At 46.2% G+C, this 235,880-nt stretch overlaps 1 protein-coding gene and 1 pseudogene across 2 annotated transcripts; one reads left to right on the forward strand and one right to left on the reverse strand.

The window, feature by feature from the left end:
- Positions 1–40,951: 40,951 nt before the first annotated feature.
- On the reverse strand, positions 40,952–41,260 carry LOC129625971 (DET1- and DDB1-associated protein 1-like; annotated as a pseudogene).
- A 21,117-nt stretch (positions 41,261–62,377) lies between these two features.
- TOX2 (TOX high mobility group box family member 2) lies at positions 62,378–221,136 on the forward strand. Of its 2 annotated transcripts, XM_055545067.1 has the most exons (9): positions 62,378–62,476; positions 125,191–125,256; positions 165,907–166,152; positions 213,841–214,080; positions 216,319–216,546; positions 217,029–217,109; positions 218,144–218,539; positions 219,230–219,357; positions 221,100–221,136. In XM_055545067.1, exons 1-9 carry the CDS (start codon positions 62,378–62,380, stop codon positions 221,134–221,136), a joined length of 1,521 nt encoding a protein of 506 aa, XP_055401042.1. The 2 variants fall into 2 exon arrangements, with proteins under 2 accessions (XP_055401042.1, XP_055401043.1); XM_055545068.1 differs by lacking the exons at positions 62,378–62,476; positions 217,029–217,109 and adding an exon at positions 96,110–96,235.
- Positions 221,137–235,880: the final 14,744 nt, after the last annotated feature.

The following is a 235,880-nucleotide window of genomic DNA, read 5'->3' on the forward strand; positions in this document are numbered from 1 at the left end:
TAACAAACGACACAGTTTGCTCACAAATACATCTTTAAATGATGTACTGTGTTTGATTTGGGGGAACAAATGCATATTAAAATGTAGACTGACATTTAATCATGTGTTCATCATTGACACAGAGAGAAATGGCTTCCATAGCCTGATGTTTGGGAGCTTTGCATTTTGCGGCTAAAATGAAAGCCACCAGCTTACTAGTTCATTTTGAGGTTTTTGTTTCAAATTGACTAAATAGGAGAGACGGCTTTGGGCTGGTGTCGGTGAGACCTACTCAAGGAACACATTGTGGGTTCCTTTTTTGCCTCCAATAAGTGAAAAATCAAGTCAGTTGTACTCATCCCTGAATTTTCTCTCTTTGTGGTTGGTTTTTGAGGAGCCCGAAGCCTATGGATGTGCTTTGTAAGGAGTGCGATCAGATGGAACCAATGGGAGTTACCACGAGGCACATAAGTGACTTATCATCAATGCAACAATGCTCATTCACTTGTGTCTCAAATTCAGAGTCCCCAGGCTTCCTGTCCTTAACCAATATTCTGTTGTGGGTATAAATGAAACAGAGTGTGAGTAAGAATGTGAGCAACTTGAACTGTCATACAGCCAAGATCCTACAAACAAATACTAAATGACAACAGCGATGTTGTAGTGCATGGAGTATGCTGGGGCTGGCCAAAATGCTCATTCGAATTTTTCTGTACCATCTTACAGAAAAACCCGAATGAACTTTTTGGCTAACCCAATAGTAAATACCCAATAAAGGTTAGCTATGGGGGTGATGATTAATGCTCTGAAGGAGAGGAAAGTGGTGCTGAATGTGTATAATAGAGGATTTGGTCCAGAGAGGGAGGACCCTTGAGCTGAACTCCTGTGTGGCCGTGAGCAAACTGATGAACCTTTCTGTGCTTCAGTTTCCCCCTGGAACATGAAGATGATTAAGGTGCCTGCCTCATCGGTTTGTTGGGAGGTTCACATGAATAAGACTCACAATGTCCTTAGAATGTTCTGAATACACGGTAAGAGCTAAAAGGCTACTTTAAAAAAAAATCATCATCCTCATTTATCATCATATTGTTATATAGTCAAAGCAGGCTTCCCAGAGGAAATGACTTTGAGCTGAGCTATGAAAGATGAGTCAGTGGTAGCTAGGCAACAACGGGGACAAGCATCCCAGGCCGAAGGAACAAAAAGTCCGATGTTCCAAAAAGCCCTATGTCGGGAAGGAGCGGGGCGTGTTGGGGAGCTAAACAAAGCTGGAGCAGCTGGAGTAGAGTGATGGAGGGGGAGCGTGGTGAGAGAAAAGGCTTGAGACACTGGCTGGGCCAGAGCAAGTAGAACCTGGGAGCCTTTCCTAGGGCTTCTGGTCTTCATCCTGAGGGGGTGCCCACAAAAGGCTTTAAACTGGGGAGTATCCAAATCTGATCAGTAGGTGTGATTTGAATAGCCCCCTCTAGTGGCCTTGGGGAGAATGAGTGGGACCAGCTGACCGGGCTTTGATGGGGTGAAGCTGACAGCGATGGAGGGAGGGTATCCATCGTGTGTACACTCATCTCAGCCTTGCACACCTTGTGCTCCAGCCACCCAGCGTAGAGGGGCATAAGATAAGGGGCAGACCTGATCCTGCCCTCCCACCAGTGAGCCCAGCTTCTAACCGATGCTCCCCCAGCAATGATCTTGGGCCAGTAGGTTAGGTGAGAGGCTGTGCTGGGCACTTCCAGCCTGGTCTGTGTGCAGGCATCACCTCTCCAAGGAAGCTGGGGATGGGGGTTACGCTGGGGCGGCGGTGCAGTCAGTGGGGCCCTTGACACCTTCCACGGCAGAGCGGTGTGGGGTAAAGCCAACACCCTGCCTCTCCTGGTTCTCCCTTTAGCTGCTGAGGCCAGAATTCCCTACCAGTGGGTAGCTGATCCAGATCCCAGGCTCTCTCATCAGTGAAGGCATCTCTGCCAGCAGACCTCTGTGTCTTCAAGGTTGAATAAGAGGTAATGAGTCAACCAGGAAAATGGGTCAGAGGCCCATTAACTTGGACTCAACTGTTGCTGAAAGCCTGTGTCACCAATGTCTGCTTTAACTGTCACATGGTTCCAGGATGAGGCCTGGCTGGAGTCACCTGAACTTGCCCTTCCCTCCACCCCACAGCCAGGGAGTCACTCTCTCATTCATTCAACAAACATTTATTGAGCACCTACTATGTGCCAGGAGCTGTTCTAGGCTCAAAGGAGAAACCAGCAAACCAAATGGACAAAACTTTCTACATTCCATCTCAGGGAGACAGACTAAACCAGAAACATAAAAAAGAAGCAAAAGAAATGTGTTAGAAGATGGAAAGTACTGTGGAAAAAATAGAGGTGGATAAGAGGAATTGGGAATCTTGGAAGATTAAGCCAGCAAGACTTCCTAATGAATTGGATGTGGAATGTGAGAGGAAGAGAGGAGTCTGGGGTGACCCCCAGGTTTTGGCATGAGCATCTGAAGTGCAGAATTGCTGACACTTGAGTAAGGGTGAGGGTGGAGCAGGATTGAGGGGATGACCAGGAGGCCAGTTTGGACATCTGAGGGTTGAAAGGTTGGACATCTGGGGGTTGAAAGGCCTCCTAGACATTCAGGTGGAGATGCTGAGAGTGAGCTGGTTTTGTGGAGCTTGAGCTGGGAAATGAGGCCGAGGCTGGAGTTTCTGGCATGAAGGGATATACAACCATGGCCTGGATGGTCACCAGAGGCTAAGCCTCGGGGTGTGGGGAGAAGAGAAGGATCACAGAAGAGGCAGACAGGAGTGGCCACTGAGGTAGGAGGGCAAGTAGGAGAAACATGATGCGAAGGGTCTAGTAAGTCAGGCTTAGGAACTAAGGGGGTCGTCCGTGGCCTTGTGGGAGGAGCCTGGCTGCAGTAATTTTCCATGTCTGGGTGACTTATCTTTTACCTTCATGGGAGGGTGAATGACAGCCCCCAGATATGTCAGGTCCTTATCCCTGGAACCTTTTGTTACCTAACAGTGGGAAATGGTCTTTGCATGTGTGATTAAGGATTTTGAGACTGGAAGATTACACTGGATTATCTGGCTGTCTTTGTAATACAGGCAGAGGGAGACCTGACCCAGAGATGACAATGTGACCACGGAGGCGAGCTCGGAAGGCTGCAGCACAAGTCAAAGAATGGGGGCAGCCCCCCGAAGCCGGAAGAGACAAGGATCAGATTCCGTTCTAGAACCTCCAGAAGTGTCGCCTTGCTGACATCCTGGTTTCAGATGTCTGGCCTCCAGACCTGCGAGAGAATGAACGTCTGCTTCTTTACGCCGCCGAGTTTGTGGCATTTTGTTACAGCAGCGACAGGAAGCGAATACAAGCCGCCTGGTCTCAGATAGTTCCGCCCCTAACTTAGCCGTCGTCATCATCCAACAATTGTAACAGCCCCGGCACCAGACTGCCTTCTGCCTGCCCCACAGCCTTGCCCTCCACACACAGACTGATGGGTAATTCCTTCCTGAATTCCCTCAGCACAGAGTCCACATTTACTAGCCTGAAGCACAGGGCTTTTCCTGACATGGTCCCTGAGTACTTCTCCTCCTTTATTTCTCACCACGTGGCCCCATCACTTTTGCTCCAGCTGTATCAACCTCCCTGCAGTTTTCAACTGTTACATGTTCTCTCAAACTTCTGAGCCTTTGCACATGCTGCCCCCTTTGCCTGGAACACTCTTCCTCACCCCAGATATGGATACGGCTTCTTTTCTCATTGACTTCAGGTCTTTGCCCCAAAGAACTTCCTTGATGATAGATTTCAAAGCTCAACCCCCTCTTCACCTTCACGTTTCTGATTCCCTTGCCCTACCCTGTTTTCCCCCCATGGTATATATCACTGCCTATGTACTTAACTTATTTGTTCATTGTCTGTTGCCCCTGATGAGAATTAAATTTCACAGGAACAGGGAATTTAAACTGGGTGGCTTAAAAAATAAACATTTACTTCTCACAGTTCTGGAGGCGCCGGCACACAGAGTCAATGCCTGCTGAGAACTTTGAACTCTTCATCCCTTTATAAGGGCACCAATCCCATCCTAGGGGCTCCACCCCATGACCTCATCCAAAGCTAATCACCTCCCAAAGGTCCCACTTCCAAACACCATCACACTGGAGATTAGGTTTCAACATATGCATCTGGGGGGATACAAGCATTCAGTCCACAGCAGGAGGATTTGGGGGTGATCTGGAAGGTCTCCTGGGATTTTCAGCCCCTTGTAATCCTTGAGATCAAAGATTCCTCTCCTTTCTGAGCCATGGATCTCTTCACTGAGCAAATCTTTTGAATGCATAAGATACGTTATATTACAAAAGATACTAATTATTTTGAACTGCAGTTATCAAAATATTAAAAGAAGACATTTTGATATAGTAATAAGTGTGTTTCTTTATTAATGAACTGAATACCAACAGCTAGGGACAGGTCTAATTAGTACCATAATTTTGAAGCGGTGATGAGCATAAGTGATCTTTCAAGATAGCAGCAGCAACAGAAATGTGATATGAAAATATCTGTGACTTCTCTTGGTAACAAACACTGATAGGCAGTGCAAGCACTGTGGTTTGCCATTGGTCTTCACAAGGGAAGGAAACGGTGAATTTCAGTAAGAGGTGAGTAAAGAGAAAGATGATTTTTTTTTTTTTAACATCCAAACCAGCCCTCTCCATTAAGATCCCCTGTCATTAATGGAGTTAGAGATGAGCTTGGACCCCATGATTTTTCAGTGTGGAGAGATGCTTCTGACAAGTGTACCCCCCTGGCTAAAATCGGGGCTCCCGGGGGGCAGCCTCTTCAACAGGCAAACCTGAGCACCGTGATGGGCCTGCCCCCTCCTCCCTTCAACCCCTGGCAGTCACAGACCGTCCGTTCTCAGGAAGACCAAATATAAACATTTCGAGATTATCTCGAGAACAAGATGTTTGTTTACTTTAGAAATTGCAGACATGGCGAAGCACTCAAGCCCACAACTGCAATTAATAATAATTTAGGTCAATCTTTCCTGGGGCGAAGCTACATCTCGATTTTAGAGACAAGACAGTGTTTTTCTTGTTTTGTGTTCAGGTAACATTATGTTGTTTATCTGTTCTTAGTCATAGATATTTGTATTGCTTTTTTCCCCTTCAGTTATACGAGCATTACATGCTCACTGTAAAAATTTCTGAGCATGGCAGAAAGTGAAATTTCCCCCATTGTAACCTGTTCCCCAGAGAGAACCACTGATAACGGAGCAGAATGCATCATATGCACCTTTTGTCATCATGTGTGTGCTTCCTCACGTTACCACTCATTTAATTCTTTTTTTTTTTTCCAAACAGCATTCTATGAAAATTGTTCTATAACTTGCGCTTTTCACCTAAGATACCACAAGTGTTATTTGCCTATATGTCTGTCTCCTCAACTGGAATTTGGGGTTTAGAGGGGGAAGGTATCTATGTTTTAGTAAAAGTGAAAGTCATTCAGTCGTGTCTGACTCTTTGTGACCCCATGGACCATATAGTCCATGGAATTCTCCAGACCAGAATACTGGGGTGGGTAACCTTTCCCTTCTCCAGGGGATCTTCCCAACCCAGGGATCGAGCCCAGGTCTCCTGCATTGCAGGTGGATTCTTTACCAACTGAACCACAAGGGAAGCCTGAGAATACTGGAGTGGGTAGCCTTTCTATGCTTTATCAATCTTTATAAATCTAAAACCTTACCAAATAAATTGTACATAATAGAATTCAACAAATATTTGCTGAGCTAATAACCAAATGAATGACTAAGCAAACTTTTTTCAAAACTATGTCATAAACACCTTTGGGTGTTTGTCCACTGACGGATCTTTCATTGTTACAGGGTAGCTGAGAATTACATTGTATGGATGTGATTAACTTTCAATAACCACTATCGGGTACTTGAACTTGGGCTGCTTCCAACTTTTCAAGCTTATATCTATTCTGCACTGAAAATCCTTGTAACATATATATGTTTGCTTACTTCTTTATGCATTTTTTTTAGACTCAGAGAAAGGTTTATTTAGATAGGTATTGCCAAATTTCCCTTTCTCTAGGTTGTACCGGCTTATAATCCTATCACCAGAGAATCTGTGTTTCTGTTCCCTCACTGAATATTTTAAAAAATAGTATACTTTGAATTTTCAAGCTAATAGGAAAGTTGCTGGAGAACTCCAAAGAACTCCCATAAAGCCCCTCACCCAGATTCTTTTTTTTTGGGAGGGGGGTGGCGGCAAGAATACTGGAATGGGTTGCCATTCCCTTCTCCAGCCAGATTCTCAAACTGACATTTTTATCACATCTGTGGTCTCTTTCTCCATGATTCTTTTTCTGAATCCTTGGAGGGCAAGCAGCAGACAAAACATCCCTCATCTCTAAACACTTGCAGTGCATATTTCCCCAAACCAAGTTCATTCTACTACACAACCCCCATGCAACCCTCCAAATCAACAACATTGCTACGGGCACCACCATCCAATCGACAGAATCAATTGTGCTGACTTTGTGCCTTTTCTCTTCTTGTCCAGGATGTTCTCTAAGAATATGTATTGCATTTAGTTCTTAGGCACCTTCAGTTTCCTCCAATCTAGAGCAGTGCCTCCATTTCCCCCTGTCTTTTGAGTTCTCAACAGTGCTAAAGGGTTTGAATCTTACATTCTGTAGGATGACCCTCAATCCAAAACTGCCTCATTCCCTTCATTCCATATTCAGGTCATGCTTCCTGGGCAGAAGGACCACAGAAATTATGCTGTGCTCAATCAAGACACCATGGGACTCCGCTGGTGGCCCAGTGGTTACGGTTCCATGCTTCCAAAGCAGGGGATGTGGGTTGATCCCTAATCAGACACAACTGAGCAACTGAACTAAACTGAAGATCCCACAAGCTGAGTGGTGTGGCCAAAAAAAAAAAAAAATCAGTGCCCCATATCAAGAGGCATGTGGCAGTGCTTCATGCCACCCTGGAGATGTTAAACTTGGTCTCCTGGTCACATTGGTGCTTGCCAGCTTTCTCTACCTAAACTCACCGTCCCCTTTTGTAAGGGACCTATATGTTGTGGGTAGGCTCTCTGAGATTATGTCAATATCCTGTTCCTTGTCAAATCTCCATGGATTACTCCTGATGGATCAACCACCTCTGTGCCTGTTGCCAAATGGAGATTTTCTATTCCCATCATTCCTTCTACATGGATTTGTTGGCTTTCTATCATAAGGAAAAACTTTTCCCTTTCTCCAGTTTATTTGTATCACCAAGAGTTCATGGATTCTTATTTTATAATCAATTTCTATCATTGTTTATTTTCATGCTCAACGTGTCCAACAGGAGCCCCTTCAAGGACAAAGTGTCTCCTGTGGCCTTTTTGACATGCCTCCATGTTTCACTGATCATTTCCTTACTTCTGGGCACAACGAGAATTTCTAGGTTCATCTTCTCCCCTTGCATTTTCCTGTCCTCAGCCTTGGAATCAGCCATTTATTTGATTAGTTTTGATTCATTTCAGTGGAGGATGGTAAAAACCAAGGTATGGGCGCTCAGTGTGCTTGTTGCTACTAGGATGTCTTGCTTCTGTCTATACATCGCTTGGTTATCTTGGAGTTGGTGATGAACAGGGAAGCCTGGCATGCTGCACTCCATGGGGTCGCAAGGAGTCGGACAGGACTGAGCGACTGAACTGAACTGACCTAACCTATCTCTACCTATCTGTGTATGTATGTATCATCTATCTTTGGATCCATTTACCTTTGTGTAACTATATACCCATATCAGTTCAGTTCAGTTCAGTTCAGTCACTCAGTCGTGTCCGACTCTTTGCGACCCCATGAATCGCAGCATGCCAGGCCTCCCTATCCATCACCAACTCCCGGAGTTCACTCAGACTCACGTCCATCGAGTCAGTGATGCCATCCAGCCATCTCATTGTCTGTCGTCCCCTTCTCCTCCTGCCCCGAATCCCTCCCAGCATCAGAGTCTTTTCCAATGAGTCAACTCTTCGCATGAGGTGGCCAAAGTACTGGAGTTTCAGCTTTAGCATCAATCCTTCCAAAGAACACCCAGGGCTGATCTCCTTTAGAATGGACTGGTTGGATATCCTTGCAGTCCAACTTATAAATTAGTTCTAATGTACTTCTATGTATATTACAGAACCATGAGTTTATATCCATACCTCTAATTCCAATCAAACATCTCAAGGTTCTTTACAGGCTTCCCCTTTTGTGTTTGTAAATATCTTCTTAGGCAATGAAAATCTTGGCTCTTGTTATCCTCAACATTTTTCTTTATTTCTTTAATTGATTTGCTTCTTTTCTTAATATCACCAACCTCCCAATCTTGCCTTCTGTCTTCTTTGCCCACCAGCTCAGCATCCCCGTCGTCATCCTGAAGCTTTGGCTGCTGTGACTGTCAGCTCATGTTTCCAGGCTGCCCTGCAAGCTTCCCTTACCACTCAGCTTCCTCGGTCATCAGGCCCACAGGCCTCAGGACCTTAGCATGACCACCCTCCCCGCCATGCCCTTGGCCACTGACTAGTGCCTCCGTGCTTTTAGCGCACCCCCCTCAGAATTTTCAATTACTAAATTTTGCCAATTGTAGAGTTTCAAACAGCTGTCAATGCTGTAATTTGCATTCTTTAATCATCAGTGAGGCTGAGTATCTTTTTATGTTATTTCTTACTTGAAAGGCTTACTCATTTATTTTGCTCATTTTCTATGAAGTTCAGCTATTTTCTTATTGATGTGAGAGACTTCTTTGTACAGTAGAGACCTTGGTTCTTCTGTATATATACTACAGTTTGTCTTTTGATTTTGTTTATGGTGCTCATTACCATTTTAAAATGTTATAGGATAAAATTAACCTTTTTTAGGGTGTCCTATTCCTCAATTTTGGTGTGTTTTCCCAGCATTTTAATTATTTAAAAATATGTAAACCATTGAACTCTGGAATTTATTTTGGTATTAAGAGGGTGGTTGGGTTTTTAACCCCCAAAGGGCCAACCAATTATCCCACCATCTGTTTATTGTATAAACCATAATCTTCTCACTCACTTAAAATGCTGCCATTATTATAAATTAAACTTCAATATATTTTTGGCTCCAAATTGGATTCCCCATTCTGTTTCACTGATTTGTCTATCGCTTTAGGCAACCTATCTCATTACTGATTACTATAGTTTTATAGTACATTTTACTACCTGGTAAGGAAAATTCTATTCATAGAAGAGTTAATCCGAACAAGAGTGTAGACAGGAGATAAGAAGTATTTATATTTAGCACCTGTTAAAACAACTTTGGACTTCCTTGGTGGCTCAGACGGTAAAGTGTCTGCCTACAATTATGGGAAACCCGGGTTCAATTCCTGGGTCAGGAGGATCCCCTGGAGAAGAAAATGGCAACTCATTCCAGTACTCTTGCCTGGAAAATCCCATAGACAGAGGATCCTGGTAGGCTACAGTCCATGGGGTTGCAAAGAGTCAGACACGACTGAGCGATATAACTAAGGAAAATTCCTCTTTATTTTTTTTCTTTTAAAAGATTTTCACAACTCTATACATTTATTTTTCTTTGCAAAACTTAGAATTATCATGTTAAGATCACAAAGAGTATTTTTGAGTTTTTAATTTGGATTGTGTTAAATTTTATATGATTTGGGGAAGAATTTATATTTTTCAATGTTAGGTTCTACTTAGAAAAAGGTATCTATTATTATTCATGCAAATCTTTTTTTATATTTTATGTACCTATGTGTGTTTTATTTTCTTCTGCATTAAAGATTCTACCCATTTCCAATTATGTTCATTCCTAAGTATTTTCTTGTTTTTGTTACTATTGAGAAGTGTGTCTTTTATTCCATAGTATTTTCTGACTAGTTTTTAACTTGTATATGTGAGCATATTGACAGGAAATAGCAGTCCCTGATATGAATCAAGGCAAACTGGAAGTGGTCAAACAAGAGATGGCAAGAGTGAATGTCGACATTCTAGGAATCAGTGAACTGAAATGGACTGGAATGGGTGATTTTAACTCAGATGACCATTATATCTACTACTGCGGGCAGGAATCCCTCAGAAGAAATGGACTAGCCATCATGGTCAACAAAAGAGTCCGAAATGCAGTACTTGGATGCAACCTCAAAAATGACAGAATGATCTCTGTTTGTTTCCAAGGCAAACCATTCAATATCACAGTAATCCAAGTCTATGCCCCAACCAGTAACGCTGAAGAAGCTGAAGTTGAATGGTTCTATGAAGACCAACAAGACCTTTTAGAACTAACACCCAAAAAAGATGTCCTTTTCATTATAGGGGACTGGAATGCAAAAGTAGGAAGTCAAGAAACACCTGGAGTAATAGGCAAATTTGGCCTTGGAATATGGAATGAAGCAGGGCAAAGACTAATAGAGTTTTGCCAAGAAAATGCACTGGTCATAGCAAACACCCTCTTCCAACAACACAAGAGAAGACTCTACACATGGACATCACCAGATGGTCAACACCAAAATCAGATTGATTCTATTCTTTGCAGCCATAGATGGAGAAGCTCTATACGATCAACAAAAACAAGACCAGGACCTGACTGTGGCTCAGACCATGAACTCCTTATTACCAAATTCAGACTTTAATTGAAGAAAGTAGGGAAAACCACTAGACCATCCAGGTATGACCTAAATCAAATCCCTTATGATTATACAGTGGAAGTGAGAAATAGATTTAAGGGCCTAGATCTGATAGATAGAGTGCCTGATGAACTATGGACTGAGGTTCGTGACATTGTACGGGAGACAGGGATCAAAACCATCCCCATGGAAAAGAAATGCAAAAAAGCAAAATGGCTGTCTGGGGAGGCCTTACAAATAGCTGTGAAAAGAAGAGAAGCGAAAAGCAAAGGAGCAAAGGAAAGATATAAGCATCTGAATGCAGAGTTCCAAAGAATAGCAAGAAGAGATAAGAAAGCCTTCCTCAGGGATCAATGCAAAGATATAGAGGAAAACAACAGAATGGGAAAGACTAGAGATCTCTTCAAGAAAATCAGAGATACCAAGGGAATATTTCATGCAAAGATGAGCTCGATAAAGGACAGAAATGGTATGGACCTAAAAGAAGCAGAAGATATCAAGAAGAGGTGGCAAGAATACACAGAAGAACTGTACAAAAAAGAGCTTCATGACCAAGATAATCATGATGGTGTGATCACTGACCTAGAGCCAGACATCCTGGAATGTGAAGTCAAGTGGGCCTTAGAAAGCATCACTACGAACAAAGCTAGTGGAGGTGATGGAATACCAGTTGAGCTATTTCAAATCCTGAAAGATGATGCTGTGAAAGTGCTACACTCAATATGCCAGCAAATTTGGAAAACTCAGCAGTGGCCACAGGACTGGGAAAGGTCAGTTTTCATTCCAATCCCAAAGAAAGGCAATGCCAAAGAATGCTCAAACTACCACACAATTGCACTCATCTCACATGCTAGTAAAGTAATGCTCAAAATTCTCCAAGCCAGGCTTCAGCAATATGTGAACCGTGAACTTCTAGATGTTCAAGCTGGTTTTAGAAAAGGCAGAGGAACCAGAGATCAAATTGCCAACATCCGCTGGATCATGGAAAAAGCAAGAGAGTTCCAGAAAAACATCTATTTCTGCTTTATTGACTATGCCAAAGCCTTTGACTGTGTGGATCACAATAAACTGTGGAAAATTCTGAAAGAGATGGGAATACCAGACCACCTGACCTGCCTCTTGAGAAATCTGTATGCAGATCAGGAAGCAACAGTTAGAACTGGACATGGACTGGTTCCAAATAGGAAAAGGAGTACGTCAAGGCTGTATATTGTCACCCTGCTTATTTAACTTCTATGCAGAGTCCATCATGAGAAACGCTGGACTGGAAGAAACACAAGCTGGAATCAAGATTGCTGGGAGAAATATCAGTAACCTCAGATATGCAGATGACACCACCCTTATGGCAGAAAATGAAGAGGAACTAAAAAGCCTCTTGATGAAAGTGAAAGTGGAGAGTGACAAAGTTGGCTTAAAGCTCAACATTCAGAAAATGAAGATCATGGCATCCGGTCCCATCACTTCATGGCAAATAGATGGGGAAACAGTGGAAACAGTGTCAGACTTTATTTTGGGGGGCTCCAAAATCACTACAGATGGTGACTGCAGCCATGAAATTAAAAGACGCTTATTCCTTGGAAGGAAAGTTATGTCCAACCTAGATAGTATATTGAAAAGCAGAGACATTACTTTGCCAACAAAGGCTCGTCTAGTCAAGGCTATGGTTTTTCCAGTGGTCATGTATGGATGTGAGAGTTGGACTGTGAAGAAGGCTGAGTGCTGAAGAATTGATGCTTTTGAACTGTGGTGTTGGAGAAGACTCTTGCGAGTCCCTTGGACTGCAAGGAGATCCAACCAGTCCATTCTGAAGGAGATCAGCCCTGGGATTTCTTTGGAAGGAATGATGCTGCAGCTGAAACTCCAGTACTTTGGCCACCTCATGCGAAGAGTTGACTCATTGGAAAAGACTCTGCTGCTGGGAGGGATTGGGGGCAGGAGGAGAAGGGGACGACAGAGGATGAGATGGCTGGATGGGATCACTGACTCGATGGACGTGAGTCTGAGTGAACTCCAGGAGTTGGTGATGGACAGGGAGGCCTGGTGTGCTGCGATTCATGGGGTCGCAAAGAGTCAGACACGACTGAGCGACTGAACTGAATTGAACTGAACTGATGTATATAAACACATGGGCTTTGGAATGTGACTACCTGAATTTCCATCCTAGCTCTGTTATTCACAAGCTGTGTGACTGTGAGCAGGTAACTTTGCCTCTCTGAGCCTCAGTTTCCTCGTTTTTAACATAAGAATAAAAATGGTACCTAGTTGATGGCAATGTCCCAGCAAATCCTTGATAAATATTTGGTATTGCTATTATTATTGTTATATAGCTACTGTTATTATCTAAAGTTTTGTAATGAGTTGTTTTCCTGAGCTATTATAATGTATATTAATTTATTTTCCTAAATTAGTATATTATTATTCTTGTATTATATTGCATTATTGTATTATTTCTGATAGTTTACTAGTGATTTTCAAGTTTTCTAGAAATGCAATAATACAATACATGAATATTTTGCTTACTCCTTTTCAAAAGCTATACCTTATTTTCTTAGTTACTTATGGATATCCTGATCTTATTTCTGATATATAATCAGAATGCTGCTATTGCCAGACCTTTGAGTTAAATGGTTATTGTAGACATGTATTTCTTCATCCAACAGATATCTGTAGATATCTAAATATAGAGGTATATATTGATACTGTTATGAAACTATTTTTATTAGAAATAAAAATTTCATTTCATCAAATGCCTTTATTTGGCATCTAAGGAGATGATCTTGTCATTTTTCTGTTTTGACCTATTAATATGGTAAATCATATTTATGAATTTCCTCATATTATACCATCTTTGTAGTCTTAGAGCAAACCACCGCTTGGGCATATTATGGCAGTCATTTAATGTATAACTGTAATTGATTTGTTAATATTTTATTTAATGTTTTGAAATCGGTTTTCTTTTTTCCTTTTGTTTTCAGTTTTTGTTTGCTTTTTTTGGTTTTGTTTTCAGCTTTTAGTGTAATTTATATGCCTGCCTTCTTAAAATATTCAGAAAATTTCTTCTTTATAAATCCTAGTGGTCACTACCCTTTCTCCTTAATTATATTTTTAAAATTATCCTAAATTGATTTTTTTAATTTAAAATTAATTAATTTATTTTAATTAGAAGTTAATTACTTTACAGTATTGTAGTGGGTTTTGCCATACACTGACATGAATCAGCCATGGGTGTACATGTGTCCCCCATCCTGAAGCCCCCCCACCACCCTCCCCATCCCATCGCTCAGGGTCATCCCAGTGCACCAGCTTTGAGTGCCCTGTTTCATGCATTGAGCTTGGACTGGTCATCTGTTTCACATATGGTAATATACATGTTTCAATGCTATTCTCTCAAATCATCTCACCCTCACCTTCTCCCACAGAGTCCAAAAGTCTGTTCTTTATATCTGTGTCTCTTTTGCTGTCTCACATATAGGATCATCGTTACCGTCTTTCTAAATTCTATATATATGTGTTAATATACTGTATTGGTGTTTTTCTGACTGACTTCACTGTATAATAGGCTCTTTTTTGACTTTTTTGAGCGGATGTACAATTCTATAGATTTTAATACATGTATGGATATGTGCAGTCACCTCTATAATGGAGGTACTGAATTATCCTAAGACTGTCGTTGCTAACCAAAGAGGTGGGGACAGGGAGGGAGAGAGCTGTGATGCCCAAGAGGAACTCGCGGGCACAAGCTGTGGGGTTCCCAGGAATGCTTTCATGGGGAATGTGGCAGAATGATGGACTCTATTTAGTGGGATGGAAGGCTGAGAGTCATAATAATTGGGGTCTTAAAATTACTTTGTGGCCATTGAGTATTGAAATCTGAGGGCATATCAGTTAACATTTGTTTGAAATGTAACCGTTTAAGCCTATGAATTTTCTTCTCATTATGGCTTGAACTGTTTGTATTGTTTTCTTCTTTGAGGCAAGAGTGGTTGAGGATAGAAAATGTCTCAATTTCTGTTTTCTTTTGCCTTTACTAGTACTGTACATTTTTATTGCATCAAGGTCAGTGTTGGTGGCCCATGGTATATCTACTTTTAGAATTTTTAGGTTTTCTTTGTGGCTTAGCGTATGGCAAACTTATACAAATCACATTGTCACCCAAAGAAGAGTAATATTCTCTGCACCCCATGTACAGAGTGTAAAGATACCATGTATACTCATATTGGATCAATTTTTTAAGAGATTTTTTAAAGTTTAAAATTTAATTTGCTAATTTTAGTTTTGGCCGCACTGGCTCTTCGTCGCTTTGTATGGGCTTTCTCCAGTTGCTGTGAGCGGGGGGCTACTCTGTTGCAGCGCACGGGTTTCTCACTGCAGTGGCTTCTCTTGCTGGGGAGCACAGGCTATACGCACATGGGCTTCAATATTTGCAGCACGTGGGCTCGGTAGATGCGGCTGGTTGGCTTAGTTGCTTCGTGGTGTGTGGAATCTTCCCAAACCAGGGATTGAACCCAAGCATTGGCAGGTAGATTCTTAACCACTGTGCCACCAAGGAAGTCCATAATCAATTTTATTAATCATATTATTAAGATCATTTATATCCTTACTTGTTCAACTTAACTATCAAAAATCAAAAAAGGGGGAGTTCCCTACTCTTGTATTTCTATTGATTCCACATTGTATTTATATCTATAATTTTTGCTTCATATATTTTGATGCTACTTTATCTGGAACAGACAATGTCATGACGGTTATTCTAATGTTTTCTATCCTTTATAGTTATGGGCAATGCTTTTCTTTTCATTCAATAATTTTTGTTTTCAATTCAACCTTTTCTGATATTCATAACATAGTAAACTAACATGTAGTTTCTTTTTTTCAAGTTTAAGGTATATAATGTAATCATTTGATATATGTGCATATTGCAATATTACTACTACAATAAGGTTAGTTGACACAGTCATCAATTCACATAGTTATAATTTTTTGTATGTGGTGAGAACTTTAAAAGTTGACTTGATTGTGGTTTCTTTTAGTTTGCATTTGCCTGGCACATCCTGGAAAATCATTTTACTTTCAACTTCTGTTCAGTCCTTCTCCTGGCCTCCCACTTTCTCTGAAGGATTGATATTTCCTCCCCAACCCAATTTAGTTATGATCTGAGAGGGCTCAGTGGTAAAGAATCTAGCTGCCAATGCAGAAGACACAGGAGCCATAGGTTTGATCTCTGGGTTGGGAAAATCCCCCAGAGGAGGAAATGGCAACCCACTCCAGTATTCTTACCTGGAAAATCCAATGGACAGAGGAGCCTGGTGGGCTTCAGTCCATAGTGTCACAAAGAGTCGGACACGACTGAATATACACGCATGGCATGGCTGTCTGGGTTTTATGACCAAAACTGTTTAAAGAGAAATGTTGATGGATCTTACGTCCTTGAGTAAGTACGGATAAAGTATTCGTCGGGTACAGCATTCTTAAGTCACACTTGTGTTCCCTCAAAACTGTGCAGATGTTACTTTGGTCTTCGGACATCAAACGTTAGTGTGGAGAAATTGAAGGGATTCTGATATTCTTCCTCTTGCTAATAATTTGGTATTCCTGGGTGGGGTGTTTATATAATTGCCTCTTCAATTCTTTAAGTTGAACATCTTGAACGTCTAGATTTTCATATATACTTTCAGTGTTCATATTCACTTTTCCCTTTTTATATGATGGGTTATTTTTGTGATGTGTTTGTTTTGTCCTCTTTAAGGCTACTCATCTTTATGTTAACCTCCATTGTCTGTCATCCATAACAATTATCTTCTCTGAATTGCTCCTAACTCTTTGTTTCTTTTCATTTTGTATGGTTTTCTTTCTTTCTTTTTTTCCTGTAGACTATCTTTAACATTCCCAAGTTATTTTTCTGCTGTGTCAGTTCTGCCCTCATGGTTTCTTATCTGTTTAGTAGCAGCCTCGTGGTATTACTTTGATCCATAATTTCTTACCTTGGCTCTGCAATTCTTCTAATCTTACTTTGTTATCATCTTATTTTCAGTTTCTTTGGGATTGTGATACATTTGTGGTCTTTTTTTTTTTTTCTGTTTCCTAGTCCATGTCTTTTTTCAAGCCAGAGTCTTTGTTTTTAACATGATCTATCCTTTTCTTTCCTTTCCTGCTGTTTTGAAAATTTCTGTAGTTTTAATATTATTTTGTTGTTATTGCTGTTGTTATTTCAACTTATTTATCTTTGAACTGGAGGAGTTATTATCATGTCTCTTATTTGCCTAGATCCAGAACAGCTGGAGCCTCCCATACTTCCTTGTCTGTTGACCTGGGTCTTCTCTGTACCCATCACATCTTGAATTTCAAGGCTGCTTTTCTGGTGCCTAGAAGGTGACAAAGGAGGAGCTGGGGACCTGGACGGGAGTTACAAGTGAAACTTTTGTGACTTTCTCCATATAGCACATGGAGAGCTTAAAGCCATGCAGGAGAGTCACTCGGCGCGGTTAGGGACACATCCAGCTGGGGACAGTGGGGAGGGGGGACACTCTTAGTTTCAGACGGTGCCAGCAGTTTCGGAGACAGTCCACCTTTGGAGACCACGTCTTGGCTATCAGAACAATCAGTTTCAGACCATGGGTCCAGCCAAGCTCTTCCCTGTTCTTGTGAGATGGAATTTTAAAGATCCCAGCTCCTCCAGCTACTGACAGGGAGGGAGAGAGGCCAAGTGGGTTATTCTTTGCATTCCACATCTTTCCTGGGCTGCCTTGCCCACAGGAAGTCTTGTTTTCTCTCCCCATTCTGCAAAGCCTCTATTTGTTGTCAGACTGTTTGTCCTGATGTTCATCCCCTTGAAAGAGCTTTGCTTCTCTCTCAGCTAGAGGCAGGGATCCTAGGCTTGTCTGCATTTGGCCAACTCACTCTTTTCTGGGGTAAGGAGGGTGGTCTTCCAGACCTGTGATTCTCACCTAGAAGTGATACTGGCCCCTTCCTCCCAGGAAACACTCAGCAAAGTCTAGGGATACTTTTGGTTGGCACAGTTTGGGAGGGACAGACCAAAGTGTTAGTCACTCAGTCATGCCCTACTCTTTGTGATCCCATGGACTGCAGCCCACCAGGCTCCTCTGTCCATGGGATTTTCCAGGCAAGGGTACTGGAGTGGGTTGCCATTTCCTTTCCAGGGGATCTTCCCGACTCAGGGGTCGAACCCAGGTCTTCTGCACTGCAGGCAGATTCTTTACCAAATGAGCTACCAGGGATCAAACCTGGGACAGACCAAGGATGCTATTGCGCATTCCACACCACCCAGAAAAGCAAAGAATTCTCTTGTCCCATGTTTCCATCATGTGAGGTTGGAAAGCCTGCTCTAGACTGACATACCCTGGCCTCTCTCTTGGACAGTGCATTCTCCTGGTCCCCACCCCACCAAACGGGGTGATGTCATGAGGTTCCTCTGAATGTCATCCATTCAACCTTTTCACCATTGCAGGGGTAATCAACATATCCGTTCTTAAGTCCTATTTTTCCTGTTTCCAAATTGGTCCTATTTTTTTCTTTTTCAGGAAGACAGTTTTCAAAATTCAACCCAGGGGGTTGCGGTCCATTCCTAGCTTCAGAATTGCTGGGTAATTCTTGGTCATTTAAAATGTCTTATTTCCTACTGTATACACAGGGGACTCTGCTCAATGTTATGTGGCAACCTGGATGGGAGGGGAGCTTGGGAGAGAATGAATACGTGCGTGTGTATGGCTGAGTCCCTTTGCTGTCCACCTGAAAATATCACGACGTTGTTGTTTGGCTATACTCCAATATGAAATAAAAAGGTTAAAAAATAAAATGTATTCTTGCTCATTCTATTCAGTTGGCAGCAAGGGATGCTTAGTAAGCCCATATTGGCTCTTCTATCTTCCTTGAATGTTTCAGATAATTTTGAAGAAAACTTTACAAATAATTCAGTTATTTAATTTCCTATGACTTTTGGGGGGTACATTTTCAAATCTCTCTTTCCTGTGCATCATCATCTCATTTAATCTTCCAGCAGCCTATTGAAATAGATATGATTGTGCCCATGTTTTAGTGGGTTTTATTTGTCTGTGGCTAGAGAGCTGATGTGGCTTAGATCTGCTTGACTCGAAATTTTCTGTCCTTTCCACTACACTGCAATCTTTATCAACAAATGAAATAATAACCTCCTTGTCTGCTGGCAAGTGTGTTGATCAAGGAAATTGGATTCTGACAAGACATTTTCCACCGTATCTGTTCTACCTACGGGCATGTTTAATTGAACTTAACTGGAACAACTACCTAGGGTTTTCACATTTTTGTTATTTCTTTGTCTATCTCATTGTTGGACAACTGTAAAAATTCACCATTATTATGGTATTAGAAATGCAACGATATGTGAATGTGGTTTTCTCCCCTGCCTATTGGAAGTGGAAGAAATCTCACCAAAATATTGGCTCACCTTGGGTTGGAATTTTCCACCTGGACCCCTTATATTGAGGAGTCATCCTAGACTCTGAGAAGAAAGTCTAACCACAATAAGGCTCATTTTTGGAAGGATCGCCAACTCCCTAGCGTACCCCTCTCTCTACAAGTCTATAACAAGAAGTTCAGTTGTCTCAGGACTCCTTTATTGGAGGCAGAGATATTTCAAGCTAATCCCATCCCTCCGTTTCCTGCCAGCAGCTGCTTTTCCTGTGAAGGCTCCTTACCTCTGTGCCCGACCCCAGCACGGAAACAAGTGACTTGTCCAGGATTCTTCAGTCTTCCTCAGTTTCACCATCCAATTAATTATTCTGTCCTGCCTCTGTCCCCCAAACAGCTCAATCATACATCCCCCAGTCTGGCTGGACCCCTTTCCTCGTAGAGGAAGAAAGAGGAGAGAGGAAAGGTAAGAGGAAGGAAACAGTCCCTTCTCTTTGTTGCCAGCATATTCTAAGGAATTTGATATCACGTGGATTGTGTCAAATCCAACTTGGCTTTGTGTCCTTGGCAAAGCAACACATCCCATTTCTGAGCTTGTTTTCTCAACTTGCAAATGGGGGTAACGACACAGGTTTTGAACATGAAATGGCACAGTGGACCTGGCACACAGGGGTATATTTGTGCCAGCCTGCCTGTCCTCCCTTCCTTCCTCTTTCTTTCCTTTCCTCATGGAGAGTCTGTCTACTGAGCTCTATTTATCCATCCAGGCAAATGTTTCCTCCACCCCCACCTCCTAGTGTGTGCAGTGTTTGGGAGGGTGGGCCATGAGATGAGGCTGTGAGTTGCAAACACATCAGCTCCTCCAGTTGCTGTTGCTGGCCTACAAATGTCAGATTCATCCAAACAGCAATTTCAGGGCAAGACTTCTTTTCTGATGTGTTGGTGCTTCTTAAAAATTAAATGGAGAGAACATTGAGATGTCAGAGGACATGATGAACTCATGGCAGGAGAGAGCTTCCCCGGCCCCTAAAGCTCTCAGATTAGACTCTGTGAGGAGGGCTTGGTCCACTCCTCCCCCAAAGCAAAGGGTGTTCCACTTGCCCTGAGGTCCTGAAGTTTAGGGGGCAGACCCTCAAGGCTGCCCTGAGTTTATGGCATCTCATCCCTCTGTGGACTTCCATGTAGAACTGGGTCCCACAGGAGACCTGCACACCTGCCCAGTCAGCATCTCACTGACTTGTCCTTCCTTTTGAAGATGGACTTACTGAGGTATAATTTACATGTGGAAACATGCACCCATTGTAGGTGTCCAGCTCAAGGAGCCTTAGCTGGGGCCCACATTCACGTAACTACCGTCACAATCAAGACAGAACCTCAATCAGTTTTTTTAAATTTAGAGATATTGCAACCATCAAAAAAAAAAAAAAATACAGAGTTTAGTATTTCAAAATAGCACGAATTTGCCACCAGGGTTTTTGTTTTGCTGTATTTGCTTTGGTTTGTTCTGTTTCTCACTCTCTCTCTTCCTCTCCCTTCATTTACTCTCCCTTTTTAAAGAAATGGAATAAAATTCTTTTGAAGAAATTAAACGTTGTAGATACGCTTGGAGACTTCCTCACTCCAGTCCCCGAAGGTAACCGCCGTCACTTCTGTTTAGTCTCTTCAGTCCTGTCCTACTCTTTGTGACCCATATAGACTGTGGCCCGCCAGGCTCCTCAGGCCATGAGATTCTCCAGGCAAGAATACTGGAGTGGGTTGCGGTTTCCTTCTCCAAGGGAGCTTCCTGATCCAGGGATCCAGTCCACGTCTCCTGTGTCTCTGGCATTGGCAGGCAGATTCTTTACCACTGAGCCGCCAGAGAAGCTCAGTCTCTGTCACTACCTGTGTTTAAAGGTAACAAGCTCTCCCCAGGTTTTAAAACTCATTGCATTGTATATGATCACAGATAATATACTACACTGTTCTGGAGACTTCTGATAGTTACATAAAATAGTGTCACAATGTATGCGCATAATGTATACAACTTATTTTTACTCAGCGTGTGCTTTTAAGATCCATTTTCCTTTCTGTTAGTAGATGTAGTTCATTTGCCTTAACATAGTGTTATAGCGTAAGAATGGTTTTAAATTTCCTTATCCAGTACCCTACTGACAGGCCATGAGTTTGCTTCCTTCTTTTCTTCCTATTTATATTCATGCTGGAGTGATTATCCTTGAGCCCATGTGTAAGAGCGACTCGCAGGTGTTTTCCTAAAAGTGGGAGGATTGGATCATAGGGTCATAGGATCATAGGACAGACACATCTCTGACTTCACTGGGTTTTGCCAAATCTCCAAGGTGAGAGTACCAACACCCTCACCCAGAATGTATGAGAGGTACTGTTTACCCCACCTCCTCCACAACATTTGGTCTTGTCAGATAACTCTCCTCAAACTGGTTTTATGAAATGGTCTATCAGTTGTTTTAATTTGTATTTCCTGGATCATCCAGCTGCCTGGCTGGTGCTGGTGGTGAACAACCTGCCTGCCAATGCAGGAGACATAAGAGACACGTGGTTCGATCCCCGGGGGAGAAGATCCCCTGGAGAAGGAAATGGTAACCCACTCCAGTATTCTTGTCTAGAAATCCCATAGACAGAGGAGCCTGGTGGGCTATAGTCCATGGGTTTGAAAAGAGTCTGACACAACTGAAGCGACTTAGCACACAAGCACGATCCTCAGTGATGCTGAGTGTGTTTTCATACGTGTATTAGCCTTTCAAGTTTTTTCTGAGAATGCCTGTTGATACCTGACTGTTTCTATTTCCTCTACAAACTAAAAGACAAGGTCCACAGTTGAGGTGGTGGGGATTGCAGATTTGAGAGGAGAGGAGCTGAAGAGTGTGAGTTATCTTCCTTTGGGCTGCTCAAAAGCAGTATCTGAGACAAGAATCCCAGAGCATGTGGTTTATTTGGAAGGTGATCCTAAGATACACAGGCAGGGGATGGAGGCAGAGAAGGCGAGGAAGCCAGTACGAGGAGCATGGTCAAGCCCATTGCCACAGTGGGCAACTGAAGGCCCATCCCAGTGGAGAATTCTGGGATCCACCCATGAGGAGAGGGAGCTGGGGTATCTATATGCCAGCTTGGGTGGTATTTGCTTGAAGGCTGCTCCTGGCTGGGGATTCCTTTCGGTCCCCAGCACTTAGACGGATGCAGGGGTGGGGAGAGAGCTCTGGCCACCAGGGAAAGCCCTTAGGCAATATGCAAATGATGGCAACTAGAAGTTGGGTCAGCACTGGTATGGTTAGGGTCCAGGGGTCAGAATGAATTTACCAGCAACAGACTCTGAGCAGTACCATAAAGGGTCTCTTGGGGTGAAGGGTGGTGGTTTAAAGGAAGCCCCAGAGCATGACAAGGGCTCAGAGGACCTGGGCTATCACCAGCCCTCTGGCTTACAGATGAGAAACTGAAGTACCCAGAGGAAAAGAGGAAAAGAAACTTTTCCAAAATCGTAAAGTACTCTTAGCATGCCAAGGTGGCAAGTTGCGTTCCCTTGGGACCTTGTACAAAAGAAAAAAGCCATTTAAAAACATTTTTATTTTATGAAAGTAAGACACAATTGTTAGAGAAAATTCAGAAAAGATAGCTGGAAGGAAAATTAAGAATCATATCTATAACCCAGAGACAACTAGTGTCAATCACTTGGTCTGTATCTTTCTAGTCTTTTTTTCTAGACATATTCATATCATATCTGTATGCTGGTTTTTTTTTTTTTGCCAAATTTCAAGCACATTATACATGCAGAAACTACTGTCCTGTAATATGATATTTTTCATGTTACAGTGTATCATGTATCTCTTTCATCATCATTGAACACTCTTCTACATCAGTGTTAAAGTGCTTCCCAATATTCCACTGTTTAACATTTAAGTTGTTTGCATTTTTTCATTATTATAAACACCACTGCAGTAAATTTCCCAGAAACTAACTCTGAGCATGACCATGCTTCTTTCCTAAGAATAGATTCCTAGGACTAGAAAAACAAGGGTAACATTTTTTAAGGCTATCACTGCTGCTACTGCTGCTAAGTCGCTTCAGTCATGTCCGACTCTGTGCGACCTCATAGACGCAGCCCACCAGGCTCCCCCATCCCTGGGATTCTCCAGGCAAGAACACTGGAGTGGGTTGCCATTTCCTTCTCCAATGCATGAAAGTGAAAAGTGAAAGCGAAGTCGCTGAGTCGTGTCCATGTCTGACTCTTCGCGACCCCATGGACTGCAGCCTACCAGGCTCCTCCATCCATGGGATTTTTCCAGGCGAGAATACTGGAGTGGGGTGCCAGCTGTCACTACATATTGTCAATTTGATAAACTTTGCTAACTTTAGAAACTGTACCCAACTGCTCAGGTGAAAATTCTTGAGTCATTCTACATATAGTAATTTTGTATTTTGAGGTAGAATTTCTGTAGAGTCCCTGGAATTGGGTTTGCTGAATAAAAGGGTATAGTTATTTTCCACTTAGATAGACACTGTCAATTACCTTCTAAAAGTGTTTACCCCAACCAATTTGTTCTTATCCCCCCAAATATTATTTTTCTTTTTCTTATTTTTTTTAAACTATTAGATACTTTAATAAAGTTAAGTAGTAGTTTTTTTTTCCCCGTATAGATCAGGAATAGTTTTTAAAGTTAATTTTTAGGTATCTTGTACTTTTATTGTTTACATGAATGCAATTTTTAAAATCTGCCATATTTTCTAATTGATCATTGTTGGAAATCTAGAAAAACTATTGATTTTAGTGTATTTATTTTTAAACCACCTGCTTTCACTGAGATGATGATTATTTCTAACAGGTTTTTAATTGATTTTCTTGTTTTTTTTCCCTACATAGAAAATTATATAATGTGCAAATATTGATCGTTTTGCTTTTATTCTAATATCTACACCTCCTATTTCATTCTTTTGCCGAGTGACGCTGATAGCACCTCAGAAGAGAGTGCAAAAAGGGTAGTGATAGCAGTCTCTTGTTTTTCTCATGATTTAAGGGGAATGTTCCTGAATGTCTTCCCATTGATTATAAGGCTAACAGTCATTTGTTGTCAGTGTGAAATTTCAGGGGGCGGAGAGGAGTTTATGCTATGAAAATATCCCTCTATTATTATTTTATGAAACATTGCTATCAAAGGTAGATACTGTTTTTAAAAAATGATTTTTAGGCATTCATTGAGATTATTCTTTTTCTTTCTATATGGATAGTCTATCAAATTTAGAACAATCATTGCTTAATCTCATACTTTTTTTCTGTTAGCATTCTTAATCTCATCTCACATTGCCTCTTATTTGCTTTATTTTATTTAATATTTTTTCAGGTACATTTAGAATTGGGTTTATAGTGGTCCATTTCATGCTTTGTCTACTTTTTTACACTGAGTCTGCATAATTTGTAAAAATAATTGAATTTTAACTTCATTATGCATTGGAATTATTTAAATGGCAAGAGACTGCTATAGTATTTGAATGTTTGAGGGAATTCTACTTTGATGTTAGCATTGCAGCTCTGCCTTTTTCTTGTTTGTTAGCAATTCCTAGAACATCTTTGCTTTTCCTCTTACTCCTAATCTTTTTGAATCATTTTGTTTTACTTGAATGTTTTGTTGACATTCTGGAACTGCATTTTATGTTTTAATTCAAGTAAGTTTTTTTTTTTAAATATGTGTATATCCCATTTTCATTTATTGCCATAATAATTTCTGTTGTTTAAAAGTGTTGTTAGGCTATTGTGTCTTTTGTGCTGTGATTCACGGCAGTGTTATTTGCTTTGAGTCTTTTGCTGTATTGCTTATAATTTTAAAAGTAATTAATGACCATATAGATTCCATGCTTTGGATCTATTAATAATTGAAGACAGTTAACCCTATATTCTCTAATTCATCAGTTTTAGAAGACCTGGTCTTTCATCTCTCTCTATAAGAGTAAGAAAATATACATTTTTACTTCCTTTTATTTTTTTCCTCAGTCAATCTCAACTCCAAATCTAAACTACCAGATTTACTTATCTGTGTATCCCGAATTTTTGTTCCACTGTATTATGTGCATGCTAAGTTGCTTTAGTCACGTCTGACTTTTTGTGACTCTATGGACTGTAACTCACCAGGCTCCTCTGTCCATGGGATTTCCCAATCAAGAATTTGGAGTGGCTTGCCATTTCCTCCTCCAGGGGGTCTTCACGACCCAGAGGTGGAATGAATGCACATCTCTTACATCACTTGCATTGGCAAGAGGGTTCTTTACCACTAGCGATTCCAGTGTATTATAATGAAATTATTATTAATTCTTATATCATGTGCCTTTCTCTGCAAGGAACTGAATATCTTCATTCTGTTTTATATTTCTCATAGTTATTAAGTCAATTCCATATTTGGGATTTGAGGCTCACCACAACCCTTCCATGACACAACTTTCCTGTTCAAAAATATTTATTTATTTGAGTAGTTCTTGAGGAAAAGTTTTAAAGTAATCTCCTCCTCAAATTCTCCAATGTTTAATAACATCTTGTCTGTTTCTTTAACAGGTAACAGGTATCTTGTCTGGGCTTAGAATTCTGGGACCAAGTTCCTTTTATTCCTTCAAAGCTTTTTTGTCTTCTGGCAGCAATCTGAATGGCAGAAAAGTCAAGATTCTATTTCTTCTCCATGGATATTTACATAAATTTCTATTTATGTGTAAAATGAAAGAATTATATCAGAATTTGCCTTGCTATTGTTTTTTATTTTCCCTCTCTTTGGTGGGCTGCTTCCTGCTTCAATCTGAAGTCCTTTTTCATATTAGCAAAGGTTTCTTCTTTTATGTTTCAAATGTTTTTTCAGTTTATTCAGGTCTTTCTTTAAGAATACCAATTACCATATATGGGATCTCTGTTGTTTTTCCTATTTGGGTTTTCTTATTCTCTTGTTTTTCACCTCTACGTTCTGTATTATTTTCCTCACATCTTCCTGCAGTCTTGCTGATTTGGGTTCCTTCAATGATGAGTTTGCTTTTCATTGCTTCTTATGCCATTTTTTAAAATGCTACAATATCATTGTTCATTTTCTTAATATTTTTCTTAGTATTGCCCATTCTTTTGTTAACTGATCTGTTGTTCTAGGACCTCATTCTTCATCCTTTTTCTTTAAGAGTGTTTAATTTTTCCCCATGCTGTTGAAAATTGATTCACCCCAAATTTTCATCTGTTTTATGGGTTCAGTTTTCAGAAACATACTCTTCACATCTCTATACTGCTGTGTTTGTTTCATTCTCTTTTGTGGTGAAGTTTTTGCTTATGTCTCCTTTTTTCACCTTTGACTATGATTCTATTTAGGATTTTTATTTGTCTCAGACTAACATGGCCAACTGAGCACCAAAGAATTGATGCTTTTGAACTGTGGTGTTGGAGGAGACTCTTGAGAGTCCCTTGGACTGCAAGGAGATCCAACCAGTCCATCCTAAAGGAAATCAGTCCTGAATATTCATTGGAAGGACTGATGCTGAAGCTGAAGCTCCAATACTTTGGCCACCTGATGTGTAGAACTGACTCATTGGAAAAGACCCTGATGCTGGGAAAGATTGAAGGCTGGAGGAGAAGGGGATGACAGAGGATGAGATGGTTGGATGTCATCACCAGCTCAATGGACATGAGTTTGAGTAAGCTTTGGGAGTTGGTGATGGACAGGAAAGCCTGGCGTGCTGCAGTCCATGGGGTTGCAAAGAGTTGGACACAACCGAGTGACTGAACTGAACTGAATATGGCCAGATTTTCCTTGGTGATTCCCCACACCTCACACTCCATCCCCTATGTATTTGAGTGGCTTTGGAGTCACCTTACAAGTACCATCTAAGTGTCTACATATTTAGACGCAATTAGAGAAAAATTAAGAGGGATACAAAACCAACAGAATCTATCAATTACTTCAAGGTAGGAGTAGAGGGAGAGAAAAACTCAATTTTGTTCTTTAAAAATCTCTTTTTAAAAACAGGCAAACATTATGAATGGCAAATAAAATTTGCTTGTAAAAAGATGCTTGAGTTCACTGATATCTATTGAAATGCAAATTAAAACAACACTGAAACATCATCTCTTGGAAAAAACATTAAAATTCTATAATATCTAGTACAGTAAAAATATGGGGGAAGATGCACTATTACAAGAAATTTTTTTAAAGGCAATTTTAAAACTGTGTCATGTAACTTAAAATGCTATTTCAGGCATTTAAAACCCACACTGAAATGGGGCTATGGATAGAGTGGGTGAATTTAGTCTTAGTGTATTTTGTTTTCAGTGGAGAAATAATTCATATACTCTTAAGAATACTATGAACAAATTCAAGATCAGACTTAATTTTGCATTAAGATTGCTTTCAGTTTTTCTGGACTGATATTTCACTTACAATGCTGATATCTCTCCACTGCTTTATCATATACCAAATACATCAACATTGGGAAATAGATACATACAAAGCCTGAGGGCTACAAGATGACCTTTGAGCCCTAGTTGGTGGCTCTTGTCCTCAAACTCTACCCTGGAGAAACTGTAGAACTTAGATTTGAGGAATTAACAAAGACATACTGGGAAATTCCCTGGCAGTCCAGTGGTTAGATCTGTGCTTTTCTACTGCAGGATTTGATCCCTGACCTAACAGAAGCAGAAGATATTAAGAAGAGGTGGCAAGAATACACAGAAGAACTGTACAAAAAAGAGCTTCATGACCAAGATAATCACGATGGTGTGATCACTCACCTAGAGCCAGACATCCTGGAATGTGAAGTCAAGTGGGCTTTAGAAAGCATCACTACAAACAAAGCTAGTGGAGGTGATGGAATACCAGTTGAGCTATTTCAAATCCTGAAAGATGATGCTGTGAAAATGCTGCACTCAATATGCCAGCAAATTTGGGAAACTCAGCAGTGGCCACAGGACTGGGAAAGGTCAGTTTTCATTCCAATCCCAAAGAAAGGCAATGCCAAAGAATGCTCAAACTACCACACAATTGCACTCATCTCACATGCTAGTAAAGTAATGCTCAAAATTCTCCAAGCCAGGCTTCAGCAGTACGTGAACCGTGAAATTCTAGATGTTCAAGCTGGTTTTAGAAAAGGCAGAGGAACCAGAGATCAAATTGCCAACATCTGCTGGATCATGGAAAAAGCAAGAGAGTTCCAGAAAAGCATCTATTTCTGCTTTATTGACTATGCCAAAGCCTTTGACTGTGTGGATCACAATAAACTGTGGAAAATTCTGAAAGAGATGGGAATACCAGACCACCTGACCTGCCTCTTGAGAAACCTATATAAAAGTCAGGAAGCAACAATTAGAACTGGACATGGAACAACAGACTGGTTCCAAATAGGAAAAGGAGTATGTCAAGGCTGCATATTGTCACCCTGCTTATTTAACTTCTATGCAGAGTACATCATGAGAAACACTGGGCTGGAAGGAGCACAAGCTGGAATCAAGATTGCTGGTAGAAATATCAATAACCTCAGATATGCAGATGACACCACCCTTAGGGCAGAAAGTGAAGAGGAACTAAAGAGCCTCTTGATGAAAGTGAAAGAGGAGAGTGACAAAGTTGGCTTAAAGCTCAACACTCAGAAAACCAAGATCATGGCATCTGGTCCCATCACTTCATGGCAGATAGATGGGGAAACAGTGGAATAGTGTCAGACTTTATTTTGGGGGGCTCCAAAATCACTGTAGATGGTGATTGCAGCCATGAAATTAAAGGACGCTTACTCCTTGAAAGGAAAGTTATGACCAACCTAGATAGTATATTCAAAAGCAGAGACATTACTTTGCCAACAAAGGTCCGGCTAGTCAAGGCTATGGTTTTTCCTGTGGTCATGTATGGATGTGAGAGTTGGACTGTGAAGAAAGCTGAGCGCCGAAGAATTGGTGCTTTTGAACTGTGGTGCTGGAGAAGACTCTTGAGAGTCTCTTGGACTGCAAGGAGATCCAGCCAGTCCATTCTAAAGGAGATCAGTCCTGGGTGTTCATTGGAAGGACTGATGTTAAGGCTGAAACTCCAATACTTTGGCCACCTCATGCAAAGAGTTGACTCACTGGAAAAGACTCTGATGCTGGAAGGGATTGGGGGCAGGAGGAGAAGGGGACGACAGAGGATGAGATGTCTGGATGGGATCACCGACTCAATGGACATGAGTTTGAGTGAACTCCGGGAGTTGGTGATGGACAGGGAGGCCTGGTGTGCTGTGATTCATGGGGTCGCAAAGAGTCAGACACGACTGAGCGACTCAAGTGAAGTGAACAGAATGGCCAAAAAAGCAAAAACAAAAAAACGGTCAAAAATCCTTGAGGAGTTTGAAGTTTGCCAGGTTGCCTTGAGCTGGTGTATGTGTGGTGTGAGTGTATGTTCATAGTGTATATGTGTGGTGTGGCGTGTTATGTGCGTGATATGTAGTATGTGTGGTGTATATGTGTGTGTTGCATTTGGGGTGTGTGTGTGTGTGTGTGTGTGTGCGTGCTCATGTGTGTTGGTGGGTAGGGGATGAGGCAAGTATAGGCAATGGTGGGAAGATGGCTTAGAGCAGTGATTCTCAATCCTGGCTGCACATTAAATATTACCCAAGGAAGCTTCTAAAAATATTCACACCAGATAACAATAGGAGAATGTTGTTGTTCTTAGGAGAGTCATGCTGAAGTCTTAGAGATGAAAAGTTATGTCTGCAAGTTACTTTCAAATGGTTCAGCAAAATAAAACAAAACACTCTGTACTCCCATGAAGCGGGAAGAGAGAGAGAGGAAGGGAGAGAAAGAGACAGAGAGGGCAAAAGCAAGTGTGGCAATGTTTGGTGAATCCAGGTAAAGATCACACTAGTGTTCATTATACTATCTTTTTCAACTGTTTTATAGGTTTGACTTTTTTTTTCCCCCTAAAATACAGTGTTGAGAAAATCAATGCACATCCCCAGACCTCTGGAGATGCATATTGTAAATTTCCAGGTATTCTGATTTTATCAGTGTGTGATGAGCTGGCACTTTTAAGAACCATCCCATTGTTGGGATGAAGGAAAGCTTTTTAAAAGTCCCGCCTTTGCTGCTCCTGAAACGCCGTGATACCACCTTTGACGGTCACTTCACCATAGAAACTGGAAGCAACAGCCCAGACCTCCAGTGTCAGTGATGCCAACACAGAACAGCAAGGTGCTCTGCTGGCATCATGGAGTCATGAACTCACAGCCCCCAAAATAACTAGACAGGGACTGCCTTTCTTAGGGAAGAAAGACGGGAAACTAAATGCATCCCACCTGACTCAGAATTATGGAGACCGATGGATCCAGAATTTAAAATAAGCATTACAAAAAGACTCAAAGAAATAAAGGAAGATGGAAAGAGTGTGAAGAAAAACTAAGAAATTGTTTAAAAGAAGCGATATTAAGCATGAAAAACAGAACAGCTGGAGGAAAGAATACAAGAGATGGGATGGATCAAGCAACAATTGATAGAACCTCAAGGAGAGGTTGATAATTCATGATTTGTCATTGGACGTTTTATCATATTCTACTCTGAAATGGACAGATTAAGTAGGCTAAAAATAATCAGAAATATTTAAAAAAATCTTCTATTTGCTCCCAGTGTTTTGAAATTTCACAACGATATCCTTTTGGTGGACCCCAACATTTTTGGCATGTGGGACAAGTTTCGTGGAAGACAATTTTTCAGTGGATCAGGGCGGGGGCATAATTCAAGTGCACTGCATTTGTTGTGCACTGTATTTCTTTTTAAATTTCTGGTTAATGCCACTGCTGATCTGACAGGAGGTACCGGTCCATGGCCTGGAGGTTGGAGACCCCTGCTTTAGTCCATTTTTTTGTGCGTCTTGCTAGATACTTGTGGACTTTTTCAATCTGGAAGTTGAGATCCTTCTCTTTGGGGAGAATTGCTATTATTTTGTTACTGACATACGGTAATATTGTGATTTATAATGAGAAATATATGTTTAGTCTTTGACCCCTTTCCTGGCACAGAGCTACTAACACCCTTCAAATTTCCCGTGAGAAGAGTGTCTTGTTATGTTAATGAGGTCACTTTTGGATAGCCCTTAGGTAACCTAAGGATGGAGGCTGGTTGCCAGGGGAAACAACCATGTCATTAGAGAGTTAGAACTTTCAGTACCCCACCCTCCATCCCCCACTCTAACCTCTGAAGTTGGGGAGAGGGGCTGGAGGGTGAATCAGTCACCAATGGCAGATGATAATGAAGCCTCCAAAAAACCCCCAAAGGACCTGGTTCAGAGAGCATCCAGATTGGTGAACACATGGAGATGCGAAGACAGTGTCTGTCCTGGAGAGGGCTTACAAGCCCTGTGCCGTTCCTCCACACCTTGCCCTGCACAGCTTTTCCATCTGGCCGTTCCTGAGTTTTATCTTTTCTATAATAAACCAGCAATCTAGTAAATAAATTATTTCTCTGGGTCCTATGAGCCACTCCAGCAAATTGCTAAAACCTGAAGAGGGGGTGATTGGAATCTGATTTCTAGCCAGTGGGGTCAGAAGCACAGATGAAAAACTGGACCTGTGATTGGCCTGGGTGAGGGAGTCACATAGGATTGAACCATATACCCGTGGAATCTGATGCCTCATCCAGGTAGATGGTGTCAGAATCCAGTTGAATTGTAGGACTCCCAGCTGGGGTCTGAGAATTGCTTATTGGCGTGGGGACCTTCTCCCATATTGAAATTGCTACCAGAACCCATGTATATACTCCCCTATGCTCCTCTGGAACTCCTCTTCTTTGGATCATTTCTTACCTTTCTTGCTAATTTTCTGTATCTTTGTCTTTTTGGTCCATTTTCTGGGAGATTTCCTCATCTATATCTTCCAACCCTGCTGCTGATTTTCTTTTTTAAAAAATTTCTCCTATCTTATTTTTAACTTTAAGAGCACACTCTTGTTCTCAGAATGTTGCTTTTATCAAAAATAGAATCCTGTTCCTGTTTCATGCTTGCAACCCTTCATACCTTTGAGGAAATGAATACTTAGTAAAAAGAGGTCTTCTTCCTGAATCATATCTCTTTTTTGAAATCCCTTTGTATTGGTTTTTATTGCTGTTGTAACAAATTAACGTGACACAAATTTATTGTCTTACCATTCTGTAGGAAAAAAAAAGTTCAATATGAGATGGTTAGATAGCATCACCAACTCAATGGACATGAATTTGAGCAAACTCCAGGAGATAGTAGATGACAGAGGAGCCTGGCGTGCTACAGCCCTTGAGGTTGCAAAAAGTCAGAACTGACTGGGTGACTGAACAGCAGATTTCACTAGGCTATAATCATAGGACTGTGTTCCTTTCTGGAGACTCCATTTTCTGGGCTTTCGCAGCTTTTAGAGGCTACCACATTCCTTCCTCACAGCCCCATTTCTCATCTGCAAAGCCAGAAACTCACAACCCTCTGACTCTTTCTCTAGTTGTCACATCTCTGTCTGACCATAGCCAGGAAATGTCCTCAGCTTTCAAGGATTCATGTCATTAAATTGGGTTCATCCGGATAATCCAGGATAATCTCATCTCAAAGTAAGTTGATTATGAAACTTACTTGCCTTTGCAGCCATGTAACATATTTAGCACATTTACAGGTTCTGGGGATTCGGACATGGACATTTTGAGGGGTCATTATCCTGCCTGCCATTTTTTTAAAAAACAAGTTTGAGTTCTGATTTTCACATTAGAGGTTTTCTCAGATATCTGGTAGTCCTTAGTTATCTGAACATGTTTAATAATGGGGGACTAAGAAATGTATCAGAAGCTCTGAAAGCATGAGCTGAGCTTGTTGACTGTGAAACTCCCTGTGAGTGATTTGACTGGTCATGCATGCGTGCCCAGTCACTTCAGTCGTGTCTGACTCTCTACGACCCTATGAACTGTAGCCCACCAGGCTCCTCTGTCCATGGGATTCTCCCGGCAAGAATACTGGAATAGGTTGCCATGACCTCCTCCAGGGGATCTTCCTGACCCAGGGATCAAACCCAAGTCTCCGGCCTTGCGGGCGGATTCTTTACTGCTGAGCCACTGAGGAAGCCCCTTAACTGGACATATCCATGGGCAAACTCAATGTTAGTAGCTTTGGGACTTTCCTGATGCACTGCTCTGATTCCCAGAGAAAACTTTCGCAGTCGCCTGCCTGGAGGAAGAGAGCCTGGCCTTCACACTCTGAAGATGAGTAAGGGAGGAGTCGGGGGTTTCAAAATCCAGGGAGTGAGTGTTGACTTTGTTCTTTGTTTCCTTCAGTGTGGCTTGGTGTCCTTTGTTCAGGGACTAGACCTTCAGTCCTCTGTCTGGGTATGATCAGTCGGGGAGGGGAAGGGGCAAGGGTATTGGACTATCTCCCCAAGAGACTTTCAACCCACCATCCAGCCTCTACTTGAATCTTCTCTGCCTCTAGAGATTCCTGATAACAATTGCCGATTATTTTGGCAAGGTGGAAGGGGGTTTATATAAATTGAGTTGGTTCTTGGATTTACCCCTGCTGTCTTAGAACTCAGCTTTCTGAGTTCTCAGTTAAATATGTTTCACTTGTTCCATCTTTCAAAATTTTGTTTTTGCTTTTCCTCTTATTGGTCCTTTTTATTTTTATTTTTTATTTTTATTTTTTTTTGGGTTCCTCAAGTATACATTGTTTTTTTTGTTGTTTTTTTTTTAATTTTATTTTATTTTTAAATTTTACATAATTGTATTAGTTTTGCCAAATATTAAAATGAATCCGCCACAGGTATACATGTGTTCCCCATCCTGAACCCTCCTCCCTCCTCCCGCCCCATACCATCCCTCTGGGTCATCCCCTTTTAATCTGTGCTTTATTTGTTGTTGCTAAATCCCCTTTTGTTGTTTTCATGGAATTTCTAAAGAGAGCAGAGTGCAATGCTTGGGTTCAATTCATCAGTTCATCATTTTTAACTGGAAATTGGTACATTTTTCTATATTTGTTGTACCTATTGGGCAACATGGAGATGGGGAAGTGCCCTGGCCCACTGGGGGGCGCCTCTTCTGATTCTCATTTTTCCCCACTTTTTGGGAGTGGATCAATCAGATTGAAGAGATGTCAAGCTAAAGGAAAAGCTCATTACTATAGGCTTTCTGTGTTGAAGACTAAGGATATTCCCATCCCAACCTTATTTGTTGATGATGTTGGTCTATATTTGTGAGAATAGTCTCAAGATGACTGTCCCCATCTTCCATGATTCTGCCTTCACCTTGATAACATCTGGCATGTGTGTGTGTGTGTGTGCGCGTGCGTGCATGCATGCACATGTACGTGCATACACTCCTCATTCTTTAGAATGCTGTACCCTCAGCAGTATTCAGACTCTGGCTCAGAGAAATGTGATAGGAGCATTGCTCTTGTATGGCTCCATTACCATGGTTTCAGAATGCTGTTTATGCAGGGACCTCGGTCTCAGATTTTCTCAGGACTCACCTAGGTCTTTCTCTTCATGCCTCCTATGTGGAGATAGAGTCTTAACTTTGCATTAGTTTTACAGCCATGTGTGCTAAGTCTCTAAGTCCGACTCCTTGCGATTCTATGGACCATAGCCCACCAGGCTCCTCTGTCCATGGGATTCTCCAGGCAAGATTTCTGGAGTGGATTGCCATGCCCTCCTCCAGGGGATCTTCCCGACCTAGGGATCCAACCCAAGTCTCTTACATCTCCTGCACTGGTGGGTTCTTTACCACTAGCACCACTTCGGAAGCCCCTCAACAGCTGGGTTGCCATTTCCTCTTCCAGAGGATCTTCCCAACCCAGGAATTGAACCCAGGTCTCTTGCATTGCAGGTGGATTCTTTACCATCAGAGCCATCAGGGAAGCCCTTTACAGCCATAGGAACATCCAATACCATACATGTTTAATTAAATACAGGGCAAACCAGAATATAACACATATCTCCATCCATTTTCCAATTTAGAATAGCCTCTGGAGAATCCCAGGGACGGGGGAACCTAGTGGGCTGCTGTCTATGGGGTCGCACAGAGTCAGACACTTAGCAGCAGCAGCAGCACCAGATTCTTCAGTTCAGTTCAGTTCAGTCACTCAGTTGTGTCTGACTCTTCGCAACCCCATGAATCACAGCACGCCAGGCCTCCCTGTCCATCACCAACTCCCGGAGTTCACTCAGACTCACATCCATCGAGTCAGTGATGCCATCCAGCCATATCATCCTCTGTCGTCCCCTTCTCCTCCTGCCCCCAATCCCTCCCAGCAGCAGGGTCTTTTCCAATGAGTCAACTCTTCTCATGAGGTGGCCAAAATACTGGAGTTTCAGCTTTAGCATCATTCCTTCCAAAGAAATCCCAGGGCTGATCTCCTTCAGAATGGACTGGTTGGATCTCCTTGCAGTCCAAGGGACTCTCAAGAGTCCTCTCCAACACCACAGTTCAAAAGCATCAATTATTTGGCACGCAGCTTTCTTCACAGTCCAACTCTCACATCCATACATGACCACAGGAAAAACCATAGCCTTGACTAGCTGGACCTTTGTTGGCAAAGTAATGTCTCTGCTTTGGAATATGCTATCTAGGTTGGTCATAACTTTCCTTCCAAGGAGTAAGCATCTTTTAATTTCATGGCTGCAGTCACCATCTGCAGTGATTTTGGAGCCCAGAAAAATAAAAGTCAGCCACTGTTTCCACTGTTTCCCCATCTATTTGCCATGAAGTGATGGGACTGGATGCCATGATCTTCATTTTCTGAATGTTGAGCTTTAAGCCAACTTTTTCACTCTCCACTTTCACTTTCATCAAGAGGCTTTTTAGTTCCTCTTCACTTTCTGCCATAAGGGTGGTGTCATCTGCATATCTGAGGTTATTGATATTTCTCCTGGCAATCTTGATTCCAGCTTGTGTTTCTTCCAGCCCAGTGTTTCTCATGATGTACTCTGCATATAAGTTAAATATGACCAGATTCTTAGTCATCTTAAATATTAAAAAAAAAAAAAAAACTTTAGGGCATAGTGGAAACAGGTGTTTACTTACAAAATTTTTTGGAATAATTACACACATTTAGAATTATATATTACAAAAAATAATTTTATTTATTGCTTTATTGCTTTTTTCCATTTATTTTTAACAAAATTTATTTATTATTTATTTTTGGCTGCCCTAGGTCTCCACTGCTGCTGTTCTCTAGTTGTGATGAGCAGGGGCTACTCACTGTGGTGGTTTCTTTGGTTGCAGAGCACGGGCTCTGGAGCACATGGGCTTCAGTAGTTTAAGCTTACAGGCTTAGTTGCCCTGAGGCATGTGAGATCTTCCCTGCGGGGATCAAACCCATATCCCCTGCATTGGTAGGCGGATTCTTAACCACTGGACCACCAGGGAAGTCCTGCCACTCATATTTTAAAGAGCAGTTTTGTTCAAGGTCTTCACCAGCATCTCGGACATCAGTGTTCTTGTCATCTGTAGGGCCATTTTGGGGGAATCATCTTAAGTTTTCCACACCACATTATCTTTATTTCCATTTAAGGCATTTGAGATACATTAACGTTTGAATTTATATTTTTGCTTTCACAGAAACCTGTATCCCAAGCCGCAGTAATGCATTATGTCAGGACAGGTTTGGGTTGTTTAATTTGTCCTGGTGGTGTTTGTGCATGACTTCCACAGACAACCATTTCCTGTATTGATTTTAAAGCAAGCTTTAAGAGGCTTGTTTACAAAGACATCGGACGCCTGCAATTGTGAGGTGATACCTCCAGCAATAATTACTAAATCTGTGTCAAATTTCTTTGCCTTCCTTATTGACTGACTCTGTCAGGTGCCATCTCTAATCATCCCAAACCAGCATTGATTGAGGTCATTTCAGGTCGTTTTTTCCTCCCCAGACAGGATTTTTGTTCGAAACAAAGAAATTGAGAGTGACTTCCCATAATATGAGAGATTTTGTAAGGACTAAAATTTAGGGCAATTCTTTTCTGAGAGTTAATTTTTAGAAATATATAATACTTTAAATTCATACTGAATTGGTCTTATTACTAATTACCAGTCCTCTTTCATCATGATCTCCTTATTTCTGGTTCTACACTTTGATCCAACAATCAGCAGGCTTTGAGTACAGTTGTTTTTAAATATCATTTACACACTGATGACTTTCAGTTTTATACCTTCTGACATCTCCCTTGATCTCAGCTTATATATTCACCTGGCAACCTAACACTTTCAATTGATGTCTAGTAAGCATCTCCAATGTAAACCATCCAAAGCAGAATACCAAAGTACTGATTGATCCCCTCACTCCCTACTTTAGAATCTGTTTCTCCTTCGTGCGTGCATGCTCAGTCACTCACTTGTGTCCGACTCTTTGCAACTGCATGGACTGGAGCCTGCCAGGGTCCTCTGTCCGTGAAATTTTCCAGGCAACAATACTGGAGTAGATTGCCATTTCCTCCTTGTTTCCAGGGGTTCTTCCTGACCCAGGGATCGAAACCCACATCTCTTGCAGTTCCTGCAACAGCAAGGCAGATTCTTTACTGCTAAGCCACCTCACTCCTCCTTATTTCAGTTAATGACTTCATGCATTTTTCTGCTCAGGTTCAAACACCAAAAAGTTATTCTTTATTCTGTTCTTTCCCTCATCAACCCCCAGTACCCAATTCATCCCAAATTCGATTAACACTTCCTTCAAAATCCACTCATTCTCATCTTCAAACCTTTTTATGTGCTATTTCCTCTTTCTGCAACATGTCCCTTTGGTCATGCAAAGGACTCATTTCATTCAGGTATCTGATGAAAGAGATGTTTAGATGTCCTCTTCCCAAAAGCAACCCACTGACATCTTACTTTCAACTTTTCTGTATCCTTCTATTTCAGATTTATCTCTTGTTAAAGAACATATGAGTTTTATACTTTTTAATATGGTTTATCTTTGTATTAATTTTGACCCTTTTGACTATTTATATTTAGTGTAATTAAGAATGTATTTAAGTTTAAATCTACCATTTTACTGTGTAATTTCTATTTTCCTCTATCCTTTATTTTTTTCTGTTGAAGTTTGTGTTTTTGTGGCCTCTTTTGTCACCTCAGTAATTATACATACTTTTACTATTCCTTTAAAGGCTACCATAGAGACTACAACAAGTGTCCTTGACTTATCAAAGTCCAACATTAATGTGTATTTTTATTTTCTTCCCAGTCAATGCAAGGGTCTTAGAACACTTTAGCAGTGTTTACCTCCTCCCAACCTGGTTGCGAGATTTAAATGGAATAGGGTATGTAACCATAGGGACCAAATTTTGCTCAATCTTTCTCTCCTCTTATTGAGGGAGAGGCTTCCTATCCTGTCTTCACCCTTTGGTTCTATGAGCTGTCAATCATTGCAGCTTTTTTCCCCCTGGACCAGAACTGGAGAATAGAGCCCATTGGGCCAAGCAGAAATCTTCCTAGGAGTTTTCAAATTGGAGTTAAAGGAAGAGGTGTAGCATCTTTCAGATGGGAGAGTGCGGGAGGTGTGAGGCAGGGAGTTGGTGATGTCCAGGCGGCCCAGGAAGTCAGTGTGGAAGAATGAAGCCTAGAGAGCACTCTGGAGGCATTTCTCCTTGGTTTCTGGTTATTTCTGCAGCAGCTGTAGCTCGTGCTGTATTAAACAAACACACATATCACTTCTTCTATCTTGCCCAAGCTAGATTACCATAGATTTCTGACTCATCTCTAAAGTCACCTAATTCAGTGATCAGACACCGAAGGACCCTTAGATGAGGTCATTTTGCTCCTTCATCATTTCTCTCTTCAGAGCCTTTATCACTCCAGTTGTATATCATTGTCTTCTCTGTAATTCTTACTTTCCCATCAGATCTGAGTTTGTGTGCAGAGAAATTTAGTCATTTGACTTGGTCTTCCTGGTGAGCTATCTTGGGGTTCAATTGGTGTTTTAGGATGTGTTGATTAACTCACAAGGATCAGGCAACAACAGTTGAGCATCAGAGTCCTTGCTAAGGGAGTGAGGGTACTTAGAAAGCTCCAGTATGGTTGCCAGGACTTCTGCCAACTCCCAAGGAGGGTTAAATTTGGACTTCTGTGAATTTCAATGGCTAATTTCATTTCCACTCAGTTCCACCAAACCCAAGTTTCTGGAAGTGCGTCCTGAGAATCCACATATGTATCAAGCAACTGGGAGATTTTAGCATGACCAAAACTTGAGAATCTCTGGACTGAGTCTTTTATGCAACTCTGAGTTAACAGTCTTACTTCTTCAGATTTCTGAGCAGAGCAGTTTGGGAAAAGTTATGACCAAAACAAGCCAGTGAGCTTAGTTTCTTATGCTAATGGTTCCAGAGGCCTCATAATTACATGACAACACGAGTGTCCCATAATTAGCGTCTGCTGTTCTGTTCCTGGGGGTCAATTGTTCTGCAACAATAGCCATGCTCAGCCCAGGACAGCCCGCATCCCGCTCAGCTGCTCCCCTCCACATTCCATTCTCATGAGAGAAGAGCCCCGAGTTCTCAGGGCTTTAACCCTCTCCTGCCAGGACCCAGGGACCAGAGCCAAGCTGGGAGGGGTTCACGATCTGATGCTGAGCACCTAAGGGAAGTGGAAGAAAGATTCCGAGAAATGACTGAGTGTTTGGAGCAGCCAGCACTTTGCATCTAAGACTGTGTTTCTCACTCTGATCTAAGCAAGCATTAACTTTGGGGATGGAGGCGTAGGAATCCTCCCGGTGACTCTGATTATATTAGGATTTGGGACATATCAGCTCAATCCTTACCTCTTTCAGGCTGAAGAGTTGGCTAAGAGGGCAGGAAAACTTATCCCTGACACGTTTCTGTCACTCAGACTCCCAAAACAGGCTTTCTCCTCCTCGGTGGGATGACGAGTGACCAAGCAGCAGAGTGGTGTGGTGACAAGAACACCACTGAATCTGACCTGGAAACCTGTGTCAAATCCTGGCTATCAGCCATCAGCTATGTGACTCTAGGAAGCTTGTTTCATCTCTGAGTTGCTGATTCCTTACCTATAAAATGAGGATAAGCATGCTTGTGTTCATGCTAAGTCATTTCTGTCATGTCTGACTCTTTGGGACCCTGTGGATTGTAGCCCGCCAGGCTCCCCTGTCCACGGGATTCTCCAGGCAAGACTACTAGAGTGGGTTGCCATGCCCTCCTCCAGAGGATCTTCCTGACCCAGGGATCGAACCTGCATCTTTTATGTTTCCTTGCACTGGCATACGGGTTTTTTACCACACGTGCCACCTGGGAAGCGAGGATAAGCATACCCACCTTTATTACTTGGATATTTCTTTCCCCCTCTTCTGTTTCTCTCTCTCTCTCTTTTTTTTTTTTTTAAGGAAAGATCCTTTTATTGGGGTGGACATGGAGCACGCAATAGTCCATGATAAAATGACTTAAGAGAAAGATCCGGAAGTGCTGAGTCCTCCCCCTTACTCAGTCTTAGAGCAAGGTCTCCGCACAGAATAGGTCCCAGTGGAACTTGAGACAGGGCAAAGTCTTTAAGGCCTGGACTGGTAGGAGAGGGCTGGGAGAAGGGCCCCCCACCTTTGCCGGCCAGCCGCATTAGTGTTCCGGCTCTAGACACTCACAGACACGCTCCAGTTTTCCAGAGGAGAACTAGGGGGGCAAGAGAAGGAAGGAGAACTGGACGGGGGTGGGGGTGGGGAGGTGAGTAACAATATATATATATATATTTTTTTTAAGCATCTACCGACATGACACTACTGGGTCTGACGTCCCCTGTAACCATTACTTGGTACATTTTAACAGCATAAATAAAAACTCAAGGAAAATAAATACATTGGCTTCTATGAGGTTGGAGGCGGTGTGGAAGGGGCGTGGTGGGCCGCTGGAGGGGGTGGGGTGGAGCTGCGGGTCGGGTTGGGGTGCGGGTGGGGGCGGCTACCACAAGGCAGGTGGGCGAGGAGCAGACAGGACAGGAGGCGCCTGTGGGGGAGCGTGAGTCTTAAGTGTCCTCGTGCACGTCGGGGCTGTCGTCCGTGCGACCTTGAGGGGGCTCGGGGTGCCGAGCTCTCCCCCCCCAGGGCCACTAGCTCCAGGTCTCTCTTCCTGGCGGCATTCTTTCTGTCCCATTGCTGATGTAGGAAGCGCAAAAGAATGTTTTTTCTGTCACGATGATCTGTTCAGACGGGTACTCCCGAGTGGGCAGGGAGACCGAGGGACGTCCGTTCGAGGCTTTGCACCCAGAGTCGGCATGAAATCTACTAAAATTGCTTTTGTTGTAAACAGGCAGTGCTTTCAGAAAATCTACCATCTTGTTTCCTCAGCCGCGGCCACCACAGCCACCTTCTTGCCCCCAGTTTTTACCCCACCTTCTACCCCCCCATTTTTACAATATTCTTGGCATTATGAGTTTAGCACCCAAGGTTCTGACCAATGGATGGTACTTGGGTATCTACAAAAACCACGTGGGGAGCTTTTATAGACTGAAGACCTGACCAGTTGAGCTGGAATCCTGGCAAGGGCATGATTAACTCGGGAATGAGTGTTTGGGGAGAGCTCTGAAGGTCCTCCTGATGACACTGCTCACACCCATTCATGAGAGACTCCAAAGGACTGTGACGTGTAAAAAGTGCATGATTTTACAGAGGCATCAGTTTAAATTGTGCACGTTGATACGTTCAAGATAGCAGGGAGTCAGCCTGGCATGGACCTGTCTGTCTTCTTTTGAAGACTCACAGGGGTCCAAACACTTTATCTGATTCTCTTATTTAAGCCTGGATTTGTACTGCTAGCCTGGGCTACTGCCGTGAGCTCCAGACTCATGCATCCACCTACCTGCCTGCTCTCTGCACCTGGAAGTGAACAGACTTCTCCAGTGAATTTGTTCCAACAGCTCCTGATCTCCCCCATGCCTGTTCCACTCTCAACCTCAATAGTAACTCAATTCTTATACTTTCACAGGCTGAACCTTCTAGCCCTTACTACATCTTCTTCTCCTTCTACTCCACCTCCCCAAGGCTCAGTGGTATAGAATCCACCTGCAATGCAGGAGACTCAGGAGATGCAGGTTTGATCCCTGGGTCAGGAAGATCCCCTGGAGGAGGAAATGACAACTCAATCCTATATTCTTGCCTGAAAAATCTCATGGACAGAGGAGCCTGGCAGGCTACAGTCCACGAGATTGCAAGGAGTCGGACATGACTGAATGACTGAATACATGCACACATAAACACACATACACACACACACACACACACACACACACACTCAGGGTTCAGTATCTTTACCATCTTCGTGGCTGCTCTTCCTAAGCCACCATTACCTCTCTCCTCAATAACTGCTCCAGCACCTAAACGATCTTGCTTCTTTCACCCTTCACTTGCTCCAGTCAAACGTCACCTTAACAAGAGTCCTTTCTGCCTCAAATGCAAGCCCCTCACTCCATCCCATTTCCTATTTTTTGCTTTTCTTTTTAGCATTCATACTAGCTCTGATAATTTTGTTTATTTTGTTATTGTCTGTTCTTTCCTAGAATATAAGTCCCAAGAAGGTATGAGTGTTTGTCTGTTTTATTAAACATGCTGGGTTCCCAGTGTTAAAAACAACACCAAGTGCATGACAGGCACTCCGTACATGTTTGTTGAATGAATGAATGAATTGCCCACAACAACTACATATTACTGCCTTCATTTTACTAACCAGGAAACAGAGGTTCAGAAGGTGTTGCTTTCCCCAAGGCCACGCTATAAACAGAGTATGAATAGATTTTTGAACCCAGGACTGATGAGTTTAGAAATCATTCTTCTGCATGTAGAGGAGGGGCCACTTTTGCAATCTACCATAATTTCCTTCTAAATGTAGCTCCTGCATTGGCATTTCAAATCGAGATTACTATTCTCATAGATGAACGTGGAAGCTTAACTCAAAGACAAAGCTCTCTGCTCTCAGCCAAGATAACCCTGTAAGGCAACCATGGTCAGTACTGACATGATAAGGAAATCTACCCTACATGGCTCTTTTGCTCAGTGTTTCCCACTGGAGAGGAATCATAAAGAGAAAAATACTCAAACCATGGAAGCCCGTTTGTAAAAAGATTTTATTTTATTTTTTTAAGGCATGTAATGTCAGTAGTTGCAATGCCCAGGCTTCACTGCCTCGCAGCAAGTGGGATCTTAGTTCCCTGACCAGGGATCAAACCCTGTGTTCCTGAATTGGAAGACAGATTCTTAACCACTGGATCCCAGGGAAATCCCAGCACAAAGATATCTATCACTTAAGTACTCACTTATTTAGGAGAATCCTTGAGAATTCTAAGTCTGAGCTCCAGGGCCCATTTGAGAAGTCTGGGAGCTGAGAAGGAGTGAGCAAAAGATTCTATAAAGGAGCCATTTGGGAGGTAGGAGGAAAAGAAGGGGCATGTGATGTTCTGGGAGTAAAAGCAGAACAGTGCATCAAGGTGGGTTCCTGGAAACAAGATCAGAAAATGGTTTAATATGGAGAGAATAACGAAAGAACGAGAAAGAGAAAATAATGAATCTCCACTCAAGGATATAAAATAGGACTTTAATCAATAAAATATTAAGTACATAATAGGTCTTCCTATCCTGAATAGGAAGTGTTGGTATAGAAAGGATGTACATTCTTCTTAGATTAGTCTTTATTTTAAAAAATTAAAAAAAAATTTTGGCCACATCACATGGCATGCAGGATCTTAGTCTGCCGTCAGGGGTTGGATCATACCCCCTGCAGTGGAAGCTCAGAGGCTTAACCACGGGACCACCAGGGAAATCCTCTTAGATTAGTCTTTAATTCAAGGTAGTCCCGATAAAAACATCTCCCCCAAATTGATGGGACTTTAACAGTTATTATGAATCTTGACCATTGGGTTTGAAAGAGTAGAATAGCCTTTCCTGAAAAGGAAGCAAGAGTGGGACTCGCCCATTCATAAAACATGTTGCCAGTAAAAGAGATGGGGTGATGAATTGAAGAGGCCCCAGAATGAAAATATAGACTCAAGGGTCCATGGCTATTGTCAAATAATGAAGTGAGTATTTCACATTTGGGGAGGAAATGATGAATTATTTATTAAATCCTCTCTAAATTGGCTCGCCCTTGGGATACAAATTTAAGTTAAAAACTATCCTCAGGTCTTACTCCAAAATAAACTTCAGAGATAAATCAAAGATGAAAAGAGGGGGTAAAAAGCAATCCTTAAATCCATACAGCATAAAAAAATTCAAGAGAACATTTTCGTGATCTTTTAGAAAAACTAAAGGAAAAGATTGACAGATTTAATTGCAAGAAAACAGATTTCTCTTTTAGTTTGCTGTTGTTTTTTAGAGGACGTTTCTATAGAGCAAAAGAAAGCTTGAAGCTAAAAGACAAACACTAATGTGGAAGAAAAACTTTAAAACATCTATGAGAGAAGGGGTTAATGGCATTAAGATTAATTTTGAGGTTAAAGTTGAGGGTTAAATAAATGTTTAGGTTGACTGTCTTAGGCTCCATTGGCCCTTCCTTCCACCTCATCTTCCAGGTGGGCATGCTGGGCCATGGGGAGGTTGCTAAGTACCAGGAGCTGAAAGAACCCCACTCTTCCACCCAGAGGTCCCCCTGGATCCTCCTGTTCCCTCCCCACAAAAGGGGTGGCCATGGGGACCAGGAGTTATCCAAGTCCTCTTTCCCTGTGGCTGATCCCAGGGAACTTGAGGCCATCCTGGGCATCCACCCTGGAGGGTGAGTGGCTAGAACTGGTGGGTAGGGGGTAAGGGGTGTGCAGCCTGAGGGTAGATGGGGGGAGATGTGGAGGTTGTGAGCAACATCAGGAAGGGGATTGGAAGAGAAGATCTGGGGATGAGAGCCATAGTTGGGTAGGATCTGAGGTCAGAGGGGAGTGTCATAGGCCCCAGAAATGTCATATTTGCACACCCCAATCCTCCAGTTCGCAGTGAGTTCCCTTCGCTAAGGGGAGGTACACTCATGTCCTTGTTTTCAGGAAATGATGTGATGTATGAAAGCCTGTCTTTGGACATTAATTACTTAATTGCTTTATTCATTCAAAGATGATTTGTTGATCATTTGCTCTTATCCACACAGTGCTGGGTGCTGGTAATACTCCCCATGCCTTTGTTGACACATTTTAAGGCAATGTGAGAACACAGGTTTAAAATGAAAAACCATGAATAACAGATTTCTCAGCAACTATAAGTCGCTGCCTTCTCGGGGAGTGGGGGGTCAGAGAAAAAACAGGGTTTGGGTTTCCATCCTGTTTCCTAAACCTGCTGTGTGCCAGGACTGGGGGAGACACTGAGATAAAGGGCTCATGAATCTCCACTGCTTATTAATTTCATGGAGGCGCAAACACAGGGTCACACAGTGTCCACAGTGAAACAATCTTTGAACTGACACAGCCAGTTTCAAAGCAGCTGAGATGGGTTGCCTTTTTGGCATTTGATTTTTGGTACTAGGCCAAAAAAAAAAAAAAAAAAAAAGAGGGTGGGGGATTTTATCATAAATACTGCTATCTAATCCTCTGTCACTTTGTAAGGGTCCCTTTGAATTTTTGATGGAAAAGATGTTTGTGTCCGGGTCCAGTTTCAGGACAAAGGGATATTAACGAACACAGAGCTCAGTTGATAGCGTTTAAAAACAAGTTCAAAGATCCTATATTTTGTAACCGAGTTGCTGAGCAATAATGGAAGAATTCCTGACCCAGCAGGGAGAGCCTGGCCAAGCCCTGCCTACAGAGGCTGACAATAAAGGCTCCTCCTCCCAGCTGTCAGTAAAAGCAAATACTCAGTCTTGATGGCCACAGGCTGCTCTCTCCAAGCTCGGGCAGAAGAGAGTGATGCACTGGGCTGTTTTTCTGAAATGACACAAAAATCTCAGTCGTGCTCTGGGGGATTGATTTAGAGGTCGGGGACTAGGTGGGTCAGCACAAGACTGGGAAACAGATGCCCCGGGTTCTAGTTCTGGCTTCTGACTTTGGCCAAGGTCTTCTCTGAGGCCCTGTTTCCTCATCAGTCTAAAAGGGGTCACGAGCTGGTGAGTTCTATTTCCCAAGACTCCATGAGGATCCAGCGTGAGAGAGTCCATCCCCACCCCCACAAAACTCACCTGCATGGTCCAGTTAGAATCTCAAGCAAGGCCGAGAGCTCAATCCACGGCTCACTTGGTGGCTGCTCTTGTCCTTGGCCATGACCACACCTCTGTACCCACCTTCTTCACATCCCTGTCACCTCCTGTGTCCATGAACCAAACATCAGGGGCACCCCTTCCATTGTTCTGAAAAGACGTCTCTCCAGGTGCCAACTACATTTCCCAGCCTGTCTTGCATCCAGGGTGAGCTGTGGACCAGTTCTCATCCAGAGAAGGGGAGCGGAAGGGATGGGTCACTTCCTGATTGGGGTTTGTATGAAGTAGCTGGAACTTCTCCCTTCTCCTGGCCTTTATCTGCCTGCTCAATGCAAAGGGCTCCAAGGCCCTTAGGGTATGATAGAGCCTGAGAGAGAGGAAGCATGGATCCCTGAATCACCACATGGAGGAAAGCTGCCAATCAAAGAGTAACAGTGAGGTTAAACCACTGATATTGGGGGGTTATTTGTTACCAGGCTAACATTACCCTAAAAGAGACACTGTCTCTGTGTACTTGCTTCCTCTGGCACACCTTCCCCTGCTTCCTTCCCTTCCAAACCTCTCAGACATTCACAGGTAACATTCAGAATATTGGGGTCATTGATGTTATCAATTCAGTCATTAATTGAACAAATATTTATAGCTCATTTTCCATGTAAGAGAAACGGGGCTGGGCACCTGGAACACAAAGCAGATTCCACCCTGTCCTTCCTGGAGGAGCTCATGGTCTAGTTACTGGCCTGAGGCTTCACCCTCCCATCTCAGGAGCCAGTTCACAGCCCAGTCTTCTGGTCCTGGACTTCACCTTCTCTCTGAAGGCAAACCTACCCTCACTGCTGAGGACACACCCTAGAGACGGTCTCTCCCACTCCCCCGTATTAAATTAAAACCTGGCGGGCCTCACTATACCATCCTCAGCCTTCTCATAGTTCCTCTAGCCCCATCCCATGGAGACCTCAAAAACCAGAACCTCCACCCCTTTGCATACTCCATCCCCTCCTGCCTTCTCTTCTCTTAATGAGGTTTGACTTGGAGATTGCGAGTTTTCACTGCTCCTTTGCAAATACCTTCACCCTGTGTGTGGAAGGCTAGAAAATTTGGGTGGACTGGAGTGTGCATGTTCCTGGCAACCCAAGTAGGCCCTAATGATCCTGGGGAAACTGCTAATTTATCCTGATTCTTGCCTGGCCTTCCTTTGGACTTTTCACCACCTCCCTTCAACAAACACTGCCTGGAGCTTGGACTGAGGACACTGTTGCCCACCCCTGGGAATGGGCATCTGAGTAATTTATGTTTTTGCAAACTGACTTTACTGCCTTTTTAAGTAGAGGGATTTGGACGTGGCCACCGGGCTTAGCCAACAGAATGCAGGCTGGATTTCAACTCTACTCACCTCCTTTACACAGTACACAACATGTACAACTGTTCATGGTCGCCCTGGCTTTGAGCTCCTAAGCCTGGCTCATAGGGTCCTCCCTCTGGCTTTGTCTCTCCAGCAGTATCCAGGCCTCCCTGCCACGCTCTGTACTCTCTACCTATTGCCAGCTTCACAGGGCTATTACATATCATGGACTATTAATACTTCACCACTCTGCCTTTTTGCTTTTGCTGTTTTATCTGAACAAAGCATTGTTCTTTGCTCAGCCAGCTCTGGTCATTCCTTTGTTTGGGAGTGTCCTTGGCCTGGAAGTCTTTCTGTACTCCTTGCATCCTCCCTTCTTGCTTCCTGCAGCCCAGGGTCACTCCCGCATTGGGCACTCGCTGTCCTCCACTGCACTGTCTGCACACACAACTGTCTGAATGCAGCCCTTGTTGGGCAGGGACCACGTCTGTCACCCGGATAGTCTGCTCCAGCCCTGGACCTACCAACAGAGGACAGCAGGAACTGAATTAAATGAGGAAGATGACTTTGACCTCAAGGAGGGTTTGGTACAATGAAATGAATCCGTACTGAGAGATTCGCTCATTCTTGATCTGCTGGTTCAACAAATACTTTCAGAGTACACCTTGCATGCCAGGCACTGTGCTGGGGCACAGTGAATAAGACAGTTCTGGCTCTGTTGGAGACCCCAGTCCTAGCTTCTATTAATACATACATCGCCGGATCAGAAAGAGGAATGTGAAAGATGATGCTAATGGGAGCAGTGATAGACAGCATGAAAAATGCTGTTAAGAGCCTCAACTGAGCCTAACCTGCAGGCAGAAGGCTCTGGCAGCAGACGGAGGGCCATGGGTGTAGCCTGGGTCTGGGGCTGTTCTCTGCCCACCAGTGACCTTGAAGAGCCTAGGCCTGGAAGTCAGGATGCTGGGTTCCTAGCCCTGCTCTCACAGGACCATTTCAGTCATCTCCCTAGGTACTGCCCAGCCCCACTTCCTCCCCGGGGTTTCAGCTTTCCAAGGCTGAGTGGCACACTTGAGCCCCAGATCTGGTCAGAGTATGTGAGGGGTGGTCCCCTGTCCTTAGCACAAGCCCCTTGCTCTTGGAAACAGAGATCACTGCAGATCCAAGGGTGGCCAACACTCTTTTCTGGGCCAGAGCCAGGCCGCTTGCTAAAATTTGAAGAACCCATTTGCTCACCCACTGCTGCTGGAGTTGCCATTTAATAACCAAGTTTAGGAGATTCAATTAAGATTGGGAACCGCATCCCTCTTCCAGGGAGGCCTCACAATTGGTATTTTTTCTTTGCAAGAGCATGAGTGGGGCCCTTTGCAGGGGTTTTTGTACAGCGAGCAGCACAGAGAGAAAAAGGGGGAAAAAAACAACTTTGGCTCAAAGATGCCAATAATAGGGGATTTCTTTTCCCGGTCTCCCCGTGGAAGGTTGTCAACAGTGCAGCATAATCGGGCCGGCGGCTGCCCTGCTCAGAGAGGGGGACGTGTGCTCCTTTGTTACGATGGGCTGAATAGGATGTCCCTGCACCCAGACCTGGCCTCCCAGCTAACAAAGGGCCCCTTTGTCACCCCGGGCAAAGAGTGCTGCTGAGGTTGCCACAGCAACTCAGGGACAGAGACTTAACGTGCAAGTGACATTTCAGATGGGAAGCGGGCATTCAAAAATTCAAATTTCTTTATGTATAGTGGCTTCCTTCTCTGGATATTTTAAAGGAACCATATGGCAAACAAAAGAAAAATAAATAAGCCAATGATAAACAAATAGCCAAGCAAACGAACATCACTGCAAGTCTCAAAGCAAGCGGGTTCGTCCTCCCTTGATGGGTAAAAAGGCTTGTCGACAGCGTCACTGGGGCCCCTGGGCGAGCTGTGTGTTCTCCTTATCCAAAAGGCAATCGGACACCAGTAAAGAAAGTTTGAAAGCAAAATCATCTAGAATTCTACCTGCTGGATTCAGGACACTTTTTCTCTCTCTGCATTCCTTAGACAGTCCTGTATGATCCCCTGCATGCCAGATGAAGACCTGGGGTGGGGGATGCAAAGATAAGGCAGATTCTTTCACTCCAAGGTGGATGGTATGGCAGTGTTCCCAAGTACCATGCTCTCCTTGTAACTCCAAATGGACTTTAGTTGGAACCGAAGACAGTTGCTCATCAGAGGGAGTAGCCAGTGCTGCTTGGGGAAAGGGGAGCAGCAGCATAGAGGAGGGGAGCCTGAGAAGGGATTTGCTGCCAACCCAGCATTGGCACTTATTCGCTATTTCCTGGATGAAATGAGGGAGGAAGGGAGGGAAGGAAGGAAGAGTGGGAGGCAGGGCTCTCTCTCCATTCTTTTAAAGGGGAAAGCATCGTAAATACCAGGATGCAGGCAAAGCGGCAGGCAAACAAAAAAGCTCTTTAAACAATCGCCACCACAATATACCAAGATCTTTTCCTTCACCGCTTTTTTCATAACAGTTTAGTAAACAATACTGGAGGAATATTACAGCCAACACCCGTATGCCCACCACCTGAATTTGGCTATTGACATCTTACATTTTCTGGTTTTATTACATATTTATCCATCTAGCCATTTCTCCACTCATCCATCAATCCTTATTTTTTGGACACATTTCAAATGCTGGCATCGTTTAACTCCCCTAGAATATATCAGTATGTGTGTAATTAATAAAAGTCTGATATTTGTTTACCTTTTTTTCTCTTGATTTGAAATTTACGTACAATGAAACATGCAAATCTTTTTTTTTTTTAAACAAACTTTTATTGAGAGTCTGTTACATTTTTTCTGCTTTGTTTAGTTAGCATCTAATCCAATAACTGGTGCATGCTAAGTCACTTCAGTCGTTTCCGACTCTGTGCAACCCCATAGACGGCAGCCCACCAGGCTTCCCGTCCCTGGGATTCTCCGGGCAAGAACACTGGAGTGGGTTGCCATTTCCTTCTCCAATGTAGGAAAGTGAAAAGTGAAAGTGAAGTCGCTCAGTCGTGTCCGACTCTTAGCGACCCCATGGACTGCAGCCTAACAGGCTCCTCCATCCATGGGATTTTCCAGGCAAGAGTACTGGAGTGGGGTGCCATTGCCTTCTCCAACTGGTGCATACTGGTTGTTTAACAAAGGTAGTTTTTTTTATTTTATTCATTTTTATTTTTGGCTCTGCTGGGTCTTCGTTGCTGCACGGGCTTTTCTTTAGTTGCAAAGAGCGGGGGCTACTCTGTAGTTGCAGTGTGAGGGATTCCCGTTGCAGTGGCTTCTCTTGTTGCCGAGCACAGGCTCTAGGGCACTCGGGCTTCAGCAGTTGCAGCTCCTGGGCTCTAGACTGCAGGCTCAATAGTCGTAGCACACGGGCTTGGTCGCTCTGCAGCAGGTGGGATCTTCCCAGATCAGGGATCAAGCCAGTGGCTCCTGCATTGGCAGACGGTTTCTTTACCACTGAGCCATCAGGGAAGCTCTGTACAAAGCTTAAATGCACATTCTCTGAGTTTTGACAACTGCATATGCCTGTGTAACGCAAGATACAGAACATCAGGATCACTCCAGAAAGGTCCCTCATGCTCTTTCCTAGTCTATCATTAACACACATGTGTGTGCATGCACGCACACACAGACACACACACCACCACCACCACCATTTTGTTATTTGTTTTTCACTTACCACTGTAGGAAAATAATTTTTCATGTTGCTTACTAGCCTTCATGGTAATTTGTGCTTTTCACTGATTCCATTCTTTAGTCTCCTAAGGTCTGCTCTGTCCCAGGCATTGGAGACACGACCCCATATGAGATGGTGCATGAGGGTTCTGGAACTAAGTTGCTTGGGTGTGAATCTCAGGTCCAGAGTTCTTTAGGGCAAGTCACCTAACCTTTCTGAGCTTCACTTTCTTGACCTGTAAGCTGGGAAGGCTGACAATGACAACTTCACAGGTGGTTGAGAGAATTAGGTGAATAATACACGTCAAACACTTAGTAAGTGCTCAATGGGGTTCTTCAGAGAATCCATAGCTGAGTGGTTGCTGTCAGTATTCCAGGACCGAGAAACCCTTCTTATTTCTCACTGCCATAACAAGATTTCTCTCTGTCCAATTTCAGGGACTCTAAGCCCTACTTTTCTGAACATCTTTGGACCAGGAAATTTAGGCTTCTCCCAAGTAGTTTCTTGAGATCCCCCCAAGGAAGAGAATTGGAAGAGAGTGATCAGAGAGTTGTACATCTTTTATTTTAATGTACTTGTTCTGATATTTCTTCTAAGGCTGGGCCTATTTACAAACCATCAGCAACTGGGGAGTGGCTGTCACTTGAAGGGGCTTTGTCAAATATCTTCTTCAACATGAGAAGTACCAATAAACTCTATATTTATTCTCGTTTGCCCAAGCCTGTATATCACTAAGGCTACTACAGGTGATGGAGAATATAGACCAGAGGGGTGTCTTGGCCCAAAGTGGAGCCTTATCCTTAGAAGAGGGAAACATTAGCAGATATTCTCAAGCTGAGTCAACTGAAGATGGGCCCAAGGGTAGAACCAAGAGATACCCAATTTCTTTACTTGCCTAACTCCTAAATATCCTCCCATGCCCAGTTCATCATCACCTCCTTCAGGAAGCCCTTTTTTGTGTTCCCATTCCCATTCTTTTTCTCACCTCTATTGTGTTTCCTACGCTATTTAATTGACTATTTGTTTGTCTGCCTTCACAATTCAGCTGTGAGCTCCTTGAGAGCACAAATTAAGTCTTTATCATGGTTCAATCTCTAGTCTCTGGTATGTGATCAAAAATATTTTTCACATTTTAGCTTTACTAATATTTGCCAAATACTTTCTAATTGCCAGATAATTTATAATTGCCTTTCTTTAAAATTATTAATTTTTAATCCAGTTGCTATAGAAAATTTGTGGATTAGAGGAGAATATAGAAAATAGAACACATATAATATAGAAAAATATATAGTCTAATGACAAAGATAAACCTTGATAAAGAAAAGGAGAGAGAAAGAATGGATAATAGATACAGAAGAGTTCTTAAAACCATAAGACAAAAACACCTTTACACTAATACATTTGAAAAGTTAGAGAAAATGAGCAACTTTCTAGAAACATAATTTACCAACACTTACTGGAGAAAAATATGACATAATGATACAATTATAATTTAAGCAGTTGAATCAGTTATCAAAATTCTCCCTCAACTCATTAGGCAAAATGAATATAGCCTTGACATGCAAAGCTTGGCAATAACAGAAAAAAATTTTAAGAACAGTTTCAACTACTAACATAGATGCAAAAATTCTAAATGAAATTATGCAAATGGCTTTAGCAGTGAGCTAAAAAGTGAATTATGACTGAACAGAATTTCCACCAGTTATCCCAGGAATTCAAAGATGGTTCACCATGAAAATACATATTAACATAATATAATTTACAATGTTAGTAAGTTAGAAGATAAAATCCAGATGATTATTTTAATAAATGCTTAAAAAGTGTTATAAATTAGAATTAATCCATGATCACCAGAAAAATCTCTTAGCGGAAGAGGAACTAAAAAGAAACTTTTTAATTGATAAAGAGTATTAACAAAAGTTTTCGGAGAAGGAAATGGCACCCCACTCCAGTACTCTTGCCTGGAAAATCCCATGGATGGAAGAGCCTGTTAGGCTGCAGTCCATGGGGTCGCTAAGAGTCAGACATGACTGAGGGACTTCACTTTCATTTTTCACTTTCATGCATTGGAGAAGGAAATGGCAACCCACTCCAGTGTTCTTGCCTGGAGAATCCCAGGGATGGGGAAGCCTGGTGGGCTGCCGTCTATGGGGTCTCACAGAGTCGGACACAACTGAAGCGACTTAGCAGCAGTAGCAGCAGCATTTACAAAAGTTTACAGTAAGTATCTTACTTAATAGCTTAATGGTGAAATGTGAACTGTGTACCTATTAAAGTAAGGAAAAAGACAAGCATTCCTGATATCAACATTTCTATATAGCATTGATTCTAGAGGCGGTGGACAATGCAATAAAAAAAAAACAAACAAGTAAGAAGGTGATTGGAACAGAAAAGCAGATTCAGTTTCCCTCCCATCCTCTTTGTACAGATAATGGGACCATTCATGCAGAAAATTCAAGACAATCTACAGAAAAACTGTTAGAATAAGAGAGTTTAGTTAGTTTTGTTGACACAAGATATTCATCCGCAACTTTAATAGTATTCCTTTATATTTATATGTCGTTGTTGTTTAGTCATTAAGTAGAATCTGACTCTTTGAGACCCCATGGACTGTAGCCCACCAGGCTCCTTTGTCCATGGGATTTCCCAGGCAAGGATACTGGAATGGGTTGCCATTTCCTTCTCCAGGGGATCTTCCTGACCCAGGGATCAAGCCTGTGCCTCCTGCATTGGTAAGTGGGTTCTTTATCACTGAGGCACCAGGGAAGACTTTATATTTATATATATACATATATATATATATAATTTCTAAATATTGAAAGACTTTTTATCAAGAAACTCTCAATTCTCTCCAAGTTAATTTAACTAAATACAATTCCAATAAAACACTAACAGAGCTTTCTTTTTTGTATAAGGTGAAATTTACATGTAATATTAGAGAGATACAGTGAGGTCTAGTGGGCTTCCCTGGTGGCTCACACAGCACACAGTAAAGGATTTGCCTGCAATGCGGGAGACCTGGGTTTGATCCTTGTGTTGGGAAGATCCCCTGGAGGAGGGCATGGCAACCCACTGCAGTACTCTTGCCTGGAGAATCCCCATGGACAGAGGAGCCTGGCAGGCTGTAGTCCATGGGGTCACAAAGAGTTGGACATGACTGAGCCACAAAGCACACACACAGTGAGGTCTGATGGTTATGAGTGTAGGCTTTGGAGTCAAATCAACTAGTTGAAAATCCTGGTTACACCGTGTGCTAACTACAAATAAGTTACTTGGTCTCTTCGTGCCTCAGTTTCTTCATTTGTAAAATAGGGATAAGACTAGAACCTACCTCATGGGGTTGGTCAGGATTAACAGAGGTAATATATGTACAACATTTAACACAGTCAGGCACACATCTGGTACTAGGTACTTTTTAGCTGTTATTAGAACTTCTTTTAATTTCTTCTTAGAGAACTGCCCATGGTGGTTTATTTAGATTTCTTGTTTCTTTTTTGAGTGGGGTTCATTCACACTTAATTTTTCTGTGTTCTCTCTTTCTGTAACCAGTGCACAGTAATATACAGGTGTGCACACGGCAGAGACAGGTAAGGAATCCTTGAGAGTTCTCAGGGAATGTGTTCCACATAGCTTGCTCATTACAAGCTCTTTGTGTTGTAAGACAATCTGCACGATGTAATTTAAACTCAAGTGTAGTGTGCTGTTGCAGAAGGAGCATGAATTCCAAGTACTCCTGAGGAATCCCAGCTTGGCAAAGTTCTGGCTGTGTGTCTGAGGTTCAGGGAATTTTCTCTAAGCCTCAGTTTCCTCATTTGTAAAAAGTGCCTTGACAATAATGCCCACCATGAAGGCTGGTGGGGGGAGCTGATAATGGGCTGGTTCCCACAGCAGGGCTCCATGATCTCTAGTTCCCTCCCAAGGGTTCCTCCCAAGGGTTCTCCAACCTTTCTCCTTCCTCCCAGCACCATCCCCTCTCCCCATGAAAGTCCAAAGAGTGTAAAGTCTCCCAGATGGGCTCTGGCACTGCCCTTCTGGAAAATGGAGAGGGATTCATGGGTGGGACATCCATGAATGGGACATCAGTATGGGTGAGACATCAGGGCAAAGTTCCCTCCTTTTCTGAGGCAACTTTTACAGTTGTTGACTAGGAAAATGTGCCTTAATAACAGTGACTCACAACTGAGTGGTGCTTCAGAGTTTTAGAAATGTTTTACTATTGATGTCCTCATTGCTTCTCTCAACAAACCCGTGGAATGGCACCCCACTCCAGTACTCTTGCCTGGAAAATCCCATGGACGGAGGGGCCTGGTAGGCTGAAGTCAATGGGGTTGCTAGGAGTCGAACACGACTGAGTGACTTCACTTTCACTTTTCACTTTCCTGCATTGGAGAAGGAAATGGCAACCCACTCCAGTGTTCTTGCCTGGAGAATCCCAGGGACGGGGAGCCTGGTGGGCTGCCATCTATGGGGTCGCACAGAGTTGGATATGACTGAGGCGACTTGGCAGCAGGCAGCAGGATGCACTACTTCCCCATTTTTCAGAAGAGGAAACTGAGCCTCAAAGAGGTACATTGACTTGGATAGGGCAAAACAGGGAGTTGAGCAGAGCCGGGGATTTAAACTCAGAGCCTTTGGTGTTTCAGTGCTGTTATATGCAGGGTCTGAATGAATTATCCTGTGCTAAAGTCTCTGCCACACATGCATTTGGTTTATTTGATGTTTCATCCAGCAGACCTTTTGAGTGGAAGTTGTGGGCTGACTTGGCCAGTGGTCAGAAATCATAGGTTGGAGTGCTGTTGAGGGGGCACAGTGGTTGGGGCCCCAAGAATGCCCAACGGATGCACCAGACAATAGTCACCCACTTCAACCAAGTTTCTGAAGCTGATGCACGCAGCACACGCACACACATGACATGAGAGTGCCTAAAGAAAGCAGAGTTCTGCTCTGCTATTAGATGGACTTGAACCCTGCGGCAGACACTACTGGGGCTCTGCCCACATCCCCACGGACTCACCGTTCCGGTGCATGAAGCCCGAACTGCCAGCTCTTGGAACCTGCATCTCCTTGCCTGTTGACTCTCTGGTTGCCAGAGTCCCATTCTACCTTTCAGGCCGAACTGCCTTCTGAGCGCAACCTTCAACCAAGACTATGAGGAGCTGGTGGGTAAAGACTCCAGCTCTCTGCCCCTCAAGTGGAATGACTCTGTGGCAGTGTTCTGCATTGTTTTCCAGAATTCCCCAGTGGAGTCAGGCTTCATTTGCCTGCAGTGGTAATTTGCTTGATAACGTGCCTTTTACTGACTGTCTTTCTTTCCTGGGATCACTTTTCCACCCCTTTCCCATGTGTCCTGGAATCCCTCTCCAGTAGATTACTTACACTAGGATTCTTGCTTCAGAATCAGCTTTTGGAAAATTCCAACTAAGAGAAGTGAGCCTGTCCCCAACCCAGCTTAACATATCCCATGACATCAAAGCCCGGGTCAGATCTTATGCACAGTGGCCACTGGGAGGGAAGAGACACTGCTGGAAGCCGCCCACATGTGCTACATTGTGACTCCCCTGACTGGCAAATGTAGCCCATCTGTTGCCTGGAATCCGAACAATTCAGAGGCGACTTCTTCCTGAGTGTATGTGTGTGTGTGTGTGTGTGTGTGTAGATAGGAAATCCCTTGAGAGCTCTAGTTCTCCTGGAAGTGGGCATGAAACATCCATCCTGTGTTAGTCACTGGAGGCACCAAGATGAATGAGGCACCATCATCCCTCCTTAAGATACTCTTAGGGCAGTTGTGTTATTACGGTTGGGTGAAATCTAACACTAACAGTCCTGTGTGCAGACAGTTATTGGAGCAGCAAATTGCAGCAATGAGTTGGATTCTTGGAGACGTCTTCACTGAAGAGGTGTTATGTTCATTGAGTCTTAGTGAATGAGTTAGAACTTGTTAGGGTTTTCGTGGTGGAAGGAAAAGAGAAGGGGGTTAAGAATGCCCAGACACTTAAATCTCCCACCTGGAAGTGACACACACCACTATGCTCATGTTTCCTTGGCTAAAGCAAGTCACAAGGTCATATACCTAAGTACCAGTGGGTGGGGAAGTACAACTCTACCACATGTCCACATGGAAATGATTCAAACTAGCCAATCCTAAATTTGTTTATGCTGCTCTGGCTGTTCCTTCACTTGCATGTATGTGTGTGCTCAGTCATGTCCAACTCTTTGCCACCCTATGGACTGTAGCCCTCTAGGCTCCTCTGTCCATGCAATTTTCCAGCAAGAATGCTGGAGTGGGTTATTTCCTCCCCCAGGAGATCTTCCTGATCCAGGGACCGAACTGGCATCTCCTGCATTGGCAGTTGGATTCTTTATCACTGAGACACCGGGGAAGCCTGTTCCTTCACATGGTAACCACAATAAAGGTTCTTGCCTACAATTATTCCCTGTCCCTTGCCGCCTACCTGACACTGGTGTTTCCCCATGTGGCCCCTATGGTATGGCCTGCCTCTTCTCTTGGAAACTGTGAGCAACAAATTATCTTTTCAATGTCAATTGTTTCCTGATCTATCTTCCTTACCATAGCTAAATTATAATAAAACATATTAAGATACATCCATATTCTGATATCTCAGCTATTGATGATATCAGAAACTGAGAACTGGGAGATGCAAAAGCAGATACTCTGGGTCCTCACGCTGAATTGTGGCAGGCAGGGCAAGACCAACCCAGCCTCAACCAGCTGAGAGACTCCCATCTCCCAGAGGAAGAGAAGCCCCACTCCCGTTCTGAGAACAACAAATGAGGCTGAGGCATTTCTTTGGGGGAAATGAGTCATTGACTTCCTATCTGATCAACTCCCAACAAAAAACGGGCAAACCCAAGCTCTGGGGTCTGCATGGCTTCCTTGCTGGGCTCCACTGCCAAAATGCCCAGAGATCTCTTTGGTGCTGACCTCGCCTTGGGGAAGGGAATGGACATAGGTGATTGACAGGGGTGGACACAGGTGACTGACGGGGTGGCTGAATTGCTTCCCGAAGCCGACCCATTGCACTTGGGCCTCCATACTCTGGTGGTAATTGTTCTACAGCCTCAACCAGAGTCAGTGAGACCAAGATTGTGGAAATATGGGCAATGGAGAGTGGGATTCCAGGCTTAGGTACCACTGATTGATTAGTCCAGCTATTAACACTGTGATGCTGAGGATTCCTCACTAGGCCTCATACTTCTTATCTGTAAAATCACGACAGCAGTCTTATTTCCTGACCCAAAAGATTTACTGTGAGGACTGACCTCCTCAACCTGCAAAAACAAAACAAAACTAAACAAAAAAGCAAGTAAAAGAAAAAAAAAAAAAACTACAGCAGGCAACATAATAAATGATGAAATATTGATAGTGCTCCTTTGAGATCAGGAATGAGATAAGGATGCCTGTTACTATTACTTCTTTCCAAAATGTACTGGCAATACTAGCCAGTGCATCAAGACAAGAAAAAGAAAGAAATGTTTAAAGATTGAAAACTCTCATTTTTATAGATGAAATAGAATGTTTGCCTGTGTGCATTTGTGCATGCTCAGACACTCACTTGTGTCCAACTGTTTGCAACCCCATGGACTGTAACGTCACAGGCTCCTCTATCCGTGAGATTTTTCAAGCAAGAATACTGGAGTGAGTTGCCATTTCCTCCTCCAGGGGATTTTCCTGACCCAGGGATCAAACCTGCGTCTCCTGGGCCTCCTGCATTGGCAGGTGGATTCTTACCACTGTGCCACCTAACAATCTACAGAAAAATTGTTAGAATAAGCGAGTTTGGCAGTGTTGCTAGATATAGAGGCATTGCACAAAAATCCATTTCTATGTATGTTCCAGATCTCTATTCCCAAGTAACAAATCGTTCCAAAACTTTATGATTTAAAATTATAATTGTTTATTAACTCTCATGATTTCTGTGCATTTTGGATTGAGGAAGAACTCAGCTGGATGTTTCAGGGTTTTTCATTGTTTCAGGATTGCAGTCAGTCCGTATATGGAGCTAGAATGGCAGGGGACTGGTGGCATTTTCTTCTCCTTTTTTAGTCTTAAGGTCACTGCATATGGATTCTCTGTGTGGGCTACTTTAGACTTCTTCAAAGCATAGCAGCCTAGGGCTTCTTACATAGTGCTTAGTGTTCCAAAGACAAATGTCCCAAGACAAAGAGCCAGGCAAAAGATATATCAACTTTCATAACCTAGACTCAATTCTGTGTCACTTCTGCTACATTCAACTTATTAAAAACCATTAAAACCAACACTTTTAAAGAGGGAGGTTATTAGGCTCCACTATTTAGGAGGATATCAAATAATTTGCAACCCACTCCAGTACTCTTGCCTGGAAAATCCCATGGACGGAGAAGCCTGGTAGGCCGCAGTCCATGGAGTCGCTGAGAATCAGACACGACTGAGCAACTTCACTTTCACTTTTCACTTTCCTGCATTGGACAAGGAAATGGCAACCCACTCCAGTGTTCTTGCCTGGAGAATCCCAGGGATGGGGGAACCTGGTGGGCTGCCATCTATGGGGTCGCACAGAGTCGGACACGACTGAAGTGACTTAGCAGCAGCAGCAGCAGCAGCAAATAATTTGCTGACGTATTTTAAAACCACACACTATACTGGCAGCAAAAAGAAAATTTAAAAAAAATCCTCACATATAAAAAAACCATTGATAATAGCATCAAAACCATGAAATATCCAGGACTAAATCTATTAAAATGTGTGCAAGTTCTATATATAAGAAACTACAAAATACTGCTGAGATGACTTTTTTAAAAAACCTAAATAAATGAAGGGACATACCATGTTTATGGATAGGAAGACTTAATATTTACTAATGTCAGTTTTCGGAGAAGGCAATGGCACCCCACTCCAGTACTCTTGCCTGGAAAACCCCATGGACGGAGGAGCCTGGTAGGCTGCATGCAGTCCACGGGGTCACTAGGAGTCAGACACGACTGAGCGACTTCACTTTCACTTTTCACTTTCCTGCATTGGACAAGGAAATGGCAACCCACTCCAGTGTTCTTGCCTGGAGAATCCCAGGGACGGGGTAGCCTGGTGGGCTGCCGTCTATGGGGTCGCACAGAGTCAGACACGACTGAAGCGATTTAGCAATGTCAGTTTTATCCAAATTGATCTAAAGATTCTATGTGATAGCAATCAAATCTCAGCAGGATTGTGTGTGTGCCAGTGTGTGTGTAAACAGACAACCTTTATTTTAAAATTTTTATGAAAGTGCAAATGTCAAGAATAGGCAAGGCACTCTGGAGGAAAAGTGGGTAGATTTAGTCTACGGGACATTAAAGACTTATTGAAAACTACAGAAGTTCAGGCAATGTGACAATGGCTCAAGGAGAGACAAACAGGCTAATGGAACAGTCTAGAAAATTCAGAAACTGTCTGATGAACATATGGACTACTTGGTTTATGACAAAGTTAACACTGCAGAGAAGTGGGAGGAAAGGTGATCTTTTCAATAAATGCTGCTGGGTCAGTTGGATGTTTAGATTGAAAAAAAAAAAAAAAAGGACACGGACCAGTGGGAAATTCATTCTAATGAGATATGACAATGAATTTTAGAAACAATGATTGATGAAATGTATTTAGAAGTTCTTTCCTTTCTGAGCTGTAATTTCCTTCTGTTGTTCCCAAACCTTTAGTGAAAGCCTCTTTCCCTCACCTATCTTGTATCAGGGCATCCTTATGGTTATAAATAAGTGGAGAAAGCAATGGCACCCCACTCCAATACTCTTGCCTGGAAAATCCCATGGATGGAGGAGCCTGGTAGGCTGCAGTCCATGAGGTCGCTAAGAGTCGAACATGACTGAGCGACTTCACTTTGACTTTCCACTTTCATGCATTGGAGAAGGAAATGGCAATCCACTCCAGTATTTTTGCCTGGAGAATCCCAGGGAGGGGGGAGCCTGGTGGGTTGCTGTCTATGGGGTTGCACAGAGTCAGACACGACTGAAGCGACTTAGCAGTAGCGGCAGCAGCTTGAAGCCAGGACCAGCAAAGCCCAGATCACAGTTGGGAGCTAAGTTCCAAGCTGGTTCCTGTGAGGGCAAGGGGCTCACTCCCTTTTCTCCAGATGCTATCTCATGTTCTGCTGCCACTCAAGACTCCCATTCTGACCTGCTTCCTTCCACCTCCTGGCCTCAGACCCTTCCCAGCCAGGCATCCTGAGTGTGCCAGAGTCGGGAACCAGAGGGCAGGGCTGGTGGCCCAGTCCGTGGAAAGTGAGGGCATAGAGGCCCTCCGAGTAGACAATTCTTAGATGGGAAGGGGAGGAGCAACACAGGCTAGCTATCCGCTGGTGATGGGAGGAGTGAGGGGCTTTTTTTGTGGGAGGGGGAGCCCGTTTCAGTCACCTCTCTGCCCCACTGTGGGAGCCATCTTACTTCCAGTCTCTCACTCCAGGAGACCGTGGTGGTTAGTGGTGGTGTTTGTTGGTTGTGGTGATGGGGGTGGCCGATTCTGGCCGCTCCCCCAGAACTCCACTTCCTAGTCTATTTTTTCTATCACCCTTTCCTCTCTCTGTCATTAAAGGATGCTTTAGACTCCTCCAGGTGGCTTCAGTCCTGGATCCTCTGGGTACCCGATCCCACAAGTCCTTGCCTCAGTTTCCTCATCTGTAAAGTGAGAATTTAAGCAGCAGCCCCCCACCCCACTCAGGGCCACTCTCTCAATGATTCAGATCAGTGGGATCGGTAGCGAGGACATCCTACGATCGGCCGGCCTCGGGCTCTGGGCAACGCCGGGTAACGCAGCATCCATCTCCGAAAGTGTTCCTTCTCTTCTGCCACCTTCAGAGCTCAGCAACGCCCAGATATCTAGGGCGGGTAGAGTCCCACTTCTGGGGAGGGGTGTAGTACGGCTTTCTCCCTCCCCTCACCCTTGGTGGCGGAGGGCGGGACGGGAAAGGGCCGCCTGGACGGGCGCGCAACCCTCCGGGTCCCGCAGGGGCGGAGAGCCGGGCGGGGGACCCGGCGTCTGCCCGGACCGCTGGAGCGGTCTTCCCCCGGGGCCCAGGCCCCCGGCCCTCCTAGGCGCCCGCGGCCGGAACAATAGCGCGCGCTGGCGGGCGGGCGGGCGGGGGCGGGGCGCTCCGCCGGGCGCCGCCCCCGGCCCGCCCCCCGCGCTCGCACACCCGCTCGCACACTGGCTCCCACCCGCCGCCCGCCCAGGCACTGCCCGCGGGAGCCGCCGCCGCCGCCGCCGCGCCCGCCATGGACGTCCGCCTGTACCCCTCGGCGCCCGCGGTGGGCGCGCGGCCTGGGGCCGAGCCGGCCGGCCTGACGCCCCTGGACTATTACCACTGCGGCAAGGTAGGCGGGGGCGGGGTGGGGGCCCGGCGGGCGGGGCCTGCCCGCGCCTTCGGACCCCGCGCCGCGCCGGAGCGTCCCGGGCTGGAGCGCGCGGGCAGCGGTCACCCGGCGTCTCGGGACACGGGCGCTCTCGGGGACACGCGCGGGGAGATGCCGGCGGTGCGGACGCGCGGGCACACGCACCTCCCCCAGCCCTGCCGACGGGCACACACGCCGCTCACGCCGATCCCCTTGGTGGTGACACTCAACGCCCGGAGTTGTTGGGATCACAGGCAGAAGTCACCCGACAGTTGCTCACACGAAGTCACAGTGACACACTCACCACGTCCCCCCTGACGGCCTCGCCTGCATTCACGAGCCGACGCGCAGTGACCCACTGTCGCCCAGCCATGCACCTGCTCACACTACCGTCCTGCACAGGTCACCCTCATCCGTACACAATCACACGCAGTCACGCGCCCACCTGCACTGTCACCCCGCCACGCACAAGTCACCGTTCTCACGCGACGCCGCCGCACACCGCGTCCCGTGCCCCCTCTCCGCCACACGCAGCCACAACTCGGGACAAGCACACAAAGAAGTCGCTCCGACAGCCACTCGCCCGCGCTCCCAGTGACTTCCACAGTCGTACGCTCTCACCCACAGCCACCCACCCCGTGGACGGTGAACCTCAGGCACACGAATCGCCCTGACAGTCACCCAGTCACGCGCGGTCACACCCAGGGGCAGCAGCATCCCGCCCCCTCTACCCCGCGCCCGGCCGTCCACACCCGCGCGTCGGGGTTTTTAACTTCTTGCCGCCGAAGCGCACGAATTGGGCCGTTTACGAATCGGTAAATCCGGCGGAGCCTCGGATTCCGAGCTGGCAGTGGCCCATCGAGGCCTTTCCCCTCCCCGGATCGGCGAGCGGACGCTCTCCCGACTGGAGTTGTGGTGAGGGGAGCCCCTTCTTTCCCGAGATCGCCACCCCTTCCCGCGACCAGGTCCTACCTGGAGCCAAGTCCCCGCTGCGCTGCCCGGCACGGGCGCGATGAGAGCTCGCGCTTCTGAAAGCCGGGACGGGCGGTGTCCGACCCCGCTCCGCGCTGCCAGGCCAGCCCCGGACCCTGCGGGGCAGCGCCGCAGTCCGAGATTCTTCTTTCGCCCGGGAGGGAACTTTCAAACTTAAGTTAGGAAGCCGGACAGTCAGTGCGTCCGCGAGTCGGTTCGTCGGTCCCGGGCCGGCCGGAGCCGAGCGCGGCTTTTCGTCACTGGGAGCCCGGATTGAACGGCGCGCGTGGGTTTCCTCGGGGCCAAGGCGCAGACGCGCGGGATCCGTGGCGCTGCGTGGTGAGTGCAAGTCCGGTGGCTGGGTCGGCGCCCCTCCGGGGTCTTAACCCCACCCCGCAGGCTCTTCATCAAGCTTCTTGCTATGGGGATGCTGCGGGGAGGGGGCGTCCCCGCGCGGAACCTGGGGGCCGCCCCGGCTGAGCCTCTCTGGCTGCGTCCTCAGGCCTTGGGGAGCGGCTTCTGGAGTCTAGGGGCAGAGAGCCCTGCGCAGTTCCCCTGGAGCATGGGGTGGGGTCCGGGGCCCCCAGACCTGGGGCGGGGACGGGCGGTAAGTGAGATCGCGCGGAGGATGGGGCGATTTATCTTTGGTCCAGTGACTGGCAAAGTTAGAAGCAAAAGAGGAGGATGGTGTCTTCAAGAGAAGGCCAGTTCTCTGGCCGCTTGCATCTGGTGGAGGGAAAATTGATGAGAAGTAGTAAGTGAAATCTTTAGTAAGCAGAAGACAGTTGGATGTAGGGGGTGGGGGTGGGGGTGGGAATTGTCTATCTGCTGCCCTTGGCTTTGTTATTTTTTAAAATACGAAGTTGGCAAGGTTCCAGCCTCTGGTCTGGGGGCATGGGTGAGTCTGGGGTTGTGTGCCTCAAAGTCTGGTTAGATGGGTGCCCCTCGCCTGCAGTGCTCCTTTGCAGGGTGATGTTTCTGTAAACCCCTTTAGAGTGGGGTGGTCTCCTAAGGGGGCCTTTGGGAGGTGGCATTCAGCCCAGGCCCCTGCTTTATTATGATGTTCTGTAAAGCTCTGACTCAGCACCAAGATCCAGTGTGAAACCCTGGTGGGAGGAAACCAGTCAGGGAAGGAGAAGCTGGTGATTCTGATTTCTTTCTGTGATCTCTGGACCCCTAGCCCAGAGCTCAGGGTGTGTCCAGGTAGGAGGAGTGTGGCGGTTGGATCACTAGGGTAGGTGAAAACCAGATCTGACTTTCTACTTGGACTTGGAAATGCTTCTCAATCCTGCAGCCTGGGGGCAGGGGGAGACAGAGGATGTCACTTGGCTCAGGGAGGGACGAGTCAGAAGCCTGTTGGTAGCAGATCACCAATGGGCACTCGCCTTCAGTGCTAGTGGTTGGGGGTGGTGGTGCAAGTTGTACCAAGGAACTGATGCCCCTTGTTCTACCAGACTTCTTGGTACAGCAAGGAGGGATTGGGGAGATCCTGGTCACTCTCCAGACTGGAGGGGAGACACACCCAAGATGCAACCATGACCACAATTGGGATCTATAGACTGGGGTGCACAGCCAGGACGTGACCCGCACGTTGGGGGCTTGGTCACTGGAGTCTAGATAAGAGCCAGGTTCCCACAAGGACCCAAACCTGAGAAACACAAGGACAAGCCTTTGCCAAGTGATGCTGGACAACCATGGGGCAGTTGACCTGGAAGGGCCCTTGGTGACTGTCCCCTTAGTAATCCTCTAACATGGAGATTCCAGCCTCTTTAAACCAAAGTCATGAGCAGTGGCTATTCTTTTGGTATCTTTTGTTTGAGAAAATGCACAGTGACAAAGCTGCTATGGTTTCATTTTTGCTTTGAAATAGATGTTTATTTTATTAATCACAATAATATTAGCATACATTTGAAAAATAGCTTATAAGCTATGAAACAGGCACATTACTTATTTCATGTAGTAATGATGCCTGGTTGAGCATAGGGATTTGTGGCCTTGTAGCTCTATATGTGTCTCCCTACAGGGAACTGCTGGTCCCCTCCTTCTTTCTTCACACGAGGGGAAACTGAGTCATGGAGTAGTATACTCACAGGTTACACAGCAAATGAAGAACACAGTGGAGGCCTGAACCCAAGTTCCTGGACTCCCAGTTTGATGCTTGACTGGCATTCCCCACAGATCTCTGTCATGGTTTGGGAGTTAGAAGTTATGATATCCTTCTAGGGTAACTATGAAGTCCCTTTATTTGGGTTTTGGCAAGGTGGTTTAGCAGGATGGGTGCATTGCCTGGGGCTCCCCGCTCAACTACGGCAGACTAGTGGAAACTGGCCAGTGGCCTTGAACAAATCTGGATTCAAATCGCCACTTGTGTCTTTGTGACCTAGGGCAAATGATTTTAGCTCATTGAGGTATGATTTACATGCAATAAAATGGAAATTTGAAGTGTACTGTTCCATGAGTTTTGACCAATATAACCACCCTTGTGACCCCTATCCCAATCCAAATATAGAACATTCTGTCACCCCAGAAAGTTCCCTCATGCTTCTTTCCAGTCAATACCCCCTACCTCTGGAGGAAACTACTTACCTGATTTCTATTATCAGTGGTTTATTTAAATTCAGTGTATGTGTACTAAGTCAGTTTAAGTCCTAGAACTTCATATGAAGCATATACATTTTTGCATCTGGGTTCATTTTGCTCAATGAAGTGTCCTTAAGATTCATTCATGTTGTATTTATCCCTAATTTGTTCTATTTGATTGCTTAGTAATATTACATTGTGTTGGTTTATTTGTTCGCCTGCCGATGGACATTTGTGTTTGTTTCCATGTTGGGGCTGTTATAAATAAAGCTGCTGTGAACATCCTTATACAAGTCTTCTGTGAGTGGGGCAAGTTATTTAATATCTTTGAGTCTCAGTGTTCTCTTAAGGACAACACTGTCTACTTCTGAGGTTCGGGAGAGTTAATTGAGTTAATATAGGGTATAAAAGTTCTTGGCACATACTGGCTACTAGTTAGATAGCAATGGTATCAACCACTGGGGACCTATTCTGGTGAGAGGCTTAGCATCTTTGTGTTCCACATATCCTTCATCCCTGTTTCAAACATCCTTCAGGGCCAACTTGGGTACCACTTTCTCCATGCAGTGCTCCATGGTCAGTAACCTTCTGCCTTTTTCCAGGCATCCCCCCAAGAACTGGTTACTGCATGGGATTTGGCATGTTCTGCCATCCATCATTCAGTCAGCAGTTACCGAGCACATCTTTGTGCTAGGCACTGTACTTGGCAATAGAAGTGAAACAAAGTGACTCAAACTGCTTCCCTCTGGAGCTTATGTATCAGCATGGGAAGTCATAAATATATGGATGAGATCGTTATGGTATTGTGACCGATGCCATCAGTACAACTATGGAGAAAAAGGAAGCAGGGAAGAGAGTTAGGGGTGTCAGGTCCAGGGACTGGTTTGCCTTTTTAAGTAGTGAGGTTAGGGAAGACCTTGTGGTCTAGACCAGGAGTTCTCAAATTCATGTACACAATAGCAATCATCTGGAAAGATTTGAAACACAGGTTCCGGGGCACCCCTTCCTGCCCTGAGATTCTGATTCAGCTAATTTGTGCTGGGGTCCTGAGGGTCTGCATGTCTGACGAGCTCCCAGTCCTGCTGCTGCCACTCCGGAGACCACATGTTATGTAGCAGTGGTTCGGTTGTTTGTATACAGGGCTTTGTGGGCTCCCACCAGGCAGGAACCGTGCCCAGCACCTGGCACAGTGCCTGACCGATAATTACTCAGGAAACTGTGCTGGTGGGTGAATGATTCAACTCTCCACCCCCACAGTTCTGGGCACAGCATCTTGTCCCTGGATGCAATCTAGACAAGCTTGGGTAGTGAATGATTGGCGGCTCCTTGTGACGAAAATCCACGAGGTGGGAGGGGCTGGTCCCACTTTCACCCAGACTTGAGATTGGAGAGGCCTGCTCAGCATCCCTGGTAGGTGAGGTCCCCACGGCATCTTTCTCCTGGGACACTAGTGGCTGTGGGCGGGTCCCTGGGGGAGGAGCCCTGGGCTGGCTGGTCCTGGGGGAACTCTGGAAGGACACCTGTGTTTCTGTTAGGAGGCTTTTTCACTTTCTGTCCAAGGATGTTCTCTATAGGATGTCCTCTATAAGATGTTCTCTATAGGCTGTCCTCCCCCAGCCTGTCCCAAAGATTCCACAGGACCACACTTCTATACCTTACCGATGTCAGGAGCAGCAGCCCAGGTCTGGCACAGCTGTCCCCAGTCTACTGGATGACCTTGAGCATGAAAATGCCATACGCTGGGCCTGTGTTCCCCTCTGTGCAAAAAGGAGAGCAAATTAGTGACCCTTAGCCTTGTGAGATGGGAGGCTGTGGTGTGGAAATATAATGAAATAAAGTCTGGGCATGTCCTTTATAACTGTAGAGTGTGGTCCCCCTGGCGAGGATGAGGATTATGCTTTTTGAAGAGATGGGCTCTCATATACTTCAGTAGGTAGGTACCACCGTCTCTGTCTCCCTTTACTTTTGTATTCCCAGGGCTGGCCTGGCACATAGGTGCTAGGTAAATATTTGCTGAATGAATGAATTCAGGGCTGGCCTGTTGTTCCCTGTGGCTTGAAGAATTTAGCATCTGTTTGGCTCTTATAATCTGAAGACTTTTGTAGTGAGCGCCTGGTGTTCAGGGCAGGGTAGAGGCCAAGAGTCTTTTGGCTGACCTGACATTCCTAGAAGAGCTTCCCTGCGTAGGCCCCGGGGGACTGAGCCCAGCATGGAGAGCAGCCAATAAGCTGGGAAGAGCCTTACCCTTATCCCAAGGATCCCCGTGTGGCATAGCTGCCAGCCCCATGTGATTCTGTAGGGCATTTATTTTGCTCCTCTGATTTCCCAGTGCTGGTCTCAAGTTAGAAAGGCAGCGTAAATTCTGTAACCCAGCAGACTTGGCTTTGATCCTCAATGCAGGCAAGTTATTTCACCTCCCCGTGCCTCAGTCTCCTCATCTGGAAAATGGGCACATCAGTACTTACCCCCCCCCACCACCCCCCACCCTGACCCCCATAAGGTTGCCTTGAGGACTAGAAATCCTGCTTGTAAGGCACTCAGCACCAGCAGGAAATGCTTTCATTTCTATTCACAAAGAGCAGCACAATTGAAAGTTAAAATGCAAGAGGAATCTAGTTTCAGCGCAGGCTGCTGGGGGAAGGGTCTTCCTAACGTGAGATCTTTTCGTGCCATAGTCTCTAGATCTGATTTTCCCGGGCCTCCGGTTTGAAGCGGTCTCTGCACAGCATTATGGAGGGACAAGGGCTGTGCACTTCCTTTGCGTCTTTTTTTTTTTTCTTCCTTCTTGAATCTGTGTGGGAGGGAAGGTGGGTTTTGGAGGCAGAGAAGACCAGTACACGTTGCAGCTGCGTGGTTCACTGGCGAGAGCTGGTGACCTGCGCACATCATTTAACCTCTCCAAGTCTCAGTTTTTTCCATCTGTACAATGGCGGCATAATGCCTTCCTCATATTGTTGCTATGAAGCTCAGATTAAAGTAATGGATATGGAAGTTCCCTGAAGTCTAGAACAGCGTTTCCCAACCTCAGCAATATTGACATTTTGGACCTGACAGTTCCTTGTTGTGGGGGTTGTTCCATGCATGATAGAATGTGGAGCAGCATTCTTGGCCACTACCAACTGAAGCCAGTAGCACCTCCCCTCGAGTCATGACAATCAAAAATATTTCCAGACTTTGCTAAGTGTTCCCTGGGGTGTGGGGAGCAAAATCACCCCTGTTTGAGAACCACTGATCTGGAAAGTGGTGCAGGTAAACTAGGAGATGATGGTGATGAGAGTGGCAGAGTTTGAGGTTCACGCTTTCTGTCTGGTATTTTAGTCCTGTGTCTCCCTGTCAGCAAATCCTTTATCCACATGGTTGGCCATTATCTTTTTTTATTTGTTTACATGGACCAAAAACCTACGTAGTGATGTTTCAGCATGGTTTGGGAGCAGCAGGAAAAACATATGGTAAGTAATTATTAACTTAATGAGTCTTGGTAAATTGTAATTTTATAACTTAGTGAAAACATGTTGTATAACACAAGATAATAAATTTTGATCAATTATCCTGAGGCTTAAATTTCCTTCTGTACAGTTGCTGTTTCTGGTGCCTGCAAGAAGGAGCAACAGGGTTGTGGTTTTATAAGGCTGGATTTTCTGCTGGGTTTTTCTGATGCTCAACAAGTTTTCTTGAGTGCCTACTGTGTGCTAGGGGATTCAGCCCTGTCCTGAAGGCTCAGTGACTCGATAGGAAACTTGGCTTTCCTAGATGAAAGACCATGTGGATCTGTAATATTTTGGCTCAAAATGCAGAGTCACAATTAACTATATAACTGTCTGGGGAAATGATAGTGTCAGAGGTGTGAGTAGGCTTCAAACAGCAGAGTCTTACAAGAAACACCAAGCGGGCTATGTGGGATGCATGCAGAGTGGTGGGAAGACCTTCTAGGCAGAGGGGCAGCTCTTGTAAGGTAGTTTGGGGATACTGTCAGCCTAAGTTGGGGTTACTGGCCTGCAGGAGAGAGGAATACCAGTAGGGGTCATTATACGGAGGGTTGAATTCGAGCTGCTTAGGTTTTAAGTGGAAAGATGCGGGGCCGCCACAGTTATCGTTCAGAGTATGAAATATTCGTTGTTGCTGGATCCAGACCATTGTTGGTGACCGTCTCTAGGTCTTCTGCTGTAGGAAAATTTTTGTTTGTTTTTGGTAGAGGGTTTAATATTATTATCAGAGATCAGATCAGTCGCTCAGTCGTGTCAGACTCTTTGCGACCCCATGAATCGCAGCACACCAGGCCTCCCTGTCCATCACCAACTCCCGGAGTTCACTCAAACTCACATCCATCGAGTCAGTGATGCCATCCAGCCATCTGATCCTCTGTCGTCCCCTTCTCCTCCTGCCCCCAATCCCTCCCAGCAGCAGAGTCTTTTCCAGTGAGTCAACTCTTTGCATGAGGTGGCCAAAGTACTGGAGTTTCAGCTTTAGCATCATTCCTTCCAAAGAACACCCAGGGCTGATCTCCTTCAGAATGGACTGGTTGGATCTCCTTGCAGTCCAAGGGACTCTCAAGAGTCTTCTCCAACACCACAGTTCAAAAGCATCAATTCTTCGGCGCTCAGCCTTCTTCACAGTCCAACTCTCACATCCATACATGACCACTGGAAAAACCATAGCCTTGACTAGACGAACCTTTGTTGGCAAAGTAATGTCTCTGCTTTTGAATATGCTATCTAGGTTGGTCATAACTTTCCTTCCAAGGAGTAAGCGTCTTTTAATTTCATGGCTGCAGTCACCATCTGCAGTGATTTTGGAGCCCCCAAAAATAAAGTCTGACACTGTTTCCACTGTTTCCCCATCTATTTCCCATGAAGTGATGGGACCAGATGCCATGATCTTTGTTTTCTGAATGTTGAGCTTTAAGCCAACTTTTTCACTCTCCACTTTCACTTTTATCAAGAGGCTTTTGAGTTCCTCTTCACTTTCTGCCATAAGGGTGGTGTCATCTGCATATCTGAGGTTATTGATATTTCTCCCAGCAATCTTGATTCCAGCTTGTGTTTCTTCCAGTCCAGCGTTTCTCATGATGTACTCTGCATATAAGTTAAATAAGCAGGGTGACAATATACAGCCTTGACATACTCCTTTTCCTATTTGGAACCAGTCTGTTGTTCCTTGTCCAGTTCTAACTGTTGCTTCCTGACCTGCATACAGATTTCTCAAGAGGCAGATCAGGTGGTCTGGTATTCCCATATCTTTAAGAATTTTCCACAGTTTCTTGTTGTTGTTTTTTTTTTAATTTTATTTTATTTTTAAATTTTACATAATTTTATTAGTTTTGCCAAATATCAAAACGAATCCGCCACAGGTATACATGTGTTCCCCACCCTGAACCCTCCTCTCTCCTCCCTCCCCACACCATCCCCCTGGGTCATCCCAGTGCACCAGCCCCAAGCATCCAGCATCGTGCATCGAACCCGGACTGGCAACTCGTTTCTTGTGATCCACACAGTCAAAGGCCTTGGCATAGTCAATAAAGCAGAAATAGATGTTTTTCTGGAACTCTCTTGCTTTTTCCATGATCCAGCGGATGTTGGCAATTTGATCTCTGGTTCCTCTGCCTTTTCTAAAACCAGCTTGAACATCAGGAAGTTCACGGTTCACATATTGCTGAAACCTGGCTTGGAGAATTTTGAGCATTACTTTACAAGTGTGTGAGATGAGTGCAACTGTGCAGTAGTTTGAGCATTCTTTGGCATTGCCTTTCTTTGGGATTGGAATGAAAACTGACCTTTTCCAGTCCTGTGGCCACTGCTGAGTTTTCCAAATTTGCTGGCATATTGAGTGCAGCACTTTCACAGCATTCACTTATGTGGATCTGGCATCCTCTTTCCCTTTTTATTGCAGTGTAGTTGATTTACAATATTGTGTTAGTTTCAGGTGTACAACAAAGTGATTTAGTCGTCATATATGTATTTTTTTCAGATTCTTTTCCATTATACGTTACAAGATACTGAATATAGTCCCCTGTGCTATACAGTAAATCCTTGTTGTTTATTTTATGTGTGGTAGTGTGCATCTGTTGGGCTTCCCAGGTGGTGCTAGTGGTAAAGAACTCACCTGCCAATTCAGGAGATGTAATAGTTGCAGGTTCGATCCCTGGGTCAGGAAGATCCACTGGAGGAGGGCATGGCAACCCACTTCAGTATTCTTGCCTGGAGAATCCCATACATGGACAGAGGAACCTGGTGGGCTATGAGTCCATAGGGTCACAAAGAGTCAGACACGATTAAAGTGACTTAGCGTGCATGCAGCGTCTATCTGTTAATTGCATACTCCTAATTTATCCCTCTTCTCCTTTCCCCTTTGTTAATCATAAGTTTATTTTCTATGTCTGTGAGTCTGTTTTTGTTTTGTAAATAAGTTGATTTGTATTATTTTTTAGATTCCACATGTAAGTGATGTCATATATTATTTTTCTCTGTGTGACTTACTTCACTTAGTATACTATCCTTTAAGTCTGTCCATGTTGCTACAAATGGCAATATTTCATTTTTTATGGCTGAGTAATATTATATATATGTATGTGTGTATATAAACACACACACATCACATTTTCTTTATCCATTTGTCTTTTGTTGGACACTTAGGTTGCCTCCATGTCTTAGCAATTGTAAATTATGCTTCTGTGAACATTGGAGTGCATGTATATTTTTGAATTAGAGTTTTCATTTTTTCCAGATGTATACCTAGAGGTAAGATTGCTGGGTCATATGGTAACTCCATTTATAGTTTTTTGAGTAACCTTCATCCTGTTTTCCATAGTGGCTGCACCAATTTACATCCTGCTATGGGAAAGTTTAATGACTTAAGTTTGATTTCCCACAGTAGTCAGAGATGCTCTGCGTCTCAAACTTTAGTGCGACAGAATTACCTGGAGGGCAGTCAGAACTCAGAACTCAGCATACCCCCACCTCGCCGCATCCCACAGTTCTTATTCAGTAGGTCTGGGCAGGAGTTGGAAATGTGCACTGCCCACAGGTGGCTATGCCAGTGCTGCTAGCCTAGGGAGCACACTTAGAGAACCGGCTCTCCTCTAGACGATGGAAGAATTTTGTGTCTTGGCCTCGGGCAGCAGGGATGTGCTGCTGGCCTGGGGCATGTAAGCCTAGATTGGACATGGTTGGGTGTCCCTGAGATTCTTGCCTTCTTCAGGACCCCTGTGGGTCAGGGGGAGTGTCTCCTTCATCTGGGAGACAACCTTACATGGAACTCCCTGGAAACGGACTCTGAGACGGAGAGTTGCCTGTGGAAGGTGTATTTGCAGGGAAGTTCTCAGGAGGAGCACCTTGAACGGAGGAGGGGAAGCGTGACTGCGCAGAGGGAGGTGCTGCCTGGAATATACTTAATGATGAAAGTGACCCATAGGGAACTTTGGAGCTGGGCTCAAGTGTGTCCCAAACTGAGGCAAGGGGGCTGCCCACTGCTTGAATTCTTGTGTCCTCTGGTCGCTGTCTTCAGGCAGCCCCACGTATAGCTGTGAGCCCAGCAGTTTGGAAGTGAATGAGTGGAAAGGAAAGCATCACAGTATCTGTTTCAGGAGGCTGCATTTGGGGGAGAAGACTCACCTTCCTCTCTGTCCCAGGGCCAGCGTGTTGTTAATTTTTAGAGACTTTTGAGTCACTGCCTGGATTCTTCTTTATTTCATGCTGTGAGTGAAAACTGGTGGATAACTGCTTCTTAGGACCAGATGAAGAAAAATGGTCATTCGTGGGATATTCTGGGGCCCAGCGAGTCTCTCTGACACATTCCTAGGTAGGATTCCAGAGTTTTTGCATTGAAATGTCACACATTTTCCTGTGTGGTGGAGAAGACTCTACCACATTGGTTCCTGAGGAGCTTCGGGGTCCTGCCTGAGTGAGGCTCATCTGGGCAGGGGGCCGTGGCTTTCTCTTTGGACTGAAGTCCTGTCACATTCTTCAAGAGCCTCTTTGCCCTGCCCCAGTGTAAGTCAGCAGCCATGGTGGTCTCTTTACCAATCTTTCATCTTCTCTGAATAACCAAGAAGCTCAGAGGCACATGCCTGGGTCACTTGTAGGCATGACATAGGATATCATGGGACATCTTTTGCTCATTAATTCACTCCCAATTTCATTTCATTCTTCTTTCATTTCCCTCTTTGTCTTAAAAGTGAAAGTGAAGTTGCTCAGTCATGTCCGGCTCTTTGCGGCCCCATGGACTATAGCCTGCCAGGCTTCTCCGTCCATGGGATTTTCCAGGCAAGAGTACCAGAGTGGGTTGCCATTTTCCTTCTCCAGAGGATCTTCCCAACCCAGGCATCAAACCTGGGTCTCCTACATTGCAGGCAGACGCTTTACCCTCTGAGCCACCAGGAAAGCCAATATTATTTTTTGTTTTATTTTTTAAAAATTTTAGCTGCACTGGGTCTTCATTCAGGTGCATGGGCTCTTCATTGCAGTGTGTGGGCCCAGTAGTCGCAGCACGGGCTTAGTTGCCTCGAGACTTGTAAAATCTTAATTCCAGGGATCGGACTTGCATCCCCTGCATTAGAAGGCAGATTCCTAACCACTAAACCATCAGGAAAGTTCCCCGCCTTTCTCTATTTTTTAAAATTGTTTTTATTCTCTATAAAATACACTGAAATATGTTAAGAGTAAAAAAAAGTAGAGCCTCTCATTCTCTTTCATTTTCTCCCTGCCCTCTCAGCCCTGCTCCCTAGGGTTAATCATAAAGTGAAGTGTAGTAGGTATACTTCCAGGCATAACCGTTCTTTAGTTCAATGCTTCTAATAAATATCATTTCTATTTCTGTAATCACTTTTTCATTTCCCAGAATACTGTATTGTTTATTGATTGATCTTATGTTATAGTAGCCCATCCTTTTCTAAATGGATATATGAACATCTTGAATCTTTTTGAAGATGATAATTCAATTGTTTAAAAAAGTCATTTTCTGTTTGCTGCATTAACTCTGTTTTCTTGTTGACTAGCTCTTCGGTTCACTTCCTGGTCCCTCTTTTATGCTGATATTTTCTACAAATGCCTGATAAGTCTTGGTTGACATTTATTTGTAAACAAGGTTCTAGATTGATCTATCCTGTGGTTGAAAGTTTCCTCAACATCTGTGAAAGCCACGAGCATGTAGGTAGGCAATGCAAATGTTGGTTTTAGGTGCCCTGAGTATGGCCTGTGTGTAGACATTTGAAGCTGGGGACTTCTGCTAGAGCATGGGACAAGCTCACTTGCAGCTGGGTGGGGACCTCTATTTCTCTTATCAGCCAGCAGTCACCCATGGGCACTCGTGCACTTTGTTTTTTCTGCATCATGCCCATCCATGGCAAGAGGGAATCCTTGAGACAGATTTCTTGTTTAATTCTAGAGTTCTTCTCCCTGGCTTAGTCCTAGGTTAAAGCCAACAGTCAGCTTCTCTGGGGACTGTTGTTGTTCAGTCACTAAGTGTGTCCAGCTGTTTGCGACCCCGTGGACTGCAGCACGCCAGGCTTCCCTGTCCATCACCAACTTCCAGAGCTTGCTCAAACTCATGTCTATTGAGTTGGTGATACCATACAACTGTCTCATCCTCTCGCCCCCTTCTCCTGCCCTCAATCTTTCCCAGCATCAGGGTCTTTTCCAGTGAGTCAGCTCTTTGCATCAGGTGGCCAGAGTACTGGAGTTTCAGCTTCAGCATCAGTCCTTCTAATGAATATTCAGGGTTGATTTCCTTTAGGGTTGACTGGTTTGACCTCCTTGCAGAGGACTATAGGTTAACACAAAGGTCAAGTCTCTTAGGGCTTTCAGCCCTTGCTGCCTGTTCTTTGGGATTTTCTGGGTTTCAGTTAAGAAAATAGCTTTTCCTCTTCTAAACCCCACTAGAATGACAAAAAAGGGGAGACAGATATAACACAGATTTTCATAATTCATATACACACATATATATTCATAATTCAGATAGATGAAAGCTGAATAACTCCAAAAGGGTCTGTAAGAAAACAAGAAAAGAGTGGGCATCAGAAACATAGAGAGGGTGCTGGAAAGTAAGAAGTTGAAGAGAAAGAGAGTTGAACTGAAACCCAAAAAACCCCACTCTAGTGGGTTTAGAAGAGGGGAGAGGTAAAATTATGTGTTCTATGCACCATCTTGAAAAAAAACCACGGTCTCACTGACTTTTATTTCTAAGGTTTGTGCTGTTTTATGGAGAAAAGCAGGGTAAAATAAGCACAAATTATTCTCTGAGCATTTACTGCAGGCTCAGAGCCAGGCTCTCTCACTTATATCATCTCACTAAGTCTTTGTGTGCTAGACACACACATCCCCACTGTGGAGGTGAGAAGACTGAGGTCCTAGTAAGTCACGTTACAGAAGGCAGCAGAGGAGCTGGCTGGCGGAGCTGGGGTTCAGACTGCCCTCCCCGCTCCTATCTCCTGCAGCCTCTGTGGTGCCAGCTAGAGCTTCCTCCCTCTGCAGGGATGCAAGAGTGGACCAGCTCACCCCTTGTTTCAACTGTTTCGGCATTGTCTATTCTAGGGGTCAGGGGATTCCCAGCTGGGCCTCCTGCCTTGGTTTTCAGCTTCAAACAGCATTTGGTAGTAGAATGCCTTCACATTAGAGCTAATTAAAACGTGCTTATATCGAAGTTGGGCGTAATTTGTAGGAATGATTTAGAAACTTGTTGGAAAGGAGTCTACCTCAGTAGTCTAACCCAGGGTCAGTCTCATGCATAAATTTGTTGTTGCACTGTGCTGTGTTTTGACTTGAACTATACTTGATAATTGGTGCTAGTGGTAAAGCAACTGCCTGCCAATGCAGGAGACATGAGAGACCCGGGTTCCATCTCTTGGTCGAGAGGATCCCCTGGGGGAGGGCATGGCAACCCCCTCCAGTATTCTTGCCTGGAGAATCCCATGGACAGAGGAGCCTGGCAGGCCACAGTCCATAGCAGAGCAAAGAGTCAGACACAACTGAAGTGACTTAGCCTGCACACGCATACTTGATGATGTAGAAGATGGACCCTGGGCCTTTCATTTGTTCTGCAAAGATTCAGTAAGTGCCTATTGGGTGTTACCTATGTTATTTAAGGAGATCCCTTTACTCCCCCCACCCAACCCCCCACAAAAAAAAAAAAATCTGGGATGGTTCCTTGCTGTCCTTCAAGGGGCCAAATGACCTGAGCAGCAACCCCCACCTCTACCCCATGTGTTCTCTGCCTTATATGTCCACCTGAGCTGTAAGTGAATTCTTAAGCAAAACCAGATAGTGGATTCAAATATGACTTTTGAGTTCTGTGGAGGTACTTGGGTTCATATTCCTGGCACTTACAAGCTGTGTGACTTTGGACCGCTCACTTAACCTCTCTGAACCTCAATTATCTCATATAACTGTATTTGCATCTCAGGTTTGTGGTGAGGCCTCTGGGAGATCAAGTAAGTCATATCCTTCTTCGTTCTAGTCCTGGGTGTTCAGGTCATCTGGGCCCTTGAAGGACAGTGAGCATAGGTGTCATCCCAATGTTGTTTTTTTTTTTGGCTGCACCTCGCTGCATATGGGATCTCAGTTCCCTGAGCAGGGATTGAATCCACACCCTCTCTTAACCCCTGGATTGCCAGGGCAGTCTGCATCCCAGGTTTTCATGTCTTTTGTAAAGGAGAGGTCTAAGGAGCTTTCAAGTTCAGAATAAGTGTAGTGGTGTTTCTGATTGGGATAATCTCTTCCCTCCTCTACATCAGTTCTCTTCTTTCTCATGGACGCTCTCACAAAGACTCTAAGGTTCAATGAAACATTCAGCTTCATAAGACTCACTCGGGCGACCCTTGGTACCTATCTCCTCGAAGGACTTGGAACAAGAACCACTGCTTGTCCAGCAGGACACATGATCTGTGCCTTCTCTGCAGGAGAAGTTCCAGCAGAGGTCTCTGACGTTGTCCATGGAGGGGGACTTCTCTTTTCTTTGTCAGCTCCCCCCAGTGCCAGGTTTTAGTTCAGATGCAAGAGAAGAAGATCCGCAGTAAGTGACTTTGGAAACCACTTGACTTAAAAGCTTCAGTTCCCAAAGGACCATCTCGTTCTCTAGTATCTACTTCCCTGCAAGGGGCATGTCGGTTACAAGAGTCATTACACTCGGGGGAAACCTCAGATGTGGCTTCTTTTTAAATATGTATTAACTTGGCTGTGCCAGATCTTAGTTGCAACCCTTGGGATGTTTCCTCTTCATGGAGGCATGTGGGATCTTTAGCCGCGGCATGCAGACTCTAGTTTCCTGACCAGGGATCGAACTCGGGGCCTCTGCATGGGGAGCACAGAGTCTCAGCCACTGGACCACCGGGGAGGTCCCAAATACAGCCTCTTAATCAGATAGTTATAGTTTATTTATAGTTCCTTCCAGTCCAGATGCAACTTATCAGTCAAGGGTCACTTTTACCATAAGCAGAGTGGCCTAGTAACATAGTTAGCATCCTGCCTTCTTCAGGTTTCCAGGGGAGTTATGCTACACAATTAACCAAGGTGAAAGGCTCTTGCAAAAAGGTTTGGTGAGCCTTTTATCCACATTCGCCATCCTGTTTTCCCCTAGGGGTGTCGCTTTTTGGCAGCTCTTTCAGAGGGGTGAATGAAGCTCTCAGTATGTTTTGAAATGTATCCCATGTTTTTGTATGTCTTCTGATTGATTACATAAAGACACACACTCACATTCCGGTCAAAAGATATGCCTTGGAGTCATATTGACCCAGAATAAAATTCTGGCTTTGAAACGTAGAGCTAATTCATTTATTCCTTCATTCGTTCGGCCAAGCAAAGAACATTCTCTGCCTGCTGTATGTAGGCCTTGGAGGTAGATGCCAGACATGAACAGATGATGAACACCTAGTCCTTGTCCTTGAGAAGCTGCAGTCTGATATACTAGAGAGACAGGCAAAAAGAAGCAATTCCAATGGGTGTGAGACTACCAGGCCAGGCAGAGGCTAGAGTGGGGTGAGGGGAGTCAGGGAAGGCTTCTCAGAGGAGCAGACACCTGGCCTGTGCTTGGAGGTGAATTGGCCAGGTGAAGAAGATAGGGAAGAGCATTCCAGGTAGAAGGAACAGCATGTGCAAAGGCATAGAAGGGGCCGAGAGGGCATTTGAAAAGCTACTTATTACCTCTAGGCCTCAGTTTCCTCATCTGCAATATGGAATTAACTGTGCTATCTGTTGATAAAATTAAATGAGATAATAAAGTGTGTTTAAGCATCTGAGATACTGAATTTCTTTTTCCCTTTCCAGATCTGTTTATTGATGTCTAAGAGCCAAAGTTTGATTTTAAATGAGACAAAGAGGGAAAAAACTCCAAACCTGAAGGGCCTGTCCTCCCACCCGTGCGATGCATCTCCTCCACCGGCCCTTCTGTTGGCTGTTTCACTTACCTTGTGAATGGAGCACTAAATGTTTGCACACTCTCTTAGGTTAGGTCTTACAGTGTCAGTGAAGCACAGAAGTGTGTTTTCCTGATGGCTCCACGTTAACAACAAGCCACGACCCTGTTGCAGCATCTTTGGCACAACATTCTCCCTGCCGGCGGCCCTGCCTCTGTCCAGTGCTCGGTCAACACGTCCTGTCACTTGCTGCTTTATCTGGCTCTTCTGAAAGGCAGCCACCTCCCACATACCAGCTGGGGACGCTTAGCTTTGGGGACAGTCACTATCCAGTGGCCTGGAGCCACACAGCACGACACGCTGAGGAGCCATCTCGACTGTGATCGGGTTTCGTTTGATTTGTGAATGAGATCTTGTCATTTTTCTGGGCAGAATTGCTCATGGGTCTCCATGGTGGCTTAGTGAACTCTGCCCAACCAAAATCAGACCTCTGCTTAAAACCTTCCAGTGCTTCCCCTGGGTGTGTAGGTAACGATAAATGCCTTGTTTGGTCCAGACATCCTGGTGTGATCTAGCCTGCTTTTCCAGCCTCACTCCCAGCTGCTCTGTCCGAGGCCCTGGGCTTTGAGTTGGGGATATGATGGGGAGCAAAACCAGCCTCCATTGACTCCATTCTGGCCACCCCGGCCTTCTTGCCTTTTCCCCAGATGCCCCCACCCGCATGCTTATTTTTGCTTGAAGGTCTTTGCATATGCCATTGCCTTTGTGTGAAATGTCCTTGTCTTCATTCTGCACAAGGCTGTTTCCTGCTCATCCTTCAGGTCTCAGCTTTATCCTCACCTTCTCCAAGACTCTGATCCCCTCATCTTTGCAGTTACCCTGTTATTTTCTATCTCAGCCCCCATTGTGTTTTTCCCCCTTGTATGCTAGATCTGTAGGATGACTTGAGGGCCTTTTCCACCTTGAGGACAGTAAGCTTTCCAACCACTGGAGTCACGCTTGTTTCTTTCAACACTGAGTCTCCAGCACTTAAACATGGTGTCTGCTAGGTAGTAGGTGCTCGGTGATAAGTTGTTGAAAGAATGAATGAATGAGTGTGGTGGTTATGTTTGCCAGAGATAGCCATCATAACATATCCCAGGCTGTGCTTCCAAGAATAATTCAGTGTCACCCTCTCTGGGCCTCCATTGGGTATTTGTGCATTGTTGCCAAGAGGATTAAATGCATAAATATGAGAGACACAGTGTCTGGGGCTTTGTAAATGTTAATAAATGTGAGTTCACATTGTAAAGACCATGCTGAGCCCAAGGAAAACGGTTGAAATGGGAGTCAAGAGGGTTGGTGGTTGAAACCCTTAGGATTTTTCATCAATGCTTGACTTGTTGGGGGAAGGGCTGGTGGATCTCAGCCCCATTTTGTCCACTTCCGGTCTCCCTGTGGGTGATGACCTTGCCATTTTTAGGAGGGAGGCATCATTCCCAGTTGCTTGGGTTGGGGGAGCTGGAGTGCAGTCAGCCTGACCTTCAGAGATAAGGAAATCTCTCTCTAGCCCATGGGAATGTTTCTGTTGGGCAGGCAGGACTTTTTTTTTAAACGTTATAAGGAAAGGTTTTTAATTGTGAAAAACTAAATTCACCTTGTAAAATAAACCATGTAGAGCAAAATCACAGTTAACTGAAGGGTTAACATCCATAGTGAATGATAAATATTGTAGAGAAAGGTTCCACTGTTTATGTACTACCCCTCATCAAGGTTGCTAAAGGTCTTCCTTAAGTGGTGGCATCAGGCTATAATCAAGATCTCTCTGTGGTTGGGGACTTCCCTGCTGGTCCAGTGATTAATCCACGGTATAATGCATGGGTTCAATCCCCAGTTGGAGAACTAAGATCTCACGTGCCATGGAGCAACTAAGGCAGCATGTTGCAGCTAGAAAATCTGTGTACCACAATGAAAGAGCCTACGTGAGTTCACATCGTAAAGACATGCCGGGCCCAGGGAAGAAGGTTGAAATGGGAGTCAAGAAGGTTGGTAGTTGAAACTCTTAGGATTTTTCATCAGTGCTTGTCTAGATGGGGGACAGGCTAGTGGATCTTAGCCCCCTGTTTTGTCACAACTAAGACCTGAGGCAGCCAAATAAATAGAAATAAATAGATAAAAAATAAACTTCTATAAAAAAATCAGTGTGGTCACGCAATATCACCTGCTTCTTCTTACTAAACTATAAATCGTGAAGACTGTGTTCCCTGCCAAGATGTTTAAGGAATGGGGGAGAAACCACCCGCTACTGTCCAATCACACAGACTCGAGAGCATGTTTATTTGGGCGCTTTCCTTCCTTACAATTTAATGCTGCTGATTTCTCCCTTCCACCCAGTCCACCAGAAACCCCTTACCCGTCTTTTTCTTTTCTCTTCTCATGTGTCATTTGCCTATTCATTCTGTGTATTGTTTTTGTCCCACTAGATTATCAGCTTCACAAGGGCTGGCTCTCTGCCGGTGGCTCATGGATGTAGCTACGAGAGCTGTTCTCACTGTGGTGCCTCTGGTTTTGGCATCTTCCTCCCGCCTGGCAGACTCCTATGGACATGTCTTTTAAGTTTCTGCTCAAGTGACACCTCCTCCAGGAGGCCTTCGCTGCTTGCCCCGCCTCCAGCACCTGGCATACCATAGCCTCCCCGAGAACTGGAGTAGTTTCTGCTCCAGGAGATGGGGCCTTGAAGGCCATGTCCAGGAGTTTGGACTTTGTCTCAATGGTAGTGAGAGTTGAGGTGTGCTGCACTTATCTTTGTGGCTGTCCTACGGGGAAAGCAGTGGATGGGACAAAGAATGGATGCAAGGGGACAGTGGGGAGGTGGTCACTGTGGCTTAGAAGAGGATTGATGATCGTTGCACACTCCAAAATGGTAGCCACTAGTTACACGTGACTATTGAGATTTAAGTAAAATCAAATAAAATGTAGTTCCTTCATCATGCAAGCCATATTTCAAGTTCTCTATATCCCCCATGGACAGTGCAGATATAGAATATTCCTGTCATTGCATAAAGTTCTGTTGGACCACACTGGCTTGGACTTTACTGCTGGACCACTCTGGCTTGGACTGTACTGCTGCGATGAGAGTGGAGAGAAGTAGAAGGATATGGGAGATGTTAGGAGGTAGACTATATGTGATTTGGGGATGGATTGGCTATGGGGTATACTCGAGATGGGGTGTCAAGGTTCAGACCTAGGCTGCTGGCCACAGCCAAAGTTGGACTCCTGGCTCAAAGGAGTGAATGTTTTTATGTCTCTGGATTCAGAACACGGTGCCAAAGTGTCAGCCATGTCCACCAACAGCCCAAGAAAGCACCCATCTTAAGGCAGCCTCCTGGCATGGCTAACTGTCTTTTGAAAAACCTTCAGTTGTGTATGTCTCTTGTCAAATCCGCCTTCACTTGGGGTCTAACATGTGGATCATGAGATCTTTGTGATCAGGGAATTATATGTATATTAATGCAGATTTCAATCAGAAGAGTTATGTTTGCCATTGTGGTACGGTCTGATGCTGTTTAAATGCCTTCGGTAATACCTTCAATCAGAGGGCAAATAGAAAACAGGAAAGTTAGTAATAAAAAATGAATTAGAGCGATTAGCAAAAGGTGAACCACTTCCCTCCTCAGGCAACAGGCAGAGATGACAAGCTTTGCACGGTTGCTCCTGTCTAAACACCCGGCAGGATTATTGCAGCCTCCGGGAATGGCCCTGGGGTCCGCTAGGCATGTAGGACTTGGTTATTGCCTTTCCTTTTGCAAAGGTCATAGGCATCCCCTTGGAGGGGCTCTGTGGGGCTCATTCCCTGGGGTGGGCTGGAATGGGGCCTCCGAAGAGGGGTTTCTGACTCATGGCTGGTGAGGAATGTTCTTCTTCCAAGGCAGTGACATCAGTGGACTTGCTCCCCCTCCCTCCACCATCCAGGGCCCTGGGGAATCTGGACCTGTTTGCACCATCTTCCCCTAAAAGTGCCCTTGAGGAAAATTTCCTAGCTGTCTGGTGTTGGGTTGGGTCCCTTCAAGAAGGCAGTAGAGGACTTCCCTGGTGATCCAGTGGTTAAGAATCCACCTGCCAATGCAGGGGACATGAGTTCGATCATGGTCCGGGAAGATGCTACATGCCACGGGACAATTAAGCCAGTGTGGCACAATTACTGAGTCTGTGCGCCTAGAGCCCGTGCTCTGCAAAAAGAGAGGTGACTGCAATGAGAAGTGCAAGAGCAACTAGAGAGAAAACTCATTGCAATGAGCTCGCCCCACTCATTGCAACTAGAGAAAAAGTCACACAGCAACAAAGACCCCCTACAGCCAAAAATAAATAAATAAATAGTTTTTTTTAAAAAAGAAGGTAGTAGAGGCAGACATTCTAATTGACTAATGCAAGCACTGGGACTGGTTTCTGGGGGCATGAAAGAAAAGCAGAAGAAAGAAAAACAGAATTCTGGTGACCGTGTAAAGTGTGTGAGACTGGAACTTAAATCAGAAGAACATAGTGCTTCTACCTCGGTTATGCTGGAGCTCACATCCAGCCAGAGCATGGAGCACGGAGATGACATAGCTGCTTAGCCATACAATTGCCACAACAGATGGGCAGGTTTGGGCAATACCATGGTTGGATGATCCCCACGATGGGATAACTATCTCTGTTAAGCCAGAGCGTCTCAAATCATAACTTGCATGGGAATTACATGCAAGTTGGTTTCTATAAAAAGGCAGTTTCTGATTTAGTAGATCTGGGTGGGGTCGGAGAGCGTGTGTTTCTCATGAGGTCCAGATGATGCTGTGCTGCTGCTGGTGAGTGGACCACAGTTTGAGGACTGAGGACTTTGTGTCAGGCTGAGCTCCCTAGCAGCAGAGCTGCTTCTTGTGAAAGAGAATCGGTGGGGACTGCTTTTATGAGAAGGGGAGTGGGGGCAGCAGGGCAGGGAGAAGATGAGCAAGGAGGTGGTCTGCCTGGAGACCTGCTTCATCCTACAGGGATCCCTGAAGCACGAATGATGCTATAGAACTGGTCCCATCTTGAGATGGAGGGTAGCCTTTTGTACCTCCATCTCAGGTGGTCATGGCCATGGGCTTCCTCAGGAGGGGTGGGGAAGCTGGGTCATGCCCCCTAGGCTTGTCTATCAGCCAAGAGCAGTTCTATGGAGAAGAACAGCCTGTATTGTCGCTGAGGGGCGGTTGCACAGCCTGAAAAGGAAGATTGGGGTATGGGAGGGGAGACCCCATCAACACCCACGCTGTATCCTTGCCTGACAGTGACCTTCAGGAGTGTGGATGGGGGACAGGGTTCTTGGCTTTTGTTTGAACTCGCTGTGTGACCTTGGGTAAGCCACTGTGCTCTCTTGTGCTGTAGCCTCACAAGATTTTGGTTGTGATTGGTCCTTGGTCCCTATACTCAGGTTGTAATGGGGCCTGGGGTAGGGTTGGGTGGATTGGTTTCAGTTCAGTCGTTCAGTCATTCAGTCGTGTCCAACTCTTTGCAGCCCCATGGACTGCAGCACTCCAGGCTTTCCTGTCCATCACCAACTCCAGGAGCTTGCTCAAACTCATGTCTATCGAGTCGGTGATGCCATCCAACCATCTCATCCTCCGTTGTCTCCTTCTCCCGCCTTCAATCTTTCCCAGCATCAGGGTCTTTTCCAGTGAGTCAGTTCTTCACATCAGGGGGCCAACGTATACGGGTTTGGGGCTTGGGAAGGGCCTGGAGTGTCAGCCCCCAGGGTTTGGATCCTGTAGCGGGGGCCATGGAAGGCCATGGAGTAGGTGTGACGCTTGCAGGGGGAATCATCCAGTGTCGTTCCCCTCTGCTCTGGGAACCTTCTGTCCCCATGCGGGGCCAGCTCCCCCACATGTCAGCCCTCCCTGGATTCAGCTTCATCAGTGTGTGTTGGGGCGGGGGGCTTGCAGTTGCTGATTCCATCCTGGAGCCTTCCTGACCACCTGTTGACATTCGGGGTCCTTGGGGCAGAGGGACCTCTGCATTTGCAGTAGGTGCTTTGTTGGACAGAGGCCAGGCTAAGATGCCGACGTGCTCATGCTCATCTGCGCCCCCATGGACTGCAGCCCGCCAGGCTCCTCTGCCCGTGGGATTCTCCAGGCAAGAACACTGGAGTGGGTTGCCATGCTCTCCTCCAGGGGAGCTTCCCAACGCAGGGATCAAACCCACATGTCCTGCATCTCCTTTATTGGCATGGGGTTATTTTTTTTTACCACCGGGACACTTGGGAAGCCCAAGATGCTGACTGCGGCCCAGGAATCATTCAGGGGTCTCAGAGCTGGTTGCCTTGCCCCGTGATGTGCCCACCTGCATCCTTCCTGAGTGGCCAGTGCCAGGCTGCCTGCTGGTGCCTTGGCGATGAATGGAGGAAGGACCACAGATAATCATCCTAGATGAAGACAGATGTGGGCTTGGGGTGTGTCTGCCTTCAGGGCAGGGGCTCAGTTCTGAATCATCTCCATTTTTCTTCATGCTCTTCACCACAGCCTGAGTTTTCTCCCCTCGTCAGAACTGCCAACATGGAGCTCTTTCCCTCTCATCCTTCAAGCAAGCCTTTCTCTCTTTTTCTCTCTCGATGTTATGTAAGCTACAGTCACAACTTGTCACCAGGCACAAGATATTGATCTGAAACATGGAAACTCTTACTCCACATGGTATGTTGGGGCAAGGTGGCAGAAACAGGTGCCAGTGGAGTAGAGGTGGGGACAGAGGAGGAACTACTATTTATAGAATTTCTATGTGCCAGGCACAGTGTTCCATGACTTATGTATACTGTCTTATTTAACCCTCACCATAGCCCTGCATATTATGTATTGTCACCAGGTCAGGGGACATGTATCAGGTGACACCTGAAGCTCAGAGAGGCTGAGAAACTTGCCCAAGGTCACTCAGCCTGACAGCAGCAGAGGGAATCAGGAACCGGAATCCGTCTGCTCTGAAGTTGTGATCTTTCTTCTGCAGCATGTGTCTACCAAAGAGTCTTTAGCTTCCTCTGGGCAGCTCTTTCACATCCACTCCCTGTTTAGACTCAGTCTACCCCTCCTAGGGAAACTTGGTTTGGGATGTGTCATTCTCACTGCAGAGATGGGCAAATAGGCACAGAGGCAGTGCCCACCTTGTCTAGGCTCAAGACAAAGTCACAGACCAGCAGGGCTCAAACCCGGAGACTTGACCTTCACCTCCCAGCTGCTTTCCACCTCCCAAGAAGCTTTTGTTGTTTTCAGCTTGATGTTGTATTGGTCAGACCTGAGCTCTTTGGTTGTGAGCATATCTTAGCTCCTGTATCAGCTACCTTTTGCTGCATAACAAGTCACCCCAAATTAGTGCTTTAAAACAACCACCATTTTATTTGGTCACAATCTGTGGGTTTGCTGGAGGGCTTTCTGAGCCAGGCTGGCCTCTTCAAGGCTCTGTCCTGCATCTGTGGTCAGTTGGCCGGTCAGTCGGCCGCTGGCTGATTGAGGATCGCCTCACTGATGTATGTGTCTGGCAGTTGATGGGTGGGGGGCCGATTGTTGGGTCAGCTCTTCCCAGAGTCTCTCATCCTCCAGCAAGCTCCCTCTGGCGTCCTCATCTGCTGCTCCCAGGTTGTGAGTGCAGCAAGTGAGACTGTCCTGGGGCAGAAGTGCTTTTCAAGGCTTTGCTTGCGGCACATTTGCTGCCATCTCATTGGCCAAATGGAGTCACATGGTTAAGCCTGCCTTCAAGGCATGCACAGACAGACTCCGGTGCTTAATGGGAGGAGGTGTAACATTACAGTGCAGAGGTTGCATGTGAAACCTGAGACCCTGTGGCATCATTTTAATCCACCACAGCTGCCCACGCTCTTTCAGAACAGCAAACACTTATCAAGTCCCTGCAGTGTGCCAGGCACTGTGCCAGGGACCCCAGCACAAGACAAACCTAGTGCTGCACTTAGGTGGCTTTCAGTCCAGTTAATAAATAATCACATAATGAAACACAATGTGACCATGACAAGTGTGATTAGCAGGGCTGCACGAGTGCTGCCTGACTGGGTAACAGGGAGGGTCAGGGAGGACTTCTGTGACCCTTAAATCGAGACTTGAAGGAGAACTAGGAATTGCTAGATGGTAGGGACTAAGGGGAAGCATTCCAGGTAGGATGGCATGTGCAAAGGCCCTGTGGAGGGAGGAACCTGGCACATTTGAGCTCCCAGTGAAGTGCCAGTTCCCTGGCAGTGTCAGCAGGCTTGGGCTGAGAAAGGAACTGTTGCTTCATAGCTGTCCCACATAACACAGGAGTGGGGACAGACCCTTCCATGGGTGGCCCACTCGCAGGGGCAGCTGGGCTCTGTGGTCTTTGGGAGGAGGGGGGGATTGGTGCTCCAGTGGGCACCCAGGAAATCCCGATGGAAGAGGAGGGATCTGAGCATTGGAAAGAGCAAAGAGACATCAAGGGAAGGATCATAGGCATAAACTGAGGATGTGTGGGGTGCTGGTCAAGTGGGAGGCTTAGATTTAGTTCTGTTGGCCAGCAGTCTTTGAACCATGAACTGAAAATGGTGTGGTCAGATCTGGGGTGGGGACCTGAGTGTTAGGTCCCCCTGGGGAACTCCCTGCTCACTCCTGTGAGCTGCTGTTGATGTCTCTGAGCACTGGATATGGCCCTCTCAAGGCATATCAGGAGGTGCAGTTTTGGGAAAAGGCCTGAGTTTCCTGGGAGTCAGAGTAATGATCATAAATGAACCAGCACACAGCTGGAAAAAATGGGACAGATTAGACAGATCCAAGTTTGAATCCCTGCCTCTCGCTGACCCTGGGCAAGTCACGGCCCAAGCCCAAGCCTTGGTTTTCTCATCTGAAAGTGGGGTTTGGTTCCATCCACCCTGGAGTGGGTGGAGGGGGGACCTGGGGGTGCTGAGTTACCACCAGTGCCTTTGCTTCTGTGCTTGCAGGCTCTAGCCTGTGTGCAGCTGAGGACAGAGCAAGGGACCTCAGTGATTACACGGTCAGAGTGTAGCAAACACGCGTCTTTACCAGGCCTGGATGTCAGGGAAGCTGTCTTTCCCAGAATAAACAGAAACCATGGCAACCGTGTTGTGTCACGTGGGCCAGCAGCCCATCCTGCTGCGGATGGCCAGGGGGAAGGCCTGTCACTGAGTCCGACTAGAGGTGGGGTGACCCGCAAAGACTTCCTTGATCCCCTTCCCTTCTTGAGGTAGGACGGAGAAGTTCTGGAAAGATCAGTCCTGATTCGGGCTTTCTATTCAAACTCAAATTTTATTACTTAATTTTTTTTGTCTTGTTCCAGAAGGCATGTCTTGAATGAGGTAAGTTGGAGCAAACCTCCCTGGCCTCCCCAGCCCTCTGGCATCTGCTGAATGGAGGCCTTGGAAGGGTTTGCCAGGACGATGCTGGAGGTGAGGCGGGCACCACTTGGTTGGCAAATCTACTCGGACAGAGAGGCTACAGGTGCAGTGGGCTCTCCCCTCTCCCCAGACATGCAGTGAGGCGGTGGTTTTAACACTCAGTATATGGAGGGGCTCACCCTCATCCAGGGTTCACAGCTAGTAAGTGGCAGAGCTGGGATTTGAACCTGGCTCTTCATGCTTCAAAACTCATTTCCAGGGACTTCTGTGGCGATCCAGTGGATAAGACTTCGTTACTTTCCAATGCAGGGGGTGCAGGTTCCATCCCTGGTCAGGAAGCTAAGATCCTACATGGCTCACAGCCAAAAAAAAAAAAAAATCCAAAACATAAAACAGAAGCAACACTATAACAAATTCAATAAAGACTTTAAAAGCGGTCCACATTTAAAAAAAAATTGTAAAAAAATTAAGTTAAAAATACCAACAAAACAAAAAACCTCACACTGCCTTTGACTGAATTGGGCACTCAGCCACCAGTGTGGCAGGGAAGAGGCCTGAGTGGGGGTGGGTGGCCTGGGATGCCTGGCCCCAGCACCAAAGGGTCCAGGGCGGTGGTGGAGAGACAGCTGAGGTGGCCTTCATGCGTGTGCGTGTGTGTGTGTGTGTGTGCACTCAGTCATATCTGACTCTTTGCGACCCCATGCACTGGGATCCTCTGTCCATGGAATTATCCCACCAGGCCATTCTGTCCATGGGATTATCCCAGCAAGAATGCTGCAGTGGGTTGCCATTCCCTTCTCCAGGGGATCTTCCCCACCCAGGGATCCGACACGAGTCTCCTGCATTGCAGACAGATTCTTTAAAACTAAGTCACCTGGGAAGCCCTGAGGTGGCCTTGGAAGACCAGGAATGCCTTCCAGTCCTCGTGTTTCTCCCTGGCAGTCTCCCTTTGCATCTCTGGCAGGAGTGAACTTGTGCCCTGACTTCTAGAAGCGCAGCCTTGGCTTGGCCGGGAGTTGGGAGAGGGGTTTCCTGGAGCCCCTGGCTTCTCCTTTTGTGTCTGCAGCCATCCGGACTGGACAGTCGGAGCCCAAGCTCGGCGAACACGTGGTCTCTCGAAACCTCACATCTTTATCTATAAGATGAGGGACTCAGTCTACAGCATCCTGCTGGGAGCATGCACAATAGAGCCCAGAACCTTAGTTCCAGTCCTCTCTGTGACACCTAACTAGCTGTGCACATCCAGTAAGTTACCCAACCTGTACCTCAGTTCATGCCCCTGTAAGATGGGGATACCCTACCTAAGAGGGTTGTCGTGGGGAACACTGTTCGTAAATGTGCGGAAACAGTATCTGGGACAGAGGATGTGCTTTTACTAGTGTTACCTCTTGGGGTTGCTGGGAAGTTGGTGTGGACATAGCAGGACCTGTTGTGCTTGGCAGGAAACAGACGCTCGGACGCTGTTAGCCTTTTGGTTGAGGAAAGGAGGAAGTGGATGGGATCAGTATGGAGGGGACCTGGGTAGACAGACTCCTGGACCATCTGTGGGACCCTGGGTGTCTACCTCTCCATGTCTGGCTTTTGGTGCTTGCTTAACTTCGGTCATTCTTTCACAGGAACACATAGGAAGAGATAAAAGTATATATAATACTTTAGAAAACTGCTACAGATGAACCCATGTGCAAAACAGGAGTAGAGATGCAGACGTAGAAAATGGACATGTGAACAGAGGAGGAGGAAAGGGAGGGTGGGGCAAATTGGGAGACTGAGGCTGACATATGTGCACTGCCATGTCTAGCATAGAGAGCTAGTGGGAAGCTGCTATATTGCACAGGGAGCTCAGCTCAGTGATGACCTAGAGGGCTGGGATGGTGGTGGTGGTGGAGCGGGAGGTCCATGAGGAAGGGGATATATATATCCATGTAGCTGATTCACTTCCTTGAACAGCAGAAACCAACACAACATTGTAAGACACACTCCAATAAAAAGAGAATTAGAGCCAAGGAAAATATAGAATAGAACAAATTCTAAGTGAAAAATGAAAACAGATATGTTGGCTTTGGGTCCTATAGTTAGTGAAATTGGCGTACACATCTGGCTCTCCAGGCTTCCTGGTGGACAAGTAAAAAGGGAAATAGATTTATTCCAGGATTTCTTTATCAGGGGAAGAGGCTTGGCAGCTCCTCAGGTTTAACTGGCATTTGGAACGAAGATAAACCCCTTACCTGCTTTATTGACATTCTCAGGGCTCTGTTTCCCCAGGGAGGGAATGAGCCCCTGCTCTCTGGCCTGTCTGGCTGCTTGTGGGCAAGGGTACGCGAGCACGCCTGGCGTGCAGTGGGCACCTAGAGGGAGTGGTTCTCAGCCCTCTGTCCCATCATAGCAGCACCTCTCAGTGTCTGGGCATAAGTTTGAGGTCAGTACAAAGTCAGCGCACACATACCTGCTCGTGTTCTAGAGCACAGTTCTGCCATCAGAACGCAGTCAGGGGGAGGGTTTTGTGTGTGGGGCATGGAAACTGTTTAATTACAGGACACCCCTGGTGGTCCAGTGGCTGACTCCGCTCCCAGTGCAGGAGGTTCTGGTCAGGGAGCTAGATCCCACGTGCTGCAGGGAAGACCCGGCACGGCCCAATAAATAAGTACATAATAAAAAATAGGTCAGCGGCCAAGGCCAATGGGAGCGTTTATAAAATGAGACTGGCACGTGGCTGGTGCAGAACTCCCACAGGCGAGTCCATGCAGTGGTTGGAGGACCGGCAAGGGCCCAGTGGGTGAAACTGTGCGATCAGACGTGAGTTCAAATGCGGGGAGGGCCGTCGGGATGGAGACGGGGAAGTGGGAGGCAGTTGCAGGGGATGTCGGGAGGCAGGGCAGGGAGCACCCCCACGTGATCAGCGTTTCCAGCGAGGCAGCACGTGGGGTTAAGCAACCACGAACCCTGGTGGTTGTGAGGATCCAGGCAGGACCCCTTAGAGACTCAGAGTGGCTCCAGTTACTTCCCAGGGGCGAGATTTGTTCTACCTCGAAGCAGCTCCATGGCTTCTCAGCACTTGTAGGTGCTGACGGCGGCATCACAATATTGTGAAATTCAGCCGCAAAGCCGACTTCATTACCGGCTTACCTGGCAAGGGAGCGGCCGCCTTAGTTAGCGCCGATGACTGGGTATGACAGAGCTAAAACTGAACTTGGCAATTACCGCTCATGAGCGCGTCTCGGTGCTGTGAAAGGAAGGTTCCATGGAAATCAACCCTGGTAATCACAGGGTTTAAAATTAGTCGGTTACTATTAAGGTTGTTCTGTCAGTGTATGCTTTGGGGTGATGCAGGGGAAAGGGCCATGGAAAGTGGGGTTCTTGCTGTCTTAAGTTACCTTGTGTTCACCTGCACCAGATCTGTTTTTTTCCATTAGTTCTAGGACAAAGGTTTGAGAGACCCCACCCTGTTGTGCTGCCGGGTGGCTGTTTGAAATCCGGGTCCTTTTTAGAGTCCTTTCCTCTTTATTTGCATGAGCTCACACCTCATTCTCAGCTTTTCGGTTTTCTCTTCACCCTGAAGGGGTTTTCCTAACAGCTTTTTGTATCTCCTTGGGATGCTACACAGGCAGCTTTTTTGGATTCCTAGTCCCGGTGGGGCGGGGGGGAAGAAATGATGTGCTATTATTGAAGGTTTCTTTCTGAGCCCTTCATGGAATTATTTTTATGAAGGCTTGGCTTGAAAATTTCCCCTATATGAAAACAATGATTCCGTGTTGCCAGTCAAGAGTGAGGCAGTGAGGGGCTGGTGTGTTCTTGGCTGGGAGAGTCAGATGGAAGGCACAAGCTCGTACAGGGTTCAGTTCTCAGTTGGCTTAGGATGTGGGCCCTGATTCTCGGGAATGGGGAGATGGGAACTCGAGGCAGCTCATTGCTTTCAGTCTCAGTTTCCTCATCTGTAAAATAGGAACCTGGGCTGGGCAGGTGTGAGGCTTCAGTAAGATAATGTAGGGACAGTAGGACCTCAGCACAGGTGCCTGCTGGTATTAACAGTGATGTTTATGGTCCACCGTTTCCATAGGAGACTGCTGCTGTGTACAGAGGTCCTGCGAGAGATTCTTAATGCAGGCTCAGATAGGGTTTAACTTTGTCCAGGTCTTCTCAGCGAGTGGCTCAGCTCGTTAAGAATCTGCCTGCAATACAGGAGACCTGGGTTCGCTCCCTGGGTTGGGAAGATCCCCTGGAGAAGGGAAAGGCTACCCACTCCAGTATTCTGGCCTGGAGAATTCCATGGACTGTATAGTCCATAGGGTCACAAAGAGTCGGACACGACTGAGTGACTTTCACTTCACTTCTCAGCAAGTAAGGACCTGGGTCAGCACTCAGACTCAGGCCATCTGACACCCCCCCATCCCCTTAGAGCCTGGCTTTTGTCCCTGTCCCCACTCTGGGAATAGCTGATCATCAAGGAAAACAAGGCAGCCGGGATGAGCTGCCTGGAGGACTGGGAAGAGAGAAGCATTAGAACAGAACCACCTTTTCCAAAAGGGCTGCAGCCCTTTCACAGGAAGCTGAGTCATCTCTCTTTGTTTTGAACCAGAACCATCGAAAATCTGAAAAATAAAAATAAAACTAAGAAAATGCTGAGTTTCATCATGGTGCAGGGGCCCCTCCCCGGCTCTGCAACATGGGCAGCTGAGCAGAGGATCTTTCGAGCTGGGACCCCCGTCACCCTGCACCGCTGGGCCAAGTACTCAGCGCCAAGCAAAGAGCCCTCCTTCCGGAATCCAGGTGCTGGCGTTCACCTAGCTGAGCTGCCGGTACCCAACCTGCCAGAGGGGCGCTCCTGCCTCACCCAGCACTGTCTGCCCCGTGGGGCTGGGACTCTCAGGGTGAGCGAGTCAGGTTGGGACGCTGCTCTGTCACTGCACACAGGACAGCATGGTCACAACCCCAGCGTTCCTCCTTCCAAGACATCCAGAATCTTCTGTCCTCAGACTCAGCCTCCCTTCCCCCCAACACGTGGTGGAGTTGTGTTTGATGGAGAATGTCAGGACCTCCTGCCTTTATCCCATATCAGCCCCCCTCTTAACATGCTTCCTCCGCTCTCCATGCACCCAAACTTGGCCCCTCCTGCAAATATCAGCCCAAATGACACCTGTTATGTGAAGCCCTCACTCAGCCCATGACCCTGGGCCCTTAGATGTGAGCACTGTCTTCCTTCCACCATAACCTTTCACTACATGTGTGAGCTAGGGTGTCTTTTTTTGTTTTAATTTTAAAAACATTTATTGGTATTTATTTTGGCTGCACTGGGTCTTAGTTGTGGCACGCAGGATCTCTTTTTAGTTGTGTGTGGGATCTAGTTTCCTTGACCAGGGATTGAACTGGGGCCCCTGCATTGGAAGTGCAGAGTCTCAGCCACTGGGCCACCAGGGAAGCCCCTGGGATGTCTTTTTGATGATACCAACAGTGCCCTGCTCACACATTGCCCTGGCGTCTGGAAGCCCGCCCTTCTTGATGTGGGACCTAGGCAGAGGGAGCAGAACACGCTCAATGAGTGAATGGATGAAAACATGATAACTGAGGGGCTTTTACCTTCACTCTCTCTGTGTTCCAGTCAGCTACACCTTTTACTTATCAGCGTCTCTGGTTTCCAGTGACCGAGATTAACATTCAACAAATGTGAGCTTCTTTCCGTAGCAGTGAATGCTGACCGTTTCATAGGTGCCTAGTATTCTACTGTCCAGAGAGTTGTAATTTAACCCCTCTCAGTGGATTTTATTTTTGTTACCATATTCTCAAAAATAATGTTGCAATGAAGAATTGCCTGACAGAGGCAGAAGCAGGACTTCTTTCTCTTTGAAGCCTTTTCTTTCTTTCTTTTTTGAAATTATTTTTATTTACTTATTTATGTCGGCTATGTGGTGCGGCATGTGGGATCTTAGTTCCCCAACCAGGGATCGAACCCGTGCCCCCTGCAGTGGAAGGATGGAGTCCTAACCTCTGGACTGCCAGGGAATTCTCTCTGAAGCCTTTTCTAATCCCCTCAATCCATCCTACTACTGACGTGCTGGGCAGTGACCCCCATTATCATGTGGCAGTTGCTGTTGCCCAGGCCCTTCTCTCTGTCTCATAGTTTATTATTGTGATAAGTAGGGTGATCCCCCAGGACCCCTCTCACTTAGTCCTGGATGCCCTCAGCTCTGTGGTGCTTTCTCAGCAGCCTCTGATGGTTCTGTAATGTCCAAAAGATTAAAATTAGCTTCATACCACCTCCCACACTACATGGTATTTAGTAGACACTGTCATCCCCATTTAACAGATGAAGAAACTGAGGCTCAGGGAAGTTAACTGTTCCAGCAGGCAGCGCAGCAATTCAAACCCAGTTCTGTTTTATTCCAAAGTCCACCTTCTTCACCAAGCCCTAATTTAACCGTGCTTGTATGAATGTCAGTGAGGCTGCTGGGGGATCCATAGTGCTTCGGGCCAGCACTGTCCTAGGCTTAATTCCGCCTTGTGGTGGGTGACCGTGGGCCTTGCTTAGCCTGCTGGTTTCAGAGGAGTGGGAAAGGAACCAGGGAGGCTCTTATGTTTTTGTTTTAAACTACAAATGTAGTACATGCTTGTGGAAAGAAAAAAAAAAAAGAAATAGAAAAAAAAGCAGCAGCTGAAAATACCTCCTTCTCCTACTCCCCAGGTTAAGCACTATTAACAGTTTGGCATCTATTACAGTGCGTATCCAAATACACATGCAATTATGGTTTTTATAAGAAGGGGATCATGTCCTTGACTTTCTCCCAACCGGTTCTGAGTCAGTACCTACACATCTTCCCCATTCCATCATATTCCATAGAATGGATGCCCTTCAGTCGATTCAGCCTGACCCCGCTTTAGACATTTAGGCTGCCTCTAATGCTGCTCTGTAACGAGCTACATCAGTGGGCTTGCATGGTGCACGCAGGTACAGGTATTTCTAAAGAATGGATACTTGGAAGTCTAATTGCCAAATGAAACGGCATGCAAGTTTCACACGTTGACAGGTGCTGCCAAATTGCCTTCTGAAAGCCCTTGCAGTCCAGCACCCGCTCCCAGGGCAGTGGACATAAGTGGGGAAGGCTCTTAAGCCACAAATAATACGGAGCCAGGCTGCCTCCCCTTCCGCTCCATGAGACCTGGCGTGGAGACTGCCGCCAGGAGCTCTGAACGCACAGGCCCAAATTGGGATAGAAGATGGATTTTGATAAAAGAGGTTAAATAACAGGTTTTTCCATTTCACCTTATAGGAATGGGATGGGGGGCGGGGGTGCCGGGCCTCCAGCCAATAGAGGACCAAGAGTTGTCAGGAGGGCTTATAAAGCTTGCTATTTCTGGCATTTTTTCTCTTTCTCTGCTGATTATGCAGCAGAATTGCACAGAGGCTGTCGCGGGCGCGTTCTCTCACTGCCTGGGCTTCTGTGGAATGAGACTCGGGCTCCTTCTACTAACAAGACGCTGGTGCATTGCAGGTGTGTTTCAGCGGAAGGTAAGCAGCCGGCGCCCACCACCTCCTGGGTTAGAGGTGGTCAGGCTGGCACTGCCAGGGTGAAGACAGATGATGTCTGGGTGGGGGCCGGCAGGGATGGACAGGTGTCTGTCACGTTGTAGAATGAAGATGCTTTGGAAGGTCCAGGAGGCCTGCAGTTGACAACTCCTTCCTAAAAAGGAATTCTGGCAGTGGCTGGTACCAGCCCCTGGAGAGCAGGTGTCGGTGCCTAAATGCTCAGAAAGCATTTGTTCTTTCACTTATCCATCCATTTAGCATGCCCTGCAGTAGGCCTGGCCAGGTATGGTGGGGCGATCTGGCTAACTCAGATTGAAACAAGGGTAGAGCTGGCCCATGGCATGGTAGGAGCCCAGCAGGTACCTGGGATGAGGGGTGGGAAGAGCCTTTCAAGGCAGCGGGGGTGAGGGGTAGCCGGGGATGTCACCAGGAGCAAAGTTTGAGCTGCCTCTTCCATTGGATTTAGGAGTTTGTGGAATCAGGAAAAAGCCCTCACCCGTTGTGGTGAGTGCCACCTTTTCCTCTTCTCCATTAACGATTTTGAAAAGATAACCAGTTGAAAGGACAGCAAAAAATGAGAAAAGACACGGTAACAGATTTCAGGGGGAACACATACACATGTAACAGGTGACCGGGAATGTGAGTGCAGAAACCCAACATCCGTGGCATTTTCCCCGCTGTCCCTGGGGAGATCGTCTTTGAGCTAGGAGTTGGCCGAGTTGGAGGTGGGGCTTGTTACACTTGACGGGGCTGCACCCCGCTGAGCAGAGCGAGCGGGAGGCCTGACCTCTTCTGGCGCTCTGATTCATCACAGTCACCGTCAGCGTTGCAAATGCAGCTGTGAGCATGTGCGTCCCAGAAATGGAAGCCCTGTAACACTCTCAGGCCTTCTTTCCTGGGCTCGGAAAATCCCAGGTCAACTGAGACCAAGAAGTGTGTGCTCTGTACTTTCTGCACACTGGGTCTCACAGCAGGCAGTCAGGCTTTGCTCAGCAGGCTTTGGAACCAGCCGTCCATGGAGGAAGTAGCTGTTAAGTGCCCACTGTGTGTCAGGGGCCGATCAGGTACCGGTTGCAAATGTCAGCTCTGCCTCAAATACAGTCTGTGACACTGGACTAGCTTCTTGAGCCTTGCAAGTCTGTCTCCTCATCCACAAAATGGGAACAATGATACCTACGTTTCTGAGTGGTGATGACTCTGTGTGTGTGCGTGCATAGGTGTGTATGACCCAGGGAGCTCTCCCCTTGTGCTTGTAGCCCGAGGCTCTGTGTTCTGGTTCTCTTCTTAGGAAGCTTGAATACAGGGCCACAGTCGTTTTTTGTGGCCCTGGCTGATACAAATTTCTCTATGTCTCTGATCACACCCATGAGCTCTTGACAGGGAGAGGAGTAAATTACAGGGGTTTACTGGCTGTCTTGACACAGAACTGACTCTTATTTTTAACACTTCGTGAAGGCTTACCGAATACCTCACCAGCATTGTAGAATACAATTGGGATCTCAAGACAATAGTCCCCTTAGTAAACCAGTGTTAGCTGAGAACCCTGGGTCAGGGAGGAAGACCTGGGGAGGGAGGGAGGAGAGGTCTTGGAGGAGACGGTGTGGCTGGAGTATCCCCCACACCCCCCCTGAACCGGGAGAACAGAAGCTGAACCCAGTTAAGACTTGGCCGTGAGCTCCCTACTCGCTGTGTGATCTTCAGCACCTTACCTCTCTGAACCAGAGTTTCCTCTCCTACAAAGTGATGGATTGTTAGGAGGATTAAACAAACACTTTGTTGGTGCTCAGTAAATAAAAACACTCGTGTCTCTCTCAAGGAAGGCGCCCTGCAGAGCCTTTGACAGGGTGTGGCACACAACAGGCACCCCTGAAAATTACGGAAAGAACAAAGGTTCCCGGGGAGTGGGAAACCGGAGTCGCCTGTACGTAGCCTGCTAAGTAATTGCTTCGTGATCTGGGGCAAGTTCTCTACCTTTTTTTGGTCCCTGATTCCTTCAGAGAAATAATTTAGGCTGGTCCCAGAAACTCCAGATGCTTTATTTCGTGTTGGAAGTCAGGGTTGTATGGGGACCCTCCAAAAGAGGATGAACTGCGTGTTTGAAGTTAATTTCCTTTTCATGATTAGTGGTACCCACAACGCCTCCTCATGCAGCCACAAACCAGTAATTAATGAAATTAGGGGCAGAGGCAGGGGTGCAGAGTTTCCTGAGCGGGCGCCCCTGTGGCACCCCCTGTGACGGTCTTGGGGGCCCGAGGGCTATCCAGGAGTCATGGTCTCTGTCTAGTCAGGGGGCCTGGCAGGTGTTCACACGTGTGGAACAATGACAAACAAAGTCCTGAACTATCATAGATGGGATTGAATTCCCTAGCTTCTCGCAGACCCTGCGGTGCCGTTTTCCAGGGAGGGTGTGAGGGTCCCCCACTATGGAGTGTCTGTCGAGTTGGACATGAGAATGGGCATAGGTGAGCCTGGATGGGCAGGCTTTGCTCTCATGATTTCTGACTCTGAGACTTCAGGCAACATTCTCACCTTCTACAGGTCTTACAGCTGAGGCGTGGGAACCGCCAGCCACTAAGGACGGGGAAATAGTGTAGAGAGGCAGCCTTGGTTTGCACATCCTCAGAGCCACCAGAAGGTTCATTTGAAGGAGACGGTGGCTCTGAACGGTCCTTATCTTGATGCACGTGCGCCCATCCCCAGACATGCCCGCTCCCGTCACCCCATCCTGGTAAACCTCATGGCCTTCCAGTGCTTGGCTTAAGTCATCCCTGACCCCTCTCTCTGCCTTACTCCCTGATGACTGCACCCCTAGGCCACAGCCACGTCTCCCTGCTTCTCTATCACCTGTGCCTGGGCGACACAGGAGCCTCTACCCAGAGCTCCCTAGCTGCGCCTTCCCTCTTAGAGTCTGCTCTGTTCACAGACTCTCCCCCAGTGCAGTCTCCACGAACAGCTCCTCTGCTTGAATCCTTGGTCACTTGGAGCCACTGGATCTGTTCTGAAATCTTTCATATGCCTGCTAGTGAGGCTGGGGCCCCTGTTGGATCTCAGGCTTTGCAGTCAGAGCTGGTTTCTGCCTCCTCCCTCCCAGGCAGAATCACTGCCCTCCTGCTTCCTAAAGCTCCTCCCCACTAGCCGAGAGAACATGCTTCTTGGTTTTGTGCACCCAGACTCTTTTATCCAGAATATGCTTCCTTTATTCCTCGAACTCCTGCCTATTCTTTTTGTGTTAATAAATTGGCTCAGATGGTTAAAAAAGAAAAAAAAAAACCACTTTCATTGCAGAAGACCTGGGTTTGATCCGTAGGTTGGGAAGATCCCCTGGAGAAGTGAATGGCTACCCACTCCCGTATTCTTGCCTGGAGAACTGGACAGAGGAGCCTGAAGGGGTCCTGATAGGGTCTGATAGGGTCAAAGAGTCAGACACGACTGAGTGACTAACTCACCTTAAAATTAAGTCATTATTTTTGGCTGTGCTGGGTCTTTGTTGCTGTGCGCCTGCTTTCTCTGTTGTGGGGAGTGAGGGCTGCTCTTCACTGCAGTGTGTGGGCTTCTCCTTGCGGTGGCTTCTCTTGTTGCAGAGCAGGGGCTCTAGGTGTGCAGGCTTCAGCAGTTGTGGTGCACGGGCTTCAGTGCTTCTTGGCATGTGGGATCTTCCTGGACCAGGGATCAAACCCGTGTCCCCTGCATTGGCAGGTGGATTCTTAACCACTGGGCCACCAGGCAAGTCCCTCCTTGCCTTTTCCTGCAGACCATGTTGTGGCATCACTGCTCCCTAGAAACCCTCTCTGATTGCCACCTTATCCCAGCCCCAACAGTTTGAGCCAGAGGCCCCTCTCCTGTGCCCACTGTATCACAGTCCTTCCCATCAGTGCAATGATGCTCGGAGGGCATTGAAGGCATGTATGATGTGCCTAGACAGGATATTAAAAAGCAGAGGCATTACTTTTCCAACAAAGGTACATCTAGTCAAAGCTATAGTTTTTCCAGTAGTCATGTATGGATGTGAGGGTTGGACTATAAAGAAAGCTGAGCGCCGAAGAATGGATGCTTTTGAACTGTGGTGTTGGAGAAGACTCCCGAGAGTCCCTAGGACTGCAAGGAGATCCAACCAGTCCATCCTAAAGGAGATCAGGTCTGAATATTCATTGGAAGGACTGAAGTTGAAGCTGAAACTCCAATACTTTGGCCACCTCATGCGAAGAGCTGACTCATTTGAGAAGACCTTGATGCTGGGAAAGATTGAGGGCAGGAGGAGAAGGGGACAACAGAGGATGAGATGGTTGGATGGCATCACCAACTTGATGGACATGAGTTTGAGCAAGCCTCGGGAGTTGGTGATGGACAGGGAAGCCTGGCATGCTGCAGTCCATGGGGTCGCAAAGAGTCGGACATGACTGAGCAACTGAACTGAACTGATGATGTACCTTTATTCTCATACCTTCTATAAGTCTGGATAACACAGACTATCTGCTTGGTAAACATTACTTTAAATAGTAAATGCAGAGAGCCCCTTGCTAATTAACAGCCTTCAGACCTAGACTGACTGGATCAGAATCCTCAGCCTGTGGTTTGACTTGGCTGTGTGACCTCAGACTAGCCACCTAACCTGTCTGAGCTTAGAGGGTCAAGAGGTTGACAGGATGATACCTATAACAAATTCCTACTTCTTTCCCACTTACTGAACAGGAAGTGTCCCCAAAGATACTTGGAACATTTAAACAGCTCCTCCCCTTTGCTCTGAGCAGAGGAAACCCGAAGAGGGGCTGGGCCCAGCAGCCCCTGGCCCCATGCACAGAGGAGCCCTGCCTTGAACCCCAAACAGGAGCAAAAATAGCAGCCATCAGGGCAACCTGAGATGCAGAAGCCACAGGAAGAAGCCGCAGGCCGAGCGGATGTCAGCTGCTTTGGGGCCCCTCTGAGGTTCCTCGGATGTGCCGAGCTACGTGTGCAGCCCTCACGCCTGCCCTCGCCCGCTCCTCCAACCACAGCATCAGATAAGGCAGGCGGAAAAAGTGCTGCCTTCCTCTCTCCGGGGAGGGGTAATCTCAGTGCCATCTGGGGGTACACTCTCTCCCCTGTTAACCTCTCTGGCCTCCCCTCCCGTCCCCCTCACTAGCTCTGCCCACCTTAGTGGTCTCCACCAGCACACTCCTACCTTTGGATCTTTGCCCGGCCTCTCCCCAACATACCTGCCTGGCTGGCTCGCTCACCTCTTTGCAGTCTTTGCTCGACTGTCACTTTCTCAGGGAGGCCCACCTTGACTACCCTGTTCAAACTCTCACCACTGCCGACTCATCTCACCTTCCCCACCGTTTCTTCTCATATAGGTCTCAGAACCGTCCAACATACTAAGTAAATGACTTACTACATTTATCATTTTTCTTTAAAAAAAATTTCCCCCAGTGGACTCTGAGGCCTTTGGGGACCATATCTACAGTGGATGCGGAGAGCTCTGGGCTTGTGAGGAGGGTCAATGCTCCTGGGCCTGCCTGAGGGGATGCACATCTTGCAAGCACCCAATTCCTGTTGCACCTGGTCTTTTAAAAAATATTTATTTATGTTATTTATTTTTGGCTGTGTTAGTTGCCCCGAGGCATGTGGGATCTCAGCTCCCCAACTAGGGATCAAACCTGTGACCCTGCATTGGAAGGTGAGTTCTTAACCACTGGACTTCTAGGGAAGTCTGCAGCTGGTCTTGGCCAGATCCCAATGCTACCCACATTTCCTGTAATGCTAAGCACTGCCTGGAATTTCAGCAGCCTGGCAGATCCATGTGTGCCCATGGAAGGATGTAAGATCTGGGTTCTAATCCCAGCTCAGTCGCCTAATAGCTGTGAGACCTTGGGCAGTTTCCTTTACCTTCCTGAGCCTCAGTTTCCTCATCTGTAAGATGGGCATACAGTGGGATGGTGGCCCAAGGGCCCAGCACATGTGCACCCAGTGCTCGAGTCAGCTCTAAACTGCCTTATTTGAGATCCAAAAGGCTTTGAAACCAGCAGTTATTTTGCAAATATGCTGCAAACTCATTCGGCTCCCAAGTCTGATCTAAACTGACAGACATAATCTCTACCTAGCCCTCTAGGGATTCACTGTAGAAATCTGTAAGTGTCTTAACTCGGACCCCACAGAGGCTACTACCTAATTTGTGGAATTATCACTTTCTCACTTTTCTGAAATCCAAACAAATTCTGAATTCTGAAACTCTGTGGGTCCTGGCTAAGGGCTGTGGACCTGGGCCTGTGAGTTGCTGCTTGAAGACCCTCCTAGGGTCTCAGAGGCCCCATGGGGCCTTTGACAGCCACAATAAAGCTAGAAACCTCTAGTTTCCTCTTGGTTTCTTGGCAGCCAGTGTCTTTTTAGTTACCTGGGGTTAAATTGAGTTCTGTTGGCTGAGGGGCAGAGGTTAAGGCTTGGGTAGGGTAAGCTCCGGAGTTCAAGCATTTTGGGTTTGAATTTAAATGGGGAAATTTTTTTTTCTTATGAATCATCAGAAAAAGAAATCAGAAGGAAGTGTGTGACCAAGGAGAGGAAATTAGGGTTTGCAAAACTGTGTGAGTCACCCCTTTTCTGACTCCTGGGTGATCCCTTGCTCTTGGCAGGTTTCATTCATCTCTGAGACTCTTAGTTCTGAATTTTGGAAAATACACTGGAGATTGTCGTGGTTTTATTCTGACTTCAACCCTGCTTCCCTTTCTAACCATCAATATAAATTTATATTTTTGAATCACTGCCGTGCTCTTTTACTTATTATTTCTTTAGCAAGTGTTTCTACCCTGCTCAGAGTCCTGCTTCCAGGCGCTGGCCCTGGATCATCACAGAAGCTTCTGCCTGGCTCCCTAGACAGGCTGCAATCCTATCTCCCCCAATCCATTTTCCACCCAAGGCCAGAGGCCAGTTTCTAAAATGCAGCTCATTCTATGAAAAATGCCATTGGTAATTTGATAGGGATTGCACTGAATCTATCTGTAGATTGCTTTGGGTAGTATAGTCATTTTCACAATATTGACGCTTCCAGTTCTAGAACATGGTGTATCTCTCCATCTGTTTGTGTCGTCTTTGATTTCTTTCATCAGTATCTTACAGTTTTCTGTGTACAGGTTTTTTGCCTCCTTCAGTTCAGTTCAGTTCAGTCGCTCAGTCGTGTCCGACTCTTTGCGACCCCATGAACCCCAGCATACCAGGCCTCCCTGTCCATCACCAACTCCCGGAGTCCACCCAAACCCATGTCCATTGAGTCGGTGATGCCATCCAACCATCTCGTCCTCTGTCATCCCCTTCTCCTCCTGCCCTCAATCTTTCCCAGCATCAGGGTCTTTTCAAATGAGTCAGCTCTTCTCAGCAGGCATCCAAAGTATTGGAGTTTCAGCTTTAGCATCAGTCCTTCCAGTGAACACCCAGGCCTGATCTCCTTTAGGATGGACTGGTTGGATCTCCTTGCAGTCCAAGGGACTCTCAAGGGTCTTCTCCAACACCACAGGTCAAAAGCATCAATTCTTCGGCGCTCAGTTTTCTTTATAGTCCAACTCTCACATCCATACATGACGACTGGAAAAATTCTTTTTGTTGCGATGGTAAATGGGATTGTTTCCTTAACTTCTCTTTCTGATCTTTTGTTGTCAGTGTATAGGAATGTAAGCGATTTCTATGTATTAATGTTGTATCCTGCAACTTTATTGAATTCATTGATTAGCTGTAGTAGTCTACTGGTGGCATCTTTAGGATTTTCTATGTATGGTACCATGTCATCTGCAAGCAATGACAGTCTTACTTCTTTTCCAATTTGCATTCCTTTTATTTCTTTGTCTTCTCTGATTGCTGTGGCTTGGACTTCCAAAACTACAGGGAACTCTACTTACTGCACCGTGGTGTCTTAAATGGGAGGGAAATCCAAAACAGAGGGAGTATTTGTATATGTAGAGCTGATTCATTTTGCTCTGCAGTAGAAGCTGACACGGCTACCCTGGTGGTTTAGTGGTGAAGAACCGCCTGCAATGCAGGAGAAAGAAAGGAAAGAAAGAAAGTGAAGTCGCTCATTTGTGTCCAACTCTTTGGATCCCATGGACTGTAGTCTACCAGGCTTCTCTGTCCATGGGATTTTCCAGGCAAGAGTACTGGAGTGGGTTGCCATTTCCTTCTCCAGGGGATCTTCCTGACCCAGGGATCAAACCCAGGTCTCCTGCATTGCAGGCAGACGCTTTACCCTCTGAGCCACCAGGGAAGCCGAGAGTCAGGTTCAATCCCTGGGTTGGGAAGATCCCCTGGAGAAGGAAATGGCAACCCACTCCAGGATTCTTGCCTGGGAAATCCTGTGGACAGAAGGAGCCTGGTGGGCTACAGTCCATGGGGTCACAGAGAGACATAACTTAGCAATGAAACAACAACAAGCTAACACAATATTGTAAAGCAACTCTACTGCAATAAAAATTAATTAGTAAAAAAATAAAATGTAGCTTACAATCTGGACTTAGGTCTCCACCTCCCACCCCCACCCCATGTAGCCCTGAAAAGCTTCATCAGGTCCTGTTTGCCTGAGCAGCTCAGCTTTCACTGCCTCCCCTAAGTGGGTCCTCCTCTCCTGCCCTCTGGCCTTGGCAAATGCTGTTTCCACCACCCTCTCCCACCTGGTGGTTTCTCCCTCACCTGATTAATTCTGCTCAGCCTGCAGGTAGGTGGGCTTAGAAACCTCCTCCGAGAAGTCTCTAGGCTCCTGTGAACTCTGGCTCCCAGTGCACTTATCACCCGTTTATAATGGCTAGTCCTTCCTCTTCACTACACCAGATACTCAGAAGGACAAAGACTGTGGCCTGTCCATCACTCATACCATCCCCGGCATGGAGAACAGAAGCTGCTTCCAGGAAGACTCGGTGGACTTGAGACAAATGAGCAATGTGGTGAGGGGTGACTCTTGAGGCAGCCGGCATTGGTCTCGGGCACTCATCTACCCTGCTTCCCGCTGGCTGTCTGCCTGAGGGTGGCTGCCGTGTTCCTTTCCAGTAGGCTGGAAGCTGCTTTCCACGGCAGCAACGTGGGAAGTATCCCAGTTTCATTACAGTAGGTGTGTTTCATGTACATTTCTCCCATGTTCACAGAATCAAGCGTGCCGTTTTTCCCTATGTACTTGTCTCTTGCTAGATTGCCTCCTGTGTGACGTTCCTGTTCGTTCTTGCTTCTTCTTGTCTGTCGGCACCTTGCTGTCTCTTTAATTTGACTACGCCATTTCTGCATCGTATATATTAACTGTCTCATAGTTGGTGCTGCTATTTTCTTAGTCTGATGTCCTTTTCATTTTAGTTTTATTATGCTTCCCTCTACAGAAGATATGAATGCGTATATATTTGAATCTGTCAATCTCCCTCCCTCCGTGACTGCTTTGAGGACTGAGGAAGTTATCCTGCCGCCAGAGATCTGATAAGCATTCTGTCTGTTTTCTTATATTTCCCTGTAACCTGACTTTTTATACTTAACTCTAGAATCTGTTCTCAGGACATGTTGGTGGATGGCTTGCGTGGGTATCTAGTCCAGTGTTCCTAAGTGGGAACAGGATAACCCCTCATCCTGTTCATGAAATAATTGGTCTTTGTCTCTTTGTTTCCAAAAGGAGAGGCAAAATAGAGTGGCTGTTATGGGCAGGAGCTAGCAGAGTTAAGATTCTGATTTTGTCACTTTGTAGCCGTGTAACCTTGAGCACTGTGCTTACATGGAGCTTTCCTCCTCTGTGAAAAAGGAGTCGTAGCATCTCCGTTACAGGCTCAGGCTCCTTGCAAAGGCTGTCTGAAATATCCTAGGTGAAGCACTCCATGCTGTGCCTGGCGTAGAGTAAGTGCCCTCTGTAACCGGAATGTAATGTGTTTCCGTACAGAGTTGGGTCTGATTCTGCACTTTCTTTCTGTTTCATTGATGTGAGGTTCTCCGTTGACATCCCTGCCCCACTGCTTTAATTATTTAACTGTTCATTTAACTGTTGCTTCGCAGAATGTTTTATCTCGGGCCAAACTAGATGGCACTCCCACGCCCCTATTACTCTTCTCTTAGGAATATTGTTTCAGACTCTCACTGTTGTTTTTCAGTGAATGTTGAGTCTTCCCGTGCACTCTATATAGCTGACCTCACAGCCACACACACACACACACACACACACACGCAGTGTTCTGACCCTCCCTGCGGCCTCACGCCCCAGCTCTCTGATCCTGTGGCTCCTCTACCTGGCAGGTTTGCATCTGCTGACCCACCTGGCCTGTCTCTACCTGTGTCTCCCTCATCACTCCAGCTGTTACCAGTGCTGGTGTCTGTACTGCCTCTGGAATCCAACCTTCCCTGGGGATGGTTTCTGTGTCCCTGGTCCCCTCAGAGCCTGGCAATGGCCAGAACATCATAGATTCTCAGGCTGGGGGTTGGGGAATTCAGATATGCTGATACCACCTTGGATTTTGAGGGTAACCAGGATGAGTTTGTCATTTTGGGGGAACACAGGGTCAGAGACCCTAGGAATGTGGTGATTGCAACTGTTGGCATGCTGTTGCCAGTCACTGGGGGCCATCTACCAGCCTCAATTTTCCCCAGGGGGATAATGAGAAGGTCTGAGAGCCTGTCAGCCCTGAGGTTCTATAATGTATCTCCGACTGGGTGGCCTGATAGTGGAGATGAATTTGAAGAACTCGTTGGCATGTGCTCGGCCTTGGAATGGGGTTTGCTCTCCCTTCCTGAGTCTGGGGAGAAAAGCCCTGTTAAGACAGAGATTCTAACTGCTTCTAACTGCCTTCCTGGCTTCTGTGTTGCAAGGTCACCAGGGAGAGTCCAGACTTGGGGCATAGGAGTTCCATAGTCAAGAACAGAGGGTGGCCCTCAGCCTAGGCAAGTGGCAGAAGCGACAGAAGGATCTGGCCTCTCGAGGGCACCTCAGAGTGCCCGCACACTGCCAGGCAGCACACGCAGTCCTGCCAGTCCCATTCCCACTTTACAGGGGAGACATATGAGAATCAGATAACTGAGGTCCCTGTTCTAGCCACACAGCGACTAAGTGCAGAGCCTGGGCTTCCAAAACCACCCTGCTCCACTGTCCTCCTGGCTCCCAAGTCCGAGGGCTGATTTTCATACACTAAAAAATACAGCAGCAGTGTTTATAAAAATCATTTCCTGGGTTATCTGGCACTGACAAAAGGAAGTGAACTTGGTACTTTGTCTGTGTTAGGTTTTGGGGTTAGAGGCATCAGTGCCAAGTTCAGGTGACCTAAAAAACCTTTCTAGGTCAAATCACAATTTCAAAAGATATTTTTTTCTTTTCCTTTCTTTTTTTTTTTTTAACCGCCCCACAGTTGAACGCTGTCGTTGACATATTTCCCTTCCAACAATACCAGCCCTTTGTGGCATGATTGAGGGCTTGTTTTGTAGCGCTGGGGAGAAAATATCTTCCAAATCATCTGCTTCTCATTGTCTCAGTCACACTCACTCCCCCCATCCCCATGCCACAGTCCCCCTCCTCCCCCGACGTATGCTCATGTGGCTTTTAGTTAATTGTCTTTGGCAAGGATCAGTTTTGGGACTTGTTCCCAACCACTCAGATGATGGATAATTGTCAGGCACAAATACTGGCCGCTCTGGGCAGCCTGAGGCTCTAGACTGCTGACCGCAGCCCAGCCTCTGGGCAGCAGGCTGGAGGCAGGTAGCTCCGTGCCTTTGTGAGTAGCAGCCAAGGCCGTGGAAGTAGCCCAGCCCAGTCGTGAGAGCATGGACTCTGGAGGTGGACATCCTGACTTTTGAGTCCTGACTCCCACCACTTACTAGCTATGTGGCCTTGGGCAAGCAGCTTAACCTCACTTGACCTCAGTTTCCTCATCTGTAAAATGGGAGCCTTAGAAGTGGTAACTCAGTGGGAGGGGGTGGGAGGGAGGTGCAAGAGGGAGGGGATATATGTATACATGCAGCTCATTCACTTTGTTGTGCAGCAGAATCTAATACAAGGTTGTAAGGCAATTTTACTCCAATTAAAAAAGTAGCAGCTCACCTTGCAGGGTTGTTGTAAGGATTATATGAGTTAAAAACTCCCACAGAGAATGGCTAACCACTCCAGTGTTCTTGCCTGGAGAATTCCATGGACAGAGGAGCCTGGTGGGCTACAGCCCACGGTGTCGCAAAGAGTTGGACACGACTGAGCAGCTAACACTTTCACTTTCACTGACATATTAAGCAGGCGGTAATGTTGCACAGTTTAGTTACAATGAACGGGTGATCATAGCTGCAGTGGAAGCTGTTGTAAATCACCCAGATCCCTCCCTGACTAAGATGCTTATCCTGCCAGCTGTGAGGAGTGGCGGCTACTACTCACAGTCGAGTCCCTCTCTGGGTATTAATTGCCTTTGGTGGAAGGAGGAGCCTTGTCCAAGTTTATCAAACACTCTTCTCTGCCTCAGCCTGGACCCAATGGCTGGCCTACTTGGGAATGCAATGGCTCCTGACTCATCTTTGCAGAGCCGTCCCAGCTCCAGAGTCTCCTTGGGACAGACTGAAGCCTGTTTTTGACTGCTTCACAGTTCAACTTGCCCTCTGCCCCCCAACTTCCCTTGCTCTTCTATAGTGCTCCCCAATAAACATCCAGCTGGCAGATTTCACTCTGAGTCTGTTTCCACGGAACTTGCCCTAGAACATCAGTTCATCATCAGATATGAATGGAGCTTGATATGCATTTTAAAGCAAGCATTTATTTCCCTTGTTTTTCCAGAAGCTCTTTGAGGCGTGGCCTCAGAGTTCTCCACCACCCCTGGTCCCCATCTCTGGGTGGGTGCCTTTTCCCCACTCCATACTTGATTTGGTAGGCTCCCTCTGCTCCCAGGGTCCTGGCTGAACCTTTGAATGGGGGTCGGTGGCTTTAGGACCACTCTTCAGGTGGGAAAGAGAAAGCTCTTAGCTCCTGGACAAACCACAAAACTTAAAACTTACTGCACTGCAAGGGGCCCAGAGAGCCTCACCCATTCAAACCCTCCATGTCCCAGTGGGGAAACTGAGGCCCAGAGAGAAGAAGGCCTTGTTCAAGGCCACACAACGAGTAGGTGCCTCTCCTCCCAGCCCTTGGAGCAGAGGGCGCTATGGGGAAATAGTGGGGCAGGCTGGTCTTCCGAGCCAGACATGTGGCAGTGGTTACAGCATTGTTGCTTAATTGCTCAGTGGTGTCCAACTTTTTGTGACCCCATGGACTGTATCCCGCCAGGCTCCTCTGTCCATGGGATTTCCCAGGCAAGAGTACTAGAGTGGGTTGCCGTTTCCTTCTCCAGAGGATCTTCCCAATGCAGGGATCAAACCTGAGTCTCCCACATTACAGGCAGATTCTTTACCATCTGAGACACCAGGGAAACCCAGTTACAGCATCAGGGTCCAATAAATGCTTCCATATCTTCCCCCCAGCCGAGGGGCAGCCAGCCTGATCCGAGAATGGGTGTCAGCAATGGCTTCCTGGAAGGGACAGTGTGGGAGTGAAAGGGAGCTGACAACAAGGAACAGATTGAGAAGGGAGATTCAGGTGGAGAGTTCAGAGCCACAGAGGCCAAGAGGGAGGGAAAGCATGGTCCATGCCGGGAGGTCCACACATCTCCAAAAGAGCAAGGGAGGAATGTGAGAGAGGGATGAGAGGCCAGCCTCGATGGTCAGGCTGGCAGGACTCAGGTCCTTAAGTGCTTTGAATGCTATGGTAAAGCGTTCTGATTTTCCCCCCACCGTGGGGAAGATGGACCTTGAAGGAGAGTCACCTGGACAGAACCAGACAGGGTCCTTATCTGTCATGATCCCCACTGGCCCCTCACTGCCCAATCGAGTCTGTGCATAGTCTGTCACTGTGGAATAGATGAGTGGACACAGGAGGGCATGGAAGGTTCTGGAGAAAGATGGTGCCAGGTGCAATGCAAGGAATGGGTGAGAGCAGAGATAGCTCCTGAGGAGGGAGAGCTTATCGTTCAAGGCTGGGAGTGTGGGTTCCCCTTCCACACCCTAGAGCTGCCCACTGGCTTCAGCTTAGATGAGACTCTGGCTCATTGGGGCTGAGAACATACCTGTGGCATCTTCTGCAGTGGATGCCTGGTGGGAAACCATCAAGATCATGAGCCAGGTCTGATGGGGTCCTGGCCCTGCTCTTGGACGTTCCCCTTGGACCCCACCCTGACCCACTTCTCAGGCCCCAGCTCCCTCTAGCCACAGGCAGCACTGACAGCCCCCTGGGAACCATTCCCCCTCACAGCGGCCAAATGAAAATGTTTGTTGAAAACAACATGTGCATAATTAAAGCTTAATGAGTGCTTGTCTGTTTGGAATGTGCAATTAGATTTATAATCGAGGATGGAAGCGAGCTCCAAATGGCTTTAAATGGAGCTGAGAGAGAGGATAATTTTTGCCATAAATCTGCAGTAACACAGACGGTATGTAAGTTACCACCAGGGGTAGAATCACAGGCCTGCCAGGCGGCCAGGTTGTGCCCACTGAACCACTCTGTCCATCAGGTTGTCCTGGCAGCTGCTGGGGGTGCTCAGTAGGGGTCTTTGAGGTGGATCTGCTCTGGGTTGGAGCTGGAGTTTTCTTGTGTCTTTCCATCGCTGAGCTCTGTGGTCTGAGCTGACAATGGGGAACCGAGGGGTTGATGCAAGTCCGGCTGCCCCGGCTACCCTAGGGGTCTTGGGCCAGGCAAGGAAACCTGCATCATCACCTTGTCACCTCTGGTCTGGAGTGTGGGTCCACATTTTGTCCTCTGCTGTATCCCAGAACTTAGAACTCACTGTGGACAGTGACTGCAGCCATGAAATTAAAAGGCAGTTGCTCCTTGGAAGGAAAGCTACGACAAACCTAGAGAGCATGTTAGAAGAAAAGACATTTTGCCGACAAAGGTCCATATAGTCAAAGCTAAGATTTTTCTAGTAGTCATGTACAGATGTGAGAGTTGGACCAGAAAGAAGGCTGAGCACCAAAGAATTGATGCTTTCAAACTATCGCGCTAGAGAAGACTCTTGAGAGTTCCTTGGACAACAAAGAGATCAAACCAGTCAATTCTAAAGGAAATCAACCCTGAATATTCATTGCAGGGACTGAAGCTGAAGCTCCAATACTTTGGCCATCTGATGCAAAGAGCCGACTCATTGGAAAAGACCCTGATGCTGGGAAAGATTGAAGGCAGGAGGAGAAGGGGATGACAGAGGATGAGATGGTTGGATCACCAAGTCAATGGACATGAATTTGAACAAACTCTAGGAGATAGTGGAGGACAGGGGAGCCTGGCATGCTGCAGTCCATGGGGTCAAAAAGAGTTGGACGTGACTTAGCAAGTGAACAACAGCATTTGTTGAGTGAATGAATGCCTCTGTGCCAGCCTCTTGCCTTAAACATCACTCTCCCTCTATGAGTCTCAGTTTCCCCATTTCTGAGTGGAGAATTGGATTCAGCTGTTGCTATCTGTAAGGTTCTGAGTCTGAAACTGTAGTGGCTGGGACAGCATCTTGACCAGCACTGTCCAATAGAAATATTATGCATACTGTCTATATCACTTCAATTTTTTAGTAGTCATATTTAAAAAAGGAAAAAGAAACAGCTGAAATTAATTTTAATAAAATATTTTCGTTAGCCCCATATACCCAAAATGTTATCATTTCAGCATGTAATCAATATAAATATATTGATGAGGCATCTTTATAGTCTTTTTTGCTATTGTTGTTCCAAGTCTTTGAGACCTGATGTGTATTTTACACATAAACACCTCTCAGTTTGGACCAGTCACATTCTAAGTGCTCATGGACCACTGCACTGTTATAACCCAGGTCTAGAAAAAGTGAGGTTAGAGCCAGCTAGGAAGGCCCTACTTCCCTGTCTGTAAAATGGGGCAACAACTCTCATCTCCTGGAGGAGCCAAGTGCCTGGTAGCACACTCTGCCACCAAAGTTGTATTGATCACTGTCTTTTCTCACTACCTCCTGATAGTTTTTATTGATATAACAGATGGCACCATCTTATGTGACTCTTTTTAGTCGTGAGGAGGCAGTTCCTGCAGTGACCACAGCACCAAACTTGCTCCAGAGACTCCCAGCCCCCCAGCAGGCCATATCCAAGGCATAGTCTCTCCTTCCTGGCAGACAAAGTCCCTGGCCCAGGGTCATGAGGTCACCTGCTCTGGTTCACTCAGCTTAGAAACAGTGGGGGTAGGAAGCCAGTGTGGGCTTTGGGGGTTCAGCAGCATGGAATACAGAAATCAGATTGGGCCCTTGTTGGCTGTGTGGCTTTGGGTAGATCCCCTAACCTCTCTGGGCCTCAATCGGAGCCCTGGATTTCTTGGTGGGCAGAATAAGAATGTGCAAAGGACTGATAAGGAGAAAAGCTTTTTTCTTTGGAGAGAAATTGATGTTTGATATTCAGGAACAAAGCACGAAAGTCATCATCATGGGAAAAACAAACCCAATTAGACTCTCTGACAAAGAGTTTAGTTTGCAAATTTTATTTCAAATTATATATGGCAGGCAGGCACCAAATTACATATGGCAGGCAGGAAAGAATCCCACTTAAGACCTCACAGGTTCATTTTCTTCATCTACAGAAGAGAAGCAATTATATCAACCTCCTAGGGTTGTTGTTCCCATCACTTCATGGCAAATAGATGGGGAAATAGTGGAAACAGTGTCAGACTTTATTTTTGGGGGGCTCCAAAATCACTGAAGATGGTGATTGCAGTCATGAAATTAAGAGACGCTTACTCCTTGGAAGGAAAGTTATGACTAACCTGCTGCTTCTGCTACTGCTAAGTTGCTTCAGTCATGTCCGACTCTGTGCGACCCCTAGATGGCAGCCCACCAGGCTCCCCCATCCCTGGGATTCTCCAGGCAAGAACACTAGAGTGGGTTGCCATTTCCTTCTCCAATGCATGAAAGTGAAAAGTGAAAGTGAGCATATTAAAAAGCAAAGACATTACTTTGCCAACAAAGGTCCGTCTAGTCAAGGCTATGGTTTTTCCAGTGGTCATATATGGATGTGAGAGTTGGACTGTGAAGAAAGCTGAGAGCCAAAGAATTGATGCTTTTGAACGGTGGTGTTGGAGAAGACTCTTGAGAGTCCCTTGGACTGCAAGGAGATCCAACCAGTCCATCCTAAAGGAGATCAGTCCTAGGTGTTCATTGGAAGGACTGATGCTAAAGCTGAAACTCCAATCCTTTGGCCACCTCATGCAAAGAGATAACTCATTGGAAAAGACCCTGATGCTGGGAGGGATTGGGGGCAGGAGGGGAAGGGGACGACAGAGGATGAGATGGCTGGATGGCATCACTGACTCGATGGGCATGAGTTTGGGTAAACTCCAGGAGTTGGTGATGGACAGGAAGGCCTGGTATGCTGCGGTTCATGGGGTCGCAAAGAACTGGACACGACTGAGCAAATGAACTGAACTGAAGGGTTGTTGTAAGAATTAAACAGTGTAAGTAATATATTACCTTATAAGTTATATATATATATGTGTGTGTGTGTGTGTGTGTAATAGCTAACAATTTTGAGTGCTTTCTCTGCACTAGGCAATGTTCTAAGCACAGAAATTTGTTTAATCCAAATGATAGTCATACACATTTTCTAGATGAGGAAGCAGAGACATAATAACTTAGTTTACAAGTTGCACAGCTTGAAAAGCCAGCAGATTTGGACCCAGGCAGCTTGGCACCCGAGCCCGTGTTTGTACCCATGGTGCCATCATCCTTCATTAAGAGATGGTGGGCCTGGACTCGAGCGTATGGGATCTGGTCGGAGTTGAGCCTGAGGCCCTCTCCCTGTCCAGTTGCATCTCTACAGGGCCTCTCTGCCCCTCCTCCACCACCTCCCTGCTCCGAGGTGTATCTCTCTGTGAGACTTCCACATAAAACCGCACTCTCGGCAGGACCCAGGGCGCAGCTGCCACATTTGCTGCCTCGCTGCTTTTGAACTGTGTTTTATCTGCGCAGAACAAGTGTTCTCACGGCCCGGTGTGGGGGTAGGCGGGAGCCGTGTAGGCTGCTTTGATTGTTTCCTCTTTAGATCTCCATGAGGCACATCTCTTGGTGTCTGCAACTGGCCGGGTTGAGGACTGCGCATCTTTGGTCTTTGATGTGTGTCTCTGTGCAGAGGGGAGGGTCAGCAACTTGTACACAACAACTGTTGCTTTGGTACCTAGAATTGAGGGTAGATTCGGAACTGATTGGAGAGCTATACACAAGCTACCAACCTCTTTGAGCCTTGCCTTGCTCATCTCTACAGTGGGGCTGGTCATGCAATTCCTTGGGAATTCTGGGGCTTTCCAATGAGATGACCAGGCATGGCTCTGGCAGGAGGTCTGAAATAGAGTAGGTGCCCACTGGCCTGTGCTCCCAGCAGCCTCAGATGTCACGTTCCCTGCTTTTTGCCTGGCCAGCTCCTGTGTGTTCTCCATCATGGGGCTTCCAGGCTACCCTTTTCAGAAGATTTCTCTTGAAAGACCCTTCTCTCTTCTTCCATTCTTCTATGATAACTTTATCCTACCATGGTCACATTTGTCAAAGATGAGGCTGCCATTCAATATGATGCTGAATTCATTGCTGTACTTTGCAAAGTTAGTCTGTCCAAATCAAGCAAGAGCTGAGTTTTGTAGGGTTTGAGGAAGCATGGAGTCCTGGCATAGGGGACTTTCAGAAGCAGGAGGTTCTTGGGACAGGCTGACCGCCACCTGTGGACATGTAGCTATGGTAGTGAGACTGTTAATTGATCTCTTGACTTTCAGAGGATGGGTGGGTGCAAAACTGTCACTGACAATTAAGACAAGCTTTCAGACAAGGTTTTTATTTGCTCCTGTCGTGAGACAGTGGCCAAAGAATGGCCTGTGTTCATTTCTCAGGTTTGGAGAATAGGAACGTGTTATTCGCCCAAGCTTCTCCAAAGGACTGGGGACTCCTTAGGGGCTGTGTCATTACCATTACAGGGTGCCTGGTATCTGTACAATGCCAGGCACATAATCACTGGATACTAGTCAATGAACAATGACTGTTGCCCCTTCTGTGACCTCAGAATTCCTTTGCTGTTACCTCTTTTCAGGGCCCTGTGACAAGCTTTGTTTATCATAAACCCTCGATGTTGGGAGATGTGTTACTCAGTACATTGTAGGTGCTTGGTACCTGATATAAGGGCATTGACTGATTTCATTTTGCCTCAGCACATGTAAATTTGGTCTTAGACCTAAGACCACGAGTGGGAGTGAATACGAGGAAGACACGAGGGGCATGAGGTCAAAGTGGAGGGGCTCACCTTGAACAGAAGGGAGACGCTTCACCTATTTAGACTAAAGGAAAGGATGTCAGGAGGGATATGATGTTAATAAAGTAGGGGAGGGGAGAGAGTTGAGGGGATATCTGATGGCCTCCGTGACACAGGAGACATGGTTCTCTGCGAGACTGAGAGCTATTGGGGCTGATGAAGGGATAATAATCTAGCATATAATAATAAAAGATAACATTTATTAAACACTTGTCAAAAGTTATCACCATTATGAAGTGTTATGTTATAGAGTATTCAGTTCAGTTCAGTTCAATTCAGTTGCTCACTTGTGTCCAACTCTTTGTGACCCCATGAATCGCAGCACGCCAGGCCTTCCTGCCCATCACCAACTCCCAGAGTTTACCCAAATTCGTGTCCATCGAGTTGGTGATGCCATCCAGCCATCTCATCCTCTGTCATCCCCTTCTCCTCCGTCCCCCAATCACTCCCAGTATCAGGGTCTTTTCCAATGAGTCAACTCTTCGCATGAGGTAGCCAAAGTATTGGAGTTTCAGCTTTAGCATCAGTCCTTCCAATGAACACCCAGGCCTGATCTCCTTTAGGATGGACTGGTTGGATCTCCTTGCAGTCCAAGGGACTCTCAAGGGTCTTCTCCAACACCACAGTTCAAAAGCATCAATTCTTCAGCACTCAGCTTTCTTCACAGTCCAACTCTCACATCCATACATGACCATAGCTCATATCTAATATATGATAACAGATATAAAAAACTTTTTAAGGCAGTAATAATTAACTACCGTCATTACCATTTTACAGGTGACGAAAATGAGGTAAGGAGAAGTTAAACCCAAGGTTACACACAGCTAGAAAGTGTTGAAACCAATACTTCTATTCAAGAATCAATGCTGTTGACTGGGATGTCACACCATATAGGGAAGATGAATTAAGTCCAAAGCTAACTTGAGATGGGGACTTTAAAATTGGGCCCAAGAATATGGGTTGATAGAAGCAAGCTGCACTGGTTAAGGTTGGATTGTGTAGCCAGAAAAAAAAAAACAAAACACCTAGAAAGAGTTGGCTTTCGGGGTAGAGAAAGGGAGGAGGGTGCTCCAGGCTGACGATGGGGAAATATGTGCAAGCTTCAAGATTCTGGAGGTTTCTGCAGCCTTAATGGGAGCTGAGGCTCAGGGCTGGTTGTTATGGAGGGTCCCGTATGCCAGAGCTAGTGATGTGGGGTCACTGCAGGGTTTTGATCTGAGCAGTGAAATGATTACCAAAAGATTGCTAGTGATAGCTAGGGTGGCAGGAAGATGGATTGGGTGGGAGGAAGCTGAGCAGAAGACTTCTGCTGGTGATTGATCAGGAGGATGTAGGATGGAAGGGGTCCAGACTCACCCCAGGGGAACTCTGTAGAACGTGACATCTCTCATGATGGACAACCGCCAGAGAAAGAGCAGGCTCATCCATGTGTCATGTGTTCAGTGTTGGGTGGGTTGAATTTGAGGTGCGCATGAACCAAATGGGGCAATGTTCAGGGGTAAACTGTGCATTGGAATCTGGAGGCAGCTTGGCTGAAGATGAATGTTTGAGAGTCAGTGACACATGGCAACCCTAAGAAGCCATCAGCTCAGTTCAGTTCAGTTACTCAATCAGGTCCGAGTCTTCGCGACCCCATGGACTGCAGCATGTCAGACTTCCCGGTCCATCACCAACTCCTGGAGTTTGCTCAAGCTCATTGTCCAAAGCAAGTGTGAATAGAGGAGGAAATACCAGACTTATCTATCCCACCCACCTGTTCAACCCATTCCATCAACCCAGGCATCTCACTCGCCCATGCCAATCATCTACTTGTTTATCTCACCCACCATCCCAAGCATCTTCCCGTTACCTGTCTCTTCATACTCACTCACCCATCCTAGTTCATTCATCTATCTCTCATCCCTCTCATCTCAGCCACTCATCTGCCCATCCATCCATTCATCCCACCTTCTAATTCCATCTATCTGACCCTTGAGTCATCTCTTTGTCCACCTACTGGCCCATCTGTCCCATTCCTTCCCTAAACCACTCAACTCCCCTGACCATCCACCCATCCATTCATCCCACCCATAAACCTCCCCACCATCCATCCACTCATCTTACCCATCCCAACTATTTACGTCTGTATTTACCACCAGCCACTGGTGACTTCTGAGCACTCAGAGTGTGGCTTAGTCTAAACTGAGCCGTAGTGGAAGGTTAAATACACACTGGATTTCAAAGACAGTACCGGAAAAAGACTATAAACCATCTCATTTACAATTTTCTTGTATTGATCGAGCATTGAGATCATAATGTGAATATATTGGGTTAAATAAATGTCTTTAAAACTAATTTCACCTGTTTATGCTTTTTAAACTGTGGCTACTAGAGGATTTTGCATTACACTTGTGGCTTGCTGTGCAGCCGTGCTGACCCGTACCACCCGTCATCCACTTAGCCATCCACTTAGCCATCCATCCTTCCCGTCCTTCATTCCCTCCCTCCCTTTCATCCATTCACCTACACAGTTATCACATTTGTCCATTCCACAGATATTTAATTCACACCTACTATGAATCAGTGGCTCTGTGGGTCTTAAGAATAAGGAAACTGAGGCTTCAAACAGTTACAGAGCTTGCCCGAGGTTTCACAGATGGAGCTGGCATCATCTGACTTGCAAAAATCAGGGCCTCTTGCCTTTCACCTTGCCTACCTATTTGCTAAGTTTGCTTAAAGATAGAAAGGGGATCTATCCTTTTCTTGGGGTATGTGTGGGTTGGCTGTTGGACCAGAGGACCAGCTACCCCTCTCACCAAAGGGACCACACGTTTTGAGGAGAGACAGACCCTTCAGAAGCCTCTCCTTGGGGGCCGTCATGAAAGGGTTATCCTGACACATTCGCTGTTTGCAAAAATGTGGATTCTTTCAGATTCCCAAACTCATTTCCATGACAAAACTCTTGGGAAGAGAAGATGAAGGGCTGGCTTTTGCAGAACAATCTTCCAGCTGTAATGACGACTGAAGATGGCACTGGGAAAAGGAATTATAATTAGAATATGAAATGGGGAAAATTAATCTATTCCAGTCAGTGGTAAGAGATGTTCTCCTGGCGTTTCATGGAAATTCTTAGGCCCTTGTCCCCCACCCTCCCATACACACACATTTTTTTTTTTCATGTTTTAAAGTATGCAGAAGGTTGTGTGATGTGAAAAAAGATTTTTGACTGAGGGATTGAGAAGCTGAAATATGCACAGAATTTAAGTTCTTGGGTGTCTGTGTGTGTCTCTATATGCTCGTGTCGTCTGTTCGTGTGCACGTTTCTGTGAGTTATGCATGGATTCAGTCGCAGATGGATGCTGTATTGATTCACGTCCGGGCATCCCCTCCCTCCCCTGTGTGCAGACTCTAGGTGTTGTGTACCAGTCACGTAAAGGGTCTGTGCTGTGTGCACTCGTGCTTGTGTTCTGGACACCTTTGTCTGTGACGGTTGGTGTTACCCATGCTTGGGGTACGTGTGTAACTGAGTGGTGTCTTGAACACTCTGTTGTATGAGGTGGGCCCCCGCCAGTTTGTGTTGCATACGTTGTCGCCGTGCTTGGGCACACTCGTGCATCACGTACCTGTGTGTCCATGAACTCACAGCGTCACCGCTGTACGCCGGGTGTCCATGCGGGCGCATTGGAGCTTCTTTGTGCACGTGGAGGAGGTGGCTCTGCTGTGTCCAGGCTTTGCGACTTCTCCCCTTCGCCCTGGGGGCCAAGCCAGGGAAGCCCGGGGGGTCTCAGGGGCCCCTCCCCGCCTTCATTTCCCCTACAAGGGCTCAGAGGTGGTGGAACACTGGACAGAGGCAGGCAGAGAACAGAGCCCCCAAACCACCAACTTGGGGCCCTCTTTTCACAGCTGCTCAGTAGCCAGTCCCGATCCTGTGTTCCAGGGCACCGTGCAAAGCACCCAGCGGGGAACCCAACAGAGGCTGACCCAGCCCTGCCTTGGGAACTTCTGCCAAATTCTCAGATTTTCCTTGAAGCAGGAAGCAAGCTTCACTCTACCCGTGGCTGCTCTTTCTTGTTTGAATAAAGGGCAAGTGAATAAGCCCACTTGAGGGGACTCTGATGACCTCATGGGAATCCCCTGCCCAACCCCTGGCACGCACACCTCAAAATCCAGGATCCCTGCTGCTCTTCCCAGCGTCGTTCCCCACTGCTCACTGCGGGTAGGTCCTCCCTGCATGAACCACAAACACATACTCATCAGATCCCTATTATGTGCCAGGCCCTGAAGAATGATTGGTTATGTCTGGGGAGGGGGGCTGCAGCCAGGCCATGATTCCTGCTGCCGAGGAGCGTACATGCTCATGGGAGAGACCAAGCCCAAGAAGCAAACAGACCACTGCTGTGCAGCGTCTCCCTAACTGTGATCTTGGCCAACTGTTTATCTTCTCAGCTTATTTCCATGGTTTGAAACATTGGTTGCTGTTGTTGTTTTAGTCGCTCAGTCATGGACTGAGAAATTCCATGGACTGTAGCCTACTAGGCTCCTCTGTCCATGGGATTCTCCAGGCAAGAATGCTGGAGTGAGTTGCCATTTCCTTCTTCAGCGGATCTTCCCCACCCAGAGATCGAACCCGAGTCTCCTGCATTGGCAGGAGGATTCTTTACCACGGAGCTACCAGGGAAGCCCAAAATGTTGGTTGTTGAAAAAGCTAAATGAGTTCTTTTATGGAAAGCATTTTGCTCGGTGCCAACTATATTCATTCATTCACCCAATGAACAAACACTCACCAAGTATTTGTTCATCACCTGCTGTACATGTTGGGGAGCAGGGTTGGGGTGGGGAGAGAGAGCAGACCAGGGTAGCTCTGTTCTAGCCAGGAGTTAATAAATGGGATATTATGCAGAGTTTGGGGACATATCTTTTAACCTACATTAAAAGATATGCCCTGTATCTTTAACATACACAGTACTATTTGATGACTATTGCTTTATAGAATGTTTCAAATACCTTGTTAAATTTAGTCCCCTCAGACTTCCCTAGTGGCTTAGTGTACACTTCCCTGGTCTGGGAAGATTCCACAGGCCGCGGGTTGACTAAGCCCATGCGCTGCACCTACTGAGCCTGCATTCTGGGGCCTATGTGCCACAACTACTGAAACCCGCTTGCCTGAGGCCATGCTCTGTGACAAGAGAAACCACTGCAATGAGAAGCTCGTGCACTGCAACTAGAGAAAGCCCAGCAACAAAGACCCACCTAACCAAAACTATCCCAAAGAAAGGCAATGCCAAAGAATGCTCAAACTACTGCACAATTGCACTCATCTCACACGCTAGTAAATTCTCCAAACCAGGCTTCAACAATACATGAACCGTGAACTTCCAGATGTTCAAGCCAGTTTTAGAAAAGGCAGAGGAACCAGAGATCAAATTGCCAACATCCGCTGGATCATCGAAAAGCAAGAAAGTTCCAGAAAAAACATCTATTTCTGCTTTATTGACTATGCTAAAGCCTTTAACTGTGTGGATCACCACAAACTGTGGAAAATTCTGAAAGAGCTGGGAATACCAGACCACCTGACCTGCTTCTTTAGAAATCTGTATACAGATCAGGAAATAACAGTTAGAACTGGACATGGAACAGGCTGCTTCCAAATAGGAAAAGGAGTATGTCAAGGCTGTATATTGTCACCCTGCTTATTTAACTTATATATAGAGTACATCATGAGAAACACTGGGCTGGATGAAGCACAAGCTGGAATCAAGATTGCAATCAATAACCTCAGATATGCAGATGACACCACCCTTATGGCAGAAAGCGAAGAGGAACTAAAGAGCCTCTTGATGAAAGTCAAAGAGGAGAGTAAAAAAGTTGGTTTAAAGCTCAACATTCAGAAAACTAAGATCATGGATCCAGTCCCATCACTTCATGGCAAATAGATGGGAAAACGGTGGAAATAGTGACAGACTTTATTTTGGGGGGCTCCAAAATCACTGCAGATGATGACTGCAGCCATGAAATTAAAAGACACTTACTCCTTGGAAGAAAAGTTATGAGCAACCTAGATAGCATATTCAAAAGCAGAGACATTACTTTGCCAACAAAGGTCCATCTAGTCAAGGCTGTGGTTTTTCCTGTGGTCATGTATGGATGTGAGAGTTGGACTGTGAAGAAAACTGAGTGCCGAAGAACTGATGCTTTTGAACTGTGGTGTTGGAGAAAACTCTTGAGGGTCCCTTGGACTGCAAGGAGATCCAACCAGTCCATCCTAAAGGAAAGCAGTCCTGAATATTCATTTGAAGGACTGATGTTGAAGCTGAAACTCCAGTACTTTGGCCACCTGATGCGAAGAACTAACTCATTTGAAAAGATCCTGATGCTGGGAAAGATTGAAGGCGGGAGGAGAAGGGGACGACAGAGGATGAAGTGGTTGGATGGCATCACTGACTCGGTGGACATGAGTTTGCATAAACTTTGGGAGTTGGTGATGGACAGGGAGGCCTGGCGTGCTGCAGTCCATGGGGTGGCAAAGAGTCAGACACACCTGAGCAACTGAACTGAACTGAATGAAAAATAAATAAAATTTTTAAAAGATATTTCATTATTATTTAATTATTTAAAAAATTTAGTCCCCTTCCACTTCCCTGACCCCATGGACTCGCCAGAATACTGGAGTGTGTAGCCTTTCCCTTCTCCAGGGGATTTTCCCAACCCAAGGATTGAATCCAGGTCTCCAGCATTGCAAGAGATTCTTTACCAGCTGAGTCACAAAGGAAGCCCTCTTTCTTTTAGAACATACTTATCAATTATGTGTGATTTTTAGAAAGGTCTAATTTTTATCAAAGAGTAAATATAGGGCCATGGTGACCTATCAGATAGAACCTAGGAGTTTCGTTGAGAACTCTCTATGCTGTCCAAGTCATAGTCCTATCCTTGATACCAGTCTTGTCGGGCACTGGGGGCTTGGGAAACCATCAGAACACAGTTCCAGCCTTCACACTGCTCCATTCTGGGCAGAGGACAGATGGAGAGACAATCTAGATTGTTAGAGGGACAGCCGAAGGAAATGAAAGCAATGATGTCCAGCCTCTTGCAGGAGGTGGTTTCTGAGCAGAGACTTGAAGCCTGAACTCTGTATGATGGATGAAGCCCTGCATTTGGGGTCATGCTCAGACTCTAGGCATGGCACAGCCTTTTCTTTTGTGAATCCAGCAGCCACTGAAGGACTGTCCATCCCTGTGTTGGGAAGGCACTTGGGTATAAGTCCTAATGCCACTGCCCTGATGAAAAGATTGGCCTGGTAAAAGACAATGCAAGTGGTTGCTTCATTCATTCATTCAAGAAGCATTTATTGAGTGTCTATTTCATGTCAGGTGCTAGTCTAGATATTTGGGAGGCATCATCAGTGTACAGAAAGACTAAGACCCCTTGGCCTCAAGGGCCCTTCATTTTCATAGGGGAAATCCAACTGTGAGCAATGAATGTGGTAAATAAGTAAATTACATAGAAAGCTAGAAGGTGACGGGGCGATGGAACAATGAACAAGGGTGAGCAGAGCAGGGGGAGTCGGGCGTGCTGGGCTTCGGAGCCCACCGAGGTCGGAGGCTGGTGTCTGAGCTGGTTTGTTATGAAAACCTCTCTGAGCAAAGAGGGTCTGGATGAACTGATGATTGTGGGAATGTGGGCTTTTCCAACCTCCGTACGGACCGCTTGGTGATGTCCATCCAAATTACAGATGCACCCACAGTTGGATGCAGCAATTATTCGGACTAATCCTACAGATAGACTCACACCCATGCAAAATGACGGATATACAAAAATATTCACCAGAGCAATGTGGAATAGCACAAACCTGGAAACAACTCAATTGCCCGTTTGCTCAAGTAGTTCAATATATATGTTACGGCCATGCTAGGGCATACCAGAAGACAAAATTATGATCTGATAGAAAACACTTTCCAGGATGTGTTGCTAGGAGAAATATAAGGTGTGAAATGGTGTGTATAGAGCATTGTCATTTATAGAAAAGTGACTCTAATGTATTTCAGGGACTCTCTCTGAAAGGATGTATGGAAAGCTGGTAGATGCAGTGATTGTCTCTGGAGAGGGGCAGTGGATGCCTAGGAGGTGGGGGCAGGCGACTGTTCGTTCTGTTGCTCTTTGTGTACTTTGGGAATTTTGAATCATGTGAATATAACCTAATAAAAAATTCTTTTCAATTACAATAAAATGGACAGCTGGTGTTGGTACTCCACCCAGATCTCTTTATTGTCCAGCACAGCTGGACAATATTGTCCCCCATCTGCTGTGAAAGTTGCTCAGTTGTGTCCGACTCTTTGTGACCCCATGGACTGTAGCCCACCAGGCTCCTCTGCCCACGGAATTCTCCAGACAAGAATACTGGAGTGTGTTGCCTTTCCCTTCTCCAAGGGATCTTCCCGACCCAGGGTTTGAACCTCGCTCTCCTGCATTGCAGACAGATTCTTTACCGTCTGAGCCACCAGGGATGAGTACAGGCTGAAAATGGCTCATAGCTGGCACAGTTCTCTGGAAAAATGTCCTTGGCCAAATGGGGGCCACCCTTCTCAGGTTATGACTCCCTTTTGACCCTTAAGCCGCCACCAATGACTGACGTATATGGGTTACAGAAGCCCCGCCCCTGGTTTCATGCAGGAACAACTCTGCGGTACCAGCCATGCCCTGGAGCAAGCTTGTGGTGGGATAAGCCTACAGCAAGCCTCCCACTGGGGCTCCCTCCTTGCTTATCTCCTTCCCGTACCCTATCCTGATCCCTCCCTCCCTTACAGGTTATTCCTAAAGCGCACTTCTCAAAGATCACATGCCTTTGAATCCTTGTCTCAGGCTCTGTAGAGAACCCTATCCCAGAGCTTGTCTCAAGTGAAGGGAGCTGGAATGGAGCCAAGTGCTTTGCACTTTCCGGGGCAGCGTCCCCTGGAGAGAGGTTTACTGTTGTCAGCCCCTTTTGACAGACGAGGCACCTCCGGAGTGTAGTCTCCAGCACAAGATCACACATCTTGAGAAAGGGGAGCCAGCGACTCCAGAGCCCCTGCTTCTCCAGCTACACCTGCTCCCTCTTGCAGACGAATTTTCCCAAATCCAGCCTTGGCAGCGTCTCAAAACACAGGGTTGTAGTTCCTGTACCTGGTTTCTACCACAGTCCTCAGTGCCTGTGGTCAGGGACGGCCTGGGGGACAAGGGTAAGGGGACAGAGCCCCTTGGGATGGTCATACCTGGAGGATGGGTCGGGTGCAGGCTGTCCTGATCCCGGGGCTCTGGAGATCTTGGCCTCCCTCCAGCATGTGGAATTCCAGCTCTAGCTGAAAGCCTGATGTCATTTTGGCCAGGAGAAATATTTGCATACTTCCAGAGATGGGGAGCTCAGTACCTGACAAAGCCATCTGTCACATCTATGGACAAGGTGTAAAGGGCAAAAAGGTATTCCTCTCTGTATCCTGAGTGTGATGAACCCAAGCTATAGAGGTCATGAAATAAGGACACTTCCTTCTACCCTAGAGGGAGCTCTGCTGAAATAGAGACTGGGCATCTTGGGTTCAATCTTTGCTTCTCCAGACTCCAGTCTTTCCCCCTCAGTACTATAGTCCCCTGACCACCTCGGGCTTCTCCTGGGCCCTTCTAGAGAATATTTTCATCAGAGCTGCCTCTCTGTTTCTCTGTTCCAGTTTGATGGTGAGAGTGCCTACGTGGGGATGAGTGACGGAAACCCAGAGCTCCTATCAACCAGCCAGGTGGGTGCCCAGCCTCCCTTGGGCTGCTGGAGCTGAGCTGCTCCCAGGGCAGGGTGGCAGGGGTGTAGAGCTGGAGGCATAGCCCACTACTGTCCTCTCTCAGAATGATCAAGAATATCAATTGATTGTTAACATCTAATTGTTTTAGATGTTATACAACATCTAATTGTTAGGGACTTCCCTGGTGGTCCAGTGGTTAAGACTCTGTACTTCCAATGCAGGGGGCATGGGTTCAGTCCCCAGTTGAAGAGCTAAGATCCCAGATGCCTTGCATGAAGCAAAAAATTTAAAAAACAAAAACATGTAATTGTTAAGAGGCCTGTCTAAATCATAGATGTCATTGTTCTTGTACTGGTGACTTTCCAAATTAGACTATAATTGTTTAACAGGAAAAAAAAAGCCTTTATAAGCTTTTTTGAACCAAGTCTATAAACTTCTGGTTTTTTTTAGAAAGCAATGTCAATTGAGTTTTCCTTCAAATGGACAAACTGGGACTATAGTGTTTCCTGTAAATCAACTACCTGGCTACTCTTGGCATCATTGAAAACTTGATAAAACTTGAAACATATTGTCTGCACTCTCCACGCACAGAGGGGAGATTTTCAGCACCAACGAATACACATGTCACATGTCCCTGGTGGCCCTGCCTCTTACTACCACACAGCAGCCATGGGGACAGGTGCTGGTGTGGAGGCGTTCACACCCATGCATCAACTTTCAGGGTTCTTCTGCCCACCTGGAGTCGTCTCATGCTCTGGGGAGAGTTGTGGACATGGAGGAAAGGGAAGAGAGTGGAGGCTCCCTGGGCAGCTTTTCTTGGTGGGAATGGGAGCTGAGTCATCCCAGGGAAGACCAGCCCTAGGCCCAGTCCAGACACCAGTTGGACAGATTTTCCACTGTCAGCCTGGTCTCTGAAAATTAAGGTCTCTCTCAGCCAGAAGCATCCTCAGTCTAGACTCAGATGCCACAGAGGGTCCTCACTGCAGTCTGGGACCCCAAGGAGGGTCCTGCAAAGATCCTGGAAGATGCTTCCCAGTGGTGCCTCCAGGGTGGCAGCAGCTCGGGGTGCTGGATGGAGGGCGAAGGGGTTTCGTAGCCATTGACAAACGTGAGGGATCTGGGAGACAAGCCTGCCCCTGGAGCTGCTGTGCCCTCTCTGGCTGTGTAATCATGGCAGTCATGGCAGTTGGGTGGCTGGGGTCACATTTTCCAGCTGGAGAAACAGAAGCCTATTAATTCACAAATATTTATGTGCCTTGCTACGTGAGAGGTCCTATTGGAGACAAAGATGAGAAAGACATGGGCTTGTGGCTCTTGGGGAACACTACTGACAAGGAAAGAGACTATGTCTCAGTGTGTCGTGGAAACTCTGTTACAGGGTGCTGGAGCCCACACCCACCCCGACCCCCACCCCACCCCACCCCTGCCACTGCAGCAGGGCGCTGGTGGGCCCACATGCCATCCCCTTCTGTGGTCTGTGACCATGTGAGCACCAGAGGGGCTGCTGAAAAGCTGCCTTTATATTGCACTGACAAGCTGCAAGAACTGGTGGGTAAGACTCCAGTCCTGGAAATGCCCATTTTGGAAGAAATCACAGAAGTCATTTAATTGTCCATAAGCCACTTGGAAATGTGGTTAGTTCAAAAGCCAGAGCTTACTCCTGAACCTCTTATCTGAGTCCTTTCACAGTGTTTTGATTTGTTGTTGCTCAGTCGTGTCCGACTCTTTGCAACCCCATGGACTGCAGCACACCAGGCTTTCCTGTCCTTCACCGTTTCTTGGAGCTTACTCAAACTCCTGTCCGTTGAGTTGGTGATGCCATCCAACCATCTCATCCTCTGTGGTCCCCTTCTCCTCCTGCCTTCAATCTTTCCTGGCATCAGGGTCTTTTCCACTGAGTCAGTCCTTCACATCACGTGGCCAAAGTATTGGAGCTTCAGCTTTGGATTGCGTTTTATTAACATCCTGACTCAGAACTGTGCTATGCTGGAGTCTGCTCTGGCTCCATCCCTAATGGAGAGGGTTGGTACTGTATTTCCACCGAGAAGGGCAAGTGAGACTCAGGAGCTCTGTGTCTGCTCTAGGCTTGGGCAGAGGGGCACAGTCCCTCAAAGGGAAACTGCAGGACAAATAAACATGGTTATTTCAACTGGCTTTCACGACAGCTTTGAGAAGTGTCATGAAAAAGTAAGATGTTACCATTAACCCCGTTTCATAGATCAGGCAACTGAGGCTCTAGGATGTTGACTGACTCAGCCAGGGAGCGGTAGAGATGGAATTTGAATCTGCACGGCTGGAACTCAAAGCTCCGAGTCCCTTACTGTGTTTATGGAGAGCTCCGTTCCCACCTCAAGGCTATTTTCAACTTGCTTCGGCCTAAATGTCACTTCCTTACAGAGCTCTTTGTGAGCCCCAAATCCAAGTAGGTCCCTTCTCCATAATTCTTTCTCATGGTACCTCGTCCTTTTAATTTACAGCGTTTGTCACTGTGGTTTTTGCTTATTTGCATAATGACTTGGTTAACATCTGATTTCCACCCTAGACTGTGACCTCCCTGAGGGAAGGGTCTGGTCTCTCTTATTCTTTGTTGTGCCTTCCTACTGGGCCATACTGCCTGGCACAGAGGAGGCATTCAGGAAACATTTATGTAATGAATGCATTCCTTAACAATGGAACAATATGGTTGGATTCCCTAAGGGTCCTTCCTGGTCTCATGCACTGTCGCTCAGAGAGTCTCCCTAACTTAGAACTTTATAAACGAGATATCAGGATTCCCAGAGTCCATATGGTGGTGTGAGCCAACCTTGAGGTGAGCAGACTTAGCAATTACAGTCTAGACTTCTTAAAGTGTATCAGTTAGCTTTTGCTACATAACTTGCACACCCTACCCCTCAAATTTAGTGGCTTAAAACAACAAATATTCATCTAATTCATGATTCCACGGCTTGGAAGTTTGGTTGAGTTCGGCTGGGTGGCTCTTCTGGTCATGGCTAGGATCATTTAAGGGCAACTGTAAGCAGCCAGGTAGGCTGTTGGCTAATTGTTATGGGGGACTCCCTTCTACTTCAGATGGTAGCCTGCCGCAGCAGGCAGGACCAAATTTGTTTACATGGTGGGAGAAGGGTTCCCAGAGCAGCAAGAGCCATAGCTACATGACCTCTTGAGGTCTGGCATATGACTACTTCTAGCACATGCTGTTGATCAAAGCAAGTCACAGGCTCAGTCTAGAGTCAAGGAATGAGGAAATAGACTCTGTTGATGGGAAGCACTGCAGAGTAATATCGTCTTTTAACAAACTATCACATGTGGGAAACATGTCAGATGTAGTACATACAATTTTACTTAAAAATAAGACCTGAAGCTCCAGTGGTTTGGTGGGGTTCCACTGACCTCTAGTTCTTTTTGTTTGTTGAAGTATAGTTTATTTACATTGCTGTGTTAGTTTCCAGTGTACAGGAAAGTGATTTGGTTATTTTGTACATACATATACTCATATATATGTACATATATTCTTTTTCAGATTCTTTTCCATGGTAAGTTATTACTAGCTATTGAATATAGGTCCCTGTATTATCCATAGGCCCTGTTGTTTATCTGTTTTATATATAGCAGTGTGTATCTGCTAATCCCAACCTCCTAGTTTATCCCTCATTCCCTTTTCCCCTTTGGTAACCTTAAATGTGTTTTCTATGTCTGTGAGTCTATTTCTGTTTTATGAATAAGTTCATTTGTGTCATTTTTTTAGATTCCACATATAAGTGATATCATAAGATATTTGTCTTTGTCTGGCTTACTTCACTGTAGAGTGATATTATCTAGGTCCATCCATGACAATGCAAGTGGCAATATTTCATTCTTTTTTATTGCTGCATAGTATTCATTATATATATATGCATATATATAGACACATATATATACACACCATATCTTTATCTATTCATCTGTTGAATAGATGAAGGACATCTATTGAATAAGACAAGGCCTCTAGTTCTTAATGGCAAAAGTTCTGTGTCTTTCCTTCCAGTCTTTTCCCTGGAATGCTTGCTTGAACCCACACATGCACATTTGTACCTGAGAACCAGTCATGGTGTGTGGTCTTATCAACTGTAGGAATTGTATTGTGCCGGTTATCAAGGATGGACATAAACATGTGAGCAAACAAAGGCCTCATAGCTAATAGAGGATTCAGAGGATAAACACTCGAAATGGCATGAAATGCATTTATAAATATGTTATAATAATTGTATTTATATGTATAAAATAAATTGTATTTACATTGTATTATTATAAATACAACTGTATTTTATAAATACAGTTAAATACAAGCGTCATCTATTTACCAAGTGTTTATTGGGCACTTATTATGTGTAAAAGCTCTAGGTGTAAGCAGGAAGCTATTTCTAGATGTTTCCTTCCAGAAAGTCCAATTTCATCATGTTAAAAACCTTGCTCTTTAAGGTAACCTTCTGCTGAAACATGGTACTCCCTATCTCTGTACCTTAGACAGAGGTTCCTACAGGATGTATATTAGCCAACTGTGTCCCCTCGTAAAACCTTTCAAACTGGTTCTCATAGGCTTGAAGTTTCTTTTGTAAATGCATGCTTCATTGTTTGCTTTTTTGCAAGTCTACAAAATTCCTGCATAGCAGCCTTAGTTTCCATATATTATCCCTTTTCCTCCCTCCCTTGAGGACCTTGAGTTTCTTTGCTACCAGACTTTCCTGGGTGGTCTGAGCCTGAGATACAGTAGTCAGACATAATTTCTGGCCCATCAGTAGCTTCTGGGGGTGGCGGGCCTGGTAAAGATCAGCTCTTCCCCATCCTGAGAGGAAACCCCATTGAAGAGTTACAGGGATTGATTGTTCCTGGTCAAGTGACCCGGAAAGAGTTTCCCCCTTCCTGGGATGAGAGTGAGGAGGAAAAGAACTGGGCTTGGATCTTAGCAGACCTGGATTCAGATTTCCATATACCAGATTTCCAAAAATTCCAGATTTCCCATATACCAGCCAAATGCCCTTATTAATTTATGTCAGCTTTCTGTCCAGTGGGAGAAATAATGCCTGCCTCCTAAGGCAGCAATTCCCATCAGTTTGGGCACCAGTTTCCCAAAAGACAATTTTTTCACGGATAGTGTGGTGGTGGTGGTGGTGTTGGGGGCAGTGGGGTTTGAGATGATTCAAGAACATTACATTTGTTGTGCACTTTATTCTTATGATTACATCAACTCCACCTCAGATCATCAGGTTGGGGACCTCTGTCCTAAGATGTTTTGAGAACTAAATGAGGTGCGTGATGTGGATTCTATTGGTACCTCCCCCGCGGATTCCCTTCGCCCGCCCAAAACATCCATTGCCTAGGTGTTGTGAGTATTGGCTTTTACCTGTTCACAGCTGCCTCTTCCCTAGAGAGTTCTCTGCTAAACAGGGACCGTGAATCAGGAAGGGGAGTGGGAGATGTTCTAGAAGGCCATGCCCCTTGTCCCTAGAGGGGATCAACAGGGCCACTCCCCATGGAGTTCTAGCCAGCTCAGCTCCATCATCTCTGCCCTGTCCTGCTTTCCTCCCTCCCCTTCGCTAGAGTCACTTCTCAGTAAGTCGCTCTCATGGGAATCCCCATCTCAGTTCCACTTCAAGAGAACCTAACCTAAGAGAGTATGTAAAGTACCAGTGTTCAAAAAAAAAACTAGCTGTGTCTTCTTTTTATTGTTTTTATTACCGTAACTAATGCTTTGGTCACAGGGGGTGAACCTCTGGTCACTTCTTGTGCTCATTTACGGCTCTGTGCCTCTGTGTGCAGCGTTTCCTCCGATGGGAATCCCCTGGCCACTCTCACCCAGCAAATACCTGTTTGTTCTCTCAGGGCCATTGCACATGTCACCTCCTCATTACAGCCTCCCTGGCTGTAGGTAGAGTTTTCCAGTCTTGTGCCTGTAAAGACCACTTTTTAATTGAAGTGTAGTTGATTTATAATGTTGTGTTACTTTTCAGTGTACAGCAAAGTGGTTCAGCTATATATGTATATATATGTACATATATGTTTTTTCATATTCTTTTCCATTATGGTTTATTACTGCCTATTGAATATAGTTCCCTGTGCTGTACAGTATGTCCTGGTTGTTTATTTTATATATACTAGTTTGTGTCTGCTAATCCCAGACTCCCAATTTATCCCTCCCTCACCCCCATTCCACTTTGGTAACCGTGTCTGTGAGTCTGTTTCTGTTTTGTAAGTAAGTTCATTTTTATCATATTTTAGATTCCACATTCATGAAGATAGCATACGGTATTTGTCTTTAATCTCTAGGTCCATCCGTGTTAGTGCAAATGGCATTATTTCATTCTTTTTTATGGCTGAGTGCATATACGCCACATCTTCTTTATCCATTCATCTGTCGATGGACATGTAGGTTGCTTCTTGGCTATTGTGAATAGTGCTGCTGTGAACATTGGGGTGCATGTATCTTTTCAAATTAGAGTTTTCTCCGAATATATACCCAGGAGTGGGATTGCTGGACCATATGGCAATTCTATTTTAGTTTTTTTTAAGGAAACTCCATACTGTTTTCTGTAGCAGCTGTGCCAATTTACATTCCTACCAACAGTATAAGAGTATTCCTTTTTTTCTCCACACCCTCCCCAGCACTTATTATTTGTAGATGTTTTGATGATAGCCATTCTGACCAGTGTGAGGTGATACCTCACTGTGGTTTCGATTTGTATTTCCCTAATAGAGATACTGAGCATCTTTTTTCATGTGCATATTGGCTATCTATAAACAGCAGTTCTGCTAAATATTTCAGACTTTGTTTTAAGAATGATTGAAAGAGCTTGTGTATATGTTTGTATGTATGTGTTAGAGAGAGAGAAAACTGGCACATGACTACCACCAGCATATTTTAATAGTCAAAGCAAGTTACTAGACTTTGTTAGTGAGAGATGGAGAGAGACTGAGATTGAGTGATGTGATCAGATTTGCAGAGGGCTTAAAAATTCTCGATGGCAAGATTGGATGCAGGAATACCAAATGGGAGGGTGTGGTAATAGTTGAAGTGAAGGATGATGTATTATCCTAGACTGTGTAGAGGCAGAGGAGATGGGAAGAAGTAGATGGATCTGAAATGTGTGTTGGAAATAAAGTCGGTGGGTCTTGATGATGATGAATGTAGAGGGAGAGAGAGATAGAGGAGTAAAGGATGACTCTTAGGCATCTGTGATGAGTCTGTTTTCCGGCACAATGGCACAGTTTTCTAAGTCGGAAATTATCTGGGGAAATGCAGGTTTGATAAGGCCAGAATTGGATGTGTTACATTGGAGATGTCTATCCAAGTAAAGATGTCCAAGTAGGTAGATGATTATACAAGTCTGAAGCTCACGGTGGAAATGATTTTGAAAGTCCTTAGCCCGTGGTATTAAAACCTTGAGAGGATGAAATTTACAGAGGCAGAAGGGAGTGAGAAGACCAGAGGGCAAATGATTCTTGAAGTGTTGAAGTCTAACATTTGAAAGCAAAATAGAGGAAAAGACAACCGTGAGATAGGTTGAAAATCAGTGGCTGGAGAAGTAGGGACCGTGGAGTCTTAGAAGCCAATGGCAGGGTTCCAAGAAGGAAGGAGGAGATCTGGGGAAAGATGCTGTTGGGCCCAGCCACTTCCCTATCAAAGGATAAACTTTAAATAAATTAAAATTGTAAATGTACTCAAGAAAACCATAATGGTTTTCTTTTTCAAACTAGAAAAAAAGTCTTTACAGTACACATTACAACTTTAGAGTAGGAAAGGCGTTTCCATGACTCAGCCTTAAAAGAAAAGGCATTAAAAGGTTGACCGTAAATTAAAATGAAGCACAACTTTGGCATGGCCAAAACACCATGAGTCAAGTCAAAGACAAACAAAAAACTGGGCAAGAATGTTTTCAACTTATGATATAGTGAAAGGACTGATTTCCCTTCATATATAAAGAGTTCCTAGAAATCAATTCAAAACCCAATGAGCAATAGGTTACAGACAAATAAATATAAATGGATATTAAATATATGGAAAATGCTAAAAATAGTTCATGAGAGAAACAAAACTAACATTTTCACCTATTAGATTGGCAAAAATCCAGAGACTTGATAACAAACTCTGTTGGAGTCGATGGAGGGAAAGAGGCACTTTTATACATCACTGAAAGGAGAGTAAATTGGTATGATACTTAAGGAAGACAAATTGGCAGCATCTATCAAAATTAAAAGTGCATCAACCTTTAGCCTAGTAATTCACTTTTTGGAAATATATCCTACAGATATATCTGCATACATGAGAAATGATGTATTCAAATTTACTCATTTTTGTACTCTTTATAATGGCAAAAAATTGGGAAAAAATCAAAAGTGCAGTAATATGGGACTAGTTGCAGAAATTATGTACATCTAGCAAATGGAATACTGTGTGGTTATAGAGACAGAATGAGGAAACAGAAGTGATAGAATTCTTTAGACACATTACTTACTGAAAAAAAGCAATGAACAGTAAGTATAAATGGTATACATGGTTAAATGGTATAAATGGTTACATAAATGGTAACATTTATGCCAAAAGTATAGTAAGAATGTACATTTCTGTGTGTTTGTACAACTCTGGAAAGATATATAAAAGTGAAAGTGTTAATCACTCAGTCATCTTTGACTCTTTGCAAACCCATGGACTGTAGCTTGGCAGGCTCCTCTGTCCATAGAATTCTCCAGGCAAGAGTGGGTAGCCATTCCCTTCTCCAGGGGATCTTCCCAACCCAGGAATTGAACCTGAGTCGCCTGCATTGCACGCGATTCTTTACAGTCTGAGCCACCAGGGAAGGATTTATGGAAACTAGTAAAAGTGACTTTGTACCTTGTGTGTGTGTGTGTGTGTGTGTGTGTGTTATGGTTATTGGAGAGGTAGACAAGGATAACAAAGAGACTTTTCACTGTACCTTTGTACATTTTGGGGGTTTCCAACCATGATGACTTATTATCACTTCAAAAAGTTAAATAAGATTTAAACAAGAAGCAGCAGAATGTCCATGCTTCTGACGGGTTGGTTGGGGAAGGAGTTGAGATTCATTTGATGGTTTTAGCAAAGAGAAAGTCACCCTGGACCTCAGAAGGAGCAGCTCTGATGTGTAGGGGATGTCCTACCCATCCCAGGGTGGATGGAGGAGGGAGTATGAGGTGAGGACATAAATGGTAAGTCTAGACAATGTTGAGAAGTCTAGCGGGGAAGACGAGCAAGGGCCATAGCTGAAATGAGATGAAGACTCCTTAGAAGGGGTTGTTTTTTAAGACAAGAGAGTCTTTAGAATTAATCTCAATAGAAGGCATCTAGGAGAAAGGGTAATGCTGAGAGCTCAGGACAGGGAGGAGTTAATTGATGGCTTAAGTTTTTGGAGAGGGTGGGAGGCATGGGTACTGTTGCACCACTGCCCAGAGGTGGAAGCTCTGGCCTTTTAGCCAGAAGGAGGACTGAGGACCAAAGGAGTACTGCTTTATAGATAGGATGGCTGGGAGCAGAGGGCGTCTGTACCAGTAAGCACCTGTTCTCAGAGAGATTGTGGGTGGGTCACCTGCTGAGAGGGCACTGGAGGTTGGAGAGGGTGGGGAAGGTCTGCGATATTTGTTATGGGTATGACACAACCCTTATGGCAGAAAGTGAAGAGGAACTAAAGAGCCTCTTGATGAAAGTGAAAGAGGAGAGTGAAAAAGTTGGCTTAAAGCTCAACATTCAGAAAACTAAGATCATGGCATCTGGTCCCATCACTTCATGGCAAATAGATGGGGAAACAGTGGAAACAGTGTCAGACTTTATTTTGGGGGGCTCCAAAATCACTGCAGATGGTGACTGCAGCCATGAAATAAAAAGACGCTTACTCCTTGGAAGGAAAGTTATAACCAACTTAGACAGCATATTCAAAAGCAGAGACATTACTTTGCCAACAAAGGCTCGTCTAGTCAAGGCTATGGTTTTTCCAGTAGTCATGTATGGAGGTGAGAGTTGGACTGTGAAGAAAGCTGAGCACCGAAGAATTGATGCTTTTGAACTGTGGTGTTGGAGAAGACTCTTGAGAGTCCCTTGGACTGCAAGGAGATCCAACCAGTCCATCCTAAAGGAGATCAGTCCTGGGTGTTCATTGGAAGGACTGATGCTAAAGCTGAAACTCCAATACTTTGGCCCCCTGATGCAAAGAGTTGACTCATTGGAAAAGACCCTGATGCTGGGAGGGATTGGGGGCAGGAGGAGAAGGGGACAACAGAGGATGAGATGGCTGGATGGCATCACCGACTCAATGGACATGAGTTTGAGTAAACTCCAGGAGTTGGTGATGGACAGGGAGGCCTGGCGTGCTGCAATTCATGGAGTCGCAAAGAGTTGGACACGACTGAGCAACTGAACTGAACTGAACTGATGGAAGACTGAGTTCTTGGTTCAGGTGCTGTCGGGGTGGATATTAATAGAGTGAAGCCAGGACAAGGATTTTCCAAGCAGGTGTACCAGAAGGACATCCAAGCTTCGTTGCCCAAAAGAGGGACTGAAGTGAAGGACTTGGAAGTCCAAGTTTGGAAAGGAGAGAAGAGAGGGCACCCTGGGCTCCGAGAGCCCCTGGGGGAGGAGCTGGACAGTAAGATATCTAAATCACAGAGTGGGACTTGAGTGGTGATTCAAAGTTGAGCAGCTGTGGGCATTGATGGAGGCTCTCCTCTCTCGGGGGAGGGCGTTGACAGAGTGAAGCAGGCATTCCTGGGGGTGAGGAGCTGAGGGCCCAGCATCATCAGCATGATGGCTGAGCTGGAGGGACTCGAGGTGATGCTGGGGTGTGATGGATAGGAAGCCAGAGATGAAAGCTGGGAGCATGCTGGGCAAAGGGGACACGCTGGAGAGGCATGAGGCACTGGATGCTGATGGAGCTGAATAGGGTGGGGTGGATTTGTAGGGGAGGTAGACAGTGGTCTGCCTGGGACACTGGGCAAAGAGAAGGATGTCAACCCCATCCTCAGGGATGCCTGGTCTGTTTTTCTTACCACCTGGATCAAGCATCGACCTCCACTAGGTCGATGGTCTAACCTGGAGGCCAGAAGATAGGTTGCTGGTTAGGGTCAGATCTTCAGTCCCCAGGCACTGTCCCTGTCTTGAAGGTTCAGCCTTCTTCCAGCAGGGGACAGTGTAGGATGCCCAGAAGGGGGAAACAGCCAGGAGACTCTGAGTTTTAGGTTCAGCTCGGCCCTGTTCCCTTCACCTTGCATTGGTATCTCTCTGAGCCTCAGCTGGCTCAGGTGAGTAATGAAGGAAGATGGTCTGTTGGCTTTTTCCAGCCCTAAATAATGCTGGTGATAGTAATGAGCATTTACCAGGCACTTCCTTGGGCTCAGGCTTGGGGGCTCTGTGTTCTCCACGGCTGGTGTTCTTTCGTCTCTCAGGTAGGTAAGGTTGCTCTCCTGTTTTACAGAGGAAGACACTGCAGCCATAGAGAATCTTTTTGAAGCAAACAAAAATACTTCTAGAAAATGTACCAGGAGACAGAAGACCTCTTGCCACTATTGAAATCTAAGAGTCTAGGCTTTGTAACTCCGGCCCCTGAGTCTGTCTACAACATAAAGGGCAAAGATGACATGACTTTTATTGCTTTAATTAAAACCTGGGTGAAGAGCTCCCGATTCATATGAAAATGAAATTGTGTTCTGCCTGCTGTGATGCAGAGAAGGGAAAGGCAGCGATTACTGCTAAGATTACAAACAATCAAAGAGAAAAGGCCTTTTGCAAGCATTTCCTATTAAAGCCACAAACATCACACTTTAAAAATAATTATGGTTGTGTTATCGGAACATGATTCATGAATTCTGAATAAATATGAGGGCCCTTAAAGGAAACTGTTTCAAGACTAGAGATTGTGTTCAAATCTGATGAAATTTAATATCACTTCGCAGCTGGAGAAGAAAATGCGTGAAAGGGGGAAAAAAAAACCACGCAAGCTATGTATATGGAGAGAATTGAGTATATGTCAGGCTGAACTAATGAACAGTCCCTCATGTGTCCTACACATGTGCTCAGAAAAATGGACCAACCTCTCTTGTTTTCTTTGAGAGAAAACTGCTGAGAAAGTCGGTGCTTACACCTCACCAGTCTTAATTATGTACTGCAATAGCTAATATATATATATATATATTTGTTTTCAAGTTCTAGCCTCCTGGCTGTTAAAAGTTTAAATAGTTGAGGGCACAGGCGTGGGAGGAATTAGGGCATGGATTCGTGGGCAGAATTTGGGGCTTCCCTGGTGGCTCAGACAGTAAAGAATCTGCCTGCAATGCAGGAGACCCAGATTTGATCCCTGGGCTGGGAAGATCCCCTGCAGAAGGGAATGGCTACCCACACCAATATATCTTGCCTGGAGAATTCCATGGACAGAGGAGCCTGGTGGGCTACAGTCCACGGAGTCTCGGAGTCAAACACAACCGAGAAATGAACATTTGTGGGGCAGGGGTTGGGGAGGACCTTGGTCTGCGCTTACTATGCCTCCCCCATAATGCTGATATTTTTTGTACAATGCAGTGAATGTTTACGGCATGTAGTTTTGTTTCCTTCCAACTATTATGAGAGAAATTGAATCCCAGGAAACGTTCACTCTCTCTAAAAGGGATGGAAACAATGAAGATGGTGCAGGAAGTTTATGGGTTGGGGGGAGGGAACAGCATTGCATTGGAAACGTAATTTCAAGGGTTTTATTGAAAACAACACCCCTTGCCCACTCCCAGCCACCTGGAACTCAGCATCTTCTATAGGGCCTGAGTCTTTCCTGGGGAGGATGGGAGAGTCCCTGGTTTCACATGCTTGTTGTCTGTTACAGTGGAAGCTCACCCAGGGATTAGCAAGTTGGAGCGGGCCAGAGGTGGGACCTTTCCAGAGTGGTCCTGGGTCCTTGGCCCCTGGAGGGGCCGGAGCCTGCGGCCTCTTCAGCCTCTTTCCCTGGGCGCCCTTGGGTGGTTTATGTGCCCTCTCTGAGCCCTGCTTTTTGCATCCGTGAATGGGGGCTGACTGGGTGTCTCAGGGTTATGTCTTTAGATGGGTTGGCCTCTTCCACCCACTGCCTGAACCCTAGAAGGGACAGTGGTCTTTTCAACTGACCAGAGACTGGCCTCCCCCAGCTGGCTGAAGTTGCCCCCTGGCTGGAGCAGCCCCCAAGATGGAGTCTGGTGACTCTGAATGAGGTTTTAGCCCCCCATGGGCAACCATAAAGAGATGCTATTGGTCAGATGAGTTATAGAAGTAATGACACGGGAAGACAGACTGAGCTGGGCTCAAGTTCTAGTCTTGACATTTCATGGCTGGGCGACCATAGGTAAGTCAACCAACTTTTCTGAGCCTCAATATTGTCTTTAGAAGTTCTTCAAAGTGATATAGGGGGGAAGTAAATAAGGTGCATTTATACCCAAAGTTCTTATTACAGTCCTCGGTATGTGGCAGGGATACAATAGCATGAGGTGCTATGTCTTACAGATGAAGAAACTGATTTTCAGCAAGGTGAAACAACTTGCCAAAGTCATCCACCCAGGATGTGGTAGGCACAGGAGATAAAAACAGCATCAGAAATATCAGCAAAGAGGAGGCCAGTCAGTGATTTTATCTAATGCCAGTCAAATTATATGAAGGTTTGAAATTGCAAAGATGATGTTGGAACTACCTTGCTTTTAAAATGTACCAATAAATGCCCCCCCATCACAAAAATAGAAGATGCCTCCTGATAATTGCCAGTCGGCTAAAGTGTGACCCCTCCCCACTCCCACTTCATTTGACCACACTCCAGTCTGGTGCCCCAGGCTGGGTTTGCCCAGCCTTCTCTCATTATTATTAAAAATCTGGTCCAGACAGCCAGTGTCTCTGTCTCTGCTAGAGTCAAAACCTGAGACTCTGATGGGAAACAAAGGCCTGGGTGTGACATGGTTGCCCCTGCCAGACCTGGCATCCCGCATCCTGCAGCCCCTGGGAAAGTGTGGAGTGCCAGGGACTCAGGGAGTCAGGTGAGAGTAAGAGGCAGGTCTGGGACTCCTACCTCTGTTTCGTTCTCCCTGTGTGACCTTGACCAAATTACCTAACCTCTCTTGTCTTAATTTTCTGTTTCTGTAAAGTGGGGGTATTATTACCAGCCTTACTTCCCTGATGACTCAGCAGGTAAAGAATCCGCCTGCAGTACAGGAAACACAGGAGATGAGGATTCAGTCCCTGGGACAGGAAGATCCTCTGGAGGAGGAAAAGCAACTCACTTGAGTATTCTTGCCTGGAGAATCCCACGGACAGAGAAGCCTGGTGGGCTTCTCTACAGCCTAAAGAGTTGCAAAGAGTTGGACACGACTGAGTGACTTAGCAGCAGCAAGCAGCCTTACCTACCCTGCAGGATAAAAAAAACTAGCAGGTGTAGCTTAGTTAAGTGGTTCAGTTGAGTTAGACTGGTTAAGTGGGTGTACGTTAGTTAAGAAAACCGATTAAATGGGTCTAGGATAACCTGCTTGGCCAGTGATGAATATGATAGGAACTTGATAAAGCTTTCGTTTTTGTTGTTGTTAGAATGTGCCATGTTGAGAAGTGAAATAGTGAAGGAGCTAGGTAATTGTTTGGAGGTAGGCTCCAGTTTTTGGTGAAAAAAAATTTTTTTTTTTTACATAGGGCCAGGGTGGCATGAATTATATGAGGCTTATATTTCAGGTAAACAGAATCCAGGTAAACAGAAATCCAGCCCAGATACCCTCAAGCCAGGCCAGCACCAGGGCCTTGTAGATGCACCTGTTTGCTTGGTGTCAGAGTCTGATCAACTGCCCAGGGACATGGAGCAAGGTGGTGGCTCTCAGAAGCCTGGGGGGCTGGGGTGCACAGCCTGGAGGGGAGGTTGTGCCTGGCCGGTGAAGGATGGGGAGATAGGCCGTAGGAATGAGTGTTTTCTTTGGAGAGGGAGATGGAGAAGGAGCGTCTGTGAAAGCCTTGTTAGCATTGTGAGGTGGCCTGACCTGATCAAAGTCCCCTCAAGAAAACCTTGAAGTTTCCTGTAGCAGCTCAAGGCCTTTCAAGTCACTCTGTGCTCCTTTGGGCTATTTCCTGTGCTGGGATGGCCCTCTAGAGTGGTGGGTTGTGGCTGGAGATTGTGTCTGTGTGATATGTGAACATGGAGCACTGAGTTTTACACTTGCTGTCAGCCTTAGCAAACAACCCAGACAGCAATAGGAGAAGAAGGTATTTTATTAAGTATTCCCCCCAGAATGTAGAAAGTGGAAAAAATAGAAGAAACCAAGTTGGGCAAGGATGTGGAGGCACTGGTGCCCTCATGTGTGTGTTAGTCGCTCAGTTGTGTCTGACTCTGGACCCCATGGATAGCCCACCAGGCTCGCCTGTCAACAGGATTCTCCAGGCAAGAATACCGGAAGTGGGTTGCCATGCCCTTCTCCAAGGGATTTTCCCAACCCAGGGATCGAACCCAGGACTCCTGCATTGCAGGCAGATTCTTTACCATCTGAGCCACCAGGGAAGCCCATGAATACTGGAGTGGGTAGCCTATCCCTTCTCCAGGGGATCTCCCCACCCCTGGAATCAACCCAGGGTCTCCTGCATTGCAGGCAGATTCTTTACCAGCTAAACTACCAGGGGGAAAAAATAATAATAATAAACTACCAGGGAAGCCCTAGTGTCCTCATACATTGCTGCATAAATTGGTACAACCACTTTGGAAAACCATTTCTCAGTATAGAGCTCAATGACCTAGTAATTCAACTCCTGAGTGTTCACTCAACAGAAATGCATTCGTCTGATCACCCAAAGACATGTATAAGAATGTTCATAGCAGCACTTTTCATAAAAGCACAAAACTAGAAACAGTCCAAATGCCTATGAACAGCAGACTGGATAGATTATTGCAAAATATTCTTACACAGTGAAATACTACACAGCATCGACAAGGAGCAATTTATAACCAAGTGCATAAATCTCAAACAACAGGGTGAATCGAAGGAGCCAAACACCCAAACAGAGTGTTCCATATGATTCCATTTACATAAAGCACAGAAACAGGCAGAGTTAATCTATGGTGATAGAGATCTGAATTGTGGTTACCCTGGTGGTGGGGGCCAGGGCGGGTAGTGAGGGGCCTTGAGGAGCTTTGGAGGTGCTGGTAAGTCGTCTGTCCTTTTTTGGGTGCTAGTTACACAAGTATTTTTATTTTGTGAAGATTTGTCATTGAGTTGTCCACATAGGACTTCTGCACTTCCTATTTATATCCTATGTTTCAACAAAAAGGAAAAAGAATTATCAGGGTATTTGTATAGATGTCTCTATTTTTAGAGATGTGGTATGATGGAGAAGGGAACCTAGCCAGATTTGGTCATTTGTATCTTGTGTCAATCGTCTCACCAAGGTAGTGCCTTTTCCCACTGGGAGTGTGGAGGGACTGGCCCATTACAGCCTGAGCAATTTATTTAACTTCCTGGGAGGGGCCGAATTCTTTTAGCCTCATAATGGATGATGAGCTGTGAAATTGCTCCAGGGCTACCCCAGGGGAAAAAGGGGTCTGGGCTTCCCTGGATCTGCCGTGCTCTGCTGGCCCCGACTTTCACTCCCATTTCTCCATGGACAGAATTTTAGGAACTCTGAAAACACGAACGTCTTAAAAAAATGTTTGTGTGCTCGTGTGTCCTTGTGATGCTATGTTGTGGTGTCAGAAAATCTTGTTTATGGAATATTTAGAGATATCTGTGGAAAAGTGCCTCTGGGCACATGCACATACCAGCCACACACCCCACCTACATACCAACCCACCAACAGACACACCCACACCAACACACACACCCACACACACACCTGCAGGCATTCATGCACAAGTACAAGCATATATGCACTTCACATTCACCCTGTCCTGCTTGCTGATACACAACCTTGCAAGCACTAAGCATCATTCTGTGACTCGGGGCGAGTTACTCAACCTCTCAGTGCCTCAGTGTCCTCATTGAGATGGAGACGATAAGGGCACCCAGCTGTTGGCACTGTTGTGCGCAGTACACACACATGTAGACACACACAAGTGACATTTTTATTTGTAGATGGTTGCCTCCCTCATAGACTTGGTTTCACGGACGTGGGGACCTAGCACATAGTAGGAGCTCAGTTAATATCTGGTGACATAGTGAGTGAATGAACAACTCTCACTAATGCCCTGGCACACATGCTAACTTTTGGCACATGCACAGACACATTTTTTAAACATGTATACATGTCTGCCTATACACCCATCCACATGTGTTGACATATATAGGGCATATACATGCACACACCCAAATAGCCATGTCCGGCCCAGGAATCAGGAGAGTGGGTGTTTAGCTGCAGTTTTGAGACTCTGGACTGGAAGTCAGAGCAAAGGTTCTGTTCGTGGCTCCATGTTATTTCGTGGTCTTGGGTAAGTCTTCCCACCTCTCAGAAGTTAAGGATTCCAAGCTGGGATGTGACAGAACTGGCATTTGAACCATGGTCTGTCTGGGTCAGAGTCTATGCTTTTAATACCTAAGGCCTTGCTATCCACAGTGTGACCCATGGGCCAGGAGCATCCCCTGGAGCTTGTTGGAAATGTGGCATCTCAGGTCCCACCCTAACCTCCTAAGTCAAAACCTGCATTTTATCAAGGTTCCCAGGTGGTTTTTGTGCTTAGTACAGATTCAGAGGCATAGCCTGGGGTACGCTGTCTGCCTCAAACATTAAGGAGGGTCCACATTCAAGGCGCTTACCAGCTGCGTGGAGCAGAGCCGTATGCCCACCTGAGGAGTGCTGGAGAGGAGAGATCAGAGAATAAGGGAGGAGGCAGCCGGGAGCTGCCCATGGAGACAGAATCAACACAGGCCTTCAGCATCATTCCTGAGGGAGCCTATCCCTCCTATTTATAAAGAGGCAGAATCCCACAGAGATTAAGAGCTAGACTTTTAAATATAAAGACAACATGTATTCATTATCTTACAGTTCTTGTCGGTCAGAAATCCAGGTGTGGCTTAGCTGAATGCCTCTGGCTCAAGATCTCTCATAAGACTTCAGTTGATGTGTTGATCAGGGCTGTGGTCTTATCTGAAGGCTCAACTGAAGGGAGATTTGCTCCCAAGCTCATCAGTGGTTGTTGAAAGGATTCAGACCCCCTGAGCCAGACTTTCAAGTTGGAATCCTGGTCCTAACCCTTTGCAGCTTTGTGACTTTCAGCCAGTTTCAAATCTCAGTGCCTCCCTTTCTTCCTCTGTGAAATGGATTATAATTGTAGGCCCTACCTCCTAGAGTAGTTGTGAAGATAAATTCATGTATGAAAAGTCATAGGGCAGGGATGTGCTGAGTAAATGGTAAGAACTATATAGATGTTTTGCTGTTATTATTATTTGAACAAAGCTTCAGAGAAATGGAACAGCATAAGCTGGCTCACAGAGCTGGCTCACAGTAAACCTTAGGGGTCTGGATGAGCTCTGGGTTGCAGTCTCCTGATGGGACTTTTGGGGCACATTAGAGGGAATATGGGGTCCAGGCTGTAGAAGGAGTCCTTGCTCCATTCTGTACAGAACAGGCTTAGGGTGCTGGGCTCTGTCCTTGGTCCCACCACCTGGGAAGGCAAAAGGGTGTTGTGGTTGTTCTGAGAATGAGCAGGTGTCACCTGGGAGGACAATGACCTGAGCAGAGGACCCAGCACACCCAGGGGCGTGATGATACCAGAGCTTGCAGTGTCTGGGGTCTTCAGGGGGCTCACCGTGCCTGGTGTCACGTGATGCTGCAGGGTCTGGGACAGGAGTCCTTGGATGCCAGACAGGTACTGTATCCCTGCTCTGAAGGCAGGTAAGCCTCGGAAGGGTCTGAGCAGGGCAGTGTTCCTGGAGCAACGCAAACTGGGGGTCTTCCCTGCTTATCCTAGTATCACAGGCCCTCAGAGCACTCACGGAGACCAGTCTCTGAGGACTTCAGCGTCTTCAGCCCTAGACAGCTGGCGTGGCACATTTTTAGGTGATGCTACTTATGTAGTTTTCAAAAGGTAGAAATGGAAAAGAAAAAAAGCTGCAAATAGACATAATTTTTTCCCAGAAGCTCTTTTAACACAGAAACGACAGGAGAGCCTGCTCATCATTTTAAAATGCTTTTAAAATCAGCACCACTTCATGTCTGCCTGTGTACCTGTGAATCAGTGACACATACATGGATTGAATTTGGGTTTGAAAATCCATTGGTCCAACTCCCTCTTTTCACAGTTGGTATAACTGAGCTCCAGAAGCAGCAGTGCCAGTGAGTTTCCTAAAGTTACACAGACTATGAAGGGCAGAGCTGGAATTCAGACACTTTCACAGGAAGATGATTTCTAAGATGGGGACAGGGAACCAAGAGATGTCCATGGGTCAAGTTAGAATTACTTTGTGCTAAGCAGCGTCTCTAAGGAGAAGGCCACCTCAGATCTTTGCTCTAACTTCTTAGAACAGGGAAGATGGTGCTGAGCCAGCCCTCTGTACCATCAGTAGGCTGCTAGTAAATTCGTTTATGAATTCACACATTAAAAAATGTTTACTGAGTACCTACTGTGTGCCACACAGTGTCCTAGGAGCTGGAGACACAGCTGCAAACACAACAGTCCAAAACCCCTATTCTCATTCATTCGTTATTTCATTCAACAAATATTTATTGAGGCCCTACTATATGCAAGGCACTGTTCTTGGCCCTTGGGATAATCAGTGACCAAACAGTGGAATTTATATGCTAGAGAAGGGAACAGGCAATTATTGTTGTTCAATTGCTAAGTCATGTCCAACTCTTTGCAACCTCATGGACTGCAGCACACCAGGCCACACTGTTCCTCACTGTTTCCCGGAATTTGCTCAAATTCATGTCTATTGAGTTGGTAATGCTATCTAATCATTTCATCCTCTGCCACCCTCTTCTCTTTCTTGCCTTCAGTCTTTCCAGGCATCAGGGTCTTTTTCAATGAATTGACTCTTTGCATCACGTAGCCAAAGTATTAGAACTTCAGCTTTAGCAACAGTCCTTTCAATAAATGTTCAGAGTCAGTTTTCTTTAGGATTGATCTCCTTTCAGTCCAAGGGACTCTCAACAGTCTTCTCCAGCACCACAATTCAAAAGTGTCAATTATTCGGCACTCAGCGTTTTTTATGGTCCCACTCTTACATCTGTACATGACTATTGGAAAAACTATGGCTTTGACTGAATGGACCTTTGTCGGCAAAGTGATGTCTCTGCTTTTTAATACACTGTCTAGGTTTGTCATAGCTTTCCTTCCAAGGAGCAAGAGGCTTTTAATTACATGGCTTTAGTCACCATCCACAGTGATTTTGGAGCCCAAGAAAATAAAATCTGTCACTGCTTCCACTTATTCCCCTTCTATTTGCCATGAAGTCTTGGGACCAGATGCCATGATCTTCGTTTTATGAATGTTGAGTTTCAAGCTAGCTTTTTCATTCTTCTCTTTCACCTGCATCAAGAGACTCTTGAGTTCCTCTTCACTTTCTGCCATTAGAGTGGTATCATCTGCATGTCTGAGGTTGTTGATATTTCTCCTGGCAATCTTGATACCAGCTTGTAATTCATCCAGCCTGGCATTTCACGATACACTCTGCATATAAGTTGAATAAGCAGCCTTTTATGTAGCCCTGTCATATTCCTTTCCCATTTCCATTTCCCAGTCCATTGTTCTATGTCCAGTTCTAACTATTGCTTCTTGACCCATGTACAGATTTCTGGAACAGGCAATAAGTATCTTTAAAAAGTCAAGAGTTTTGTGTGTTAGATGGTAAAAGTTCTAAGGAGAAGAAAAACCACCTCTAGGACAAGGGTCAGCAAACCATGGCCCATGGGCCGAATCTGGCCAACCACTTGTCATTTGTGAATAAAGCTTTATTGGAACACAGCTATGTTCATTAGTTTCAATGCTGTCTTGACTACTTTCACGCTCCAGAAGCAGAGGTAAAATAGTTGTGACAGAGGCTATATGACCCACAAAGCCAAAAAGGTTTATTATCTCCACCTTCATAGAAAAAATTTTGCAGACCTCGCCTTTACAACATCCAAGGGAAAGTGTCAAAGAGGTAGGTGGGTATGTGATTGTAAAAAAAAAAGTATGTTATTAAAATAAACCTCTGCCAGTTATTAGAAAAGGGAGCCTGCTTATCTGTAAAATGGGATAATGATGGTGCCCAGGCCACACCCTGTCACTCAAAAGCTGTGACCCCTAAGTTATTCCCGGCCTTGCTACTTCAGTTCTCCTGGAATTGCTTTCTCCTAAAGAAGAAGGAAACCCTTCCACTAATTGCTCATTTTTCCAGAAGCATCCCCCACAAGTGGATCAGTCTGGAAAGCTGCCTGAACCTTAAAGTGACTCAGATAATTTCCTGAGCAAAAAACCTGCAGGGATTATCATGTTTGTTCCCAGATACAGTTTTAAGAAACAAAACTCATGTCAAGTGGGACTGGTTGTCATTGTCTCATTATGACACCTCTGTCTGCTCCAACCTAAGTATTTCAGGGTCAGGACCACCAGTGGGAGAGTTTTCTATGGTCTCCTCCATCCCCATTGCCATGGCTCAGAGGTTCTGCCTGTAAATAAAGGCTTAAAAAGCTATTATATCCTCCCCCCCCTCCCTGCTGCCACCAGAATCCACATATAATTTTAACAATATGGCTTTTTCACTCCTGTTTCGCTTATATATGGCATCGGCTTTTATTTATTTATTTTTGAGAAGCATTTTTAGCCCTGGAAAATGATAGCCCAACAAGAAGGCATTATTGTACTGATTTTCAGAAGGGTGGCAATACTCCAGATCTGATGGACTGCAAGACATGAATCAGAAAAATTCTATTAAACATCTCTGGGACGGGAGACACAGGGGTATTATCCAAGATGATTAATTTGACTCAGTCATTATGGACACAGACAAGCCTGACAAAATTGCATTTCATTCCCCATTGAATTCATAAAATCACTGTACACATAGTAAGTTATGGCGCTGGGTGCCCTGATCCAGTTGACGGGGCGTTAGGTTGGGGAAAGATGCTGTTTTCCTTATTTTGAATACAGAGTCAGGAAACACTGAATTGAATGACAGTCCTCTATCTGAGATGTTCTTACAGGGTGTGGGTTTGATTTGTTAAGATGGTAGATGGCCATATAATTTACTGTGCAAACCAGGACGATTTTAAGGTGAAAGAGGGCACTATTAAAAATTACCCCAGGACAGGAGGCATAAAGCAGGACAGTTCTGAGCTAATCAGGACTGATGTATCTGTTGGGACAGGCGTGAATAATGGTAGAGCATGTGTTGGCCCCAGTCAGTCTGGGCTTCTTGTCTTTGTTACCATAAATACTGCCTGTGTGACTTTGGATGAGTCATTTTTCCATGTTGAACCTCAGTTTCCAAAACAGAAAAGATATTTAACCCTTGTATTGCTTACACCCTGAGTTTTCGATTTGTTTGTTTGTTTGGCTTCCTTGCGCATGGGGGAGGGGATTGTGTTGACCTCTGGCCCTGTGTTTTCATCTTGTTTCCTTGTATAATTCTCTCTGCAGCGAGGTGGGGTTCGTTAGTAGATAAAGACACCCAGGAGTAGGTATTTGCGATGAATTGCCAAAGGTCCTTCAGCAAGTAAGTGGCAGGACTGGAATTCCACCAGCTCAGTGTAAGTCCGAAGCCAGCACTGCTTCTGTAGATTAAAAAAAAAAAAATAGTACCCACTGATTGTACATTTCAAGACTCTTCAAACTTTTGTGGAAAAAGTATTTCAAATACATGAAAGCATTTGGAGCTCCAAAGTCCTGTCTCAGCATAAGGTGTTGCTGTCAGTCTGGGTTTTTCAGCAGACTGGACTCCACAGGGTACAAGAAAGCAGAGGTCCACACTTGTCCTTTCCTTCCCGGCTCATGGTCTTGGAAACTGCCGTGGGCAGGGGGTGGTCTGTTGCCTCTGCACCCACTCCCATTTCCTGTGATGCTGCTGGAGGCTCCAGAGTCAGGACAGGGGATGGCAGGATTAAGGAATAGGATCAGAACACCATGCTCGCTAGTCGTGTTGATATCCTTGCCTTTGTGCTGCTGCTGTACCAGACCCTCACACGTGGCCTTTTTCCCTTGGGGCGCACTGAGCTGGGGATCCCTCTGCAGGTGGCATACCTGTTGACTACCTCCTGCTGCTAAGACACTCCTCCTGCGCTATCAGGCTGCTGTCCTGGGTGAACCTCTTTAGATACCTTCAGCCAACCGCTGTCCTTAGCTTTCATCTGCCCCCAGCAACTCATACATCCCGAATTTGCCACACCATGGACATGCAGATCGCTCTCTGACTCTCCTTGCAGTCTCTTCTGGTGGCTCCAGCTCTCCTCTCATCTTCTAGAACCTCCTAGTCACAGAGCCTCTCGACTCTGGAGACACAATTTGAGTCCTCCTGAAAGCTCTTTCTCACCAGACTTCACCAGGGAATGAGGTGCCACCACCCCTTTTGTGTTGCACTCCAAGTCCTGACAGGTGACAGAGGTCTTTCTCACTTGGCTTAAAAGTGGGGGTTCAGGATGAGAGAAAAGCCAAATCACCCTCAACTCCTATAGATTCCTCCTCAGTGAATCTTCTGCCTTCCACAGGATTGGGGTGGGCGATGGAAACTGGTAATCCAAATGTCAGCCAGACAACCTTCTGCTGCTGCTAAGTCGCTTCAGTCGTGTCCGACTCTGTGCGACCCCATAGACGGCAGCCCACCAGGCTCCCCCGTCTCTGGAATTCTCCAGGCAAGAACACTGGAGTGGGTTGCAATTTCCTCCTCCAGTGCATGAAAGTGAAAAGTCAAAGTGAAGTCGCTCAGTCGTATCCGACTCTTAGCTACCCCATGGACTGCAGCCTACCAGGCTCCACCGTCCATGGGATTTTCCAGGCAAGAGTACTGGAGTGGGGTGCCATTGCCTTCTCCAAGACAACCTTCTAGTAAGCATTAATTGGATAAACGAATTAAATAATGAAAGGTATACTTCTCCAAGATACAATAATTGTTAATTTGCAAATACATAACAATGCTCTGAAATATATGAAGCCAAAAATGGACATACAGCAAGAAATTGATAAAATCTCAATCATGGTGGAAATGTTTTGACCTACCTGTCTTAGAAACCAATAGATCAAACAGAAAAAAAGAAAGCTAATAGTTATTTAGAAGATTTACACAACAGAATTAAACTGAAAATAATAAACATTTATGAAAATTAGCCTTATACTCTGTTACAAAGGAATTCTCAACAATAACTTTCAAAGATTCTATGTATTTTTCATTCCTTTTTGGGGCATCCTTTTTTTTTTTCTTGTCAGTTTACTATTTTGTTAACCTTTTCAAAAAAATTTCCTCCTCATGTTTATGTAAAATTTGTCTTCTGTAGTACTTTTTTAAGTCTTTCTTCTAACGACTTTTGGTTTATTTGTTTTTGTTTCTAGCTTCTTGAGTGCTGAATTCATCTATTTTGTCTTTCTTGTCTTCTAATAAATTCATTTATGTAGGAAGTTATACATTTTTCATTGTCTGCCTCTCACAGATTTGGTCAGGTGGTATTTTCATTGTAATTTCAGTTGTGATTTCCTATTTGACCCCAGATTTACTAGATTTGTTCTTAAAATGTCCAAGTATTTAAGAGGGTCTGTCTCCCTCCATGTTCTTCTGCTCCCTCTTTCTCTCTCTTCTTTCTTTGTTGTTAAAAACTAGATTAGTGCAAAAAAAAAAAAAATCATAGAATGTGGCCCATGTCATCTCTACCTTTTGAAAAGTTTGTAGTTATCTGAGTAGTTAGTACATGGTCATGTTTTTTAAGTGTTCCACGCACATTTGAAAAGAATGTGTGTTCTTTAAATTGAGACAAATCAAGAGAGGAAATTGTGTTATTCACATCTTCTGTCCTTACTCATTTCTAGCTGATCGATTTGTCAGGTTTTGAAGAAATGCGCTAGTGTCTCTTTATGTTTGGGGTTTGGTTAAATCCTCTTTGTACTTCTTACAGTTTGTCAACGTTTTATATTCCTGTGGTTTATCCGTCTACATAAAAGTTTATGTCTGTCATTTCTTCTTAGTGGATTGTGTCATTTATCAACTTAAGTATTGCTCTTGGTCTCTTTAATGCTTTTTGCCCCCAAATTGTGCTTAACTTGTTATTAATTTTGCCACTTCTGCTTTTTATGTGCCTGATATATCTGCTTAGTTTTAACCTTCTATGTAATCCTATCTTAGGCATGCCTGTTATAAATGTCATGTGCTGGATTCATTTATTTTAATCAAAATTTTAATTTTTTATATTTTAATAAAGGACTTAAAGTCATTTGTATTTATTGTGATTACTAGTAGTCTCTTAATACTCTCATTTTATGAAGGTTATAATATTTCATAATTCATTTCTATTTTCTTTTTCTTTTCACATTTTTGTTAGATTGATCAGGCTCTGTTTTCTTTTCCATTTGTTTTTATTTTTGTTTTTGTTCCTCTAATGGTGTGAAATTTCTGCTTTTATTTAAAATTATAATAAACCGATAATAAATGAATTCAGCAAAGTTTCAGGGTGTAAGATCAATATTCAAAAATCAGCTGTGTTTCCATATACCAGCAAAGAACAATTAAAAAAAAAAAACTAAGAAAATACAGTTTCATATGTCACAGCGTCCAAAATAATAAAATACTTAGAAATAAATTTAACCAAGGTGGTGAAAGACTTGAATGCTGAAAACTACAGAACACTGCTGAAAGAAATTAAAGAAGAGCTTAATAAATGGGGAAGACATCTTGTGTTTGTGAATCGGAAGTCTTAATTTTGGTAAGATTGCAGTACTATCCAAGCAACCTACATGTGCAATGCAATCCCTGTCAAGTTTTTTAGAAGAAATAGAAGAACTGATCCTCAAATACATATGGAATTGAATCCTGAATTGCCATAGCAGTTTTACAAGAGAAGAGCAAAGTTGGATAACACTTCCGGTTCCTACAAGAGCACCACAGCCAAAACAGCGTGCTCATAGTATTCAGTTCAGTTCAGTTCAGTCACTCAGTTGTGTCTGACTCTTTGTGACCCCATGGACTTCAGCACACCAAGCTTCCCTGTCGACACCAACTCCCGGAGCTTGCTCAAACCCATGTCCATCGAGTCGGTGATGCCATCGAACCATCTCATCCTCTTTCATCCCCTTCTCCTCCTGCCTTCAGTCTTTCCCAGCATCAGGGTCTTTTCCAGTGAGTCAGTTCTTCACATCAGGGGGCCAAAGTATTGGAGCCTCAGCTTCAGCATCAATCCTTCCAATGAATATTCAGGACTGATTTCCTTTAGGTTTGACTGGTTGAATCTCCTTGCTTTCTAAGGGACTCTCAAGAGTCTTCTCCAACACCACAGTTTGAAAGCATCAATTCTTCAGCGCTCAGCTTCCTTTATGGTCCAACTCTCACATCCATACATGACCACTGGAAAAACCACAGCTTTGCCTAGATGGACCTTTGTTGGCAAAGTGATGTCTCTGCTTTTTAATATCCTGTCTAGGTTTGTCGTAGCTTTTCTTCCAAGGAAAAAGCATCTTTTAATTTCATGGCTGAAGTCATCATCTGCAGTGGTTGTAGCATAAGGTTGGACATATAGACCAATGGAATAGAAATAAGAGTCCAGAAATAAACCTCTACGTCTGTGGTCAGTTACAATTATTTTCATCAAGGGTGCCAAGGCCAGTCAACAGAGAAAGAACAGTCTTGTCATCAAATAGTTTGGAACAACTGGATAACCATGGGCAAAATAATGAAACTGGACTGTTCTTCATGCTGTATACAGAAGTTATTTCAAAAGGGATCCATGACCCAAGTCTCAGGACTAAAGCCACAAAATTTTTAGAAGAATACATAGGGTAACTCTTCATGACCTTGGATTTGGCTATGAATTCTTAGACAGGACACCAAAAGCATGAGCAACAAAAGAAAAACAATGAATTGGACTCCATGAAAATGAAAAAATGCCTTTGTATCAAAGGGCATTATCAAATGAAAAAAAGGCCTACAGAATGGGAGAAAAATATTTTGCAAATCATATATCTGTTTTTAAACTCTGTGCTTAGCTTTTAAGAATATTTCTTTATTTTTAAATGGAGGCTAATTGCTGTACAACTTTGTGGTGGTTTCTACGATACATCAACATGAATCAGCCATACTTAAATGTATGTCCCCTCCCTCTTGAACCTCCCTCCCACTTTCCACCCCATGCAAATCGTATCTCTTATAAGGGTCTAGTATGTAGAATATGTAAAGAACTCTTACAACACTACAATGAAAAGACAACCTAATTTAAAAATGAACAAAAAGTTCTAGACGTTTCCCCAAAGAAGATATGCAAATGGCCAAAAAACACATGGACAGATTCTCAACATCACTAGTCATCAGGCAAATACAAATCAAAACTACTATAAGAAACCACTTCATACTCACTAGGAGGGCGCTAATAAAAACGGAATTTAAGTGTTGGTGGCAAGGGTGTGGTGTAACTGGAACACTCATACATTGCTGGTAGAAATGTGAAATGTGCAGCCACAGTGGAAAAGTTTGAGTTCCTCAATAAGTTAAACATAGAATTATCACATGACTCAGCAATTCCACCGCTAGCTGTATACCCCAAAGAGTTAAAAATAAGGGCTCCGGCAAATATATGTACACACTTGTTCATAGCAGCAGCATTCACAATAGCCAAAGGGTGGAAACAGCCCAGATGTCCATCAGCGGATGAGTGGATAAACAAAATTGGGTATATACATACAACGGAATACTATTCAGCCACAAAAAGAAATGAACTACTGATATATGCTACATTGTGGATAATGTACATTATGCTCAAAAACATTATGCTAAATGAAAGAAGAACGTAAAATTGCATATTGTATGGTTCCACTTATATTAAACTATTCAGAATAGGTGAATCCACAGAGACAACACAGTTCGGTGGTTTCCAGGGGTTGAGGCCAGGGAAGAAACTACTTAATAAGTATGGGGTTTTCTTTTGAAGATGATGAAAATATTTTGGAACCTGATAGAGGCAGTGATTGCAAAATGTTGTGAGTGAATATACTAAATGCCACACAAGTGCTAATTTTAAAAGAATTATCTTTTTGTTGTGTGAATTTCACCTCAATAAAATTTTTAAAATTACAACAGAAGTATTTAAACTTACATTTTCCTTGCAATATAAATTGCTAATGAATATTTGTAATCTTAAGGGAAGGCAAAGGTTCTAATGAAATCCTCTAGATTTTTAGTTTGTGATCATTATTAATTTTATAATTCTATCCTGTACCTTTTCTATTTTAGGAACCAATATAGTCACATTACATATTGAATACTATAGTCACCTTATGAACAGATATTTTGAATTAATATACATTGTAATTTTTCAGCTCACTACTCTTTCTAGAATCCTTTTCTTGATTTTTTTTTTATCGTTCTCTGGGTTTGAACTTTGAATATTTGTTTCAGAAAGGGTTATTTAAAAGAATATATATATATATATAGGCTTCCCAGGTGGCTCGGTGGTAAAGAATCTGCCTGCCAAAGCAGGAGAAAGAGGAAACACAGGTTTGATCCCTGAGCCAGGCAGATCCCCTAGAGTAAGAAATGGCAACTCACTCCAGTATTCTCGCCTGGAAAATTCCATGGACAGAGGAGCCTGGCAGGCTACAGTCCATGGAGCTGCAAAGAGTTGGACACAACTGAAGCAACTTAGAACGTACACACACACATATTTATTTTTTTACTTCCTATATTACAGCCATGTTAGTTCCTATGGCTAATTGATTCACTTGTCATTTTATTTTATTGTAGTAAGCAAATGAGTCTATTCTGATAATTTCATGGAACATAAGCTTATCACTGCAACAGGCTCTGGTCCATTGGATGTTCTTAGACTCCTTCCTCTCCATCACTTTCTCAAGGCCCAGGGCCCATCCCCCACCTTTGCTTGTTTGTTCCCCTACCTCAAGAAGTCATCAGCTTCCATGTTTAATTAAGACTCTTCCTCCTAGGAATTCCCTGAGAATGCTTAGCCTTCTGACCCAAGGGCAAGCCACAAAGATTGTTTGGATCAGTGCAGTGGTCTTCCTTTCCTGGAATTGGTGCGTGAAAAACCGGACAGTTTCCCGGATGCCTCTTCTACCCCATCTCTATTGCTTTGCTCTGAGTATAGTTGATTCAACTAACTCGTTCTTTAGTTGATTTGGAAAGAAAAGCACAAAGGGAGGAACTGAGAAACAAGCTGATTCTGGCAGCCTCCTAACACACCTCTGCATGGTAGACGTCATGTGTTGGTAAACCCCTACTTCCTAGCCCTGCTGTTTGCTGCAGTGACTCTTTCTCCCCACTCCCACCCACTCCCATAAAGGACACTTACAGATTCTCATCCACCAGCTCTGAGAAGGGGGGAATGTTGGACTGATTCAAACAACTTGTGTCTTAACCTTGGATCAGAGCCTAGAGTAAGCCTTCTCCTTAGAAGGGGGGACTCTTCATGGTCTGCCAGTCCATTCATTTTCTTACCACTCTTTCTTCAGGCATTTGCTGAGCAGTTCATTTGTTCATTTATTCATTCATTTATCAAAGACTTTTTGAGCACTCATTACATGCCAGGCACTGTCGAAGAAACTGGGGATCTAGCAGTGGACAAGACAGGTGAAAATCTCCTCCTCCATGAAGATATTCTAGTGGAGTAAGGTAATACGTAATAAACATAATAAATCAATAAAATGTGTAGGATGTTAGAAAACATAAGTGATGTGTGCGTGCTCAGTCACTCAGTCTGTCCAACTCTTTGTGACCCCAGGGATTGCAGCCCGCCAGGCTCCTCTGTCCATCAGATTTCCCAGGCAAGAATACTGGAGTGAGTTGCTATTTAGTAAGTGATAGAAACAAAGAAATTGTAGAACATGGCTGATGATTTGTGACTTTAAATTGAACAGTGAGGGTAGACCTCATTGAGAAGTGGATGTTTCAGTAGAGACCTTAGGGATGAAGGAATGAGTTATGTGAATATTTAACAGGAGAATCTGCTAGAGAGAGGAAACAGTCAGTGCAAAGGTGCTAAGGCATAACCATACCTAGTGTGGCCAGACTGGCGCAAAGAAGGAACACTTTAAGAGGTGACGTCAAGAAGGTAAAAGGGATGTAGGTGGGAGTGGGGGAGCTGGGCCATGTAACCACTATAAGATCCTTGTTCTTTTTTATTGAATGAATGATTCTTTAAATTCTGCAGTGCTGGAATTTCCTGGTGGCATCGTGGTTAAGAATCCACCTTCCAGTATGGGGGACACAGGTTCAATTGAGGATTGGGAAACTGAGATCCCACATGCTACAAGAAAGCTTGTGCCACACCTAAGACCCAACACAGCCATAAATAAATATAAAAAAACTTCTACAGTGCTTTACAGTTTTCAAACGTTTCATATGAAACACACATGGTTTCATATCATCCCATAATAACCCTTTTCCCCTCCTACTCTGTACTCCCCCTTCCCACTTCCCTCTCCCCACTGGTAACCACTACTTTCTTACCTATATTTTTGTGTCTGCTCCCTTTTTTTTTTTTCTATTTTCACTTTTGTTTTGCTATAATTTGTTGTATTTTTTAGATTCCACATGTCAGTGATATCATATAGTCTATGTCTTTTTCTGTCTGGCTTATTACACTTAATATAATGCCCTCCAGTTCCATCCATGTTGCTGCAGATGGTAAAATTTCATTCTTTTTATGGCTGAGTAGCCTTCCAGTGTGTGTGTGTGTGTGTCTGTGTGTGTATACATACACATGTGTTTGTGTGTGTGTGCATGTATATATGCTACATCTTCTTTATCCATTCATCTGTTGATGGACCCTTAAGTTGCTTCCATACCTTGGCAATTGTAAATAATGCCATTATTAGCACTGGGGTGCATGTATCTTTTTGAATTAGTATTTTTGGTTTTTTCTAGATTATAACCAGGAATGGAATTGCTGAGGACTCTGTTATTGAGTAAGAAGGGCACTCCTGGAGGGTGGTGAGCAGAGGAATTACATGAACTTACATTTTGGCATGTAATTCTGGCCTCTGAGAGAGCATAGACCATAGCAAGAGCAGAGGCAGGCAAGCCAGGTAGGAAGCCACTGCGGTCCTCCAGGATAGAGAGGATGGTGGCAGGGACAGTCGTGGTTCCACTTGTCTCTGTTCTGAAGGTGGGGCCGTTAGCATTTCCTGACAGGTTTGGTGTTGGATATGAGAGAAAGAAAGTAGTCAAAGGACAGCTCCAAGGCATTTGGCCTGAGCAATTGCAAGGTTGGACTTGCCATTAGCTAAGGAAGAGAAAACCATGAATTGACAGGTTCTCTTCTAGATGCATTAAATTCGAGATGTCCATTAAAAGGCAAACAAAGATGTCAAATAACAGTGGGGTCCATGAATCTGTGGTTCAGAAGAGAGTTCTGAGCTGGACACATAAGCTGGGGAGTCAGCAGAACATAGATGGTATTTAAATCCAGGAGACTGGATGAAATCCTCAAAGACTGAGTGTGTTTAGAGGAGAGGTCTGGGATCTGAGCTCTGTGACATCATTAATAGGTTGAGGGAAAGAATGGGAACCAGCAAAGGGCATGGAGAAGAAATGGCTTGTGATTTAGGAAGATCAACATCTGTGATGTCCTAGAAATATCTGAAGAAATTTATTCCCAGGAGAAAGCGGGTGGCCAAGTATGTCAAATGCTGCTGAGAAGGTCAAGGGGGACAAGAGGGCGGTGAGATCTGACCATTGGACTTAGTAACATGGAGGTTACTGGAGACCTTGACAAACAGTTTTGGTGGATGGTGTGATGAAAATGTGATTGGAGTGGGTTTGAGAGAGGATGGGTAGATAGGAAGAGACAACTCTTCCCAGAAGTTTCCTTGTAAGGTTTTGTTAATATTTTTAGCTTCTATAGCTTTTACAACTTGGCATCTCTTTCTGTATTCTCATGAGGACACTGATGCTGAAGAGCAACTTAGACATCACTGAGGCCCATCTCTTACTTAGAGGAAGTGAGGAACTTGAGTCTTGAAGAGGTCTCTGACCCAGTGTGGGAAAATGATGGATTCAGAGTCACAAGACCTGGGCTTCAATCCCAACCCAGAATTACTTGTGACACCTTCATTCTCTGAACTTTGTCATCTTCATCTACAGAATGGAGAGAACCGTCACTCCTTTGCAGAACTCATGAGTTAAATGGAGAGTGAGTGTGGAAATGCCGGGTCCAGCGACTCACAGACAGTATGAATCCATAGGAGGCTGGGCTGGTATTCAGGTGTCATGCATTTAGGATTTAATTGCATTCAGAGGAGGCATGTACATGTTGGCGAGTGTAGTTATTTTTAAGTGTGCTAATTGCCTCTTTAAATGAATTGTCATAATTGTGTGATTCCAATATTTTGATACAACATATGCTTAGTTTTGCAAAAGGCTTCTGGTCCTTTGGGCTGGTTCCAGTGTACTAAGGTTTTGGTTTTTAAACGAAAGGTGTGGACTCCAGCAGTCATTTGGCTTTCACTGTCGCGTGCCTTGTGACAGCTCTGTTGTGGGTGCAGGGAGAAGACAGGAAGTCAGCCGTCCACAGAATGAATAGCGGCTGACTCAGGCACTTCCGGTCTCAGGGACTTCCGGTCTGTTGGGAGGGACAGATATGGAAATACCCAGATGAAGTCTAAACCCAAAGCCTGGTGCATCACCCTCTTACATGTGCTCACTCATCACATTCTAACTGAGCACCTACCGTGTGCCAGGCACTGGTGACACAGCAGCCTAACCCCTGGCCTGGGGTCTGGAGGAAGGGGACATAAACTGAAAGTAAGAAATGAGTCACAAATCGTTGCAGGCGTTAAGAAGGCACGGAGAGCGCATGTGAGGCTGCGGAGGGGAATCTTGACCCAGTGTGGGAAAGGATGGTTGGATGGCATCACCGACTCAATGGACATGAGTTTGAGCTACTCTGGGAGATGGTGAAGGACAGGGAAGCCTGCTGTGCTGCAGTCCATGGGGTCCCAAAGAGTTTGGACATGACTGAGTGAACAATAACAACGATAGCTATGGTTATCATGGCTGGACCAAAATTTGTTTTTTAGCACTTACGCCCTCAGTTTGGCCATGAACTGGCACAGCCTCTAACGATTATTAGGACCCAGAGTCCCAGGATCCATGCCACAGACTAGAAAACGTTGCCTTCCTTTGCAGACAGTGGAGGGAGTGAGACCTTTTTCTAACTGTGTGACTTTGGCAAGTAAATTCCCTTCTCTGTACCTTAGTTTCTGTATCTGTAAAATGGGCATATAATAACAGAACCTCCTTCATAAAGAGGTTGTAAGAATTCAATACATTAATTATTTGTAAAATGTTTATAACTAGCATATTAAATGTACAATAAATGTTATTTATTTATATTTCCTAATTGAAAAAATGCTCAAGGAAGTTGTTTTCAGAAGAACTGATGCCTACCAGGACATGGTTTCCACTTATGTGTCAAGCTTGACCAGGAGAAACTGGATCTTCCCTGGGTCCCCTCCCCTGTCCTTCTGTTACTACTGGGCACCAGCTGTGGGACTCCCATCGAGTTGGATTGAAATCTCATCGATTTGATTGAATAGCCAATGTATATCATTAGCCATGGAACTTGAGAGGTAGATGAACCCATCCCCTGTCCCTCTTAGTGCAAGAGTGAGGACTGAGCCCAGAGAGAGGCGATGACAACCTCAGATCGTGCAGGAAGAGAGATGTAACTTTGGGTGTATGCATATAGAGCAGCTAGGCAGAGGTTGGTCCCCAAACATGTGAGCTTGGCCCAGCGCTTGGAAACAACTTCAGATGGTAGGGAAGAGCCAGATCTTGGTGTGGGAAGACTAAGTCCTATTCCGTAGGGCTGCCAGTGTCCTTTCCCACCAACAGGGTCACTGCTTCCTGGACTGCTATTTGCCTAAAATATGAAATAATCTCACAACATCCCTGCAGAGGGAGAAATGAGCAAGAGGTGGCTTGGGGTCTGGGTCTAAGGGCTGGGCATGAATGTGACAAGGCACTATCTTCTCAGAGCATGTTTCTGTGAATATCAAGGACAGTCTGGCTTCTCAGGTGGCTCAGTGGTAAAGAATCCGCCTGCCAATGCAGGAGGCACAGGAGAGACAGATTCAATCCCTGGGTTGGGAAGATCCCCTCGAGAGGGAAATGGCAACTCACTGTAGTACTCTTGCCTGAAAAATCCTATGGACAAAGGAGCCTGGCAGGCTACAATCCGTGGGGTTGCAGAGAATCAGACATGACTGAGCTTGCATGCATGCTCCTCAAAGAACAGTCTAGGGCTCTTCCCCACAAGTTGTGGTGAGGTTCAAACCACAGGCACCCAAGGAGAAAGGTGTTGACACCAAGCAGGGGTTTTAGAGACCGTGTGGTCCCCACTCCAACCATTGCTGTTGTTGTTCAGTCGCCCAGTCGTGTCTGACTCTTTGTGACCCCATGGACTGCAGCAGGCCATGCCTCCCTGTCCCTCGCCATCTCCTGGAGTTTGTCTAACTTCATGTCCATTGCATCAGTGATGCCATCCAGCCATCTCATCCTCAGATGCCCTCTTCTCCTTCTGCCCTCAATCTTTCCCAGCATCAGAGATTTTCCAGTGAGTTGTCTGTTCGCATCAGATGGCCAAAATACTGGCGCTTCAGCTTCAGTATCAGTCCTTCTAGTGAATATTCAGGGTTGATCTCCCTTAAGATTGACTGGTTTGATCTTCTTGCTATCCAAGGGATTTTCAGGAGTCTTCTCCAGCACAACGGTTCAAAGGCATCAATTCTTTGGCATTCTGCTTTCTTTATGGTCCAGCTCTCATAACCGTATGTGACCACAGGGAAGACCATAGCCTTGACTGTATGGATCTTCGTCGGCAGAGTAATGTCTCTGCTTTTCAACACACTGTCTAGGTTTGTCATCGCTTTCCTGCCAAGAAGTAATCGTCTTCTGATCTCATGGCTGCAGTCACCACCCACAGTGATTTTGGAGCCCAAGTAGAGGAAATCTGTCATTGTTTCCACCTTTTCCCTTCTATTTGCCATGGTGGCTCAGACGGTAAAGCGTCTGCCTGCAATGCGGGAGACCTGGGTTTGATTCCTGGGTCGGGAAGGTCCCCTGGAGAAGGAAATGGCAATCCACTCCAGCACTCTAGCCTGGAAAATCCCATGGACAGAGGAGCCTGATAGGCTACACCCCATGGGGTCGCAAAGAGTCGGACACGACTGAGCGACTTCACTTCACTTCGACAGGGGCAGATGCCATGATCTTAGTTTTTTTAATATTTAGTCTTAACCCAGCTCTTTCACTCTCCTCCTTCTCCCTCATGAAGACGCTCTTTAGTTTTTCTTTGCTTTCTGCTATAAGAATAGTATTATCTACATATCTGATGTTGTTGATGTTTCTCCTGCCTATCTTGATTCCAGCTTATAACTCATCCAGCCCGGCATTTCTCATGATGTTCTCAGCATCTAGGTTAAACAAACAGAGTGACAGCAGACAGCTCTGTCCTACCCTTTCTCGATCTTAAACCAATCAATTGTTCCATACAGGGTTCTCACTATTGCTTCTTTACCTGCATACAGGTTTCTTGGGAGACAGGTAAGATGGTCTGGTGTTCCCATCTCTCTAAGAGCTTTCCACACTTTGTCATGATCCACACAATCAAAGGCTTTAGTGTAGTTGATGAAACAGAGATAGATATTTTTCTGAAATTCCCTTGCTTTCTTTATAATCCAGCAAATGTTAGCAATTTGATCTCTAGTTCCTCTTCCTTTTCTAAACCCAGCTTGGACATCCAGAAGACTAACTAATTCTTGGTTTGCATAATGCTATAGCCCAGCATGCAAGATTTTAAGCATGACCTTACTAGCATGGGAGATGAGTGCAATTGTCCAATGGTTAGCACATTCTTTGGTACTGCCCTTCTTGGGAATTGGGGTGAGGGCTGACCTTTTCTAGTCCTGTGGCCACTGCTGAGTCTTCCAGATTTGCTGACATAATTAATGCAAAACCTTGATGGCATCATCCTTTAGGGATCTGAATAGTTCTACTGGAATTCCATTGCATCCACCAGCTTTATTAACAGCAGTGCTTCTTAAGGCCCATTTGACTTTGCACTCCAGAGTGTCTGGCTCTGGGTGACTAACCACACCATTGTAGTAATCTGGTTCATTAAGATCTTTTTTATACAGTTCTTCCTTGTATTCTTTCCATCTCATCTTGATCTCTTCAGTGTCTCTACCAGTTTTATCCTTTATTGTGCCCGTCTTTTGGCAGAATCCTCCCTTGATGTTTCCAATTTTCCTGGAGAAATCTCTAGTCTTTCCCCTTTTGTTGTTTTTTTCTATTATTAAGCACTGTTCATTGAAGAAGGCCTTTTTGTCTCTTCTAGCTATTCTTTGAAATTCTGCATTTAATTGGATTTATCTTTCCCTCTCTCCCTTGCTTTTTGCTTCTCTTCATTCTTCCACTATTTGTAATGCCTCCTCAGATAACCCTTTTGTCTTCCTGCTTTTCTTTTTCTTTGGGATGGTTTTGTTTACCACCTCCTGTACAATATTATGGACCTCTGTCCATAGTTCTTCAGGCACACTGTTAACTAGATCTAGTCCCTTGAATCTGTTTGTTACCTCTACTGCAAATTCATATGGGATTTGATTTAAGTCATACCTGGCTGGCCTAGTATTTTTCCCTGATTTTCTTTAGTTTAAGCCTGAATTTTGCTATGAGAAGCTGATGATCTAATCCAGTCAGCTCCAGGTCTTGTTTTTGCTGACTGTATACAGCTTCTCCATCTTCGACTAAAAAGAATGGCACTGAAACATGTATAATATCATATATGAAACGAATCACCAGTCCAGGTTCAATGCAGGATACAGGATACTTGGGGCTGGTGCACTGGGATGACCCAGAGGGATGCTACGGGGAGGGAGGTGGAAGGGGGGTTCTGGATGGGGAACATGTGTACACCCGTGGTGGATTTATGTTGATGTATGGCAAAACCAATACCATATTGTAAAGTAATTAGCCTCCAATTAAAATAAATAAATTTATATAAAAAAAGAATGTAATAAATTTGATTTTGATATTGACCATTTGGTAATGAACATGTATATCATCTCTTGTGCTGTTGAAAAAGGGTATTTGCTATGACTAGTGCATTTTCTTGGCAGAATTCCAATAATTTGGAATTCTGATTCCAAGAAGAAGACTAATTCCAAGTTAGTCTCCTGCCATAACTCCACTCAAATCCTACCCATCCCATCCCTCAATGACCTCATCCAACAAATATTTATTATTGTTAATAATAATAACAAATATTATTTTACCACGAACCAGATATTGTAATGGGCTTGAACTGCCCTAGCTATTTTTTTATACTTTGTTGGAGTATAGTTGATTTACAAAGTTCTCTTAGTTTCATATATATGGCAAAGTGTATCAGTTATACATATACATGTACATGTATATGTATATCTTTCTTTAGATTCTTTTCCCATACAAACCATTGCAGAGTATTAAGTAGAATTCCCTGTGCTATTCAGTAGGTTCTTGTTAGTTATCTATTCTATATATAGTAGTGTGCATATGTCAGTTCCAATCTCCCAATTTATCCCTCCCCACTCCATCTCCTGATAAACATAAATTTGTTTTCTACATCTGTGACTCTACTTTTGTTTTGCAAATAAATTCATTTGTATCCTTTAAAAAATAATATTCCACATATAAGTGATATCATGATATTTGTCTTTCTGTGTCTGACTTACTTCACTCAATATGACAATCTCTCCATCTATCCATGTTGCTGCAAATGCACTATTTTGTTCTTTTTTATGGCTAAGTAATATTCCATTGTATATATGTACCACATCTTCTTTATCCATTCATCTGGTGATGAACATTTCATTTGCTCATATCCTGGCTATTGTAAATAGTGCAGCTATGAACACAGGGTTCAGTTCAGTTGCTCAGTCATGTCCGACTCTTTGTGACCCCATGGACTGCAGCACGCTAGGCTTCCCTGTCCATCACCAACTCCCAGAGCCTACTCAAACTCATGTCTATTGAGTCAGTGATGCCATCCACCCATCTCATCCTCTGTTGTCCCCTTCTCCTCTTGCCTTCTATCTTTCCCAGCACCAGGGTCTTTTCCAATGAGTCAGTTCTTTGCATCAGGCAGCCAAAGTACTGGAGTTTCAGCTTTAACATAGGATTGCATTTATCTTTTTTAATTATGGTTTTCATTGGGTATATGGCCAGGAGTGGGATTCCTGGGTCATATGGTAGTTTTATTTTTACATTTTTAAGGACCCTCCATACTGTTCTCCATAGTAGCTGTATCAATTTATATTCCCACCAACAGTGTAAGAGGGTTGCCTTTCTCTATACCCTCTCTAGCATTTATTGTTTATAGATTTTTTGATGATGGCCATTCTGACCAATGTGAGGTGAAATCACAGCGTAGTTTTGATTTGCGTTTCACTAATGTTAATAATTAGTGATGTTGAGCATCTTTTCATGTGCTTTCTGGCCATCTGCATGTCTTCTTTGGAGAAATGTCTGTTTCGATCTCTGCCCATTTTCTGACTGGGTTTTTTTGACATTGAGCTGCATGAGCTGTTTGTATATTTTGGAGATTAATTCCTTGTCAGTTGCTTCATTTGCAAATATTTTCTCCCATTCTGAGGGTTGCCTTTTTGCTTTCTTTCTGTTTTCCTTTGCTGTGCAAAAACTTTTAAGTTTAATTAGATCCCATTTGTTTATTTTTGTTTTATTTTTATTACTGTAGGAGGTGGATCAAAAAAGATCTTGCTGCAATTTACATCAAATATTGTTCTGCCTATGTTTCTCCCCCAAGAGTTTTAGAGTTTCCAGTCTTACATTTTGATCTTTAGTCCATTTTGAGTTTATTCTATGTATTGTGTTAGTGTTCTAATTTCATCTTTTTATGTGGAGCTGTGCATTTATTGAAGAGCCTGTTTTCCCTCCATTACATATTCTTGCCTCTTTTGTCATAGACAGGTGACCACAGGTCACCATCATATTCACTGGTACCTTAAGTGTCCTTCATCAGTTCTGGAATATTCCCAGTCATTATCTCTTCAGTTATTCCTCTGCTTCATTCTCACTCTTCCCCCTCCAGTCTGTTGATTAAAGAGATGTCCATTTTTTCCTCACTTTTTCCTCTATGTCTTGAAACTTCTCTTTCATGTTTTCTCAGATCCATCTTGCATTTCACATATAACTTCTCCTAGGTCTAATCACTCTCAGAGCATAGGAAAGGAAGAATGATTTTCCAGGCTAACATAACCTTGGTGCTGAAACCTAATAAGAGCAGTGTGAAAAGGAAAATCATAGGCCCATCCCACTCATCAACTAGATGCAAAAATCCTAAACAAAATATCAGCGATCAAAACTTAATAATGGATAAAATAGTAATGCATTACAGCCAAGTAGGGTCCAATGCAGAAATACAAGGTTGCTTTTGCATTAGGAAAACCAAGTGTAGCAATTTACCATATTTAACTGAATTAAAGGAGAAAAGGCTCATTTGAACCTTTCAGTAGATGCAGAAGAAAAGAATTCAATAAAATTAAAAATTGATGCCTAATTGAGAGAAGGAATACAATTAACCTGTTATAGAATACCTATAAGAATCTATGGCAAACATTTTGCATGCTGGGTCACTTCAGTCATGTCCAATTCTTTGCAACCCCAGGGACTACAGCTTGCCAGGCTCCTTTGTCCATGGGATTCTCCAGGCAAGAATACTGGAGTGGGTTGCCATGCCCTCTTCCTCCTCCTTGCCATGCCTTCCCTACTCAGGAATCATGCTGCCTGAATTGGCAGGCAGATTCTTTACCACTAGCACTACCTGGGTGCTTAGTGGTAAAATATTGAGATACTTAAGGGAAAAAAGCAAGTGTGTCCACTCTTACCATTTCTATTTAGCATTGTACTGGACCTTCCTGGTCAGTGCAATGAGGTGGGGAAGATGAACAAATAATGTTTGGAGAGAAAAGTGTCCAGTGTGGCTCCTGGGGGAATAGCTTGTGCTTCTGGGGGAATGTTTGTACCATTTGCCGAGATGAGAAGACCAAGAGAGGACACAGATGGGGACACCCAAGAGAAAGTCATCCAGCTGCCCTGGAAGACCACCAGGCATGGAGCCAGGATACTTCAGCTCCACTCCTGGCTCTTCTACTAACCCTGCACAAGCCACTTTCCTCCAGGACCGAGTTCTTCCATCTATAAAATGGGTGGATGTAGACAGATGGATTCATGGTGGGCTACAGTGGCCAGATCTGGTGGGAAAACAGAAAAACAGGTGAACAGGTGGTGGCCCCACTTTCCAGGAGGGCAGGTTTCTGTATACAGACTGTCCAGTAGGAGGAAGCACCCACTGGGGATGGGTCAGGAGTCTGACTGCATCATCTTGACTGTGTGCCTTGCAGAGGGACCATCCCCTCTCTGCTTTGCTAAGGGGTGTTCATTGTGGCTATTACTGATGCTGTCAAGCCTGTTCTGCAGTTGTACGACATTGACCCGCAACAACCTGCCCTTTTGATATTTTAGACCTTCAACAGCCAGAACGAGAGCAACGAAGACTATGAGATCCCCCCAATAACACCTCCCAACCTCCCCGAGCCATCCCTCCTGCACCTGGGGGACCACGAAGCCGGCTACCACTCGCTGTGCCACGGCCTCACGCCCAACGGACTGCTCCCTGCTTACTCCTACCAGGCCATGGACCTCCCAGCCATCATGGTGTCCAACATGCTGGCCCAGGACAGCCACCTGCTATCAGGCCAGCTGCCCACGGTGAGTCCCTGTTACCTGCCATGGTTCCTGCCGGGTTACGGCAAGGAAGGGAGGACCCTCTGCTCAGGTGCAGGGTCTGGGCTCTGTCGGTTACTTGCATGGGGGTCCGCAGAATATGGGGGGTGGGCATGGAGGGAAGTTTATGTTCTCATGCTACTTGTTTCTGAAGCTCTGTTTATAATATATTGATATTATGTGTTTTATTTTTATTTTTAATAGTATAGTCTCACCTTGTAAAGGCTTTATTGAAAGGAGAATTCCCTGGTTTCCCAGTGGTTAGAGCTCCATGCTTCCACTGCAGGGGGTCTGGGTCCAGTTCCTGGTTGGGGAACCAAGATCCTACAAGCTACCTGGCACGGTCAAAAAAAAGGCTTTATTGAAATTGAAATATTGTTCACCTACTATGAAATTCACCTATTTAAAGTATACGGTTCAGTAGCTTTTAGAATATTCACAGAGCTGTGTGACTATCAACACAAGCTATTTTAGAACCTTTTCATCACCCCACAAAGAAACCTTATACCCTTTAGTCATCATTCCCAACCGCACCCCCATCTCTAGCCCTAGGCAACCACTAATCTACTTTCTGTCTCTGTGTAGTTGCCTCTTCTGCACATTTCATAAAAGTGGAATCATATTATTTAAAAAATATTGTGTCTTGCTTAAGCTGGGAGGGAAGGGGGTGGTGATTGACTTAGCGTTTTGAGGATAGGAGGGAATTTGGCAGGCAGACCAGCACAGAAAAGGACCTTCCAGGCCGAGGGAACAGCGTGTACAAAAGCAAGAAGCAGGAGGCTCATGTTGTGCTCAGGTGTGGCATGTGGGTCGCTCTTTCTGGGCTGGAGAGAAAGAACATGGAGTCGCGTAGGAAGAGAGGACATGAAAGAATTAGTAGGGCCTGGATCATAAGGATCCTGAGTCCCATGCTGAGCAAGGTTTGAGTTTTCAGCATGAATGAATGACTGGTTTGAACAATCAAGACCTATAGAAAGACAGTAGAGAATTCTTTTGTATAATGGGGAAAATCTCCTTAATTCTAGTACTTCTAGAATTCTAGTACTTCTTCTGAATGACTGAGGTATATGTTTCTTTTTGCTTTTTCCTTTACAATTAATATTATATTGATAGTCACACCTCTTAACTTCATTCTTAAGTGACAAGAATAAAATTCAAAGAAGCTGATTCATTCAGAAAAAAAAAAAAGACTGAAATATCTAGGTATTGAGAACTGGACAGAGGGTTTCAGGCATGGCTGGATCCAGGAACTCCAGCAATATCATTAGTATCATCCACACAGCAGACATGACGGCTACCGGCAGCCAGCATCTTCTCTGATGTCTCTGGTAGGTGATAGTTTGAGTCTTCCAAGGAGGACCGTGACACCATGGGTGGACCAACTGCTGTATCTAGGAGGAAAAGAGTCCTTGATTTTGTCAGAAACACACCTGTGGGAGGGCAGGAGGGATTGCTAAATTGATTTCTATAAGAATCACATGATGTTGGATGGATCCTGTTTATCCCTACCAAGGCTGTTCAGAGGTCACAGCCAAATTTGTGGCCCAGTTCTATCTGATGTCTGAGACCTTCATTTACACTGTTTATCATCCACCAATCTTGACTATATTCTATTTATTTATTGTTTACTCTTATTACCACCAAATCTCCTTGCTTAAAAAGAAAAAGAAAAACAACCTGGCATACTCTATGTATTTTCAAGAGCCACGTCACTTTTATTTTTGTGAAGCTAGGTGAGACGTAGAAGGAAAGATGAGAGGCAGGGAGGGCAGGAGGAAGCCAATTCAAGGCCCACATTTTCTACTGTTCACTAAAGTGCTCAGTGGAAATTGCTGCTCCATTTCTTGAAAAAGGAGTCCATCAATAATGCAGACCCTCCGCTTCCTCTTCTCTCTCGGAGACCTGCAGATTCCACAGTGTATGGTTTTAATTCCACTTTGTTACAATGCTTTTGCCTTAGCTGCTTGCCCAGCTAATTTCCTGGCAAAAACTTCACAACTCCAGATGGTCCCGGTTCGGGATTTGTGGTAACCCAGGTGAGGGCACGGCCTGGCTGACATCTCTGTCGTGTACCCTGGGGAGGCCCGTGGATGCAGGCGTGCGTCTGCCTGGGTTCTGGGTCACAGTGTCGCTGGCCTGGGATGCTAGTCTTCAGCAGACACAGTGTTGGGTAGTGGTTAGTGCATAGGCTCTGGCATCCCACAGACCAGTGCTAACCCCGGCCCCACATCCGGAGCTTCAATCCTCTTTTCTTACAGTTACGGGTATCTGAGATAATGTATGTAAAGTCTCAGCAAATGTCTGGCAGAGCGTAAACAATCAGGGAATATTTGCTATTGTTATTATTAGTCATAAAAATGAATTCCCACTGTAACCAGTGGCAGTGTTTTCCCATAAGTCTCACTTACCTAAAGGAACAGTCTCCAGATACTCGCAGGTACCTTGGTAGGGTCACCTGGTTATAAGAGCTCTGATCATTATAAAGGAGATTATCTGTTTATCAGAGACGACCCCCTGATCCCTTTGCCGAGGAAACGCCTTTGTTGGGCTTAGTCCAGATAGGCACTTTGGAGCCATTTTCCAGATTCCTTTAAAACTAGCGCATGTTTAAGATGCTTCACAAATTCAGATCGCTTTAATTCTTCCATTAGTGAGAGTTATCAATGGTTCACTGGGTTTTCTATTCCCTCATCATGAAATGAAAGGTAAGCCAAACTATTTTACCCAGAGGAAGGCTGCCAAACCAAGTGGGAAACCAATTAAGAACACGTCCATCCATTGGGACCATATGCTAAAAAGACAGTTGTTTTTAAAAAATGTTTAAAAAAATATTTGTATTTATTTATTTTCGGTTGTGCTGGGTCTTCCTTGCTGTGCAGGCTTTTCGCTAGTTGCAGCGAGCAGGGGCTGCCATCTAGTTGACGTGCACAGGTTTCTCATCGCAGTGGCTTCTCTTGTTGTAGAGCACAGGCTCTAGAGTGTGGGCTCAGTAGCTGCGGTGCTCAGGTTTAGTTGCACCATAGCATATGAGATCTTCCCAGACTAGGGATTGAATCCGTGTCTCCTGCATTGGCATCAGAGGTAAAGAATCCGCCTGCCAATGCAGGAGATGCTAGAGACACAGTTTGGATCCCTGGGTCAGGAAGATCCCCTGGAGTAGGAAATGGCAACCCACTCCAGTATTCTTGCCTGAAAAATCCCATAGACAGAGGAGCCTGGTGAGCTACAGACCATGGGATCGCAAAGAGTCGGACACAACTGAGTGCTCACACATTTGCATGCACACTCCTCCATTGGCCGTCAGATTCATTACCACTGAGCCACCAGGGAAGCCCAACAATTGTTTTAAATTTGTCTGAGCTGAAGCTTGAAGGTGTGTGTGTGTGTGAGTGTGTGTGGACATGCATGCTATGTGGGTGATGCTGGAGTTTGTGTCAGACCCCCGAGATGTGAAGCACCATGCAGGGAGCTTTACAAACATTGTCTCACATAACACTCCCAAGTTCCAAGTGAGGCAGGAACGACTGCGGTAAGGAAACGGAGACTCAGAACAGGTAGGTGATTGTTAGTTTCCTGCGGCTGCTGTAACAATTGTCAAAAACTGTGGCTTAAAAACAACAGAAATTTATGCTCTCACAGCTCTAGAAGATGGAGGTCCAAAATCTATGTCATTGGACTGAGAAACATGTCGGGAGGGGTGACCTTCCTCTGGGGTCTCTGGCAAAGAATCCATCTTGTGCTTCTCCAGCTTTCTGTGGTCACTGGCTGTCCTTGGCTTGTGGCTACATCACTCCAGTCTCTGTCATCTCATCCCCTTCTCTTCTGTCAGTGAAATCTCCCTCTGCCTTTCTTATAAGGATGCTTAGGGACTTACAACATATAGGGTTAATCCAGGATCATCTCCCCATCCCAAGAGCCTTAACTTTTAATTACATCTGCAAAGACTCTTTTTTTTTTTTTCCCCAAGTATAGAACCATTTACAGGTTCCAGGGATTAGAATCTGATATCTTAAAGGGGCCACTTTTAGGCTTAACCACAGTAATCAGTCTTAATTAAGAGCCAACTAAGTACCAGGCATTGTTCTGAGCTCTGGACCTACGAGACGCCCTTGAGGAACAACTAGTGCCGGTAGAGAGACAGGTGAGGAGCCCACTTCTGAACATGTAATAAATCCTCTGATAGAATCAGTGCATGTTGCTCTATGCACCTAGAAGAGGCACCTGGCCAACTAAGAGTTTACATGCTGCAACCAAGATCCCACGTGCTGCAATTAAGACCTGATGCAGCCTAATTAATTAATTAAAATCACAAAGAGACAGCACCTGGCTCAGATGTGAGGTTACTGCTTCCTAGGGGAAGTGATAACCTGACCCTAGTATTAATAGTTTATGTACTTTATGAATGAATGAGTATAACATAGTTATTAAGTCCCCAAACCAGAATTCACTCCCAGCTCTGTCCCCTACCATGTACCTCACAGTTTTTAGCAGCTGCCCAAGGGGTGGAGCAGCTTGGCCACAGGGCCACCGGGGGCACAGAGAATGGCCCAGTGATGAGGTGCCCTCTGCATAGGCTGCGATGTGTCAAGGAAGTGGTCCCTGGAGCAGTGGCATTTGACACTAAGGCATTTGACAGCCCTCTCATTAATGCCAGGCCCTCTTGGCTCTGATGCCAGAGGTCACCAGTTCCTTTTGGTCCCCTGCCCAGCCCGCGTGGTCTCCCAGCTTGTGTGGGAGTTGGTTCTTTGGTTTTAAAGGTATGGCTGTCGGCAGGAGGCCTGTACAATATTGGCTTCAGGCTTCTTTTACAAAATTAAATATGCTTAAGGCTTCTCCCTCGACTTCAGCATCTTAACTGATTAAACATTCATTTCCAAGACAAAAAGAGTCAATTTAGTATGAAAGATATATTTTGCCAGTTTAATTTAAAGCGCTGCACCTCCATCTGACCCCTATTTTCATAACTCAATAATTTTATCCTGTGTTGATTGTCTCATTTTGAGAGAGATATTGTGTGTATAAATCAGTTTCTAAAATACCCAAAGAAACTAGAAGAGTGGAATTTATTAAACAGCCTCTGTTAAGTCTGAAATAATTTATTTTGGAGTCGTCCTTGGGAAATGTTTGAGCTCACCGTCCTGGCTTACGCAGGAGAGGAATTATCCTGGGAAGGGACAAAGCCTGATGCTCCTAGATAAGTTCTCAGGGAACCTGCTCCTTTTTCAAGACCAGAGGAACTCCTTGGAGAGCCTTGAACAGGTGGAGACGGGCCATGATGGGAAATGAGTTCTGGCAAAAGCAGCCACGGGCCCTGGTGATGTGGGTAATCTGGGGTCTCCCTAAGATGAGCGCTGGTCAATGGGCCATCCGCTAGGTCGCTGGAACTTTGTGGTCCAGTCGTGGGCTTCAGTGAGCACAAGAGTGGCACACAGTCACCATTCAAACGTTCTCCTCCAGCACTGACTCTTCTTTACTGCTTTCTCTGGGGATCTGAGTACGTAACTTCTCTCCCAGCCTCAGTTTTCTTTCCCATCGACAGAGTGGAGACTGGAATTCTAGATCTGGTGAACTCACAGAAAGGAAAATGGGAGTGATTGCTTTGTCAGCTATGACTCACTGAATAAGTATATGGGTTTGGGTTGGATAGACTCCCCCTGCAGTGACCACCACACATGCCACTGGCCTGGGGGGCTCAAGCCTCATCAACTTGGATTCACATCCTGAGTGCTGGACTGGTAGTTTTATACTGTTCGTGTTCTAGGTCCTTGTCCCAAAGCATCGTGCCAAGACTGGACTTTCTCCCTGCGCAGAGACGGCTGGGGCCATACCAAGTGAAGGCTCTTTCCTGGCTAGAATCCTAGGATAGGCCGAGGGAGAGGGCTGAGCAGTTTCGCAGTTGCACTTCACCCCCTCACCTTAGAGGTGGTTCCCATGAGACAGCTTGCAGCCCTGGCTTAGGTTCCAGAGCCCAAGGGCAGGGCTCAGAGCTTCGGGGCAGGATCTGTGTGTTGACGCAGGGAGGGGAGGTCCTTCATATTCATCTCCCCATCACCTTCCCTCTTCCTGTTCTCACTCTTACCCTCCAATCTCCTGTTCCTCCCCTCTTCCCATCCCTGACTCACTCCTCTTCCACCCAGAAGACTTGATCTCCCTCTAGATGATTCTCACAAATTGAGATGCAGGAGATCCTCTCTGGAGTCTGAGATAAAGGGACCAAAGGCCCCAAACCTTTGATCCTCTGGATTTCTGAGCCGCAGGGCTAGTGGAAACCCATCACCCTGTCCAACCTATTAATTTGATTGCTCTTAGTGCATAAATTGGTTTTTGTTTTGTTTTACAATTGTTATCAGTTAGTTTTTGCTGTGTAACAAAACTACCCCAACACTTAGTGGCTTAAACCCCAACACTTAGTAGCTTAAAGCAAACAATGAACTTTTTCTATTTCCTGTTCTTTTGTGGAACAGCAAGGTAGTTCTTTTGACCTGGACTGGCTTGGCTGGTTTCTGGGGTCAGCTTGCAGCTTGGCTGGAGCTGCATGGCCTTGGATGGTCTTGTTTACAACTTGGCAGTTGGCTGGGTCTGTGCAGGTTATGTGGCCACAGGTCTCTCTTCACATGGTAACCTAGGCTTGTTCACATGGCGATGGTGATAGGGCTCCTGAGAGCATCAAGAAAAAGAGGCTCTGACATGCAACCACTTTTCAAACCTCTGCTTGCATCACATTTTTTAATGTTCCTTTGGCCAAAGCAAGTCATATGGCCAAGCCCAGAAATAGACCCCAAAGAGAGAAATGGCTGAGTGGCATTGCAGAAAGGTATAGATGCAGCAAGGGCAGGAATTTGTGGCCATTTGTGTGTGTGTGTTTTTCTTAATGTTTAGTATTATCCAGCAGTTGTAAGACCTTGTAGCTAGATGGTAAAGAATCTGCCTGTATTGCAGGATACCTGGGTTTGATCCCTGGGCCGGGAAGATCCCCTGGAGAAGGGAATGGCAGCCCAACCTGCTCCAATATTCTTACCTGGAGAATTCCATGGACAGAGGACCCTTGCAGGTTATAGTCCTTGGGGTTGTAAAGAGTCAGACATGACTGAGCGACTAACACACACACAAGTTCCCATAAGATAAGTAACATTACCTAAATTTTACAGATGAAAAAAAACTGAGGCATGGGGGGATTAACTCCTTGCTCTGAGTCACAGGGTGGAGAATAACAAATGGTAGAACTGGGTTTTGAACTTAGGTTGGCCTAACCCCAGAGCCATGCTCCTAACTGCTGGGTAATGTGTGTGTGTGTGTGTGTGTGTGTGTTTGTCATTCAGTTGTGTCTGACCCTTTGCAACCCCATGGACTATAACCCTCAAGGCTCCCCTGTCCATGGAATTCTCCAGGCAAGAATATTGGAGTGGGTTGCCATTCCCTTCTCCAAGGGATCTTCCTGACCCAGGGATCGAACCACGGTCTCCTGCATTGCAGGCAGATTCTTTACCATCTGAACTACATCTTATGGGAACTTAAGAGAATTCAGTGATCAGATGTAGGCAAGTCCCCAGTGCCTGGCACGCAGTGGACATTCAGTAAATGTAAGCCACTCTATTTGTTTGGGTATCTCTATTGGTCCAGCCTGACCTGCCTGGGGTTGGCTTTGCTGGAAGTGTCGTCAGACTCGCCAGTGCTCACCGGTCCAAGAAGTGGGTGTTGGGGAAGGCAGATCAGAGGGTGGGGTGGCTGTGAGTGGGGAGTGGGCCCCAGCTGGGGGTGGACAGGGGATGGGCATGGTCATTAAACCAGGACCTCAGTCAAGGCTCAGAGCTTGACAGCAACAGAAAAGTGTCAGTTCTCCTGCTTGCCAAGAAAGAGAAAGACCTGAACTCAACTCTTCTTGGCTACGTGACCTGGAGAAGAATCCACCTTCTGGTAAAAGAAGGCATCCATCACCGACTCGATGGACCTGAGTTTGAGCAAACTCTAGGAGTTGGTGATGGACAGGGAAGCCTGGCATGCTGCAGCCCATGAGGTTGCAAAGAGTCAGATGTGACTTGGTGACTGAACAACAACAAGGGCATTCATAGGGCTTCTGTAGCTGAGCTTCTCCTGGCTGCCATGTTTTTGGCTAATTTCCTTCTGGGAAGTGGGAGTCGGGGTATTTATCTCCCAAATGGACCTCTGAGAATCCTACACAGGGTGGCGGTAGACCAGAGGTCCAGAGGTTCCTTTTTATTCTGCAGAGTCTGGATGAAACTCACTCCCCCTGTTTTTTAGAGGCAGTAAGCGAAAGAAATATGTCTTTTTACATTTTATAAAACTCAGAAAAATGGCTTTAAACAGCTTTTGCTCTCCTGCTATAATTATTTATTTTCAAACACTCCTGCAGGGGACTGCTCCGTTTTCTTATCCTGCACTCCTTTTTCTCATAAATGAACCATCACTCCAATAAATCATTATGAAAACAGAGACTAACACCGGCTCTGAAAGGTTGAAAGATTTATGTAACACATTTATGTTTCCCATTTTCTCATTCTGGTACTCGGCTGCAAAAGCTAAGCTAATAAAAGCTGCTATTAATATTTCTTGTTGCCTAGCAACCCCAGAGCGGGAGTAATAGCTTCAGCTAGAAAAATAGATGACCGATAAGGAAAAATTCAATTCTTTTATTATCTCAGGGGGAAATGGCCTTTTACTGGAACATTATGATGTACGAGTGTGAAGTTGAACACAAAAGATTTTTTTGTGTGTTTGTTTTTCTATTTTTAATGAACATTATTTTACCTCCACTGACTCTTTCAGGGCACTTTTGTTTTCTTTTGCACTCTGCGCCTCCCTCCATCCCTCATGCTTAATTTAGTAGCTATAGTAGTTAAGAACCTGTCGGCGTATTTTAGTTTAAAAGTGGGTTTTGCAAAGGTTTATAACGCAGTCATAAAAATGCAGTCCCTGTTAAAACTCAGGCCAGTGATAAGCCAACACACAGGCTGGTTCTCTGCAAACAGGCTCACGTTCTATTGAGAGATAAGACTCGTGGTTTTCTCTAAGAGAAAGGTCAGAAAAGAACAAAATGTGTTCTTTTCTGTGTCCTAGTTTTCTTTGGAACCCGGGGAAGCTGTTTCTTTTGAGAAGGGTTTGTTCTGAAGTTTGAGGTATGTTCAAAGTTGGAAAAGATAAGGCTATTTATTGAGCACCTGCTGTGTACAGATGTAGTGCCACTGCCTTTTCCCAACAACCCTCTAAAGTAGGTACCACGATTATCCCCATTTTTCAGATCCAGAAACTGAGGCTTAGAGAAGTCAAAGAGGCAGCCCAAGGTAGCATGATGCCATGATGTTTCGCTCCTTGATGTTTAGTACGGCATTTCTCAACTTAGCCCAACCACCATTGGTGGAGGGATTGTTTTCTGTTGTGGAGGGCCATTCTGTGCACTGTAGGATGTCTAGCATCCCTGGCTTCCTTTCACTATTCCTGGCTTCTAGGAACAATCCCCAGTCAAATAAAAATTTTTAAATAGCTCCTCTCATGGCCAGATATTCCCTGCGAACAAAATCACCCCTGATTGAGCACCACTGCATGCCATCCCCTCTACTTGGACTCCTCTTCCCTCTTGTCAACCTGGTGGTCTCCTATTCCTGCCTTAGGACCCGATTCAGAAGTCATTTTCTCTCGGAGGCTCTCTGGATCCTTTGAGCTGGATGTAGGGAGAGGCAGGTGAGGCATTTGCTTCCATCACAAGATTTAAGGGCATGTGCCAAAACTCAGGAATCAAGATAAGTCCTTTTTTTATATACAGCATTTTTAAAAGGCAGAATTGCCACCAAAAATATGATGAATCATGTATCAAAAATTTAAATAAAGGTAGTATCTGACTAAATTCCTGGAAATATGTGGTTGTCCATTCAGATGCCTTCCGCACCACCAGCCCGGCACAGCCTGAAGGCTGGGTCTGTGCTTTATGCTTTGCTCTGCACTAGCATCTAACAAAGGGCCAGGCTTGCAGATAACATTCAGTCTCTGTTTATTGATGGAATAAACAGGAGGAGAGAGTCCTTGTTCAAGGTCACACAGTGAAAATAAGGGTAGAGATGGAATTCGGACCCAAGTCTCTGCCTCGAAGCCCAGTGCCTTCTGCACCCTTCAGGCTGTGTATGGAGTGAATCAAGGTTGCCTACAGGGTGGTATCTAAGTCACAGGGGATTCAAAGATGCAATGGGATGCTCCCAGCCTGGGGGAGGGGGAAAGGGAACAGCAGCTGTGATTTCAGCTTGGTGCCCACTTGGCTCTCCAGGTGGCTGACTAAAGCAGCCACCAGCCCTGTGCCAGGCAAGAGGCAGCAGCCCACTGATGTAGAGCTTCTCCTAGAACAGAACCGTGACGACGAGCCTCCGGGAGCACCACTAATGCTCCCCACGGTCATGGATTCTGTATCTTGGCCTTTGGAGGGCAAGGAATACTCCTCATTTGACCCCCATTTACTCTAGGTGGGGCTTCCTTGGTGACTCAGATGGTAAAGAAACTGCCTGTCATGCAGGAGACCCAGGTTCAATCCCTGGGTCAGGAAGATCCCCTGGAAGAGGGCATGGCAACCCACTCCAGTATTCTGGCCTGGAGAACTCCTTAGACAGAGGAGCCTGGTGGGCTACAGTCCATGGGGTCGCAAAGAGTCGAACATGACTTAGCAACTAACACTTTCACTTTCCTCTAGGTGAGCTTTTCTAAATGTGTGGATTCTGTGCTTAGTTGCTCAGTTGTGTCCAACTCTTCATGACTCCATGGACTGTAGCCCACCAGGCTCATCTGTAATCTGCTAACATTTATTAAAACATTTACTAGCTCGACATCCACTTAAGCCCTTTATATTTACCTCATTTAGTCCTTCGTCCTGAGAAGGAGGTACTATTACTATTGCCATTTTGCAGATAAGAAAACAGAGGCACAGAGAGAAAAACCACTTGGCTACACAACCACCAAATGGTGGTGCCCAGATTTGAAACCCAGGTGCTGGCTCCCCTGCCTGTGAACTCAGTATCCAACCTGTACAGCCTTCACGTGAATTAATGAATGAGCAAAGGGGTGAGTGAGCCAGGCCTGAGACCCACTTTAACCGACTCTGAGTCAAGCTGTTCACATTCACAGGTAACCACAGCATGAAGCATGAGGTGCTAGTTCGGAATGAGGAGCTGATGAGTACTAACAAGCTCGGAGGAGAGAGGTAGCAGAGAGCACTTCCTGGAGGTGGCATCCTAGGGGCTGGGCCTTTGGAACCAGACAACAGCAGCAGATGCCTAGGAGGAGGAAATTTCACACCTGCCTGGACTTCCGTGTTCAGACGCAATTGCCACCTGTTCCACTGGGATTCACAAAACGATTGTGAGGTTTTATTAATAGATCACTTGAGCGCCCTCTAGTGTCCACCCTCTGCCAAGCTCCCAGTAGGAGCTGTGACCTTCTGGCCCAGAAGGGTGCAAGGGCCACCAGGCATTTACTTCCAGTCTGGGCCAGATGCCCAGCTTGGCAGAGTACCACTCCCTCTGAGACCCGCTCCCGAGTCACGAGGGAAAACTCACAGAAAATCTCAGCAACATTCGTCAGCTGCAGCTTCGATATTACCCAATATAATGGCTCTTTCCTCCTACTGCATATTCAGTACCACGTTTGGGAAAATGAGCTTTTAATGTACCATCAGCGTTGCTGAGAAACCATCTCTGGCTCCACAGAATGTCTGGAGCACATAAAACTTGAGATCTATTGGAGTCATTTCCCCCCGGCTCTGCTGGATAATGAAAAGTCAGTCAGTCCCCTGCCCTCTTTCTCTCGTCTTGCGGCTTTGTCCATTTAGTACTCAGAGTCTTTATAAAAGGTGGCAAGACAAATAAAACTCATCAAAATATTAAGGCTCCAGAGGAGAGCATCGCTGTATTACTATTGAGGCCAGGTGTCCTGGGGGAGGTTTCGGCGCACTGGCTGGTCTGGGCTGTGGCCCCAGCGGTGGTGGTGGCAGCCTGGGGTCCAACCAGTAGCACTTAACAGGGAGTCTGGAGTCCTGGGGCTCCTCCTCTGCCCTGGTGTGTGACCTTGGGCATTACTTCTCCTCTCCAAGCCTCAAGTGAGATGGAGCTGATGCTGTTTACCCCACCCCTCGCTACCCACCCCTCGCCCCCCGCCCGCCCAGAGTGGCTGTGAGAACCAACTGTACTGTTGGATGATCCTGATGCTTAGCTTTGTGTGAGATGTAACAGGTGTCTGACACGGGCTTGTTGAATGACTGAGTGAGTGAGTGGGTGAGTGAATGAATGAAAAATAAACGGTGCCGAGGCAAACCCTTCACAAACTGTAGAGCGCTGCCTACGCTATTGCTGGTAAGTAAGCCAGATGGGGACTCTATTTCTATTTTCTATTCTATTGAAAATAGTCTATTTCATCTTATGGCGCACCTTATCTAACCCTCCCATCAACTTTGGAGGGAGACAGAGTTAATCTCACTTACAGGTGTGTCTCTGAGGACAAGGGGCTTGTCCAGAGACACACAGCCAGGAAGTGGTGGAGGCAGGATAGGAACCTTCTTCCCTTGACCCCAAGTTTTGTGCCCTCAATACTGCACAGAAGCATCCTTTGCCCAGCCTGTGGTCGGAGTTCTCACCAGACACAGAGATGGGGTTGGGGGGGGGTGGCACAAAAGCATTGGCTATTTCTCCAGACTCTTGGTATCAAGAAAAAAGTATTTAGAACTTGTCATTGGGTTATGTTGGTTGGATGAAATTTTGGGCCCCGAGATGCTGGAGCCCTGAGGAATCCCTTCCAAATAAGCCATTGCTAGTTCTTATTAGAAGAAGGCGATGGCACCCCACTCCAGTACTCTTGCCTGGAAAATCCCATGGATGGAGGAGCCTGGTAGGCTGCAGTCCATGGGGTCGCTAAGAGTCGGATACGACTGAGCGACTTCACTTTCACTTTTCAGTTTCATGCATTGGAGAAGGAAATGGCAACCCACTCCAGTGTTCTTGCCTGGAGAATCCCAGGGGCGGGGGAGCCTGGTGGGCTGATATCTATGGGGTCACACAGAGTCAGACACGACTGAAGTGACTTAGCAGCAGCAGCAGTTCTTAGTATCACCCCGGAACTGGTAGAAAGACCTGGAAGCAGGAAACCTGGGTTCATGGCCCATCTCTCCACCGCTGATGGATGATAGACCACAATCCCTTTCCTCCCAGCCATACTTTCTTCATGTGTTGAATGGACCAACCCCAGCGAGAGCTGTGGAGAGGATCAAAAGAGATAACATCTCCAAAGCCCGCAGGGGGCTGTTGTCAGTGGGGCTGCTGTCAATGGTTGGGGGTTGGGGGTCGAGAGGAACTCCGAGGTCAGATGTATGATTGGCTGTGTGACCTCAGCCATCCACTCACCCTCTCTGTGCTGCAGTTTCCTCACGGGATTGTTGTGAAGAGTAAATGAGATATTCCAGATGGTGTCCAGATCTGTGCTAGAGGGAGGTCTGCTTGGTTCCGTAGGGAGCTCTCAAGCATGAATCAGGCCGCTGTGTGCGGTGTGATCAGGCATTGGTCACAGGCCAGGCTGGGTGGAGCTTGTGCATAACTTCCTAGGCAAGATGGTTCCCACTGGCCAAGGGCAGTTCTTAGAGAAGGAGGCAGCCGGGAACCTTTGGCAGCCAACACTCCCAAGAATTGATCTCTATGGGACTCCGGCAGTATCGCCATCAAAAATGAGATCATGGCTCAGTGGGTAAAGAATCCGCCTGCAATGCAGGAGAATACAGGAGATGTGGGTTCGATCCCTGGGTCAGGGAGATTCCCTGGAGGAGGAAATGGCAACCCACTCCAGTATTCTTGCCTGAGAAATCCCATGGACAGAGGAGCTTGATGGACTATAGCTCATGGGGTCGCAAAGAGTCGGACCCGACTTAGCAATTAAACAACAACAAGGCCTGCAGGATCCTGGGACGTTAAGGGATGCAGATTCTCAGGCCCCACCCAAACCTCTCAACCTTTGTTAAGCAGTCCCCCAGAAGATTCTGATCCAGCCCAGAGCCTCTGGATGGCCGTCAGCCTCAGCTGAGTCCTGGTTTCCATTGTTTTAGGACCCTCGGAACTGTCCCTTGTGTTTCTGTCTGCCTTGAGAATTTCAGCACACCTATGACAGTTGCAAGCCCTTCATCCCAGGGAACGCAGAGGATCCACACGCGTGACTCCTGACTCCTCCTAGCCCCTCCTGCCTCCTTTTGGCTAGGCCTCGAAGCAGACACCCTGGCCTGAGGACCATCCGCCCCCTGGGATCAGAAGGACTCCAGGCCACGTCTCCTTAGATTGTGGGGCTCCACGGGTAATTGTGTGCCAAGGGCCTATGCAGAATTAGAAGCAAAATGTAGTAGGGGGTAAAGAAAGGGAACCCCGGGCAGGCATGTCACTGGGACTTCTGTATGACCGAGAGGCAGGGTCTGGGGGACAGTGCTGTGCTTGAGGAAGGGTGATCAGGGCAGCCTGTTCTCGGAAATCACGAGAGGTCCGAGTATGAGGAGCTGGACACTCAAGCAGACACTGCGGTGCTGGCCGCAGCTGGACCTGATGAACTGGGCTTTGGTTAGAGGCGCAGGGTGACAGAAACGCATGGGCCTCCTGCCCGAGATCCTGGGCCCAAAGGGTCAAGCTGAGACGGTCACTCCAGGACCCCACAGGACTCCTCGCTTGGGAACCCCAGACCTCCGGCCCCTCTGCCTTAGCACGTGAGAGCCGTCCTCTCCGCCCCTTTCACCTGCCTCTGTACTTGACGTGTTCTTACTTGCTGTGTCCTGCTAGGAGAAGCAGACTAACTCCAGCCAGCAGATTGGCTGAGCCCTTCTCTGCATGTCCCCCCCACCTCCACCGTTGCAACCTTGGTCACAGTGATGTATCTTCTCCTAACTCTACGCCCCAGCACGTGGATGAAGCCTGCTGCCCCCACAGGTGTCCACAGCACAAGTGACCGATGGCCAGCCAATGACACTAGAAACAAAACTGTCCTCTGGGATAGAGGCTTAGCCTCCGCTGCCGCCCCTCACCCTGGACACTTGCATTGTGTCTTTCTGCCCCTGACCACTGCCCTGCTGAAAGGGGGGTGGTACTTTGCAAAAATAAATATCTCTGACTTTGGACTTCCAGAGACCTGGATTTAAATCTGAGTTCCTGGGACTTCTCCAACAGTCCAGTGGTTAAGACTCCACTGCAGGGGAAGTTCAATACCTGATTCAGGAACTAAGATCCCAAGTGCCCACCCCCCTGGCAAAAAATCTGAGTTCCTCCAGTTGCTTGCCGTGTTGAACAAGTTATTCACATACTCTGATCATTAGTTTTCTTATGCATAAAATGGATATGTTAATAACCCTTACCTTATGGGCTTGTTTTGAAAATTAAATGCTATAATGCTTATAAAATGCTCAGCATGGTAGCCATAAATATGCTATTATTTGTCTCTAAGCACTTCGTGTATGAGCTGCCTGTTTGTTTTTTTCTTTGCCAACCCACATGGAGGACTCTGTACCTTCCTAGTTTCCCCCCAAAAATCTACCTACCAAAGTACGGGTGGACAAAGTTACTTCCCTGGGGACCTTCCTGGCGGGGGGGGGTCTCCATCACAGACAGTTGACACAGGTCTGTGCTCCCAAGTCCCCTCTTTCCCACACTGACACTGTGATGATTTGTCTCTCTCATCTCTGCCCCCATGGCATGCGTGTCATGTGTCACGATCCTCTTGATTCTCTCATACCATAATCCCCCCGGTTTCAGCATATGCCCCCAGACCTACGGATCCAGACATACCTCTGAGCTCAACTTCAAGAAGATTCCTCTGTTAATAGGACCCGCCTTCCTTGGAGGTTAGTTCAGGGCCCCTTTGGTTTGAACTGAGCATCCTTGGGTCCACCCTCCACCCTGAGCAAGGTGCATTTTACACACCTTGCTCAGTGTATATAAATATATAAATATACTGGTGTATTTCTCAGTGCAGTACAGTCAAACAAGGACAGTTTGCTCCCAGAGAGGGGTTCTGGTTGGCACTAGTTCAAGTGCCCCAAGCAGCAGCACTAGACGGGATGGGACATGGAAGAGATTTGTTGAGGAGGGAGAAAAAGAAGGCAGGAAGTGGGGAGTGGGGAGGTGGAATTCCAGACCGTGATACCAGAATTCTACATCCATAGAAGGAAGAAAAGAAAGAAGGAGGGAAAGAAGGTGGGGTGGCCTGTGGAAAGCGTGGCCATGGCAAGGGCACATTCATGGAGCCAGAAGAGCACAGCTGGGCTCTCAGAGCATTTTCGTGGCCAGCAGAGTCCACACAGACCTACTTCGCCACGCAGGCAAGGGAGCGGCATCTCCGTGGTTGCCTGGACCTCTGTTCCTGTAGGAAATGTAGTGGAACTCATGACAGCCTGCCTTTGGGAACTGTGATCAGTCCTTATCCTCCCGGGCCAGCCTTGGCTAAGTTCCCCTCCCCTTCAGCTATCACCCCTGCTGATCTGGTGACTTAACATGTGTTACCTGCTCCCAGGAGCTCTGTGTCCCTGGCACTCATACACTTCTCAGGTTCAGGTCACCACACCTGTCCACATACAGTCGCGGTGGGGAAGGAGATGGCAGGAAGGGGTCACCTCCTTGCCCCCACGGGGCAGCCCTCTGGCCTCCCACCAGTCAGGGCCAGTTCCTCCTGCCCTGATGGCAGAGTTCTCCTCTCTCATCCACAACCCCAGACGTAAGAAGCCCAAAGGGCCCTGAGAGCAGCCAGAACCTCCTGTGTCCTCTGGCAGGACCACACCCTCCGTGGGTACCAGCTTCTCCAGCTCGGCAGAGCCCAGCATTGCTGGGTCAGGGTAATCCCCTTGTGGGTCATGGGGAGTGATGAGGAGGAGGGGTGATCCTGCTCCCACACCTGGGTTCCTCAGCCCATGTGTACTGCACTCAACCACGAGGAGGCCTCCAGTTGAATGCAAATTCCATGACTTCGGGGTTAGTGCCCCATCTTCCCAGAGCGTTATCTCCAAGCCTGCGCTTCCTCTGCTTCTGTAGAAGGCCATCCCTGTGTTCTAGAGGCCAGATAAGTGATGTGAGCCATAATCCCGTGGTGACAGTTCCATCTCCATGCCTCTGTCTTTGTGAAGCGGGCCCCCTGGTGGGATGCTACGCCAGCTGTGAGTCCATGCCTGCGGACCAGGCTTTCCATCTATCCCCAGAGAGTGGTGCTGGCTGAGTCAGGCTTTCCCTCCTTGTCACAGCCAGGTGTGTGAATTGAGGCAGGGGCACTGGTGCACCTGTGTTTTGTGCATGATATGTGGTCTGCTAGCTCCCTTTTGACCAACTCATGCCCTCTGTTTCCTGCTTGGGTTTGATCCTGGATATACTTCTTTATTTTGGAATTTCATTATATCTACAGGTTAAAGTGGGGAGATTTTATATCAATATACTCATGAGTTGTCCCCTTCAGAAACAATGTGTATCTCCATTTATTTAAATAATTTTTGCTCTATAGCTGTATATATATAAATACATACATACGGATCTAACATAGTCCATATATGCTTGTTTTTTTAGAATTGTATATTTTTGCATTGCTGTCGTGGTTAGGACTTCTTGATTATGTTTTCTGTTTTTGTGTGTGTGAAAGTAAATAAGAAATCAGTGTATCTTTTATGTTTAGTTTCATGTGGCTGTCTCAAATTCTAATTTTTTAAAAATTTGAGGTTTTCTAGAAATGCTATCACATCTAAAAGAAGCTTTTCCATCTTCTTTGTTGTTGTAACTCATCTCTCATCTCTTTTTGTTGCATTGCATTGGGTCAAACTTTCACTTAATAGGGACGATATCAGTGACCAGTGATCTTTACTTTCTCCCTCAATTTAATGCAAATTAGATTCACCCTTGGCAGGACTTCCCTGGTGGTCCAGTGGCTAAGACTCCTCTCTAAGATCTCCCAGTGCAGGCGGTCCAGGTTCAATCTCTGGTCAGGGACCTAGATCCAACAGGCCACAACTAAGACCAGTGCAGCCAAGTACATTTTAAAAATACGAAAGAAATTCACCTTGGCATAAAGTCGGTTTTCTTTACCATACTTTAAAAGACATTTCTAATCTTTGAGCTTACTCATAATTTTGGTTGAGTTTTATCACATGCCTCGAAGGTGTGCATTGAGATAATCATATGCATTTTTCTTTCTCAGTATATTGAGTTAATAAATTTTATTAATAGGTTCCCAGTACCTGTTAATATATTCTGATTGGGTATGGTATGCATGTATACATACATATTTAAATATATGTACATACACACATATATTTTTAATATGAGGCTGAATTTAATGTTGTACTATTTTACTTAAGATGTTTCTTTTGCATTTTTTATAGTGAAATGGGTCTGTAGTTTTCTTTTTATAAAATAGCTTTCTCATATTTCTGTACTGAAATACAAACTATACCATATATAATTACTATACAGGTTATACCATCTTTGTAAAATGAATAGTTATCTCACTGAGATCTATACAGTCATTACCATTAAATCGTATTTAGTGTAATGTTATATTTTTTATAGCATTGTACCTCTAATTTTACCCCATTAATATTCCAAAAGCTGTGTTTTGTAGTTTCTCTTTTTTTTTATGCTCATCTTTAATCACATTATTGGTTTATCAGTTTTGTTTTATTCATTTTATTCAAAGAACCAACCATCAGAATTATGTTTCAATTCTCTTACTTTTCTTTTTTCATATTCATTTCCCCTTGTATGTTTATTAATCCCTTCCCTTGTTTCCTGTGTATGTTTAGAGTTTCCATTTTAAATTCTTTAACTCATTTACTTTTATTTTTATTGTTTCATAATAAAAAGTTTTGTGGTTGTACCTTTTTCCTGAGTATGGCTTTGGCTGTACCCTATAAATTTGAAATGAAGTATTCTTACATCCTTTACTTCTTTCTGTCAAAAACATAGCTTTATCCATTTTTCTATAAATGGGAGATGGTTGTAGTAAAAATATTAAGCACAAGCAAATACAATGAAGAAATAAGACTGTTAAAACAGGACCATTGGGAATTCCCTGGTGGTCCAGTGGTTAGAACTCTGCACTTTCACAGCTGAGGGCCCAGGTTTGATCCCTGGTCAAGGAACTAGGATCCCACATGCTGTGTGTGGGCTAAATAGCTTCAGTCGTGTCCAACTCTGTGTGACCCTATGGATCATAGCCCTCCAGGCTCCTCTGTCCATGAGATTTTCCAGGCAAGAATACCGGAGCGGGTTGCCATTTCCTTCTCCAGGGACTCTTCCCAACCCAGAGATCGAACCTGCATCTCTTAAGTCTCCTGCATTGATATGAGGATTCTTCACCACTGGCACTACCTGTGTGGTGTGGCCAAAAAAAACCGATGAAAACCTGCACCATCCGCAGATAACCACGATTAGACTAATGGTTCGCTAAGTATCCTTTTAGTCATAGCTTTGTGAAAACTAAGATCATGGCATCTGATCCCATCACTTCATGGCAAATAGATGGGGAAACAGTGGAAACAGTGTCAGACTTTATTTTGGGGGGCTCCAAAATCAGTGCAGGTGGTAAAATTAAATTTCACTGCAGCCATGAAATTAAAAGACGCTTACTCCTTGGAAGAAAAGTTATGACCAACCTAGATGGCATATTCAAAAGCAGAGACATTACTTTGCCAACAAAGGTCTGTCTAGTCAAGGCTATGGTTTTTCCAGTGGTCATGTATGGATGTGCGAGTTGGACTGTTTAAAAAAAAAAGGCTGAGCGCTGAAGACTTGATGCTTTTGAACAGTGGTGTTGGAGAAGACTCTTGAGAGTCCCTTGGACTGCAAGGAGATCCAACCAGTCCATCCTAAAGGAGATCAGTCCTGAATATTCATTGCAAGGACTGATGGTAAAGCTGAAACTCTAATACTTTGGCCACCTGATGTGAAGAACCAACTCATTGGAAAAGACCCTGATGCTGGGAAAGATTGAAGGTGGGAGGAGAAGGGGATGACAGAAGATGAGATGGTTGGATGGCATCACCGACGCGATGGACGTGAGTTTGAGCAAGCTCCGGGAGTTGGTGATGGACATGGAAGCCTGGCGTGCCGCAGTCCACAGAGTCACAAAGACTTGGACACAACTGAGCGACTGAACTGAACTGAACTTGTGACTTACACATGTGATTTACATAAAAAGGACCATAATACGGTACCATTTCCTGTAGTTTCTGGTCTCTTCTGTTGGAGCCGTTCTGTGACCTGCTGATTTTCTACAACAGTAGGGAGTGCGTGTATTTCCATGCCCATAGTTATAGGATGTGCCCTTATTTTTCCTGGTGCCCTAACATTTGATTTATGGATATCTCATTGTGAACGTAACCAGTATTCTATTGATAGATGTTTAGGCTATTTCTGACTTTTCTCTATTATAAATCCCTCTTGCGATGGGTTCCTTAGGAGTTGTGAGGATGACTTTTGGAGGGTGTGGTGTCAGGAGAGGGAGGAGAGGAGAACTCTGCCCTGGGCAAGCCCTCTTGAGTCTCAATCTTCTCATAAAATGGGTATCACTATAGTTCCTGCCTCAAGGGAGGATGCGAGGATGGAGGAGGAGCCATTTGTGAAAGCTGCAAAACTATTTGCAGGTGGCGGGGGCTCACAATGGGGAGAGGAGACACATATTCCTCTGACCTGGCCATGGAGAGGGCTGGGAGCTCTAATTTTCAGCCTGGATTCTAATCCAGCCTGCTAACCCTGAATGGTTGTACCTGCTTTGGCAGCATTTAGCCATGGCCCTTAGGAAGCTGGGGAGCAGGAAAGGCCTGGTGTCCTCCTATGTCCCTCATATTGACTCAAAGCCAGATGTCTTTAGACCCACTTTATCAGTGAATTTGTGTTGGATTAGGCAGTGGGAACCACCGTGGACTTCTGTGCCTTGGATCTACTGTGCAACCTCAGGGCCAGTCCTTGCCCTCTCTGGGCCCCCCATCTCTGGACCCTTCCAGCCTGATCACCCACAACTCTTCTGAGAAAGTTTGTCAGAAATAATGTCTGCTGCCTCCTGCCCCCTCCCCAGCATTTCAATCTCCCCTTAACCAGGGACTTCAACAGGCAGCGCTGTTCTCGAGAGTTCATAAAAACATGTAAACACGGGCGAGGATACAAAATATTGAGCGGCAAGGCAGTAAAACATGCCAGTGTTTGTTGTGTTAATTGAATATTCATGAGCTGACTGTTTAAATTACAGTTCACAACTGTTGCAGGGCCTGATGAATAATTTAAACGAGGGTGGCCAAAGAGATTTCAACACCACATTAGCACACCGCTCAGGATCTGCTACAGAGAACTCATAATTAGCTTGCAATATCCTATCATAAATTCTCTGGAAAGATGGTTTTAATTAGCACATGTGTTAATTCAGAATGTAGAATGTTCCCCATTCGGGAGGAGGGGAGAGAGTAACCCTTCCCTTTCCTTGTCTTTCCCTCTCACCTGGGGTCCCGCCACCTGCCAGCAGTCTCTGAGCCGTGCTGGGCCTATCTCCTGAGTCCCTCTTCCTTCCACTGCTCGCGGCTTCAGGCCCACTGCCGGACCCCAGCTCAGCATCCCCTAGTCAGGGCCGAGTCTGGTACAGAAGCCTGTGAACTTGTCTCTTGCCTCCGTCTGTCCCCCTCTGGTTCATTCAAGAGCTGGTTCCTCCCCACCAGGACCGCTAGTGCAGCTTTCTGAAATGCAAATCTGGTTTCATTCAGAGCCCCTCAATTGAGGAAGCCCAGAGAGAGGAAATAGGTTAAGCAAAGTCACGCGGGTATTCAGGGGCACACCGGGACCAGCTGACCTCAGCCAATCTCTAGACCCGTGGGGATGGGCGAGGTCACCACTAGCAGAAGGAACAGCATAAGCAAAAGCAAAGAAGCAGGAAGCTGCCATGTGGGGACAGCCAGCGGGGAGCCGGGCGGGGAGAGGCTTGAAGGAAGCGGGGACCTAGCTGTGCCTCGATGCTTGGAGAGGAGGACTGGGAGGCGGGTCTCACGGGGGCTCAGCCTCCATGGGCCTGGCTTCCGGAGGTTGCCACTGTGGAGCCCAGAGCTCCCAGGCCTCCTTGGTTCACTCCTACATCTACCCAATGCGTGCTGGGTGCCAGGCCTGGGGCTGGGCACCGGAGAAACAATTCTAAGGAGAGTAGCCACAGTCCCTGCCTTCATGGATGGAGCACATGACCAGGACCATGTCCACATGCTGGTGAATGTATGATTCTGGACATGACAAGGAAAAAAAAAATAGCAGGATGCATGAGAGGCAATCACCTGGGGACCCTGGTTTAGGGGGTGAGCCCAAGAGGCCTCCCTGGAGGTGCTGACATTAGAGCAGAGTCCTGTAAAGCGAGTCAGGGTTTGGGAGGCAAACTGGGTTCCCAGCAGAGGGAGCTGGGCCCGTAAATCAGAGCTGCCCCACCCCCAGAGGGCGGTGCTTGAGGACGGGGGCCTGGCAGAGTCCCCGCCAAGTGGTCTGGTGTGGGGATGGGGCTGAGCTGGTAATAGGCATGGGGTCTGGACTAGGAATGAAAAAAGGGTGTCTGTCCACAGGGAACTCATTGCTGGGAGGAAATAACCCCCTTTTCTGGTCCCAAATCTTGACTCCGGTGCTTAAAGCTGCAAGACTTTGAAGAGGACATAGGAAATTTCTCAGCTTCATTTCATCAGGATTCCTTCCTGTGTTTTTTCATTCATTCTGTATGCTTTTATTGAGCATTTACTATGTACCAGGCATGCTCCCAAGCCTTGGGCAGATGAGTCCCTGATTCATGGAGCTTATATCCAGTGGGGTAGACAGAGAGACAGACAAGGAGATAAGGGAGTAAAAGGCACCCTTCCTGCCCCCAGATGGGGAAGCCGAGGCTGGCTAACAGCTCAGCAGAGGCATCTTCCCGGAACGAGGCTCAACCCCACAGCTGTGGGCAGGGGCACCAGGAAGCCTTCCAGTAGGAATCGAAGATCAAGTTCAGGAAGATGGAGGATTCACAGTTGGACAGGTCATTTTGGTTATCGGCCTCCCGTGACCGAGGGTGCTGGCTCCCTCGTCAGCTCTCCCTTGTCCATCGCATCTGCCCCGCCTACCTCCTGACCCCACCTCTGGCCTCTTATCCTGAGCACAGGGAATCTGCCAGACTGTCTACTGCTCACAGCTACTTAGGCTCCCACTACCTGCAGGACCAAACCCTCACCACCTCTCATGTGCCCCTGGGGGGTCCCCGAGCTGCATCCCTGCCTTGACCCCAGTACGTCCCCAGTCCTAGAGTGCCTTGGGGCTCAGGGATGACCATCGTGCTGACTCTGGACCCCAGGCTTCGCCTCCAGTCTTGCTTTAATCATAGCAGTTTCCTGGTGGATAGTCACCCCCTCCCAGTCCTTCACAGAGACACAGAGGAGTCCGGCAGTAGTCAAAACAAGGCAGATAACAGAACTGTTCCCTCGGGCACTCTAACCCCGGGCCCACCCAGCCCATGCTGCACCCTCCACCCTCAGTACTGAGAAGAGCTCAGATGTGGGGTCAGGCAGACCTGGGGTGGGACCCGGCCCTGCTCCATCTGAGCTGTGGGCGTGGAGCAGTTAATTCACTTCTGGGACTCTGTGGGCTCCTCTGTAAAGTGGAGGCTGCAGCATCTGCCTCACAGGGCTGTTAAAAGGATCGCTGGAGATGGGATGAGAACGTGACCCGTGAGTGGCAGAGCCAGGATGCCCCCCCATCAGTTCTACAGTGAAGGTCCCCGCGAGGGCGTTCCTATGACAGGAACACCTGCCCTCCCGGATTGAGCTGCGGCATCTAAATAGAAAGTCATCCTTTGACGCTGTCCTGCTATCCCATCTCACCCAGCAGAACTTCCAGAAGGAGTCATTGGCCCAGGTTGTCTGTATTCCTTCCCCTCGCATTCACTCTGGCCTCCGCCCACCCCACCCCAAATATGAAACTTGGTAGTAGTTTAGGGCCCCGGTGGCCTCCGCATTGCCAAAGTGTTGCCAAGTGTTGCCAAAGCCAACACTTGACATTTAGCTCAGTTAGGTCAACTCGCCACCCCTTCTTCCTGGAACAGCCTTCTCCTCTGCTTCCTCAGTGTGACAGTGAGGGTCCTGAGGTCCTTCGCTGCTCAGAGCACCCACTCCCGGCCTCCTTTCCAGGCCTCTTCTCAGCCCCCTATATCCTGCCTGATCCTCCACTGTGGATGGGTACCTCTAGGACCCCAGGCCAGTTTCCACTGCTTAGTCCCCTTCTTATCGGACCACGTAATCGACCATCCCCACATGGAGACCCCACTTCGATGCTATGCCCGAGCTCGGCCTGTTCACAGCTGTCTGCTCTTCCCCACGTGGCTGGACCTGCCTTTTCTCCCTTGTGACCAGCCCAGGAACATCATTGGCTGTCCAGTGTCATCCTTGACCCTTTGCCATGACCTGTCCCGAATCCTGCCTCTCTCCCTCTGTGTCTCTGATAGCCATCTCTTACTTTCCATCTTCCTGAATCTGTGATGGTGGTTGTGTCACTTTTTACCTGGGAGCTGCCACCTGCCACATAGCAGCCAAGCTCGCCTTTGTAAAATTCAAGTCACTGATCTGCTTTTCTGGACTCCCAGTGATGGAATGAAATCTGAAGGCCTTCACTTGGCATTCCAGTCCTGCTCCAGCCTGGCCCCTTCTTGCATCTCAGTCTCATCCTTCCCTGCCCTTCTCACCTCTCCCCACTCTCCTTCATCCCAGCCAGGCTTTCTGGAATCCTTTCTGGATTCCTTTCTGGATTTCCAGTCTGCCTCAAACTAGATCCCTGTGGCCTTGGCTTTCCTTTCAGCACTCATCACTGTCGTGACTGCACCTTGATTTAGGCGTGGAATTGATCAATGTGTCTCCTCCATAAGACCGTCAGCTCCGTGGGGCAGGAACCACAGCTGTTTTGGTCACTGTGAATCCCCAGTACAGAGCTGAGCACATAGCAGATACCTAGTCCATACACACGGGCTTCCTGCATGTCTCAGAATCTGTCCAGAATCCACCTGAATGCAGGAGATGCCGGTTCGATCCCTGGTCTGGGAAGATCCCCTGGAGTAGGAAACGGCAACCCACTCCAGTATTCTTACCTGGGAAATCCCATAGACTGAGGAGCCTGGCGGGCTACAGTCCATGGGGTCGCAAGAGTTGGACATGACTGAGCATGCATGCACACACACACAATCAGTATAGATGGTTCTTCTGTGATGAGAGATGCTGCAAAATCCTAAAAACAGAGCTTATGGGAAAAACAGGGCTCTCAAGACCTCCGAAGCTTTGTAGTTAGAGAATCGTAATGATCCCTCAGAGAAGGCAATGGCACCCTACTCCAGTACTCTTGCCTGGAAAATCCCATGGATGGAGGAGCCTGGTAGGCTGCAGTCCATGGGGTCGCTAAGAGTCGGACACGACTGAGTGACTTCACTTTCACTTTTCACTTTCATTGGAGAAGGAAATGGCAACCCACTCCAGTGTTCTTGCCTGGAGAATCCCAGAGACAGGGGAGCCTGGTGGGCTGCCGTCTATGGGGTCACACAGAGTCAGACACGACTGAAGCGACTTGCAGCAGCAGCAGCAGCAATGATCCCTAATGCAGATTCTTTCACAGTGGATAGATCCGTGTTAAACCCTTACCACATAAACTCTCAGTGAGAACTGGGAGGGTGGCTTGATGGAAGGGTGTGTGAAGATACCTCTTCACCACTGGGTTACAGCAAAATGCACAAAGACTGGGAGACACTTTCATGCCAGGATGTGTGGCCAGATGGGATGAGAGTTAGACGGTGGGGCCCGTGGGCCAGGGGAGCACAGCTGACTCCTCCACTGCTCACTGAGTTCGGCTGGATTAGCATCGTCTGCATTCTGAGGCTGTTCCTTGGTGGCACAAAATGTTCACGCTCTAGAAGAATCACCTGTGCGTGAGCAGGGCTTCCACGTGGTGCCCCCTCCACCCGTTCACAGGGATGGGGTAGTTTGTGTCCCGGGAGCACAGTTGAATGGGCGAGTGCATTAATGGTAAATCACGGATTCACATGGTTCGCTCAGCTGTCCCTCTGCTGGATTTGGTGGCCTTTCCTGAATGACAGGGCCTGTACCTGCCTTCCCTGTGTCCCAGGGTCTGTAGCTCAGAGGCAGTGCCCTCTGGACCCTGGGACTTTGACAGATCACAGGCCTCAGTTTCTTCCCTCAAGGAACCAAGAACATCACTTGTGGCACATGGGAGTAACCCCCAAAATGCTTGCTGGAAACACCCCTGGGCAGCCCAGCAAGAGATGTTTCATTGTCCAGGAAAAAGAAATGAGCTATGTGCCAGTCAGGGTTCTCCAAGGAGACGTAACCAACAGGATGTAGATAGATACATGTAAGAATTGGCTTTTGTGGTTTTGGAGGCCGAGAAGTCCCATAATCGACCGTCTGCTGGCTAAAGAACCAGGGAAGCTGATGATATAATTCAGTCCAAGTCCAAAGACCTGAAATCATGAGCCCCAGTGACTGAGGGCAGGAGAAGATGGATGTCCCCACTCAAGAAGAGAGAGTTCGCCCTTCCTCTGTCTTTTTGTCCTATTCAGGTCCTCAGAGGACTGTCTGATGCCCACTTACGTTGAGGAGGGCCTTCTTTTTCACTCAGCGGACAGATTTCAAATGCTAATCACTTCTGGAAACACCCTCACAGACGCCCAGAAATAACATTTTACCAGCACCTGGGCATCTGTTAGCCCAGTCAAGTTGACACATAAAATTAATTATCCCAGGGACTTCCCTGGTGGTCCAGTTGTTAAGAATCTGCCTGTCAATGCAGGGGATATGGGTCTGATCCCTGGTCCAGGAAGATCCCACATGCCTCGGGGCAACTAATCCCATGCACTGCGACTAGAGAGTAGCCCTCACTCGCCACAACTTGAGAAAGCCTTTGAGCAGCAACAGAGACGAGTGCAGCCCCCCAAATAAGTAAATAAATAAAATTAATTATCCCAGGCTCTGAAGCTGGGCAAGAGGGGTGGATGTGGGAGATGAGGAGGAGGTGGCCTTGCCTGACCTGGAGGCGGAGTAGATGTAGGAGGTAAAGGAAGAAGGAGACTGAGCAGACAATTCACTCAACCAACATCCTGCCCTGTGGCAAGTGCTCTTCCAGTACAAACATCTGTGAACAAAACACAGCTGTCTGCTCAAGTGGAAAGTATATCCTGGCAGAGGGGGCACGATGAGAAAGACAATTAACGAAGAAGTCAGATGGTGTGTTCACCGGTGGTCAGGCTTTGGAAGGAAGACAAAGAAGAGTGGTCCAAAGGGGCTTGGGAAGGCAGGAGGGGTGGGGGTGGGGATAGGTTGCAGTGTTAGATGGAATGGTCAGGGAAGGCCTCAGGTAAGGGGAGGTTTGAACGAAGACTGGAAAGAGATGAGGGAGTAAGGCAGGTAGGTGCTCCTGCAGGTGGGGAGGAACATCCGAACAAAGGCAATGGCTAACTTCCAAGTGGCCCACCCTTGGCACTCTTGGCATATGGGGCTGGGTAGTTCTCCATGGTGGGGGGCTGTTCTATGCCTAGTAGGATGTTTAGCAGCATCCCTGACCTATTCAATGGACATCTGACTCAATGAACGTGAGTCTGAGCAAACTCCAGGAGATGGTGAAAGAGAGGGAAGCCTGGCATGCTGCAGTCCATTGGGTCACAAAGTGCTGGACACGAGTTAGCTCCCGAACAACAACCAGCCTACTAGATGCCAGTAGCATCTCCTAGTCGTTAACTGAAAAAAAAGTGAAACTGAAAGTGACTCAGTCGTGTCTGACTCTTTGTGATCCTGGAATTCTCTAGGCTAGAATACTGGAGTGGGTAGCCTTTCCCTTCTCCAGGCAATCTTCCCAACCCCAGGGATCGAACCCAGGTCTCCTATTGTAACTGAAAGTATCTCCATATATTGGCAGATGTCCACTAGGAGGCATCACGCTGAGCTAGAGGAGGGCCCTGAGCTTGAATGTGCAAGGGATGGTAGGAGGTACGGGTGCGGAGTGGAATGAATGAGGAAGAAGCAATAGGGAGAGACCAGAGTGGTATGTGTGGCAGTGATGGTGGTGGGTTGTTTCAGAAGCGTGAAATGTAAGTGAAAGTGTTAATCACTCAGTCATGTCCGACTCTCTGCAACCCCATGGACTGTAGCCCACCAGGCTCCTCTGTCCATGGAATTTTCCAGGCAAGAATACCTGAATGGGTAGCCATTCCCTTCTCTAGGGGATCTTCCCAACCCAGGATCTCCCACTTTGCAGGCAGACTCTTTACCCTCTGAACCAGGAAGCCCCAGGAATACTGAAGTGGGTTGTCATTCTCTTCTCCGGGTCCAGAAGCATATAACTTGGTTAAGACTCAGGCCTTAACTCAGGGTGAAGCTGGGGGCTAGTGCAGGCTCCATCCAGAGGAGTAAGAGCCTACATCCTAGAGAGGGGAAGCCTGAGGACCACACCCCCTAGGAGAAATCCCAACCCAGCAGAAATCTCACACCCCCAGCAGGACAATCCCAGTGTCTCAGCATCCTGTGTTTGCAAACCTTTCTTCAGAGACAAAACCAGCCCCTAAGAGGACAAATGGCTTTCCATTTAGATCCTTCCCTGCTGGTGCCTTCATATTCATAATGGGATGATCACTGTAACCAGGAACAGGGCTGTTGCTTTCAAGGATAAATTAGTCTGACGCTTAACTCAATAATTAAAACTGTGACGGTGCTCAGCCTGCAGGGATAATGTACTATTATTATAGTCGTTTGTTTCAATTAAATGCTTACTGATTTTACAATAGCAGCTGGGCACCTGGGCACTGTAGCTATGACTCTGAACAAGACATCTCAGATTTCTGGAGAAATTTGTCAGTGTGCGACGGATCTCCCGCCAAGCATGAAAGTTTATTAGAAATACTTGCTGATGAGGCTTCAGGGCAAGAGGCAGGCGCTGACGAATGCTTCCTATTGGCTCCCTATCTCTTCTGTGCTGGAGTTTTGTACTTTATTTATTTTTGGCTGCACTGGGTCTTCATTGCAACTCACGGGTTTTCTCTAGTTGCGGCGAGCGGGGGCTCTCTAGTTGCAGTGCGCGGGCTTCTCATTGCAGTGACTTCTCTTGTTGCGGCTTGCAGGTGCTAAAGCGTGGGCTCAATAATTTGTGGTGCACAGGCTTCATTGCCCTGAAGCATGTGGGATCTTAGTTCTACCACCAGGGATTGAACTTGTATCCCCTGCATTGGCAGACAGATTCTTAACCACTGGACCACCAAGGAAGTCCTTGTGCTAGAGTTTTTTTCTGAAAAAAAAAAAAAAAAAAAGCTTTCTGCAACTTCCTAGCTGTCCAGTGGTTAGGACTCTGTGCTTCCACTTCAGGGAACACAGGTTCAATCCCTGGTTGGGGAACTAAGATCCCGAATGCCTCATGGCATGGCCAAGAAAAGAGTTTTCTGATGTTTGATTCTTAAAGCCTGAGCAAGCTTCAGAGAGTGCTGTATCTCTGGGAATGTTGATCTGGGGTAGCTTTGGTTGTGACTCTCCACATCACTGATTCTGGGGTATGGTAACTAAAGAACACTCCTCCCCCACCCCCCCCCCCTCCGATGGCCATGTCCAAATCTTGGAAGCCTTTGAATATATTACCTTATACAGCAAAAGGGATTTTGTAGATGTGATTAAGTTTAAACCTTGAGATGAGGAGATTATTCTGGATTATTTGGATGGACCCAAATGGGGAAACAGTGGAAACAATGTCAGACTTTATTTTTTTGGGCTCCAAAATCACTGCAGAAGTTGAATGCAGCCATGAAATTAAAAGATGCTTACTCTTTGGAAGGAAAGTTATGACCAACCTAGACAACATATTCAAAAGCAGAGACATTACTTTGCCAACAAAGGTCTGTCTGGTCAAGGCTGTGGTTTTTCCTGTGGTCATGTATGGATGTGAGAGTTGGACTGTGAAGAAAGCTGAGCACTGAAGAATTGGTGCTTTTGAAATGTGGTGTTGGAGAAGACTCTTGAGAGTCCCTTGGCCTGCAAGGAGATCCAACCAGTCCATCCTAAAGGAGATCAGCCCTGGGTGTTCTTTGGAAGGAATGATGCTAAAGCTGAAACTCCAGTACTTTGGCCACCTCATGGGAAGAGTTGACTCATTGGAAAAGACTCTGATGCTGGGAGGGATTGGGGGCAGGAGGAAAAGGGGATGACAGGGGATGAGATGGCTGGATGGCATCACTGATTCAATGGACGTGAGTTTGAGTGAACTCCGGGAGATGGTGATGGACAGGGAGGCCTGGCGTGCTGCGATTCATGGGGTTGCAAAGAGTCGGACACGACTGAGCGACTGAACTGAACTGAATGTGGCTCAGAGGTTAAAAGCGTCTGCCTGCAATGCAGGAGACCTGGGTTCAATCCCTGGGTTGGGAAGATCCCGTGGAGAAGGAAATGGCAACCCATTCCAGTATTCTTGCCTGGAGAATCCCATGGATGGAGGAGCCTGGTGGCCTACAGTCGACGGGGTCTCAAAGAGTCAGACATGACTGAGCAAATTCACTTCACTTCACTTCAATGATGTAAGCAAGAGTCCTTATAAGAGGCAGGCAGGGGGGTCCAGCGTTTGGAATAGCTGATGTGACAATGGAAGCAGAGAGAGAAAAGGCCATGTGATGCAAAGCCACGAGCCCAAGAATAAGGACCACATCGATCCTAAAGAAAAACAATCACGGAGACATACCAGCCCTACCCACACCTTGAGCTTAGCCCAGTGAGACAGATCCTGGCCTCCAGAACTGTACAGTAATGAGTTCATGTTCGTTTGTGGTAATCTGTTACAACAGCAATGGGAAACTGCCACACAGGGTCTCTGCTGCTTCTCAGAGTCCTGGGACAGCTTTCCTCCAGGAAGGTGGTTCTGCTGTAAATCACAGGACACCCTGGTGGCTGTCGGTACACAGACCTGGCTTCTGACCCACCTCTGCATGAAGCTCTCATCTGGCAGGCACCATCCCCGCAACTCGGCTCTGCACGTCCTAGCCTCCATTACCCCTTTATCCTCATCTCCCACTCTTCCCGGGATCTGTGGTCAGCAGGCTGTAAGCCCAGGAGAATTGGCAGTGTGGCTCTGATGTCCCAGCACTCAGGAGGCAGGCTCCCTCTTCAGTTCAGTTCAGTTCAGTCGCTCAGTTGTGTCCAACTCTTTGTGACTCCATGGACTGCAGCACTCCAGGCTGCCCTGTCCATGACCAACTACCGGAACTTGCTCAAACTCATGTCCATCACATCGGTGATGCCATCCAACCATCTCATCCTCTGTTGTTCCCTTCTCCTCCCACCGTCAATCTTTCCCAGCATCAGGGTCTTTTCCTGGTTCTTCGCATCAGGTGGCCAAAATATTGGAGTTTCAGCTTCAGCATCAGTCCTTCCAATGAATATTCAGGACTGATTTGCTTTAGGATTGACTGGTTGGATCTCCTTGCAGTCCAAGGGACTCTCAGGAGTCTTCTACACCACAATTCAAAAGCATCAATTCTTTGGCGCTCAGCTTTCTTTATAGTCCAATTCTCACATCCATATGTGACTCCTGGAAAAACCATAGCTTTGACTAGACGGACTTTTGTTGGTAAAATAATGTCTCTGCTTTTTAATATGCTGTCTGGGTTGGTCATAGCCTTTCTTCTAAGGAATAAACGTCTTTTAATTTCATGGCTGCAGTCACCATCTGCAGTGATTTTGGAGCCCAAGAAAATAAAATCTCTCACTGTTTTCTTTGTTTTCCCATCTCTTTGCCATGAAATGATAGGACCAGATGCCATGATCTTCATTTTCTGAATGTTGAGTTTTAAGCCAGCTTTTTCACTCTCCTCTTTCACTTTCATCAAGAGACTGTTTAGTTCTCTTTCTGCGATAAGGGTAGTGTCATCTGCGTATCTGACATTATTGATATTTCTCCCGGTAATCTTGATTCCAGCTTGTGCTTCATCCATCCCAGCATTTTGCATGATGTACTCTGCATATAAGTTAAATAATCAGGGTGACAATATATAGCCTTGACGTACTCTTTTCCCAATTTGGAACCAGTCTGTTGTTCCATGTCCAGTTCTAACTGTTGCTTCTTGACCTGCATACAGATGTCTCAGGAGGTAGATTGGGTGGTCTGGCATTCCCCTCTCTTGAAGAATTTTCCAGTTTGTTGTGATTCACACAGTCAAAGGCTTCGGCGTAGACAATAAAGCAAAAGTAGATGTTTTTCTGGAACTCTCTTGCTTTTTCGATGATCCAGCGGATGTTGGCAATTTGATCTCTGGTTCCTCTGCCTTTTCTAAATCCAGCTTACTCAGCCTTTTTGTTCTGTTTGAGTCTTCAGTTAATTAGATGATACCCACCCACATTGTGTGCTGTAGTCCATGGAGTTGCAAAGAGTAGGACACGACTGAGCAACTGAACTGAACTGAATTGAACCCACGTTGGGGAAGGCAGGCTGCTTACTCAATCTGCTGGTTCAGATATTAGTCTCATCCAGAAACACCCTCACAGACACATCCAGGATAATGCTTGGTCAGATGTCCGGGTACCTGTAGCCAGTCAAGTGGAACCATCACGCTGCTCCATGCCTCTGTGCCTTTGCGCATGTGGCAACACCATACACCCACTCCTTATCTTCTGCAGACCTCCCCTCCAGGAGCAGCTCAGAGTCTTTCTTGTGGGAAGGTTTGCTGGCTCTCCAGCCATGGGAGGGGCTCCTCTCTATCCCCCTCCCTGATCCTCCTACACAACCATGCTATTGCCCCGGTTGAAACTGTGTGGCTGCATCTTTGCCTCCCCCATCAGACTGCACTCTAGGTGGGGTGTTTTTAGTCCCCTGGATCTATCCCAGGATCTCAGACATAGCAGCCCTCAGGGCAGGTTTGTTGAATGAACGAGTAACAGGAGGAGGACTAGACAAGTAAAAGGACCACAGAGGCAGTTCTGATGAGGGCAGCTGAAGGCAGAGGCCCAGTCGAGGACATGAGAAAGAGGCTCAAGACAGCCACAGAAGCTCAGAGTCAGAGAACAATGGCCAAAGATCTCTGCCACTCTTCCAGACCTTTCTGATTTGAAACAGAGGCTGTGATATGAGTCAGACAGAGCAAGAGCCCAGCTGGTGGCCAGGGCAGGGTTGGGCCTGGGACAGCACACTGAGCAGCTGTGTTCTAGGACACAGCTGAGCAGGAGGGTGAGGTAGTACCTGAAGACACAGGGAACTAGTCAACCCTTAATTCAAATCCCAGCTCTGCCACTTACCACTGTTGACCTCAGGCACTTTACTGAGCCTCAGCTTCCTCCTCTGTAAAATGCTCCTGATAAACACACCTTCCTCCCATAACTGGGTGAGAATGAAATGTAGTCAGGTCACACTGCCTGGCAGATGTTAACTGCCAAATACAGAGTAGTGCTTCTATCACCATTTCTATTTACTTAACAGCATTCAAGGGGTTGGTAATCCATGTCTATAAGTCAAACCTGGCCCTCCACTTGTTTTTATAAATAAAGTTTTATTGAAACGTGGCCATGCCCATTCGTTGACTTATTGTCTGTGACTGCCTTTTGTGCTATAATGGCAGAATTGAGTACTTGCATCTGGTCCACAGAGCCTAAAATATTTAATATCCGGCCTTTTACAAAAGAAGTTTCCCAACTCCTGATCTAACAACTATGACAAATATCTCTGAAGCACCAGCCCTGTGCCAGGCCTTGTGCTGTTATTTTTATTGTCATCAGTGCCTCCTCTTGGCTTCTTGCATATTTCTCTCATAGTCCAGAAACTGCCATTGCTTCTGCCCTCTTAGCCCAGTTGAGATCCAATTCAAGCTCCCTCATGGAGCAAGTCCATGAGGGCATGAAGGAAAGGAAACCTCTCAGGTTGAAGACCTACTATGTGCCAGTTTCTCTACAATGCTCTCTTTTCATTGGCTCCTTACAGCTGCCCTGTGAGAGCGGGTTCATCACCCTCCACCCGTATTAGAGGTGTTGAGATCTGTGAGTACACTGCAGGGAAACTAAGCCTGTGTGTCACAACTACTGAGCCCATGCTCTAGGGCCCTCCAGCTGCAACTACTGAAGCCCGAGTGCCCTTGAGCCTGTGCTCTGCAACAAGAGAAGCCACCTTAGTAAGAAACCTGCACTCCACAGCTAGAGTAGCCCTGCTCCCCACAACTAGAGAAAAGCCTGCGTGCAGCAATGATGACCCAGTGGGGCCAAAAATAAGTAAATAAAATTTAAAACCATTAAAAAAAAAATCAGCAAAGGCAGTAAAATGATCTCAGTCTTTGAAGACAGCAAGAATTCTGACTTTCCCACGACCTAGCTGTGTGACCTTGGGAAAGTTACTTACCCTCTCTGGGTTTCAGCATCTTTATTATAAAAGGGAGATGACAGGAGGGTTTATGTCAAAGTTTGTTCATGAAGCTCCTATCACAGTGCCTGGGACATAGCACTCACTAACTATGATAGTAAGTATTGGTATTATTATGACTATTTTTACCATCCTCTATGAAGCAGAGATATTAGTATCTGTTGGAAAGAGCTCCTCTGAGACTATGGAAGGGATTGTAAAATGATGGTCAGTGGCTTGTTCATTTTCCTTTGGGGTTTGATTGTGCTCAGAATAAGAAGTTTCCAGACCCTTTGGAGCTGAGTAGAGGTGTCAATGAGAGAATTAAGCAGAGCCACTGTTGCCTCCAGAAAAAAAAAAAAACAACTCCCAAGTCCCTGGGCAGAGCGTGAGGTCGTATTGAATGACACCTTGTCCCTGCCTCAGAGGAAGCAGGGCGGATGTGCGGTCAGTCGTGAATCAGCAGAAAGCGGGAAGGAGACGGGTGTGACTGCTTCTCCCCCTGCTATGTGGGGGTGCCTTCGGCATCTGGGATGCTCTCCGTAGAGATTGCAAATGAAGCTTTGCGGAAAAACACCTTTGTGTCCTGTAGCCCTGAGAATCTATTAAGCCAGGCGAACCTAATTATGTTCACAGCGCCGCTGCCTTACCATTTCCTCTGTTTCATCCTTCCGGGAGAGGCTCAGATGTGGCTCCTGGACGTGACCATATGTTTCCATGAGACGAGCAGAAGGCTTGGTTCATTTAGTTACCAGCCATCTCATAAGCGCCAGCTGTGGCCTGGGCCACCTGCTTGGTGCTGGGGAAGCACGTTATATCTCTGCACATAAGCAGATGCTCCCTCCCCACCAGGATGAGCCTTGGGGAAGGCCCAGGTAAAAGTCGTGGCCAAAGGAGGGAGGAGGGGGAAAGGTCAGGGAAGGCTTCTCTGAGGAGGTGATGTTTCAGATTAGCCTCGAAGATGATGATACAGAGGAAAGGACCAGTGAGCCATGGGGGAAGCAGTCTCCATTCTAGGGAGAAGACCACATGTCCCAAGAAGCTCTGGGAAGAACCTGGAGAGGTTGGGAGGAAAGAGATGGTGCAGAGGGTGGGGGCATCCTACAAGGGTGGGACCGTGCCAGCAGGTCGTGAGGGAGCTACTGGAAGCTTCTGAGAAGGGAAGAGACAATTATACTCCTGAAGGGTCACTCTGGTGGCCAACAGAGCACCTGGGCTTGAGGAAGCTATGCTGGGAGCCAAGAGGAGGGCTGGTGTCTTAATTTGTGACCCCCATTTGGGATCCCCCGTAAAGCAGACTCCAACACAAATGTTTGGGTGCACTTAGTTTGCTTGAGGGTAGCCCCAGGATGCTCTGGGAAGGAAGAAGGGAAGAGGGACAGGAAGGGAAGAAAGCCAGGAAAGGGCAGAGTGGTGAGCTGTGACCACTTGGAATCCTGTTCCGGACCCTCCAAGAAGTATATGGGATGCAACTCAGAATTGTCCTCTTGAGCGGGGAATGCCGAGGTTTTATCCACAAACTGCTGTCCCTCGGGGGTTGAGGGTTACTTCTGGGCTCAGCACTTTCAGCTTCTTTGGACAGAAAACACTCTCAGGAAGGGAGACGCAGGAAGCCATCAGCAGGTGCAATAACCCCTGGACTCGGCGGAGGGACCTCCAAAGTAGGCCAGAGGCAAACGGGCAGGCCCCTCACAGCATTTGTGTAGTTGATTAGGACAAAAGGCAATGGTTGTCCAACCTGTTGGGAAGACCAGGGTGAATTCAGATTAGGGAAAGTGTCCTGTGAGCTAACGGAGAATTCTAGAATGTGTGGAGATATTGACATTGTCTGACCATTTCTGTGTACTGTTCCTGTGAGCTCACCTTTTTTCCTTCCAAATTCTAAAATTGGCTTTAACCAAAACACTTTCTTAGGCAGGATATGGGAATTTGGAATCATCTCTGGGAAATGCCCCCTATTTGTAGGCATCCATGCAGAAGCTACGACTCACCCAGGGAGTCTGGAAGAAAGGAGGGAAAGTCAGATAAAGCTAGAGGAATGCCAGTGTTGAAGGAGTGGGCTGGAAAAGACCAGAAAGGAGCAACTGGTTAGGTAGTTGGGCAACCAGGAGCCAGGCCCTGGACAGAGGGAAGAGGGCTGCCTGGAGAGGCAGTAGTTCTTGGAGTCAGGGACTGAGGGGTGTCTTTGGGGAAGGTGTCATAGCTTAGAGAGAAAGTATAACGGTCTGGGGAAACCCAGCTCCACCTGCAGTAACTGTGTGATCATGGGCAAGTCTCTGAACCTGTCTGAGTCTTGACTTTAGTGGGGATGATGATATTGTCCACCTTATTTGATGATTAAATGGGCCATAGATGGAAAAGCTTAGCACTGTTTCTGGCACATATTAAATGCTTAACAGAAGTTTCTCCTCTTCTTCCTCTGATGAGGCCAGTAGTGAGGAAGATGAAGATGATTAAGTGGTATTGGTAGTAATGAGGGTACCAGATGACCAGCTGCTGGTGGGAGGGGAGGGCCTAGTGACAGTGAGGAAGCTGACTGTTCTGGGGAAAGTTGGGGCAGAAGTCCTTAGGAGCCTTGGAAATAAGGGAGATTTTCACTTAAAGATGGGAAAGAAGTGAGCGTGATTCAATGCCAGTGAGATGCTGCCGCAGAAAGGGTAGACCAGTTGACCAGATGGAGGATGCCTTAGGCCTGAGACAAGAATTCTTGTGTGTTGTTTACTGAAGGAGAGGAATCAGGATCCACAGAGTAAAGACTTCAGCACACTTGTACCACAGAAGGTGTTTTTAGGCCTTTATTACATTTTTATAAGTCTCATGCATTTTGGGCTTCCCTAGTGGCTCAGGTGATAAAGAATCTGTCTGCAATGCAGGAGACCCAAATTCCGTCCCTGGGTCGGGAAGATCCCCTGGAGAAGGGAATGGCTACCCACTCCAGTATTCTGGCCTGGAAAATTCCATGGATTGATGAGCCTGGTGGGCTATAGTCCATGGGATCATGAAGAATTGCATACGATTAAAAGTCTCTATTCAGATCCTATATAAACACTTTATAGTGATGTTTTACGTCTTGAATGCCTACGTAAAGCTATTCTTCTGTGTGCGTCCTTCTGAAGCTCTTCACTCAGTATTGGTTTGAGTTCATCATCACTGGTAGGTATGCCTCCACGCCATTCACTTGAACTCTGTACAGAATTCCATTGTGTGAATACATCACAAATTTCCACCATTTCCCAACTAGCAAACATTCAGATTATTTCCAATTTTTCTGAAGTTAAAAGATGCCATAACAAACTTTGTTGTAGTGTGTAACTTTTGAAAGGTAATATCATAACTCATATAAATATAAAATGAAACATCAGTTTATTTGATTTATTCATTAATGAAGAAGCCAGTAACATAATCGGCTCAAAGGAGAATCTGATGAATAAGTACATATATAGGCAATCAAGAGTGCTGAAATAAATTTTCTAATAAATGCAAAACTGATTGATATCTATAGAGCAAGAATATAATGTTCAGGTTCTTCTTTTCTACATGGCAAGATCAATTAGTACCTCTATGAGACAACATTTTTTGCCTTTTTATGCACAAGGGTCAGTTGCATTTCACCTCACACCCATTAGGATGGTTACTATCAAAAAAATAAATAAGGGAGAGAGAGAGAAAACAAGTGTTGGCAAGAATGTGGAAAAACTAAAACACTTGTTCACTAGTGGTAGGAATATAAAATGGTGCAAACCCTTAGGATAACAGTATGGCAGCTCCTCAAAAATTAAAAATAGAATCACTATATGATCCAACAATTCTGTTTCTGTGTATATATCCCAAAGAATTGATAACAGGGTCTTGAAGAGGTATTTGGACATCCACGTTCATAGCAGCATTATTCACAATGGCCAAAATGCGGAAGCAACCAAGTGTCCATCAATAGATGAATGGATAAACAAAATGCAGTATATGTATACAATGGAATTTTATTTAGCCTTGAAAAGGAAGGAAAGTCTGATGTACGCTACAACATGGATGACCATTAGCATATTATGCTAAGTGAAATAAGCCAGTCACAAAAGAAAAAGAACTGTATGATTCCACTTCAGGAGGTACCTAGTGTAATCAAATTCATAGAATAGCAGTCAGATTTCATAGTAGTAAAATAATGGTTGCCAAGGACTTCAGGGAAGAAAGAATCAGGAAGTTATGGCTTAACAGATACAGAGTCTCAGATTTGCAAGATGAAAAGAGCTCTGGAGATGGATCTTGGTGACAGTAACAGAGCAATGTGACTATACTGAATGCCACTGAACTCTGTACTTCAAAATCGTTAAGATGATAAATCTTATCCTACGTGTGGGTTTCTGTGCTCAGTCATGTCCAACTCTTTGCGACCCTATGGACTGTAGCCCACCAGGCTCCTCTGTCCATGGGATTTTCCAGGTGAGAATACTGGAGTGGGTTGCCACTTCCTTCTCCAAGGGATCTTTCCCAACCCAGGGATCAAACTTAGGTCTCTTGTATTGCAAATGGTTTCTTTACTGCTGAGACACTGGGGAATCCTATGTGTATTTTACCACAATTTCTTTAAAAAATTAATGATAAAAAATAAGTACTAATTTCATTTTTGTACAGCTTACAAAGTTCTAAAATAGGGACTTCCCTGGTGATCCAGTAGTTAAGACTTTGCACTTCCAACGCAGGGGGTGCGGGTTTGATTCCTGGTCGGTGAGCTAAGATCCCGCATGCATTGTAGACAGAAAACAAATAAAATAAAATAAAAACACCTTTAAAAAAAAAAAGGCAAGGGGGACTTTCCTGGTGGTCCAGTGGCTTAGCCTCCACACTCCCAGTGCAGGGGGCCTGGGTTTGATCCCTGGTCAAGGAACTACATACCACATGCCACAATGAAGAATTTATATGAACTAAAGATCCCACGTGTCACAACTAAATTTGTGAAACAGCAAATAGCCTGTGTGCGTGCTCAGTCACTCAGCCGTGGCTGACTCTGCGACCCTATGGACTGTGGCCTACCAGGCTCCTTGTCTGTGGCATTCTCCAGGCAAGAGTACTGGAATGGGTTGCCATGCCCTCCTCCAGGGGATCTTCCCCACCCAGGGACTGAACCCATGTCTCTTATGTCTCCTGCATTGGCAGGCAGGTTCTTTACCACTAGCTCAACCTGGGAAGCCCATAGCCTAGTCAAAGACAAAAGTATACATTCCTGTAGAAACAGATGACCCTAAGCCAACACCTAGGATGCCATTGAAAGGGCATTCATTTGCCCATTTCAAAGTCTTTAAAATTTTCTGCAGTATATATGTGTTCTTGTGTATGTGGGAAAGTTCTTTATATCTTGGTGTAGATTTGCTAGATTATAGGATATGTATCATCAGATTGCTTCCTAAAGTGTGTGTCTTACTAGTTTACACCCCTACCAGTAGTATAAACAGAAACCCAGATGTCCAGGAAACAAATGAAAAGATGTCTGACTTCTCTAGTAAAGAGGGCAGTGCAAATTAGAACAACTTTGGGAGCATTTCAGACTTAGAAAATTTGCAAAAATTCAAAGTCTGCCATTACCAAGTGTTGGTCATATATTAAATTCCTGAGTCAGGAATATCTGGTTGAAGAATTCTAAAGCAGGCAACCAGGAAGAAAAAAAAAAAGAAAGAAACAGACGACAAGCCCTAAACACAGAGCCCCAAGGCTAATTTGCCCTTGAAGAAATAATGTCAGGCCCTTGTTTAAAATTCATGGAAAGAAAGGTGTGTACATGTTGGGATGGAAAAGGGGTGCTTAGAGAATAGATTTTAAAGGCTACTCTTTTTTAAAAGTGTTTAAAATTTTTCCCAGCTTTATTGAGATATTATTGAGATTTAGCATATTTAAGTTTAAGGGATACAGCTTGATGTATATGTATGATGTATATGTATGATGTATATGTATGATGATGTATATGGGTACAGCATGTATATGAAGTGAAGTGAAGTGAAAATCACTCAATCGTGTCCAACTCTTTGCAACCCCATGGACTATACAGCCCATGGAATTCTCGCCTTTCCCTTCTGCCCGGGGATCTTCCCAACCCAGGGATCAAATCCAGGTCTTCCACATTGCAGGTGGATTCTTTACCAACCGAGCCACCAGAGAATGTAAAATAATTACCACAATAAGTGTGTGTGTGTGTGTGTGTGTGGTGATAACTTTTAGGATCTAGTCTTTTAACAGCTTTTAACTATATAATAAAGTATTGTTAATTATAATCACCATACTGTACATGAGGTCCCCAGAATTTATTCATTATATAGCTAGAAATTGTAACTTTTGAAAACCTTCACCAATTTCCCCCAACCCTCTGGCAACCACGTTCTACTATTTGTGTGTGTGTGTGTGTGCGCGCGCACTTGCGCACACTTAATCTCTCAGTAGTGTTCGACTCTTTGTGACTCCATGGATTGTAACCCACCAGGCTCCTCCGTCCATGGAATTTTTCAGACAAGAATAATGGAGTGGGTTGCCATTTTCTACTCCAGGGGATCTTCCCAACCCAGGGCTTGAACCCATATCTCTTATGTCTACCTGCACTGGCAGGCAGGTTCTTTACCAACTGCGCCAGCCACGTAGGAGTAAGAACAGAAAGGATTTGTCTTTCTCTGTCTCGCTCATCTCCCTCAGCATAACGCCCTCAAGGACTGTCCACACTGCCACAGAAGGCAGGGTTTCCTTCTTTTCTGTGGCTGAACAACATTGTAAGATGTAAAAACCAATATCAGATTCCCAAAACAAAAGCTTCAAAGAAAGATTTTGATAGAAGCAGAAAAGTTATTGGCAACTTAGACAAATGAAGGGGCTTCCCTGATAGCTCAGTTAGTAAAGAATCTGCCTGCAACACAGGAGACCCCAGTTCGATTCCTGGGTCAGGAAGATCCACTGGAGAATGGATAGGCTACCCACTCTAGTATTCTTGGGCTTCCCTTGTGGCTCAACTGGTAAAGAATCCGCCTGCACTGCGGGAGACCTGGGTTCAATCCTGGGTTGGGAAGATCCCCTGGAGAAGGGAAAGGCTACCCACTCCAGTATTCTGGCCTGGAGAATTCCATGGACTGCATAATCCATGGGGTCACAAATAGTCGGACACAAGTGAGCGACTTCTATTTTCACTTTAGACAAACCAAAGGAATCAAAATAATCATCACTGACAGGACAGAGCAATGTTGCACTATTAATCTGCAAACACAGCTCCAGATACTGTGAAAATACACAGAATTTAAACATCTTTGGGCGGTGGGAAGAGTTTGGAGATTGAGATTGACATATATCACTACTATGTATGAAATAGATGGTTCATGAGAACCTGCCGTGTAACCCAGGGAACTCTACTCAGTGCTCTGTGGTGACCTAAATGGGAAGGGAACCTTGAAAAGAGTGGATATATTATACATGTATACGTATAACTGATCTCAGTTTGCTCCACAAAAGAAACTAACACAGCATTGTAAAGCAACTATACTCCAATAGAAATTTTAAAAAAGAAAGCAGGGACTCAAACAGATCGGTGTACCACAGTGTTCAAAGCAGCATCATTTACAATAAGTAGAAACAACCCAAATGGCTGATGAATGAATGGATAAACAAAATGTAGTATATCCATGCTTGTGTATGTGCTCAGTCACTTCAGTCATGTCCAGCTCTTTGCCACCCTATGGACTGTAGCCCACAAGGCTCCTCTGTCCATGGGATTCTCGAGGCAGGAGTACTGCCATGCCCCTCGAGGGGCTCTTCCAACCCAGGGATTGAACCTGTGTCTCCTGTGCCTCCTGCCTTGCAGGTGGGTTTTTTACCCACTGAGCCACCTGGGAAGTCCAGTATATTCGTGCAAGGGAATTAGTATTCAGTCTTTAAAAGGGAGGAAATTTTGACACATGGGAGAACATGAGTGAGCCTTGAAAACATTATGCCAAGTGGAATACTGTTGTGGTTTAGTTGCTAAGTCGTGTCCAACTCTTTGTGACCCCATAGACTGTAGCTCCCTAGGCTCCTCTATGGGATTTCCCAGGCAAGAGTACTGAAGTGGATTGCTATTTCCTTCTCCAGGAAATCTTCCTGACCCAGGGACTGAACTCATGTCTCCTGCTTGACAGGCAGATTCTTTACCACTGAGCCACCTGGGAAGCCTCTAAGTGGAATAAACCACACACGAAAGGACAAATACTGTATGATTCTACTTAAGTGAAGTACCTCAAATAGTTAAGCTCATAGAGACAGAGAGTAGAAGGGTGGTTACCAGGGGCAGAATGAGCAGGAATGGGGAAGGGTATTGAAGGGGTACTGAGCTTTAGTTGTGCCAGATGAAAAGAGTTCTGTGGTTGGATGGTGGTGATGGTTGTGTGAATGGACTTAATGTCATTGAACTGTAGACTTAAAAATAGTTAAAATGTAGGTTTCATGTTATGCATGTTTTACTACAATAAAAAAAAAGAATGTTAAAAAATAAGCATGTTTGGGTCCCCAAGGAAACCAGAATAAATTCTCTAAAGTACAAATGGTACAGATTATATTCTTTGATCACTTTTGTTATGAGAAATGAATAGCAAAAAGGAAAGAAACAACAAAAAATTTTAACCTCAGAAATTCCAAAAGTCTTCTTAAACATCGGTTCCATGAGAGAGGAAATTAAAAATAAAATTTAGGAATAAGTATATCTAAAAGGATAATAATGAAAATCTCATGAGATGAAGTCTGGGAAAAGCTAAGGTCATGTTCAGAGGGAAATTCATAGCATGAAACATATTTCTAAACATTGAGGATGAAAATAATGAATTGAAAATGTGACTCAGAATTGAGGGGGAAGCAACACCAACCAAACTGCAAAAGCAGAAGAAGAGATTAATAAATATAAAAGAATTAGATAAAGATACTATAAAGGGATGAATAAAGATAAAATAAAGAATTAGAAAGCAGAGAAAGACTAGACCTGATAAACAAATGTGAGATTTGATTCTTAAGGAGGAAAAAAAACAATCCCATAAAATAAAATAGAAAACTGATGAACTTCTCCAATAAAAAGTAAAAGGAAAACACAGATACTAGATATTAGAAATTAGAATTTGACCACAAATTTAAAGGAAATAAAAATAACTATAAGAATATGTAAATTGGTATGCTTCACTGAACAGTGTGTGTGTATCTATATACATGTAGAAGGGAATGGCAAACCGCTTCAGTATTCTTGCCTTGAGAACCCCATGAACAGTATGAAAAGGCAAAATGATAGGATACTGAAAGAGAAACTCCCCAGGTCAGTAGGTGCCCAATATGCTATTGGAGATCAGTGGAGAAATAACTCCAGAAAGAATGAAGGGATGGAGTCAAAGCAAAAAGAATACCCAGCTGTGGATGTGACTGGTGATAGAAGCAAGGTCCAATGCTGTAAAGAGCAATATTGCATAGGAACCTGGAATGTCAGGTCCATGGATCAAGGCAAATTGGAAGTGGTCAAACAAGAGATGGCAAGAGTGAATGTTGACATTCTAGGAATCAGCGAACTGAAATGGACTGGAATGGGTGAATTTAACTCAGATGACCATTATATCTACTACTGCGGGCAGGAATCCCTCAGAAGAAATGGAGTGGCCATCATGGTCAACAAAAGAGTCTGAAATGCAGTACTTGGATGCAATCTCAAAAACGACAGAATGATCTCTGTTCGTTTCCAAGGCAAACCATTCAACATCACAGTAATCCAAGTCTATGCCCCAACCAATAACGCTAAAGAAGCTGAAGTTGAACGTTCTATGAAGACCTACAAGACCTTTTAGAACTAACACCCAAAAAAGATGTCCTTTTCATTATAGGGGACTGGAATGCAAAAGTAGGAAGTCAAGAAACACCTGGAGTAACAGGCAAATTTGGCCTTGGAATACGGAATGAAGCAGGGCAAAGACTAATAGAGTTTTGCCAAGAAAATGCACTGGTCATAACAAACACCCTCTTCCAACAACACAAGAGAAGACTCTATACATGGACATCACCACATGGTCAACACCGAAATCAGATTGATTATATTCTCTGCAGCCAAAGATGGAGAAGCTCTATACAGTCAGCAAAAACAAGACCAGGAGCTGACTGTGGCTCAGACCATGAACTCCTTATTGCCAAATTCAGACTGAAATTGAAGAAAGTAGGGAAAACCACTAGACCATTCAGGTATGACCTAAATCAAATCCCTTATGATTATACAGTGGAAGTGAGAAATAGATTTAAGGGCCTAGATCTGATAGATAGAGTGCCTGATGAACTATGGAATGAGGTTCGTGACATTGTACAGGAGACAGGGATCAAGACCATTCCCATAGAAAAGAAATGCAAAAAAGCAAAATGGCTGTCTGGGGAGGCCTTACAAATAGCTGTGAAAAGAAGAGAAGTGAAAAGCAAAGGAGAAAAGGAAAGATATAAACATCTGAATGCAGAGTTCCAAAGAATAGCAAGAAGAGATAAGAAAGCCTTCCTCAGAGATCAATGCAAAGAAATAGAGGAAAACAACAGAATGGGAAAGACTAGGGACCTCTTCAAGAAAATCAGAGATACCAAAGGAACATTTCATGCAAAGATGGGCTCAATAAAGGACAGAAATGGTATGGACCTAACAGAAGCAGAAGATATTAAGAAGAGATGGCAAGAATACACAGAAGAACCGTACAAAAAAGATCTTCATGACCCAGATAATCACGATGGTGTGATCACTCACCTAGAGCCAGACATCCTGGAATGTGAAGTCAAGTGGGCCTTAGAAAGCATCACTACGAACAAAGCTAGTGGAGGTGATGGAATTCCAGTTGAGCTATTCCAAATCCTGAAAGATGATGCTGTGAAAGTGCTGCACTCAATATGCCAGCAAATTTGGAGAACTCAGCAGCGGCCACAGGACTGGAAAAGGTCAGTTTTCATTCCAATCCCAAAGAAAGGCAATGCCAAAGAATGCTCAAACTACCGCACAATTGCACTCATCTCACACACTAGGAAAGTAATGCTCAAAATTCTCCAAGCCAGGCTTCAGCAATATGTGAACCGTGAACTTCCTGATGTTCAAGCTGGTTTTAGAAAAGGCAGAGGAACCAGAGATCAAATTGCCAACATCTGCTGGATCATGGAAAAAGCAAGAGAGTTCCAGAAAAACATCTATTTCTGCTTTATTGACTATCCCAAAGCCTTTGACTGTGTGGATCACAATAAACTGTGGAAAATTCTGAAAGAGATGGGAATACCAGACCACCTGAACTGCCTCTTGAGAAATTTGTATGCAGGTCAGGAAGCAACAGTTAGAACTGGACATGGAACAACAGACTGGTTCCAAATAGGAAAAGGAGTACGTCAAGGCTGTATATTGTCACGCTGTTTATTTAACTTATATGCAGAGTACATCATGAGAAACGCTGGACTGGAAGAAGCACAAGCTGGAATCAAGATTGCCAGGAGAAATATCAATAACCTCAGATATGCAGATGATACCACCCTTATGGCAGAAAGTGAAGAGGAACTAAAAAGCCTCTTGATGAAAGTGAAAGTGGAGAGTGAAAAAGTTGGCTTAAAGCTCAACATTCAGAAAACGAAGATCATGGCATCCAGTCCCACCACTTCATAGGAAACAGATGGGGAAACAGTGGAAACAGTGTCAGACTTTATTTTTCTGGGCTCCAAAAGTACGGCAGATGGTGACTGCAGCCATGAAATTAAAAGACGCTTACTCCTTGGAAAGAAAGTTATGACCAACCTAGATAAGATATTCAAAAGCAGAGACATTACTTTGCCAACAAAGGTTCATCCAGTCAAGGCTATGGTTTTTCCTGTGGTCATGTATGGATGTGCGAGTTGGACTGTGAAGAAGGCTAGTGCCGAAGAATTGATGCTTTTGAACTGTGGTGTTGGAGAAGACTCTTGAGAGTCCCTTGGCCTGCAAGGAGATCCAACCAGTCCATTCTGAAGGAGAAAAGCCCTGGGATTTCTTTGGAAGGAATGATGCTGAAGCTGAAACTCCAGTACTTTGGCCACCTCATGCGAAGAGTTGACTCATTGGAAAAGACTCTGATGCTGGGAGGGATTGGGGGCAGGAGGAGAAGGGGATGACAGAGGATGAGAGGACTGGATGGCATCGCTGACTCGATGGACGTGAGTCTCAGTGAACTCCGGGAGTTGGTGATGGACAGGGAGGCCTGGCGTGCTGTGATTCATAGGGTCGCAAAGAGTTGGACACGACTGAGCGACTGATCTGATCTGATAATTTTTAGGTGAAAAATACACACTGTTCTAAAAGTGATTAGTATGAGAAGTGCCTGTATGTAAAACTCAGTAGTTTTCTTTATATTCCAAAAATAACCAGTTAGAAAATATCCTGGGGAATAGATAGTAAGAAAACTACTGACCTATGGTGGCGGGGGGAAAGTGCAAACATTCTTCAGGGATTTGCACTTTCCCCCCGAAACATAGGTCAGTAGTTTTCTTACTATCTATTCCCCAGGATATTTTCTAACTGGTTATTTTTGGAATATAAAGAAAACTACTGAGTTGTTGTTGTTGTTTTTGTTTTTGTATTTAGCAAACCCTTATACAATATAGTCTCTTTCCTGGTGGCTCAGAGGTTAAAGCGTCTACCTGCAATGCAGGAGACCTGGGTTCGATCCCTGGGTCGGGAAGATCCCCTGGAGAAGGAAATGGCAACCCACTCCAGTATTCTTGCCTGGAGAATCCCATGGACGGAGGAGCCTGGTGGGCTACAGTCCACCGGGTCGCAAAGAGTAGGACACGACTGAGCGACTTCACTGTACGATATAAGGCTTACAGTGTGCCAGGCATATTTAATCCTTAACACCCCTAGAAGGTAGGTTTAATCATTATCCACATTTTTCAGATGTGGAGACTGAGGCACAGAGAGGTTAAGTAACTTTGCCAAAGTCACCCAGCGTACAAGCGGAACCAGATTTCAAAGTGCAGGCGGCTTCCAGCGTCTCTGCTCTTTGCTGTTATGTTGTACAGGGAATAAATGCAAAGATACACCGTGTTTCAGGAGGGAAGATCCAATATCATCAAATAACTTATTCACAACTGAATTGGGCTTTCTCACGAGGGCTGAGATGCTGACCGTCTAGACGTCCAGGGTGACTGTCAGCAGAATGGCGCCCCCTAGGGGTGCACCGAATCGTGCAGGGGTCCCTGAGGAAGCCACGGGTCAGAGCAGACCCCCTTCTCTGAGTCTGACAACGCCGATGTGCTGGCCCTTTCTAACTCAGCAAGCAATCTCCTCCTCTCTTAGATCCAGGAGATGGTCCACTCAGAGGTTGCTGCCTATGACTCGGGCCGACCAGGGCCCCTGCTGGGCCGCCCGGCAATGCTGGCCAGCCACATGAGCGCCCTCAGCCAGTCCCAGCTCATTTCTCAGATGGGCATCCGGAGCGGCATCGCCCACAGCTCCCCGTCACCCCCAGGGAGCAAGTCAGCGACCCCCTCTCCCTCCAGTTCAACTCAGGAGGAGGAGTCGGAGGCACATTTCAAGGTACGTGGGGATGGAGATGCAAAGGCTTCAGATGCCTTAGAATGCCTTCCCGTCAGCAGGGGACAGGCCCTGCAGGGAAATGGGCATCGCCTACCTATAGAAAAGACTACAAGAGTATAACTGTCCCCTTTGTCGGAAAACAACGAAAGTTCTGGAAAAACATGATGACGTCTTATTCCTCAATGGCCAGTGGATCATTTCGGTGTCATTGATGGCACTGGCAAGATCCTCAGGGCCACATCTTGTGGCCACTCTGACCTTTCAGGAGGACCACAGAAATGTGCGGTCCAGCACAGGGCACCTCTGGGCATCACTGTGGGAGGGAGCATTAAAAACAACCCCCCACTGCGGACATGACCCCTGCAGATCCCTGGAACCAGGGGTTGTCCTGCTTCTTCAAGAACATTCCAGGGAATGAGAGCTCACCACCTGTCCAGCTCCTGAGCTTTCTTTGCACTGACCCCAAGCCTCCCTCCCTGTCAAAGAGCATCTTGTTTTACTGGAGCAGGAAACAGAGACCCATCAAAGCCAAGGATGCCTGTGCTTGCCCGGATTCTCCCACAATGCCTCTCCCACAGTCTCTCCTTGAGCCACTGGTAAAATCAAGACTTGCTCCCTCGCACAATGCCTGCCTCCCTTTCTTCTTCATAAGGGCCTCTCACTTCTTTCCACGTGGTGTCCCTGAAGAGGCCTGGGGCAGTAATCGTGGCATCCATCAGAGACCCTGACCTCCTGGCTGGGGTGGGCACATCTGGATCCTGGTCCAGCTTCATCCTCAGGGTAACTTGATCACTACTGTAGTCCAGGCAGGAGGTGCTTTTAATTTAATTTAATTTGTATTTAACAAACCCTTCTAAAACACTTCCATGGGGCAGATACTATTCTAAGGACACGACAGGTATTAATCCATATAATCTTTATCACAACCCCATGTGGTAGGTGGCTTTATTATCTCTGATTGCCACATGGGGAAACTGAGGCACAGAGAGGTCAAGTGACTTATCAGGTGTCACTGAACCAGGATTTAAACCAAGGTGGTTGTAGTCTGGCTCCAGCACACGTACTCTAAACCACCCGCAACACCCCATCTGCTCGGCAGACAGAACTGAGGCTTGGAGAGGTGGGTGACCGCAGAGAAACTCAAGAACAGGACTGATGTGGCCGCAGACTGCCCCTCACTGTCCCTCACCCCGCAGACCTGAGTCTGGCCCATGGTTTCCTTATCAGTTTACGATATTACCCTCATTTTCTTGGAGCATTAGAGCCACAGTCTTCATGGCAGGATCCAAGGCCTTTGGCCAAAATCCCTGGTCCTTGGGTGGCCTGGGAGTCCTAGTCAGTGGGGGACGTGCCCACCCCCTCCATCCTGGAAGCCAGGTGCCCACAGTACTGAGGTCCTGGAGTCTGACTGCATCAGAGGCCAGGTATCCAGGGTGAGGTCACCCTGCTGACAGTTACATTAACCTCTCTCCCATCCAGCAACTTCAAAGAGAGTCAGGGGGACTAAGCCACCTGCCCCAAGTCGCAGAGCTGAAATGTGGTGGAAGAGACCGGTCTTATTCAATCAAGAATAATCTTTGGGGATTATTTGTGATCACAAGAAGGGAGAGGTGTTAAGAAAAAATATATATATCCAAAACTTGGAAATAGTCCAAAAACAGATAACTGCACAGTCTTTCAATGGCGTATCACTGCCTCATTGAACAGGCTCAAGAATTATCTGATGATTCTCTGGGAGATTATACCTTCCTTTTGATTCCTCCCTCATTATTGATGGGGGCTTTTACATTCTGTAAAGGAAGATGTTAACTTGGGGTGAGGGCAAAGTGATGAAGAGGTAAGCAATTTTTGTTCGATTACAAGGCAAATTAATTTTTCCCTGTAGAGACACAAATGACTTCTGTGCAGCAGAAAAGACTAAAGGCTCAGAGGTGATGGTTTTATTGCTCTATAGGGCAGTAACTTGTTTCTTTCTCTTGTGTTTTTCTGAATGAACTTTACCATCATTCTGAATGAAAAACCCAGGGCTCGTACCCAGGGCATGTGTGCTCACTCGCTTGTGTGTGATTTATGTGTGTGTGTGTATTCAAGCCCAGCGGGTGGCCAGGGCATTGCCAATGTGTGAGGAGGGCTGGGCAAGCTGGGAAAAGTGAAGGAAGATCCAGCTCGGCCTAGGCTGGGTCGGTTAGCTGGAGGTCCTGGGCTTCTCTGGTTTTCTAACTCCCCTCACCCGGGCAGATGTCGGGAGAAAAGAGACCTTCAGCCGATCCTGGCAAAAAGGCCAAGAACCCAAAGAAGAAGAAGAAGAAGGATCCCAATGAGCCACAGAAACCTGTGTCAGCCTACGCACTCTTCTTCAGAGACACTCAGGCTGCCATCAAGGGACAGAATCCCAGCGCGACCTTCGGGGATGTGTCCAAAATCGTGGCCTCCATGTGGGACAGCTTGGGAGAGGAGCAGAAGCAGGTGAGCCCCCATCCCTTTCTGGGCCATCCCCCAAGGCTCTGCAGTCAGACTTGGAAGGTCCGGCACCAGGTCCACCCTCTGGAACTAGGGGAACTAGCCTCTGCCCAGCCTCTGCTGAGGACTCTACTGGGCTCACTTTGCCCATCTGTAAACTGGGGAGGTAGGGCTGGTCCCATTTGGCTGTTCTGTAGCTGTGTTCACTAGCGACTTGGTTAAGTGGGGGAGGAAACTGGACCTCTGCTGCCTCATCTGTTAAATGGGAACAAGCATCTCCATCCATCGTGTGCCTCTAACTCTGAAAGTCTGGGGTCCAGGTCACAGCTTTCCTACCCACTGGCCGTAAGCCTGTGGCTTCCCCTCAAGGGCCTGTGGGGGGAATAGAAGCCGACCTGGCTCAGAGGTTAACTCCAGTTACCAGCCCTATGAGCTCAGGCTGACCACCTGACCTCTCCCTGATATCACCCACATCTTGGATCTTTCAGGCCTACAAGAGGAAGACTGAAGCAGCGAAGAAGGAGTATCTGAAGGCTCTGGCAGCCTACAGGGCCAGCCTCGTTTCCAAGGTAACATCTGGGATCCCTAAGCCCAGTCCTTGAGGAATAGAGCAAGAACCGAAGTCCATGGGAATGGTCAACACCACAGGTCTTGAAAGGGATGGATAAGACCAATGTGGTCCCTTCTCTGGGCTTCCCAGGTGGCATTAGTGGTAAAGAATACCTACCAATGCAGGAGACATAAGAGACCTGGGTTCAGTCCCTGGGTGGGGAAGATCCCCTGGAGGAGGGCATGGCAACCCACTCCAGTATTCTTGCCTGGAGAATCCCCATGGACAGAGGAGCCTGGAGAGCTATAGTCCATAGAGTCGCACAGAGTCGGACTCAACTGAACAGCTTAGCACACACGCACGCAGTCCCTTCTCCAGGGTACCTCCTGTGTGCCAGCTCATGCTGCGTACTTTACACGCATCTCATTTCACATGATTCTTCCAACAAGAACCCAATACACAGAGGAGTTAAGCAACTTGCCTGGAAGTATCCAGTCTGTTAAATGGCTGTACTAGGATTCAAATCCGGTTTGCCTGTCTTCCAAAGTGGCCTTTACTCCTGTCCTACGCTCAGCCTTCTCTGTCAACACCAGTATCACAGGAGGTTCAGCATGGTGGTGGTTGCATGGTCCAAGCCAGGGAGGGAGGTGGTCTGGCACCTGCTACAGAGGACATGGTTTCTGAATTGGGCCAGAAAGGGCCAAGCAAAGAGGGTGTCCCAAATCAAGGGAACAGCCAATGCAAAGGCACAGAGGCTGGGAGAAGCCCACAGAGAGGATAACCCAGCTGGGTGATGCTCATGCCTCGGGCCAGGCTGAGAAGCATGGGTTCGCGGGTGGACAGGGGAACCCCCAGGGATTTAAATATGGGGTGGTTGGATGGTCAGAGTCAAGGGTGGTGGGTCCTGAAGGATCTCTCGTGAGTTCCCTGCTCTCCCCTGAGGGGCATGAGAGCCAGCCAGTGGGTTACAAAACCACGTGGGTCTTGTGGCCCAAGTTCCAGCTTATCCATGTTGGTTCTGGCTTATCCAGATTGATGTCTGTTTCCTTCCAGAGCTCCCCTGACCAGGGTGAGACCAAGAGCGCTCAGGCGAACCCGCCGGCCAAGATGCTTCCCCCCAAGCAGCCCATGTACGCCATGCCAGGCCTGGCCTCCTTCCTGACCCCGTCTGACCTGCAGGCCTTCCGCAGCGGGACCTCCCCCGCCAGCCTCGCCCGGACGCTGGGCTCCAAGTCACTGCTGCCCAGCCTCAGCGCCTCCCCACCGCCGCCGCCCTCCTTCCCTCTCAGCACACCCCTGCACCAGCAGCTGCCGCTGCCACCCCATGCCCAGGGCACCCTCCTCAGCCCACCTGTCAGTATGTCCCCAGCCCCCCAGCCTCCGGTCCTGCCCGCTCCCATGGCACTCCAGGTGCAGCTGGCCATGAGCCCCTCACCTCCAGGGCCACAGGTAAGCAGGACCCAGTGAGAATGCGCTCCTGAGGAACCCCCATGCGGAAAGGGAAGGCAGCTTGGGATTCCAAATACTGGCCCTGCCACTCACGGCCTGTGAAACCTCAGCCTTGGCACTTTACCCCTCTGAGCCTCAGTGACCACATCTGTGAAATGGGATGAGTACACCTGGCCTGAGATGCACTGGCTGCAGAGAACAGCTGGCAGGTTCCCAGGCAGATTCTTCAGATTCCTAGGGTATCCCAGGCCCTCCTCTCTCAGCTTCTGTCCATTCCTGCTCTCTGGCCAGAGAGGCTAAGACCACTGAGCCTTAGCTCCTGGCTCTCCCCAAAGCCTCTGAGGCCTGACCCGGCTAATTGCTCCATGGACACTGGGAATTACAAAGCCTGCTTGACCCTGGGAGGTCACGCAGCCCAGTAAGTCCATTTTACAGAGTGGGAAACTGAGGTCCAGGGAAGGAAAGTCCTTCACCACCAGCACCCCACCCTTGCAGCTAAGACTAGGACTGGATTTTCCAGAAGGTGCTCTACCAGGGAAAAGAAAGAAGTGGTCCAGGCAGACGGGCAGAGCAGAAATTTCGTATAAGCCAGAGCAGTGTCTCTGCGAACAGCCCCATCCCCTCCTTGCTGCCTGAGAGGCACCCCTTCGGCTCGCCTTTGCTCACTGCCTCCTCCTCCCCTCTCTGCAGGACTTCCCTCACATCTCTGAGTTCCCCAGCGGTTCCGGACCCCGCTCCCCTGGCCCATCCAACCCCACGAGCAGCGGAGACTGGGACAGCAGTTACCCCAGCACCGAGTGTGGCGTCAGCACCTGCAGGTGGGCCCTCACCCCCACCCCTACCCACGGTGGGTGCTGCTGAGGGCAGCGTGAGGGTAGCATGAGGATGGGGTGACAGGGGGGAAAGGGCAAGGGGGACACTGCAGATCACTGTCACCTGCAGGTGGGCCTCGTGGGCACCAGGTGCCCAGCGTTGTCAGGAGAGGAAGTAGAGCAAAGCAAGGACCCATAGGGACTCAGCTGTCTGGGGCCAGGCCTGTGGGGGATACTGAGGCCCGTCTTCACTCTTGCTGTTTTTCCTTCCATCCTGTTATTTTTCTTTTCCTTATTTTTTTTTTTTTAAGATTTACTTATTTATTTAGTCTTCCCTGGTGGCTCAGATGGTAAAGAATCTGCCTGCAGTGCAGGAGACCAGATTCGACCCTGGGTCAGGGAAATCCCCTGAAGAAGGGCATGGCCACGCGCTCCAGTCATTCTTGCCTGGAGGATTCCACGGGCAGATTTATTTATTTTTGGCTGCACTGGGTCTTTGTTGTGGCTCACCAGGCTCTAGAGCTCGGGCTCAGTAGTTGTGGTGCAGGAGCCTAGTCGACCCGTGCCTCGTGGAGTCTTCCTGGAGCAGGGGTGGAACCCGCCAGCGGATTCTTCGCCACTGGACCACCAGAGATCTCCAACCTGTTTTCTTTTCTCACAAGTGCTTCCGCGTGGCATTCATAGCTAGCACGACTGTCTTTGTTCAGCTTCCCGAGGAGCAGAGCCTGAAGCAGGAATTTGGTGCCCTTGATGATGTATATTTGTTCAGGGAGAACCCCATACCAGTAGTGGGGCTAGGGCAGCGGCCGGGGCAGGGAGGAGCCTAGCGAGGGTGTGACCTCACCCAGAGACTGGCTTTTATTTTTTAATTTATTTATTTTAATTGGAGAATAATTACTTCACAATATTGTGATGGTTTTTGCCATACATCAAGATCAATCGGCAACAGATACACATGTCCCCTCAATCCTGAACCCCCATCTCCCTCCCCCCCATCCCTCTGGGTTGTCCCAGAGCACCAGATTTGGGTGCCCTGCTTCATGCATCCAACTTGCACTGGTCATCTGTTTTCCATATGGTAATATACATGTTTCAGTGCTATTCTCTCTGGCTTTGGCCTGATCTCATGGGAGCTCTGGGTTCCAATCACAGCACAGATTTGGTCCCATTATTTGGTCCCATGTTTTCAAATAAAATAATTTTTTATTATTTTTTGGCCTCACCGCGTGGCATGCAGAATTCTGTGTTCCCCAACCAGGGATTGAACCAGAGCTCCTGTAGTGGAAGAACGGAGATCTGGTCCCAACTTTAAAAAGTTCTAGCTTTTTGTATCCTCAGCGCTGAGGACCGGGTGGTCTTCCACCAGGATTCCAGGAAGGGTGTTTGGTTCCGCGCGCACACACACACCCCCCTCCGACGCCACACACACAGACACACACACCCCTCCGACACACACACACACACCCCTCCGACACACACACCCCTCCGACACACACACACACACCCCTCCGCCGCCACACACACACACACACACCCCCCTCCGACGCCCCGCAGGTGGATAGTCAAGACTGGACCTGCCCAGACCTTCACGCATCTTCCGAGGGGCCGCTGAATCCGGGGAGGGGATGAACGGCCAGGGAGCAGCTGTCCCCATGCACTCGGGCCCTGTGTCCAGCCCCGTGAGGACCAGGGGACGCCTGGGTGAGGGGCGGTCACATCAGCTCTGACAGCCCCTCCTTTCTCCCCAGCCTGCTCCCCAGGGATAAATCGCTCTACCTCACCTAAGCCCGTCTCCCTGTCCTCCCTGAGGCTTGCTGGAAGGGCGCTGCTCAGAGCCTGAAGGGCTGACAGCAGAAAAGAGGCCTCGGCAGAAAGCAGGGCGCCGGCGCGGAGTGCAATGAGATGCCCGGGCCCAGGGCTGAGGCTCTTCCTCACCTCCCGGCAGACTCTGCAGAGGCCGCCCGCCGCCCGCCACCAGCCCAAAGAACCTGCTGGAACCTCCCGCCCCCTGACCGCTTGCTCCAGGGTTCCTGTGGACCCCGCGCCACGCCTGCCGCCGTCCCCTCCGTCTGGTCGTCTGGCGCCGGAGCTGTCCCTGGACCGGTGGCCCTGCCGCAGGAAACCACCCCCAGATGCGCCGGGCGGGGGTCGGCTCAGCGCCAGACGTGCAAATCCGGTTTTACAGTGTGAACAAGACATTATGACACTTATAAACTGTTGGCTCCATGTAAGTATTAGTTGACTACGTGTTTTAGAAGCTGTGCTGAAGACACCTGTAAGATTATTTTGTTGGGATGGGGTGGGGCAGAAAGTAGATTCCTTAAAGGTAAAAAAAAAAAAAAAAAGCATTTTATATGACCCTTAGCACATTTTTTTTTAAGTTTTATCTTAAGGGAGACGTGCACAAAAGAGGCTGCCAAACCATTTCACCCTCTGTACAGCAGGAACTGGACAATTTATAGCCACACTCAGAGACATTGCGCTTTTTTTTTTTTTTTTTTTTTTTTATCATACATTCATCTATTTAAAACAGCCAGCAATGACTTCTGTCTGTTTACGAGGAACAATCGAGAACAAAATTGCAGTTTTTATCATAAAGTGTGTGTGCTTTGGGGTTTGGTTTGGGTTTGGGTTCTTAATGTTTGCAGCTGTTTTCTGACCCTGCAAATGTCTGTCTTGGTGCCCAGTGCTTCTCTCGAATTTCTTTGTAATAAAACTGATAAAAAGTTGGAAACAAGCCTGTCTCTCTCTACACTTGGTAAGCCAGGGGCAGGCCCTCTGCAGTGGTCCTTGGTGGTGGGATTCGCCAGGACAGAGCCCCTAGTGTCAGCCAGGTTGAGGGCAAAGTCCCCCCTGCCCTTTCTCCATCCCTGAGGGTCTCTGTGGGCAACAGAGCCTGGACAGCCTCAGTCTTGCCATCTGTAGAAGTGGGGCGATGATGGTGCCAGCAAGTAGGTTCCCATGATGATTCAAGGTGCTCTGGCCTTGCGTGCTGGCCACACAGGGAGCTCGCATCAGCAGGTGACCACAGTGAGTCCCTCCTCACTGTGAGGAGTCCCTCCCGACCACTCCCTTGCCCCCAGTGGAGCTTCTGTCCTCTGGAAGTTTCCAGGCTGGTGGAGATGAGAGGTGCGTTTAGGGCAGCAGGAGCCCAGGGTGGGAAGAGGGACTCCTCCAAACCCAAGTATAGCAAGCATCTCAGACAGGGAACTCTTAACTGGTTTTCCTGAAAGATGTTAGGGATGATAACCTCAAAATAAAGTAATAATTATGTGACTATTTTAGCTGTTTCTGGAAAAATCACAATTGCCTGGTGTGGAGGAGCTACGGGGAGACTGCAGCTCTTGGGCCTCATGACACAGCTATTTTGAGATGAAGGGCAGGTTTAGGCACCCCAAACCAGGCCCATGACCCAGACAGAGGAGGCTCCATGGGTCTGGCCCCTCGTTCTCTAATCACATAACCCTGCTTCACCCAGATAACAACTCCTGGGACAGGCACAATTTCTCTGAGCCATTTCCTCACTGGAGGGCATCTTGTAATCCACTTTGGAAAAAGAAAAAAAGAAAACCCAGCCAAACAAACAAAAACAACGTGCTGTCATGTCAGTGGCGTCGTTGCAGTGTGAAGCATAAATATTTCATGTGGTTATAATTTCCTGTGTGGAGCTTGTCAGTAACAGATGACTTAGAGAGTTTAATATTCGACTCTTGCTTCTTTCAATACATTGGAGAAAGCAACATTGCTGGATGACTGGGATCCACGCACTCAGTTCCAAATAACAAGAGTGCTAGGCTATTGGGTTCTTGCTGCTGAGGTGGACGCTCCCACGTGCTCCCCCACCACTACCCCACATCGCTACATCAGGATCTCAGGGTTCCTTTGGCCACATCCATGTGCTGATGCTGGCCTCTCTGTCAGCTCCAGGGATGCTCAGAGGCACCCAGACGGAGTCTGAATACCCTGCCCACACGTATCAGGGGGTGGCCAAGTGGGTGCGTCCCAGGGGGTTCAGAGAGTGGAAGCAGAGTGCATGGATAGTGGAAGGTACAAGGTTGATTTCAGGGTGAGGAAGTCCATGATGCCTACTATAGGGGAAGATGTTGGTGCCCCTCCCAGACCCCTTTATGGGCTGGCTCCTGAGTATTGGCTGTTCACTGGTCACAGCTGCCCCCTTTGTCCTAGTCATCGCCCTGGACCAGGAGGGGATGCCCCACGCCCCAGAGCTGCCCTCCTAACCAAATAATGGAGCAGCCACTCCGTGGTACCTCTCATGCTCCAGAGCTCCTTGGGATCACAATGCAGCGGCTCCCTATCTTTGCTTAGCTCCTTCTCCACCCTACCCTGCTTCCCTCACTCCCCTACTCAGAGCACCCGCCTGGTAAATTTCTTAACCCAGAAACCCCATCTCAGGCTCATATTTCTCAGATAATGGATCCACAATCCTAGCTGAGCAGAGTGGGGCCACACCAGTAACGTTCCATATTCTTTCCCTGGCTCTGGCCCTGCATTCAAATGTAAGACTTTCAGCCCTTGAAACCAACCCAAGCCTTACGCAGGGGAGATCTAGGTTCTCACATGTTCGCAAAGAAATCCTCTCAGAACTTCCCTGGTGGTGCAGTGGCTAAAACTCCACACTCTCAATGCCGGGGGCCCAGGTTTGATCCCTGGTTGGGGAACTAGATCCCACGTGCCGCAACGGAAGCTCCCATATGCTGCAATGAGGATCAAAGGTCCTGCGTGCTGCAACTAAGACCCGGAGCAGTCAAATAAATATTTTTAAAAAAGAAATTGTCTCCCCAAGGAAGTCCTCTCCAGGAAGCAGTGTCTGCTACCTCTTCCTATTCTGTCCAGAGATGATGCTGATTCAGCCCATGGAGCCCCTGGAGCCTGATGCCACACCCACTATAAAAGCACTGAGGCTTCTTCACAGATGCCCCCAACCTGTCCCTGTGCCCCTAAAGCTGCCACCCTGGGCTCAGAATAGACCAGCTACCAATGCAGCCATGGCGCCCCCAATCTGCCAAGGCCAGTCTGTGGCCTGGACCCAGTCCTTGAGGTCACATGTTATTGTTGCTTGGTCCCTACTGCAGGGCCCCTGACCTGGTGAGGACCCTCAGCTCCTGCCTGCAGCCCGCCACCCCCAACCCGTCTCCCCTCTCTGTGGAGCTGATCCAGGAACCAAAACTGCTTGCCCTTCCAGGTGCCAAATGCTTGATTCAGCTGCCTGCATCTTCCAGCTCCCCCACAAAACCCTGGAATCCTAGCAGGGGCCACAGCAGGGGCAAAGGCCAAGCTTCTCATCCCGAAAGGAGGGTGTGGCTGGTCCTGAGATTGCCCAGAGGTAATCCCTCCCTCTAGGGCTACATCTGAATTTCCACATTAGACAGAATGTGGGCAACATGGCCCAGATGGGCTTTCCAATGAATTTTCAGAGTCCAGGATGCTAAAATTCAATTTATTCATTCAGCAGGAATACAAACAAGTGAGCAGTTTACTCTCTGCCAGGCCCTCAGCTGAGCACCCGGGAGACCAAGTGGAATCGGACACAGAGTCTGCCCATCTAGGAGCTTACAACAAGTTGGGGAGGCAGAGAATGAAATCGATAATATTAAATTAGTCCTCAATTTATAATTTCATATCATAAATCATTTTTAAAAAAGCATACATTTAAAAATACTATGTGGCCAGTGCAAAAAGAGGGAGCCAGGAGAAGGCAGAAGAGGTGCCCCCAGTCCATCTGGGAGTATGCCAAGGCTTCCTGGGTAGCTGACATCTGGACTGTGCCCTGCCTGGTGACCAGGACTGAGCTGGAGGACTGGCCTATGCCTGAAGAATGCCATATTTTCCTGATTCTGACCTCAGAGGCTGACTCTGTGGTTGTGATTCTGCAAAGGTGAAGGGGGGCGGAGAGGGATGAATTCAGAGAATGGGATTAACTGATACACACTCTGTGTATGAAATAGATACGCAGCAAGGATTTACTGTATAGCACAGGGAACTATATTCAATATCTTGTTATAACCTATAATGGAAAAGAGCAGAAAGAAAAGAATATAGATGTATACCCATGCATAGCACATGGGCACACACGCCATACACATCACATACCATGTGCCTGCCAGGCCCATGCATACACCCCAGTATGTCCTGGCTAGCACATAATATGAGAAACTTTACCTTCCTGCATAGAGCTTAAATAACAACAATAATAATAACTTCAAAGAACTTTCCATGTATTAGCTCATTATTATTCACAGCAGCTCTTTGAAGAGGAGACTATTACTCCAAGTTTCATATGAGAAAATGGGGAAGGAGCTTTACTCAAGGTCATGGGACTCGTAGGATGCAGAGCCAATATTCTCCCAGGCAAGCTGTGCCTGGATCTGTCCCTCATCACCACGCACAGCAGCCCTTCGTCTCTCTGGCCTGAGTTTCACCCCACATTCAGTGCTTACCTGGGCCTCCAGCCTTCCTTCTCTCCAAAGGAAGGGTGTTCCTGCTGCCAGAAGGCACCCCCACCCCCACCCACCTATCTCTGTCCATCTGACCTTGTCAGCCCTTGACCTTCGGCAGGAGAGCTAGACCCTGCAGTGGAGGAAGACTGCCCTCCAGAGGTTCCTATGAAATACAAAGCAGGTTAATTAGCACTCTCTCTGGAAGATCCCCTGGAGGAAGAAATGGCAACCCACTCCAGTATCCTTGCCTGGGAAATCCCATAAACAGAGGAGCCTGGCAGCCTTCTCTGAACAACTTCACTTTCCCTTCTTTCCTTTCACCAGTACTTATAAGATATCAATTGGTAAGTCCCCTTAGAAAGTAAAACTTAAAGTAGCTCCATCGTGTCCAACTCTTTGTGACCCCATGGACTATTCAGTCCGTGGAATTCTCTAGGCCAGAATATTGGAGTAGGTAGTCTTTCTCCAGGGGATCTTCCCAACCCAGGGATCGAACCCAGGTCTCCAACATTGCAGGCAGATTGTTCACCAGCTGAGCCACAAAGGAAACCCAAGAATAAGTCCTCTTAGAAGGGCCCCAAAATAGTTGTTCCGATCAAGAATAGCAGATGGTGGTGTGTCAGGTTGGGAGAAAGTGGTGGAGAAAGGGCTCTTGAGGAAGTGATCCTGGCGACCCTCACGGCTCCAGCCATCCCCTCCCACAGGATGCAGGTGTGGATGGTGTCAGGATGCTGGCTCCAGGAGAGGTCTGTTCACCCATTTCTTCTGGAGCTCCACATATGAGTGTGTTGGGTATGGTGATGTTTGGCCCTGAATCAACTTCCCTAACACATATGCCTCAGAGGTAGCCCTGGTCACCCACTCTGGGCCATTGGAGCTGTTCGCTCCCGCCAACATATTTTATACAAATGAGTAATGACTAAGAGGGCTTCCCTCGTAGCTCAGTCAGTAAAGAATCTGCCTGCAGTGCAGGAGACCCGGGCTTGATCCTGGGTTGGGAAGATCCCCTGGAGAAGGAAATGGCAACCCACTCCAGTATCCTTGCCTGGAAAATCCTATGGACAGAGGAGCCTGGTGGGCTACAGTCCATGGAGTCGCCTGAGTGACTAACACATCTTAATGAATTAGATGGCTAGTCGGAGACGGTGACAAATGCCCCAAAGACAACATAATATGGTGACACGAGAGGAATGGGTGGAGGGAATTGTGGCCACTTCAGACAGGGGATGGAGGTGGCCAAGCAGAGCCCTGAGAAGGTAGAGGAAGCAGCAGTAGACCATATCTTAGAGGACAGATTGCCTGAGAGAAGAAAAGTCTCGTGGAGGGGACCTGGGGCAGGAAGAAGCCTTCTTGCTCTGGAGTAGCAAGGAAACCAGTGTGGCTGAGGGATGATCAAATGCGAGTGTGGACCAAGATGGGTTTGAGGATGCAGCTGATGGCCTGATGCGGACTCCTAGGCCACAATAAGGAATTTGGACTTTGTGGTCAAGGCAGTAGGAAGTCACTCAAGTGGAGGAGGGACACAATCCAGACTGCCTTTTCACAAAGTCCCTCTGGCTGCTAGGGGTGGGGAGTGGAAGTGGGGAGATTCGTCAGGGGGGCTGTGCGGTCATCCAGAGGAAGGACAGTGGTGACACCAGACAGGCTAATGACAGTGGACGAGAGGGATTGAGATGGCTCAGATGCACGGTGTCACTGGAAGTGATGGGGGCTTGAGGTGTAGTGGCCCAAGGACAGTTGTTGCCGAAAGAAGCAGCACTTGGGGCGAGGAGCTCATAGCCTGGTTCATAGGAAGCTCAGCCCATATCTGCCCCGCTGTACATTCACCGGTTCTCACCATGTACCGTGGGATTATTATTGACTTTGAGGGCTGGGAAGGAATCAGAACCAGAGTACTGGGCAGGAAAGGGCTTCCTCAACCGCAGCCTCGAAGCAGTTAAAGAAACTACTATGAAGACCTTCTAGTCAAGGGAGAAGTGGACATGGAGGCCAGCCGTGATTTGGCTGTCGCCCTTGGGTATGGACTTAATTCAGTTCAGTTCAGTCACTCTGTCATGTCTGACTCTTTGTGACCCCATGAACCGCAGCACGCCAGGCCTCCCTGTCTATCACCAACTCCGGAGTTCACTGAGACTCACGTCCATCGAGTCAGTGATGCCATCCAGCCATCTCATCCTCTGTCGTCCCCTTCTCCTCTTGCCCCCAATCCCTCCCAGCATCAGAGTCTTTTCCAATGAGTCAACTCTTCACATGAGGTGGCCAAAGTACTGGAGTTTCAGCTTTAACATCAGTCCTTCCGATGAGCACCCAGGACTGATCTCCTTTAGAATGGACTGGTTGGATCTCCTTGCAGTCCAAGGGACTCTCAAGAGTCTTCTCCAACACCACAGTTCAAAAGCATCAATTCTTCAGCACTCAGCTTTCTTCACAGTCCAACTCTCACATCCATACATGACCACTGGAAAAACCATAGCCTTGACTAGACGAACCTTTGTTGGCAAAGTAATGTCTCTGCTTTTGAATATGCTATCTAGGTTGGTCATAACTTTTCTTCCAAAGAGTAAGCATCTTTTAATTTCATGGCTGCAGTCACCATCTGCAGTGATTTTGGAGCCCCAAAAAATAAAGTCTGACACTGTTTCCACTGTTTCCTCATCTATTTCCCATGAAGTGATGGGACCAGATGCCATGATCTTTGTCTTCTGAATGTTGAGCTTTAAGCCAGCTTTTCCACTCTCCTCTTTCACTTTCATCAAGATGCTTTTTAGTTCCTCTTCACTTTCTGCCATAAGGGTAGTGTCATCTACATATCTGAAGTTATTGATATTTCTCCCTGCAATCTTGATTCCAGCTTGTGCTTCTTCCAGTCCCGTGTTTCTCATGATGTACACTGCATATAAGTTAAATAAGCAGGGTGACAATATACAGCCTTGACGTACTCCTTTTCCTATTTGGAACCAGTCTGTTGTTCCATGTCCAATTCTAACTGTTGCTTCCTGACCTGCATATAGGTTTCTCAAGAGGCAGGTCAGGTGGTCTGGTATTCCCATTTCTTTCAGAATTTTCCACAGTTTATTGTGATCCACACAGTCAAAGGCTTTGGGATAGTCAATAAAGCAGAAATAGATGTTTTTCTGGAACTCTCTTGCTTTTTCCATGATCCAGCAGATGTTGGCAATTTGATCTCTGGTTCCTCTGCCTTTTCTAAAACCAGCTTGAACATCTGGAAGTTCACGGTTCATGTATTGCTGAAGCCTGGCTTGCAGAACTTTGAGCATTACTTTCCTAGTGTGTGAGATGAGTGCAATTGTGCGGTAGTTTGAGCATTCTTTGGCATTGCCTTTCTTTGGGATTGGAATGAAAACTGACCTTTTCCAGTCCTGTGGCCACTGCTGAGTTTTCCAAATTTGCTGGCATATTGAGTGCAGCACTTTCACAGCATCATCTTTCAGGATTTGAAATAGCTCAACTGGAATTCCATTACCTCCACTAGCTTTGTTCGTAGTGATGCTTTTTTTGGCCCACTTGACTTCACATTCCAGGATGTCTGGCTCTAGGTGAGTGATCACACCATCGTGAGCTGACTGTGGCTCAGATCATGAACTCCTTATTGCCAAATTCAGACTTAAATGGAAGAAAGTAGGGAAACCATTTCTAGACCATTCAGGTATGACCTAAATCAAATCCCTTATGATTATACAGTGGAAGTGAGAAATAGATTTAAGGGCGTAGATCTGATAGATAGAGTGCCTGATGAACTATGGAATGAGGTTCGTGACATTGTACAGGAGACAGGGATCAAGACCATCCCCATGGAAAACAAATGCAAAAAAGCAAAATGGCTGTCTGGGGAGGGCTTACAAATAGCTGTGAAAAGAAGAGAAGTGAAAAGCAAAGGAGAAAAGGAAAGATATAAGCATCTGAATGCAGAGTTCCAAAGAATAGCAAGGAGAGATAAGAAAGCCTTCCTCGGCGATCAATGCAAAAAAAATCGAGGAAACCAACAGAATGGGAAAGACTAGAGAGCTCTTCAAGAAAATTAGAGATACCAAGGGAACATTTAATGCAAAGATGGGCTCAATAAAGGACAGAAATGGTATGGACTTAATTATGTCCCCTCAAAATTGTATATTGAGGACTTCCTTGGTGGCCCAATGGTTAAGAATCTGGTGGCTCAGATGGTAAAGAATCTGCTGGCAATGTAGGTGTCCCGAGTTTGATCCCTGGGTTGGGGAGATCCCCTGGAGAAGGGAATGGCTACCCACTCCAATATTCTTGCTTGAGAATTCCATGGACAGAGGAGCTTGGTGGGCTACAGTCCATGGGGTTGCAAAGAGCTGTACATGACTGAGTGACTAACGCTTTCACTTTCATTTGTCAACACAGAGGACAGGGGTTCCATCCCTGGTCCAGGAAGATGCCACATGCCTCAGGGCAATTAAGCCCCTGCACCTGAGTCTGTGCACTTTAGAGCCCACGTACCCCAACTAGAGAGTAATCCCCACTTGCCACAACTAGAGAAATGAAGACCCAGTGTAACCAAAAGTAAAAAATAAAAATTAAAAAATCATTTTGAAATCTAAACCTCTGTGTGATAGCACTTGGAGGTGACTGGGTTTAGATGAGGTTATGTGGCGGGGGTGGGGGTGCCCATGCTGGGATGAGTGCTCTCGTAAGAAGAGGTACTGTGGACAGTGACTGCGGGCATGAAATTAGAAGACGCTTACTTCCTGGAAGGAAAGCAATGACAAACCTAGACAGCATATTAAAAAGCAAAGACATTCCTTTGCCGACAAAGGTCCATATAGTCAAACTGTGGTTTCTCCAGTAGTCATGAATGGATGTGAGAGTTGGACCATAAAAAAGGCTGAGCACCAAAGAAGTGATGCTTTCAAAGTGTGGTGCTGGAGAAGACTCTTGAGAGTCCCTTGGAATGCAAGGAGATCCAACCAGTCCGTCCTAAAGAAAATCAGTCCTGGATATTCATTGGAAGGACTGACGCTGAAGTTGAAGCTCCAATACTTTGGCCACCTGATGCGAAGAGAGGACTCATTAGAAAAGACCCTGAGGCTGGGAAAGATTGAGGGCAGGGAGAGAAGCAGGCAACAGAGAATGAGATGGTTGGATGGCATCACAGACTCAACAGACACGAACTTGAGCAAACTCCAGGAGGTGGTGGAGGACAGGGAAGCCTGGTGTGCTGCAGTCCATGGCATCGCAGAGTTGGACACAACTTAGCTGAACAACAACGAAGAAGGGACACGGAAGGGGTGTAATTAATTCCTCTCGCTCTCTCCTCCCTCTCCTTCCCCCCTCCCCTCTCCCCTTCCCCCTCTTTCTCTGCCAGCAGAGATCACAGGGACCAGACAGCCGTCTGTCCTCACCCCAAGACAGAGCTCTCATCAGACCCTGGTGGCACCTTGATCTTGGACATCTAGCCTCTAGAACTGTGAGAAAATTGATTTCTGTGGCTGAAGCCCCTCAATCTGCGGTGCTTGTCATGGCAGCCCAAACTGACTGCTACGCCCCGAGAATTAGTAAGGGCTCTGGAGGGGCAGGAAAACAGGGGCAGGACCCCCTGGCGCTTGGAGCGTGCAGAACCGGGCAGGGCTTGGTGGCATGAAATCCTGCCAGTGGGACGTCCACAGGAATTTCATGCTGTCTCCTAACAGCAATTATCAGGAACATGGGAGGAAGGATATTAATATTCAAGGTCCTCGACTTCAACATTTAAACCAATCATACATGTATGGAGCTTAACAGGTCAAACTACCACGCAGCTTGTAACAACATGGCTCTCCACATCTTCCAGCCCCGACTCCTACCACCTCCCCTCATACCCTCAAGGCTTTTAGTATTTCCTCTGCGGCTTCACACAGAAATATGGCTGTACTGCTGTTTTGTGATTTATTCATTTAAAAATATTATTTATTCACTTCTTTCCCTCCATCTAAGGGACACTTACAATGAGACAAGCTGGGATCTGGCATCCTTCGCTGCAGTGCTTGCACCTGGATACATCGCTCCTCCTTGAGCACCAACATACAAAGAAACTATATGGGACTAAAAATAACTGTGTACATGTGGAGTAGGGGCCAATGCTGGATGAAAGATACAAAGAGACCAAAAAATCCCAACTGCCGCTTTTGAAGAGCCTGGAGCAAAAGCAGGGTACTGTGCATATCCCCTGCACACAACACCACCTAAGGGAGGGGGCTGCAAAGCACCCAAGCCACACCCTTACCCTCACCCCACATAAGGAACAAGCTCTCCGCCCCCCTCCCCGGGGAGCAAGCGAGGGAAACCCTGATGCTTTAGGAGCCCCAGTAAAGCCTTGCTTGAATTTGGCCTCTGATCAATTTCTATCAATCAACGAGGCCAAGAACCCCGGTCGGTAACAATACTTTTTGAGGACCTACTCTGTGCCAGGCATATTCTATATAAAGTCCATTTTATTTCTCACACAACCCTGTAAAATAGTTGTAATTAACCCCATTTCCCAAATGAAAAAAGCAGATGCAGAGAGAGATGAAGAAAATAATTGATCCCAGAGCAAGTCAGTGGCAGAGTCAGGGTCTGAACCCCAAGCCTGTAGCCTTCATACTTACTCACGTGTCTTAGGGTTGCTCCACCGTGTCACATGGACATTTGGGATGAAAACTTCCACAATTCTTTGTTGGATGGGAGTCGGGGGAGGGGGTGGAGCACTATTCTGAGCATCACAGGATGTTAGGTAGCATCGCTGGCTGGTACCCACTGGATGCCAGTAACATCCCTCTTCCTGACTTATGACAACCCAAAATACCTCCCGACACTGCCAATGACCCCTGGGAGGCCACATCACCCCCAGTTGAGAACCACCAATGTATCAGAAGCTTAGGCTGGACTTCCTGTTGCTGTGGACTAGTGCTGCCTTAGATGGGGAGCCAGGCTTGGCCTCTTGAGGGCCCCCCTTCTGGCCACTGCTCTCCCTACAGTGTGAGAAGTCCATGGAGCCAAAGAGACACACCTACCTAGAACGTCCACCTTTCTGAACAACATTCTGTTTCCCACGGCCTGCCTGGGCTTGTGGCCAGTTCTCCTGGCTACTGGAGAGTGTCCTTCTACCCCTGAGAGGTGGCCCAGGGTGTTGCTGAGGCTGGAGGGAGGTGCGCAGAGCTGAACTTTTGAACTAGGTGGTCTGGACACAAATTCCAGGCCCTCCACTGCAGGCTGCTTGTCCGAGCTGGGACGGACAAACTGGTGGGTATGGGGGGGGGCCCTCCATTTGTATCTTGTCTTAACCTGCAAACCTCAGATCTGGCCCCCGGCTGCCAGTGTAGCTGGTGGGGATGTGGTCACACATTTGGGGAACCTCACTTTGAAGAATTTAATCACCTCTTTTTGTAGAAAAAGAGAGGATTTAGGGCTCATCCATCTCCACCTTTGCTTCCCCCAACTCTGTCCAGATTTCCTCTTCTTATAAGGACACCAGTCAAACTGGCTGAGGGGCCACCCTGATGGCCTAACGTTTGAACTTAATCGCCTCTCCAAAGGCCCTATCTCTAAATACAATCACATTCTTATGTATGGAGGGTAGGGCTTCAACACATAAATTTTAGGGGAGACACAATTCACTCCTTAACAGATGGAGTGATTGATATTAATTAGAAACTCCACCATGCTGATGAAGTCCAACCACTGGGTCAGGGGCCAAGCAAATGGAAATCTAAAAAGACACACAAATTGGACAAGATGCTGCATGGGTCCATGCAGTAGCCAGTCACCCTGATCACCCTGCTTGGGAGGATGCTGTGACATCAAAACATGTCACATCCACCTCCAGCTCACTGTCATCTGTCCCAGGAAACCCACACATCTGTGTGCCATGCACACTGCAGTTAACTCATTCACTGACACATTCGGGACAGCACTGACGGACAGCGCTGCCTCCCACATCTCTGGAATGACCTTGGGCCGGAACCATTTGTCACCTTTCCTGGCTGTCTTCCTAAAACTCCAAGACTCCACCCAGTTTTTTTTTCCAGTCCACCAAATATTATTAGTATAAATGGACTCAGCACTGTCATTGGCATAAATGGGGTTGCAAATTCCAATGATGTCAGAGTTGGGCAGATAAGATAAACAAAAGAGACAACAGGGCGTGGTGAGGACTGTGGCTAAGCCGAGACTGACGTGTGAGCTCAGTCACTCAGTGGTGTCTGACTCTTTGCCACCCCATAGACTGTAGCTTCCCAGGCTCCTCTGCCCACGGGATTTCCCAAGCAAGAATACTAAGAGTGGGTTGCCACTTTCTCCTCCAGGGGAATTTCCTGGCCCAGGGATCGAACCTGGGTCTCCTACATCATCTACATTGCAGGTGGATTCTTTACCGTGGAGCCACTGGGGAAGCCGACAAGTGTAGACCAATGCCCTGCCCCAAAGCATTTAAATTTAATGTGTTTTAAGGTACCAGCCTGGTCCAAACAAAAGTTTGCCAGCCAAATGCACCCTCCAAGCATTTAGTTTGTGCCTTCCATTGAGGGTATGGTTAAGCGTATGGGCTTTGAAGATGGACAGACAGACCTGGGTTTAAATCTTAGTTTCTAATCTGTGGAACACAGTGGCATTTGAAATCACAGAGCAGTTGTGAGGAATATATGAAATAATGCATGTAAAGTGCTTGGGCAAAGCCTGGCACATAGTAAGTGTTTAATTTATAGTAGCTTTTATTGTTATAGTGAATCACAGAATGGCAATGGTGATGGTTTGCTGTTGTTTTTTTTTTAATAAAAGCAGCGTTCTCTTGAGCACATTTATGAAAGCATTCATGTGTGGAGCAGTGGCGCCCCTGGTGGTCATGATCAAGAACTGCAAAGCAATGTAGCCAGCCTAACTGTGGTCTTTAGGGTCAATAGACAAGGAGTTTGAATCCAGTTCTGCCAGATACAAGTAGGTAACACAGGTCATTTACCTTCACCCTTATCGTCCATTCCCTGCTCCCAAAAGTTATTATTCCATGGAGTGGCTCTATTTTTTTTTAATATTTATTTGACCACACCGAGTCTTAGTTGTGGCATGTGAACTCAGTTGCAGCAGGAGGGATCCAGTTCCTTGATGAGGGATCGAACCCAGTCCCCCTGTATTGGGAGTGTGGAGTCTTAGCCACAAGACCACTAAGCAAGCCCATGGCTCTGACAATTTAATGAGACAATATAATCTCACTTGGCATGCAAGTGAGATTACTAGCTCTTAATAAGGCTACGATCCTAGCACCCAGAACACCACTGGCCACAGACTGCTAATATCCCTCCCTCGTGTGAGAAGGGAAGTGGGTGGGTGACTATTTATTTTTTCTTCTTTTGGGTAGGAGCGAGGAGCTGTTTCTTTGGCTCGGAGCACCTGGCCAGAAAAGATACCCTGTGGATACCTGAAATTTTTCTAGAGTAAAATATTCCTTTGGATAATGCATTGCTCCCTCCAGACTTCTCTTTTCAAGTGAAAACTCCCCTGGAAGGATAACTAATATCCTGTGTCAAATGCCCAGGTGAGGATGAATGAACCAGCTTCTTGCCTCCCAGACCAGAGGGGCCTGGGAGACACTTTGGGTGTCATCACCCCCTCCCGCTCGCTCGACACACACCCTCCACCCCATTTGCTGTTCTGCCTGGAGAGGGGACTTCCTTCCTTCTCAGAGTCCAGAGGCAAGGAGTGAAGCAGGAGGTAGATGCCCCTGCACACAGGGGAAGCAATTGGAGATTCTTCCCCTGTGGACCGATACTTCAAGATGAGAATGGCAGGACAATTGAGCGAGGAGGCTGGGCCCTGCCCAGACAGAAGATAACAGATCACATATTTCTCATTCTCAATGTCAAGAGACCTCCCTGACTACACATGCGCAGAAAGGGTTCTTAGACGTCAAAAGGGGATTAATGCTGATGCCAAGCTACCCACAGGCTTCTTCAGCAGAATCCATCTTAGCTAAGAGATGCATGTGTGCACATGGGAGGACCCTGAGATATACCAAATAGGAACCAGGCAAATCAAAATGATTAGCCAAAGGAAAACTGGAAGAAATGCTCCACGTAAGTG

This window comes from Bubalus kerabau, chromosome 13 (assembly GCF_029407905.1).
Source record: "Bubalus kerabau isolate K-KA32 ecotype Philippines breed swamp buffalo chromosome 13, PCC_UOA_SB_1v2, whole genome shotgun sequence".
Classification (NCBI taxonomy): Eukaryota; Metazoa; Chordata; class Mammalia; order Artiodactyla; family Bovidae; genus Bubalus; species Bubalus kerabau.

Bases quoted from the DNA above. Each gene is read 5' to 3' on its own strand.
- TOX2 (XM_055545067.1), top strand. From the start codon at position 62,378: ATGGACGTCCGCCTGTACCCCTCGGCGCCCGCGGTGGGCGCGCGGCCT. The intron at 125,257-165,906 runs GTGGGTGCCCAG...TTGATATTTTAG, and splicing joins AGCTCCTATCAACCAGCCAG to ACCTTCAACAGCCAGAACGA. The intron at 217,110-218,143 runs GTAACATCTGGG...GTTTCCTTCCAG, and splicing joins GGGCCAGCCTCGTTTCCAAG to AGCTCCCCTGACCAGGGTGA.